The sequence below is a fragment of the Mesoplodon mirus genome (genome assembly GCF_964341445.2).
Source record: "Mesoplodon mirus genome assembly, chromosome: 8".
In the NCBI taxonomy this organism is placed as follows: Eukaryota; Metazoa; Chordata; class Mammalia; order Artiodactyla; family Ziphiidae; genus Mesoplodon; species Mesoplodon mirus.
Genome location: NC_138984.1, coordinates 33805283 through 34093640, shown reverse-complemented (window position 1 = coordinate 34093640; position 288358 = coordinate 33805283). Strand labels below are relative to the sequence as shown.

The window sequence follows — 288358 nt, the reverse complement described above, 5'->3', positions numbered from 1 at the left end:
TATGCTACATCCTTAAAATAGAATTATATGCGATCATTTTTAAAAATGAGATTAATCTATAGAGACTGACATGGGAAAGATATCCAAGCTATACTTACTGTAAAAAAACAAAAAAACAAAAACAACAACAACCAAAAAAACCCCATGTATGTTTATTATGATTTCCATTTCTGTGAAGGAAAAGAAACCGTTACAAAAGTAGTATTATTACTAATAACAGCAAACAGTTACCGTTTGTAAGACACTGCCCTAAGCAAAGTATAAATTATTTCATTTAATCTTCAGAATTACCCTATGAGATAACACTATTTCCAGATGAGCAAAATGGGGAAGAAATAGGTTATGTAACTTGCCCAAGATCTCATAGACAAAAAACTGGAGTTTGAACCCAGGCAGTCTGGCTCTGGAGTCCATCATCTTAACCCACTATACCAAGTCACCTAATGTATGTATGTAAGCATATACACACACAGTTTACAATAACATACATCAAACTCTTAACAATGGTTCTTTACCAAGGAGGGATTACAGGAACTTTCAAATTCTGTTACATTTTTTGGATAATAGTTAGATTGTTTGTTACACCACGAATGTACTACTTTTGTAAACGAATAATTATTTAGTTCCTGCCATGAGCCAGATACTGGGGAGAGCAGTATTTTAGTAACAAGGTAACTAGCTACTAACAAGTAACTCAAAGATCTCAATGTCTTAACAAAATTAAGCTTTATTTTTCATTCACATCACAGCCTGAATTGGGTGTTCAGCAGGCAGCATTTTATATTTTGATTCAAGGATTCTGTCTCCAATCAACTTGTGGTGGCCCCATCTTCTCAAGCAGAGATCTGCAAATATTTTCTATTAAGGGACAGATAGCAAATATTTTAAGTTTTGTGGGACATATTGTCAGAACTACTCAGTGCTACCATTGTGGCATGAAAGCAGCCCTAGACAATATGTAAATGAATGGGCATAGGTATGTTCCAATAAACCTTTATTTACAAAAACATTTGGTGGGCTAGATTTGACCCATGGGCCATAGTTTACCAATCCCTGTTCCAGGCTCTTCTCAGAGTCCTGAATTGGATCCTCTCTGCATTCAAGTGGTCAAGAGAAAGAATGAGGCAGGCCTAGAAATGGGACATGACTTCAACCCATATCCTACTGGCCAGAATCTAGTCACATGGCCTCAACCAGATGAGTCTAGGATATGTACCTTTCTTGTGACTCAATGAAAGGAAAAGACATTGCTGACCCGCTGCCAGGCCGTGGCACAGTCAGCTCTTTTTGTCACCGTATATTGTTTACTATTTTTCCTTTGTATAGATAATGTTTTCTCCATCACCAAGGGGATGGCCCAAAGTTCCACCCAGTAAATACATCCAGCTCAAAGTCCAGGCTCTCCAGGTAATGTCCAGTTTTCTTCATCAGGCTCAGATATGACTTTTTATGGTCTGGTGACCTAGGAGCTAAAAAGACCAGTAATCTGCCAAGACACAGCCACACCCATTAGTAATGCAAGGAAGACTGCGAAAAACATTCTTATTCAGAACAAGGAAGAACTGAAGACACACAGTATTCACTGGGCCAGAGCAGTTCTGAAATCCCACTGGTAAATACTGTGAAGGTCTCTTTCTCTGGGAGTAGGTCAACCCCTTTGGTGTTCTGATACCTCACACCAGCCTGCTACCCCACAGGGATGCCCTCACTCCACTCAAGCTCTAATATCCTATGCTGGACAGCCATCCACATGAACGTCTCCCTCCCCCGCCCAAGTTCTGACACCGCTTGCTAAGCCTCCCCTCCGCAGGACACCCTTCTCACCCCAGGCTGTGCACTCCTATTCAGGTGACACCAGGTCACTAGTTAATGACTCTACTTAATGACTTGGGGTAAAATAATTCAGGAAGGAAATGAGAGAAAAAAGAAGAGAAAATGAAGGGAAAAGAGCTGAAGAGGAAAAGAAAAATCTCAAAGACTATTTTATCTCTTACTATTGAGGTCTAGAAGCAGCCAGAGTTTTTACCTGCAAGGCCCCAAATTTTAGACTCTATTCCCTTCTATTTCTTACAATCCCACGAGGGAATTCTTTCCTGATCTCATCTCTTTCTTATAATATCTTGCCACACACTGCTAAAAATAACCTCTGTTAAGTTTCTATTTTCTATTCCAGTCCCCCAGGACTCAGTAGACACATGGTCTGCTGCTCAAGTAATCTCAGGCAACAATTTTGGCAAATGTTTTGCCACTGAATCTCATGGCTAACCATCTTTTCAGCCACTAATACTAGGTTCATTGCAGCCCACCACCACCCTGCTCTGTAAATGCCACACAGGTATTTGTTTTACAGTAGTGTTCCACTTCAAGCAGTGAACAAAACAAATAAAGTGTCTACTCTCCCTGAGCTTACATTCTATAGTATTCTTCTAACTCCTGATACGCGTTTATTTTGGGAAGGGCATACTTGTTTTAAAATGTGCTCAGGGAATTCCCTGGTGGTCCAATGGTTAAGAATTCATGCTCCCAGTGCAGGGGGCATGGATTCCATCCCTGGTCTGGGAACTAAGATCCCACATGTCCCCCCACCCAAAAAATAAAATAAAATAAAATAAAATAAAACGTGCTCAGGAGTTGTTTTAATCAAGTATGATAAGACATGCAGATATGGAAATGACCGCCATAAAGGAAAAAGATTTTATATTCACAGATCTCTGGAAGCAGGAGGCATGGCACACCACACAGGACCACACGCGGAAGCACCGCGAGGCACAGGGAGTGAGAGGAAAGCATGGTTAAAATCCTTTATTGTGGGCTTCCCTGGTGGCGCAGTGGTTGAGAGTCCACCTGCCGATGCAGGGGACACGGGTTTGTGCCCCGGCCCAGGAATATCCCACATGCCGCGGAGCGGCTGGGCCCGTGAGCCATGGAAGCTGAGCCTGCGTGTCCGGAGCCCGTGCTCCAAAACGGGAGAGGCCACAGCAGTGAGAGGTCCACGTACCGCAAAAAAAAAAAAAAAAAAAAAAATCCTTATTGTGGTTTTCACAGGAAGGAAAGGATGAGGCAGAGTCAGCAAGCTGAGCAGGTTAGGACTCGACAGTTTGAGTTGAGTGGAGAGCTGTACGGTTGGTCCCTGGATGTCCAGCGTCTGGCCCTGGGGCTATTTTAGGGTAGAAGGACAGCATCCTGAACTACAACAGCCTGGTAAAAGGAGCTGGGTGGGGTGTGGACTCAGGATTGATTGGCTTGCCTGTTCCCAGGCAAGTCCTTTACTATCTCTGGGAATTAACAGGGAGGGACAGTCCCTCCCTAGGTCCTTAAGGTCATCATAAAATATGGAGGGACTTCCCTGGTGGTGCAGTGGTTGGGAATCCGCCTGCCAATGCAGGGGACACGGGTTCGAGCCCTGGTCTGGGAGGATTCCACATGCCACAGAGCAGCTGGTCCTGTGCGCCACAACTGCTGAGCCTGTGCTCTGGAGCCCGAGGGCCACAACTGCTGGGGGCCTGCGCGCCTAGAGCCCGTGCTCTGCAACGGGACAGGCCACTGCAATGAGGGGTCCACGCACTGCGGTGAGGAGTGGCTCCCACTTGCTGCACCTGGAGAAAGCCCGCGAGCAGAAACAAACACCCAACGCAGCCAAAAATGGGTAAATAAAAAATAAATTAAAACAACAAAAAAAGGAACATTTAAAAAACTTATTAATACAATACTGCTCTCTCTGAGTAGAAGAGAATCCTATCCCCTTCCTAGTTCACTTCACTCGGATCATTCCTATCTATTTAGTAGAACCCAAAGAGTATCTCCATCAGCCACCTTTTCTCTTGCCCAAACATCCAGATTCAAAAATCATTAAGATTTTGAACAGTTCCTGACTCTCTGTCTCTCACCATCTCTCTCTCTCTCCTGAGTTCTCTTAAGGCAACCCAGACATGTCATTTCACCCCTACATACTTTAGAATGCATTGCTCAAAAAAATTAATATTTTCTTAAATTACATATTATTTCTAGATACGTAGAAATAAAATCACTCTTCTTTTAAAAAAGAGTAACCAATCTGTTGACAGTTCTGATGTCTGTCTGTGGTAGCAGAATAATGCCCCCCTCCCAAATGTCCATTTCTAACCCCCAGAACCTGTGAATATGTCACCAAACAGAGCAAAAGGGACTTAGCAGATTCAATTAAGTTAAGAACCTTGAGATTGGGAAGTTATCTTGCATTTTCCAGGTGGGTCCAATCCTATCACAACAATCCTTGTAAATAAAAGAGGGAGGCAAGAGAGTCAGAGTCTGAGAGGACATGTGAAAACTGTAGTAGGGCCATGAATGTGGGAAACCTTTAAAAGATGGAAAGGGCAATGAAACAGATTCTTCCCTGGAGTCTCCAAACTCTAGATGCCCTACTGACACACTGATTTTAGCCCATTTTGGACTTCTGATGTCTAGAACTATGAGAAATAAATTTGCGTTGGTGTTGTTTTTGTTTTTGTTTTTAATTTATTTATTTGGTTGCACCGAGTCTTAGTTGTGGCAGGCAGCCTCCTTAGTTGCAGCACATGAGCTCCTTAGTTGTGGCTCGTGGGCTCCCTAGTTGTGGCATGAGAACTCTTAGTTGCGGCATGCATGTGAGATCTGGTTCCCTGACCAGGGATGGAACCCAGGCCCCTGCAATGGGAGCACGGAGTCTTATCCACTGTGCCACCAGGGAAGTCCCAAGTTTGTGTTAAGCCACTAAATTTGTGGTAATTTGTTACAGCAACAATAGGAAACTAATACAGTTTCTTCATATGTGAACATGAGTGTGTTTCTAGCCAACCTGAAAAGTACACAGTTACTGAAGCATACTCATATCAATAATTGATATCATTTTGATTCTATATAATTAACTTACAGAAGTTTTTTCTTTTTCTTTTTTTTTTTTTTGCTGTATGCGGGCCTCTCACTGTTGTGGCCTCTCCCATTGCGGAGCACAGGCTCTGGATGCACAGGCTCAGTGGCCATGGCTCATGAGCCCAGCCACTCCACAGCATATGGGATCCTCCCGGACCGGGGGCACGAACCCACGTCCCCTGCATCGGCAGGCGGACTCTCAATCACTGCACCACAAGGGAAGCCCCAAGTTTTCTTTTTTATTTAGCAGTTCTTCTCAAATTTTGAGCTTGAGAAACAAGAGAACTTTCATAGTAGTGTTGAAATAATTAAATATCCAGAGAATGCCAAGCATATTTAATTATAATCAGCATCATCTCCTTTGTATCAGGTGAAAAAGAACTTCCTTGTTGTCTACTGCTGTCTAGGAGACTCCAAATAAAGTTTAGGTGTAAAAGTCATCTGGACAGTTTTATTATTTTGAATTTAGGGTTTGAATTGCAGAAGGACTGTAATTAAAAGACTTATCAGAAGGAGACAAGATATGAACATAAGTGACATAAGTAACTATTAATCTCTATAAGCCAGACAAATAGGAGCTCTGTTAAACTTAAGATAATTTTTAGGGAATTCCTTGGCGGTCCAATGGTTAGGACTCAGCGCTTTCACTGGCCCAGGTTCAGTCCCTGGCCAGGAAACTATCAATAAGTTCCTGCAATCTGCATGGCGAGGCCATTATATATATATATATAATTTTTATTACTTTTTTTCTGGAGATAGGCAAAAGTATACTAACATATTTACTCAAAATATATCACATTCACACAATAGTAGAATCTTATTTAAATCTCAGGCAAGCTAGGGTTTTCTGAAGAATTTTCTTTCTTTTTTTAATTAATTAATTAATTAATTTTTGGCTGCGTTGGGTCTTCGCTGCTGTGCGCGGGCTTTCTCTAGTTGCAGCAAGTAGGGGCTACTCTTCCTTGCAGTGCATGGGCTTCTGATGGCGGTGGCTTCTGTTGTTGCAGAGCACGGGCTCTAGGCCCTCAGGCTTCAGTAGTTGTGGCTCTAGAGCACAGGCTCGGTAGTTGTGATGCACGGGCTTAGTTGCTCCACGGTATGTGGGATCTTCCTGGACCAGGGATTGAACCCATGTCCCCTGCATTGGCAGGCAGATTCTTAACTACTGCACCACCAGGGAAGTTGTTTCTGAAGAATTTTCTAATTGGAACTCTCCCTGAGCCATCATGCACTGTGTTGTATAATATTTGTTCAGTCAGATTATGAATTAATCTAGGGGCACAACTTTAGGATTTGTTAATATTGAGTTGGCCAAAAAGTTCGTTTGGGTTCTTCCATGAGATGTTACAGAAAAACTTGAACGAACTTTTTGGCCAGCCCAATACTTTGTTTATACATGGAGCTTTCTGTCACACCTTGACTTAGTTCATTTGTATATTTCTATGGGACTTTCCTATGTCCCTATAAGAAAGGGGAGAGAGGACTTCCCTGGTGGCGCAGTGGTTGAGGGTCTGCCTGCCGATGCAGGGGACACGGGTTTGTGCCCCGGTCCGGGAAGATCTCACATGCCGCGGAGCGGCTAGGCCTGTGAGCCATGGCCACTGAGCCTGCGCGTCCGGAGCCTGTGCTCCGCAACGGGAGCGGCCACAACGGTGAGAGGCCCGCGTACTGCAAAAAAAAAAATGGGGGAAGAGAAAAAGTCATGCCTCCAGAACCCTTTAGATTTCTTAGGAGATTATGAAGCTCCAGACAAGTCATAAACAGTAAGTCCTACTTTATTTAGAGTTCCATTGTATCACACATTCAGGCTCATTCATATAGTTGTTATATAAAACAACTGAATCCATTTTAAAGTTCTCTTTTCTTTGTTCTAAATCCATATGCCTGGAGTTAGCCAAAGTGAAGAGTTTAGAGCCATCTGTCCTGTTTAGAGAACACACAAGTTTTCCACAAGACTGCCCTCACCTTGGACACTAACTGCAAGTTGAGAGGGTTCCCAAAACCACTCTCAGGTTAGACAATTCACTAGAAGGACTCACAGGATTTACCGAAAGCTGTTATGTTATATTCATGGTTACAGTTTATTACAGGGAAAGGATACAGGCCAAAATCAGCCAAGGTAAGAAGCACACAGGGAAAAATCTGGGAGAGTTCCAAACATAAAGTTTCCAGAGTTCTTTCCCACAGAATTAGGATGCTTTTATCCTCCAGCATCCATGTGTGACAATATTCAGGGGTATCACCAACCAGGGAAGCTCACTTGAGGTTTCAGGTCCAGAATTTTTATTGAGGCTTTATCATACAGGCATGATTAATTGATTGATTGATTGATGATCCATATGGTTGAACTCAGTCTCCAGGTTGGTCACATGGTTGGCCTTTCTGGCATGGCCAAGGCCAACCCCCACTTTAAAGGAACACACTCCTATCAGGTGTGACACAGATTACCTCCCAGAAGCCAAGGGCAAAGGCCAGACCTCTCTTTGAGCAAGGTCAAACTATTTACCATACATCATATGAAAAGAATTCCAATTTTTTCTTTTCTTTTTAAAAATATTATTATTATTTATTTTGGCCATGCTGCGTGTCTTGCAGAATCTTAGTTCCCTGACCAGGGATCAAACCCTCGCCCTCGTCAGTGAAAGTGCAGAGTCCTAACCAGTGGACTGTGAAGGAATTCCCCCAGTTTTTTCTTTCATTGTATACATATTCTCCCCTTTGATGGTGATTTTTCTGATTGCATACAAATGACAGATTTTTATGACCAATTAATCTCTAATAGTTTTCAGAGAGAGGGTAGACAGCTAAAGATACAGAAATATAAATTAACCATTATTAAGGCTAGCTACCTTTCTTTTGCAGGGAAGGAAAAGGCTTTTTTTCATTCATACACAAACAGCAAACCAGTAGCCATAGTTCTCCAACTTCAGCCAAGGGTTGAAAGGAAACACAGAACATAATACTCACCAGTTGGTTATAGCAGTTCCAGACCTCAAAAAGCTGTTTTCTGTTCACGGACACATAAAATATTTTTAGTTCTTTAACTCATAATGACCTACAGACGAGACAAACAACATAGACTGCCAGGTCAAACAAACAGAAAGACAAACCAACAAAAAAATTTTAAAATACAAACATAGAAAGACAGATACTCTGACTTCTGCTACACAGTCATGACCAGATTCCCTCTGTCTGCCATCTAGTGTAGACAAAAAGGTTACATCATAAACAAACAAACAAATAAATGCCAGATTCCATGTTTCTGCCACCAGCAGTTGTGCACAAATCAAAACCAGAACTATATCCAGACTTGGCCATTAACTTGAAACATAGAACCAGAAACCCAGAAAGAGATTTGGTCAAAGTCTATTGCCACATGAGAGTGAACTCAGGAATCAGCAAGATTATGTCTAGGTGAAAATAGCCCACTGGTTCCCTTCTCTGGCAATGGAGTGTACTCAGATCTGATAGGGAAAATCCACATGGAATTCTCAGTGGAATCTGAAACTGCCAAAAGAAGACTAAGGAGGCCAATAAATTAAGAAGGCCAGTATTTAAAAGGCTTGCTCACCACCAAACAAAGCAGAATAACTGAACAAACATCTTCTAAAAGGAAAATACCCACAAAGTACCAAGATTATCAAATTAAGTCTGTTAATAAAGGACAAATAGCAATTTTCTCACATGATTATCTTATCCATAAAGCTTCCCCCCATATCTTCAGATATTAGCATGGCGAAAGTCAGAAATAGAATTGTTTTTGTTTGAGAGTCAGCAATTTACAGGGAGGCTCAAGGTTTCATTTAATTTGGGATCCAGAACTAGACCCTGGTTTTGTTGTGTTTTGTTTTTGTTTTTTCAGTGTGCAAAGTGTTGTGCATGCGTGTTTGTTTCCTACCTGTAGGATGTGATACGTATGCTTATCCCTAGTAGAAGCAGGCAGTGTCGATTTTGTTCCACATTTCTTTAGTTTCCTTCTTGATATCTCCCCCCCCAGTCTATTTGAATTATTGTTTTAGTTTAATTTAATTGCATGGTAACAAAGGCCAGTCACTGAGCACTTAAGTTATGTCAAACGAAAATATTATCTTACTTAATAGTCACAATAACTCTATGAGGTAAATGTTACTCTTATTTTGCACACACACAAACACACACAAAAATGCCAAAGAAGCTAAATCATTTATCCAAGGACCCAAAGATCCATAAGTAGTAAGAGGCGAAACTGAGGTTTGGACTCCTGCTTACTTCCATTGTATTGTTGTCATGTTGTGCTAGTTTGCTTTCTCCACCAATCATAGACTCCTTGACAGCAGGGATTATGTATTGCATCTCTGAATGACCAAGACAAAATATATGGTGTAGTATGTAGTAGGCATATAAACAAATTAGCTATCCTTTAGAATTTTATAATTGTCTAACATGGATAGATCTAATTTTTTTAATATATATATATATAAATTTCTTTATTTTTTGGCTGCATTGGGTTTTCATTGCTGGGCACGGGCTTTCTCTAATTGCGTCAATTGGGGGCTACTCTTCGTTGTGGTGCGTGGCCTTCTCATCGTGGTGGTTTCTCTTGTTGCACAGCACAGGCTCTAGGTGCACGGGCTTCAGTAGTTGTGGCACACGGGCTCAGTAGTTGTGGCTCGAGGGCTCTAGAGTGCGGGCTCAGTAGTTGTGGCTCGAGGGCTCTAGAGTGCAGGCTCAGTAGTTGTGGCGCACAGGCTTAGTTGCTCTGTGGCATGTGGGATCTTTCCGGACCAGGGCTGGAACCCGTGTCCCCTGCATTGGCAGGTGGATTCTTAACCACTGCGCCACCAGAGAAGTCCTAGATCTTATTTTCGAAAAAGATATTAAGCTCCCTGCAGGCAAGGAATGTTGAAGTTAAAGCAGAGATGGTAATGTCAAAGGTAGATACCAGCTAATGGTCTGCCTGGGCCCATACTATGATGTAGTGCAGGATATGGACCTCAGCTTTACAAGTAAGAAACTCAGTCTTGGGGAATTCCCTGGCAGTCCAGTCGTTAGGACTCTGCACTTCCACTGCAGGGGGCCTAGGCTCGATCAAACTAAGATCCCTCATGCCATGTGGCCAAAAAAATAAAAGAAACTCAATTTTGACCATGTATCCAGAGTTGATTAGTTTACAGGGATTACTGATTTTGTCCAAGCTCACAAGAAAGTGATGAATGGGCATAACTGTATTTTATCTGGTCAGAGATTAGACTTTCTTGGACAAGTTTGTCACTATAACAGATCACCTTTGTGTTCTCTGGATAGACTAGCCTCCAAAGTTTTAAGTTTCAATGTTCAGGAAACTCTAAAATGAGCATAGGAACTCAACTGAAACAAATGCTTTTGATTTACATAGGGCCCACAGGGTAAGATAAGGGGAAAACTTGGGTTACTTAACTTCTCTGAGAAGGAAAATGAGGGTAACAATAAGAGTACCTACTGCCGTTTCTTATGCGCACTGAAAACCAACAAATATATTAGTTGTTACACTGATAAAATTGTAACTCCTTTTTTTTTTAAATTTATTTATTTTTGGCTGCGTTGGGTCTTCATTGCGGTACGCGGGTTTCTCATTGTGGTACGCGGGTTTCTCATTGCAGTGGCTTCTCTTGTTGCAGAGCACGGGCTCTAGGCGCATGGGCTTCAGTAGTTGTGGTGCACAGGCTTAGTTGCTCTGCGGCATGTGGGATCTTCCCAGACCAGGGATTGAAGCCATGTCCCCTGCAATGGCAGGAGGTTTCTTAACCAATGCGCCTCCAGGGAAGTCCCTAAAATTGTAATTCTTTTTCTTGTTTGTTTGTTTTGCTTTTTTGTTTTTGTTTTTTTGGCCGCAAGGCTTGCGGGATCTTAGTTCCTGACCATGGGCCCTCAGCTGTGAAAGCTCAGAGTCCTAACCACTGGACCGCCAGGGCATTCCCTGTAATTCATTATTTTTTTGTTTTTATTTTTTTGCAGTACGCGGGCCTCTCACTGTTGTGGCCTCTCCCATTGCAGAGCACAGGCTCCGGATGCACAGGCCCAGCGGCCATGGCTCACGGGCCCAGCCGCTCCGCGGCATGTGGGATCTTCCCGGACCAGGGCATGAACCCGTGTCCCCTGCATCGGCAGGCGGACTCTCAACCACTGAGCCACCAGGGAAGCCCTGTAATTCATTATTTTAAAATGGAGGTCATTTATAGTGACTCCAATACTGGTTCCACTGTTCTGAGAACATACCAGGCTCCCTCCTGCCATGATGTCTTTGAATACGGTGTTCTCTTTGCCTCTTTTCCTCTGTGTTATTTATTTATTTATTTATGGCCATGGGATCCTAGTTCCCCAACCAGGGATCAACCCATGTTCCCTGCTGTGGAAGTGCAGAGTCTTAACCACTGGACCACCAGGGAAGTCCCTCTTTTCCTCTATATATCTTCATATTCAAATGTCATCTCCTCAATCAGGCCTTTCCTGATTATCCTAAAACATCTTTTTTTTTTTTTTTTTTTTTTTTTTTTTTATGGTACACGGGCCTCCCACTGTTGTGGCCCCTCCCATTGCGGAGCACAGGCTCCGGATGCGCAGGCTCAGCAGCCATGGCTCACGGGCCCAGCCGCTCCGCGGTATGTGGGATCCTCCCAGACCGGGGCACGAACCCGTATCCCCTGCATCGGCAGGCGGACTCTCAACCACTGCGCCACCAGGGAAGCCCAATCCTAAAACATCTTATTTTTCTCTACTGTTTTACTTTTCTCTGTAGCATCTATATAATCTAATACACTAGGTATTTTTGTGTTTTCTGTTTCCCCTTACTAGAATATAAGTTCCATTAAGTATGGAGGTTTTTCCATGTTGTGTTCACTGCTATGTTCTTAGTACCTGTAAGAATGCCTGGCAGAGAGTAGACACTCAAATATTTGTTGACTGCATGAAAGATGTTCACTACATAAACTACGTGAAAGATCCAGAACATCCCCTTCCTGGTACAAGGCACACAGGAGGTCTCTGGGCAAAAGATAACTTTTGCTAATATCAGTAGGTCTCAAAAAGTACCTGGAAACCTCTGTTAGCACCTTGATATAATTGGATCCCATCATTCATTAATTCCAGTCATTCATTTACCCATTCACTATTCATACTCATGCAGTTCTTACTATAAGCCAGATACTAGCTTAGTACTGGGGGTCCAACAATGAATTTTCATGGAACTTATTCTAGCTGGGACAAAGATGTGGTTGGGATGGGGAGAGAACAGAAGAACCATGTTTCTTATTTTTGTCACCTTGCTAAGCCACTAGTTAATTATAAGCCCCTTTTTTGGGATATCTATGGTCTCCCATATTCTCCTCCTCATACTTTGTGCTGTTTGCCCTTGACCTAGCAGTTTATTTAATGAAGTATGGAATCTCTTGCTCTTCTCTTGTAACAGAGAATTTTCAGGCAATTACTGTATTTGGTCAAGATCCAAATCCAAAATCAGAGGCAGCTCTGAACCCCTGACTAACGCATCAATAGCTGATTATATAAATGGTAATGTGCAAAGACAACTTCTCGAAGATGCCACAGTAAAGATGTTTCTCGTTAATAAGTGGTTTCATTTCTCTTTGGGTAAAGGATGCAAGCTTTGGATGTAAGGAAAATAATTTTACTTCCCATTCACTCACTTAATGTTTAAGAATTACTTAATGAGATCTTACTTCATGCATAGCACAATACGATGCTCTATACGGATACAATAAGTGTAAGATATAGACTGTGCTCTCTGGCAGATGGCACTTCCATTAAGGAGACCAGACACAGACATAGTGTTTCCACTTCATCCACCCACCCACTCCCTCTCCACATCAAGCCATTTTGGTTTCTCTTGCCTCCCTGACTACATGGTATACTGTGGCTATACTCTTGTCTATATCCTAGATTCTCTCATGCCTTGACTTTTCCCCACTTTCACCTTTTCTGTTACTCAGTTCAAGATTTTCATTCCTTTTGATCCCAGGTTGCAGAGCTGCTCGAGAAAATCAAGTAACTTAGTATTACATAACTTTCAGCAGGTTGCAACTGAATGTTTACAAGCAGTCTGCATACAGGGCCTGGGAAGTGGGGAAGGAAATTTTACTCCTATTGGAAGCCAGACTTGTGGAATAACTGAGGTATTTAAATCAGTCATTGAGACTGAAAGGACCCAAATTACACTAAAACAAGGAAACAAAGTCTAAATGCAGACGAGAGTCCTTGAAGCAAAAACGGGAAAGGTCTACATATATTTGGACGACATCTATGGTAAAAATCAGTTTGGCCAGAGAGAAGAGAACGGCTACGAGTGTTCGCAAAAAAAGTGACAGTCATGGTGAGGTCATTCTGATGACTTCAAAGCAGGGCGATCGGGGGAGTAAAGTCTAGCGGCTAGCATTTTCCAAATGCCAAATGCTTAAGGCAAACAGACGAGACAGCTTCGCATTTCTCTCAAGGTAAAATACATCATATATGGGAGTTTAAAAAACAATTTAAAAAACGCGACGGTTGGGCTTCCCTGGTGGCGCAGTGGTTGAGAGTCCGCCTGCCGATGCAGGGGTTCGTGCCCCGGTCCGCGAAGATCCCACATGCCGCGGAGCCGCTGGGCCTGTGAGCCATGGCCACTGAGTCTGCGCGTCCAGAGCCTGTGCTCCACAACGGGAGAGGCCACAATAGTGAGAGGCCCCCGTACCACACACACAGAAAAAAACGCGATGGTTTTCTCTTTCAGATTTCCGTGAGCCTAACCGTGTAGAGCTCACTTTCTTCCCTAAGAAATCTCGCGATATTTTCGTGGTCCTCTGTGGCGGGAACATAACGGAAGCCAGGGCGCACTATGCGCACGTCATCTGGCGGAAGTGAGGTCATAACCTAGAAGCCTTGGAGAAGGAGAAGTGCGTTCATGGGTTCTGCTTGTAGTGCAGTGTGGAACGTTTAGGCAACGTGATCTGGTTCTTTGCGGGAAGGTGGGCGCCCTGGTGCTTGGCCAGCCGTGGCGTTGCGGGCCTTTGGGGGCCGCAGATTTGGTCTTTTTTCACTGATATAAGAGCTCGGCGGCGGGCCGCGCAGTGCCCTGACCCGTCGTCACCATGTTGGTGCTGTTTGAAACGTCCGTCGGCTACGCCATCTTTAAGGTAGGTGGGAGATTGAGCCGTTGGAGGGGGAAGGCAGGTGTTGGGCAGGAGAGGAGACGGAAAGACGTAAGGAGAGGACGATGGTGCTCAGGATCGCGTGGGCGCCTTTTCTGTCCCCCTGCTCTGAAAGAAAGGGGGAAGGCTTTGGGCCTGGGAGGCGCATGTTTCGGTGAGCACGTGGCCGCGCCGTTTGGGGCGCTGGGTTCAGTAAGAGGATTTGGCCCAGTTAGAGAGGTGGACAGGAGACGTATTCGAATTTTACAGGTTATGAGGAGTATGGGTTTTGTCCTGAGAGTTTTGAGGAATGATTGGAAGGTTTTAACAGAGGAGTGACCTCATCTAACTTTGTCTTTTAATGCACTTGTTTTGCTCTGTGCAGAATAGATTACGAGGGATGGGGTGCAAGAACGGAAGAAGGATATTTTTGCATTAATGTAGACGAGATGAAATTGCTTCGGTTAAGGCTGGCATGGAGGGAAAGAAATATCAGGAGAAAATTAGAAGGTAGAACTGACGAGATTGGCTGGTTGAAGAATGCGAGGTTTGGGTTTAAGTAAGTGGGTTTGTGGTGGTAGGGAAGGGAAGAGAAGGTTTAGGGATTTGGGGGCTGGGAATGGGGAGGATACTAAAGAGTTGCAGTTGGGCTGTGTGAAGCTTTCGATGTCTGTTAGACGTGGAAATACAGTGGTCATTTCAGATTTGAAGCCCAGGGGGGAAATCTGAGCTGGATATAACCAACCTGAGTTTTGGTTTTTTTAATAGGGAAAGTTTGAAATTAACTTCAAGTTCATCAGCAAGGAAATAACTGAGCAATGGGACGCTCATGTAATAGGGTGCTGTTGAGATGTTAGGAAGCATGAGGTAAATTGAGTTCTATCTACGTGTCGGACTCTTGGGTTCAACGAATATAGCAACGAAAAACAGATTTTTCATATGTACTGATAAGTCAAAAAATGCTAGGTAAACTATATACAGTGTGATTCTAGTTATAAATCAAAAACCTGTGTGGTACACGGGTGCATAGAGTCTGGAAGGGTACATACCAACATGTTTATTTGGGAAAGTTTTTCATTTTATTTTCCAAGTTTCTCTTTGACATTTGAAAATATACTTCTATTTGCATGTTACATTAAATACTTGTTATTTTTAAGAAAACCAGTGAGATAATTAAAAACCGAAAGCTGATTTTGCCTCTTTTTCCTCTCGTTAGAGTTGTCTGAGATTGTAGTATTAGCAGTTTTAAGGGACTAAAAGGCTTTGGACCCTGGGAACGGGTCTATTAGACTTTCCCCAGCTTTTTGCAGTCTTTTCTAAATTATTATTATTATTTTAATATTTATTTGGTTGCAGCGGGTCTTAGTTACAGCAGGCACGCTCCTTAGTTGCGGCTCTCAGGCTCCTTAATTGTGGCTCTCAGGCTCCTTAGTTGTGGCATGTGAACTCTTGGTTGCGGAATGCATGTGGGATCTAGTTCTCTGACCAGGGATTGGACCCCGGCCCCCTGCATTGGGAGTGCAGAGCCTTAACCACTGCACCACCAGGAAGGTCCCTCTAAATTCTTAGAGTTCTGCACATGCCCCCAAATTCTCTTAGCCAGAGTAGTCTGTCATATTTTGAATCAGCGTCTGTGGATGAATTTCATCCAAATAGATGTTACGGATACTTTCCTGACCTGGATGCTAAGAGGGGAGGGGTAACTTTGCACTGTCCAGTGGTTGCTTCTAACAATGGGGAGGAGTTGGGTTTAGCAATTGTATAGTTTATAGACCTGGATCATAAAGTATAAAGTCATATGATTTATTGATTTCTACTAGTAAAGAGTATTCTCCATAAAAATAAGTCTTGAGTATTCTGTTGCAGTTTTTAATGTTGTTTATCTGCAAGCTACTGTTGAACATTGTTAAAAATTGTGGTTTATGTTTTAGGTAACCTAATATTAGAGAAATAACTAAAGGCTTAAATATATTGAAATATTGCTTCATTTATAAATATTTGGAGTTAGTAGCTGTTATTGATTCTTTCTGAATAAAATAGGCATACAGAGTATTCCGGAATTAGTGACGGTTGCACAATTTTGTGAAAATTACTAAAAAGTAAATTGTACACCTTAAAAGGGTGAATATCATAGTACGTGAAATATCTATGTGTGTGGAGATATGCAATACAAGGTTATTAGCTCCCTTTCCCATAATCTTTCAAAATGCTGGGGTATAAAATTACCTTGGTTGCAAAAATCCATGCTTGAATGAGAATGCTTTAAGAAAGTTTTTCAAACTTTTTTTTAATCTCAGTTCACAGTAAAGAATACATTTTATATCATGGCCCAGTATATGCATATCCATATATACACAATGATTCAAAAAGCATTTAAAACTTTCCAAAAAATGTTGCTTGTTAATAAAGTTATATATAAATGCAGAGACAATACCTAAAAGAACTATTATTATTATTTGTCGAATATTGCAGAAACTCAAGCCTGTGTCCCTTATGTCACATGGCACACAGAGTAAGACTAGACATTCTTCAGTCTTATTCATCCCAGACCTTTTGTAGCTGTGCTTCCCAGTATGGTAGCCACTAGCCACATACAGCTATTTAGCATTTGAAATGTAGCTAGTAAAGCTGTGGAGATGAATTTTAATTTTAAGTCATTTAAATTCTTAGTAGTCACGTTGTACAGTGCTGCTGTGTAGCATAGTGGTGTGTGTTCCTTTATTTCTCAAGGGCTCGAGGAAGAGCTTTTTACGTGACTACCGAAGTTCCTATATAACATGATTACTATGCAATAAGCTTTCCAGCTTTGTTGGGTATAACTTACATACTATATAACTCACTTTTTGTAAACGTAAATAGGTACATATGGTACTTATTATAGTAAAACTAGCCAACAGTGTAACAGCAGCGCTAAAGATTTCAGTGGTGACAAAAGCTAAGTTATTCATTCCGTCTTAAAACAAAATGATAAAACTTAAAATGGATTTTGCATATTAATATTTCAGATTTCCTTGTCTGAAAATGAATGATTAAAAATTTGAGATAGATGGGGCTTCCCTGGTGGAGCAGTGGTTGAGAGTCCGCCTGCCAATGCAGGGGACACGGGTTCGTGCCCCGGTCCGGGAAGATCCCACATGCCGCGGAGCGGCTGGGCCCGTGAGACATGGCCGCTGAGCCTGCGCGTCTGGAGCCTGTGCTCCGCAACAGGAGAGGCCACAGTGGTGGGAGGCCCGCGTACTGCAAAAAAAAAAAAAAATTGAGATAGATGTATAACAGAAAATGCAGTAGTTATTTCTAATTCTGTTTTTGTTCAGACTTTATTAGTAATGTTCTTTTCAGTCTGTTGTGCACGACTGGGAACATAAAGTAGCCAAGGTTTTGTTTGCCATAACAAAGTCCTTGGAGACCTTTCAGTGGTCATGAATTAACATGATTTCATTACATTTCCTTTGTTGTTTTAACTTGAAATAATATCTCTTTAATATACCAATTTTGTTATCCAAATTTTATCTTCAAATATACTTGCTTTTCAACTAGAAAAAAAAGTGAATTTTACTCATGAGTCATATCCCCTATTTGGTACGTATCCTGTCAACAGTCATTGAACTTTAGGTATGGTTAACCGCATTCTGAGTAAACTACTACTAAAAATCACTACTATTCTGTGAATTTCCTCTAACAAAAAAATAACTTTGAATTAAAGTTTCAGTGCATTCATGAGATTTGATGGAATGTCTTTGTATTCTAAAGTTTTAATGATATACAAAACAGAACTGTTAGTGGTTTGTACTTTTTTAATATAAAACAGTGTGCTTTGCAATTGTTTACTGCTTCATTACTGATTCCTGTTTTTCCAGTTCTGTAAATATGTTTGATTCAGCTGTGTGTGGGATTAAATTTAAACAACACAGTAAATCCTTAAAGTCATCTTGCCAGTCTCATCTGACAGAAAATAAAGGTGGTGTGCAATATCGTATTTCTTCATGTTTCATCATGGAAATATGTACTAGGCTATAACTGGGTAATAAGTCTTACTATGCAAGTATTCTGTGGTACTGTGGTACTGTGGATTTGGTGAAATGTGGCTTGTTGGTAAGGTATAATTTTTAGTTGATCAGCAGCCTTTTCCCACAAGATATGTATAATATCTATAATACTATATTTCATCAAGTATAATACACTGTTATTTTACACTGCTAGTTAAACTGACTTGCCATCAATTGTAAGACATCCCAATTTCAAGGATGTTAAATATGGGGTGAAATGGATTTTAGGATTGATCCTACCCTAGCTTATACTTGGGCAGCTGACTTATCACACAGTATTGGTGAGGGTGTAGGAAAATAAGAACTTCTATTCACTCTTGATTTAAGTGAAAGTAATAGAAGTTTTTGAAGGCATTTCGATAATACATCTGTCAACATGCGTTTCTTATATGATCATTTAACTCCACTTCCAATAATTTGTCCTAAGAAATACAGCATGTATACATACAAAAGTATATATATTTATCAATAAGGGCATAAACGATGGTATATTCATACAAGGCAATTCTTGTTAAAACCTAGAGTTACGTCCACAATATGTTAAGTGTTAACTGTATAGCACGATTCCTAAAAGTACGCATTAATAAAATGAAGCATAGACAGTCAAAAAGTCTTGAAGAATATATACCTAAATGTTAATGGCTGTGTTTCATAGATAAAAGTACCCCTTTTTCCCCTTGGCATGTTAAAATTTCTTACATAAGGATGTGTCTTAGAACTAATGGTATCTTAGTTTTAGAAAAATCCGTAGTTCTTGTCAGGATGTTCATAGCAATAAATAACAAATTTTTTTAATTATTTATTTATTTATTTTTGGCTACATGGGGTCTTCGTTGCTGGGCACAGGCCTTCTCTAGTTGCGGCAAGCGGGAGCTACTCTTCGTTGCGGTGCGCGGGCTTCTCATTGCAGTGGCTTCTTGTTGCGGAGCATGGGCTCTAGGCACGCGGGCTTCAGTAGTTGTGGTGCGCGGGCTCTAGAGCGCAGTCTCAGTAGTTGTGGCGCACGGGCTTAGTTGTTCCACGGCATGTGGGATCTTCCTGGACCAGGGCTTGAACCCGTGTCCCTTGCATTGGCAGGCGGATTCTTAACCACTGCGCCGCCAGGAAAGTCCCTAAAGAACAAATTTTATTGTGTAGAAAGTAGGCAAATAAATTCTTTTGATCTGTGAATATGACAGGCTTTGTGAAGGGGTTAGGGAGCTCCTTAAAAATAGAAAGTTTTAAACAAATACCCAGCTAGATCTCAATTCCATCCAGTTACTCATTGGGCTACTTGATTTATTAGTTTGACCAAAAATTTGTGCTGGGTAAGAAAACTGGTAATTTCAGAGAGAAAAATAGCTCCCACCACCCTCATTTTGCATGTACAATTGTACTTGAAGAGTATAGTTGTATATGCCTAAGCTGTGCGATTTAAAGAAAATTATTTTAAATATTTATTTACAGGTTTTGAATGAAAAGAAACTTCAAGAGGTTGATAGTTTGTGGAAAGAATTTGAAACTCCAGAGAAAGCAAATAAAATGTAAGTCATCTTGAAACTAAGAACTTAGCAGTTAACATTTAGAGGTTTTTGTTTTTGTTTTGTGTGTTTGTGCCCCCCCTTCATGTAATATATCCATAACTTTTTGTTTTGAACTCTATGTCAGGAATAATATTGGTATGAGCTCAATTATTCGATTCCTTATTTGGAGCATAGGCTATCTCAGCTAATTTGTATTAATTGCAGTTGAGATTGGACAGCACCCAAAAAAACACTATTTTTGTAAGATATTTGAAAGCATAAATTGATTGTGAATTAAGTATAAATTTCTGTTTAAAGTAATAACTGTCAAAAGCATGGGCTGCTAATTGATTTAACTTATAATTTCTCTAAGTTAGTGATATTCAGGTGTTTTTGAACTTAATTCATAGTTTACTTATTCTTTATGACTAGTATTTCCTAGCTCCCTCTGGCGTAGTAAAATAACTAGCTAGTAAATACTGGAAAGGCATACCTTTGTTCCCCAAGGTCTCTGGACAGGAATATAGAATATAACCTTGATGCCCATTCTAAGAAAGGAGCTGGTTTTTCCTCAAGGCAGAGTCAAGAAGGCTGTTTCACCATCTGTGAATCACCCTGTGAAATATCCCATTTGGTGAGTGTGGTCCTAGGAAGGAGCCGACTGATCTCTTGATTATGTCCTTGGATGCCAAAGGGCATTTCATAATTCATCTGCTAGTGCTAATAAAAACTCACTAGAATAGAAGGAAACTACTCAAGCTTGCTAAAGAGTGTTGAACCCAAAGAGATGTCATACTAAATAGTTAGGGAAACATGGTATACTGGAAAACCATGCTTCAGAGTAATGTGTATAACGTGATTGCATTTTGCAGGTGTTGCTGTACACCTATATATATGCATTTATGCAAATATACAGAGATATGAACAAATGCCACTTCAGTTGAGTGGAAATGGGGTTAGGTGGAATAAGGTGAAATAATTGCTTTTTTCTTACCTCTTTCTATTGTTAAGTGTGCATTTAAGGTACCACCAGGGTGTTCCCTGACGAGGTGAGAAAACCTTGCTTAAGATAACATTATTTTAGACACAGTGGAAGACTAGTTTTCCTTTTTAAAGGGCTGTATGCTTTAGTTGTCTGAGTTAACTTGATTCATTGTTGTCGATGATGTATCCTTTTTGGACCTGAATTTACGTGATCTAACTCAAATATTCGTCACTACCACTGAGACAACAATGGATTAACTGTATGTATTTGTTTTGATATAAAATAATGTTACCCTGCACATAAGTGAGTAGGGAGGAAGGGGGTAAAGTAAGGGTAACAGGAATTAGATCTAACAATTAGTTATTTTTTAATGGAACCTGTACTGGATGCACAAATCAATGTCATGAGATTTCTGGCGTAAGAGGGACCCTTACACCTTTTCTTAAGCCACTTCTGTGCTGTATAGTAAGAGGCATTTGTGTCAACATCTTTCCTGTGGTTTAGATGTGGTAGCAAACCTCTTTTCTGTTGTTCCAAGTTTCCTTCAAAACCTACAACCTCTATAGTAGTTCAGACATTACTAGCCTGACATTTAGAGAAATTGGTCATTTTAGAAGAATATCTAACTTTACACCAATACCCAATGGCAGGAAAATTTTTTATTGGTGTATGCTTTGGAAACAGTCCAATACCTCTTCTCCTAAATATGTGGCTTTTGCACAGTGTGCCCCCATAACATTTTTTTTTTCCCCTTAATTCTAGAGTAAAGCTGAAACATTTTGAGAAATTTCAGGATACAGCAGAGGCATTGGCAGGTAAAGTCAAAGACTGGCTTTTTTGGTTTTTTAGATATTGGTGATTTGTCATCCTCATTAAAAGATTGTTTGCTTCAGTTGCCTGAGTTAACCCTATTCAATGTTGTCAATGATGCATTCTTTTTGGAACTGAATTTAAGTGATCTAACTCAAATTCGTCACTACCACTGAGACAACATTGAGTTAGCTTTTTTCACTATAGGGCTGGTTTTTCCCCTACATGTGATGAGAGGTGAGAAGTGGTTAAGTTGATCTCCCTGTGGAAACCAACAGCATAATGCTGAAGCACAATTCAGTAAAAGCTGTTCTACAAGGGATCAAGGTAATGTGGTCAAGTACACTGCTCTCTGATCATTTCAATCCAAGGGTAAAGTTGAGAATAGCCAGGATTTAGAGTTGGAATAATAATAAAGCAGCTCTCCAGGTATATACATTTTTAGTTTCAAAAAGCACAGTATTATTAAAAGATTTAAGAAAACTAGTAGAGGTGTGTGTGTGTGTGTGGTGGTTTTGTTTGTTTGTTTTGTTTAATACACAAACTACAGAATTGCATAACAGTTTACCTGAAGGGGGCATGATTTTTTTATGATTTAGAAGAATGGAGGACTGTTACATCCTTCAGCTAGTCCTAGGGATGAGACAACAGACATGAGTAGGGTTTAATGACTAGGCTTGGCTTCAGTAGGCACTTGGTCTCAGTGTTCTTTTAATGCTAGGGAAAACAAGATCAGATATAAAACTCTAATCATGAATTTTCAGTTGCTTAAATTCTGTATCCCAGATCAGCCAACTACTTAGTGGTATAATTTGAAAATGAAGGACCATAATGAAGAGTATGGCTTAAAATTAAGCCATAAGATTCATTTGACTGAACCAAGTAATTTTGTTCACCGCCACAGGAGAAGGGTATAGTTCTCTTATATAGTGAAAGTTAAGAATCTTATTAAATATGTTGGAATATTAATGGGCCACCCCAACCTTGGCAGAGGGGTGAGCTGAAGGAGGAGCCAACGAGGCCAATTTTCAAATTTTTTAAAATAGTTCTAGGGCTGCACACATCCAGTAATTGAAGTCTTATAGAGCCATAAAGCATAAATGTGGTAATTTTTGCCTGGAAAATTTTTAAAAGATAGTTCTGTTCATCACAGCTTTAAAAATAAATATGGGTAGAATTTTGGTAATATCCCAGGCAAGATTGTGTTAGCTATTCTCCAACTCTGGGGAGCATCATTCATATAGATTGATTTGAGTAGCTCCTCTTGGAGTTGTAAAGTGCTGCAGCTCTGATCTCAAGTGGCCCTTTTTTGGGGGGCAGGTAGTCCTTAAAATAATGTAAGATAAATGGAGAAAATAGCATGCTGGGTAAAGTCAACCCCACACACTCTTCAGTCTAAATTCCATGAGGGCAGAGACTGTGTTGTTCACCGTGAAATCCCTAGCACAAAAATATTTTTGGGTAAATGAATGAAGGTAGTGAGCTCTGTCAGGAATCTAGTCATAGAAATCTACAATGCCTTTTCCCATCAGTTTTCACCAGAAAGTTGAACATCATCTTATTATTATTAAGAGAACAGAGTCCTTCCTGGGAATTAACTTCCCTCTCCCAGTTATAAGGCAGTTTTGACATGACAGAATTAGAACTAAGTGGTTGTAGATGTCAGGGAATACATTTAAAACCTGTAGCCTAAGAATGAGTCCAGTGTGTCAACTTATAGTGGTCTCAGCAGCTAAAATGTGCCATTTGCATAGCAAGGTTTATTTTTACTCTTGGTTAGACTTGTAAGTTTCACATCTTACAAACAGCCACAGTAAAGTTTGGAGCCAGCCTAAATTTGGATGAAGGGAGAAGACTGCTGAGGGATGCTGAATAGTGGCTAATAGAGAAGAGGAAAGATTCAGCTTCCCCTTATCCCTGTCACCATCTCTGTATACCATCTTTTAAAAATACATATAATGAAGAGTGATTAACAGGGAAGTTAAATGTTTGTGAATGTTAGAGTGGATCTAGAGTAGAAATTTTTTTACTTTTAAGAAATCTTAAAGGAGAACACTAGGTTAAAGTGTGAGTAAATGATAGGAAAGATTGAGAGCTAGAAGCAGGACATTGAATAAAATCTTTTAATTAGAGAAGATTAAACACTTGTAAGGAAAATACAATTATTAGAGAAATGTATATTAGAAAGGAGTCAATGTTTTACAATATGTAAATTGTTAGAACTCAACAAAAGTAGCTTGAATCTTAGCTTCCTAGAGTGTAGAGACCTCTGTAAGATCTGTGTGGTTTTTGTCCTCACCTTTCATCTTCCAGATAGCAGATAAAATGCACTTGAAATTCAAATGATTGGGAATTTGAATTCCCAAGGAGGAAAGAGCAAGTACCTGGCTGATTAAGCACAAACTGCTGCCTGACCTTAGAAATTGTGACAGACTTCCTGCCAGGCATACTTTAAATTCAGCCAAAACCCAGACAACTAGAGAGGTATTAGATTAATTAGTCCATGTGGGTCTAAAGGATCTAAGTATAGGTCTAAAGAAGGGTGAGAGTTATTAAGTAGCACATTTAGAGCTTGCCAAAAATGAAAACAGCCTCCAACTCAAATTGGCTGCCTTCAGTAGTAAGTTCTACAATCGCTGGAGGTTTTAAGTTAGAGGCCTGTTGACACATCTGGATCAAGGATTAGCAAAAGTAAGACCTCCACTCGGACATACTTAAACTGTGGCAGAACCTTCAAAATGAATACACTCCTTTTTACAGGAGTGTAAACAGGGTTGACAGAGTTTTTATGGTATTTCACAATCAGGCCAGTCGGTCTATAGTGACACAGGAGAGTGAATCAATTTATCATTCCAAAACAGATTGTTTCTAACAACTTACAATTCTGAGTTCAGAAGGATTGTGTGACATAGAGAAAGGAATGCTGGGTCTGGTTTAACTCCTGGTTCTGGAGTGGAAATGAGAGTGGGAAGATCAGATGAGATTGTGAAATATGTAACGTTTATCATTTCACTTCAGAAGTAATATTAAATTCAGCTTTTCTGAAAAGAAGTGGGGTTTTTTTTCTTTATTTATAAAATTTAAATAAAATCTTAAGCTCTTACAGTTAAAGTTTTGAGTTAACTGTTTTGTTTTTCTTCCTAAAAAAGCATTCACAGCTCTGATGGAGGGCAAAATCAATAAGCAGCTGAAGAAAGTTCTGAAGAAAATAGTTAAAGAAGCCCATGAACCCCTGGCTGTAGCTGATGCTAAACTAGGAGGCGTCATAAAGGTAGTTATAATTTTCTTTTATGCCTGCTGATCAGAACTCACCATACAGCATAAAGTCTGCAAAGCCTAGCTTTTGCAATGAGTTGTTTATCATAAGTTCTCAGATTTGAATACTTGATCGTTTTCCCCTACGCTACATAATAATTGGTTTCCAATATGATTATCAAAACTAAGGTTATATAAGTGATGCCCCAAATGATAACACTTTATGTATATCCTGGGATATTTTTGTTTAGTGACATTTTTTTCCCTTTCAACATAAATCACATTTCTTTTTTATTGTATGTGTTTATTGGAAAACTTTAGTAGGGAGTAGAATTGCTAAGGTTAAACATAAAGTGAGAATGGAAAGAAAGGCTGGATATATAGACTCCCAAACATGCAAGGCAGAAAATTTTAGAGGCCAGTTGCGATACTTTGTATGTATGTATGTATGTATTTTTGGCTGCATTGGTTCTTTGTTGCTGCCAGCGGGAGCTACTCTTTGTTGCAGTACGTGGGCTTCTCATTGCGGTGGCTTCTCTTGTTGAGGAACACAGGCTCTAGGCGCGTGGGCTTTAGTAGTTGGAGCACACAGCCCCGGTAGTTGCAATGCACGGGCTTAGTTGCACTGTGGCATGTGGGATCTTCCTGGACCAGGGCTCGAACCTGTGTCCCCTGCTTTCGCAGGCAGATTCTTAACCACTGCACCACCAGGGAAATCCCAGTTGTGGTACTTTGATTTTCAGTAGTTACAGTAGGTATTACAGTGCAAGTTCATGAACATACCTCTCATTCTTTTTCTTTTTTCTTTTTTTTTTTAGTTGAAGTATAGTTGATTTACAGTTCTCTCATTCTTGAAGTAAGGATCAATTCTAGGTGTTTGGAGGTAGGAAAGTGCTGAAGAGATTAGAGGGTTTTTTTTTTTGAGGTAGGATTGTGAATTAAATAAGTTCGTTTGGATAGATTATTTCTAATACCGTCAGGTAATGAAGTTTTCAGTGATACCAATCTCTATCTTCATCCTTTGAAGTGCCCAGAAGTCTTAGTTTATATTTTTCTGTTAAAAACATTAAATTTTAGCATAATAAACATACAGAAAGGCACATGGGACAGCAAGTTGCTGGCTGGTGGGATTATGAATATCTTTAATTTTTTCTTCTCAGTTTCCCCTTTTGCAAAACTTAAGCACTGGTTGTCTCTTGTATGCATACTAAATATTTGTTTCTTTAAATGTGATGCAACATACACAATTTTGCATGCTTGTTGTTTGCATTTGATGCAATAGAACTGTAAATATGTATGGAGTTAGCAAATACACTGCGAAGTGAAAAAAATGAAGGCGTCCAGAACAGATTCATCCTGTTTGCCTGGGGTGTGTAAAAACTTAAATTTTATAAAGATTTATGTATATGTATACACATATACATTAACGTTAGTATAGATTTGGAAGTACTTCAGGGATCCGAACAGTAGGGAAAAGGCCTAAGGCCCAGAACTTGTGCTTTTCATTCAGTTCCCTTCTCTATAGTACTATTGATTAAAACCTTCTGTGTGTATTACCTTTATAATTTTTATAAGAGGCTAAATAATGTAAGGTAGTAAAAGATCCCTCAAACCACCAAAAAGAACAAAATTACTAGGTTAAATTGTATTTATCTATTTATGGCTTTGATTCGTGTAGACAGGCTGCCTTCCCGGAAGCTTATACCAATTTTGACCTCTGCCAATAGTATATTCAAGTGTTCCTCCCACAAACACGAGAAACTGCTTTTATGAAACTGAGAAATGTATACATTTAAATCAATGCTATTTTAGTATTTAAATAATTTTAGGAAAAGTTTAGTTCTTTATTTGATACAAGTGTTCTTGTTCTTATAGGAAAAGCTGAATCTCAGTTGTATCCATAGTCCTCTTGTTAACGAACTTATGAGAGGAATCCGTTCACAGATGGATGGATTAATCCCTGGGGTAGAACCACGTGAAATGGCAGCCATGTGTCTTGGGTTGGCACACAGGTGAGATTTACTGGAAAATAGTCTTATTATTTTTATTTAATAAACAGTTATATAGCACAGTTCAAGGTATGTTACAAATACTATCTTAATTCTCAAGAATCTTATGAGGAAGGCAGTGATAGTATCCTCATTTAACAAATGAGGAAACTGATGCCCAAAGTCTGTATAGCTGGTAAGTGATGAAGCCATAATTTGAACCCAGGCAGTTTGGCTCCATTGTCTGGGCTCTGAACCTGATGATAGACATTCTCTGCCTCTGGTATTAGATGCCACAATTCTTGGGCTTTCTTTTCTCTTTTACATCTCCTAAATCATTTGCTACCATTCCATCTACTTGCCATCTCCCTGAATTTTCTCATCTGCTAATGATCTTCTCTTCTGTTTTGTGTGTGTGGCTTGTTTTATTGAGTTTTTTCTTGAGTTTTTATGAGGCAAAGAAAAACATTAACTTGTCACGTTTAACCAGAGGTCCGTTAGACCAGGAATTTCTGCTGTACTGTGATATATATAATCCTGAATAACTTGGCATTCTTTGAAATTGCACTACAATAATAGGGTTTGTGAAATAAAAATAGGATTACGGGTAAACCACTCAAAACCTAAGTAACTTTGTAACCCTAAAAAAATTAACAGTTAAAAAGACATGTTAGGGACTTCCTGGCGGTCCAGTGGTAAAGAATCCATCCTGCAGGGCTTCCCTGGTGGCGCAGTGGTTGAGAGTCCGCCTGCCGATGCAGGGGACGCGGGTTCGTGCCCCGGTCCGGGAAGATCCCACATGCCGCAGAGCGGCTAGGCCCGTGAGCCATGGCCGCTGAGCCTGCGTGTCTGGAGCCTGTGCTCTGCGACGGGAGAGGCCACAACAGTGAGAGGCCCATGTGCTGCTAAAAAAAAAAAAAAAGAATCCGTCCTGCAATGCAGGGGACTCGGGTTTGATCTGTGGTCAGGGAACTAAGATCCCACATGCCGCAGGGCAACTAAGTCCAGTGTGCCGCAACTAATACCCGGCGCAGCCAAAAAATAAAGGACATGTTAAATTTATATTACAGATATACTACAGTAAACAAAGGTCTGGACCTTTGAACAAATAAAATAAGATTAATTGGCATTGTGCACAGCAGTAGTTCTCAATCAAGGGCAATCAGATACCCCTCAGAAGACATTTGGCAATTGGGGTTGAGGCCAGGGATGTTGCTACATATCCGACAGTGCACAGAATAGACCCCACAACAAAGAATAATCAGGCCCACAGTGTTAATAGTGCCAAGATTAAGAAACCCTTATGTATAATATTGTTCCTACATGGCTTTCTTCTTTTCAGGTGTTACAGTGCTGTACTTTTTTTTTCCAGTGGCATAAAGCATTAAATATGCTGCAAAAATCATATGTGAACCAGTATGGTTTGAGCTGCACAGCATTATCCTATTTATCATTCATAAATTAATTCATGTTTCAGAAATGTAAGTTATAGCAGGACAGATGTACTTGTTTTCTTTTTAAATGTGTATTTTTAGAGCTTAAATATTGTATTCTTATTTAGCTAATTTTCCCATGCAGGAAAAAGGTAAACAGTATAGCTCCAGGACAGGGATTCTGGTAAAAGTTTTTTTAAGATGTTAATTAAATGCTTTTTTTTAGTGATGTGTATTTTTCCCCCTTCTCCCCAGCTTGTCCCGATACAGATTGAAATTTAGTGCTGACAAAGTGGATACAATGATTGTTCAGGCAATTTGTAAGTATAGTACATGTGAGGGCTAATCTGTTTGTCTCTTTGTTGTGGTTTTTTCCTACTGTTAAGATTATATCTTTTATAATTGTTGAGGAAGAAAAGGGAGATGAGCTAGAACTTTTAGTAAGTAAAGTAAATTGAAAAATGCAGAATAGAAGAAAGGAAAAACTAACTATAATTTGACTAGTTGGATAATATGGATTACACTATTAATGTAAACTGAATGATTTCTCTTTTTCCATGAAAAATGATAAAACCATAAGTGGGATCTGTGTTGTGTTTTATTTTGCTTTTTTCACTTGTGTATATAATAGGTCATTCTCCCATGTCATTGGGTGATTTTTGGACATCAAAGTCTTAACGATTTCCAATTTTTAAAATCCCTTTAAACAGCAATTGTATTTGTAGGTGTATATACCCAAAGAACTGAAAGCAGGTAATCAGATACTTACGCAGCTAATGTTCATAGTAGCATTATTCACAGTAGCCAAAAGGTGGAAACAACCCAAATACCCATTAACAGATGAATGGATAAACAAAATGTGATATATACATACAATGGAATATTATTCGTCCTTAAGAAGTTCTAATACATGCTACAACATAGATGAATTTTAAATGTTATGCTAGGTGAAATAAGCCACAGGCAAGAAGACAGGTATTGTGTGATTCCACTTATGAGGTACTTAGAATAGGCAAATTCATAGAGACAGAGAGTAGAAGAGATTACCAGGGGCTGGGGAGGTGGGGACGAGGAGTTATTATTTCATGGGTACAGAGTTTCAGTTTGGGTTGATGGAATAGTTCTGTAAATGGATACTGGTGGTGGTTGCACAGCATTCTGAGTGAATGTGAGTCACTGAAATGTACACTTGACAATGGTTAAATGGTAAATTTATATTTCATCACAAGTTTTTTAAAAATCCTTTTAAGTTCCTATTTTCTTTTTCATTTTAATCTACTGCAGCCCTGTTAGATGACTTAGATAAAGAACTAAACAACTACATTATGCGGTGTAGAGAATGGTATGGCTGGCATTTCCCTGAATTAGGAAAAATTATTTCGGATAATTTGACATACTGCAAGTGTTTACAGAAAGTTGGTAAGTAACTTGATCCTGTAAGGCATTGAAAATAGCCATTTATTTTTATTTATTTATTTCACTGTGACTCATTTAAAACATGAGTTACAGTGGGGTTTTTTCTTTTTCTTAAACTTCCAAGAGATTATTATGTCTTGCAGGTTTGGGAAGTGTAGCCATATTAATATCTGTTAGAGTTCAGGAAAAAATTAACTTTGACTTCAATGGCCTGTGCAGCAGAAAACATGGTTCTCTAATTTGGTTTTTCTTTTTTTTAAAAAATATATATATATAATTTATTTATTTTTGGCTGCGTTGGGTTCTTGTTGCCGTGCACGGGCTTTCTTTTAGTTGCGCTGAGTGGGGGCTACTCTTTGTTGCAGTACGCGGGCTTCTCATTTCGGTGGCTTCTGTTGTTGCGAGCACAGGCTCTAGGCGCATGGGCTTCAGTAGTTGTGGCACTCGGGCTCAGTAGTTGTGGCTTGCGGGCTCTAGAGTGCAGGCTTAGTAGTTGTGGCACACAGGCTTAGTTGCACCAAGGCATGTGGGATCTTCCGGACCAGGGCTCGAACCCGTGTCCCCTGCATGGGCAGGCAGACTCCTAACCACTCCGCCACCAGGGAGCTCCTAATTTGGTTTTTCTGGAAATGGCTTCTTATGGTTAATGTGTCTCAGTGAAGTTACCATTAATAAGGACAACTGTGGACTGGGGGTATCCTGAAATATATTAATAATAATTGATATTAAAAATCGTGTTGCTGTCTATACTGTTCGTGTTAAATTGTCTACTATTAGTACAGCAATATTAGTAGAAGAACGTGAGGATTGTTAATAAATAGGAGTTACTTGGCTCATATTATCATATTACTACCCCTAAGAACTCATGGCCCTAGCTTCAGTATAACCTTAGCTACAAATTGTCTATCACAGTATTGTAAGTCCTGTTTCATGGTGTATTTTGGTTTTTTTGTTATCTCTATTTTTTGGAGGGAGGTGGTGGGGAGAGAAATCAAGCCTTTATATGAGGAAAGTTACTAGGTCAAACTTGTTCGCTTTTTGTTTTGTTTAGGCATCCTTTTCGTTGGCTTATCTCTACTTTTTTTTTGACTATTTGGTGGATTTTATATAATTTATTGAAGAGTGATTCTCCCTCATCCTCTGCAAACATTCCATAGGCGATAGGAAGAATTATGCCTCGGCCACACTTTCTGAATTACTGCCAGAAGAGGTTGAAGCAGAAGTGAAAGCAGCTGCAGAGATATCTATGGGAACAGAGGTTTCAGAAGAAGATATTTGCAACATTCTGCATCTCTGCACTCAGGTAAACTATACACATAGAGAAACTAGTTGTGGTGGTACCAGCTCTGTAACTTCTGATGGCAATGATGATTTTTAAATGTATTGTTCACCTGATAAATAAATATGAGGGTGTTCAGTCACTACCTCATCTGATGCCATCTTGATTTATACTTAGAGGGGGAAATATATACTAAAATGAAGTTAAGAGTACTGTCTTATTTATATTGTTAGCATTATCTGAATAATAAATCCATTAAAAAGGCAGAGAAGTATAGCTGCAATTATTTAATTTTAACTTTTATGTTTATAGCCTGTATTTTTTCTCCCTTTCATTTGAAGATAGCTATACGAGAATCACAGGGGATGACAGAAATGTCTAGCCCTTGGAGTTTTTTAGAATAACAGTAATATTGATTAACATTATTTTTAGGCAGTGTATTAGCTTGTTTCCATACATTATCTTATAAGATCTTCACAACAGCCCTTTTATAGGAAACTGAGGTAAGAAATGGTTAATTTTCCCAGGGTTGTACAACTGCTCTGTGATAATTTGAGACTCCGATGTTTTAGACATATGAATTTTACACTGTTTTTACTCTTGTCATTTATGACTTACTCATTTTGTTCCCTACACTAGGTGATTGAAATCTCCGAATATAGAACCCAGCTCTATGAATATCTGCAAAATAGAATGATGGCCATTGCACCCAACGTTACAGTCATGGTTGGTGAATTAGTTGGAGCACGGCTTATTGCCCATGCAGGTGAGGATTTTAATGTAATTTGTAAACATGGGTATTGAGAGTTGAGTTGTTTTCTAGGTAAGATATTTTTTTCTTTTATCTTTAAACTACACTTATTAAAGTAATTCTAGGTAATAAATAGAAGTAAATGGTATATTTGTGAGGACTAAGGCCAAGGTGTTCAATGATGATTTTTATTTGTATGCCTGATTTCCTTTCGGATAATGAAGGCATCTTTAGTCACTGCCTCTTCTGAGACACTTGTGGTCCTTTGTCAAAAGTTTGTTTTGGTTAATTAGAACAAGCAGATGAATGCAGGAGCATGAAATCAGTTAGGATAGGCTTACCTCGTTTTATTGCACTTCACAAATACTGCTTTTTTTAAAAATTCAAAGCTTGTGGCAGCCCTGTGTAGACCAAGTCCATTGGCATCATTTTTCCAACACCATTTGCTCACTTCATGTCTGTGTGCCACATTTTGGTGATTCCCACAATAATTCAAACTTTTCCATTCTTATATTTGTTAACGTTGATCTTTGGTCAGTGATCTTTGATGTTACTACTACAACTTCCTGAAGGCGAGTGTATGTTTGTTGAATTTTAAACATGTAATTAGTGGTTGAGCAACTGCATTAATATTGATGTTTTCTGGGGAAGTCCTTGGCGGTCCAGTCGTTAGGACTCCACGCTTCCACTGCTGGGGGCCCGGGTTCAATCCCTGGTCGGGGGACTAAGATACCACAAGCCGCATGGCCAGGCCAAAAAAAAGAGAAAGAGATTTTTTTTCTTAATTGATGTTTTGTGACAGAAAATCAGTGCAGCACATCTAACAAAGCATCAACTTTAATACTTAATTATTGTGCTTATATCTCCTCATCCATATCTTTTTTTTTTTTTTTTTGGCTGCATTGGGTCTTCGTTGCTGCCCGCGGGCTTTCTCTAGTTGCGGCAAGCGGGGGCTACTCTTCGTTGCGGTGCGTGGGCTCCTCATTATGGTGGCTTTTCTTGTGGAGCACAGGCTCTAGGCGTGCGGGCTTCAGTAGTTGTGGCGCGTGGGCTTTGTTGCTCCGCGGCATGTGGGATCTTCCCAGACCAGGGCTTGAACCCGTGTCCCCTGCATTGGCAGGTGGATTGTTAACCACTGTGCCACGAGGGAAATCCTCCTCATCCATATCTTAAACAAGGGGTAAATAAAGTGTAAGAAGTTTATCACATAGATCTACTGAGATGTCCTAATACTAAATTTTCACTTTAATTATCTGTATGTTTTTTCATATCTATAGTAGTAGGATATCTGGTGTCTAAAATAAATCTCAGAAAAATAGGGGCTAGATTGGGTGGTGTCTGTGAATACGTGTGTTTTTATCTCTCCCACGGTATGCTAATGAAATGTGAAATAGTAATACCACCTCTTCAGGCAAATAAGTAAAATTGAACAAGTAACCTTCAATTTGTCATAGACATTCATCACAGACCTCTGCTTGTGGTGTTAATGGATGAATCACAAATGCTGAGGTATCAGGAATTTGGGGTAATTCCAGACTATAGAATCCTGTATTATATCAGATTTTTATTTACTCTGGTAGCTATAATATTAATATAGGTCTTTTTAATACATGGAACTTTCAAATACTTGCAAGTACATTCCTGGTAACTACTTCTTTTCTTTTGAAGGTTCTCTTTTGAATTTGGCCAAACATGCAGCTTCTACAGTTCAGATTCTTGGAGCAGAAAAGGCACTCTTCAGAGCCCTCAAGTCTAGACGAGATACCCCGAAGTATGGTCTCATTTATCATGCTTCACTTGTAGGCCAGACAAGTCCCAAACACAAAGGAAAGGTCAGTTACAGTTTTCCTAGAGTAGGCCTTTTTTTCCTCCAAACCATTTTCCTCCTACTGTTTCTTTTTCATCAAATAGAGAATGGTGAATTCTTTAAATAAACACTTATGTACACTGAAAGAAAAGGTTAGAAGAAAGGGTTAGTGCTTGCTGTTACTATTTTTCTAGACTCCACCCATTGGTGGGGACAGGGATGTCACATCAGAAGTTTTCTGTGTGGCAGGAAACATTTAACATCAATATTTATGACCTATAAAAAATAATAGCACATACACTGTGCTAACACTTGATAGGACTTTGGTGAATCCTCTTAATAGCCCTATGAGTTGTAGGTGTCTATTTTACAGAGGAGGAAACTGGGGCTTAAAGTACTTGGAAGCTTTTTACAGGATACATAGTTTAATAGGAATTGAAATGTTATAAAATTCAGAGCAGAGTGATGAGAGAGATAAAGGGTTCAGTAAAATAAAATACTAGTTAAGCTTGCGGGGGCTGAGGGCTATACTTAATCTGGATGATCTCATAGTGTAGGACTAATGTCACACAGTAGAAACTAAAGGAAGATGGAAGAATGGTTTGAGCTAGTTTTAGACATAAGATACTACAATATCTTTTCATCCAACAGAATAATGGTGGTTGTGTATATAACCAGTTAGCCATCATACTGTGGCAAAGATTGAAATAGAAGATAAGTGGCTTGAGTTGTATGGTTTACAATACTTTTGTAATTCCTGATTTTTAAAAAGTCCTAGAGTGAATTCTAGAGTCAATGATTTATCTGTAGTGTTCTCATGAATAAATTATTGAGAGAATTTTTTACATCTCATCTTGGAGTATAGTTTGAATGCCTCTAACTTCAAGTTCTCTATTAGATTTCTCGGATGCTGGCAGCCAAAACTGTTTTGGCCATCCGGTATGATGCTTTTGGTGAAGATTCCAGTTCTGCGATGGGAGTTGAGAACAGAGCCAAATTAGAGGCCAGGTTGAGAACCTTGGAAGATAGAGGGGTAAGAATCACATCCTGCATATTGCAGAAGTGTTACCTGTCAAAAGTTAATAAACCACGAGTAGTTTATGTACTTTTTCATTTCATTTGCTAACCAGTTTTACTTTTATGATACATTTTTAGTATGTCTAATATATTCTTTTTGTGCCTGCTGTTAACAGTTTACCTAATATATACAAAGAATTGACATACTACCATATATATTATAAAGAGATTATGCCTTAGAAAACTATTAATAATTTTTCTTTTCTTAGATACGGAAAATAAGCGGAACAGGAAAGGCATTAGCAAAAGCGGAAAAATATGAACATAAAAGGTGAGTGAGTACATTTGGGAGAGCATGAAGGAACAATTTTTGCTTATTTAAAAGTTAATTGTTGACAGTTTTTTTGTTGTTTAAAACAACTAAGTATCCCCCTAATTTATTTCTTTGCCATTTACAGTTTTCCATATTCACGTCTAGTTTTTAGTCATACACACATTTATACGTTGTGCAATAAGTACACATAATATATTTGTTTTGGCCTTTTTCCTTAATATTTAATTTACTCATTTCCGATAATATTTTTCCTTCATAGTTCCTATATAGTATAACATATCAAAACCAAAGTCCATTCAGAGTTAAGCCACAGGGAAACCTGTTTTTTGTTTGTTTGTTTGTTTTGTTTGGGGGGGGTTATGGTATGCGGGCCTCTCACTGTTGTGGCCTCTCCCGTTGCGGAGCACAGGCTCCGGATGTGCAGGCTCAGCGGCCGTGGCTCACGGGCCCAGCCGCTCCGCGGCACGTGGGATCTTCCTGGACGGGGGCACGAACCCGCGTCCCCTGCATTGGCAGGCGGACTCTCAACCACTGCGCCACCAGGGAAGCCCGAAACCTGTTTTTTTTTAAAAAAAAAAAAAAAAAAAAGAGTCAAAGAAAAAGTCTATAAGTGGCTAAGAGCCATGATAAGTATTCAGACCTCACTATGAAATTACAAAAGATACTTGTGGGGAGAGGTGTTTTTGTTACTATTTGAGATAATGTTCAATGCTGATGAGGTTGTGATGATAGAAATAGAATGTGGAAAACAGATTGACGGTATGTGTCAAGAGCCTTAAAAACATTTCTAGTCATTAATCCATAAACTGTGCTTTTAGGACTTCTTACAGTCCTTTAGGAAAATCTTATAAGTGGCAGGGAAAGCAATATAGTAACATCTCATTATAAATACGTATTTAGATATATGTTTTAGTATATACATTCATAAAAATTGTTTTCCTTGATTCTGAAAAGAAACCAAATGTATTCAGTTACGGACATTAATTAACATTTACTTTTATATTGTGAATTTTCTAAGATCTCTACAATGACCATGTATTTTGTAATTTTTAAAGCCTAATTTGTTGTGTTTAGTTGAAAAAAATGTGGATCTTTGTTTTTGGGCTTGGTTTTTGTTTTTCTTTTTTTTACAGAAAATCAAAAGTTTAATAACACATATATCTGGGAGAGACCCAGGAGAACCTAGTCACTACTTTGTTTCTTAAATTATAAATGTTTTTAACCTATAAAAGTTAACAGCTGTGAGCCTGCAAGATAGCTTAATAGAACATTCCTTAGCTTGTTGTTGTTGTTGTTTTTTCTTTTTTTTTTTTTTTTTTTTTTTGCGGTACTAGGGACTCCCACTGCCGCGGCCCCTCCCACTGCGGAGCACAGGCTGTGGACGCGCAGGCTCAGCGGCCATGGCTCACGAGCCCAGCCACTCCGCGGCATGTGGGATCTTCCCGGATCGGGAAACGAACCCATGTCCCCTGCATTGGCAGGCGGACTCTCAACCACTGCGCCACCAGGGAAGCCCCCCTTAGCTTGTTTTGAACAATTTTTTAATGTTCCCATGCCATTATGCTTATGACTTTAAACACATGTGCTTAAAGCACCAATTATGAGGTTTAGTTCACATTTTTGGCACGCAGTACTTTAATTTTTCTTTCTACTTTGTTAGAACAAAAGCAAACATTTGGGTTTCAAGGGATCTTTATCCATATATATCCCTTCTTGTTCCTCTGCCACTTGGAATCTTGTGATGGAGTCTTCTGTATTAAATTTGATTTAGGGTTTTTGTTTTGTTTTTCATTGAATTGCCCAGTGTTCTAAAAGTCGAATTGGTTCAGTTTTTACTTTCTAGTGTAATCATTTGGTATAAAGAGGTTTCCTCCATTTTTTCCCCCTATGCTGATTGACTATTTTTCTATACTATAGTCACTACATTGATTACTAAATCAATTCATTTAGCTCACCACTTCTCTTGAAGTGTGAAGTGTGACCTACTGTTGACACCTCTTTACCTTTTGGAGACTTTTTCATAAACTGCCCTAAGGCCACTAAAATGAAACAGCATTGTATGCTTGTGTAAGTATTACCTAATGACGTTTCCTTTTAAATCTCTTTAGAATTGATTACTGATATTTGTAGGGATTTTCTAAAATTCTATGGCTCTTTCAGTGAAGTGAAGACTTACGATCCTTCTGGTGACTCCACACTACCAACCTATTCTAAAAAACGCAAGATTGAACAGGTAGACAAAGAGGATGAAGTGGTTGAAAAGAAGGCCAAAAAAGCCAAGGTTAAAATTAAAGGTTAGTTTGAATTCTTTGTAATGTCATTTATACTCTTATTCCTTAAGAAGTACAGACTTCATAAATCTTGGGAAAGTACATACCATTGAACTTTATTGTGAAACCATCCATATTGAAAGCTAATGGTGTTTTAATAAACCATCATGTTCTCTGGGAATAATTAGGATATTGTTAAATTTATCATGTTTCATAGAGGAATGTGAGAAGTGCCTCTTTGAATATGTAGGATTATACTAAGTGTACTAAAACTTTAGTTTCTACCATGTGAACTATTTTGAGAATCAGCTTAAAATAGAAGAAAAAAGGTATGTGGTTTCTAAATTAGTTTTTGAAATATTTCTGTTATAGTAGAGCATAGAATTGATGCAGCAGTACTTTTCGTCATTGTTTCTGTTACATGGAAAGGACTAGAGTAATAACTGGGTAGCCTGCCAACAGAGTGATAACATTTAATAGGTGCTCACCAGTGAATTAGGCTCTCTTGCAGAGTTGATAAGTGAGCTCCCCCATTTATTAGCTGCACCTGTGTTGAGTGCCTACCAGCTGGTCTAGCAAGAAAGGCATTAAAGCAATGACTGATATAATTTTGGGTTTCTAAATAGCTTAGTGGTCAAAAGTACTATCAGGGCTTCCCTGGTGGCTCAGTGGTTGAGAGTCCGCCTGCCCCGCTGAGCCTGCGCGTCTGGAGCCTGTGCTCCACAACGGGAGAGACCACAACAGTGAGAGGCCCACGTACCGCAAAAAAAAAAAAAAAAAAAAAAAAAGTACTATCAGCAAATGTGGTCTCCTGCTCTGGGTGAAGAAAACATAAACAAGTTATTTATTTAAGTGATTCTATTTCCTAACTGAACAACAATAAAGAGATCCCTAAACCCATCAGTAACATTTGAAACACCCAACTCCAGATTTGTATCTTTACTCATATATTCATTAAGCTTTTCAAACTTAACATTCCTGGACCCTTACCACTCCCAGTCTGTGGCTCCATAATATTCTCCATCTTATAAATGGCAGCTCTAGTTGCTTTGGCCTTTAACACTGACTCTTTTTATAACCCAAGTCTGTTCTGGCAGCAAATCCTCTTAATTCTATTTTTTTATTATTATTTTTTTTGCGGTACGTGGGCCTCTCACTGTTGTGGCCTCTCCCGTTGCTGAGCACAGGCTCCGGACGCGCAGGCTCAGCGGCCATGGCTCACGGGCCCAGCCGCTCTGTGGCACGTGGAATCCTCCCGGACCGGGGCACGAACCCGCGTCCCCTGCATTGGCAGGCAGACTCTCAACCACTGCACCACCAGGGAAGCCCCAATTCTACTTTTTTAAAAGAAACAAAATTTTTTGTTTGGCTGCGCCAGGTCTTAGTTGCGGCAGGTGGGCTCCTTGGTTGTGGCATGCAAACACCTAGTTGCGGCACACATGTGGGATCTAGTTCCCCAACCAGGGATCAAACCCGAGCCCCTCTGCATTGGGAGCGCAGAGTCTTAACAACTGTGCCACCAGGGAAGTCCCTTAATTCTACTTCGGAAGTGTATCTAGAACTGAACCACTTATACCCATCTCTGCTGTTCTTAATGTAGTAGCTACAGTGGCACCCCCATTAGCTCTCTGATCTAATTCTACTCCTTGCTCACTCTGCTCCAGCCACACTGGATTCCTTGCTATTCCATGAACCTGCCAACCCCCCTTCTTTCCTAAAATAACCATAGCATTTGCTCTTCTCTTTACCTGAATGTTTTCCCTCAATATAGGTGCATAATTCACTCCCTTCCCTCTTTTATTTTGTTTTTTTCTTTTTAATTCCTTGGCCACATGGCATGTGGGATCCTAGTTTCTCGACCAGGGTTCGAACCCGTGCCCCCTGCAGTGGAAGCGTGGAGTCTTAACCACTGGACCGCCAGGGAAGTCCCCTCCCTTCCCTCTTTTAGGTATCTGCCTGACTATCCTGTCTAAGATGTCCACATGTATTGCCCTCCTCAGTGTTCCTCTTCTTTATCCTTAGGACTGTTTACTATGTAAAATATTTTATAGCATATCTTTTTTTCTTTTTTTGGTCTCTCCATTCTCCTACTAAAGTAAACGATTCATAAAAGCAGGAATTTTTGTCTGTGTTGTACCTTGCTGTATCTAGTTGTCTAGAACAAGCCCTGGCATATAGTAGGTACTAAGTAAGTATTTGATCAATGGATTTCTAATGATAGCAACCAGTTATTAAGTCCTCATTCTAATGTGCCAAGCATTCATGCTAAGCATTTTGCATAAATTTTCATGTGTTAAATCGTTAAATCCTAGAAATTGACCAGTGAGATAGACATTACTAAATTTTATAAGGATGAGGAAGTTGAGTTTATAAAGGTTATTAAATGACTTACTCAGGGTTTCAACAGGTTGGATAAACCCAAGTCTCCTAACTCCAAACTCTTATTAATCATTTCTAATATAATTGACTAGTCTCCCCCCAAACATGGGTTTGGTACAGATGATTTGTTTTAATCCTGATCTCTCTGTATAGCTACATGATCATGAGAATTTTACTTCTCTGAGCTTTCTATCATTTGTAAAGTTAGTAGTAGTATACTAGGTAGATATTTGAAGGACCTTTGCAATTGTAAAATTATGTAATAAACATTGGATAGTTGACCTGAATGACAGGAAAAAACTAAGACTCTCAGAGGGGTTTTGAGGGAGAGAAGTCTGATGCAATGTTAATTGTAGTATTTTACACTTAACCTTATTCAGTTGAAGAAGAGGAGGAAGTAGTAGAAGTAGAAGAAGATATAGTAGAAGTGGTGGAAGAACAGGAGACATCTGTGAAGAAAAAGAAGAAAAAGGACAAAAAGAAACACATTAAAGAAGAACCGCTTTCTGAAGAAGAACCATGCACCAGCACAGCAATTGCTGTATGTTTGTTTTTAATTACCAATACTTTATTGACATGGGCAGGGTTTCTATATTTTATTCTACTCTGTATATTAGAAATGAACAGGTAGCTTTTAAAAAATGGTTGCATTGATGAGGAAGTACAGCAACATTGTTGTGTTTATATTATAAAGGGCCATTTCCTAAACCTAGAACCTTATTGCAAAATGGGTTTTGTTAAGGGTGGAAGAGAATATCATTTGGTACAGATGATAAAGGTGGTTTTATATTTTTAGATTTTAGTCTTTGCTCCAAACTTGTTTTCCAGGGAAATAGAATAGACCTACTTTGCTTTTTATGAGGAAAAGTTATTTTTAATCACTCATACATTTACAGGTCTTTCAAAAGCATTCTTGTTGGTTATTTTCAGAGTCCAGAGAAAAAGAAGAAAAAGAAAAAAAAAAGAGTTAATGAGGACTAATGGAAGGAACCATTCTTTCAAAGATTTCTTAATTGAATCATCTGGATACATCATGCTTAAAATTCAGTCAGAAATACACCAGAGATGCTCTCTAAAATAATCAATGGGAGGTTGGATGAAGCAAAATGATTAATTATCAATAGCATTTCATACCTATTTGTGTCTCAACATCACATCAACTCTGTTAATTTTATTATATCATCATTTCTTAGAATATTTGTTATACAAATAAAAATATTTTCTTTGTATTTTAAGGCAGTTCTGTGGTTTCTCTGTTTTACGTAGAGAATTTTTGGCCATTTCTGTACGTTATTTAGCATTTGATGATTAGTATTTTGATAATTATACCTGAAAAGTGAGAGTTGTGAACCATTAATTTGAAACGTAGCCTTTTGGAAGGTAGCAATTAGATGGACCAGTTTAAGAATCCCACTCTAATATGTTTCTCTTTCCTTTTTGGACTGTCTTTCATTTTTTTCCTGTCTTTAAGTAAAGCTGTGTTTTGTGTTCAAGGTTTTAAAATCAGGTGAGCAAAACTTTTCGGTGTCTCTTCAGGAAGAAAAAAATTGTTCCTAACTTTATTTGTTTGCATTTCTGAAAGGTACAAGAAAATCATTATTAATCTAGACACTTGATTTATTTTTAAGGTAATCTAAAGTGACTTTAAAAAGGATAATACAAGATTATTTATAGAAAAGAATGGGGTTGGTTATAAAGGGAAAACAAGATGAGCAAAAATAAAATGTCAGTAGGAGTGAGGTGTAAACCAGGACATAGAACACCGAAGAGAAATCTTTGTTTCTAAAAGATGGTGTATAATAAATGAATGGCAGCCATATAGTCATGACAGCTACACGTTTCATGGACTTCTGTGTCTTGCATCTTTGGGTATGCCACAGGCATGGTGCGAAAAAACCCAATTTAATAAAAGCATTAGCAGTGGAGGAGCTACAATGACTGTAAGCTTTTGAGTTCCACCTCTGCTTTTCTTGTAACCTTGGGCAAGTCAAGTCAACAGCTCGTAATTTTAATTCCTCACCTGCAAATCAGAGATAATGGTCAGCTTTCCTCCTAACAATGGTTTGTAGAAAATGAAATAGTACAAATTTTCAGAGATGGAAATATGTTTCTGATGTAGATGTTTTGATTGAAGTAACTGCTACATGAGTACATGTAGCCATCTCTAGAAAATTTTATATAATAAAACTGGTTATTTTGCCTCCAGGAGAATATTGTCATTTTGGACCACCTACTCCAGACACATCCTTGATTTGGGACATAACAGACTTATTTTTAACAAATTTTGATGAAAGGGATCTGTTGATGTGTTAGGGGCTGTATAGTCCAGAAGCTTTATATCTGAAACAAGATAGACCTTGAGAATACTAATCAATAAGCTTCTACTCCTTGAGTGGTCTCCTGTAGGCCTGGAGGAAACCTAGATGAATCACAGACCTATCCACTTAAGTGCTAAAGCCCCAACTATTTAAAACACTAACCAAGGGAATTCCCTGGCAGTCCAGTGGTTAGGACTCGGCGCTTTCACTGCCCAGGCTGTGTTCAATCCCTGGTCGGGGAATGAAGATCCTGCAAGCCTCTCGGTGCGTCCAAAAGAAAAAGAAAAAAACACTAACCGAAAGGTAGGTTGTGGTTCTTTGTGCTAAAATAAAACACTTGTCCTATTGAAAAGCCTTGGGAACTTAGGCTGAAATGGGAAGCTCAAGTGAATTGTGTGTACCTAATTTTGATTAGCAAATTTGAAGAACTTCTGTGACAAGGCCACATAAAATAATCTATGCTTAAAAAGTTACTGATTGTCCATTGTCCTCCATCCCCTTCCCTTCAAAAATGCAAATTTATATTTTCTGGTTTAAACTACTTCTGTATCTCTCCAGTGTCTGCTGGGTCCTCAGTATGCTTACTTATCAAGACCTTGGCTGAGCTCTGTCCTCTCTCCAGAATTCCAACCTCAGAACACTTTCTCCAGTTCTCTATCCTTGAATTCTCTTCAATCCATTTGTTGCCTTTCTAAGGTCGTCTTTTAAAACTTAGCTCTGGGGATTTCCCCGGTGGTCCAGTGGTTAAGAATCCACCTTCCAATGCTAGGGGACTTGGGTTCGATCCCTGGTTGGGGAACTAAGCTCCCACATGCCGTGGGGCAACTAAGCCTGCATACCACAACTAGAGAGAAGCCCGTGTGCTTCAACGAAGACCCAGTGTGGCCAAATGGCTGCATATTTCTCAGTCTTAGCTTTGGTTGACTATCAATTTAACATGCTAAATCAGTGTTCATACCAGCCTCACCATTTTTTCATATCAAAGTGTTTACTATTTAGTATTTTTCTTTTAAGTATTTAGAGTTCTTGTTTTTTGCTGGTTTCTTTTGCTGTTTTGCTGGTTATTACAGAGCTGCAGTGAATGTTTTTGTACATTTATCTTCATGTACTTGTGTTCCTGTAGGATAAATTTCTAGATGTAAAATTACTGCATCAAAGGGATCAAGTGTAAAATAGTGTCAGTTTGCCTCCAAGATATTGTAATTTATATGCCAACTAATAGTGGTAAGAGAAAGCTCCTGTTTCAGGAACGGTCATACTTTTTATTAGCATCTACCCCAACCTCTTGTTAACACAGTTTTGCACATGGTAGTTTTTAAAAAAATACTAACTTGGATTAATTGGTTTTAAATTCGATAATTTTCCCTTTCTATTTTTTGAAATTCTGTAGTCAAGATGTACAAGAGGATTCCAGTTTATCAGTACAGAACTGAATCATATTCAAGATTATACACTCCCACCCAACCCTGTGCTACTACACCAAAGAGGGAATTTGAGTAGAAAAAGATAACTTTTCTTCAACACACTATACCACTAGGTGCTGGAAAATACAGATCAATGACTCCCACCCCAGGTTTGTGCAAAGAACAACTTGCACGGTTGTAAGCGTGGCGCTGCACCTCTGTGGTTCTTAATTATGGTCCACTATCATTTATTGGAAAGTAGGAAGTAGTAAGCCTAAAATGATAATTAACATTTACTGAGCACTTATTATGTGTCAGGTGCTGTTAACTTTTAGTCAAACAGCCCTTTCTAGCAAATACTATTATGCCCACTTTATATGTGAGATGCACGGAGAGGTAAGGAACTTAGTCAGTGCCATTCCAATCATTAGGAATGCCTCTAATGCTAATGCTCTATGATTCTGAAAAGTGCAAGCTACTCTATGTTGAAACATTTTATTAATAGCGAAACATTTTCTTAATAGCCTGAAGATAATTCAAATCTTGTTGAAATATGTGGTGGTGGATATATGGATGTTCATCGTATTTTTTTCTGTATGCTTGAAAATAATCCTAATTAAAAGGTTTGTTTATTTATTTATTTATTTATTTTTGCGGTATGCGGGCCTCTCACTGCTGTGCCCTCTCCCGTTGCGGAGCACAGGCTCCGCGGCCATGACTCAGGCTCAGCGGCCCTGCCGCTCCGCGGCATGTGGGATCTTCCCGGACCGGGGCGCGAACCTGTGTCCTCTGCATCGGCAAGCAGACGCTCAACCACTGCGCCACCAGGGAAGCCCCAAAGGTTTATTTTTTTAAAGCAATAAAATGCTATTTATTTTGCTTTAATTCTGTGTTCATCTCTGAAAACTTCTAAGATCCTTACAACATTGTTGGTTTTTTTTGTTTTGTTTTTTTTTTTTTTTGCTGTACGTGAGCCTCTCACTGCTGTGGCCTCTTCCCGTTGCGGAGCACAGGCTCCGGACACGCAGGCTCAGCGGCCATGGCTCACGGACCCAGCCGCTCCGCGGCATGTGGGATCCTCCCGGACCGGGGCACGAACCCATGTCCCCTGCATCGGCAGGCGGACTCTCAACCACTGCGCCACCAGGGAAGCCCCTACAACATTGTTGATCAACAAGCATTTGGGGAAACCCACTCTGGGCACTTGTTAGATGGCCAGGAGAACTCAAGGGAACAGAAGATTCAGCAGCAGCTCCCCTCAGGAAGTTTACAAAGTGAACTTCAATGCTCACACCCTCCTGGGATGACGGTCTTTTTCTCTTTTAAGTCTGTTTTGAGGAAGGGGAAATTCAGGGAAGCGCTAGTAGAGATCCCAATAGAAGATGAGAATATGGAAATTATGAAGACAAAAGCTGCAAAGTGGAATTTGAATTTATGGAAGAGAAATCATCCCCCTCCCTTCTGAAGGAAGCAGAGAACAGCAGAAATAACAGCAGCAGAGACCTACCCCTTGGCAGGTAATAGAGTTGTTAGTACAACTGCATCCCGTTGTACCCTGTATCCTCATCCTAAAACTGCTCTCCAACAGCCTTTGAACCCTGGCATTTTTTTTTCTTTTTAATAGCAGTTATTACCATCTGGTGATCACAGCAGTGTTTAGGTTTTTTGTTTGTTTTTGTTTTGGCTGCGTTGGGTCTTTGTTGCTGCGCATGGGCTTTCTCTAGTTGCGGCGAGCGGGGGCTACTCTTCGTTGCAGTTCACGGGCTTCTCATCGTGGTGGCTTCTCTTGTTGCGGAGCACGGGCTCTAGGCGCACAGGCTTCAATAGTTGTGGCTCACAGGCTCTAGAGTGCAGGCTCAGTAGTTGTGGCACACGGGCTTAGTTGCTCCACAGCATGTGGGGTCTTCCTGGACCAGGGATTGAACCCGTGTCCCCTGCATTGGCAGGCGGATTCTCAGCCACTGGGCCACTGGGGAAGTCCTGAGCCTTGGCAATTTGATACTCACTTGGAGCCATGCTGTGTCATAGAAATGTGGGGAAGCCACCTTGTGAGTTCTTGGGGCCTCAAAACTCCTTCCTTAACCTGAGCCGAGAAGCAGAGAAGGCCTTTGTTTCATAGCAAGAGTGAATGTTAAATGTGCCTGACTCCAGGGAAAAAAAATTGGTCAGACAACAAATGCATCTATTTATATCCTATAATCTGCTGAGCCAGCAACATGCTAATAACCAGCTGGGCGTGATGGAGAAGCCACAAGCCGACTGTCAGAATGGGAAGATCCCTACACTAGTGATCAGTGAAAATAATCTGCATGAAAGTGCTGCATAAGCCAAAAAATACTGTATAAAGTATCCTTCCTGTTAGTATGAGCTGGTTTCACCACTTACTAGTTCATGTCCCTGGACAAGTAAACTTGTGCCCTCTTGGAGCCTCAGTTTCTGCATCTATAAAATGGAAATAATAGTTCTCTGTTTATCTTAGGGCTCTTGGAAACTCGAGTGAGATCATTTATGTAAAAATTCCTTGTAAACTGGACAAATGTAAAGTATTATTACTCAAAATCTGTTCTAGTTAAAAACAGTAAGACTCGAGAATTACGTATGCCAGGGGAGAAATCAGTGGGAGGGATTGGGGAACCTTGTGTGGCAGCCACTAGCAAGCCATTTACCATTTATCCCTTTCTGGGCACACGGCTTGACCATATTCCTCAGCCTTGCTTGCAGTTAGATGTGGCCATGTAACTGAGTTCCAGCCAATGGAATGGTAGTGATGTACACCACTTGGAGGCCTGGTCCATAAAATCCCCCACTGCACTCCTCAGTGCCCTATCACCCTGCTGTTGGCTTGATGCAGATAAACACTGTAACCTTAGAAGCCAGTGTTAAGATAGAAAAGCTACAAGGTAAAAGACACCTGGGGCTCTGAATCACCACCAGTGGCTTAGAGAAGAGCTGCCCACTGATCTAGAACTTCCATTTTGGATTTTATAGAGGAAGAAATAAACTTTTGCTACACTTGGGCCATTATATTAGCTTGAACCATATGAAACTGCCAATATTTGACTTTTCTACCTATAAAAATGATAATTTCATATGATTCAACCTATTAGATATTCTTGTTTGTTTCAGCAACTACTGCACCCTTAATAACACCATCTTAGATAAGGTCAACCTTTTTTATTTTATTTTACTTTTTAAGTAATTATTATTTTTAAAAATATTTATTTATTTGGCTGCACCAGGTCTTAGTTGCGGCATGCAGGACCTTTGTTGTGGAGTGTGGGATCTTCGTTGCAGCATTTGAACTCTTAGTTGTGGCACGTGGGATCTAGTTCCCTGACCAGAGATCGAACCTGGGCCCTCTGCATTGGGAGCCCGGATTTTTAGCCACTGGACCACCAGAGAAGTCCTTTAACCTTTTTCAAAAATTGAAGTATAGTCAATTACAATGTTGTGTTAGTTTCAGGTGTACAGTAAAGTGATATATTTATATATGTATTCTTTATATATATTTTTCAGATTCTTTTTTTTTTTTTTTTTTTTTTTTTGCTGTATGCGGGCCTCTCACTGCTGTGGCCTCTCCCGTTGCGGAGCACAGGCTCCAGACGCGCAGGCTCAGCAGCCATGGCTCACGGGCCCAGCCGCTCCATGGCATGTGGTATCTTCCCGGACCGGGGAATGAACCCGTGTCCCCTGCATCGGCAGGCGGACTTTCAACCACTGCACCACCAGGGAAGCCCTCTTCCATTTTAAGTTATTACAAGAGACTGAATGTAGTTTCCTGTGCTCTGCAGTTGGTCCTTGTTGTTTGAGGAAGTCTTTTAAAAACCATGTTCGCAGAGGTGGGACGGAAATTGGGATTGTTGAGCCCGTGGATAGTAAACTGCCTGCTTTTGGTTCAGATTCTGATGTAAAGATATTTGATTTGCTCCATAGAATGCTGGCTCATATAGTTTTAATTCATTGTCAAATCGAAAAAGTTGAATTCATTGCCGAATCAAAAATAACTAATTGTCATGCAGTCAAAATATTTTTTCATTTGTTTTTTGACCTTTTAAGAATGAACATAGCAAAGAAAAAACCTAAAACCAAACTAAACAAGGCCAAAAGAACAGAACCTCTTTAATAGATAAATAATTAAGCTGTTTAGGAGACAGAGACAGAGAAATTTATAATTATGCAGGGAGGAGTTCTTTCTAAAATATAGGAAATTCAGAAAATGGGAAAATGTTGATAAAATTGACCACATAAAAACTTTTGTATGGCAAAAATAGTGTAAAATAGTCAAAATATGACAAGGAAATGTTTTAATATGCAAAGAGGTTAAATTAATAATAAAAAGATAAAAAGTACAAATAACAGGTAATCCTAGAAAGAGTATACAAATGATCAATAAACATAAGAGGAGTTATACCCTATCAAATTACCCTTATATAATAATAATACATACCTATACATTATAGGTAAGAGTATAAACTGGTAGAAGCTTTTTGGAGGGCATTTGCTAACATCTATTAAAAGGGCTAATCAAGTAATGATATTGCTAGTTTAATGTACAAATATAGTCATAAACATCACTAAGATGTAGGTACTAGGATATATATTATAGCATTGTTCATGTAGTAAAACAAACCAGAAACAACCCCAATAACCCATAAATAAGGGCCAGTAAATAATCGTATGTCCAAAAACTGCAACCATTAAAATACAGAAAAATCTCCCAGGTACCTATTTAGTGGAAAAAGCAAAGTGCAGAACAGTGTGAAACCATTTGTGTAAAATCTTTGAAAGGATATATATGTAATTATTTTCTTTTTTTCTACTGGACCCATCTACAAGAAACTATTAACAGTTGCCACCTTTGGAGAGAGCAATTGGAGATTTGGGGATCAGAGGATAGGGAGACAGATTTTTGCTTTCCATTCCTTTCTGTATTGTTTCATTTTATAAAAGCCATGTGCTTATGTTATTTTTCACATGTATTATTTTTATTTTTTTAATATAAAATAAACAAAGTCATAGTCCAAAGCTACCACAATGTACATTTTATCTAAAGCTATGATACCGGCTATTTGTTTTGTTGTTTATTGGTTTAATTTTTTCCCTGCAGAGGGCAGGAGGGCTATATATTTTCTGTTAGCTTTGTGGTTTCACCAGTGTAATCACCAAGGCTTTTCAAAAAAGGATAAAGTGGGGAGTGTAGGGCTTCCCTGGTGGCGCAGTGGTTGAGAGTCTGCCTGCCAATGCAGGGGACACGGGTTCGTGCCCCGGTCCAGGAAGATCCCACATGCTGCAGAGCGGCTAGGCCCGTGAGCCATGGCCGCTGAGCCTGAACATCTGGAGCCTGTGCTCCACAATGGGAGAGGCCCCAACAGTGAGAGGCCCGCCTACCACAAAAATAAATAAATAAATAAATAAATAAATAATAAAATGCAGTACAGATTATATAAAAAAAAAAAAAAAAGTGGGGAGTGTAAAGTAGGAATGAACAAATTATTTGAGATTCATCAGTTCTCCACATATATTCCCTCCCTTAGTCCCCAATTACTAGTCTTTATACTTTAGGCTGAGAAATCACCCTATGGTTTTTAAGGTATTAAGGTCTCATCCCCATTTTATTATTATTTTTTAATTTATATTTTGGCCGCACTGTGGGGCACGCGGGGGATTGAACCCACACCCCCTGCAGTGAAAGCAGAGTCTTCACCACTGGACTGTCAGGGAAGTCCCTCATCCCCATTTTATAGCAGAAGAACTAGAATCACAGAAGAGTTATGGTGACAGAATTATAATTCCAGCTTCCACCTGTTTAATATAATGGGAGAAACCTAATGTTTATGAAATGCTAGACTGGGGACCTAAGGGTTGTAGTTAAGTGTAAATTAAGGAAGATGATCTGATTTGATCTTAAATGATCTGTAATAATTTGAAAGAAAGCATAAATAGATATTAAGATTTTGGTATTCATTCTTTACTTGTTCTAGATGTGCTTTTCTTTCTCATGGTCTTACTTAGAGCTTTCCTCCATCTCTCATCAATTCTTAGAATTGGGTTTTCTTTCCTCTTCCCAAATCACAGATGTTTTCCCACCCTGTGAAATGTAGTGACTGGCTGGCCAGAGCTTACCATAATTGTGTTCTTCTGAAGGAAATCCTTTTTTTAACTGCCGGGAATTTCAGGCTCCAAACTGGGAGGTGGAGGGAGGATGTGGGGTGGGGGGGGGGGGGCGGGAGGCGGGGAGGGGCGGATTTTTGGCATACCGCCAGGTAATTGCTGCCTTCTTTACCCTTCAGCCATCTGAAGGTGACTGGCTGGAGGCCAAGGATAAAACCACAGCCTCCCAGGGCTGGAAGGGACGGACTCAGGAATCCTGGGAGGTTGAGACCAGTCATTTCCCTCCCTACAGACAGGACCTCTTTAAACCACAGCCTAGCCTAACTTGAATGCTTTCCAAAAGGAGAAATCATATAAACTCCATTGATCACATATCCCAGTGTTAAAAACAGTATCATAAAACCTTTTCTTTCATCTAAACCAGAGTTTGGCAAACTTTTTCTGCAAAGGATCAGTAAATATTTTAGGCTTCACAGACATTATGCTCTCTGGCAACCATTTAACTCTGCTCTTGTTATGCAAAAACAGCCATAGATAATATCTAAACAAATGAGCTTGGCTGTGTTCTAATAAAACTTTATGGACATTGAAATTTGAATTTCATCTAATTTTACATGTCACATAAAATAATCCATTTTTTTCCCCAGCCATTTAAGACTGGAAAAACCATTCCTAACTCATGGTCCATTGAAAAACAGGCAGCCGAGTAAAGCTTGTTGACTCCTGACCTAAACCACTGGTTTTCAAACTGCTTTGGCAAGTCCTCTGAGGGGTGAAAGAGCTGTTTGTGCTAAGCTGTCCCCACTCAGGCTTCCATTATCCATTCCCCTTTTCTCTGTTTTATATATTGAGCTCCCAGGTTCCATTTTATTTAAAGAAGGTGTTCCATTGCCAAAAGTTTAAAAGTTGCTGATCTAACCGGCATCTCCCTTTTGCAACTTAAGCATATTTTCTTTTGCTCTTCCCTCAGTGGAGATGAATAGTTCGTTACGTAACTCATTTTAAGGGCATCTCAAGAAATAAACAACGATTCAATCTTACATAAGCCTTGTCTTTTCATCTACTTCATAAGTCTGTCATATTTTGCCAATCCTTTATTTTGCATTTTTGATCTTTCTCCCCAAGTTCTCAAAGTCCTACAGAATTCTACAAAGTGAAATAATACTTCACAAGGAAGAGTACCTTGCTGCATATTCCAGCATCTTTTCTCTATTATTCAGGATGGCCAGCAGCACCATGGCCTGAGGGAGAGTCCAAATTGTGCTAGAAGAAAGAAACAAGTGGCAAGGCCAAGGAGACTGTGCTTGGAGTCCAGTCTGAGGACAGAGAGAGTCCCTACATGGGGAAAAAAGAAGTCCTGAAGGTCAGAATCTAGGAAAATCTTGAATGGACAAGAAACAAAGTGGTAAGTAGGTAAGAGAAAGCAATTTAGGATAGGTGCCACGGGGAACACAGGGATGCCTCAAGATCATCTCCTACGCCTCCCTGATGCACAAATAATACATGTTCATCATAGCATATATATACTAAAAAGAATTAAAATCACCCATAATCCTACCACTCAGAAATAATAACTTAAAACTTTGGTGTGTGTCCTTCCAGAATTTTTTCTATGAACATGCATATGTATACATTTTATACATTCGGTATTGCTACTTAGATGTCTCATGGGCAACTCAGATTCACCATGTGCCAAAAAAAAATGTCTTCATCTCCTCTAAACCTGCTTTACTCATATCCACTGCCCATTTCAAAACCTAGGAAGGAGTTCCTGACCTTGCATCTCCCTCACCACCATACCATGTCTCACCAACTCTCCTTGTTAGCTTTTCTCTTCCAGAAGTCAGAATAGTCACACTCTGATCCATTCTTCCTAAAACCTACATCTGATTCTTAAGCAAATATAAAACACATTTATTTCAAAGAGAGTTATTTACATTTGAATAACTAAAAACCAGGCTTCCCAGTGTAGATTGGGCAGTGGCACTGCCAGGTAATATTCTGCTACCTGCTGGACATCTGAAAGTTGTCGTCATCAGGGAAACAAATAAAGGCTGGTGCAAAGCCTTTTTCGAACTAAGACCTCAAACAGACAGACATCCACAATAGAATGAGCCAGTAAAGAGACTCTGGGTGGGGAGTTAGCTGCCCTGGACATTAAGGCCAGAAATCTGACACTGTCCCTAACTAAGTCCGTGACACTACTCCCAACTCTGTCACTGACACTGTCCTTAACTAAAGCCGTGAAACTACTCCTAACACAGTCATTGACACAGGTATCCAATTTCCTGTGTCCACTGCTGTGCAAATTCATCATGTGCTGCTCATCTCCTAATTTAACAATCCATATGCAGAGTTACCAGAAACCTTTGGGATTCCAAAAACACTGTCATCCCACGTAGCACTCACTTCAACAATACATCGTCCTTGCAAGCCACCAAATGCCTGAAGATCAGTTACGCATTCATTCAGCAACTATGTACTGAGTACTGTGTTTCAGGCACTGTGTCAGATGCTGAGTACATAGTGAACAGGAAAACTAAAGTCTCTGTTTTCTTGGAGCATAGGAGAGAAAACAGTTGATAAGGGGTAAATTACAACAAGGTGTGAGGAATGATGTGATGAGAAAGTACACAACTAGGAAAACACAGAAAAGAGATTTTCCAACTTGGAGGTCAGTGAAAGTCTCCTTGAGGAAGTAAATTTGAAGTTGAGCCCTGAAGAAATAGACCTTAGCCACATGGAAGAGGAGGTAATAGGGGTCTTCCCTGGTGGTCCAGCAGTTAAGACTCCATGCTTCCAATGCAGGGGGTGTGGGTTCGATCCCTGGTCAAGGAACTAAAATCCCACATGCCACACGGTGTGGCCAAATAATAATAATAATAATAAAGAAGAAAGAGGAGGTAATAGAAGGCGAGCGACCTAGGTGGAGGAAGGGTAGCCTGGTGGCAAGGATGTAGAGAAGCTGCCAGAGGAGAAGGAGAGTGAGGTCAGCAGTTGGAAGGGAAAGGGAGGTCCAGGGAAAGGTTTTTGTTTTTTTTTTTTTTTTTAAGTTTTTTGTTTTTATTTTTTATTTTATTTATGTATCTTTTGGATGCGTTAGGTCTTCGTTGCTGTGCACGGGCTTTCTCTAGTTGCGGCGAGCAGGGGCTACTCTTCGTTGCGGTGCACGTGCTTCTCATTGCGGTGGCTTCTCGTTGCAGAGCATGGGCTCTAGGCGTGTGGGCTTCAGTAATTGTGGCATGTGGGCTCAGTAGTTATGGCTCACAGGCTCTAGAGCCGCAGGCTCCGTAATTGTGGCACACAGGCTTAGTTGCTCCGCGGCATGTGGGATCTTCCCAGACCAGGGCTCGAACCCATGTCCCCTGCATTAGTAGGTGGATTCTTAACCACTGTGCCACCAGGGAAGTCCCCAGGGAAAGGTTTTTGCTGTTGATATTTTTGAGGTTTTATAAGATGGGATAGAAAACAAATAAGGGTAAAATTAACCAACTGATGAATTTGAGTAAAGGTATATGGAAAAGTTATCCCCTCCAAAGAAAAGTGATCATGTTAGTCCCCTGGTAGTAACTCTGATGGCTTCCGAAGACATGAAAAGGAAAACTCATTAGGACTTACAAAGTCCCTGAGAGGTAGACCCTGCTTATCTCCCCAGCCTTATCTCCTTTCATTCTGTTCTTTGATCACAGCCTTCCAGCCACATAGATCAGTGAGTACTTTAAGCACATTCCTGCTTCAGGGCCCTAGGACTCCTCCATCTGAAAAATTTCCTCCAACTCACCAGGCTGATTCCTCATTTAGACTGTAGCATATACATTAACTATTCAAAGAGCCTTCTGCAACCACGTTTCTAACAGTTGACTCATCCCTCTACCCAAAACTTTTCAGAATCTCAGTTTTTTTTTAATATAAATATATTTTATTTATTTATTTTTGGCTGCTTTGGTTCTTAGTTGCTGTGCGCCGCTTTCTCTAGTTGCGGCAAGCAGCGGCTACTCTTTGTTGCAGTGCGTGGGTTTCTCATTGCGGTGGCTTCTCGTAGTGGGGCACGGGCTCTAGGCGCACGGGTTTCAGTAGTTGTGGCACGCGGGCTCAGTAGTTGTGGCTCGCGGGCTGTAGAGCTCAAGCTCAGTAGCTTAGTTGCTCCGTGGCATGTGGGATCTTCCCAAACCAGGGCTCGAACCCGTGTCCCCTGCATTGGCAGGTGGATTCTTAACCACTGCGCCACCAGGGAAGCCCTCAGTTATTTATTTACTCGCCTACGTCTGCCTCCTCCAGTGGACTGTAAATTCCCCAATAGCAGGATCCATTTCATCTTGTGCATCACCCTGTCTCCTGCACTTAATTCGTATAAGAATTAATGCTCAATACATAGTTTTTGAATAAATAAATGAACAAACAAGGAAGGAGACTGTGGCCGGAGAGCACATTAATGAAGGAAGTGAAGCCGTGATGATGACAAGGTTTGGGTGTAAAAGTGGATGTGAGTCCCCGAAGTGCAGTGGGGACAGCTCTTTGAATGATGAATGGAGAGAGTAGATGTCTATGAAGGTAGGAACAATGATGTTGCACAGAAGGAGAAAACAGTTCCTATTGTTTCCCTATTTCCCTCCCTTCCTTGGAAGCTGGAAAAGGAGCTGCCAGGGATTAAAGCATTTGCTTCTACTCACTGTTAAAGCTGCATTTGAATCTTTGCAGAACTCCTAGAATATAGAAGCTGGACCACAGCCTAACAGAGTCAAAATCCTGACTTTGATTCATAAACATGTTCAAAAAAAAGAAAAAGAAAGGAAAGAAAAAGGAATTGTGGTTAAGACCTAACCATAGTCAAGAAGTTTCTTTGACTTCCATTGGTTTGGTATTAATGGAAGCCTTTTATCTTCAGGACTTTGTACTTGGGCTGCCAAGCAGAGGAAGGGAAAATGCAGAAAGCTCGGTCTGCATAATCACAACCTCCCCAGATTCCGCGTGAAGGCTCACCCCCTGGTTCTCAGAGGCCCCAGGCTAGCATGAGAAATCAGTGGGAAAATATTCCTTTAGATGTCAAATCCACAGCTTCTACCAGAGAACAAGGACAGATGAATAAAGCCTCAGGCAAGGACAGGCAGGCCCTAATGTTGCTTATGTGAACATTCTAAAAATTTCCTCATAAATGCTTAGCGTGGAGCTCCTAGACCAAATGCTAATACGTTCTGACCTAAAACACAGTTTATAAAATTAAGGGATCCTTTCTAAGGGCACCTCACCCTCACCCTCATGGCCTCTATTTCTTGATAGGACCACTTTCAAGAGGGAATAATTTATACAAAAGTGTATTTTATAACCTGAGGCTCCCTCCAAAAAAATTACCTTGTATATAAGCATTTTTAATTTTTTAATTTTTATTTTTGTAAAATACATTTATTTATTTTTTGCTGCATTGGGTCTTCATTGCTACGTGCGGGCTTTCTCTAGTTGCGGCAAGTGGGTGCTACTTTTCATTGCGGTGCACAGGCTTCTCATTGCGGTGGCTTCTCTTGTTGTGGAGCACGGGCTCTAGGCGCGCGGGCTTCAGTAGTTGCGGTGTGCCGGCTCAGTAGTTGTGGCTCGCGGGCTGTAGAGCGCAGGCTCAGTAGTTGTGGTGCACAGGTTTAGTTGCTCCGCGGCGTGTGGGATCTTCCCAGACCAGGGCTCGAACACGTGTCCCCTGCCTTGGCAGGTGGATTCTTAACCACTGCCGCACCAGGGAAGCCCTGTAAGAATTTTTTAAATAAAAGTTTTAATTTGGGAATCATTTTAGATTTACAGAAAAGTTGCAACAACAATACAGTGCCCATAGACCCCTTATCCAGTTTCTCCTGTTGTTAACGTCTTATGTTACTATAGGATGTTTGTCACAACTAAGGAACCAACATTGGTCCACTACTATTAAATAAACTCCACACTTTATTTAGATTTCACTGGTTTTTCCCTAATGTCCTTTTTCTATTCCAGATTTCATCCAGGGCACCACACTACGTTTAATCATCTTGTCTCTTTAGGCTCCCCTGGGCTGTGACAGTTTCTCAGCTATTCCTTGTTTTTTGATGACCTTGACAGTTCTGAGGAGTATATTTTGTAGAATGTCTCTCAAGATAGGATTTTTTTTTTTAATCACAAATAGATTGGAGTTATGGGTTTTTGAAAAGAACACCTCAGAGGTGAGGTGCTCTTCTTATCATATCAGGGGTAGATGACATTACATGACATCACTGGTGAAGTTAGCCTTCATCACTAGGTTAAGGCAGAATTTGCCAGGTTTCTCCATTATAAAAATATTTTTGGGAACTACCCTGAAGGTTCAGTGGTTAAGACTCCATGCTTCCACTGCAGAGGGCGTGCGTTCGATCCCTGGTTAGGGAACTAAGATCCCCCATGCCACGCGGTGCAGCCAAAAGAAAAAAAAAAAACAGTTACTTTTTTTCTCCCTTTCTGTAATCTATTCTTTGGAAGCAAATCACTAAATCTAGCCTACTCTCATGAAGGTGGAAGCTGAATGGAACGGGGGAGGGAGAGATTAAGTTCACCTCCTGGAAGAGGGCCAATCTACATATATTAAATGGAATTCTGTCAGTAAGATTTGTTTCTTCTTCCCCATTTATTTGTTTATTCATTAATTCATTCATATCTGTGTGGACTCATATATGCCAAATTTTACTCTGAGTTATAATCCAGCACTATGTTATTAATTTTGGTACTAAAATTGTTCCAGCTTTGCCTATCTTGAGTTCTTTCAGTTGGTCCCTTGTGTCCCTTTGACATGCTCCTTTTCTGGGTGTTGCAGAGCTGGTGCTGGCCCACTAGTGAGTGGGGCTAGATCCCGGGTCTCTGGCTGCAGGGCCCTGGGGGTCCTGGAGCTAGTGCTGGTGTACTGGTGTGTGGGGCAGGGTCCTGGGCCATCTGGTAGACAGCGTCGGGCCCCATGGCGGGTGTGGGCCTAGAGGGACTCAAGGCCTACTGGTGGGTGGGGCTGTGTCTCCATTGGACTAGTTGCTTGGTCCAAGGTTCTAGTACAGGTGCAGCAAGGCTGGTGAGCGGGGCCAGGTCTTGGTGCTAATAAGCTAGAGGGAGGAGTCCAAAATGGAACCTGCCATCACCAGCATCCACATGGTAGAACGAGCTCCCAGAAATGACTGCCACCAGTGTTGTGTCCCCAGGGTGAGCTCCAGTTGCCTCCTGCCTCTCCGAGAGGCTCTCCAAGATCAGCAGGTGGGTCTGATCCAGGCTCCATTCAAATTACTGCTTCTGCCCTGGGCCCTGGAGCCTGTGAGATTTTGTGAGCTCCCTTTAAGAGTGGAGTCTCCGTTTCCCACAGCCCTCTGGCTCTCCCGAAAGTAGTAAGTCTTGCTGGCCTTCAAAGCCAAACATTCTGGGGGTTTATCTTCCTGGTGTGGAATCTAAAAAAAACAGAACAAATGGACAAACATAACAAAACAGAAACAGAGTTATAGATACAGAGAACAAACAGGTGGTTATCAGAGGGTGGAGGTTTGTGGGGAGGAAAGAAATAGGTGAGTGAGGGAGGTTAAGAGGTACAGACTTCCAGTTGCAAAATAAATGAGTCACAGGTAAAAAATATACAGTGTAGGGAATATAGTCAATAACTATGTAATATCTTTACAAGGTGACATATCATAACTAAACTGATCATGGTGATCATTTTGAAACGTGCATAAACACTAAATGACTACGTTGTATAACAGGAACTAATATAGTGTTGTTAAGTCAATTATACTTCAAAAAGAAACAAACTCATAGAAACAGAGATCAGATTTTTGGTTATCAGAGGCGGCAGAAGGGGGAGGGGGAATTGAATGAAGGCAGTCAAAAGGTACAAACTTCTAGTTATAAATAAGTACTAGGGATGTGACGTACAACATGATAAGTATAATTAACACTGCTGTGTGTTATCTATGAAAGAGATGAAGAGATGTCAAGAGAGTAAATTCTGAGCTCTTGTCACATGAAAAAAATTTTCTTCTCTATTTCTTTAATTTTGTATCTGTATGAGATGATGGGTGTTCACTAAATTTATTCTGATAATTTCATGATGTAAGTAAGTCAAATCATTGTGCTGTACACCTTCAACTAATGTAGTGCTGTATCTCAATTTTTTTAAAAAATTTATTTTTGGCTGCATTGAGTCTTCGTTGCTGTGCATGGGCTTTCTCTTGTTGCAGCGAGCAGGGGCTACTCTTTGTTGCGGTGTGCGGGCTTCTTGTTGTGGTGGCTTCTGTTGTTGCTGAGCTTGGGCTCTAGGCACGCGGCTTCAGTAGTTGTGGCGTGCAGTAGTTGGCTTCAGTAGTTGTGGCTCGTGGGCTCTAGAGCACAGGCTCAGTAGTTGTAATGCATGGGTTTAGTTGCTCCGCGGTATGTGGGATCTTCCCGGACCAGGGCTTGAACCCGTATCCCCTGTATGTTGATTATATCTCAATAAAACTGGAAGAAAAAATGTATATATTATATATAGTTTAATCATTAATTTGTACCATAGCAACTAAACCAGTTATTTCTGTACTTTGATTTGTAAATTCTAGCTTCTTAGATCTTTACTGAAATCATTCAGCATGATTTTTAAATTTATTTATGCTGCCTGTTGTATAGCTTGCACTATAAATATCAAAGCACTTGAAGCAGGACCCCTGCTTATGATATAAAAATGGAGGCAGGAGACGTAAATCTAAGGAAATATATAATTAAATGTTACAACAAAACATGATATAGTGGATATATAAATGCTGAAGGAATTCCAAAGAAAGAAAAATGATTTCTTTTTTTTTTAATATTTTTTTTAATTAGTTTCTGCTTTATAACAAAGTGAATCAGTCATACATATACATCTGTTCCCACATCCCTTCCCTCATGCATCTCCCTCCCTCCCACCCTCCCCATCCTACCCCTCCAGGCGGTCACAAAGCACCGAGCTGATCTCCCTGTGCTCTGCGGCTGCTTCCCACTATCTATCTACCTTACGTTTGGTAGTGTATATATGTCCATGCCTCTCTTTCGCTTTGTCACATCTTACCCTTCCCCCTCCCCATATCCACAAGTCCATTCTCAAGTAGGTCTGTGTCTTTATTCCCGTTTTACCCCTAGGTTCTTCATGACTTTTTTTTTTTTTAATTCCGTATATATGTGTTAGCATACGGTATTTGTCTTTCTCTTTCTGACTTACTTCACTCTGTATGACAGACTCTAGGTCTATCCACCTCATTACAAATAGCTCAGTTTCGTTTCTTTTTATGGCTGAGTATTATTCCATTGTATATATGTGCCACATCTTCTTTATCCATTCATCCGATGATGGACACTTAGGTTGTTTCCAGCTCCGGGCTATTGTGAATAGAGCTGCAATGAACATTTTGGTACATGTCTCTTTTGGAATTATGGTTTTCTCAGGGTATATGCCTAGTAGTGGGATTGCTGGGTCATATGGTAGTTCTGTTTGTAGTTTTTTAAGGAACCTCCATACTGTTCTCCATAGTGGCTGTACCAATTCACATTCCCACCAGCAGTGCAAGAGTGTTCCCTTTTCTCCACACCCTCTCCAGCATTTATTGTTTCTAGATTTCTTGATGATGGCCATTCTGACTGGTGTGAGATGATATGTCATTGTAGTTTTGATTTGCATTTCTCTAATGATTAATGATGTTGAGCATTCTTTCATGTGTTTGTTGGCAGTCTGTATATCTTCTTTGGAGAAATGCCTATTTAAGTCTTCTGCCCATTTTTGACTTAGCTAATCTTGGTGTCACATGATTGCTTACATGTGGCAGAGGCTTGGTGCTCACCCATAATTGTGTTCTTTTCTTCCTGGCCCACAGCTAGAATCCATTCCGGCTTGCGCTACACTTAGGTGTGGCCATGTGACTATGTTCGGGCCAATGGAATGTGAGCAGACAGGGCAGAAACCACTTCTGGGTCCATAAAAACCTCCCAAGCACAATCCTCACTCTTTTTTTTTTTTTTTTTTTTTTTTTTGCGGTACGCAGGCCTCTCACTGTTGTGGCCTCTCCCGTTGCGAAGCACAGGCTCGGACGCGCAGGCTCAGCGGCCATGGCTCACGGGCCCAGCCGCTCCGCAGCATGTGGGATCCTCCCGGACCGGGACACGAACCCATGTCCCCTGCATCGGCAGGCGGACTCTCAACCACTGCGCCACCAGGGAAGCCCAATCCTCACTCTTTCACCACCCATTCTCCTGCTGAATGGAGATGACTTTAAGGACAAAGAAATAGGTGGAGCCATAAGATGGAAAAAACCCTGTCCAAAACGTGGAAGTGCCAAAGATAACTCTGCTTGCCTCCAATAAGATCTGGCTTAAAGCTCAGAAAATGTCTGGTACTTGTTCAATACATGTTGACAGTGGAACTGATGTTGATACTAATCTGAAGAGCAAATAAAGGGTGCTAAGTAATCAAGACTGATTTAACAGTCGTGATTTCAAATTAAAAGAATAGGGCTTCCCCGGTGGCGCAGTGGTTGAGAGTCCGCCTGCCGATGCAGGGGACGCGGGTTCGTGCCCCGGTCTGGGAAGATCCCACATGCCGCGGAGCAGCTGGACCTGTGAGCCGTGGCCGCTGCGCCTGCGCGTCCGTAGCCTGTGCTCCGCGGTGGGAGAGGCCACAACAGTGAGAGGCCCGTGTACCGCAAAAAAAAAAAAAAAAAAAAAAAAGAATAACAATAGTATTTTACCTTTACAAGAGTATCTGAGAATGTTCAAAGCATCTGTGTGTCCATTAATTTATTCGAACCTGACTGAGGTAGTGAGGAATAAGGACACTGAGGTTCAGAAAGAGTGTTTCTATCACTAGTTCAAGGATCACGCCTAACTAGCAGAGCTGAACTAGACTCCAGGCATCTTTACTAGGGCTAGTGTCTTTTCATTTCACTTCTAGAACAAATCTGATCCTCAGAGTGACATGATGAGAGACTTTCAAAAGAATCCACAGGAAGGGATATTCCAATAACAGAAAGTTCAAAGCAAAGATAGTGAAAAATTATAGTGTTCTGAAAAACAGAGGCCCAAACCATGGAATGTTGGATGATTGTTTTTGAATTCCTTGATTCCCCATCAAGTTAGGTCCTGCATAGACATTCAGGTTCACTCTTTGTTTATTACTTGGCTTGAGTCACTAAAGTCAGTTGATCACACAGTTACAGTGTGCAACCCAAACACCTGAGGGCTGATTTCTTCCCTCCTCTGCTTCGTGATGAAAATTTCTCAGGTGAGTAGGTGTTATTTGCCAAGAGGAAACTTCACTTAAAAATGCTTAACAGGGGCTTCCCTGGTGGCGCAGTGGTTGAGAGTCCACCTGCCGATGCAGGGGACACGGGTTCGTGCCCCGGTCCGGGAAGATCCCACATGCCGCAGAGCAGCTGGGCCCTTGAGCCATGGTCGCTGAGCCTGCGCGTCCGGAGCCTGCACGTGCTCTGCAACGGGAGAGGCCACAGCAGTGAGAGGCCTGCGTACTGCAAAAAAAAAAAAAAAAAAAAAAAAAGCTTAACAGAAATGAGGAGTCCTAGTTTCTTATTCTCAGGAAACTTTTAATAAATAAGGGAAATTTAGTTGAAATTTTAAAAAAATTACAACTCATGGGGGTTAAACTCTGTATTATTTGATAAGCTTACTTCCTTTTATCATAGCTTTTCTTATTCAAGAGAGTTCTTTAAGTTAAATCATTTGGAGGTCACTTAGAGTAGTACTTCTCTGAGTAATATCGTTCTACAAAATGTACATGGATGGTATATTTTCTGGGTCCTTGAAAGAATGAAGAATGTGTGAGAATGCTTTCTGTTGTACAGCATATGAAGAACAACTTAGCTAGATATAGGAGTGTTGGATCACAATCATTTTCCCTCAAATTTTGTGGGTATTACTTCATTGTATTCTGCTACTTGGTATTAAAGAGGAGGAACGTGATTATATTTGATTCATTTTCTTTGAGGTAGCTTTTTTTTAAATTTATTTATTTATTTTTGGCTGCGTTGGGTCTTCATTGCTGCACGTGGGCTTTCTCTAGTTGCCGCGAGTGGGGACTACTCTTCATTGTGGTGTGCGGGCTTCTCATTGCAGTGGCTTCCCTTGTTGTGGAGCACAGGTTCTAGGTGCGTGGGCTTCAGTAGTTGTGGCACTTGGGCTCAATAGTTGTGGCTTGCGGGATCTAGAGCACAGGCTCAGTAGTTGTGGCGCATGGGCTTAGTTGCTCCCCGGCATGTGGGATCTTCCTGGACCAGGGCTCGAACCTGTGTCCCCTGCATTGGCAGGTGGATTCTTAACCACTGCGCCACCAGGGAAGTCCCGAGGTAGCTTTTTAAATAAAATATCTCAATATTCGTCAGATTTCTTTTTTCTATTAAATTAAAAAAAAATTCTGATTATGAAAGTGAGATTGGAGATTACAGAAAATTTGGAAAGTACAGAAAATTTAAAGAAGAAAATTAAAAATAATCAATGAACCTAGTACCTCAAGATAACTATTGTTAATATTTTTTTGTGTGTTCCCTTCTAGTCTTTATTTTTAGTGTATTTTTAATATGGTTAACTCTTTTTTCTTTTTTTTTTGGCACGCGGCCCTCTCACTGTTGCGGCCTCTCCTGTCGCAGAGCACAGTCTCCAGACGCGCAGGCTCAGCGGCCATGGCTCACGGGCCCAGCCGCTCCGCGGCATGTGGGATCTTCCCGGACCGGGGCACAAACCCGTGTCCCCTGCATCGGCAGGCGGACTCTCAACCACTGCGCCACCAGGGAAGCCCTAATATGATTAACTCTTGAACACAGGTTTGAACTAATGGGTCCACTTATGTGCAGATTTTTTTCAATAAATATATAGGGAAAATTTTTGGAGATTTACGACAATTTGAAAAAACACAGACAAACTGCATACTCCAGAAAAAATTAGAAAAAGTTAGCTAAGTCATGAATGCATAAAATATATGCAGATACTGGTCTATCCTTACATATGCATAAGGTAAGAAATATTTAATATAAAATTAATAATGTGTTAGCTTTCTTACTGTTTTATAATTTTGCTTTCCAAGAATTTCATTACCATACAGTATGCCTCTCTCTCTCTCTCTCTCTCCAGTAACCGGAGAACTGTGTATTGGCCTATCATCACAGGTAAGTGGTTTTTTAAAAAAGAGTAATAATGTTTCCAATACTGTATTATTATTATTATTATTTTAATATTTATTTATTTGGTTGCACTGGGTCTTAGTTGCGGCAGGTGGGCTCCTTAGTTGCGTCTCATGGGCTCCTTTGTTGTGGCATGCGAACTCTTAGTTGCAACATGCATGTGGGATCTAGTTCCCTGACCAGGGATCGAACCCAGGCCCTCTGCATTGGGGGCGTGGAGTCTTATCCATTGCGCCACCTGGGAAGTCCCTCCAATACTGTATTATGAATATGACTGTAATACTGTATGCCATAAAAATTTTATAACAACTCGTTCATTATTGTATAGGCTGACTACCATGAAGCAATTGTATTGATTACACTAGGCTACCGTAAAGCAATCATATTGCTACTTCTTCGTTATTGATGCATGAGTTGTTATACCTGTATATAAATATGAATTTCTTTTTCACATTATCTTTTCATTGTTGATGCTCAGTGTTAGTAATTTGTATAACATCCACAATGTTTCGTATCCTGTAAGACAGTGTAGGTACAATGATGTAGGTACTGACGATTCATCTTATAAATAGACAACATAAATTTACGGTACTGATAAACACAGTACAGTACTATAAGTGTATTTTCTCTTCCTTCTGATTTTCTTATTTGTTATTGTTGTCAGTTTTGGGGGTTTTTTTAATTTAACTTTTTTTGGCCACACCACACAGCATGTGGGATCTTAGTTGCCCAATCAGGGATGGAACCTGTGCTCCCTGCAGTGCAAGTGCAGAATCCTAGCCACTGGACCACCAGGGAAGTCCCTAGAGCCTACAGTCTTAATCTTTAATTTATGTTGCCTCAACTGAGTTTTTGTGAAGGCGCAGTTGAAACAACTTTTAACCTCAGTTGAGAAAGTTCCACATCATGTTGCTACATCTAGGCTGACCAAGAAACCAGCTATAATAGTGACCACCACAGTTTGGAGATCATTCTTCTGAACTGTACCATTAATAGAGGGCTAAAAAAATGGCTTCAAGGCTGCTGGGTATATAGAGAAACCAAATGTTGGTGATTATAAAACAGCACCCGACTTTTTGGAAACTCCTCCCATTCATTGGTGAAGTCTGTGTCTTTCTCTCCTTGAAACTGGAGCAATGGATTTAAAGGATAGAACATGAAAATGGAAGGCAATTAACTTTAAGCACTGGATCATTGTACTGCTTGGTTGGTAAATCTCTCCCTTATTTATTCAGTCTCATTACAGCCTTATGCCCAATTCTGTCAAGTTACTGTTAGATCTGTTTCTAAAGTTTGGAGATGTTCATTCATGTTGATTTTCTGGCTGGTGAAAAGGTTTTTGACTTGGAAGACAAAGTACAATGAAATATGAGATTGGATTAACTTTGTTTTGTTTTTGTTTTGTTTTGTTTTGTGACAGTGTCACACAGCTTGTGGGATCCTAGTTCTCCGACCAGGGATTGAACCCAGGCCTTTGGCAGTGAAATCACGGAGTTCTAACTGGACCGTCAGGGAATTCCCGATTGATTTCTATTTTTAACTTATTGGTTAGAAAGATACATCACTAATGGTAACTGGGAAGACTTGTACTAATGAAGCCAATAAATATACATAGTAGAGCAGTTTGCAAAGAAAGAAAAATGCTTGCCACAAGAAGGTACTGTCAGCTAACCCCGTCAAAGGAGAATCCAAATGTTAATTTTGACTAGGACCCAAAGGTAATACTTATATAACATGTCACATGGTGTTTAACCCAAGTATCCTAAAATGAATGCTACATGCATGATCTGCATTTGGAATTAGATGATATAATAGGGAGTAACTCTCAGAATTAAAATTTTGGCCGGGGCAGTTAAAGTCAAATCAATCATAAATTCATTTTTATATTACATTAAGAACTGTTTTATAAAATAAGATATAGAATTTTCTTATTAACTAAAATGTCTTGCTTTGTGACTTTACCATACTACCAGGCATAAATGAGCAGGAATGAGCAGGGTACTGATAGACATGAATTAAAGTCTCAGTCATTTGGCACATGGACATAAAATGGGAGGAAACTTTTCAAGGTAGCAATAGAAAACGAAGTAGTGCAATATATGATGCATAATCTTGTTTCTGGATATGGGCACAGCACTAAGGTACATTTATATTTGAAATTAATGATATTCTATAGGTAGTAATCAAATATTATGGTGTTTGGCGTCTCTTATGCCTAATTGGACGGAGAAGGCAAGTATTCAGAGAGCCTGAAAATTCTGTATGTTTTCACAGCCTGTTTCTAGACTGCAAGACTGAAGTCAATAAAGTGGATTTGAGAGGGATTTGTTGATAATATTGGCATAGCAAAAGTCCTAAAAGAAATCATGAGTAAATATATTAATAAAATTTGAATGAGAGCAATTCAAGCTGCTTCATTTATGCAGAAATTGACAAGCTTATTCTAAGTTTCATATGGAAATGGAAGGGGCCCAGTAAAGCCAAAACAATCTTGAAGAAGAACAAGGTGGTAAGATTCACACTTCTTGATCTCAAAACTTACTACAAAGTGACAGTGAATCAAGACTGTGTGGTACTGGCATAAGCAGAAACATTAACATCAATGGAATAAAATTGAGAATTCAGAAATAAACCCATACATGTAGGATCAATTAATTTTTTTAAAACAATTTATTTATTTATTTGGCTGCTCCGCTTGTGGGATCTCAGTTCCCCACCCAGGGATGAACCCGCATCCCCTACAGTGGAAGTGAGGAGTCTTTTTTTTTTTTTGGTATTTTTCATAGATCCCCATGTCCCCTCCCTCTTGAGCCTGCCTCCCACCCTCCTTATCCCACCCCTCTAGGTGGTCACAGAGCATCGAGCTGATCTCCCTGTGCTATGCGGCTGCTTCCCACTAGCTAGCTATTTTACATTTGGTAGTGTATATATGTCAATGCTACTCTCTCACTTCATCCCAGCTGCCCCGTCCCCCTCTCCGTGTCCTCAAGTCCGTTCTCTACATCTGCGTCTTTATTCCTGCCCTGCCACTAGGTTCATCAGTACTGCTTTTTTAGATTCCATATATGTGCATTAGCATACAGTATTTGTTTTACTCTCTCTGATTTACTTCACTCTGTATGCCAGACTCTAGGTCCATCCACCTCATTAAAAATAACTCAACTGGGACTTCCCTGGTGGTGCAGTGGTTAAGAATCCACCTGCCAATGCAAGGGACACGGGTTCAAGCCCTAGTCCGGGAAGATTCCCACATGCCACAGAGCAAATAACCCCGTGTGCCACAGCTACTGAGCCTGCACTCTAGAGCCCGCGAGCCACAACTACTGAGCCTGCATGCCACAGCTACTGAAGCCCACACGCCTAGAGCCTGTGCTCTGTGCTAAGAGAAGCCATGCAATGAGAAGCCCGCGCACCACAGCAAAGAGTAGCCCCCGCTCACTGCAAGTGGAGAAAGCCTTGGTGCAGCAGCAAAGACCCAACACAGTCATAAATAAATAAATAAATTTATAAAATTTTTTAAAAAAACCTCAATTTTGTTCCTTTTTATGGCTGAGTAATATTCCATTGTATATATGTGCCACATCTTCTTTATCCATTCATCTGTTGATGGACCTTTAAGTTGGGAAGTGAGGAGTCTTAACCACTGGACTGCCAGGGAATTTCTAGGATCAACTAATTTTTTTATAATGATGCCAAAACAGCTCAAAGGGAAAAGAATTGTCTTTTCTGGGGACTTCCCTGGCGGTGCAGTGGTTAAGACTCCGTACTTCCACTGCAGGGGGCATGGGTTCCATCCCTGATCGGGGAACTAAGATCCTGCATGCTTCGTGGTCAAAAAATTTTTAAAAAGAATCATCTTTTCAACCAGTGGTGCTAGGGCCAATGGATTCTCACATGCAAAAGAATGAAGTTGGACCTCTACCTTACACAATACACAAAAATTAACTCAAAATGGGCCAAAGACTTAAAACTAAGAGCTAAAACTGTACAACTCTTAGGAGAAAACATAGGAATAAATATTTATGATCTTGGATGAGATAATAGTTTCATAGATATGACACCAAAAGCATAAACAAAAAAAGAAAACATAGATAAATTGGATTTTATCGAAATTCAAAAATATTATACTTCAAACGACACTACCAAGAAAGAAAGACAGCCCACATAATGGGAAAAAAATACTTGCAAAATTATATATCTAATTAGGCTCTAGTATCCAGAACATATAAAGAACGCAATCCAGCAACAACAAATCCAATTAACGAATGAGCAAAGGATCTCACTAGACATTTCTCCAAAGAAACTAAATAAATAAGCAAATGAAAAGATACTCAACATTATTATCCTTACAGAAATGTAAATCATAACCACAATGGGAAACGACTTCACACCTACTAGGATGGCTAAAATACAAATAGCAGATAATAAGTATTGATGGGAGTTCCCTGGCAGTCCAGTGGTTAGGACTCATTGCTCTCACTGCTGTGGCCCAGGTTCACCCTCTGGTCGGGGAACTAAGATCCCCCAAGCCGCGAGACCAAAAAAAGGAAAAAAAAAGTATTGACAAGAATGTGGAGAAATTGGGAACATGACTGGTGGGATCGTTAAATGCTACAGTTGCTTAGGAAGACTGGAAGTTCCTCAAAATGTCAAACAGAGAGTTACCAGATAACCCAGCAGTTCTACTTCTAGGTATCTACCCAAAATCACTGAAAACAGGTGTTCAAACAAAAATGTGTACACTAATGTTTGGGTTTTTTTGGGCTGCTTTGGGTCTTCGTTGCTGCGCATGGGCTTTCTCTAGTTGCGGCTAGCGGGGGCTACTCTTCCTTGCAGTGCGTGGGCTTCTCACTGCGGTGGCTTCTCTTGTTGCGGAGCATGGGCTCTAGGCACACAGACTTCAGTAGATGCGACGCATGGACTCAGTAGTTGTGGCTCTGGGGCTCTAGAGCGTAGGCTCAGTAGTTCTGGCCCATAGGGCTTAGTTGCTCTGTGGCATGTGGGATCTTCCCTGACCAGGGTTTGAACCCGTGTCCCCTGCATTGGCAGGCGGATTCTTAACCACTGCACCACCAGGGAAGTCCCTACACTAATGTTTATAGCAGATTTTTTTTTTTGCCGTGGAGCTTATGGGATCTCAGTTCCCTGACCAGAGATCAAACCTGGGCCCTCCTTAGGGGACTTCCCTGTTGATGCAGTGGTTAAGAATCAGCCTGCCAATGCAGGGAACATGGGTTCAAGCCCTGGTCTGGGAAGATCTAACATGCCACGGAGCAACTAAGCCTGTGCACCACAACTACTGAGCTGGAGTGCTGCAACTACTGAAGCTTGTGTGCCTAGAGCCTGTGCTCTGCAATAAGAGAAGCCACTGCAATAAGCCCAGCACACCACAATGGAGAGTAGCCCCCACTCACTGCAACTAGAGAAAGCCCTCACAGAGCAACAAAGACCCAATGCAGCCAAAAATAAATAAAAAACAAAACAAAACAAAACAAACCTGGGCCGTCCTCAGTGAGAACGTGGAGTCCTAACCACTGGACTGCCAGGGAATTCTCACAGCATTATTCATAATAGCCAAAAAGTGGAAACAACTCAAATGTTCATCAATTGTATATCTGTAAACAATATTATTCAGCCATGTAAAGGAATTAAAAACAGATACAATACATGCCACAATGTGAATGAAACTTGAAAACTTTATGCTAAGTGAAGTAAGCCAAGCACAGAAGGCCACATATTGTATGATTCCATTTATTTGAAATGTCCAGAAAAGGGCAAACTATAGAAGCAGAACTAGGTTAGTCATTGTTAGAGGATGGAAGGAGCGGGCATTGGGGAGTGATTGCTAAGGGGTATGGGTTTCTTTTTGCAGTAATGAAATGTTCTAAATTAGATAGTGGGAATGGTTGCACAACTCAGCATTATACTAAAAACCACTGAACTGTGTACTTTAACAGGATGAATTTTATGGTATATGAATTATATCTCAAGCTGTTACAAAAATTGTTTTGAATGAGAAAGGGCTCTCTGAACATGTAATGCAACCCAGAAGCCATAAAAGAAAAGACTGATGTGTTGGACTCCATAAAAATAATAGAACTCCAAAAAAATAAGACAAAACAAACCAAAACAAAAAATGAAATAAAAAAAATAAAAACAATGATTGAGGGCTTCCCTGGTGGCGCAGTGGTTAAGAATCCACCTGCCAATGCAGGAGACATGTGTTCAAGCCCTGGTCCGGGAAGATCCCATGTGCCGCAGAGCAACTAAGCCTGTGCGCCACAAATACTGAAGCCTGCGTGCCTAGAGCGTGCTCTGCAACAAGAGAAGCCACCTCAATGAGAAGCCCGTGCACCGCAACTAGAGAAAGCCTGAACTCAGCAACAAAGACCCAACACAGCCAAAAATAAATAAAATAAATAAATTAAGAAAAAAATAAAAACAATGAACAACATCAAAAGACAAAAATGACACAAGACAATCTGGGGAAAAGTATTTTCAAAATATACTTAGAAAAAAGCCTAAGATCCCTAATACACAAAGATGTCATAAAATTTCAGGAAAAAACAATTTAGGAAAATTGCCAAAGAGCAAGAAGAGGCAATTCTCCAAAGAAGTCATACAGAGGGGTGGGATAGGGAGGATGGGAGGAAGACGCAAGAGGGAGGAGATATGGGGATATATGTATATGTATAGCTGATTCACTTTGTTATAAAGCAGAAACTAACACACCGTTGTAAAGCAATTATACTCCAATAAACATGTTAAATAATAATAATAATATAATAAAACCATAAAAAAAAGAAATCATGCAAATGGTTAATAAAGAGGAAGAAATGCCCAACATCATTTCAAGAAATACAAGATGAAATCAAAGCAAAGTATTACTATTATCTATCCAACAGCCAAAGCTTTAAAAAATTCATAATGTTGGGCTTCCCTGGTGGTGCAGTGGTTGAGAATCTGCCTGCCAATGCAGGGGACACGGGTTCCAGCCCTGGTCTGGGAAGGTCCCACATGCCGCGGAGCAACTAGGCCCGTGAGCCACACTACTGAGCCTGCGTATCTGGAGCTTGTGCACCGCAACAAAAGTGGCCGTGACAGTGAGAGGCCTGCGCACCGTGATGAAGAGTGGCCCCCGCTCGCCGCAACTAGAGAAAGCCCTCACACAGAAACGAAGACCCAACACAGCCAAAAATAAATAAGTAAATAAATAAAATTTAAAAAAAAAGAAAAGAAACTTGAAAAAAAATTCATAATGTCCAGTGTTAGAGTGTTAGGGAACAGGCATATTTGATAAGAGTGTAAATTAGAAACAAATGTCCTTCAAAAGGTGATTTTATAAATGAGTTACGATCTATTTATAAATGGAAGATTATTCCAGCACTGAAAGGACTTTTTTTTTTTGTATTTATTTATTTGTTTGGTTGCACCAGGTCTTACTTGCAGCTTGCCAGCTCCTTAGTTGTGGCATAAGAACTCTTAGTTGTGGCATGCGGGCTCTAGTTCCCTGACTGAGGATCAAACCTGGGCCCCCTGCATTAGGAGCGCAGTCTTATCCACTGCACCACCAGGGAAGTCCCTGAAAGGAGTTCTATGTGGAAAGATATTCAAGATAACATAAGCGTGAAAAATAAAAAGCAAGATGCAGGAGGGACTGCAACTAGTTGAGGCAAGACCTAGGCCTGGGCACAATACCTAAGTAGGCACTCACTGTTAGCACAACAGGAGTGCAGGGTTGGTCCCTGAGTCATGCCTCCTTGAATTCTACATTTAAGTCTCTTTCTCTCTCTCTCTCTCTCTCTCTCTCTCTCTCCCTCCCTCCCTCTCGCCTCATTCTATCCTCAGCCCTGTAGTATAGTACACATAATATAATCCTGTATTTTTAAATAATAATGATATATACATATGTATATGTCTGTGTAAATTGGTACAAACTTTTCCTAGGATACACACACACACACACACACACACAGAGTTGACTATCGAACAACTGGGAGGGGGTAGTTAGTGGCGCCAACTCCCTGTGCAGTTGAAAATCCAAGTACTGTTATCTTGCCTCAAAAACAAAGGGATTGGTAAATGACTCACTCAAGGGCAGGAAGTTAAAACAGTTTGGATAGAATCAGGACTCAAACCCTAGTTGTTTTCGTTCCACATATTGTGATCTCTAATCAAACACAAACTTTTCCCCCACACTTAAATATCTGTAAAACAAAAACACAGGTACCATACCAAAACAACATCCACATGTAAGTGGACTTGTGCAGTTCAAACGCGTGTTGTTCAAGGGTTAACTGTATATGCAATATATACACATATACCCATTAGTTATATAATGTATATTAGTTATTATGTTTGTGTGTGTGTGTGTGTGTGTGTGTGTGTGTGTGTTAGTTAAAGGAAAAAAAAAGGGAGGAATATATACCAAACTACTAGCAGTGGTTTTCTGGGGCATGGGATTATGAGGGATTTTTTCAGTCATATACTTCTTTTTTTTAAATTTATTTATTTTATTGAAGTATAGTTGATTTACAAAGTTGTGTTAATTTCTACTGTACAGCAAAGTGATTCAGTTATACATATATATACATGTTCTTTTTTCATATTCTTTTCCATTGTGGTTTATCACAGGATATTGAATATAGTTCCCTGTGCTATACAGTAGGACCTTGTTGTTAATCCATTATATATATGTAATAGCTTGCATCTACCAATCCCAAACTCCCAATCCATCCCTCCCTTCCCCTCCCCTAGGCAACCACAAGTTTGTTCTCTCTCTCTTTTTTTTGTTTTTGGACGTGCTGTGTGGCATGCAGGATCTTAGTTCCCGAACTAGGGATCGAACCCGTGTCCCCTGCAATGGAAGCGCAGTGTCTTAACCACTGGACTGCCAGGAAAGTCCCCAGAGGTCTGTTCTCTATGTCTGTCAGTCTGCTTCTTTTTTGTAGATAGGTTCATTTGTGGCATACTTTAGATTCCACATATAAGTGATATCGTATGGTATTTGTCTTTCTCTTTCTGACTTCACTTAGTATGATAATCTCTAGGTCCATCCATGTTGCTGCAAATGACATTATTTCATTCTTTTTTATGGTTGAGCAGTATTCCATTGTATATATGCACCACACTTTCTTTATCCATTCGTCTGTCGATGGATATGTAGATGGTTTTCATGTCTTGGCTATTGTAAATAGTGCTGCAATGGACATTGCGGTGCATGTATCTTTTCAAGTTATAGTTTTCTCTGGATATATGCCCAAGAGTGGGATTGCTGGATCACATGGCAACTCTATTTTTAGTTTTTTGAGGAACCTCCAAACTGTTTTCCATAGTGGCTGCACCAATTTTCATTCCCACCAACCGTGTAGGAGGGTTCCCTTTTCTCCACACCCTCTCCAGCACTTGTTATTTGTAGAGTTTTTAATGATGGCCATTCTGACTGGTATGAGGTGATACCTCATTGTAGTTTTGATTTGCATTTCTCTAATAATTAGTGATGTTGAGCATCTTTTCATGTGCCTGTTGGCCATCTGTATGTCTTCTTTGGAGAAATGTCTGTTTAGTTCTTCTGCCCATTTTTTGATTGGGTTGTTCCTGTTTTCTTGATATTGAGTTGTATGAGCTATCTGTATTGAATATATTTTGGAAATTAAGCCCTTGTCCGTCTCCTCACTTGCTTAGTCATATACTTCTGAAATCTTGTGTTAGAAAAAAACAGTTGCATATTTTTGGTTATAGAAAAGACAAGAAAGATTTTTAAAAATAATAGTATAACCACACAAAAGAGTTCTATGTGCTATATATGTCTGAATTGTGAATTGAGCATTTTGTGTATCTGTGGTTGATTATCATATAGCTACTATGTGAATAATGAAATAATGAAAAAATGAATGAGTATTATATACTTTTGAGACAGGCATTTAAAAAATTATATGACAGCATCCCTCTGCTAAACTACATTCTTTTTTTAAAATTTATTAATTTATTTTTGGCTGCGTTGGATCTTCATTGCTGTGCGTGGGCTTTCTTTAATTGTGGTGAGTGGGGACTACTCTTTGTTGTGGTGCACGGGCTTCTCATTGTGGTGGCTTCTCTTGTTGCAGAGCATGGGCTCTAGGCGCACAGGCTTCGGTAATTGTGGCTCGTGGGCTCTAGAGTGCAGGCTCAGTAGTTGTGGCGCACAGGCTTAGTCACTCCGTGGCATGTGGGATCTTCCTGGACCAGGGCTTGAACCTGTGTCCCCTGCATTGGGATTCTTAACCACTGTGCCACCAGGGAAGCCCTAAATTACATTCTTGCCAAGTAGAAATTCAAGTTATACAAGCAAGAGCCAATTTTTATCTTCTACGTGAATAGTGTCTTCCCATACAGGTCTTACACATCTCTCTTAGATAAAGATCAGATTAGATGTGTTTCATATGGAAATTTCAAAGCAGTTTAAAGACAGTAATTAACTCTGAAGTGGGTGTATTTTATCCTGTCTATTTTCCATATGAGAAGACTGACAGGCTGAATGATTTCCTAGTATTCCATACCTCATTATTGTTAGTGAAAATAAGAATGCCATTACTTCATTGGCCAATTATTTTTTCTTGAAAAGAGACAAAGCAATTTTGGGTGGATAAGCCAAACTAAAATAAATATTTATGCATCATTTTTTAAAAAACACAGGTATTTTTATTATTTTGTACTTTCCTAACAATCTGGAGTATTAGTGTAGTTTACTCTACACCCCAATAGTTGGTTGGGAAAGTGTTTTCAAAATTAAAATTTCTGTTTTAAGATATATATAGATAGATAGAGGTAAAGCTCTGTCATAGCTTCATCAGAGATCTGCTTTGGGTATTTTGTCAAGTACAAGAAATGTACTTACAGATGAAGTAATGTAGTTTAGTAACAAGGAGTCCTATTTTTACAGATCCTGGCCTGGCACACTGAAAGGATACAATAAATTCTTAGAAAAGGCAGGGTTAAAATACCCTTTCGTGTGCCACTACTACGCTAACCATTTTATATGCATTATTTCATTTAATCCATAACATGATGAGGTAGTTCCTATCATTGTGCTTCATGTTTTACAGATAAAGAGAGAGCCCGATAGTGAGACTTATTTAACATTGCATAGTCATGTTACATAAGGTAAGAAGGCAAGGCAGGATTCTAAAAATCAAGCCAATAATGCCGAATTTGATCTTGCCACTTTCTCCTCCTTGTTTTTTTATCCCTGCCACTTGAATCAGGTGCATGATTTTAATCTGCCATTTTGAACCCTGTTTTTATGAATATATCCATTTAAACAATAATTATAACCAATTTAATTCTTGATCAGATTCCTGTGCAGTAACAGTGAAGCTATTTCCAATTTCTTTCTAGTCTCATTTTTATTATACCGAAGTGATTATGCTCAGGATCAACTTCTTCCATGTATATTTTACAGTGAGATTTGTTTCCATCATCAGGTTTTTATCCTTGTCAAACTCTGTTAATTTTAACTACTTCGATGGTAAAATTTCTTTTGTAGCTATTATTCTATTACTTCCTTGAAATTTTATTTTTCCCTATGACCCAGTCAAAACATTCATTGGGTTAACGTGGTGGGGTCAAAATATCCCTTTTTGCCCATGTTAGAAGAACTCAATGTAGGTCATTTATTTATTATTATTATTTTTTGTAGTTCCCTAATCATATGATATGGATCATCTTTTCATATGCTTATTGGCCATCTGTATATCTTACATTTTTTCTTTTTTTTATAGTTTTTTTTTTTTTTTAGATGTTGGGGGTAGGAGTTTATTAATTAATTTATTTATTTTTGCTGTGTTGGGTCTTCGTTTCTGTGTGAGGGCTTTCTCTAGTTGTGGCAAGTGGGGGCCACTCTTCATTGCACTGCATGGGCCTCTCACTATCGCGGCCTCTCTCGTTGTGGAGCACAGGCTCCAGACGCGCAAGCTCAGTAGTTGTGGCTCACGGGCCTAGTTGCTCTGCGGCATATGGGATCCTCCCAGCCCAGGGCTCGAACCCGTGTCCCCTGCATTAGCAGGCAGATTCTCAACCACTGCGCCACCAGGGAAGCCCTATAGGTCATTTCTTAATGCTAGCGGATGATGAGACAAGTAATACCTGCTCTAGCTACCTCTCTGGAGAGAGGCTTAAATGCAGAAATAGATGTGAAAGTGCTTTGTAATCTGTAAAAGTTAAGTAAATGTCACTTTACTAATCGTTAAAACAAATCATGTAAATCCATCCTCCTGGAACCATTCTAGAAGGCAAGCACCTTCCTCTTCCTGTTGTGATGTTATTTGCAAAAATGATTACAGACTTCCTCTGAGTCTACGTATTTCTTAGAGAGCTAGTGACTTCACTCGCTGTTCTCCTGTCATTTGTTTTCCATTCTGACCTCACTAATTCTTTTTTGCCTCTGGTGCTAATAGTGAAATCCTCTGTGATGTAGGGACCAGCATTGGCACTGTAATGGATTCATACTATTGGTTATCAGTTTCATCATCTTGGTTGCTGTAATTGTTGCATGGGATTGAATGAGAGTATTACTGGTTGGCTGTTCTTTGAGAAAACTTAAAACAAATCTCACCAAATAGATAATATCTCATCAGGGGTGCAGGCGCACTGTTATTATAAGAAATTCTCCTCTTATCACAGCTCTGTTTCTTAATATAACATTTACTTATATAAGAGTTTTGAAGGAAATAGAAAGGCCACTAGTAACTTAAACAAAGCTTACAAATTCTGATGTTTACTCTAAGGACTAAAGTTTACAGGTTAAGGATTTCTTTCCCTTTTGTATATCCAAAAACAGCTTAAGATTTCAGGCATTGTTTTCAACAAATCAAATTGTTTCTAAATATGCTGATAATATCAGGTAAAGGCCCATGGGGAAGAAGTGATCCAATTTCGTCACCCTGATTTTATCCTGCTCCTAAGGTTTGTATAAAGAATAAGAGATTTTTCCTTTAAGAATCTGCTGCATTTCTCAAATATCTTTGTGTTATTTAAAAATACCCTGCAAAATAAATGAAAGTTTGAGGATTAGCAATGTAATTGTTACTGGCAAAATGCCTTTCAGTTCCCTTTTTTTTTTTTTTTTTTTTTTTTTTGCGGTACGCGGGCCTCTCACTGTTGTGGCCTCTCCCATTGCAAAGCACAGGCTCCGGACGCGCAGGCTCAGCGGCCATGGCTCACGGCCCCAGCTGCTCCGCGGCATGTGGGATCTTCCCAGACCGGGGCACGAACCCGTGTCCCCTGCATCAGCAGGCGGATTCTCAACCACTGCGCCACCAGGGAAGCCCCCCACCCTTTTTTTTTAAACAGCTTTATTGAGATACAATTCACATAGAATACAATCACCCATTTAAAGTGGACAATTCAGTAGTTTTTATTGTATTCATAAAGCTGTGCAACCATCACCGCAATCAATTTTATAACATTTCATCATCCTAAAAAGAAACTCCTTACCCAGTACCAGTCACTCCCCATTTATTCCCAACTCCCCTCTTCTTCTAACCCTGGGCAAGCATTAATCTACTTTCTGTTTCTAGATTTGCCTATTCTGGACATTTCATATAATTGGAATCATATACTTTGTGGTCATTTGTGACTGGCTTCTTCAACATATTGTTGAAGAATGTATCTGTACTTCATTCCTTTTTATAGTTAAATAGCATTCCATTAAATGAGTATAACACATGGACATTTGAGTTATTATATTTCTTCTTTATGGTTACTATGAATAGTGCTGCTATGAACATTTGTGTAGACATGTTCTCATTGGGTATATACCTAGGAATGAAATTGCTGTGTTGTATGGTATCTCTGCTTAATTTTTGAAGAATTGTCAGACTGCTTTCCAAAGCAGCCATACCATTTTACATTCCCACCCGTAATGTGTCAGGATACCATTTTCTCCACATCCTTGTCAACACTTTCATCCGTCTTTTTTATTTTAGCCACCTTAGTGAGTGTGAAGTGGTGTCTCTGGTGTTGATTTGCATTTCCCTAATGCTAATGATGTTGACATCTTTTCATGTTTTTTTTTTGGTGGGGGGGGGCGTGGAATCTTAGTTCCTGGACCAGGGATCAAACCCAGGCCCCCAGCAGTGGGAGTGTGGAGTCCTAACCACTGGACTGCCAGGGAATTCCTGATCTTTTCATGTTTTTAATGGTCATTTGTATATCTTCTTTGGAGAAATATCTATATAGATCCTTTGCCCATTTAAAAATTGGCTCACTTTTAGTTCAGGAAATTCATTTTATATCTTAAACTGATTTGAAAATTTCTCCTGATGCTTCTCTGCTTCTTAAAATGTATACTTTATGTTCGTTCATATATTTATTCAAAATAAGTGCTGCATTTTTGAGGACCTAATACGTGTGAGATTTATGCTAAATCCTGAGGCTAAAATCCCATTCCTTAAGGAATTCATAATCTCCTGGCTTCCTAAGGAGATAATTTGCAATACAATACTGTAAATGCTATTGTGGACCTCACGGTGGGAAATTAAAATGGCTCTACAGTAAAATCCTTACAGGGGTGTCGACATGGATGTTTGAAATAATGTTACAGAGAAAATATAACGGAGCCAACGTTTTTGCTCAAGGTGGAAAAAGTCAAAATATACAAATCATACCTCTCCTCAGTCAATACAGTTACAGAAAACACTGATCACATCAAGCATGGAAACAGCTGAGTGAGAGACCCTGGCATAAAGCAGAGTTTGCTGGGCAGAGCACTGGCCTAGCCTCCTGGCCAACACAATTCATAGAGTCCCTATGGTCGGGGAACTAAGGTCCTGCATGCCGCATAGCATGGCCAAAAATAAGAGAGAGTCTGGAGAGAGTCTCTGTTTGAAGTGATCATTCAGCAATTACAGGTTAATTGCAAATAATAAAGTCATTAATCTCAGAGGCCATCTTGCATCCCAGCCAGACCTGCATGGTGCAAAAACAGAACACATAGAAGAAAATCAGCATTGGACTACACAAGAAGACAAATTCAAACAGAAAACACAACTCAGCCATTTGCAATGAAGGGTTTTTACCAGTTCTATAATGAAGAGGAGATGGAAATAACCATCAGAATCATCTACATATCATTTATGACTTGTTGCATATAGACATGCTTGTGTTGACTGTGTACGGGAGCACTTTTTTTTTAAAATAAATTTATTTATTTTTATTTATTTATTTTTGGCTGTGTTGGGTCTTCGTTCCTGCGTGCGGGCTTTCTCTAGTGGTGGAGAGCAGAGGCTACTCTTCGTTGCAGTGTGCAGGCTTCTCATTGCGGTGGCTTCTCTTGTTGGGGAGCACGGGCTCTAGGCACTTGGGCTTCAGTAGTTGTGGCATTCGGGCTCAGTATTTGTGGCTCGTGGGCTCTAGAGCTCAGCCTCTGTAGTTGTGGTGCTCGGGCTTAGTCGCTCCACGCCATGTGGGATCTTCCCGGACCAGGGATTGAACCCGTGTCCCCTGCTTTGGCAGGCAGATTCCTAACTACTGCACCACCAGGGAAGCCTGGGAGCACTTTTAAACTATGGATTTTAGCCACGTGGTTAGCTGTTTTGCTGTCTTCATGATGCCTTGCTCTGCAGAAGCATTCCCATTCCACCTAAATATGTGGATCTGGTGGAACCTGCCAGCAACAGTTAAAATTCTAGGTCCCAAATGACTTATTACACCCTTTCTATTCCACCGCGGACTTGAGGAATGACACAATATAATACATGAACGATATAATACAATAAAATAGAAAAAATAAAAATAAAAAGTCACACCTGTAACAGGTAATAAACCAGAGTACTAAACAGAATGTTAACATATCCAGAAGATTTAAATATATATTAGGACATGGTACCGATGATAAAAGTATCATCTGTGAAGTAATTTGCTTTTTGATAAAATGCAGAGAGTTTGCTTAACTTTTTTGCATTTCCTTACCTTGAGTATAATTTTTGTTCTGGATACCAAAAGTTACTTGCTTTTTATTTTCTTTGTCCTGAACTACTATTTTGAGATAATATTTATATTTTTCTAATTAAAAATATAATATATTGTAGGAAGTCAAAATATATAGAAAAGTATAAAGAAGAAAATAAAATTACCCGTAGTCCCCTCCCTTCCCAAATCAAAATCAGGAGCAATAAAAATAGAATAGGAATGTTACACTGCTCCAGAGGGTGAACAAAGCTTTTTGGGAACACAGAAGACAAGACAGGTAATGCTGACCCAGGAGGTAACAATTAGGGCTGGGTTTTGAAAGAGAATAGAAGATTGCCTGGAGAAGGGGTAGCGAACAGCTTCGCAGGTGAAAGAAATAATCTTTAGAAAATTATAGAGCTCCCCTGGCCTTTTTAAATTAAAAAAAATTTTTTTTGAAAGTTAAAAAGAAAGTAAAATTTGGGAAAGGGCCTGGATTGTTTAGCAAACTGTAAGAGGTTCTGTGTGTCTAGACTTCTGGACTCTAGGGGATAAAAAAGGGGGATAAAACTGGAAATATTGTGAGGACCTTTGTTCACAAAACTACAGAATTGTCCTTAGTTATACTGAGATAAGTGTAGTAATGGACACCCGGAAATGTAATGTTCATCACTAGCCTTTTAACTAGAAAATTGTTACTTAGCTTAATCACCCCATCAGATTTCCCCCTCCTTTCCCATTTTTCTATTACTGAAGCTTTGTGACCAAGAGAAAAAAAGTCCTTATAGGGAGATGTAGGAAGGCAAGACAGTGGCAAGTAAGATTTCTTACAGATGTTCTACATAAAAACTTGGCAAACAGAATGCTTATGAGTAATCCTTAGCTTTGAAACCATTCTAGTAATAGTTTGTGTTTAGTGCATTTTCCTAAAGGCGTTTATTTCTGGTATATGGGAAGATAATTGTGTAATATTTAGAAGAGAAAAAAAATCCTCAAGTCTGGTGGTTCCATTTCTTAATTCTGTGCTTTAAGAAGAATAAACGTATAGAGCCCATTTCTGTATGGTAGCAGATATATTCTGAAAAAATTGATTAATTTGAGAACTATACATGGGCAAACAATCACCCCAAGAGCGATGAGTTAGCCAGTAGAAGGCAATGATGGTTTTGAAGCAAAAGTATATTAAAGATGCCAGAGATACTGTAAGCCTCATGCTGAGTGAAATAGGGTTGTGCCCTGAGAGCAGCCCATGATTAGCCTTCTTTTATTTTTATTTTTATTTTTTTGCGGTATGCGGGTCTCTCGTTGTGGCCTCTCCCGTTGCGGAGCACAGGCTCCGGATGCGCAGGTTCAGCGGCCATAGCTCACGGGCCCAGCCGCTCCACGGCATGTGGGATCTTCCTGGACCGGGGCACGAACCCGTGTCCCCTGCATCGGCAGGCGGACTCTCAACCACTGCGCCACCAGGGAAGCCCTAGCCTTCTTTTAAATTGCTATTTTTATAACTGAAAATTGGATTTCTCTCCATAAAAAAGAGTAGGTAGTCCCCTTGCTTTTTGAACATTTTTGAGACCAAATTTAAACAAAGATTTTATCCTAAATTTGCTGTAGGACTTGATTTCCTATTGCAAAGGAGGTTTTAAAAATGATCTTTTATATATCTGTAACTTATATAATATTGTACATCAGCTATACATTAATAAAATAATAAACCCCACTGAATTGTACAGTTAAAAAAATAGTCTTTTAGTTGAAGGGAAAAGGAGGAACACATTCAAGTGGAAGAGGTTCAAATTTTAAAGCGTGATTTGTTTTATGTTTGGAAAATAAAAACATCACATTTTAGCTCTAAATATCTAATCAATTTTAACTAGAGAAATTCAAGATTAAGAAAGGAGAAACTAAGTTTTGATGTGGATATTTCTGTGTTTCAGGGACATCTAAAAAGGATGAATATGTACTTGTTTGGCACAGGGTGAAGGTTGTGAGGATGAGTATTACAGTAGCTTCAGCTGCTTTTGAAATTATTTGCGTAATTTCTGCAAGCAGATAATCCAGTGCAGTTTTTTGGAGGTCATTATGAAAGGCCAGATAAATATTTATCAAAAGCCAGAAAAACTAGAATATAAGGCCACGAAACAGTCTTGTTTTCTAACTTCAGTGCATTTCAAAAGCTTATGCAACAGCCTCAGCATCTAAGTGAGAAACTGTTGACATGCTTAATAACTGGAAAAAGTATAGAAAAAGTATTAAACATTTGAAAATGTGCATTAAGAAATAAATGTTAATTATGATTTTCTTCTAATCCTCAAGATACAAATAAGCCTATACAGGATCAAATATTTTTGCCTTGTTTTGTGTCCTCAATCGGCTTTTCACTTCAGTTACTATTTATTGAACATTTTCTGGGTATGTAGTGGCATATGATTTAGCCACTACTCTCCAATATTATGTCTTTCTGGGGAAATAAGATTTTCACACATCAAATAATTGTACACGAAATAATTAGAAATATGCTTTTAATGCTTCTTTGACAACATTAACTGTGTTATGCTCATCATACTGAAATAGAGAGCTTTTAAAATTTAGTTGTTATAGCATTTGTGTAAAGTTATACACCCAAAAGGGATTCAACAAATGCTTACTGATAAATTACTTAATTAATTAATTTATTTATTTATTTATTTTGGCCATGCCGTTTGAGGGGTCTTAGTTCCCCGACCAGGGATTGAACCTGTGCCCACTACAATGGTAGCAGAGAGCCCTAACCACTGGACTGCCAGGGAATTCCCTAGTCATAGTATTTCTGAATAAGTTGTAAGGTATGATTCAGACCTTTCTGGGCATCATGAAGGGCAAATTGTATACTCTGATCACATATTAGTATGTAAGTGGGTAAATCCCTTGCTTCTAAATTTTGGCTATGAACAGCAGGAATCACGATTTCTTAAGAAGAAAAATGTGAAAACAGTGATTTCTTTTCTGTAAAATCATATAACTCAGGACTCAACATTATACAAATAGCTCTAACTAGTTCATGAAATAATTTAAAGAAAAGAATCACTACATTTTTCACTAATATAAAGTAATTGCTGTAGAAAAGCTTTTGCTCAAATATTTCTGTGTTCAGCTTATGTCATTTCGGGTAAAAACGAAACCTGTCATGTATAATTTTCTTAATATAGGAAAGTCAGTGATGTAAATAAATAATAAGTTTAAAGTTGAAGGGAAACAGGGATAGATATTCCAAACTTATTTTACAGCTGAGGAATTGAAGCCTAGAGAAGTGAAATGATTTGCTCAAGGTCACAGAATCAATAGAGCTGTTCCTAAAGCTTTGGTTTAATGTTTTTTCCCCACTACATCCAATTGTTTCCTTTAATTACAAATGGGAGAGATTTAGATAGTTTACTGACATAAGGAGGTACTCTATGGATGCTGAATTTTGCCATTCTGTTTGGTTAAAAAAAAAAAAAAGGTACTGCTTGAATTGATCCAGTAACTTGATAACTTGATATGGTTCTTTAACTATGTGAACAACCAAATCCTAAAACTGCAAAACTAGCCCCAAATTCGGTATTCAAATTCTTCCATTGCCCATTGTGACTCTTTTTACCATTATAGTTTCAGATAATTTCCTTCTAACCATCAGTCTTTGTAATTTCCCTGTGTGTGATGTACCCTTTGTACCCATGACTAAGGTCAGGTGCTCCAGACTCTTATGTTGATCCTCATGTAATCTTTGTATTTTTTAATGAGAATCCAGTAGTTTGTTTCAGTAATTTAAAAATATATTAGCTAGGGCTTCCCTGGTGGTGCAGTGGTTGAGAGTCCGCCTGCCGATGCAGGGGACACGGGTTCGTGCCCGGGTCCGGGAAGATCCCACGTGCCACGGAGCAGCTGGGCCCGTGAGCCATGGCCGCTGAGCCTGCGCATCCGGAGCCTGTGCTCCGCAACGGGAGAGGCCACAGCAGTGAGAGGCCCGCATACTGCAAAAAAAAAGAAAAAATATATATATTAGCTATTCTCCTTCATAATTCTCATTTGTGAATCACAGCCCAGTTTTGTAAAAATGTGCTGACTTAATAATAGTCTTACACGGATGTTACCTGTCATTTGGTTACTTTATCTGTCTAAGGTAACACATGTCATACTAGAATATGCTCAATAACTATTCTGTAATCTCTGTATCTTAATATAAAAGTATATTTTTCACTCAAGATAAGTGTCCAGTGTAGGTTAATGTGGGGTTCCACTCAGTTATCAGGGACCCAAGCTAATGGAGTCTGCACCATCTTGTAGTTGTACTAGCTGGAGTACTTGGTCTCCTTGATTGTTGCGAGAAGGAAATAGCTGGAGTATAACGCCGGCTCTTCTGTGGTTTGGTCGGAAATGACACACATTATTTCTACTACAGCTTCACAAAGGAGCTGGAAAAATTGGGGAGCAGATGATATGTTTATGGAGTACCAGTGTCTCTGCCACTCATGCCAAAGTAGCCACACTTCCCGTAGGACAGCTGCCTGTTGCCCAGACTCTGCATCTTTCTCCGCACAGTTTACCTGAATTCCAGCTACAAGCCTTGTCTCACCTTTTCCCGTGATCACAGACAGGAAGGAATTCTGCAGTGATAGTTCTGGGGCTTAGGATTTTAACCTTTGGGTTAAAACTCACCCCGGTTTTAAGTTTCTGTCTCTTTCTGAGACAGTATAGCAGCCCACCTTGTGCCCTGTTTCATCCCTATTTTATTCCTTGTACCTGAGTTCCTATTTTTTCTTTAAAGGAAGTAATTTTTTTAAATTGAAGTATAGTTGATTTACAATGTTCTGTTAGTTTCTGGTGTACAGCAAAGTGATTCAGTTATACATATATATATATATTCCTTTTCATATTCTTTTTCATTATACGTTATTACAAGATATTGAATATAGTTCCCTGTGCTATACAGTAGTACCTTGTTATTTATCTATTTTATTTTATTATTTTTTTAAAATCAATTTATTTATTTATTTTGGCTGTGCTGGGTCTTAGTTGTGGCACGTGGGATCTTTAGTTGCGGCATGCATGCGGGGTCTAGTTCCCTGACCAGGGATTGAACCCAGGTCCCCTGCATTGGGAGCGTGGAGTCTTACCCACTGGACCACCAGGGAATTCCCCTGAGTTCCTATTTTAACTGGTAATTTTGAGATTTGGTAACTTTGAGATTGATGTAAAGAACTAGTCTAAAGTTGAGTTGAAGTATCTCTGAAAATGTGGCTGGTTTTTAATAATTAGCTATGACCATGAACTATTAGTTCCATTATTAACTTCGGGTTACATAGCCCTTTTGGTGTAAAGGATTCTTAACATAAAGGTCTTCTCTCCTGCTGAGCTAGGCAGCCTCCTAAATGAACTCTTGATCCGCTCATTCTAAACCAGTCTCCATCTAGCAGTCAGAATGATTTGTGCAAGATGCATATTTGATCATGCCACTCCTCTGTTTAACACCCTTCAATGGTTGCCCAGCACTGGTAGGATAAAGACCAAATGCTTAACACAGTCCATCACCTATCTCTTTTGCCAGTGTCCTCTAAGCTCTCGAGAACTGGTCACACAGGTTGTTTAGATCTTCCAAAAAAGCCAGTGTCTTCCCATCTTTGCTCAAATTTTACTTTCTCAACAAATCTTACCCTATCATATTTTATACTATTACCTGATTGATCTCTCTACTCCAAATTCAATCACTCTTAACTTGTCTTCATTTTCTTTTTCCACAGTACTTGGCACCTTCTACATACTAGATACTTTACTTATTTTTCATGTCTTTTATTTACTGCCTGCCTCCCTCTGCTAGAATGAAGTGTCAAGAAGACAGAGATCTTTGTGTTTTATTCACTGATGGGCACATAATAGGTGCTTAATACATATTAGTTGAATAAATGAGTAGATAACACTTTTAGTACAGATTTGCAAGTAACAGACCTGTAATTCTGACAATCAGGAGTTGATTAATATGGGACTTCCTTGGTGGTCCAGTGGTTAAGACTCTGTGCTTCCAATGCAAGGGGCGTGGGTTAGACCCCTGGTCGGGGAACAAAGATCCCACATGCCTCGCACTGCAGCCCAAAAAAAGAGTTGATTAATAATAAAGTTGAATAAAAGGAGATAACAAGATTAAGTGTATGGGGACTTCCATGGTGGTCCTGTGGTTGGGACTCCTCGCTCCCAAGGCAGGGCACCTGGGGTCCATCCCTGGTCAGGGAACTGGATCCTGCATGCATGCTGCAACTAAAGATCCCTCATACCGCAACAAAGATCCCACATGCCGCCACTAAGACCCAGCTCAGCCAAATAAATAAATAAATAAATGATGTTTAAAACTAAAGAAAAAACACAAGATCAAGGGTATGAACCCTGGGCTGAGTTGGGAGATACGAGTTCGTCGGACTCTGCTCCTCTTTTGTAGATACATTTGAGTAATGGCTTGTTTGGAAGTGTGTGTGAACATAAAATAAGGATCATGTATAATACCTTAGCCATAGACATGGCCAACCCAGACAAATTAACGAAGTCATCGTGTCTCTAAGCTTCCTCCCTCTTTCTTTTCAATATCTGCTTTCCTTTTGGACAACTCCCAAACCCAAACAATTAATATCCTCATATTCTTTTTCCTCCCAAAGATGTTTTCTAGATTAACTGTTAGAAAGTATGTTATCAACTAACTCCTACCAAAGATATACATGATTATGAGATTAATGTGGGATAGGTGGAGGTACCTAAAATTTAATAAAGGAAAATGCCTCTATTGAAAAAAACAAAAATTTTGGAATTCAGGCACCATATAGACATCGTTCATAACTGTATTTTTTAATATTTATTTTTATTTATTTATTTGGCTGCGCCAGGTCTTAGTTTCCTAGTTTCCGCACGTGGGATCTTCATTGCAGAGTGCAGGATCTTCAATGTGGTATGTGGACTCTTAGTTGCAGCATGCATATGGGATCTAGTTCCCTGACCAGGGATTGAACCTGGGCCCGCTGCATTGGGAGCGTGGAGTCTTAACCACTGGACCACCAGCAAAGTCCCCATAACAGTTGTTTTAAATATAGCAAACCATTTTTCTGATTTTAAAGGCCTTGCATGTTTATTATTATTATTATTATTTTAATATTTATTTTTATTTATTTATTTGGCTGCGCCCGGTCTTAGTTGCAGCACTCGGGATATTTGTTGTGGCATGCATGTGGGATCTAGTTCCCTGACCAGGGATCAAACCTGGGCCTCCTGCATTGGGAGCGCAGAGTCTTAACTACTGGACCACAAGGGAAGTCCCTTGCATGTTTATTACTGAAAATATTTGAAAGTATAAAAAAGGAAAAAAATATTCATACTTCCACCATACAGAGATAACAATTTTGTTTTGATGTCTATTCTTCAATAGATAGTGTGTATTTTTTTAATAGCTCTTCTGTGTGTGTGTATTTTTTTAAAATTAATTAATTAAGTTTTGGCTGTGTTGGGTCTTCGTTGCTGCGTGCGGGGATTTCTCTAGTTGCAGTGAGCAGGGGCTACTCTTCCTGGCAGTGTGCGGGCTTCTCATTGCGGTGGCTTCTCTTGCTGCGGAGCATGGGCTCTAGGGGTGCGGGCTTCAGTAGTTGTGGCACGCAGGCTCAGTAGTTGTGGCTTGTGGGCTTTAGAGCACAGGCTCAGTAGTTGTGGTGCATGGGCTTAGTTGCTCTGCGGCATGTGGGATCTTCCCGGACCAGGGCTCGAACCCGTGTCCCCTGAATTGGCAGGCAGATTCTTAACCACTGCGCCACTGGGGAAGTCCCAATAGTGTGTATTTATACAGAGAATTATACAGAGAATCTTATATACATACGGTTGAGATAATATATTATTTACATTTAACATTCTGATTTCCCAATTTAACACTGTATCATGGTCATGTCCCCATGCCATTAATTATTTTCTGTAAGTACCATTTTAATAGCTCTATAGTATTCCATTCTTTTTATGTCATAATTTACCCAACTGTTCCTTTATTGTTGGATATTTGAATTATTTTCAACTTTTTACTACTATATATAACATGACAGGGAATTCCCTGGCCGTCCAGTAGTTAGGACTCCGTGCTCTCACTGCCGAGGGCCAGCATTCCATCCCTGGTCAGGGAACTAAAATCCAAGCCATGTGGTATGGCCAAAAAAAACCAAAACAAATGTGATAGATGTCTTTGTCTGCCTTTCTGACTACACCCTTAGGGAAGAGTCCTAGAATTTCATAGCTGTTCTTTTTTTTCCCCAACCGTCTTCTTTTTGTTTGTTTTTTTCAACAATCTTTATTGAGAACCTATTCTGTGCTAGTTACTGTACTTATTGCTGGGGATAGAGTGATAAATAAGAGATCATCCCTCTTTTTAAGCTGCTTACAATCTAGTAGGGGAGAAAATGAAAGCAAGAAATCAGAACGCAGCCTGACAAGTGCAACATTAGAAGCTTATAAAAGGTATAGAGGTAACACAAAAAGGGAATAATTATTTCTGTTTGGGATTTGGGGTCAGGGGAATCCTCTTAGAGGTAGCACTGTGTGACCTGGATGTTGTATGGTGGACAAAAATTAATAAGACAATCAGAGGGGGAAAGGGCATTCTTGGCAGATATAAGTTCAAGTGTAAAGGCATAAAGGTGTGTTTGAGGAACTGTAAATTCTTTGGTAGCATAGAGCTCCTGAGAGCAGAGGCTTTGACCACTTTGCTTAAAGTATCCAAAGTAGCACAGTACAGAGCCTGGAGCACAGTAGACAATAAATACTTGCTGAACAAAGGAATGAATGAGAGGAGCTTGGACTTAGTCTTGTACTTCCCATTGGCTGAACCTAACTGGAAGCCAGTAGACAAGGGAGTCTTGGAAATTGAGTTTGTAGGAGTCAGTCTCTGAACAAAGAAGAGAAGGGAAGGGAATGGAACTGAGAACAAATAGGCAAATTATCTACACCTTTACTATGGCCTATTAACCTTGTATGATGTGGGGCATGCCTACCTCTCTAACTACATCTCCTATGCTCCAATAAACAGTCCTCCTTTTCATTCATCAGACATACCAAGATTGTCTTAACTAGTTCAGGGCTTTTGCTTGTTTCCTAAGCCAAAAAGGCTCTTCTACCAGATCTCTGCCTAGCAGAGATCATTCTGATAGAATCCTTTTCATCATTGAAATCCCAGGTCAAGTGACACTTCCTCAAACAAGCCTTCCCTGGTAAGTCCTTTTAAGGTAGAATAGCTCTCCCTCTCATATTGTCTCTCCTTGCTAAAAGGTAATGTGGTGAACATAATCTAAGGTGAGCCCCCAATCATTCACATCCTTGTAAAACCCCTTCCCTTGGAGAGTGATGGAAACTATGACTTGCTTCTAATCAATAGAATAAGGCAAAGGTGATGGGATGCCACTCCCATGATTATGTTATGTTATATACAACTCAATCTTAGCTGATTGGAGTAAGAGAGACTCTCCCTGTTGGCTCAAATGAATACGCTACTATGTTGTGAGAACAGCTATGGAGAAGGCCACATGGCGAGAAACTGTAGGGGCCGCTAGGAGCTGAGAGCAGCCCCTGGCAGACAGTCAACATCTGAATGAGCTTAAAAGGAGATTCTTCCCCAGAGAAGCCTTTGGATGAGAACACAGCTTGGCTGACACCTTGATTGCAACCTCGAGAGATTCTGAGCAGAGGACCCAGCTAAGTCGTGCCTGGACTCTTGATCCATGGAAACTGTGAGATAATAAATATGTGTGATTTTGAGTTGCTAGTTTTGTGATAACTTTTTAAACAACAATAGAAAACAAACACAGGTAAGTGCCATGAGAGCATGAGAGGAAGGAACTTGGCTCCCTTGTTCCTTTCTATATCATTATATCTAGACTAGTGACTGGCACATAGTTCAATAAACAATAAACATTTATTGATTATATAAATGAAAGAATGAAAGGATGGATGGGGGGATGAGTGGATGAACTTCAGCTGGATGCAGGGAGAGGACAGGACTGGATCCTAGAAACATGGCTAATGGCTATAGGCTAAGGAATACTTTCAAAGGGAGAAGTGAATCCACTGGGCAGGTATTGATGTGGTTCAAGAACTACAGGGAGCCAGGAGATCTGATGTCCTGTTTTAAGATTTCTTTTATTATGTTAAACTTCTTTTTTAAAAAAATTCTAAGCCTTGGGCTTCCCTGGTGGCACAGTGGTTGGGAATCTGCCTGCCAATGCTGGGGATGAGGGTTCGTGCCCTGGTCCAGGAAGATCCCACATGCCCCAGAGCGGCTGGGCCCGTGAGCCATGGCCGCTAGGCCTGTGCATCTGGAGCCTGTGCCCCGCAATGGGAGGGGCCACAGCAGTGAGAGGCCCGCGTACCGCAAAAAAAAAAAAAAAAAAAAAAATTCTAAGCCTTAGCAAAAATTATAACCATATTTTAGTGTAGCTTAGAGAATAAATGAAGGATCCTGTTGCTACTCTTTGGAGGAAAGCAGAGCTCAGTGTCTGGCATTTGCAAGGAAAAGCTCTTACAAGGTATCAGTAGAGAAGTCCAGACCAAATCAGGTAAATCTGTGGAAAATGTAAGTCCTCCTCCTCTGGGATTGGGATCTTTCATATGCTTAGGGAAAGGCTACGTTCTCCTGCTGTGAGTCATTCAGGATGGGAGGTTCAGATGATTCTATTTTGTTCTTAAAGGGAAGGGTTATCCCAGAAGCTAGGCTAACTAAAATTTCAAAAGTTATATAAAAAGAGAAGGAAAGAGATGGGACAAAGATCTGGGTTCCAAAAGCAAAGTTTTTTGTTTGTTTATTTTGTTTTGTTTTTAAAACTTTGCTTATTTCAGAAAGAGAGAGACTTAAGCTTGCTTTTAGGTCCAGAGGATGAGGGGGGTGGTGTCAGTCTCCAATTTAACTTTCCTTCTACTTCACATCAGGGTTTTCCCCTCTCCCCACAGCTACAACTTAATCTTACAAAAGGAGACAATGCCACGTCCCATAACGCAGTTAAATCCTAAAGGTTAAATCCTAAAGTTTCTAAGCAGCTTTTTTTTTTTTTTTTTTTTTTTTTGTGGTACGCGGGCCTCTCACTGTTGTGGCCTCTCCCGTTGCGGAGCACAGGCTCCGGACGCGCAGGCTCAGCGGCCGTGGCTCACGGGCCCAGCTGCTCTGCGGCATGTGGGATCTTCCTGGACTGGGGCACGAACCCGTGTCCCCTGCATCGGCAGGCGGACTCTCAACCACGGCGCCACCAGGGAAGCCCCTAAGCAGCTTTAAGTTGCCTTCTGTTACTGGACCCTGAAGGGTGTTCCAGTGCTAACTTCTGGGCATCTGTATTGTTTTTATTCTAGAGTTAAGAATTTTTCTTTTATTTTTATTTCTTTTATTTTTCTTTGACACCACTGCTTTATGATGATAAGCTTTGTTCTTAAAAGTATTCATTATCTCTGAGCCCAGGTAACTCCTATTAGTCCTCAGAGGACATAATAAGGTTTCCGACTTGGTCCTTATTCCAATCTACTTAGTCCTGCCAGTTCCCTCCCTAAAATCAGGGCCTTACTTTGCTTTTGCAAGTCTTCCACCTCAGAGGAAAGATATAATCCATGAGGAGCCATACCACCTAGTGAAGATCCATCAGTCTTAGAGATGCTCTTGGTCTGTTCACCTGGATTTCTGTGTTGCTCCCCTCATTTCCCAGTTTCTTACAACAAAGTTTTTCTCGTATGTTAGAAAACCCTCCTATACTACTTGTTGGACTTTTGGTGATTAGAGTACTGGGGATTAACTTCCCCTTGGGCACCATGGCAGTTATTAAGGTTGTTCACAAATTTTCATGTCCTCCTACTTCTAGTCATGTGGGATAGAATTACATTTCCCTTTTCTCTTGAGGTTAGGTTTAGCCATGTGACTTCTTTGGCCAATAAAGTGTGAGTGGAAGTGAAGCATATTGCTTCTGGGTGGAGCAAGACACTGTAGACTAGCAATTAAAATTTATGATCCCTATTGTGGCAATCTTGAAAGCATGTATCTCAGTGAAGCCTCCAACAGTCTGGGGACTTCAGTGACTACAATGAGCAGACTCCATGTAGTAGATACTGTACTGAGTTCCAAGATCCACCCTTTAGGACTGAAACACCACGTCTCCCAACTGCTGGAAATATTGGTGGCTGACAGCTCTCAACTGGGTCCCTTTCTGGAGGGGTTGCTCTTGGCTAAAGAGAGCCCTCTCACCCAAGGAGCACCTCCCTTCCATGGGTGCAGCCCACATCCAATGATGGGTTGACGTAAGCGTATAAAGACCTAGCCCCTGACTCAATTTAGGACAATGTTGAAGGGCCATCCTAGTGCCAGAGCTCCCTGCAGAACTGGTTGAAGCCTCAATTTTGTAACTGTGCTGCAGTTCAACTTCTCCCTCTGCTCAATCTTGTGACCCCCAGTCTCCAGAGATTGTCCTTGAGAGCACTACCCCAAAACCTCCTATATGCAAATCTGTTTCAGGGTCTGTTTTCCAGTGAACCCCATTTGTGATGGGCTTCCTAATGACTTGTATCAAACATACAGTGTGTGAGAACTAAGCCTTTGTTGCAATAAGCTGCTGAGAAGTTTGTTACAACCCAGTTTATCCTAACTGGTACAGATAACAAACTTGCCTGCCCTGCCAATCCTTTGTTCTCACCAGAGTTTGACTTTTATTGTCTGTCTTATTGGACAGATTGATTGCCAAGTTCTAGTTTTTCTCTGATGTTCTTTCTCATAGTGAGTGAACAGTCATGTCCCAGATGAGCTATTACAAGTGTCAACTACAAATTGGCACTCGCCATTGGCACTTGCCATCTACCTCTGCAAGGATTAAATCAGGTGCTTCTGCAGCTGCTGATTTTCAACACCCCCTGAAAGGAGTTCAGGGTGGAGAGCAGAAGTGAGGTACTCTGTGCTCTGGGAAAAACTGGCAGAACGGGTCTTCAGATTGTTATTTTCAGAAGACGATTTTATGAGCCCAATTCTTTTATCTCGTCATATCTAGAAAAACACTAAAATCCTTCATGGTGACGACTGCTCCTTGTGAGTAGCAGAAACCTTCTGTAAAAAAATATGGGCTTGATTACATGTATGCCCCCTTCACCAAAATCACATATATACTGACCTTCCCCCCACCTCTTTGGAGCAGTTTCTCAGAGCTATCTGGGATGCTATCTCCCGGGCTGCAGTTCTCATTTTGCCCCAAATAAAACTTAACTGGCAACTCTCACGTTGTGCATTTTTTTAAGTTGACACAAGGAACAACAGAAGAGGGAAGAGGGTTGTATATCTAGTTGTCTACTAATTATTCATACCAAGTTGGTGGCACAATTTTTTTCATATGAATTTCCTAGGACTCTTTCTTCTTTTCTATATAACTTATACATTTATAATATGTCTAAGGGTACTTCTTGTTTCTTAGGAAAATTTTTATGCAAATACAAAAAGAGTAATCAAGTACTTAATCCCAATTTGAGAAAGAAAAACAGTATACTACCAATTAATAAACTTTCTACACCTCTAACATACTTAAATCCTATTGCTCTGAGTGCTAGCTCTTATTTCTTGAAAGTCAAATGGTAAAACAATACCAGTTCCTTATTTGGGGCCTTTAGGGCAAAAATAAATAAATAAATAAATACATATATAGTAATAATGCTAGTGAATCAAAGTATATGCTTTTTTTTCCTTTTTAAGGGATTTTACTACAAAGAAAAACTTCTCTCTGCCTGAAGGGTAAACAGTATAAAAATATTTCCACTAAAAAGAGTCCGAGAATTCTGAGCTGGTATTACCACAACCCCTATAAGATATTTAGTATGATAACAGCAACTAGTGTAAGGAATGTGAAGATTTATTTACATCAAGTTCAGATAAAGAGATAAAAGGGGACTTGAATAAGCAAGCAAAGAGTATGACTTCAGGAGTGTATATTTGAAGGTATCTTTGAACTGCCCTTAGCCACAATGAAAGACCAGCAAAACCAGTCTTCAGAATAACCCTTCTGCTTAGAAGGAGAAGGGAAAGCTAGACTTCACCTCTAAGATCGCCCTCCCACGCAGATTTTCCACCTCGCAGCTAAGAATTAAACCCAGACTTCCGATCATGGCGCCAAGCACGTCACCTTCTCCCTCTTCCCCCAGCAAAATCCCACCCAAGTCGACCGGATCCCTCAGGAGTGTGTAAGAGCTTCAGGGCGGGGGTGGGGGAGGTGGAAAGGATTCCCTTCCCCAATCCTGGTTGCTTGGGGTTTTGCAATTCAAAAAAACCCCTACTAAACAGATCCTCTCCAGATTCAAAAGAAGCTTCTGTACCAGCAAGACCTGCTCTTTTCCTCGGATGCGTAGACCCAACCCCACTCTTTACCTTGACGCGGAGACTCCTCACCGCAAATTTCCTTTCAAATGCCCTAAAAAGCCCCTAAGGCCCCCCAGCCTTTGTGAATAAAGGCCCACCCTCGAAGTGGAAACAGCGCTGCAGAGACAGATATGCACAGACAGCGGGACAGCGAATACAGTTGTAAAAGAATGAGTTCTTTCTGGCTTTGCATCCTTTCAAATGTTCAGTACTCCTGTTACCTAAGGAGGGTTACGGTAATGGGTGCTTGAGGGAAGCAGGACACCGATTAGAGCAAAATTATCAATATAGGGGTGGTCTTTCCAAATTCCGGCTTTTGTTTGAGTCAGTGAGGGTAGCCCGAGGAGGCCAAGGTCTCCGGTTCTGCGAAAGGTGGGTCCTTCCCAATTCTTTGGGCTACGGACAGGCAGGCGCGGGCCCCAAGAAACAAAGGGGGTTGTTCTGTCCTTCGAGGCTATACTCGAGTCCCAGAGGAGTCAGAGGCTAAATCATCGAGCTCGGAAGAGTTTGCCAAAGGCTGGACAATACATGCGGCCGCCCTCTCTTAAGCACGCAAATCCTAAGCGTGGACGTCTGGAAGGTGTGTGTGTGTGTGAAGGAGAAAGGCCAGTGCTATCCATTGCGGGCTGCCGGCCGCGCCGTGCTCTGACCTCAGCGGCTGCGCTAGGGCCGCGGAGTCCGCCTGTTAGCCCTGGAGTGAGGGGCGGGGCCGGGCGGGGCCGCGAGCGCGCAGGCGCAGTGCGGCCTCGTCGCGCCGCTGCAGCCGCCGCCGCCGCCGCTGCGGCTGCCGCCCGCGCTGCACCACGGGCCCGAGACAGACTGGGCCGGGAAGAGCCGGAGACGGAGGAGGAGGCGGAGGCGGCGGCGGAGGCGGGGCGACTCCGGTGACCGGGAGCGCCGCAGACTGGCAGCTGCGGCGACTCCCCCCTTTGTGTCTGGTCTGCCCGGAGCCGCTGGAAGTGCTTCCCGGAGGGGCGCGGGGTGTCTCGCCGCCTTGCCGCCCACCCCCTCCCCAGCCACCTACATCCGCCCTCCCGCCGCCCCCCACCCTCGGCCCGCGACGCCCGAGCTCCGCCCGGAGCCTAGAGCTGCGGGAAAGCTAGGAGGCGGCGGCGGCGGCGGCTTCCTCGGGAGGGGGGGGTTGTGATTCGCTCAGAGGAGCCATTGACGGGAGAAGACAAGGCTTTCACAGTGGAATTTACCTCAGGCAAGATGGAGCGGCAGCAATAAAAAAGAGAAAGAGAGAGGAGCGCACCCGGGAGAGCTAGAAAGGGCCAGCCTCCCGGCACCTCCCCTCCGCCCGCTGTCTCGGGGAGCTCGGGGCCCAGCCTGAGGACCCGTCCCCTCCCCCGCTTCCCACCGCCCCTCAGCCCTCCCGCCGGGACCTGCCGGACCCTCGTAGGATTGTTCCGCGAAGGCGTGAAGGCCGTGGGTTTGTCCATGGAGGCCAGCACCTTTTATGATCCAGTCGAGGAAGAGGATTTGCTTTGCTCGAAATCGGAGTAAGGGAAGCACCGAAGCGAAACTTAAAAGGAATCTTGCCCTCCCGGAGCACAGGCGATGCGCCTCGGGCCGCCGGGCGCCGTCGCCGCCCGCCCGGTTTCGCCCTTCCCGGCAGTCGGGAACTTGTGCTGATCCTCGGCGCCCCTCGAATCCCCGCTCCCCACCCCTCTGCACCCTGGATATGTTTTCTCCCAGACCTGGATATTTTTTTGATATCGTGAAACTACGAGGGAAATAACTGCGGGGCTTTCTTCTTGTCTCCCTGCTTCTCCCCACAGACATGCCTTCACTTTGGGGGGCCGAGGCACCCTGTCCTGGGCGAACCAACACCCGCAGCCGCAAGGGAGAGAAATGAAGGGAATTTCGGCAGCGGAATGAAAGCTCTGCAGCTCGGTCCTCTCATCTGCCATTTGTCCTTTCAAACTGCATTGTAATACGGGCCGGATAAGTCCGACGAGAGCTAGGACTAGCCTCCCGGCCGCGTTTCTCCGCCCTCGTTCACTTTCCGTATTTCTTTTCTCTGCTCTCCTGCTTCTTGGCTGGCCCAGGGATGACTTCGTCGATGCGGCGGCTCCGGCGGGTGCCCTCGCTGCTGTGGACAGTCCTGCTGGTCAGCGCTGCGGCCGGTGAGTAGCCCCGGGTGGCGCGTCCGGGCTACTTCTCCTGCGGTTGGCGGGGGAGGGAGCCTGCAGAGGCCGAGGCCTGCGCTCGCCTGTCGCGACGCGGCCGCTCTTCGCCCGGTACCTGCGCGCCTTTCCCAGTCCTTCCAGGGAACTAACCTTTCACGTTGACGTGTAGTGTCGAATCCCCACACCTCGTATTCCCCACCACCTCACCCCACCCGCGCCGGGGGGAAAAAAAAGACACATTGGGTGTGGTATCTTAACATTTTTAGCTGTGAGGTAATGCAAGGATTAAAAATAACATTTTAATCACCAGTGAACACTGTCTATTATGAGATCTTTGGAAACAGACCTGTAGGTTTTTTTTTTTTCTAATATAAAGAAGCGGATTTGGCTTACAGTAAAAAGAACATCAACTGTAGGACGTATACTTGAACCTCATTTTTAGATGTAGATCACTCTTTGAGAATCCATGTTACTTTCATTATTCCACAATGTTCCCGAATGAATTGAATAAATAAATGTTGAGGAAGGCAGAACTGTGAGATGCTTAATATGCTGTATAATATTGTTAATTGTTATTATCGTTAGTATTACTTTGTTCCGAAGTATGTTAGTAATAATATTTTCATCTTTTCAATCTGGACAGTCGTGTTTTATATGCTTTTGGAATTACTGCTGGGCTTAGAAGTATTTTTGGTAGCTTTTCATTTAGGCATCTGGCATCTACTGACTTTCCTGTCATTGAGACAACTTTGACCTCACATCAGACTTCTAGGAGATTTGAGTCCTGAAAGTTCTTTTGACATTTTACTGAAGCTTGAGGGGAAATGGTAGTCATCCTTTCCTTAGAATATTTTGATTTTAGTTCTGAGACACTTTAGGAAAAACCTCGTTTCATTTGCAGTTACTTTTCAAACAGTCTTTTGGTGATTTGCTTTTAGAAATTTTGGGGAGTGAATCATACATATAATTCTTAAATTTGGTTTAGGATGACCAAATAGATTATACATCTAAAAATGAATAAAGGGCAACATAACACCTTTCCAGTTATTTTTTCTTAATAAGTGTAATATTCACTTTCAGTAAATTTTTCATTGCAATGTTAGACACGGACAGTGTTTATTTCCGTTTAAAAAGTCTTCATTGGGAAGATACTGAAACAGTTTTTGAACTTTCTTTTGTGCTTTTGATATTGTTGATTAATGTCTATTATGTTTGTGATAGTTGTGTTAACATAATTTGAACTTCTGAATTGAATGTATTTTGACACTGATATTTTAATATTCTTAATCATCACAATTCCTTTTGGGGTAAAAGTGAATGATTTTTCTCTAGAGTTCTTTATATTCTGTTAGCTATTTAAGTTCTCTAGTAGTAGGCCATGGGGTCCCTGTAAAATATGAAGAGAGTAAAAGGTGTTAAGTTCAAGCAGTCATTCTAAGAGGAGAAATCTCAGAGCGTAGACTTGTTAGTGTTCTTTGTTATTCTTGACCTTTTTAGAACATAGATTCTCATTTATTGTTGACAGGCTTATCATTTTGTGATCAGCACTGATAAATGTAAGAGAAAGAGCAATTGACTTAAAAATAAACTTGATATCTATTTGGTAAATAAAATATTAGAATAATGGCCCTTAAAAGGGATGGATTAAAGTAATCACTGTTTAAAAGTGATTTTAGTCATCTTTTTCTTTACTATTACATAGCACCAGTTGCCAAAATTTGTAAAATTGGATTTCAGAGCTGTAACAATGATAATAATAGTATTTATTGAGTGCTTGCTCTGCGCCAGCAACTGTCCTGATAGCTTTACATGTATTTTCTCATTTGATTCTCATGACAGTTCTTTACTCCAGGTTCAGTTATGCTCCTTTTATAGAGTGAGTGAAGTATAGAGAATTTAGATAACTCACCACACAGTCAGTAAATTGTGGAGCTAGAATTACAGTCTGTTCCCTTACCTATCACATTAATGATGACAACAACTTCTCACTGTAATTGGGAACATGAGAGAGTTAGTGTCTTCACCAGATTAGCCTTTGGAAAGAAGCAAGGACCCTTGACAGGATCTTGGTACAGCACTGGTTGCGCAAATGTCATGGCTCCAAATGTGTAAAACTTTGCCTAGTATTGGAGTGGCTAGAGCAGTTTCATTAAGTGCAAGGAGGCTAGAGAGGGCTTGTGTGAATTTGGATTATATAGATGCAGTGATGTAACTAGACATGTGCAAATGGTACAGCTGAACAGGAAAATAATACTGGAAGACTGATATCACATCTCTCTATGGGGTCATGGATAATCCTCTATTTCTTTTGAGTCCCTCTTTCCCACTTTATTTAGTTCCTGGATTTCTTAATTCTAAGAACAGTTAGTATGCAAAAATTAGAATTTATAAAAAATATGTGCTTGTTTGGTTTATAAGTGATTTCTTTTTTTTTTTTTTTAATGGTCTGGAACAGGGGCAAGAAGCTGAACTTGTTCTTTTTTAAAAATTATTTATTTATTTATTTAGGCTGCACCGGGTCTTAGTTGCAGCACGTGAGATCTTCGTTGTGGCATGCGGGATCTAGTTCTCGGACCAGGCATCAAACCCGGGCCCCCTGCATTGGGAGCAGGGAGTCTTACCCACTGGACCACCAGGGAAGTCCCATGAATTCTTAATTTTAATAAAAGGATACAATATAATGTAAAACTTAATTAAAGGTCAGCTTCTGTTTAAAAAAATTTTTTTTGAAAAAAAAAAGTTGCCAAGCTTTTTATGTAGGTTGCAGTGGTTACAGATAACATATCTAATCCTATATCCTGCCCCACCATATGCCACCCAATGAGCAGACTCAGCTACTCTTTTCCCTCCAGTCTTAGTTCTTGTGTTCATCCTTCTTGTCCTTCTTGGCATCCTTCTTGGCCTGGGAGGCCAGGGAGCCCATGGTATTTCAGATGGTCTCATTGGGATCCCTACCTGGAAGCTTCTCCGGGACACTGAAGGAATTCAGCGTCCTGCATCATGTCATAAACCTTTTTCTCCTTGGCTGGCTCACATGTGTCCATGGCTCAGTTGTCACCCTTGTCAGCTGATTCTGCCTAGTCAATGTCAGTTGATTCTTCCTGCATTTGAAATAATTCACTTGACTAGATTTCAGTTTTACATACATCTCTTCAGGAACACACACATTGTCTACAAAAGCTATCGTGGCATATGGGTTGCTGTAGTGGTGGTATTGGTATTAGTGTGTGTGTGAAATGTGGGGAGAGATGCTTATTCTAGCTTTCCTTCATTAAAGGCCAACTTTCTTTAACAGTGAAAGAGAAGAAGTTGAATATTGGTCTCTGATGGGTAAATTCTAACTATAAAAGGTACAGAGTGAAGTCAGTATAAATCAGTTAATTTTATAACTGGCCATATCACTTCTTTTTTTAACTGAAGTATAGTTGATTTACAATGTTGTGTTAGTTTTTGATGTACAGCAAAGTGATTCAGTTATACATATATGCAGTCTTTTTCATATTCTTTTCCATTATGGTTTATTACAGAATATTGAATATAGTTCCTGTGCTATACAGTGGGACCTTGTTGTTTATCTATTTTATATATAGTAGTTTGTGACTGCTAATCCCAAACTCCTAATTTATCCCTCCCCCACTGCCTTTCCCCTTTGGTAACCATAAGTTTTCTGTGAGTCTGTTTCTGTTTTGTAACTAAGTTCATTTGCATCCTATTTAATATTCTACGTGTAAGTGTTATCATAGATTTGTCTTTCTGTTTCTGACTTATTTCACTTAGTATGATAACCTGTAGGTCTATCTATGTTGCTGCAAGTGGCGTTATTTCATTCTTTTTAAAAAAAAATAAATTAATTTATTTATTTTTGGCTGCGTTGGGTCTTTGTTGCTGCCTGTGGGTTTTCTCTAGCTGCGGCGACTGGGGGCTACTCTTCGTTGCGGTGTGCGGGCTTCTTATTGCGGTGGCTTCTCTTTGTTGTGGAGCACGGGCTCTAGATGCATGGGCTTCAGTAGTTGTGGCACGTTGGCTCAGTAGTTGTGGCTCGCAGGTTCTAGAGCACAGGCTCAGTAGTTGTGGCGCACGGGTTTAGTTGCTCTGCGGCATGTGGGATCTTCCTGGACCAGGGTTCAAACCCGTGTCCTCTGCGTTGGCAGGCGGATCTTAACCACTGCGCCACCAGGGAAGTCCCCTCAGTAAATTCTCTTTAAAGAAATTCTTTGTAAGGAACTGGTAGATGTAAGGTACAAGTTTTCTACTATGGCGTGCCTTTAAGAGTCAGTATGATATGTCAAGTTACATAGCAATAAGATGTTAGGGGAATTATTACCAGAAGAGCTAATGTAAAAGTTTACATACATACCTAGAGTCCCAGTGTCCAACACTGTCCGTCAACCTTGCCTTGAGCATATTAAGTAACACTTAAACTTCATTACACATATTATCAAGCTATAATACAAAATTTGTGTAATCATTCTCACCTTAAATGTGTTGACTGTGGACTTGATGGAAGAATTATGGAACATGATAAAGTATTGTGCCAGAGGTATTGGCTATAATAGTTTTAGATGGAGTTGGATGTTTGGGGGAATAGAAGGATCGTATGCACACATATCTCTTTCTGGCAATTCCTCATCTGTATCTGGAAGGCTAGATGCAGGTGGTGTTGAGAAATTTCAGTTTGTTAACACCAGAAGGTCTTCTCGTTTATCTTTTAAGACAGTTTTCCCTTAAAAATTTCAGTGTCAAAAATATACTTAATAATTTACCTTCATTCTGTCCCAGCAATTTAAGTGCAAAATAGTGTGATTTAGAGCAAAACATGACTTAACAAATGACATAGTGTGTCATTTACATATATGTATATATGTGTATGTATCCGATAATCCAAACCCCTAGTTCTTTTCTTTCATTTAAATAAGGAAATAGTTGACTTTTCCCAACATTATTGATCTTTCTTCAGTCTTTGCCTTTGTAGACAAGAATAGTCTATGAACCAAGCTATATAATTGTAATAGACACTCCAGGCCAACCTTTTAGGGAAAGCTTTGTTTTTGTATTTTTGTTTTTCTTTGAAAAATAAAGAGAAAATACTGTTAATCCCATAATTCCAACACTGTGTTTTATTTTGGTGTATTTACTTCTAACTTTTAAATAAAGGTGTGTATATTTTTGTGTGGGTGTGATTGTATAATTTATTAATTATATTTCAAACTGTTTTTTGGGCCATGCCATGTGGCATGTGGGGTCTTAGTTCCCCAACCAGGGATCGAATCCGTGCCCCCTGCATTGGGAGTATGGAGTCTTAACCTTTGGACCACCAGGGAAGTCTCTACATTTCAAACTTTTAAACATGGAATAATATGTCACAAACAGTAACTGTGTAATATTCCATTGAGTGTATTTGTTAGTATTTACTTGATTCCTGTTAGGAGATGTTTAGCTTGTCTTGGTTTTCTTCTCTTGATAAAGAGTACCATATTGAATATTTTGTGCATATGTCCTTCTTGTGTTTTGGTTTATTTCTGTATTCTGATCTTGATCTATCAGCAGCATGGCTCAGTTTGATCATTTTTTTTTCCTCCTTGAAACACTTCCTTCATTTGTGTTCTAAGATACCACACTCTTGGTTTTCCTTCTGCCTCTCTATCTCCTTTGATAGTTCTTCCTTATGTCCCTCACCTCTAAATGGTATGTTGTCCCAGGACTCAGTCCTTGGTCCTTTTCTCTGTCTACACTTACTCCTTTGGTGATCTCATCCAGTTTCATAGCTTTAAAAATAACATCTAGAGGCTGAAAAGTTTCAAATTTATTTCCATCCTAAACTTCTTTCCTTGAAATAAAGTTGCTTGTAGCCAGCTGAGTGAGTATTCTGCATCTCTACTTAGATGTCTAATAGTCATCTCAAACTTAGCGTGTCCAAAACGGAACTCCTGAGCTTCTTCTGTAGGCCTGTTCCTCCTGTAGTCTTACCCAACTCAGCAAATGGCAGTTCTGTCATTCTAGTTGTTCAGGCCCCAAATTGAATATATCCTGTCTCTTCATTTTTTTTTTTCCCGCACTCACATCCAGTCTGATAGAAAAAATTATTGACTCTACCTTCAAAATATATCTAGTCTGACTACTTACCACCTCCACTGCTACCATGTTAATCTAAAAGCCATCTTCTCTCACTTGTAGCTTTTGAGTAACTTTTGTTTTCTCTAATACTTTTGCTTTATTACATTAACTTTTCAGTATAGTATCCTTAGTCACCCTTCTCATACTTAAGTCAGATCATCACGTTTTTCTGTTTAAAACTCTCTGGTGCCTCTCCATGTGACTCAGAATCACAATCAGAATCTCAGAATCTCACTCAGTCACAAATCATTTAAAATATCCTACACAATCTGGCCCCTACTACTTATGGCTGTATCTGCTGACCTCTGTCTTGTTCAACTTTTATTGTGCTTTTAACTTTACAAAGAAGTAAAAATTCAGAAAATCAAATGTTTTAAAAGAGGTTAGATTTAAGATACTTTATATAATTTGATAGTGGCTGCAGTTAGTGAGTAAATCTGTATTGGGGGAGTAAGGGAGGAGACATGAATATTTCTTAAGCCTTTACTATATCCACTAAATGCCTTACATATTTACTGTGTTATCTCATTATCCTCTAAATAGACTGATCACTACTATTATTTTTTCCTTATTTTACAGATGAGTAAATGAAGTCTATTATACCTTCAAAGCAAAGCATTAATGTAATATATATAGTGTTAGCCTGCAGGTATAAAACACTTGGAATATTTCAAGCATCTGAAAATCTTACTGGCATTTTAATCATTCAGGAATAATTTCCTAGACTGAACTACTTCTTAGTTATGATTTCTTATTTTGCTATAAATGACAGCAGATTATTTTCGGTTTTGGTTTGGAGTATAGCATTCATATGTTGGTGGATAATAAAAATTTTCATAGAAGATTCAAAGCTTAAGTTTTGGAAAGGAACACCAGTTAGATCAGAAGAGAGATGATGACATACTTAGTGGAGGATACATTTTCAGTGTTTCCATCTGTTGTTAGTGATTAGAACCCCTAGGGGCCAGTCTAGTGTGAAGAGTAACTTTTTATATTTAGTTACTACCCAAAGGGCCATATCATGATGACAAGAAAGGCAAGATTAAGAACAGTCAAATGATGTCAGAGAATGAATTTATTCATGTTACTTATGGAAACAGAGTTTTTTTTGTGGGAGATAACTTTTCTGGGATATTTAATTATTTTTTCCTTTTGCTAAACCAGTGTGTTAGCTTGATGAAATGTTATCAAGAATGTTAAATTAAATTCACTTTAGCCTTTATCACCAACTTTTTCCATTTATCCAGCACTTCTCTAGGAATCATTATTTTGTCCATTTACTTAGGTTTATGAGAAATTCAGTTTTACTGATTCTTGCTAAGACCTTTTAAGAGCAAGACAGTACTCTTGGATTTGTACTAAGTCAGATTTGTACACTAAATAGCTAATAGGCTGCTTCTACTTCTACTACTAATAAGCAGTAGAAGTAGAAGACTCACTATTTAGTCTCATGGTCTCTCCCAACCTCTAGGAAATGTGATCTTTCCAAGTATCTACAAAAGGAATTTGGGAAACAGCACCGATAGTTGACTGTAGGAAGTAGTAAGATAAACTTGTATTGACTTTGCTTTGTATTTTAAGACTTGTTTTTGCTTCTAGACTTTATTTCTTTAAAAGAACCTTTGTTTTTTAGAATCCTAAAGTTGTAACACAGAATCATGAAAAAAAATTTTAGGTGATAATGAAGTATAGAAAATAAGAAGACCCATTCCCTCTTTACTTTTTCTCTAATCCCATTCCCTAGATGTAACCACTGTTAGTAGTTTGGTGTATAATCTTTCATACTTTTTTTTTGTATGTACTATAAATAAACATCTGGGTATAACTAGAGTTTGTTTTTTAGACAAAGGTAGAATCATTACGTACTATGTAATACACAGATTTTTGTGATTATTCATGCAGGATAGTTCTGGAAGTAAAATCATTTGTTGAAAGTTTGCACATTTTAAAATTTTGATATGAATTTTCAAATTTCCCCACAAAAGATTGTACTAGTTTTCATTTCCACCAGTAGTATATCAGAATTTCCATTTTCTTATACCTTTTCCAAATATTGTATAATATCAATGTTTTCAATTTTTGCCAAAGCAAAAGCATTGTATTTTGTTTCAGTTTGCAGTGCTTTAATTATTAGGGAAGCCAAGCTTCTTTTTGTATGCTTACTGGCCACTTGCATTTCTCTCAATTACCTGTTCAGGTATCAGATTAATTTTCCTAATGATTTGTGTCCCCCCCCCCCCCCCCGGTACGTGGGCCTCTCACTGTTGTGGCTTCTCCCGTTGCGGAGCACAGGCCCCGGACGCGCAGGCTCAGCGGCCATGGCTCACGGGCCCAGCCGCTCCGCGGCATGTGGGATCTTCCCGGACCGGGGCACGAACCTGTGTCCCCTGCATCGGCAGGCGGACTCTCAACCACTGCGCCACCAGGGAAGCCCTGTTTTTTTTTTTTTTAATGTATAGATAATTTAAACCATCTGGAACTATTCTTTGTGTTGTACATATATTAACTCAATAATAATAAGGTAGATTCTCTTATGTATTATCCCCATTTACAGATGAGGAGTTTTAGACACAGAAAAATTAAGAAACTTGCCCATGGCAACATAGCTAATAAGTGATAGAGGGGGAATACAGACACAGGCAGCTCATGCTCTAAACTGCTGCACTCTACTGCTTCTTATATAGGCAAATTGTCTTTTAATCACTGAATTCCAAGTAGAAAAAGTGTCTTGTTTGGGTAGTGAAAAGCATCATTTAAGGGCAGTTAATTTGGAATATATAAAATGTACTTCTGCTAACTTGTCATAATAGATTTTTTGCTTGTTATGGTAAATAGGTGACTAATATCAATTGCTTAAAATGCCTGAGCATTGGGACCCAGACATTTTAGCTCTCATTTAGAGCCTTACCTATTATTTTCATTTAAAAGTTTCTAAGAACCCTGGTTGTTTGGGTTTCTAACTTATAAAAGTTGAGGGATCATCAAGTAAGTAAATAATATGACTAATATCAATGGCTTAAAATGCCTGAGCATTTATATTCATTTAATGTATTCAGAACAAGTTTGAGTTAGAACCTGTTCTTTTTTTTTTTTTTTTTTTTTGCGGTATGTGGGCCTCTCACTGTTGTGGCCTCTCCCGTTGTGGAGCACAGGCTCCAGATGTGCAGGCTCAGCGGCCATGGCTCACGGGCCCAGCCACTCCACGGCATGTGGGATCATCCCGGACCGGGGCACGAACCCGTGTCCCCTGCATCGGCAGGCGGACTCTCAACCACTGCGCCACCAGGGAAGCCCAGAACCTGTTCTTTTCTTTGCAGCTGGTGTGTGGAAATACATAGCACTAAGTGAAATACTTTTGTCATCCTAGTTTTCCATTCTAGTGGTCATATTTCATAGGAGTAGTACAGATGTAGGAAAGAATAGTGGTATCAAAAGGTAAAGGGACAGAGTTGGGGGTAGTCTGAGGGAGAAGGGAGAAAAGGTAATTTACTTAATTTCCTCTTTTATTGTCTGTCGTTCTCCACCCAAACCGCCGCTTGGTCTGGCCTTATTGTCCTTGCCTTTTATCTCTGTATTGGTGTACGCTAGAAAGCAGCATACCATTCTTTGTGTAAGATCTTCTAGGTTTGTGAATTCAGACATTTTTTAAACAGTAGCTTTGATATTGGAAAGTTTGGGAGCTATTACTTAAAGCAAAGAATTATATGTGAAAAGAAAACTCTGAACAATTAAATGACAATATCAGAAGGAAGTTAATACAGTCAGAAGTACTAAAATTACTGTGGGTTGCATTTATCATCCTGTCACTTAAGTGAACTGAGTCCTGAAATCTTTTCAGCCCATTTTACTTATTTAGGTCACAAATTATAGAATTTGTTGTTTACCAGATAACATCTAGTTAAGGTGTTTGGAGAGAGATTCCTGTGAGATTCAACTGAGTCACGTCCTCAGTAATTATCTTGAGAATTGTGTTGGAGAAGCAGTGAACTTCTGTAGCTAATGACTATTTCATTATTGTTTAAAGGAACCTGTTGTATAAAAGATTTACCAAAAAAATGTGACATTAATAAAGTAATACTTGGGCCCTCCCTGGCGGTCCAGTGGTTGGGACTCTGTGCTCCCACTGCAAGGGGCGCTGGTTCAAACCCTGTTTGGGGAACTAACATGCCACGAGCCACGGCCAAAAAGGAAAAAAAAACCGTAATACTTAAATACAAAGAATTATAGTAGATGCTAATGAGAGTAACAACATAAAATAGCTATTGTTTAATAACCATATTGTCCCTCTTTATGAGTGCCAGTTGTGTGTCAAGTACAATGCAGAGTGTTTTTAACATGTTTTTCTCTATCAAAATAGCTGAAAGGTAGGTATTTTTCCTATTTTAGGATTAAGGAAGCAGATAAACAGAGATTAAGTGCTTTGTTTGATGGTATATACTTCTAATAATAACATTACTTATTGAGTTATTTACTGAATACCTCCTTACGACAGGCATGCTAAGTTTTTAACTTTATTTCACAGAATCCTTATCCTTTATTTCATGGAATCCTTGTATCAGCTTTGCTGAAATAGATATTTTTTTCATAGATAAGGAAACAGTTGCACAGAGGTTAAATATATCACCCAAAGCCTTACACTTAGAAAATTGCAGAACTGGAATTCAAGCCAAGGTTTTCATGATTTCTGAAAGTCTCTGCTCTTAACCATATTTCCTCTCAAGACTTTTTCTTTCTTTTTTTAAAAATTTATTTATTTATTTATTTTTGGCTATGTTAGGTCTTCGTTGCGGCAAGCGGGGGCCACTCTCGTGGCCTCCCTCTCTTGTTGCGGAGCACAGGCTCCAGATGCGCAGGCTCAGTAATTGTGGCTCACGGGCCTAGTTGCTCCGCGGCATGTGGGATCCTCCCAGACCAGGGCTCGAACCCGTGTTCCCTGCATTGGCAGGCAGATTCTCAACCACTACGCCACCAGGGAAGCCCCAACTTTTTCATTTTTAAGAGAGAATTGATCACATTGAGCTGCCTTTCAACTTTGAAATTCTGTGGATTGTTCTCCATAAAATAATAAAATTAGGATAGATTATCTTCACACTAGTTGTGTAATAAAAGATATTCATTGAATATGAATACGCTAACTGTGTTAGGGTATGGAAGAAGTATGGATCACTGTCCCAGTATTCACGGACTTACCCTATTATAGGACAAGAGCATAAATACAATGGTGTATGCTCAACTACTGGCTGGGTTAAAAAATCCAAATTTGAAGTAAGGTATACAGAATGCATATAGGCAGTAACAAGAAGGATAGTAATAATTTGGGCAGTGGATAAGTCATTGTGGCTGGAAAGGCATGGCATAGAGCTCACAATTCCTTTGTGGTTGGGCTAAGGGAATTCGTCTCATAATGGAGGTACTCTTTAGAAGAGCAGCCAGGTGGCCAAGGCACAGTGACCAAATGTGTGGTAAACATAGGTGTGAGCCAACTGTAAGGAGCAGGGACAGAGGCTGAGAGGCCCAGTCAAGTGGGCTACACTGTACAAAAAAGAGGAGGAGGGGAAGATTCAGCAACCTGAGTAGTCCTCTCTCATTCCTGTGGCCACTGAACTTTATATTTGGTTGACGGTCATCCTACTGAGCCCATGGTGGTGGAGTGGTGATGAAGGCTGAGGTTATTTGGGACATATATATTCTATCTTATTTAAGATTGGCTTAAGTGCTGTACTGAGCTCTGAAGACTTGAGAACTGGCTAATAATGTTTTATAATCCTTTGTGGGGAAAGTGTTGTGAGGGGAGTATAGATGATTAAGCAGGTAGCGATCAAAGTAGCAATCCAGAAGAGAGAGACACATGTAAGAGCTCACTGATACTGTTTAGGGTTGCATTTCCCAGCCACATTACTCCTACTACTTTCATTCTTTTTAAAAATTAATTAATTAATTAATTAATTTTTGGCTGTGTTGCGTCTTTGTTGCTGCGAGCGGGCTTCCTCTAGTTGTGGCTAGTGGGGGCTACCCTTCATTGTGGTGTGTGGGCTTCTCATTGCAGTGGCTCCTCTTGTTGCGGAGCACAGGCTCTAGGTGTGTGGGCTTCGGTAGTTGCGGCGCACGGGCTCAGTTGCTCCATGGCATGTGGGATCTTCCCAGGCCAGGGCTCGAACCTGTGTCCCCTGTGTTGGCAGGCAGATTCTTAACCGCTGTGTCACCGGGGAAGCCCTACTTTCATTCTTGACAGTTGGAGTTTTTGGGGTATCTAGCTACGTTTGCTTTGTTTGACGACAAAATTTAAATCAGGTAAGAGGAAACACTTAAAATGAAAAGTAAGTAGTAAAAGAAAGCAGAAGCTGTCATAAAGAGATATAGGGGGCTTCCCTGGTGGCACAGTGGTTGAGGGTCCGCCTCCCAGTGCAGGGGACATGGGTTTGAGCCCTGGTCCGGGAAGATCCCACCTGCCACGGAGTAACTAAACCCATGTGCCACAATTAGTGAGCCTGCGCTCTAGAGCCCACAAGCCAGAACTGCTGAAGCCCGTGCGCCTAGAGCCTGTGCTCCGCAACAAGAGAAGCTACCGCAATGAGAAGCCTGCGCATTGCAACGAAGAGTAGCCCACACTCACTGCAACTAGAGAAAGCCTGTGCACAGCAACGAAGACCCAACGCAGCCAAAAATAAATTAAATAAATAAATTTATTTTAAAAAAAAGAAAGATATAGGAAAAGAAGCCCCATTTTAACCCTTAGGTAATGTATTATATGATATATATTAAATGATTCACCAGAGGTATTATATGCTTGATTTTGTTTTACTTTTAATAGATTCAATATATTTCCTTGATAGGAGTGCCTTATAGTTTTCTTGAGCAAGAAAGTTTTATCGATACTTTAAATCTTTAGTATATTAAGGGTGGGAGTATTAATGAGTAACATGTCCCCTAAAAAATACCATGTTTCACTAAACCTAAGAACTTTTGATCTATAATTTTGTTTAAGCAGGTTACAGTAGTAAAGAGAAAATGATTATCTGGTTTCAATGTTTTATGATGACATTTCTGTAGAAAAAAGTATTGATAATTTAAATTCAAAATTCTTCATATTGCATCTTTAGAGATTTTCTTTACAGTGTTTTTGGGGGAAATGATTCATTCAGTTCTTTTCTAATCATGTGTGAAAAAAAAACTGGCTACTAAAATAAAAGGGCTATATGTGAAGCAAATTATATGCTGTAATGCCTCTTATGTTGCCAAGTACACTTAACGAATGAGGCAGGGAGGCCATTTAGCCATCCAGGGAGGCAACTCAGCCTAGTGCTTTTCTCTTGGGCAACTGTTAAAATAAGTTTAAAGACATCATAAGTTTAAGGAGAAGGCAAGTTTGTAACACTCCTGAAATGAGCCAAGATAAAATATTCACCAGCTGATTTTTGAATATTCTTATGGTTTTCTCATGTCTTCTGGCATTTGAACACTGTTTAGTAGTGTTGAAAGGAGATGTTGAGCAAAGTATGTAGGAGACCTTACATTCTGTAATCTAGCTTATACATGTTGTATTTATGAAGATTAGGTTAGGTTAAGAGAATATCATAGTATCTTGTAACCATGAACAAGGCATCTGGATTTCTGCCTCTATTGGCACTTACTTGTTGAGAAGACAGGTCATAAATAAGTAGTAAATACATAAATGCACAAGATAGAGATTATGATAAATGTCACGGGGTTAAGGTGTTAGAGGGGTAAGGAGCCTTTCTTACAAGGTGACATCTGAAGAATTAAAATGAGGCAGATTTGTGAATAATTGCAGGAAGAGGAACAGAAAGCACAAAGGCTGGAAGGTGGGAAAGAGCTTGGTATTTTACAGGATCAAAAAGGAGACTGGTGTGGCCTATAGTAGTAACTTAGGGAGAGAGATGCATGGCGAGGGGTTAGATAGGCAAGCAGGAGCCAGATCTTGCGGGGCCTTTTAGGCCATGGTAGAAAGATGAAGAGTTTGAATTTTAGTCTAGGAAAATGGGAAATGCTGTTGAAAGATTTTAAACAGAGTAAATTCATTATCTAATTTTCATTTTTCAGTGGTGACTTTGGCTTGTATGTGGAGAAGGATTAGAGAGGAGCCAAGGAGAAATAGGAAGCCTGGTTAGGCAGTTTTGGTAGTCAAGATGGACAATGGAGGTGGCAGGTTGGATTTTTCTCCCTGGTACTGTCAAATAACATTTTGGTATCATTACACACCTCCTTCTGTGATACACTGTTTTTTAAATAGCAAGGACTATTTCTTGTGTTTAGAATGTACAGTTGAATTAGTTTTAAAAATCTGTTTCCTTCAAATGTTTATTTTAGAGATCTGTTATTTAATATTTTCAGTAAGTGCTACAAATATGTATTAGTATTATCTGTATTTTTCATTTATTGGAAAAAATGTAAACATGGGAAGTATTTTGCCTCAAAATAATTCAAAGAATAGGGCTAGAGTCCATCTCCCTGGACTCCCTTTATGATGCAGAGAATACAGACTCTAAGAATAATTCCTAGTCATACGGCCCTTGTAGATCAGGACTTTCCTGTTTGTCCTGTTCTTAAAAAGATTATTGCAATGTTTGAAGACTTGGGTCATATCTCATTTGTATTCTCATTTAAAGTACATGTAACCTTTCTTTTCCCACATAGGCACATATTCAGTATTTCACTTTGAGATTTTTGTTGTTTTTTGTTGATATTCTTCCCCCCCCCCCCCATTATCACAAGGAAGTGCTCATTCATATATCCTGAATAGTTTTTGGCCAGTGCTCATTCATATATCCTGAATAGTTTTTGGCCAGGGTAACTGTTTTTCATTCTTGGTTACTTTCAAATAATATTAGAGGCTGATAGTTTTCATACGTGGACTCTAGAATAAAGTTGGCATGACTGCAGTCTCTAATGTCTCATCAGTTTTTTTCTAAACTGACCTTAAATTATGAGCAATAACAGAGTTTGACCAATGATTTTTTTTTTTTTTGTAGCAGAGTGAAAGTTCCATAAGGCAACATAATAATTGGGGGCAGAATTAGGGTAGAATTTAAATGGGGTAAAGATTTTACAGCTAACTGCCAGAAGACCTGACATAGCTGGCAGAGTCTATTTTCCTAACTGATACTTCAGCAACAGAAGTTTTACAGTTAACTATTTTAATTTGTAGGTATTAAAATACAACATCTGGGTAGTATTTCATTGTATATATGTACTATATCTTCTTTATCCATTTATCTGTTGATGGACACTTAGGTTGCTTCTATGTCTTGGCAATTGTAAATAATGCTGCTATGATATTGGGGTTCATGTGTCTTTTTGAATTAGTGTTTTTGTTTTTTCCAGATATATACTGAGGAATGGAATTGCTGGATCGTATGACAGTTCTATTTTTAGTGTTTTGAGAAACCTCCATACTGTTTTCCACAGCAGCTGTACCAATTTACATTCCCAACAGCAGTGTACGAGGGTTCCCTTTTCTCCACATCCTCCCTAACATTTGTTATTTGTGTTCATTCTGACAGGTGTGAGGTGATACCTCATTGTAGTCTTGATTTGCATTTCCCCGATGATTAGTGATGTTGAGCATCTTTTCATGTACCTTTTGGCCATCTCTATTTCCTTCTGGGAAACATGTCTGTTCACATTTTCTGCCCTTTTTCTTTTTTTTTGTTGGGTCTTTGTTGCTGTGCGTGGGCTTTCTCTAGTTGCGGTGAGCGGGGGCTACTTTTTGTTGCGGTGCGTGGACTTTTCATTGTGGTGGCTTCTCTTGTTGTGGAGCACGGGCTCTAGGTGTGCGGGCTTCAGTAGTTGTGGCTCGCGGTCTCTAGAGCACAGGCTCAGTAGTTGTGGTGCACGGGCTTAGTTGCTTCGCAGCATGTGGGATCTTCCTGGGCCAGGGCTCGAACCCGTGTCCCCTGCATTGGCAGGAGGATTCTCAACCACTGTGCCACCAGGGAAGCCCTCTGCCCATTTTTTAATGGCAGAGGGTCTTTTGTTTTTTTGGTACTGAGTTGTATGAGCTGTTTATATATTTTGGATATTAACCTCTTATTGGCCATATTATTTGCAAATATTTTCTCCCATTCAGTAGGTTCTTTTTGTTTTGTCAGTGGCTTCCTTTGCTGTGAAAAAGCTTTTAAGTTTAATTAGGTACCATTTGTTTAATTTTGCTTTTATTTTCTTTGCTTTAGGAGACAGATCTAAAAAAGTATTGTTATGATTTACATCAAAGAGTGTTTTGCCAATTTTTTTTCTCAGAGTTTTATGGTTTCCTATCTTACATTTAGGTCTTTAATCCATTTTGAGTTTATTTTTGTAAATGGTGTTAAAGACTGTTCTAATTTCATTCTTTTACATGTAGCTGTCCATTTTTCCCAGCAACACTTATTGAAGAGACTGTCTTTTTTCCATTGTATATTTTTACCTCCTTTGTTGTAGATTATTTGGCCATAAGTGCATGGGTTTATTTCTGGGCTCTCTATCCTGTTCCATTGATCTCTGTGTCTGTTTTTGTGTCAGTACCACACTGTTTTGATTATTGTAGCTTTGTAGTATAGTCTGAAATCAGGGATCATGATTCCTTCAGCTCTGTTCTTCTTTGTCAAGATTGTTTTGGCTTGTCCAGTCTCTTTGAACCTTTCTCTTTTGAACCTGTTTGTATTACAATAATAGTATTTATGTTAAAGATGGGATTTTTATTTTTTATTTACTTTATTTTTTTGGCTGTGCTGTGTCTCCATTGCTGCGTGTGGGCTTTCTCTAGTTGCGGTGAGCGGGGGCTACTCTTCGTTGCAGTGTGCGGGTTTCTTATTGTGGTGACTTCTCTTGTTGAGGAACACAGGCTCTAGGCACGCAGGCTTCAGTAGTTGTGGCGCGCAGGCTCAGTCGCTCCGCGGCATTTTTTTTTTTTTTTGGCTGTGTTAGGTCTTTGTTGCTGTGTGTGGGATTTCTCTAGCTGTGGTGAGTGGCGGCTACTCTTCGTTGTGATGTGCAGGCATCTCATTGAGGTGGCTTCTCTTATTGTGGAGCACAGGCTCTAGGCGCACAGGCTTCAGTAGTTGTGGTGTGCGGGCTCAGTAGTTGTGGCTCATGGGCTCTAGAGCGCAGGCTCAGTAGTTGTGGTGCACTGGCTTAGCTGCTCTGTGGCATGTGGGATTTTCCTGGACCAGGGATCGAACCCGTGTCCCCTGCATTGGCAGGTGGATTTTTAACCACTGCGCCACCGGGGAAGCCCCGGGCAGGCAGATTCTTAACTACTGAGCCACCAGGGAAGTCCCAAAAGATAGGATTTAATTTCAATTATCTGCAAAAGTATATTCTTATACATAACCTTAATAATATTTACAACTAAGACGGGGAAGACAGTTAAAGTGGTATAAAGTTAATCTTTATCAGGGTTGATCTTGGATATTTAAAATTTATTTTTACTAGGGTAATATTAGAGGAAATAGCCATCACTGAAAACACTTAAATTTAAAAGAAGATTTTTGATGAGTAGTAGGCGTGTACCATTTAAAATAACACAAACCTATGTATTTTGGAATTTTTTTTTTTTTTGGCTCCACCATGCGGCATGTGGTATCTTAGTTCCCTCACCAGGGATCGAACCTGCACCCCCTGCTTTGGAAGCACAGAGTCTTAACCACTGGACCACTAGGGAAGTCCTATGTATCTTTGAATTTTAAGTTATTTTTGTAATAGATGTGGATTTTAAATTCAGTAACCAACTGAATTTGGTAAACCATCTTTGCTGGATTAGCGTAAGAAGTTTGCAGTATTGCGCCATGCATCAATTTTCACTTTCTCCTTTTCTTTTTCAGATTTTTCTACTCGCTTTAACTATCCAAAAAGGAAAAAGCTTTTTTTCCGCTACATATGTTATAAATTAGAATTAAATGTTAGATTCTAGAAAATAACGTATTAGCTATCATTTTTTGAGTACTTAATATGTGTGAGGCATTGTGCCAATTTTATCTTTTTTAATCTTTTCAACCCCTATGAAGTACAGTTTGTTGACCCTGTTTGTTTGTTTGTTTATTTATACATACATACATACATACATACATACCACAGGCTTAGAAAAGTTAAGTAAATCTCCATGGTAATTTAGCTAGTGGTAGTGCTGGGATTCGAATTCAGGTAGTCTGTAATTCCTGAGCTCATCCTGTCATTGACAGCATGTAACTCTTCTTGTTTCTTTGGTTGCTGTCATCAAAGGTCTAAGAATCTTTTTTTTTTTTTTTTTTTACAAATTTTTTAAAAGAAGATGTTGGGGGTAGGAGTTTATTAATTTATTTATTTTTGTCATGTTGGGTCTTCGTTTCTGTGCGAGGGCTTTCTCTAGCTGTGGCAAGCGGGGGCCACTCTTCATCGCAGTGCGTGGGCCTCTCACTATCACGGCCTCTCTTGTTGCGGAGCACAGGCTCCAGACGCGCAGGTTCAGTAGTTGTGGCTCACGGGCCTAGTTGCTCTGCGGCATGTGGGATCCTCCCAGCCCAGGGCTCGAACCCGTGTTCCCTGCATTAGCAGGCAGATTCTCAACCACTGCGCCATCAGGGAAGCCCCAGGTCTAAGAATCTTAAGTTGAAAGGAACCAGTACTTGGTTCTGATGGCTCAATAGTACTGTCTTGTGCTCGAGACCTGGCAATAATAATTTTGTCTTTCTTCCAGGAAAATACCTGTCAAAGAAAGGAAATAAATGAATTGGGTCTGTTTTCTGGAGAATAGCAGAGTCATATACAGATTTTTTAAAAAATGCATTTATAATGCCCAGGATAATTAAAAAATGAAAAGTTGGTATCCAAACTACCAAGAATTAATAAAGTATATGAAATAACTCAGATAAACACATCTTTGCTTCTTTGAAAGGAAATGTAACTAATTTTTTTTAAAATTTAATTAGTTTATTTTATTTTTGGCTGCATTGGGTCTTCATTGCTGCAGGCGGGCTTTCTCTAGTTGTTGCGGTGTGCGGGCTTCTCACTGTGATGGCTTCTCTTGTTGCCGAGCACAGGCTCTAGGTGTGCGGGCTTCAGTAGTTGTGGCTTGCAGGCTCTAGAGCACAGGCTCAGTAGTTGTGGCACACAGGCTTAGTTGCTCCGTGGCATGTGGGATCTTCCTGGACCAGGGTTTAAACCCTGGTCCGCTGCACTGGCAGGCGGATTCTTAACCACTGTGCCACCAGGGAAGCCTGTAACTAATTTTTTTACTGAAACATTCACTTCATAAATGAGACTCAGGCTTGGATTGTAGTGGTTTTAAGTTTTTAAGTTTCTTTTTGTTGTTTTGAAAAGGGAGTAAATATTGTTTCATTTTCAGATATTACAATTGCCTAAATATGGACTTATAAGAAATACTTCAAGGCACTTTCTCTACAGTGACTCTACTTCTGTATGTTTTCAAAATTATATAGTTAAAAATTTAAAAATTTAAAAATTACTGAGGATGATTTATGGGATATGCTTAATTTACATCTTTTTTTCTCATAGTGTTTTTCTCTTTGTAGGTTGAGTGTCCCAGTTCTTTGGTTAAAAAGGAAATAAGTGGTTTAGAATGCCTAGGTTTTCCTACAATATCTTTGAAAGTCTATAATGATATTGCTTATCATAGAAAAAATGGAATAGTTGAGTAAAAAACATTTATCACAGCTTGTAAAATTTTTAGATTTTCTAGGCCACAGGCCATATTTTTGTTAGTACACAATATTTTAGCTGATGAATATGTAGTAAGACTCAGATTTGGGGAGTTTATCTTAATTATTGGCTTCTATAATAGCAAAAATTAAAAGTCGTTACTAGATTTGATATACTCATTTTTAGGATTAGTTGATATTAAGCACTGATATATTAAGAAATGTTGATATTTGAAGGAAAATTACACACACAATTAAAATACAAAACATGTGTTTCGCGGATTTCATGATTTTCTTTGGCATGTCAGATAAATTGGGTATCTAATTTGTTTGTTTCCACAGGAGTGCATCTGAAACTTAAAAGGTATTTTAGTTCAAGTATTATTTGTTTGTTACAAAGTGAGTCTTATGTAAGAGTTAGTTAACTGTTTCAGAGATAATAAATAAATAGAAAGAATGAGAAAGAATGATTTGTTTATTCTCTTTCGTTTTTATGTGAATAATTTCCTACAAAATTAGTACCATGTCAGATCTTTTTTTTTTTTTCATTATTATTAATTTATTTATTTATGGCTGCATTGGGTCTTCGTTGCTGTGCATGGGCTTTCTCTAGTTGCGGTGAGCGGGGGCTACTCTTCCCTGCGGTGTGCGGGCTTCTCACTGTAATGGCTGCTCTTGTTGTGGAGCATGGGCTCTAGGCGCGCAGACTCAGTAGTTGTGGCTCGCAGGCTCTACAGCGCAGGCTCTATAGCACAGGCTCAGTAGTTGTGGTGCATGGGCTTAGCTGCTCCACGGCATGTGGGATCTTCCCAGACCAGGGCTCGAACCCGTGTCCCCTGCATTGGCAGGCGGATTCTTAACCACTGCGCCACCAGGGAAGTCCCTATGTTAGATCTTTAGTTAGCATTAACTTTCTTCCTTTCTTTTGATACTTTCTAAATGAAACAGTAATCTTTTCTGGAGTTAGGCTATTAGCATTACAGTATTTAAAAAGAAAGTGTTCAGAAAAAAGTACTTAGAAAAAAAACCTCTTTCTTAGTTTATTTCTGACAGGTATGGATACCTGGATAGACAGCTTCTACAATTAACATGAGGTATTGTTAGGATAGTTTGATTAGACATAAGCTAATTGGTTTCTGAGATAATTTCTTTTTTTAATATTGTTTTGCATATTTTAAAAATATTTATTTATTTGGCTGCATCGGGTCTTTGTTGCGGCATGTGGGCTTTTTGTTGCGGCACGCGGGCTTCTCTCTAGTTGTGGCGTGCCGATTTTCTCTTCTCTAGTCGTGGTGTGGGTTCCAGAGCGTGTAGGCTCTGTAGTTTGCACATGAGGGCTCTCTAGTTGAGGTGCGCGAGCTCAGTAGTTGGGGGGCGCGGGCTTAGTTGCCCCGCGACATGTGGGATCTTAGTTCCCCGACCAGGTATCAGACTCGCGTCTCCTGCATTGGAAGATGGATTCTTTATCACTGGATCACCAGAGAAGTCCCTCTGAGATAATTTCTGTCCTTTAGATTTGGAATGGTCTCTCAAAAAAAAAAAAAAAAAAAAAGCCACACAAATAAACACACACATTTTATTATTATTATTATTATTTTAAACACACATTTTAAAGTCAAAATCAAATTTAAGAGGCTAAAAATGAATTGTTTATTTATTTATATTTTTGGCCATACTGCGCAGCTTGTGGGAATCCCAATTCCCCAACCAGGGATCGAACCCATGTCCCTTGCATTGGCAGGCAGATTCTTAACCACTGCACCACCAGGGAAGCCCACCAATTCTTTTTATTGTGGTAAAATACACATAACATAAAATTTACCATCTTAACCATTTTAAAATGTACAGTTCAGGTGTATTAAATATATTCAGAATGTTGTGCAGCTATCACTACCATTCATCTCCATAACTCCTTTCATCCAGTAAAACTGAAACCAACTGTACTCTATGCCCATTAAACAGTAACTCCCGTCTCCCTAGTCCCTGGCAACCACCATTTCACTCTCTGCCTCTATGATTTTGACTACTCTAAGTCCCGTATACAAGTGGAATCATACAGTATTTGTCTTTTTGTGACTGGTTTATTTCACTTAGCATAATATTCTCAAGGATCATCCATGTTGTAGCATATATTAGAATTTTCTTCCTTTTTAAGATGTTTAGTAATTTTTTTGATCCTGCAAATAATATATAAACCTCAGAATTCTTAGTCTTGTTTGCCATCTGCCTTCCACATATTCCAGAAGAGTAGTAGTTTATTTGTGTCTTCCTTCAGGGGGGCACAGACGCTCCATTTAGGGACTTGGCCTGAGCCTATTTGGTTCAGTAATTACTAGTGGTGAGATGTTCCCACGGTTTGATAACTTTGACTTTTGACTTGACTTCAAGTTTGAAGACAATATCATACACCATGCTCACTGTATGCTTAGTATCTAAATGAAGAGAGCTGCAGAGTTCAATAGAAGATAGCAGACTCCTTCCAAGTTCTAAACAAAAAGGATTTCAGCTATAATCATTTGCCATATCATTGCTATTTTGAACTCTCTTCTGCAACTTGCTGTTTGTCCAGCTAAACTTCTGTGTTCAGTGAAAGCTATTGAATTTTCAGTTGCCACCAAGCCAGTCCTTTTTATTTTGCTCATAGTTCCCATAATCAGTTAACTACTGCAGTTTGAAGTGTTGCTTGAAAGTATCCATAGGTATCCTGCTCTTGTAACAGTAATACTCTCTGATATGCCTTTTTTCTTTAGCCTACTGTGCACTGATTCCTTGGATATTCTGCTGACATGAAGCGTTTCTGGACTAATGAGCCTCACTGCACTAGTGGAGGGGACTGCTCTCTTAGGTCTAGCTATTAGTGACATTGGCAATAACATTTTTTTAAAGCTTTTTATTTTGAAATTATTTAAGACTTATAAAAAGTTGTAGGAATAATACAAAGAATTCCTGTATGTATGGGGAAGAATTCCTAGCTTCCCCAAATGTTAATATTTTACTACATTTGCTTTATCGTTTTCTCTGTATGTTCGTATTTTCTTGTTCTGAAACACTTGAGAGTAAATTGTAGACATGATGATCATTTACCCCAAAATATGTCAGTGTATTTCCTAAAAAATGAAGATATTTTCTTGTATAACCACAGTTATCAAAATCAGAAAATTAACATTGGTACAATACCTCTTTCTAATCCAGAGGCTTCAAATATCGTTAATTGTTTTAATAATGTCCATTATTGCCAAAGAGAAAATTTTTCTAGTCCAGGAGACAAATCCAGGATCATGCATTACATTTAGTTGTTTTCTGTATTTATACTCCTTTAATCTCTGACAGTTCCTCAGTCTTTGTCTTTTATGACCTTGACATTTTTGAAGAGTACAGGTCAGTTATTTTGTAGAATATCCCTCATTTTGAATTTATCTGGTGTTTTCTTCATGACTAGAGTCGGTTAATCATCTTTTAGCAGAAATGCTACAGAAGTAATTTGGGCTTCTGCTATCCTAGCCCATCCTATTGGGACACATGTCAATTTGCCTCATAACTGTTTTTTTTTCCTTTTTTAATAAATTTTATTTATTTATTTATTTATGGCTGCATTGGGTCTTAGTTGCTGGGCGCGGGCTTTCTCTAGTTGCAGAGAGCGGGGGCTACTTTTTTTTTCTTTTTTTTGCCGTACACGGGCCTCTCACTGTTGTGGCCTCTCCCGTTGCGGAGCACAGGCTCCAGACGCGCAGGCTCAGCTGCCATGGCTCACGGGCCTAGCCGCTCCGCGGCACATGGGATCTTCCCGGACCAGAGCTCGAACCCGTGTCCCCTGCATTGTCAGGCGGATTCTTAACCACTTCGCCACCAGGGAGCTCCCTGCCTCATTACTGTTAACGTTAACTTTGATCACTTGGTTAAGGTAATATCTGCCAGAGAAAGTTACTATTTTCCCCTTCATAATTAAAAAGCAACTTGTGAAGAGACATTTGAGACTATGTGAATAGCCTTTTTCCTCAACAGACTAGTTTCAGCGTTTATTGATGATTCTTGAGAAAGTGATTTTTTTCTAAACCTAATATTTCTTCTACATTTATTGTCATTCTACCATAAGGAAGAACTTTCCTTTCTTCTTATTTATTTTATTCATTTGTTTATGTCAATGTGGACTGGTGGGTTTTCATTTTAGTCAGTGGATTTAGTTATGCATTTCTGGAGTGATGAAGGAGACCTGCTTTTTAGGTTCTTATTAAATGTGTGTTATGTTCACTTAACTGTGTTAAGCCTCAGTTCCTAAGGTGTTATAATTTAATTCAGTTAAAGATGTGAAAATGCTAGTTGAATGTTAGTTATTATAGGTTTACAATCTCGTATGAAATTTTGAAAATAAAAACTGAGTATCAAAACTGTTTTGTTAGTTTGCAGCATACTCATTTGGTGGCAAAACAAATTTGAATACCTATAAAAATATTTACAATTTTATCGAAGTGTAAATTTTCATACTTTTTGCTGAAGAAATACTGATAGATTCAATAACTGGGAGCTTCCACAGACTCTGCAGGGAATGTTGTGTAAAACATGGCATAGGGCTTCCCTGGTGGCGCAGTGGTTGAGAATCCGCCTGCCAGTGCAGGGGACACGGGTTCGAGCCCTGGTCTGAGAAGAGCCCACATTCCATGGAGCAACTAAGCCCATGCGCCACAGCTACTGAACCTGCACTCTAGAGCCCGCGAGCTGCAACTACTGAGCCTGCACTCTAGAGCCCGCAAGCCACAACTAGTGATGCCCGTGCACCTAGAGCCCATGCTTCACAACAAGAGAAGCCACCACAATGAGAAGCCCGCGCACCACAACAAAGAGTAGCCTCCGCTCGCCACAACTAGAGAGAGCCCACGCGCAGCAACGAAGACCCAACGCAGCCAAAAATAAATAAATAAGTAAATTTATTAAAAAACCCCCCAAAACATGGCATATGCACATGGTACTTTGTAAAACCTGGAAAAATTCAGAATTTAAAGCACATTTGGCTTTAAGGGTTTCATGCAAAGGCTTGAGGACCTATAGTACTATAGAGGTTCTATTTATTTGTGAGTATACTTTGAAATTACCAACTAATTTAGTTGGAAAAATTGATGCTGATAGTTACAATAGTACTTAGTAACCATGACTATCACACAGTTAGAATAGTCCTATCAGCATTTGCATAAAGAGCAAAGAATAAGGAGAAAACCCAGCACTTTCTTTCCTATCAGGTATTTTCTCGTGCTATTTAATATACAGTTAGGGAGATCAGATTCCCTTGTGAGTTTTTTTCATTCTTAACTGCTGAGCTGGCTGCTCTTCCTAAAGTATTCCTAATGTTCTTTCTACTCTCTGCCTACTTAGGCAGGTTGAAAGGATACGTTATGCAGCTATAGAATATAGAATATCCTGCCGTTCCTCAACTGCCCAGTGACTTTAGCTAATGTTTAATGTAGTGTTCTATGACTGCAGAATTAGATTCCTATTAAATGATATAAAGACAGATTTTAACTGTTCCTTGACTGAAAAGTGAGTTCTTTTTAGAGTACTAACAGGAAGTCGTCTTACATTTTAGTAGAATATAATAATAATAACATACTTTGATGTCTTTCCATGGTGTATGAACATAATGGTTATACTGTATATAACGGGAATTTTAAAGTTTGTTTTTATAACAAACGGTGCTTATGTTCAGGTCTCAAAATAAATTAGCTGAATAGTGCATAGTTTTAAAAGTCTTTAGCTTTATCACTAGAAATTCTCTTAATTATTAATTTAGCTACTATTCGTGAAACTTATTTTTGATTAGTTTTTTGTGTTCTATTATTCATGTAAATCAATTCAAACTTTTTAATTTAAATTAATTCGACTTCTATAATCTCTAATTCTAATACTGAATTTTCAGCTCTCCTAAATTAATGCTTGATTTAGATAAAACAGTTTTAAACTAGTAACTTAAAAATGTAAAACTAGTTCAAAATAATACATACCATAACCAAAAAATTGGAAGTTATATGAAAGGGCATACAATGAAATGAACATTTTATAACATTCTTATTATCTAAGCCAGGCAAAGGTTGGTAGCTTTCTTTCAGTTACATGTCACTCAGCCTGTCGAGTATGCAGATGTCTTTTGTTCGCTTGCCACCCACTCGAAGTAGTGAGTGAAGGGGAACTAGTGAAGATTGCCAGCAGTACCCCACATCTCATCTCCCCCGTTAGGTAATCATAAAGTTGGATGGCATGTGGTGGCATCCAACTTTATGATTGGAACGTGGTTCTAAAAGTGAATTAGAGAGTTTTGTTTTTATCAGTTGTAGATTTTTTTTTTACTATAGTGGGTACAAATTTTCCTGGTAGCTGATACAGTTGCAGTGTACTAAGAATTTTGTAGAAGCATTTCAAGGGAAAGTTATTCTGAAATGAGAGTAGATAGAAGTGATTTTGTTTTGTTAATGAATTTTGGAGATATCTTTCAGTAAGGCCACTTCATGTTTTTACTTCAAGTGTTGCATGCCAGCGAAAATGACTTCATCGTCTATATAGGTTGCTAATCCTTAAAATATATATGTATTTAGTCAGTGTTTTCATTGGTGTAAGTCAATAAGATGATAAATCTTCATTATGTAACATTTAAGTAGATGAGCAGTATTTTAAGAGTTTTATTTTTAAAGCAACAAGGTAAGCCAAATGTTAATCTTTAACACATATAGTGGTACAAAAATTTGTTGAAGTGCCAGATTAAGGAATCATGTAGCAGCAACCAACGAGTCTCAACATATTAATTAACCCAGCTTCTTAACGAATAAATATAATTTAGTTTTTGTTGCTGAATGATTTCAAGACTACATTTTTCTTTTAGGATTGTTAGTAATTATGATGCAGTAAAATGTTAGAAATTAGAGTGGTTGCTTAAAATGAACATGCAGCAGAAAGGATTCAACAGTGCTTTTTTATAAAGAGCTCTGTTGTTAGCACAATTTTGCCTGTGGTTCCTCTCTTTTAGGGCAAGTCTGTAATGCCTAAAAGTTGCCAGGACTTCATTAAGCTAATGTTGGATTACAGCCAGACATTTAGTTGGTTGAGACCCCAGGCTTCTCTGAGACTCAAGAGGAGCGGGTGGGAAAGGGAATGAGGTGGGAATGGGAGGTAGAAGAGACTTTTACACAGTAATTTATGTATTTATTGTGTCATATGGGTTTAGCAGACTTTTAGAATTAATTTAAGTCTTTAAAGCCTCAAATAAGGACCCCTGGAGAGTCCTTAAGACCCTTTCAGAGTATCTGCAAGGTCAAACATATTTTCTTCGTAATTCTAGGATGTTATTTGCTTTTTTCACTATGTTGATATTTGCACTGATTGTGTAAAAGCAATTGTGGGTAAAAGTGCTGGCTCCTTAGCACAACTCAAGTTGGTGGCACGAAACTGTACTAGTTTTCATTGTAATCTTCACTGAGAACTTGCCGTTAAAAAAAACCAAAACAAACGAAAAAAACCTACTCAGTTTCACGTAATATCTCTTAGTTGAAGCAATAAAAATTAATTTTATTAAATCTAGTCCTTTGAATAAAGGATTTTTTCATTGTTTTTCTAATTGTCTTTTTAATATTTTGTGTGGCAAAATGGGGAGCACAAGTATTTCTGCTGCTAACCAAAGTGTGATGATATGTACTTGGATCCAGTTCTTCTAGAAGGTAATGAATGCTCTTATCTCACCAGTTAAAGATGATGGGAGTCCTAGAACATTATAAACCCTCAATCCAATGATCTTTCGCTTAGGCCAATGATTCTTTCCTTTTCATTGAAAGTCATGTATTCCTGTAAGAATCTGATGAAATCTGTGTACTCTCTCTGAACACACCATGACCCACATATATGTACTCACACACTCACAGGGTCACATAAGCATACACTCACTCAAAGTTGTAAACAATTTAAGAGTTCTTAATTGGTCTCCTGGAGCATATTCATGGATTTCTAGTTAAAACTCTGTTACGGGTTAAATTTTGTCCCACACAAATTTATACGTTGAAGTCCTAACCCCCTTTACCTAAGAATGTGACCTTTTTTGGAAATACGGTTAATGCAGGTGTAATTAGTTAAGATGAGGTGATATTAGGGTAAGGCCAAGCTGTAATCCAATATGACTAGTGTCCTTATAAAAAGGGGAAATTTGGACACAGACATGCACATGGGGGAGCACCACATGAAGATGAAGGTAGAGATCTGTAAGTCAAGGAATATTAAAGATTGCCAGGAAATTACCAGAAGCTAAGAGAGGTGTGGAACACATTTTCCCAAATAGTCCTCAGAAGGAACCAACCCTGCTGGCATCTTTTTTTTTGTTTGTTTGTTTTTGCGGTATGCGGGCCTCTCACTGTTGTGGCCTCTCCCGCTGCGCGGCACAGGCTCCGGACGCTCAGGCTCAGCGGCCATGGCTCACGGGCCCAGCCGCTCCGTGGCATGTGAAATCTTCCCGGACCGGGGCATGAACCCGTGTCCCCTGCATCGGCAGGCGGACTCTCAACCACTGCACCACCAGGGAAGCCCCCTGCTGAAATCTTGATTTCAGAATTCTAACTTCCAGAACTGAGAGACAATACATTTCTGTTGCTTAAGCCACCTAGTTTGTGGTACTTTTGTTTCAGTAGACCTAGCAAATTAATACAGACTTCCTGGCCTGGGTTGTAGTTTCATAGCACCTTTTGAATACTGGCCAGAGTAGTTTCCATAGGGAACCATGCTCTAGCTTTAGGATATCTTATATTGTACTTTATCGATACTTTTTCAATATCAGAAAATTTAAAACTTCTTTCTGCTTATGGAAGATTAAAGGTGGAATATAAACTAGTGATTCAGTTTAGTTTAGCAAACTGTTTTCAGTTAATTCACTATGGTGTATTGGGCAGAGAAGGACACTGGAGCCAAAAGGTCTAGATTTGAATTCTTACTCTATGAACTTTGTAACTCATTTAACTTTTCTAGACCTCAATTTTATTCTTTTAAAATGAGAAGTTGAACTTGAACTTGAGCCCTTTCTAACTCTAAAAGATACTGACTCCTATCTGACTTGATGAATTTGGATAATATTTTTGTTTTTAATAAATTTATTATTATTTTTCTGGCTGCATTGGGTCTTTGTTGCTGTGCGTGGGCTTTCTCTAGTTGAGGTGAGCGGAGGCTACTCTTCAGTGCGGTGCGTGGGCTTCTCATTGTGGTGGCTTCTTGTTTCAGAGCAAGGGCTCTAGGCACGTGGGCTTCAGTAGTTTTGGCACATGGGCTCGGTAGTTGTGGCTTGCGGGTTCTAGAGCGCAGGCTCAGTAGTTGTGGCTTGCGGGCTCTAGAGCGCAGGCTCAGTAGTTGTGGCGCACGGGCTTAGTTGCTCTGCAGCATGTGGGATCTTCTCGGACCAGGGCTTCAACCCATGTCCCCTGCATTGGCAAGCGGATTCTTTTTTTTTTTTTTTTTTTTTTTTTTTATTAGTTTCTGCTTTATAACAAAGTGAATCAGTCATACATATACATCTGTTCCCACATCCCTTCCCTCATGCATCTGGCAAGCGGATTCTTAACCACTGCGCCACCAGGGAAGTCCTGGATAGTATTTTAACTTTAAATTGACCTGATGTGTTTTAATGTTTCTGTTTTTGTATAGTTAGGCATGTATTTCATAGAGTTGCTTGTAGGAATATATTTTGTGGAACTTGACTTCTGGTTAAAATTTTTACTTTAAATAGTACTAATAGCATAGAAGAAGACTATTATGATTCAAGCTGTGTCAAAGGCTGTTACCTGCCCTCCCTCTCTACCTTTTATCATGTCAGACTATATCTATCCATTTAGAGCATTGGTTCCCAGCTTCTTCTTATTATACCATAAATTGGACACTACTGAAGTCTTGTGTTCCTGAAGCCTGAAGAGAATATCAGATACAGTAGTTAGTACTGTTTAACTGTTCTGTCATTTCCTCTACTATCATGTTTTTATTCATTCATTTGAAGTCCAGACATGGAAAGGTTGAGTGTTTGCAGGGTACTACACAATTTGTGGGACCTAGGGCAAAATGAAAATGTGGACCCCTTTGTTCAAAAAGCATGAAAAGATAGTAAAATATGTACCTTTTTCTTTTCTTCCATGTCTGTCTGACTTACGGGGTTTTAAAATTTGTCATTTAATGTCATTTTAAGTAAATAAGAATTAAAAACTTAAATCATTATCATGTATTTTAGCATTCATTTTTATGTTGTGATGCTCACTTAAAATGCAAATATAAGAATATTTAACTGATTTGTGGGATCACTGAAATTAAAGTTATATTTTATAACTTGTACTTGCATGTGTAGTTTTTACCAGAACAGTAGAAACGCTTACAAAACTAACTCAGCTGTTTTTATTTTACTTCTCAATACATGAGTATTCTACCAACATTCTACGTTTGGCTCACTGATGAGTAAGGAAGGCCTGAGAGAAAAAAGGAGTTATGGGTTGCCCTGTCTTTACCTTTCCTTCTATGTCCTCATATTCTGCATAAGTGGTTGCCTAAAACTGGCAAGTAATAGGAGTAAGAAAGGATATGATAGGGTTCCTTGGTTGTTCATGTTTCATAGAACACCATTGCCTTTTGTGTTCTAAGCAAATTGTGGCCTCTTGGGGCTGTGAGCACCCTATTCTCCAGATTAGAGTTGATATAATATTCTTTGTACTCTGTGGCTGGGGAAGAAACTGTTATTTTTCTGAGGATCCTTGCTAGTCCTTTTGCAGATCATCGTCAGAAGGACCCTAGGTTGTAACCAATGAGATAAGGAAATTGATATTAACCATTTGCATGGAATTAAATTGTTTAATAGGAATCCAAGAACCAGAACAGGAGTCTTACTGTTCTGTTTTCTGGGACATGAACATAGTTTCATGAGTGAGGAATATTTTTAGCAAATTAAAATTGCTCTCTAAGGTACAGTTAATTAATCCATTATGGTTTGACCCCAGTTTTAAGGGAAACCATACAAAGTTGAGCATTAATGAGTAAATAAATCTCTGTACCAGAGATTGGGAGACATTTGGGTCATGGTGTCATACAAGCTTGGAGTTAGGCACATGTTAGAGGTTGTCAGTTGGTAATTCAGCTGTTTTACTTTATCACCAGTGTGCCCTGACTGCTACGCAGGGACAGCAAGAATGTTCTAATAAACTTAAAGCTGTGGTGATGCTGTAATTGATATTAGTAGTGGCTTAGGTCTGGGGTAGTATAGCTGAGCAGTCCTGTTCAGGCATCATCCACCATGCTTATATTTGTTCTGTCCATCTGTGGCACCTTGTTATTGTAAATATTGGTGTGATCCATCTAGTTCAGGTACTTCTTAATACTGTATTCACATTATATTCTGCATAAATATTATACCCGGGAGTTACACCACTAATGGTTTTTTTTTTTGGAGAGTTGTTTTTGTTTTTGGACACGCTGCATGGCGTGTGGGATCTTACCCGGGCACCTTGCATTGGGAGCGTGGAGTCTTAACCACTGGACCACCAGGTAAATCCAAGAGTTATACATTATTTTTATAAAATAGATTTAGTTTTTCTCAGTGAATCCTCTGTTTTCTTTATGAAATCCCGAGTTTAAAAAATCTCTTCAAGGGAGTTCCCTGGTGGCCTACTGGTTAAGATTCAGGCTTTCACTGCCGTGACTCGGGTTCAGTCCCTCGTCAGGGAACTGAGATCCTGCAAGCTGTGCTGTGCGGCCAAAAAAAGTGTAACTCTTGACCATAATTTTCTGGAATGATGAGTAAAGTGCTAAAAGACGTAATGGCCAGGTCTTGGTATCCAAAAGTTTGTGTATTGTCTTATATAAAATACTTTCTATAAAGTGTTTTTTTTGTTTTTTTTGTGTGGTACGCGGGCCTCTCACTGTTGTGGCCTCTCCCATTGCGGAGCACAGGCTCCGGATGCGCAGGCTCAGCGGCCATGACTCACGGGCCCAGCCGCTCCGCGGCATGTGGGATCCTCCCGGACCGGGGCACGAACCCGTGTCCCCTGCATTGGCAGGCGGACTCTCAACCACTGTGCCACCAGGGAAGCCCTATAAAGTGTTTTTTAAAAGCTTTGTAATTTTAGGTGGCAAAATAATTCCATATGTTCATTTTCTCATAGAAACCATATATCTGTGGTTACTTCTTAGGTCTAACTATCAATATCCACCCATCTGCACTGGTAGGTTAAATTGCTTCTCATAAAAGATTGGTCTTCACAAATTTTTGTTGTTAGCTTTTCATTAGCACTAGATGTTAATTGTACTGGCACAATAGTACATGAAATCTAGGGAAGAAACAAATCTGTGTGAATCATAGGAGAGTTAATGGGTCTTCCCCAGAGCTCTCATTTAGTTAGATAAATGTATGTAAAGCACTTAGCACTGTGCCTGGCACAGAGGATGTGGGCAACAAGTGTTTTTAAAATAAATAAAAATTTAGATTCTTGTAAGCATTAGTATTAATTATATTAGGGACTCTAATCGGTCTTCTATCTTTGAGATTTGAATGAAGCAGGAAATAGGGCGTAGGACCTACAAGGAAACAGGAAGTCTACCCATGTTTTTATTTCACATTCCACTTGAACTATCTTGGAAACACAGGGTAAAGCATCAAACAATGGTTATATATGGGTTTTTTTTTTCTTTTTAACTATCTCTTTATCTACTTTGTATTATATTCTTATTTTAGGATACTGGGGTTGGAGTGTCCTGTGTCTGGACATTCCTGGAATGTCTTTAATTGATTATTAATATCAGGAACATTGTGTTTCTTTGTCAAGGAGATAACAAGTTTTCTTTCATTTCCCATTCATTAGTCAAAGAAACAAAGTATTCTTCTTATATGTTCATTAAAACTGGTATGTGACTCAAAAACCAAATCATTCAGATCAAACAGGGTGTGGAAAGAACTCAAAAAGATATGTAAATAATAACCTAATTGTATTATAAATGAGCAATATATAATCACACTGAGGGAGGTGGAGAGGAAAAGAACTAACCTAAGTTACTTTGAAAAATGATAAAGCTAAAGACAAAAAAATGTTATACCCAAATATTATACTCTAGATGTTTCTTTCTCATAGAGGTATGGATTAGCATTTCTAAATTGCTATTAGCAATTGTACTTTAAATGTATACTTGTATTGAACAAATAAGTAAAAATATTATGGATATTGAGAGTTAGGTTCTTAACTCTCTCCACTGAGAAGACCTAGAAGTTATGACACCACTGTAGCAGTGAAATACACTGCTGCCCAGATCTTGGTTTCTAAATAACATTCTCCAGTAAAAGGAACCCTGGAGAAAAATGATTGATTCCAGGGCTGGGACAGGGAAATCAAGATGAACTGGAACATTTAATGGTACCAGAAAGTAAGGAAGTGCTCAAAAAATGATGAGGGTATGTTGGAAGGATACAGCTAGTTTGAAGGTACTTCCACTGGCCAAAGCTGGGACAAAATAAGCAATGATAGCATTGGATCACAATCCCTAGAATAAAATAAATATCTGTGAGTCTATACTAACATTAACAAGGGAGAAGGGACAGCTCTTTATTTTATTTTATTTTTTTAATTAATAAACTTTATATTTTAGAGAAGTTTTAGTTCACAGCAACATTGAGGGACAGCTCTTTTTTACAGAATTCCAGCTAATAAATGGAGCATGAATGATGGAAATAAAAAAATCATCATTAGGCAGATACTGCATAGGTTCTTGTTTCAGGCAAGAATCAGTCAGTGGATACTAACATTAGTCAGGGAAAGCATAGGGAGAAACAGGATATTTGTATAGTCTCAAAGTATCTTTCCAACAAGATATTTTTTAATTACAAAGGGAACCTTATTTACAGTGGAAGAATCCGGGAGGCACCACCTAACCAAGTGACACATGAACATTTCAGGCTTCCTTGATAAGATGCACTGAGGACACAGCATCACCTCTGTGGTGTTCTTGCCAGAGAAGCTTAATCTCAATGCAATCATGAGAAGACAACAAACCCAAATTGAGGAACATTCTATAAAATGACTTATCATTTCTTTAAAGAAGTCTCAGGGTCATGAAAGACAAAAAACTGAGGAACTATCACATATTAGAGGAGACTAAGGAAACATTACAGTTTCTGGATAAATCCTGGACCAGAAAAAGAATATTAGTGGAAAATTGATGAAACCTGAAAAAGGTCAGTAGCTTAGTTAATTGTGTTTTATCAGTGTTAATATCCTGGTTTCCATAATTGTACTGTGGTTGTGTAAGATGTTAATATTAGGGAAAGCTAGGGTAAGGTTATATAAAGACTGTACTATTTTTTGAAGATTTTCTGTAAATTTAAAATATTTTCTAACTGTTGAAAAGGTAAGTGTGTGCCTTATAATTCTAAAAATATTTAAGGTGGTAAAAGGAGGTCTTGAGGTAATAAAATGATGAAGTCAACAAAACTTGTGACTAAATTTCAGTTAATTCTTTAGGCAGATTCATTCATCCTTGACGATTTTTACTTTAAAATTGTCATGAGGGACTTCCCTGGTGGTCCAGTGGCTAAGACTCTGCACTCCCAATGCAGGGCCCCGGGTTCAATATCTGGTCAGGGAACTAGATCCCACATGCTGCAACTAAGAGTTCGCATGCTGCAGCTAAAGACCCCACATGCTGCAGCGAAGATCCTGTGTGCCAGAACTAAGACCCGACACAGCCAAATAACTAACTAACTAAATAAATAAATAGTTTGAAAAAGTCACGAAAGGTGTCCTTTCCTCTGCCTAAGTATTTTGTTCATATAATCATGATCTTAAAAATTTCTGCCCCGTAAGAATTAGGAAATAAAACCTTTGAATGTAAAACAAGAAACTCCCTGACCTGAGAAAAGTCTCAGACATAAGAAAACAAAGCTAAATCCAGCGTTAGATTGAGCATTTACACGAGTCAAAAACCAAAACAAAAGCCTCTGTCCAAAATCATTGCGGATGAGGGTATTGTCAAGTTGGAGAGGAGTGGTGCTGTATTTGGGTACAGAAAGCAAATGGTTGAGAAGAAAGAATGTCTGGATGTTTGAGCCCTTTAAGTGAAAGGGATGAGATTAGTGAGTGGGCTCTAGGTATTGGGTTGGCCAAAAAGTTCGTTCGGGGCTTCCGTAACATTACGCAGGAAAACCCAAACGAACTTTTTGCCTAACCCTATAGAATGACTTTGTGGGGAAAAATTGGGAGTCCAACTTATTGGTGTAGAGATTGCAAGATGGTTAGACAGTCAGTGTAAGCTGTTATGAAAGTTTTAAAATAAGAGAAAGAGGAGAGAGCAAGCTAGAGGGAACTTCTGGGGGATGTGTTGATCAAGATAGAAAGGTTCAGCTTAGAGAAGCTGAATATACATTTCTGTATTTTCTGAATATCATAGAGGTTAGTCAAGAAATTTCTAGGGGAATTGTCGGTGTCAGTTTTTAAAATGGAAGTTTTGACTTTTAAGCTTGAATAGACTTTGTTCTTTGTGAATCCTGAAATCCTTTTTCAGCCCTCAAATTTAATCGGAAAACATAAAAAGAATTAAATCAGTAAATTAGATGTAATAAAAGTCTACCTGGGTGAACATGTCATACTTTATGGATGGCTTCTTTTGTATCTGTACTTGAAGATGATTATAGGTGTTTTTCTTTTTTAAATTTTATTTATTTATTTATTTATTTTTGGTTGTGTCGGGTCTTCGTGCAAGGGCTTTCTCTACTTGCAGCGAGCGGGGGCTACTCTTCGTTGCGGTGTGCTGGCTTCTCATTGCGGTGGCTTCTCTTGTTGTGGAGCACAGGCTCTAGGCGTGCAGCCTTCAGCAGTTGTGGCACGCGAGCCAGTCATTGTGGCTCGCAAGCTCTAGAGCGCAGGCTCAGTAGTTGTGGCGCATGGGCTTAGTTGTTCCGTGGCATGTGGGATCTTCCCGGACCAGGGCTTGAACCCTTGTCCCCTGCATTCGCAGGCGGATTCTTAACCACTACACCACCAAGGAAGCCTGATTATAGGTGGTTCTGTGCTGCTTCTGTATCATTTTAGGATGGCTAAAATTAAAGCTTTAGAAAAACTTTCTGCTTTGGTATGGTATCTGCACAGCAAGAGAGTAATCTTCTCAATATAAAAATATTAAAAGATGTCTTTTTGGTGCTGATTCTCATAAATCTTGGTGTCCCTCCAATATGTTTTTTTTTTTTTTTTTGCGGTACGCGGGCCTCTCACTGTTGTGGCCTCTCCTGTTGCGGAGCACAGGCTCCGGACGCGCAGGCTGAGCGGCCATGGCTCACGGGCCCAGCCGCTCCGCGGCATGTGGGATCTTCCCAGACCCGGGCACGAACCCGTGTCCCCTGCATCGGCAGGCGGACTCTCAAGCACTGCGCCACCAGGGAAGCCCCCAATATGTTATTGATTTAACAGTTTCTAACACTGGTGCAAGAATCATTATAGATATTGAATTCTCAGTTTACTTCATTTTCCATTTTTATCCTTGTTTACATAGGCTTGTTTTCAGTTTGACTTGAAGTCTTAGATTGAGGCTCAGACTGTCACATGTTGCAAACAGAATAATATTGTAGGGAAGAAAAAGTCTTTTCCTCTACCCTTCTGTGTTCTCAACTGGGGCTCTGTAACAAAAAAAACAGATTACAAACAGAAAAGCATATAAATTTATTTGATATAAGTTTTAAATGATATAAGAACCTTCATAAGGAAATGAAGACCCAAAGAAGCAGATAAGCCTGAACATTTTTATACTAGGTTTGATGAAGAGTGGAAAATTGTGAGAAAATGTGATAGAACAGAAGTATTTGAGCTAAAGGTAGTAAACTGGGGGAAACATAGCAAGACCTGTTCCTTTGGATTCCTCTTGGTGTCCCTTTGTCTTTGAAGATAAGGATGCTTTTTTTCTCCAGGTATAGGGATGGCATCTCTCACATAGAGGTTTTATGATCTGCTTCAGGGGAGATGGAGGAGGTCAGAAAGTCCTTCCTGCACCTGCTCTTTCTCAGATTCCTTCAGCTTGATATATTCAATATGCAAAGGTGCTATACTTTAGAATGGTGGGGTTTTTTTGTAATTCTTTCTTTCTTTCTTTTTTTTTTAAGAGTGGTGTGTTTTGAACCCCACCAATATTACAAATATTATTTGTGGTCAAGAACTTAGAACTCTACTCTTCACATTAGAGTACATGTCCAAAGATAGGTCATTAGAGTATAGCTATTACTCTGTAATTTATGTATTACTAATTTAATGTTATATGTACTGAAATTGTCCTATGTTGGTACCTTTCTGTCTAATATCTTTGGCTTCAGCTTTAAAGAGATGAATTTTGTTGGAGCCTGCCCAGGTATACAAGTGATACTTTTCTGAATATTCTCCGTAGTGGGCCAACATATTTTACTTGCTAAAATGTTATTTAAGTGTCTGTGGAAATGAACTACAGCATACTTCAGGCTCCCCTGTTACTTACTAACCTCATTTTGAAATGGCTAGTTTGTAATAGTGCTGCTATCCTATTGGCTTTGTGACAGATGGAATGAGTTTTCTGCCCTTTAGCCTGGAAAGTATGTCTTGAGTTTTTACTATTTTATTTGAAGTCATATAAAGAAAATATCCACTACATCCTGGGGAAGTTTGCTAAGATCAAAGATTATCACTTTGAATTTTAGTAGTATTTTATAGTATTCAAAGTGTTCTCATGTATATTTCCTCATTTGCTAGAGGTAATATCAGTACTTTTTCTATGGTGGGAATAGTAGTCCAATCTGTCATCACTTATTAAGGTATGTTTTGTCATAATTTTGAGAAATAACATATATTTGGCATCAATAATTCTCAATAAAAATACAGGCAAGAAGTGTTAGTTTTGTAAATTTTATAATCAGGAGATAATAAATCTTGTAGGAAAACTAGAGTTTATATAATCACTAACCATACTATTTAAAAAAAATTTTTTTTTCCTCAAACTTATTTTTCTATGTTTATACCTGTGCTGGGTCCAGTGTCTTCAGTAATTACTATTTCATTGGTGGTTCTAAGATTATGTAATTGAAGCAGGAAGAGGAAAACTTTTTTTTTCAGTTTCATTTTATTATTTCAAAATATTTATTTATTTATTTATTTATTTTTGGCTGCGTTGGGTCTTCGTTGCTGTGTGTGAGCTTTCTCTAGTTGCTGTGAGCAGGGGCTACTCTTCGTTGCACAGGCTTCTCATTGCAGTGGCTTCTCTTGTTGCAGAATATGGGCTCTAGTCGCGCGGGCTTTAGTAGTTGTGGCTCGTGGGCTCAGTAGTTGTGGCATGTAGGCTGTAGAGTGCAGACTCAGTAGTTGTGGCACACGGGCGTGGTTGCTCTGTGGCATGTGGGATCTTCCCAGACCAAGGCTTGAAGCCATGTCCCCTGCATTGGCAGGCAGGTTCTTAACCACTGGGCCACCAGGGAAGCTGGGAAAACTATTTTTTACATGTATATTGTGTACCATTTGCCTATATGTATAAGTATACATACAGTTGATCCTCATTATTTGTAGATGCTTTATTTGCAAATTCACCTACTCACTAAAATTTGTAACCCCAAAATCAATACTTGTGGCACTTTTGTGATCACTTGTGGACATATGCAGAGCTGTGAAAAATTTGAGTCATCTGATATGAATGTTCCCAGTGAGGTCAAACAAGGCAGTGCACTGCCTTCTTGTTTCAGTTCTTATACTATAAAAAAGTGTCCTCTCCGTGGTCTATTTAGTGCCACATTTTCTCATTTTTATGCTTTTCTTGGTGATTTCACTGCTTAAAATAGCCCACAAATGTAGTACTGAGGTGTTGTCTGGTGTTCCTGAATACAAGAAGGCTTTTGTGGAGAAAATACTTACATTAGGTAAGCTTCATTCAGGCATCAGTTGTAGTGCTGTTGGCCATGAGTTCAGTGTTAACGTATCAACAATATATATTAAATAAGTTTTCTTTAAGCAGAGACACACACATAAAACAATGTTATATATTGTTTGGTTGATGAAAATGTTGTGACCAGAGGCTGTAGGAATCTAACCCTGTACTTCTCCTAGATGTTCATTATTTGTTAATTCAGTGTTTGCAGCAACTTTATAGAACATACAAGAATCAGCTGTGTGTGTGTGTATGTATATATGTAAATATGTATATGATACCTATCTATGTTCCGTATTATATATTAAACATATTATTAATGATACTACATATATTGTATATTATTAATTATGTATGTGTTATATATATCCCAGTCTCATCTAATCCTACAGAAGCATCCATACTCTTATGAATGAGGAAAATAAGGTAGACGCAATTAATATAGTAGCCAAAATTCATGGTCAGGCTCCAAAGTCTGTATTCTTTTTAGATTACACTATCTGCTTTGAGTAAGAAATATCATAAAAACATGTCAATATATCTTGGCATTCAGTTAGACTGCAGGAATAGTAAGTTTTCCCCTCACATCCATCTTTCTATTTGAAAATTCAATTGCCTTGATTTTAGGGTAAAATTCAGCATCATGTACTTTTTTGCTTTAAAAATTTAAATACCTTTTTCTTCAGTGATTGGTTTATTTAAAATGACATGATGCTAATTAGGTTAACTTTTTCTAGGTAGTTTTTATTGATTCTTTTTTTGGGTTTTATGTTTTAAGTACAGCCGTGACTGGGAAATGTGAAACTGTAGAGTTTCAGTTTCCCTAAGTAAGGTCTCATACGTTTAGTATATCTAATGTCTCGAGAAGAAGACAGTATCTTGTTGATTCTTAAGCTTTTCACTACTATTTGTCTTCCAAAAAGCACAGTGAGAAATTAGAAAAAGAAATTACTATATAAATAAAAGAAGGGAATGATGTACATTTCCTCCAAAAGGAATCAGAAGATTTCTATTAACAGTGCTTACTTATCCCTTCCATTTTTCTCCTAGAGGTAGAATTGATTAATTAATTGCCTACTGCTGCTTATTGCTTACCATAAACAGAGGAATTAGGATGTATCTAACAAAAAAATAAAAATAAGACACTAAGAAAAAATAAAAAACTAACCCTTGACAATAATTGAAAGGTCTAACATCATTTAAAATACACATATCCAAAGAAATATTGAGCAATTGCAAAATTAAGCTTGAAGGGTGTGTTTTTACTAAATAGTATAGCACAATTAATGAAATTAATTTATACACAGAAACTTAGTGAATTTTATTGATTAGTCTTACATATCCAGGCTCCTTTCAAATACTGCTTCCAATTAAGTCTTCTGGGTTTAAGTTGGAGGATGGGGCCTGCTGGCATTACTGAATATGCATTTGTAACCCTACATCCTGCCTGGAATATGAAAACATTTGTAGAAGGGTGAAGAGTTTTAAAGGCAATGTTTAGCAATTGTCTTTTTGTATATGAGATCCAGTTTAGAAGAAAAAAAATATTACAAAGTTTCATTTAAAAAAAAAAAAGAAAGAAAGAAAAGCTGTGTCCTTCTTAAAATCAGGCAGTGGTATATTTGCAGGTGTAGTTACCGATCACTGAAGGATTTTTCCCCCAGAATCTTAAGTCTGTATAATTATTACTCTTAGCGCTTTCTATAGTATTTGGTAGTAAAGCTATCCCCTTTAAACAAGTTTTTTAATGTTTTTAATACTGAGAGTTGCTTAGAGGAGGGGAATTTTAGAAATTTAGAGGCAAGGAGGTGAGTAGTACTAGAGTTCAGCCACAGATAAGAAACTTCCCCTTTTTGCCACTCTCCGTCCCCAAGAAAAGAGACACTAAGATTCATAGATGTTGGGAAAGCAACAATGGGAGAAACTGTTGATTTTTTGCATGTGGAGTGGGATGAGGAAGGGAACTCAAGAATTTGAAAAGTGAGTGTACAGTAAATAACATGTACTGTCATTTTAAAGTTCATTAAATGTTTCTTTTAAGCTCACTTCAAAAAAGCAGAAAATGCTTTCAAAGAAACTTGTGAATGACAGCTGCTTTTTATCTTATCCTGTAGCTCATTTGAAGTATTCTATACAGAGTTCTTCAAGTTGCCATTTCTAGTATCTGATCATCAATGAAGTTTATATATTGTTATGAAGTAATAAATATAAGGAGCTAGATATTAGCAGGAAAGGAGCAACAAAGATATGAAGACCAGATGATGACTCAAGGACTGTTAGTGAAGATGTATCTAACTTCATGGTTTGACACGTGACTTCTTTTCCAAAAACAGCATTGACAGGTATACTATTAAATAAGCTCAAAAGCAATGTTAACATCTCCTTGGAGTAGAAGAGCAAAGTGGCATGCCTAGCCACGTTCTGGGACGGGAAGTTGGCAATGATGAGTACGAACTAGGTTCCTATAGGGTTAACAGGGTCCAAAAGTGACCATGTGACAAGGTCAGAACCAGGCTTCCTGCCTTGAACCCAGGTGTTGTTCCTCCTTGAAACGAGGCCAAAAATGCCCCCCAAAAACAACAACAGCAAAAAACAGCTTCTTCCTTCTTGGTGGTAAAAAAATTAAAAATTTTTTCATTAACTATGGACCTAATGAGTATGAGAATGAAGACGCTTACCCTTATGACCAGAACTTAGCCAAGGTCCCTCCGATCTGTGATGGCATCTGCAGCATCCCCAGTATCTTTGCAGGGTTCGAGTTTCAAAATGATATTATAGGAACCTAGTTTTGGACTACGAGCAGGAGATAGATATCCGGGCAAAATACCTGAAAGTATCCTGGGGAGGAAATGGTGAGTGGGAGTTGGGAGAGAGAGAGAGAGAGAGAGAGAGAGAGAGAACAAACAAAAAGTCTGAGACTGCAAACTCAAATTTCAAAACATATGCAGAAAAAAATCTAATACTGAGGAAGGTCATTAGAAATGATCCAAAGGTGACACTTATATGTGGAAAAAAAAATCTATATGTGAAAAACTTGAAGAAAATATATGTCTTTTTGACCTTGGTCTAGAAAAGGATTTCTTTAAAAGTACAAAAAACAAGTAATAAAAGGGAATTAATAAATGCAATTACATTAAATTAAAAAATTCTGTACAACAGGAGATATCACAAAGTGAAAAAAGCAGCTCCAGGTTGAGAAAGATATTTATAACATATGTAATCAAATAAGGATTATTATCTTAAATAGGAAAAACACCTTAAAAAAATTCAAAGGGAAAATGAGAAAGGATTTGAATTCACAAAATAGGGAACCTGGATGGTTAATAAGCTTCTGAAAAGATGCATGATTAATCAAGGAAATGCCAGAAAGAAGATAAAAAAAATTCTGGAGAGTCTGACATTAGCAATTCAGTGCTGTGGTTGGAAGTAATATATCACTTAGGCCCTGAGTTAGGATATGGAGCAAGACCAAGAAATGAACCTTTCTTGTTTAAGGCAGTGGAGATTTTGGGATTATTACTGCACATAATCTAGTTTATTTTGACTGATAAAAGAGGAAGTAAATGGCTTCAGGACTAGGATGAAGGGGAGACTTTTAAGTATATGTCCCGGTATACCTTTAAATTACTATGTGCAGGTATTATATTAAAAAGTAAAATTACTTTGGTTACCATATAGAGACTAGATTATGAGAGGATGTGGAGGAACCAGTAAGGAGGCTATCAAAGTTGGTTAGGCAAGAGATGATGACAGTCAAAACTAGGACGGTGGGCTTCCCTGGTGGCGCAGTGGTTGAGAGTCTGCCTCCCGATGCAGGGGACACGGGTTCGTGCCCCGGTCCGGGAAGATCCCACATGCCGCGGAGCGGCTGGGCCCGTGAGCCATGGCCGCTGGGCCTGCATGTCCAGAGCCTGTGCTCTGCAACGGGAGAGTCCACAGCAGTGAGAGGCCCCTGTACTGCAAAACAAAACAAAAAAACTAGGATGGTGCATTGGATACAGATTAATACAGATAGAAGGAGTCTAGAGATATTTTGAGGTAAAGTTCATTGCACTTTGTGATCAATTGGATGTTATGTATTTCTGCAGTGGAAATTTTTTTTTTTTTTTTTTTGCGGTACGCAGGCCTCTCACTGTTGTGGCCTCTCCTGTTGCAGAGCACAGGCTCCGGACACGCAGCCTCAGTGGCCATGGCTCACGGGCCCAGCCGCTTCTCGGCATGTGGGACCGGGGCACGAACCTGTGCCCCCTGCATCAGCAGGCGGACTCTCAACCACTGCGCTACCAGGGAAGCCCTGCAGTGGAAATTTTTATAGTGAGCATATAATACATTTGTGGGTCTAAAATAAAGTGATTAAGTAAAAAATAAAGAAGTAGGCCTTTAGCAAGCTTTCATTATCAAAATAAAGTTATTTTGGTGACTAAAATAAAAACACACAACATGAGAGCTGAGAGTTTCAGTTTTATTTGGGGACTTACTGAGGGCTATAGCCTGGAAGACAGCCTCTCAGATAGCTCTGAGGAACTGTTCCAAAGAGGAAGGGGGGAGGTGAGCATATATGTGATTTTGAGTAAAGGATACATGCAATCAGGCATACATGTTGGTAGAAGGTTGCTACTAGTGACGAGGAACACATATCTCAGTTAATGATTTTAGTGCTTTTCTAAGTATGGGAAGATGCAACAACTGGGTTCATAAAATTTTCTCCTGAAAATAATCTGGAGGCCTGTTCTGCTACTTTTCTCAGAGCACAGAGTGCCTCATTCCTGATCTCCTTCATAGCTCCTTTTAGGGTGTGTTTGTTGAAGGTCAGTGAATGCAGTGGCTAGTGACTTAATTCCTGTAGAACCAGACGACGAGTGACATTCTTTAGTTGGCAGTTGTTAAGTAAAAAATACGTAGGCCTATAACAAGATTTCATTATCTTCTGAGCCTTAAAACTTTTTCATTTCTATATTATCATTTCTCTGAGGTAGTTTGATTTCTTCACTTACACCCACCCACCTCCCTCCCTCCCCCCTCCCTCCCCCTCCCTCCCCCCTCCCTCCCCTTCCCTCTCTCTCCCCTTTCTCTTTCTTGCATACACTCACTCTCTGTAGTTCACAGTTCATCAGAACTTAACGATTTATAGTTCCTGTTTCTTTGGTTCTGTTCATATTGTTCTTTTTTTTAAAAATTTTATTTATTTATTTATTTATGGCTGTGTTGGGTCTTTGTTGCTGTGCGTGGGCTTTTCTCTAGTTGCGGTGAGTGGGGGCTACTCTTCGTTGCAGTGCACGGGCTTCTCATTATGGTGACTTCTCTTGTTGTGGAGCATGGGCTCTAGGCACACGGGCTCAGTAGTTGTGGCACGTGGGCTCAGTAGTTGCGGAACGCAGGCTCAGTAGTTGCGGCTCATGGGCTCTAGAGTGCAGACTCAGTAGTTGTGGCTCACAGGCCTAGTTGCTCTGCGACATGTGGGATCTTCCCGGACCAGGGCTTGAACCTGTGTCTCCAGCTTGGCATGCAGATTCTTAACACTGTGCCACCAGGGAAGCCCCTCATATTGTTCTTGAATGCCATTGTACCTCTTGATATCTTACTTGACTTTTTTTGGGTCCATCACGAATCCTTCATCTTTCCTCATGCCTCTAGCTAGAAGTTTTCACATGTGCCCATAGCATTCTGTTTACTTCTGTCACAGCATTTTTCCTTCCAAAACTGTTCTTCCTTTATTTCCTGGCTAAGTTATTGACACCACTATTTACCCTATTGCCTAGGCCACAAATACAGGTTTTGTCTTTGGTTCTTGATTATTCTCTCCATTTCCAAGCCTGTTTCCACCAGAGCATCCTACTAGACACCAAAGTAATCCTGTCATTTCTAAGGAACTTAACTAAAATCATCTAGAAACGGCTATAGCATATACAGCATACAGAAATTATTTTCTTACCTCTTAATATAACACTTGAGGGATTTTTCTTATTTCCATTATACAGGTGAGGGAACTAGGTTCAAAGAGGTTAGGGTTAAATGTTAAAATTTTTATGTGATTTCAAGGCCTATGCTAAGTTTGTTTGGTCCTATAAATATTTCTATAATCTATTCCCTTTATTTCTCTCAGTTCCTGCCTTTATCATGTTTCTCTCTGGATTATTGCAATAGCTTTTTAAAAAAATATTCTTTTCCATTATGGTTTATTATAGGATATTGAATATATGCAGTAGCTTTCTAACTGGTACAATGCCTCTCTTCTCTCCCTCCCCCAATCTCTTTTTCATACTCTGCCAGAGTGCTTCTTTAAAATACAAATCTGTTCATTTTATTCCCCTGCTTAAAATTCTTCAGTTGTTCCCTGTGGCCCACAGAATGAAGTTCAAACTCCTTATCATGGCACATCCATCATCTGGTTCCTGCTTACATTTTCAGCATCATTTCCTACTACTCTCCCTTCCCCAGTCTGCATTCCAGCAACACTGAACTGTTTATGGTTACTGGAACTTAACATGTTCTCTTCAAGATTTTGCTTTTGGAATTTTCCCCTTGCATGGAATTTCCTTCTCTCCTGGTCTGCCTTGTGAAACCTTACTTTTCTATTACAGTTCAGTTCAAGCTATAGTTCTGTGATGTGGACATTTAAAAATATTCCTTGACTTTCCCCAGAAGGATGAGTCAGTGTTAGGATTGTCTGCATCCTCTTTTTTTGCTTCCAGTAGAGCATTTTACCTCATCGTTCTCTGTTTCTCTCACCTATTAGTGGCATCCTTGAGGATAGAATTGTTTTCTTGAATTTGAGATTATCTTTTTAACTCTAGTCCCTAGTATATATGAGTCTGGCACAGTAGATATTTGTATTAATCTGCTTGGGCTGCCATAACAAAATACCATAGACTGGGTGGCTTAAACAACAGAAATTTATTTCCTTGCAGTTATGTAGGATATAAGTCCAAGGGCATGCTGACATGGTTGGATTCTGGTGAGGGCTCTCTCTCTCTGACTTACAGACAGCCACCTTCTTGCTCTGTGCCCCCAGGGCCTTTCCTTGTATGTGTATGTTGGGGGAGAGAGAGAAATCTCTTTCTCTTCGTCTTCTTATAAGGCTACCAAGGCTATTGGATTAGGACCCCACACTTATGACCTCATTTAACATTTTTTGTTTTTTGGCTGCGTTGGGTCTTTGTTGCTGTGTGGGCTTTCTCTAGTTGTGGCAAGTGGGAGCTACTCTTCATTGCGGTGCGCGGGCTTCTCATTGCGATAGCTTCTCTTGTTGAGGAGCACAGGCTCTAGGCACACGGGCTTCAGTAACTGTGGCACGTGGGCTCAGTAGCTGTGGCTCATGGGCTTAGTTGCTCCGCGGCATGTGGGATCGTCTCGGACCAGGGCTTGAACCCGTGTTCCCTGCATTGGCAGGTGGATTCTTAACCACTGCGCCACCAGGGAAGCCCGACCTCATTTAACATTAATTACCTCCTAAAAGCCCTATCTCCAAATATAGTCACGTGGGGGGTTACACTGAATTTGGAGGATACAATGAATTTTGTGGGGGATACACTTAAGTCTATAGCAGGATTCAATGTTTGTTGAAAGAATCATTTAAATTATTTTTATTTTATGATTTACTGTTTACATGATTGTCTTTGCTATTAGATTATACATTTCTTGAGACTTGGGGTGGTTTCCTATTTTTTGTATTTCTTGGACTGTGAATATATGGATTTTCAAGAGTTGTTGAATGAACCAATTTAATTGTATTATAGAATGAGATTGATGTGTTATTTAAGTCAGATAGATGCCTAAGTAGGGCTTCTGAACTACTACTACTTTTGACTGACTTTCTTCTACTCTAGATCTCTTATTCTTTGTCTTCATATTTCAAGGCAACCACTGTTACTAGTTTCAGAAGTATTCTATTTATATATAAGTATTATATATATTTATCACTGCAGGGTTTTTTTCATTAGAGATAATAAATTATATAAAATAACCAGTATGATGTAATAAATCTAGTAGATTTATTACTGCTCATGCAGTCAGAAGATTCCTTTAGGATTTGTTTTCATTTTATAGTTTAAAATACTCTGTTAATTATCAGATCACGAAGGTTTCCCATATTCATGTGTAAGTAGAAAGTAGAAAAGTGATATTTAATATCAGATAATGAATTATATCTTACCAGTTATTTGAGGTTATTGTATATCATGATGTTTCATTCCATTAGCACAGTGGTACTAAACCAGAGGTGATTTTGCATCTGGGATATTTGGCAATGTCTGGAGACATTCTGGGTTGTAAAAACTAGGGGATGCTACTAGCATTCACTAGATAGAAGCCAGGGATGCTGCCAAACAGTCTAAAGTGTACCGGATATCCCACATAACAAAGAGTCATCTGGCCCCAAATGCTAGTAGTTCTGAAATTGAAAGACCCTGTATGAGCATAAAACGTAATGAATTGAGTATAAGCCATGGCCTCTCTCGTTCTTTATATAATTATAGTCTATGTTGACTCTTCATTTCATGATTTTATAACTTTAAATGTAAAGCGATCCTAGATTAGGTGTTATCTGATATGCAGCAGATGTGTACATCTGTCCTGTTTCTCAGATTCTGATCTTAAAGTCATTTTATCATATAGTGTTGACATTTGCTTTTGAAAGTTTTCACCTTAATTAAAAACATACCAAAGGCAGCAGAAGATATGTGTTTCTTAAACTAAAATGATAAAGTGATTCTTAACTGTTCAGTACCTTGCTGCTTTTGAGTTTGATCTGACCCTATCTCATAACCCACTGAGGCTAAAATTATGTAGCCATCTGCCAGCTGGTAAAATAGTAGCAGTCTAGGATGTTCAAGAGTATTGGTTTGCCTCATTGGAGGCAGGTAAGGCCTACGTCTAAATTTCATCTTTATGGGACCTCCAAGGTATTTAGGGCTATTAATAATGTAATTTTCTCTGGAATTTGGCAGTTAGATGGTGGAGGTGATTCCTGGTGGATGTGAAGTCATGAGAAGTAGGTGATGTGAACCGATGTAATAACTGGTGTCCTTTTGAGAAGAGGTGAAGGCAGAGACACTTGGAGGAATGCAGTGTGATGATGGAGACAGTGATTAGAGTCATGCCATCTGCAAGCCAAGGAACACCCAAAGATTGCTGGTTAGAAGTTAGAAGAGCCAAGGCAGGCTCCCCCACTACAGGTTTCAGAAGGAACACAGTCCTGCTGACTTCTAGCCTCCAGAACTGTGAGACAATAAATTTTTGTTGTTTTATGTCACTCAGTTTGTAGTACTTTGTTACACTAGCCCTAGAAAACTAATACAATATCCACATTATTATCTTTAATGATGTTGAAGAAGTTCAGTAGGATTGAAGGTAACTCTGAATTATTAAAAAATTTAGTCTTTTTTTTTTTTTTTTAATTTAGTCTTTTAAATAGAGTCGCCTGAAGGTCTTGCCGAAATCCAGTAGTGTCTCTCGGCTGTCCTGAATTCCTGACAAGGGAGAAACTGGTCTCTTCATAACTGTGGCATCATAAGTCACAAATTGCCAAATTGCCTGTCAGCTGATATATCAAGTAGTAGTTTGGATCACAAACAATATTTTCATATTTAGATTAACTTTCTGTAGCCTGAATTGATGCTGTTTTCTTTGTTTCATAGTGAATTTTGTTGGTATTGTATACGCTACCTAATAAATATTCTTTCGGGAAGTTGCAGTGGTTTTAACTGGATTAAAGCCCTAGTTCTTTTCCTTGAAGAAATGATGTAGTTGCTGGACAGTAGACAGCTCTGCTAGATGATCAAGAGATATTCAGGTTTCTTGGTTTATAGTGACTGCCATGCCTCCAGTTTTTCTCCTTTAAGATGAAAGCTATGGGCATTTCCCATTAAAAACATGGGAAATTCTTTCACCTCTACAAAATTTCCAAGCCTTTAGATTTAGGACCCCTGGAACAGAGGTTGAGACTAAAGCTCAGTTCATAAGAGGCAGTGTCTAATTATAGTGGCTGTGGTAGAGCAGAGAATGGTAAGCAACTCCTGAAGGGAAGAACAGAGATGCTCTTTGTGATAACATTCTCCTGATTGGGACCATGGCTTAGGTCATAGGTTTTCTATTCTAGGGCCCGGGCCTACCCTAAATAAATGTCTTGACATTTTCAGTTGTTGATGTTTAATTAATATATATATTTTTCCTGTTAGAAATGCATATTGAATTTTTAACAAAGGCTGAAATTTGTTATTTTCTGAGGAGGAGTAGCATGTTACCAGAGATAACATGTTACAAATAGAAAGAAAAAAATATAACTTAAGGGAAATTATTTACAAGTGAATTTATGTTTCCCAAATTGATAACTGGTTTCATTTTTCTCAGGAACATTTGTAAATGTGGTTACACAGTTTATAGCTATGATCATATACAGCAGATACATACAAATTAATTGAAAGAAGTATCAATCCTAGGAAATATCCATTCATCTATCCTCTATGCATGGGCATATGTGTCATTATTGTATGTGTATAGGGAATGGAAGATCACTCACCACACCCTCACCTGCCCTACCAAGTTCTTTAATTTAAAAATGAGCGTAGGGATGGAAGTCAACTTTAATTTGTTAAAAAAATACAGCCACCTGGCAAAAGAGGATAAGTGCAAAATCATTTGCAGTTAACCCAGCCAGTGGGTTGGTAGCAATAAGAATCCATGTTGGGTTTCCCTGGTGGCGCAGTGGTTGAGAGTCCGCCTGCCAATGCAGGGGACACAGGCTCGTGCCCCGGTCTGGGAAGATCCCACATGCCGCGAAGTGGCTAGGCCCCTGAGCCATGGCCGCTTGAGCCTGCGCGTCCGGAGCCTGTGCTCCACAACGGGAGAGGCCACAACAGTGAGAGGCCCGCGTACCGCAAAAAAAAAAAAAAAAAAAAAAAGAGAATCCATGTTTTATTAACATGTTTTCATTCAAAAGGATATAGTTTATCCTGAGCTGTACCTCTACTGTGGTTTGGAGAGTTTTGTCTTCTGAGCTTTTGAGTTGATCTGTGGGCTGTGACTAGCATTAAAAGATATTAGTATATTGCCCATAGTAAGAAAAGTATTGTTTCATGAATTTTTTGATTAACTTATATGTGTATGTACGTGTGTACTAGGTCATATGACTCAAAAAAAAAGCATTGCTTACACTTTCGTAAGTTAACTATAAAATGGCACATCATTTTTAATAGTGTTAATAAATTGTCCATTTTCATGAAAACTTTATCTTGATATAGAATTTTCATTTGGTTCTTGGCTTTGTAATTTGCAACAGTGCATGGCCTATCTTTTGAATTAGCAAACTCTGAAAACATCCAAGTAGATCATCTATCAGAGATCTTACATATAGGATGAAATTCTGCCTTTTTATGGAAAATTTGACTTCTTTGATTCTTTCCAAGTAATATTTTGTGATTCTAACTTATTTATGGTCCTACTCCTAGAAAATGATATATTCTTTTTGTACAGTTTTTCCAGTTGTACTGAAAATAACCTCAGCCCAAATTGGTTTTGCCAAATTTGGCAGTTTTGCAAGAAACATGACTACAGAATTCTTTACTAAGTCTTTGCAAAATATTTTGTCGTGCTGTAGGAATTGTGCTTTACTCAGCTTGCTTTTTCTTATTTTCATGCCTTCCCATGTTACCCAAATGGAAAATTCTTCTTTTTAGTAAATTAACATCTCTCTGGGGGCTTCCCTCAAAATACTGAAATTTACCTCTCTCCGGAACTTCAACTGATTGTTTATATCTTTGCTTCTTCTGTTTTCAGTTGTTGCAAATAAATTTTCACTTGTTGTATTATGTTTTACAGATGTGGTTTTTATTCACATGTAATATTTTCTATAACAGCTTTAGGAGAAATAATTTACATATCTATAATTCACTCATTTAAAGGACAAAATTCAGTGATCTTTAGCATATTCACAGTTGTTCAACGGTCACCTTAATCAGTTTAAGAGCATTTTTATCACACACACCCCCGCCCCCGCCAAAAAAAAAGAAGTCCTGTACCCATTAACCGTAATTCTTCATTCACTCCTTCCCCCAGCCCTTGGCAACCTCTAATCTACATTCTGTCTCTTAAGAATTTGCCTATTCTGGACATTTCATATAAATGGTATGATAAAATATGTGACCTTTTCTGTCTGGTTTCTTTCAGTTAGCATTCTTTTTGCAGGGTACATCCATGTTGTAACATGTATTAGTAATTCATTTGTTTTTGTTGCCTAACATTCCATTATGGATATACCATATTTTGTTTATCCATTTATCAATTGACATTTAGGTTGTTTACATTTTTTGACTATTGTGAATAATGTGGTTATGAATATTTTTGTACAAGTCTGTGTGAACATGTTTTTATATCTCTTGGGTATATGGTTAGGAGTGGAATTGCTGGGTCATATTGGTTGAGTTGTAAGCGTTTCTTTTATGTTCTGGATACCAGACTTTTATGAAATGTATAATTTGCAATTTTTTCTCATTCTGTAATTGTTTTTCCACTTTCTGCATGATGTGCTTTGAAGCATTAAAGGTTTAAATTTTGATGTTCAAATTACCTATTTTTCCTTTTGCTATTGTGCTTTTTTGGTGTCATAGCTAAGAAACTATTGCTTAATCCAAGGTCACAAAGAAATATGCTTATGTTTTCTTCTGAGAGTTTTATAGTTTCAGCTTTTACATTTGGAGTCTGTGGTTTGAGTTAATTTTTGTATATGGTGTGTGTGGGGGATCCCACTTCATTCTTTTGAACGTAGATATGCAGTTGTGCATGGACATACAGTTCAACTATTTGTTGGAAAAGCTAACTTTACCCTCACTGAGTTGTCTTGGCACCCCTGTTAAAAATCAATAGGCGATACACGTAAGGATTTATTTCTGAACTCTCAATTCTATTTCCTTGATATATATGTCTGTCTTTATGCCAGTAACACAGTCTTGATTAATGTCACTTTGGTAGTGAGTTTTGAAACCAGGAAATGTGAGTCCTCCAACTTTGCTCTTTTTCAAGATTGTTTTGGCTATTCTGAGTACTTTGCATTTCCATATGAATTTTAGAAGCAGCTTGTCAATTCTGCAGAAAGGAAACTGGTATTTGATAGGGATTACATTGAATATGTAGATCAATTTGGGGAGTATTGCTATTTTAACAGTATTAAGCCTTACAATTCATGCGTGGGATATCAGTGACTTTCGATGACTTTTTGTAATAGTTTTCGGTGTACAGATCTTGTACTCTTTTGTTAAATTTATTCTTAATAATTTAATTGTCTTTGATGCTATCGTAAATGGAATCATATTCTTAATTTCACTTTTGGATTGTTCACTGCTAGTATATAGATATACAATTGCTTTTTGTATATTGGTCTCGTGTTCTGCAACCTTGCTGCACTTATTTATTAGTTCTGATAGTATTTTGTCATCACTTAGGATTTTCCATATATATGACTGTGGCATCTGCAAGTAGAGATAGCTTTACTTTTTCCTTTCTAATCTGAATGCCTTTTATTATTTTTTTCTTTGTCTTTTTTTCTTTTTTGCCTAGAATCTCCTGTACAGTGTTGAATGGAAGTTGGGGAGCCAACTTCTTTGTCTTATTCCTGATCTTAGAGGAAAACTTAATTTTCAGTTTTTCACCATGAAGTATGACATTAGTTGTGGGTTTTTCATAGATGCCCTTTATCAGGTTAAGACAGTTCCCCTCTATTTCTGGTTTGCTGAGTGTTTTAATCCTGAAAGGGTGTCATATATTTCTTAGGATGCTAAATAAGCATTGGGTAATATTTATATATTTTTCCACATGATAAAATAATCATAATACTAGTCTTTCAAAACTTTTCTCTCTTCATTTTTTCTCTTTTGTGTTGAAGGGAAAGCAGAGATGACAGCAGGAGAGTTATTTACAATAAGTATCTTTTTGAATTTAAAAACGCTATTTGATGATTATAGAATAGTCATTAATTTAGTTCATTTAGAAATTACAAAATATAGGGCTTCCCTGGTGACGCAGTGGTTGAGGGTCCGCCTGCCAATGCGGGGGACACGGGTTCATGCCCTGGTCCAGGAGGATCCCACATGCTGCAGAGCGGCTGGGCCTGTGAGCCATGGCCGCTGGGCCTGTGCGTCTGGAGCCTGTGCTCCACAATGGGAGAGGCCACAATGGTGAGAGGCCTGCGTACATTAAAAAAAAAAAAAAAAAAATTTACAAAATATATTGAAAGTAGGATAATGGAAATGTTTTCATGAGGAAGTCAAATAACTTATCTGGGTTAACTTCTCATAAATAAAGGGAGATACCCTAAGTGAACCTTAACATTATTATCCTCTTCAAATTTCAATGTTTCTGGGACTTCCCTGGTGTCTCAGTGGTTAAGAATCCACCTGCCAATGCAGGGTACATGGATTCGAGCCCTAGTCCGGGAAGATCCCACATGCTGCGGAGCAGCTAAGCCCATGTGCCACAACTACTGAGCCTGCATGCCTAGAGCCCGTGCTCCACAACAAGAGAAGCCACCACAATGAGAAGCCCGCACACCACAACGAAGAGTAGCCCCTGCTCGTTGCAACTAGAGAAAGCCCGCGCTGGGCAACAAAGACCCAATGCAGCCAAAAACAAACAAACAAATAAATAAATAAATAAAAATTTGAAAAAATTTCAATGATTCCGTGGTTTTACAGCTCAAATGTATTATAGGTTCCCCTCAACCTGAAACCCTGTACCTGTTAGCAGTTAAATCTCTTTTACCTTCTACACACACCTCCCTATCCCAGCTGTAGGCAACTACCAATTTATTTTCTGTGTCTGTCTTCACCCATTCTGGACATTTTATATAAATGGAACTATATAATTTGTGTTTTCTTGTGGCTGACCTCATGGTTCATTCATCTTATAGCATGTATCAATACTTCTTTCTTCCTTTCCTTTCCCTTTCTTTCTTCCTTTTCTTTCTCCCTCCCTCCTTCCTTCCCCCTCCTTCCTTCCTTTCCTTTTTATTGTGGCAAAAGTCATAACATAAATGTCACCCTCCCACCAGTTTTGCAAGTGTGCAACCAAATGCACATTGTTTTGCAACAGGTCCCCAGAACCCCTCTATCTTGCATAACTGAAACTCTAAACCCACAAAACACCTCCCCTTCCCTCCTCCTAACCCCTGACAACCACTATTCTACTTTCCATTTCTGTGAGTTTGACTGCTTTAGATAACTCATTTGAGTGTAATTATACATTTGTCTTTTTGTGTCTGCTCTATTTCTCTTAGCATAATGGCCCAAGGCTCATCCATGTGATAGTATATGACAGTACTTCCTTCTTTTTTTTAAGGATGAATAATATTCCATTGTATTTATATACCACATTTTCTTTATCCATTCATCTATCAATTAACATTAAGGTTGCTTCTACCTCTTGACAATTATGAATTAGGCTGTTATGAACATGCGTGGTATAGGCTGAATTGTCCACCCCCCCCATTCATATGTTGAGGCCCTAACTCCCAGTACGACTGTATTTGGAGATAGGGCTGGTGAGGAGGTGATAAAAGTTAGGCCCTAATCTGATAGTCCAACAGCGTGGTGCCCTTATATGAAGAGGAGGAAACACCAGAGCTTGCCCTCCCTATCACTCCCCCCACCCCCTCTCCTCCTCCTCCTTCTTATACCCACCCCACTCTCTCTGCCATGTGCAGACATAGTACTGAGAAGATTGCTGTCTCAAGTCAGGAAGAGACCCCTCACTAGAGAACCAAATCACCTGGCACTTTCAGCTTGCACTTCCAGCCTTCAAAACTATGAGAAATAAGTTTCTGTTGTTTAAGCTACCCAGTCTGTAATATTTTGTTACTGCAGCTGTAGCTGGTTAATATAATTGGTGTGCAGATATCTCTGAGATTCTGTTTTCAATTCTTTTGGATATATATCCAGATGTGGGTTGGTGGATCATATGTGGTAGTTCTATTTTTAATTTGTTGATGAATCTCCATACCGTTTTCCATAGTGGCTGCATCATTTTACATTACCATTAACCGTACCCAGGAGTTCCAATTTCTCCAAATACTTGGTAACACTTGTTATTTTCTTTGCTTTTAAAAAATATTTATTTATTTGGGGGCTTCCCTGGTGGCACAGTGGTTGAGAGTCCGCCTGCCGATGCAGGGGACGCGGGTTCGTGCCCTGGTCCGGGAAGATCCCACATGCTGTGGAGCAGCTGGGCCCGTAAGCCATGGCCGCTGAGCCTATGCGTCCAGAGCCTGTGCTCCACAACGGGAGAGGCCACAACAGGCAGAGGCCCGCGTACTGCAAAAAAAAAAAAAAAAAAAAAATATTTATTTGGCTGTGCTGCGTCCTAGCTGCAGCATGCGGGACCTTCATTGCCGGTGTGGGATCTTTGTTGCGGCATGTGGGACATTTAGTTGCAGCACTTGGGACCTTTAGTTGTGGCATGCAAACTATTAGTTGAGGCATGTGGGATCTAGTTCCCTGACCAGGGGTGGAACCTGGGCCCCCTGCATTGGGAGTGCAGAGTCTTAGCCTCTGGACCACCAGGGAAATACCAACACTTATTATTTTCTTTCTTTTTTCTTAAAGTGGGCATTCTAATGGGTATGAGGTGATACCTTGTTGGTTTAATTTGCATTTCCCTGATGATTAGTGATGTTCAGCATCTTTTAAAATTCTTCTTAGCCATTTATATATCTTCTTTGGAGAAATTTCTATTCAGATTTTTCCCATTTTTAAATTGGGTTATTTGATTTATTGTTTTTGAGTTGTTGGAGTTCTTCACATTCTGGATAATAATCCCTTATCAGATATATGATTTGCAAATATCTTCTCCCATTCCATAGGTTGCCTTTTCACTCTTCATGGTTTCCTTTACTGGGCAGAAGTTTTAAAGTTTGACAGAATCCCATTTGTCTATATTTGCTTTTATTGCCTATTCTTTTTGTGTCATATCCATAAAATCACTGACAAATTCAATGTCATGAAGTTTTTCCTCCTATGTTTTCTTCTAGGACTTCGATAGTTTCAGGTCTTAGGATTAGGTCTTTAATCCATTTTGAGTTAATTTTTATATATGATGTAAGATAAAGAAGGGTCCAACTTCTTTCTTTTGCATTTGGCAATTCAGTTTTCCAGCACCATTTGTTGAAGAGGCTGTTCTTCTCCCCTTTGCGTAGTCTTGGAAGGGTTTATTTCTGGGTGCTCTCTTCTGTACTATTGGTCTATATGTCTGTCTTTATGCGGTATCCTACTGTTTTGATTACTGTAGCTTTGTAGTGTTTTGTAATCAGGAAGCGTTAGGCTTCCAAGCTTTGTTTTTCTTTCTCAGGATTGTTTTGGGTATTCGGGATACTTTGAGATTCCATATGATTGCTTCATTTTTTAAAAAGTATCCAAAAATCCATTGTATGGCTGTATCACATTTTGTTTATCCATTCATCAATTGATAAAGATACGGGTTATTTCCAAGTTTTTTTTCTTATGGCTAATGAATATTTAGCCATATTATATTTAGCTGCTATGAATATTTGTGTACACATTTTTATGTGGATATATGTTTTCTTTTTAAACATATCTTTTTAAAATTAATTTATGTATTCATTTTTTTTTTTTTTTTTTTTGGCTGTGTTGGGTCTTCATTGCTGCGTGCAGGCTTTCTCTAGTTGAGGTGAGCGGGGGCTACTCTTCATTGCGGTGCGCAGGCTTCTCACTGCACTGGCTTCTCTTGTTGCAGAGCACGGGCTCTAGGTGCACGGGCTTCAGTAGTTGTGGCATGCGGGCTCAGTAGTTGTGGCTCACAGGCTCAGTAGTTGTGGCACACGAGCTTAGTTGCTCCGTGGCATGTGGGATATTCTTGGACCAGGGCTCGAATCTGTGTCCCCTGCATTGGCAGGTGGATTCCTAACCCCTGCACCACCAGGGAAGCCCCTGGATATATGTTTTCGGTTCTCTTGGGTACATATCTAGGAGAGTAATTCCTTGCTCATAATGGCAACTCTATGATTAACCTTTTGAGGCTCTGCTAGATTGTTTCTCAAAGCAGCTGCATCATTTTATAGTCCCATCAGCAATATATGAGGGTTCCAATTTATATGCATCCTTGCCAACACTTCTTATTGTTTGTTGTTTTCATTATAGCCATCCTAGTGGATGCTGTTGTAATTCCCTGGATGTGTCACATAAAAAGATTTTTTAAGATTGGTGCAAGAAAGAATATGCCTTTGTGTTTACTTGTATTTCCAAATAGGGGATAATTCTACTGTTGATATATCTCTGCCCACTATCTCAGAAGATATATTGCATTGTAATATCCTTAGAGCAGGGCTTTTCTGCCTTGGCACTATTGACATCTTGTGCTGGATGATTTTTTTTGCGTGGGGAAGTGTATGTGCATTGTAAAATTTTTAGCAGGACCCCTGTCCTCTACTGCAGATGTCAGTGGCACCATCACCTGCAGTTGTGACAACTAAAATTGCCTCCTAACATTGCCAAAAGTCCCCTGGGGAGTAAAATTGCCCCTGGTTGAGAACTGTACTGCCTTAAAAAAGAAATAAAATATTCTTCTTTGTTCGTATCCTTTTTTTGTCAGTCTAGATTTTGCTGTTTTTGTCATTCAGAATATTTAACTTTGCTCAGCAAAATTTTAATCTTTCAAATAAGAAAAATGGATTATTACCTAAAATCTTGCTAATTAATTCTCAGGGGAGTTTTTCCTCAGTGAGTTTGAATTGAGATTTGTAGGATAGGGATAAAGTGTCGTCTTTTTTTTTTTTTTTTCTTAGAAAGTTTATTTTTGAAATAAAGATTTTAGGCACATATGCTTGTGAAGAAATTTTTAGAATTATATAACCCTAGATGTTGACTTAGATGGGACCTTAAGAAAGGCTTAATTTAACATATTTTTTGATTTTTAGAATGCAGCCTAGAGAAATTATGTAATTTGTTTCAAGTAACATTGTAACCTGACTGGTGACAGAAATAAGATAGAAAGACCTGCGGTGTTGTTTTGGGGTTAGAGGGTGAAGGTTTGCCTGTTTGTTTTTTTTTTGTTTGTTTTTTTTTGTTTGTTTTTTTTTGCGGTATGCGGGCCTCTCACTGTTGTGGCCTCCCCCGTTGCGGAGCACAGGCTCCGGATGCGCAGGCCCAGCGGCCATGGCTCACGGGCCCAGCCGCTCCGCGGCATATGGGATCCTCCCAGACCGGGGCACGAACCCGTATCCCCTGCATCGGCAGGCGGACTCTCAACCACTGCGCCACCAGGGAGGCCCTGCCTGTTTGTTTTTTGGGTTTTGTTTTGTTTTTTATTGGTGAAGATAAATGTATTTAATATACGGGGTTGGAAGGATTAGTTTGCTTTTGGGTAAAAGTTAATTCATAGTCTTACTTCATATCATACGTACAAATAAATGATAGATGGATTGTAGTGATAAACAGTACAAAAATAATTTTGTAAGAAAAGCGAGGCAATGAGAAATAGAATAAAATAGAAGTCAACATTTTAGGGCAGTGGAAACACTCTATATGATACTGTAATGATGGATTCATGTCATTATGCATCTGTCCAAACTCATAGAATATATAGCACCAAGAGTGAACCTTAAAGTAACAGGTGGTTATGATGTGTCATTGTAGTTTCATCAGTTGTAACAAATACACCAGTCTGCTTGAGGATGTTGATAATAGGGCGTGCTATGCATGTGTGGGGGCAGAGGGCATATGGGAAGTCTCTGTACCTTCCTCTCAAATTTGCTGTCAACTTCTAAAGCTGCTCTAAAAATAAAGTCTTTAAAAGCAAAAAAAAAAAAGATGAACTTAAGCAAATTTTTTAAAAAAAGAAGTTGAACACTTATCTCTGGAAGGAAAAGGCTTTTTCTGTATTTAGTGTGATGGAAAATTAAAGTGAAAAGAAAATCTTGATAGATTGACAATGTAAAAGTTGTGCCTCTTTGCCTTTTTAAAAAATATTTATCTGTTTGTTTATTTATTTAGTTAGTTAGTTGTACTGGGTCTTAGTTGCAGCAGGTGGGCTCGTTAGTTGTGGCATGCATGTGGGATCTAGTTAACTGACCAGGGATCGAACCCGTGCCCCCTGCATTGGGAGCGCAGAGTCTTGTCCACTGCGCCACCAGGGAAGTCCCTCTCTTTGCTTTTTGACAAAATAAAACTTCTGTGTTCCATTATATCATTAGGAAAACCTGTTCTTTTGATTCCCAGTTCAGTGCTTTCTTCATAACACCATGTTTTATAGAACTAATAAACTCTCTCTGCCCTATTTAGTTTGTTCTGTTCTGTCTGGAATAGATCATATTATGAAAAATATATTGAATATATTTCATATATATTGAATATATATGAATGAAGAGCTGGTTACAGTAAAAGCTTAGTGCTTGCTTTTAAGAATTTATATTCTTAGATACCTGGGAGCATGGATATACGTATACTTATATATCCATGTGGCTATTGTAGATATACTTATTATAATGACATTTGACCCAATAGCATGTATATTTTACTTAAGACTTTGGAGATGTTTTTAGTGGGGTTTGTTTTGGCGAGTAGTGGATAATAAGTTACGGCTGAGTTGTCAGTGTGTGTGTGTGTGTCTGTGTGTGTAGTATTGTTGAAGTATAATTTACATAAAATTAAATTCCTTCTTTTAAGTACCCAGCTTGATAAGTTTTGGAAAATGAATATGATTGTGTGACCATCACCACAATCAGTAACATCTCAACATCCTCAAAATTTTCCCTCTTAACTGTTTACCATTGCTTCCTGCTCTCAGCTCTTGCTCCAGGTTACTGTTGATGTGTTTTCTGTCTCTTTGATTTTATCTTTAGTATTTAATATATGTGAAATGAATTTATTAATTAGTATAATAAATTAATGTAGAATTAACTGTTCATTTAGAAGTATATCTTACGCTTTTTCATCTTTAAAAATGAATGACTTTAATAGTGATTAGACATTTTTGTATTTGTAGTATTTCATATATATATGTTTTTTATATTTACTCATGTTGTTACATGTATATGTAGTTCATTCCTTTTTATTGTTGAGTAGTATTCTTTAAGCTGTTGTGAATAATGCTGATATGAATGAACATCTTGAATACTGGTATGTTTTCATTTCATGGAGTACCTAGGAGGGAAATTGCTGTGTAGCACTGTAAACTGCTCAACTTTTCCAAAGTGGCTGTAGTGTTTTGCATTTCACCAGTAATGTATTAGAGTTCCACTTGCTCTACATTCTTTCCTGTGTTGTTTTTTTGTATGTTTATATTTATATATGTCATGATTTTGAAGACCTTGGTTTGTTCATATGTGAAACTCTTTTGCGTAGAAATGGTTTTATGGAGGTTGCCAGTGTTTTTGTTTCGTGTGTGTGTGTTTTAAAGAGCACTAGAAATTTGATCAATATAACTTTGGAACAAAGAGTTCTCTTTCATTTACCCATCTTTACCCCTATAATTAACTCTCCATTTAGAAGTATATCTTAGGCTTTTTAATTTTTAAAAACCAAAAACAAATAACTTTTTTAATGAATTAGACATTTTTAAAAGAGTAGTAGATAAGTGACATCCTTGGTGCATTCCATCACCATATACTTTAAGGTACTATCTCTGTCCTTTTTTTTTTTTCTTTATTTTTTGGCTGCATTGGGTCCTCTTTGCTGTGTGAGGTCTTTCTCTACTTGCGGCGAGTGGGGCTACTCTTCATTGCGGTGTGTGGGCTTCTCATTGCAGTGGCTTCTCTTGTTGAGGAGCACAGTCTCTACATGCACGGGCTTCAGCAGTTGTGGCATGTGGGCTCAGTAGTTGTGGCTCGCGGGCTCTAAAGTGCAGGATCAGTAGTTGTGGCGCACAGGCTTAATTGCTCCATGGCATGTGGGATCTTCCCGGACCAGGGATGGAACCCATGTCCCCTGCATTGGCAGGCAGATTCTTAACCACTGAGACACCAGGGAAGCCCCTCTCTGTCCTTTATTTATTTATTTATTTATTTATTTTTGCGGTACGCTGGCCTCTCACTGCCGTGGCCTCTCCCATTGCGGAGCACAGGCTCCGGACGCGCAGGCTCAGTGGCCATGGCTCATGGGCCCAGCCGCTTTGCGGCATGTGGGATCCTTCTGGACCGGGGCACAAACCCGCGTCCCCTGCATCGGCAGGCGGACCCTCAGCCACTGTGCCACCAGGGAAGCCCCCTCTGTCCTTTTTTAATAGGTATTCTTTAAAATATACAAGCATAATTTTTATAAAGAATTTTAAATTTGAAAATTAATATACTGGGAGGAAAATTCATAATTAAATATGCACAATAATTTTTAATTTTTACATTAAAATTTTTTTAACCTGTACATTTGTTTCTATTTTAGCTAATTGATAGTCTCTCTATAAACCATAATAATGGGCCTTTTAGGTGTTCAGTTTTGATATCCTGTTAGTTTAATGTAATAAAGAGTGTGTTACCAATACTAAGTCATAATCCCACCATATTTTGGAATATATCCTTCCAGAAGTTTTTTACATACATGTGCACACACACGCGAACACACCCACAGTCTCTCTTTCTCTCTCTCACACACACACACACACACACACAAATTTACAAAAATGGAATTATGTTCACTAGTTTTTTTTAAAGGACAGTTTATTTGTAAAATCATAATCCTTGTTTATTTACTTTGAATTTTTATTTTATTTTTTATACAGTCACCATGTTTAATATGGTCTTTTCCATTAAAAAATATATCACTGTCCCCCACCACGTAAGCAGATCAAGTCTAAACGATTTTTTATGGCTGTGTAGTATTTTATTTTTGTATATACTCTGATTTTGATAACCTAAATGTTTATCAGTAGAGAACTGATTGTTTCCAATTTTTACTATTATAAACAATGCTCCAGGAAGTTCACTTATACATATTTACATATTGGTTCTTTATTTCCTTAGCATAAAAATTGAAAGGGAATTTGGGGGCTTAAGAGCATCCACATTAAAAATATTTATGTAAAATATCAAGCTGCTCTTGTGGAAAGCTGTGGCAAAGTATGTAGTTGAAGAATATTTTTAGGATACTCTAAAATTTACTCTCAAAAGAGTAGCTACTGAGAATGACCACTGATTGCCCCATAGGAGGAAAAACTGAGTGATTCAAAGCCATCCTATAAAATTCTTATATATTTATTTGTTTTGCAGTTTTATGACTTTTATCTTTCCATCAGTAGAATATACACACCTTGAGGGTAAAGTCACTGTCTATTCCTTTTGTAGTATACTGTATCTTATTCCTACCATATCTCCAGTGGCATATAACAGGTGGTTAATAAGTATTTGACTGACTCTTAAATGACTGGTTGTTAGTCAGTCAGTGGTTTACTGTTGCTGTGAATTCGGGGAGAACAATGTATCTCACTGCTGTTTGGGAGAGCTTGGACTACCTGAGACATTTTGTTCAGCCCAGAGTTGTTGTTGTTGAGTATGTATGTATTTGTATGTGGTGTTTTTTGGGTTTTTTTTTCTTCCCCTGAGTCAATTGGACACCCTTTGTGGATGGAGAAACTTTACTTGGGTTTTTTTTTTTTTCCACTGGCCACCACCACCACTACAACATTGAAACATTAATAAATGATGCTAATTAAAGTGGTAATAATTACAATAATGATAAAGTGATTATTTCTTGCATTTAAAAAAAATTTTTATTTATTTATTTATTTACTTTTGGCTGTGTTGGGTCTTTGATTCTGCGCAAGGGCTTTTCTCTAGTTGCAGCAAGCGGGGGGCCACTCTTCATCGCGGCGCGGGGGCCTCTCACTATCGCGGCCTCTCTTGTTGCGGAGCACAGGCTCCAGACGCGCAGGCTCAGTAGCTGTGGCTCACAGGCCTAGCTGCTCCACGGCATGTGGGATCTTCCCAGACCAGGGCTCGAACCCGTGTCCCCTGCATCGGCAGGTGGATTCTCAACCACTGCGCCACCAGGGAAACCCTCTTGCATGTTTTTTGATTGGCACAGAGAGAGAGAGAGAGAGAGAGAGAGAGAGAATCTGAGATATTCTATGATTTACCTTTGAAGTTATATAATAGTTCACCTCAGCCATGTTTAACCAAGAGATCATTTGAGCTAGTGACCTGGCAGCCCAGGCCCAAGTCCAGTTGGGCAGCTGGTCGACCTGGCAACACGGTGTCCAAGGCCCATGTCTGTTCAGACAGCTGGTCAGCCTTGCAACCCAGTGCTCAAAGTGTTTGTGTGTATTTTAATCAGCCTTTGGTTGTCATTCTCCTTTGGCATCTATGCAGAAAAGGAGTTAACAAAACAATGTTGCTATCCTTAGAAAGATCTGCTTATAAGATTGGCCTTTGGCTGGCATCTGAGAAAAATTGGATTCTGGGAGTGTTCCCACGATTTCATAACTGATAAGAGTGGTTTACTATACTTAAACTATTTATACAAACAATTTGGTTTATGTCGAGCACCTCCTTTTCTTCTAGGAGTCTGGAATTTTTGTGTGTGCTAGACAGAGGCTAGACGTGACCCCAACAAAAACTTTTGATACTGAATCTCTAATGAGCTTCCTTGGTTAGGCATTTCACACGTGTTCTCACAATTCATTGCTGGAGGAATTAAGTGCATCCTCTTACATGGGGAGAAAACCCTTGGAAGCTTGTACTTGGTTTCCTCTGGATATCACCTCATATCGCTTTTCCCTTTGCTGATTTTGGTTCTGTATTATTTTGCTGTAGTAAATTATAGCCATGAGTACGATGATGTGCTGAGTCCTGTGAGTCCTAGGGTAGTTACAGGGACTCCCAACATAGCATCAAATTCAGGAACATCCTAAAGAGGTACTTTATGAAGACTGTAATCTTCTTCCCACTTTGCTCTCTCTTTGACATATGGGAATGCTCCCCAGAATGACAGTTTAATCTTTTGTAATCTGGATAAGGAAATATATAAATTAAGAGATAATTATTTAATTTTTGAAAGAATTGGAAAAATAAGAAACTTTCTTACTTGATTTTTTATAATTGAATTTAGAAATCTGACTTTACACCAAATTTTTAAAGGACATTTCTGTTAGGTTAAGACATTCTCTCTTTGTAGCAATACTCTGAAATCCCAGTTATGTTTGTCCCGAGAAATTTGTGTTCTAAGAACAGGATACTGTTGTTTCAGTTATTCAGTTATTTGCCCCATTACTGCAAGGTTCCTGTGTTGTTTATTTTAGATAGTTCATTTTGACACTTAGATAAACAGAAGCCAAACACGCAAGCATACCCAGAACTAGTCCCTGAACTTTGTTCCAGGGTAAAGATAAGACATTTAGACTTTTCCAGTACAGATAAATATATTGCAGCTACTGAAAAATGGATGTTATGTGACTCTTGGATTGTTTAGATAGGCAGTGAAGGTCTTAAAAAAATTCCTGCCGACAAAACTAAGGGAAATTTTATATTCATTCATAGAACCAGCTTTTAAGAGCTTCTGTGGTGCAAGCTTTTTTGTAGGGTCGTATTTCTTCAGAGCCAAACCCTGGGATCCACATGTTCCACTGGCATTCTAGATGCAGCTGGACATCTTTAACCTCCACGGTGCTGGACTTGCGATGCCGAGATTAGGCATAAGATCCTGTGACTCAGGAAAACATTTGTATATACCATTTCACAACATGCATAAAAAATTGCTCTGAACTATGATGTCCTGTTCCTGCTCAGTTTTATACTGTGTACCTGTCTTTTTGAAAATGGACCTAGTTGAGGTATAAACTGTATGTGTTTAAACTGTATAATTTGATGAATTTTTATAATTGTATATACTTATGAAAGCCCTCCACCACAATCAGCTCACAGAACATTTTCATCATCTCCCAAAAATTCCTTGTTCTCTTTTGTAGTCTTTTTTTTCTTCTGCCCCTAGCACCAGGCAACCACTAATCTACTTTAGATTTCTTTTATTTTCTAGGATTTCATATAACTGGAATCATATGGTATGTTCTCATGTGTAGTGTCTATCACTCAACACAAGATATTGAGATTTATCCACATTATTGCATGTGTCAGTAGTTTATTCCTTTACTGCTCATTAATATTTATATGGATATATTACATTTTGTTGATCCATCCACCAATTTATGGACACTTGGATAGTTTCCATTTGGGGACTATTATAAATAAAGCTGTTATTATACTTGCTTTTGCATGGACTTAGGGTTTCATTTTGCTGGTGTGCCCTACTTTTATTCAGTTTTTAAAAATTTGTTGTAGTAATACTTCTTGTCCTTGGCAAAAAATAGGGGAAGGAAACACATTAATCATTCACATATTCGATAAACATATATATCGAACGCTCGATATAATGCCATGTGCTGAAGACACAGTGGTGAACAAGAACTCAGCCTCTGCTCTTATTTAGAGCTTCTAATTTGATGAATAAGTCGGGCACATACAAGTAATAAGAAGTTGTGGAGATTGTGTAAAGTATAGAATGTTGTGGAGCATATGATAGGAGTTACCCGCCTTACCAGTCTGGGGTGAATAGGGAGAGATTCTTTGAAGAAGAAATGTTAAAATGAATAGAGGTTGAGTAAATGAGGTATTCTGTCTAGGTAAAGGGAATAGAACGCATGAATATTCTAAGGTGAGAAGGAGAATGGTACTCTATGGTTGCTGTCTGGATGAAGCTGGAAAGATTTGCAATTACTAGATCATACAGGTCCTTATACATCATCTTAAGGCTTTTGGAAATGAAAATCAAACAAGGAGGTGATAAGGTCAAATTTTGGATCTCAGCTCAGTATATACTATGGTCAATTTTTTTGAGTAAGTACTTTATAATCTCCTTATTTCCAGAAATTCTGCCTGCCATCTTTAATTCTGTTGATTACTTTTTTCTTTTTAATTTATTTATTATTTTTTGTTTAATTACTATTTTATTTTATTTATTTATTTTTGGCTGCGTTGGGTCTTCGTTGCTGCGCACAGGCTTTCTCTAGTTGTGGTGCGCAGGCTTCTTATTGCAGTGGCTTCTCTTGTTGCAGAGCATGGGCTCTAGGTGCACGGGCTTCAGTAGTTGCAGCATGCAGGCTCAGTAGTTGTGGCTCCTGGGCTCTAGAGCGCAGGCTCAGTAGTTGTGGCACACAGGCTTAGTTGCTCCACCGCATGTGGGATCTTCCCGCACCAGGGCTCGAACCCGTGTCCCCAGCATTGGCAGGCGGATTTTTAACCACTGCGCCACCAGGGGAGCCCTGTTGATTACTTTTTTTTTTTTTTTTTTGGCGGTACGCAGGCCTCTGACTGTTGTGGCCTCTCCCGTTGCGGAGCACAGGCTCCGGTCGCACAGGCCGAGCGGCCATGGCTCACGGGCCTAGCTGCTCCGCGGCATGTGGGATCTTCCCGGACCGGGGCACGAACCCGTGTCCCCTGCATCAGCAGGCAGACTCTCAACCACTGCGCCACCAGGGAAACCCCCCTGTTGATTACTTTTAACCATAAGTTTTAGTAAGGAATACTGTTAATCAAATGTTTTGGTAAGGAATGCTATTAGGAAGTTGTGCAGAATATTGGAGTAAGATTGAGATGACTACTCATTTAATTTTCTTATTTATTTCTGATTAAGTAGAATTTATCAAGATATGACTGGAATACTAATGTTGAAAACTTTCATATATGTAACAAAAGTTTATTTGCAGGAAAACAGTTTGGCAAGAGGCCTGATATATAATGCTTGGCGACAGTCTGATGACTTTTTGTAACCTAGTACCTTGTTAAGATACTGAACACTCTTTTATAGTACTTGCTCTGAGGCTAGGAAGAGGAAGTCTTTTTTTGGAGGAGCAGGGTTGTCATAACAGTTTACAATCGTGCTTTAAAGAATAAAAGCAAAAAGTGAGCATAATCTCAAACTAGTTTTGTTTATATCTAGTGCCTGGTATATTTATATAAACTACTAGAGCTGCACTATCTAATTATGTCACTATCCACATAGTTGGCTTTATTAGTCAGCTCGAACTGCCATATAAAATACCATAGATTGAGTGGCTTAAATCAAAGGAATTTATTTCTCACAATTCTGGAGGCTAGGAAGTCCAAATTCAAGGTGCTGTTTGGTTTGCACACAGCCACCTTCCTCACATGGCAGGGGTGAGTGGCGGAGAGAGGAAGCAGCCTGTCTGGTTTCTCTTCTTATAAAGGCACTAACCCCATCATGACGGTCCCTCCCTCATGACCTCAACCAAACCTAATTACTTCTCAAAGGCCCCCTCTCTAAATACAACTACTTTGGAGATTAGGGCTTTAACATATGAATTTTGAGGGGACACAATTCAGTCCATAGCAGTGGCTATTTAAATTTACGTTTAATTAAAATTAAAACAAAATAAAAATCAGTTTTTTTTTTGTCACATTAGCCATATTTCAAGCGCTTAAATAGTGGCTACTGTATTGGACAGTATAGATTATAGAATATTTCCATCATTGCAGAAAATTATATTGGATAGTACAGACACAGGCAGCGTTTGGAAGCCTTTCAAGATCCTATGTATCATATAAACGAGGTTAGTCCTATTTTGAGTAACAGGCAAGGCTGTGATTGCTTCTGACTTGGTTTGCTTTCTTCAATAAATATCCATTATAATGAACGCTTTTAAGTAGAGAGTTTTGTTCGGAAGCAATGGTTAGTTTCATTTTAAATTTGATTTTTTAAGCTGCTGTTTGCTATATTATTATCACGGTGTGTTCTTTTGTATAATTTTTACTTTAAAGTAGTATTGCTAATTACTTGTTTCAGATCTCATCAGAAAGGTCATTTCTATATGTATAAGACTTTTCAAAGCCCTTTCATATATCTCTGCAAACCATGTTGAACCTGAGTTTGGAGATTGCATGAACTATACAATATACATAGCTTCACATGTGGGTATCTCTTTAAAGACTCAGAGTAGTGTAAATGCGCCTTTCTAATAACAATAAATCTATAAATTGACCTATATTCTTCCGTCCCTCCCTCACTTCCTTCCTTTTTTTATTTTTATTTTAATTTAATTTAATTTTTTTATTTTTTTGCGTTACGCGGGCCTCTCACTGTTGTGGCCTCTCCCGTTGCGGAGCACAGGCTCCGGACGCGCAGGCTCAGCGGCCATGGCTCACGGGCCCAGCCGCTCCGCAGCATGTGGGATCTTCCCGGACCAGGGCACGAACCCGTGTCCCCTGCATCGGCAGGCGGACTCCCAACCACTGCGCCACCAGGGAGGCCCATTCCTTCCTTTTTTTAAAGTGTCAAATATCAATTTGAATTTTTAGAGGGAGAACGTACCTTTCCCGTACACTATACACCAGTGTCTGCCAAATTGCTCCTATTGTCAAAACAGATTTATCATCTGTCTATCTATCTATGGACACTAGTATTATTAGCATCTGATCCAAAATAATGAATGAGATTAAGCTTCATGTTGTGAGATTCTGAGCTAGAATAATAACCTTCATATGTTTGGGTTTTGTATATCATGATGGGCACATCCTGTTTCAGTTATTTATTGCTTCAGATGATGGGTTTTTTTTTTCATTGTTTCATCCCCAGTATCTGACACAATTTTTGTTCACAAAGAAGGTGCTCTATAATTATTTGTTGAACAAACGTTCAGCCCATGACAATTGTCTTATACATACTTTAAAATCTCATATGACATCTAGCCTACTGTGTATTAATACATATTGCCCCCAAATCAGTACTTGTTTATTAATGTGTATTCCCTATATGTACTATACTGAGAGATGCACTTCAATATATATCATAAGTGGAGATCTGACTTTATAGTAGCAGATAATACGTGAACAATTTTAACCATTTCTTATGTAAAACCATCAACATAATAAAATTTTATAATAAAGTCCCTCTTAATAGATCTTGATCTTAGCTCTATTATAGTGAATCTCTATTAGTATAACTCATTTACAGGCCTATGAGATAAGTGTTTCTCATGACAATCATGTTTTTGGTGCTTTCTTCAGCAATGTATATCTTTAATGATTGTTTTAGAAGAAAAGAAAATAATACAAATACAAAGATACATCATTTTATTTTTAGCAAGCTTTGGTTTTATATATTTTTTAAGTTTAGATAAGCCACTGAGATATTTGGATACATATGCTCATTCTTCTTTGTCAAAGTTTCTTTTTTTATCTTTTTCTTTCTAGTGTCAAACAATAAAATGGGGACATTTCTACTCCAAGGACAAAACATAGGTTACAAAATTTCACTTTTTTAAAGTAAATAATTGGACACTTTCTGCTTAAATGGTATGGTAACACTTGGCCAATTCTGTGTAACGATACTTTTCTGCTGAAAGCGTTAATTTGCCACATCTATAAAATTGATTTTTAAAAAAATCTGAATGCTTAATACTCTTATTTTCTGTCTTTGTTAATACCCTCTGTTAGAATTTGGCCTCTGCTCTATTCTTTCAAACTCTTCTTTTTATTCTTTCTGTATCTCTGAGTTTAACAGATATTCAAAGTAGATGCCAACCAAATGGTAAAGATTTCTTTCATGTCACATTTTCCTTCATTTTATTTTTAAAAGTTGCCTTCATTTTGATTGGAGATGTGAATTTTTTACATTCTTTAAACTAATTTTCTTATTTATTTTGTTCTCCAGTGTATATCTGCCTGTAAGTAAGCTATTATTTATAACTATAATTTTCATGTCTGTCAAACCTCCTCAGGGTGTAAATTGGTTATCACTAGGTTCTAAAAAGCTATTGTGGAGTTAATTTGAAAAAAAACTGTTCTCTATATTGGTGTACAATTTCTAGAGTTTTACATTTATAGACCTAGCTTGCATGCTGTATTGTAAAGATAGAAAAAGTGTAGGCTGTTCTCAAAATGTTGGACTGAGAAAGTAAGATGTCCGGATGCCAAATATACTGTTGTTTTCATGTCTCTGCTAGAATTATTTTTTTCTTTAAGCCTTCCCCTTTAAGCAAACTCTTTTCCTTTGCTTTCCTAAAGGTCTGGTTTTTTGGATACTTGTTTATGAAACTTTTGTTGGCTACCACCTGGCTACTCACTTCAGAATCCTCATACTCCTTCTTTTACCCACTTTTAGTTATTTGGTAAACATGATTTATCAGTAGAGCTCTACTTAGTTTTGTTGAAAAAAATGATAAAAACTCGTACTATGAAAAATAGAAGATTATTTAGAATTCTTAGAGGTTGATTCTACTTCTGAAAATTAGATGGAATTAAAACCCCTAAATGTTTAACTTGTTTGGCATTTGGCATTAGAGTAATTCTGTTATTAAGAAAAAGAAAACCATAAGAATATTTGAAAGCAGGGAGGAAGAACATCCTTGTACTTATATTTTAAGGGATGTAACTAAAAATTCAGTAAATTTTGATGAATCTCAGAAGCATAATGTTTTAAATTTAAAAAAGCAAGTTTCATGATCCTATGCACTACCTTTTATGCAAATTTAAAAACACCCTCAAAGATTGCCAAACATTGTGGATCCATATATTCATATATATGTAGTAAAAATATAAAAAGATACATTTAAGGGTTAAACACAAATTTCATGAATGTTGTTACTCCTCAGGAACTAGGATCAGGGAAGAGTCAAATAAGTTTCCAAGGGTAGATATAACATTTAGAATAGATCAAAGCTAATATGGGAAAGTATTAACATTTGTTAAATCTGGATGGTGAGTACTATGGTTTATGTTATACTTTTCTGTGATTTGAAATTTTTTATAATAAAACAATTTAATAGGAAAAATTAAATCAGTATTAAAGGAAGTAAAGAATAGATGTGGTACCACAAAACTGAGTAAGAGGCCTGGAAGGATACCATGAGAAGCTCTCACAGAAGCAGAGCAAAAGATGGAAATGCTGAAATAGAATGTAGTGATTTTGGACACCATGGATTCATAATATAACTGTCATTTTCAAAACAAAGAAAAGAAATGAAAACAATTATCAAAACATAATTACTATTATTTTTCTGACCTGAAAAAAAGACAATTTTTTATATTGAAAGGCTTATCTTAGTATCAATAAATGTATAATAAAAAGAGAACAATACTTTGAACTAAAAAGAAAGAAGAAGCATTTATAATTAGTCCACCAACTTCCTAGTTTGGTGAAAAGGAACTAAATCAAGCTTCACCTCTGAAAATCTAATGTTCACTATGAGCTGTGTTAACAGTTTTGACATAAAAATGATGATTCCAGGATTCAGGGGAAGCAAGAAAATATGAGAGTTTTAAATCAGAAGCAACAATTCATTTGACTGAGAATAAGAATTGACTGCAGTTGACTACTTAATGGTAAAGAAAAGAAGTCAGATTCCTTTTACATACTCTCAGTTATTTGGCAAACATATTCACATAATTTGGATTAATTATGTGTATTATATTTTCTTATCTTCCTAAATGTCAGGAATCATACCATAAATATCCTTTGAACCTCCCTAGTATGACGGTGGGGTTGCATTTTGGAAGGGATGACTCTTACCCGCAAAGCTGCTTTGCATATTGCAGAATATTTAGCACCCCTGGCCACTGGCATTAAAGCCAGTTAAAACCCCTGAGCCATTTTGACACCCGAAACAAAACAAACAAAAAAATACCTCTTCCACACGTCTGCAAGTCACTACCCTCCCACCACAGGCCATCCTGCCGAATTTAGGAACTGCTGTTCATGTATTGCTTTGTACTCAGAGTGTTAACCAACATCTACCAATCAAAATACATTTAGCGGCTATCTAAAACTTTTTAAAAATGTAGCGATTACAGTAATTCTATCTTTTACCCAATTTTTCATCATTCCTCTCCATTCCCCTGTCGCATACTTTTTAAAAATTAATTAATTAATATTTATTTATTTGGCTGCGTTGGGTCTTTGTTGCTGCACGCAGACTTACTCCAGTTTTGGCGAGCGGGGGCTACTCTTCATTGCGGTGCGCAGGCTTCTCATTGAGGTGGCTTCTCTTGTTGCAGAGCACAGGCTCTAGGCACGCAAGCTTCAGTAGTTGCAGGACGCGGGCTCAGTAGTTGCGTCACACAGGCTCTAGAACACAGGTTCAGTAGTTGTGGCGCACTGGCTTAGTTGCTCCACAGCATGTGGGATCTTCCCAGACCAGGGAAGAGACTTTCTTTTTTTCTTTTCTTTTCATTCATTCATTCATTCATTCATTCATTTATAACATCTTTATTGGAGTATAATTGCTTTACAATGGTGTGTTACTTTCTGCTTTATAACAAAGTGAATCAGTTATACATATACATATGTTCCCATATCTCTTCCCTCTTGCGTCTCCCTCCCTCCCACCCTCCCTATCCCACCCCTCTAGGTGGTCACAAAGCACCGAGCTGATCTCCCTGTGCTATGTGGCTGCTTCCCACTAGCTATCTATTTTCCGTTTGGTAGTGTATATATGTCCATGCCACTCTCTCACTTTGTCACAGCTTACCCTTCCCCCTCCCCATATCCTCAAGTCCATTCTCTAGTAGGTCTGTGTCTTTATTCCCGTCTTACCCCTAGGTTCTTCATGACCTTTTTTTTTTTCTTTTCTTTTCTTAGATTCCATATATATATGTTAGCATACGGTATTTGTTTTTCTCTTTCTGACTTACTTCACTCTGTATGACAGACTCTAGGTCCATCCACCTCACTACAAATAAATGAATTTCGTTTCTTTTTATGGCTGAGTAGTATTCCATTGTATATATGTGCCACATCTTCTTGATCCATTCATCTGTTGATGGACACTTAGGTTGCCTCCATGTCCTGGCTATTGTAAATAGAGCTGCAATGAACATTGTGGTGGTACATGACTCCTTTTGAATTATGGTTTGCTCAGGGTATATGCCCAGTAGTGGGATTGCTGGGTCGTATCGTAGTTCTATTTGTAGTTTTTTAAGAAACCTCCATACTGTTCTCCATAGTGGCTGTATCAATTTACATTCCCACCAACAGTGCAAGAGTGTTCCCTTTTCTCCACACACGCTCCAGCATTTATTGTTTGTAGATTTTTTTGATGATGGCCATTCTGACTGGTGTGAGATGATATCTCATTGTAGTTTTGATTTGCATTTCTCTAATGATTAATGATGTTGAGCATTCTTTCATGTGTTTGTTGGCAGTCTGTATATCTTCTTTGGAGAAGTGTCTATTTAGGTCTTCTGCCCAGTTTTGGATTGGGTTGTTTGATTTTTTGTTATTGAGCTGCATGAGCTGCTTGTAAATTTTGGAGATTAATCCTTTGTCAATTGCTTCATTTGCAAATATTTTCTCCCATTCTAAGGGTTGTCTTTTGGTCTTGTTTATGGTTTCCTTTGTTGTGCAAAAGCTTTGAAGTTTCATTAGGTCCCATTTGTTTATTTTTGTCTTTATTTCCATTTCTCTAGAAGGTGGGTCAAAAAGGATCTTGCTGTGATTTATGTCATAGAGTGTTCTGCCTGTGTTTTCCTCTAAGAGTTTGATAGTTTCTGCCCTTACATTTAGGTCTTTAATCCATTTTGAGCTTATTTTTGTGTATGGTGTTAGGGAGTGTTCTAATCTCATACTTTTACATGTAGCTGTCCAGTTTTCCCAGCACCACTTATTGAAGAGGCTGCCCTTTCTCCATTGTATATTCTTGCCTCCTTTATCAAAGATAAGGTGACCATATGTGCGTGGGTATATCTCTGGGCTTTCTATTCTGTTCCATTGATCTATATTTCTGTTTTTGTGCCAGTACCATACTGTCTTGATTACTGTAGCTTTGTAGTATAGTCTGAAGTCAGGGAGCCTGATTCCTCCAGCTCCATTTTTCATTCTCAAGATTGCTTTGGCTATTCGGGGTCTTTTGTGTTTCCATACAAATTGTGAAATTTTTTGTTCTAGTTCTGTGAAAAATGGCAGTGGTAGTTTGATAGGGATTGCATTGAATCTGTAGATTGCTTTGGGTAGTAGAGTCATTTTCACAATGTTGATTCTTCCAATCCAAGAACATGGTATATCTCTCCATCTGTTTGTATCATCTTTAATTTCTTTCATCAGTGTCTTATAATTTTCTGCATACAGGTCTTTTGTCTCCTTAGGTAGGTTTATTCCTAGATATTTTATTCTTTTTGTTGCAGTGGTAAATGGGAGTGTTTTCTTAATTTCACTTACAGATTTTTCATCATTAGTGTATAGGAATGCCAGAGATTTCTGTGCATTAATTTTGTATCCTGCTACTTTACCAAATTCATTGATTAGCTCTAGTAGTTTTCTGGTGGCATCTTTAGGATTCTCTATGTATAGTATCATGTCATCTGCAAACAGTGACAGCTTTACTTCTTCTTTTCCAGTTTGGATTCCTTTTATTTCTTTTTCTTCTCTGATTGCTGTGGCTAAAACTTGCAAAACTATGTTGAATAAGAGTGGTGGGAGTGGGCAACCTTGTCTTGTTCCTGATCTTAGTGGGAATGGTTTCAGTTTTTCACCATTGAGGACCATGTTGGCAGTGGGTTTGTCATATATGGCCTTTATTATGTTGAGGAAAGTACCCTCTATGCCCACTTTCTGCAGGGTTTTTATCATAAATGGGTGTTGAATTTTGTCGAAAGCTTTCTCTGCATCTATTGAGATGATCATATGGTTTTTCTCCTTCAGTTTAATATGGTGTATCACGTTGATTGATTTGCATATATTGAAGAATCCTTGCATTCCTGGGATAAACCCCACTTGATCATGGTTTATGATCCTTTTAATGTGCTGTTGGATTCTGTTTGCTAGTATTTTGTTGAGAATTTTTGCATCTATGTTCATCAGTGATATTGGCCTGTAGTTTTCTTTCTTTGTGATATCTTTGTCTGGTTTTGGTATCAGGGTGATGGTGGCCTCGTAGAATGAGTTTGGGAGTGTTCCTCCCTCTGCTATATTTTGGAAGAGTTTGAGAAGGATAGGTGTTAGCTCTTCTGTAAATGTTTGATAGAATTCGCCTGTGAAGCCATCTGGTCCTGGGTAGATTTTTAATCACAGTTTCAATTTCAGTGCTTGTGATTGGTCTGTGCATATTTTCTATTTCTTCCTGGTTCAGTCTCGGCAGGTTGTGCATTTCTAAGAATTTGTCCATTTTATTGGCATGGATTTGCTTGTAGTAATCTCTCATGATCCTTTGTATTTCTGCAGTGTCAGTTGTTACTTCTCCTTTTTCATTTCTAATTCTATTGATATGAGTCTTCTCCCTTTTTTTTCTTGATGAGTCTGGCTAATGGTTTATCAATTTTGTTTATCTTCTCAAAGAACCAGCTTTTAGTTTTATTGATCTTTGCTATCGACTTAATGGATATTTATAGGACATTCCATCCAAAAACAACTGAATACACATTTTTCTCTAGTGCTTATGGAACATTCTCCAGGATAGATCATATCTTGGGTCACAAATCAAGCCTTGGTAAATTTAAGAAAATTGAAATTGTATCAAGTATCTTTTCCGACCACAACGCTATGAGACTAGATATCAATTACAGGAAAAGATCTGTAAAAAATACAAACACTTGGAGGCTAAACAATACACTACTTAATAACGAAGTGAGGCTCCCCTGGTGGCGCAGTGGTTGAGAGTCCGCCTGCCAGTGCAGGGGACACAGGTTTATGTCCCGGTCCGGGAAGATCCCACGTGCTGCGGAGCGGCTGGGCCTGTGAACCATGGCTGCTGAGGCTGCGCATCTGGAGCCTGTGCTCCACAGTGGGAAAGGCCACAACAGTGAGAGGCCCACGTACCACAAAAAAAAAAAAAAAAAAAGCATAACGAAGTGATCACTGAAGAAATCAGAGGAAATCAAAAAATACCTAGAAACAAATGACAATGGAGACACGACAACCGAATACCTATGGGATGCAGCAAAAGCAGTTCTAAGAGGGAAGTTTATAGCAATACAATCCTACCTTAAGAAACAGGAAACATCTCAAATAAACAACCTAATCTTGCACCTAAGCAGTTAGAGAAAGAAGAACAGAAACATCCCAAAGTTAGCAGAAGGAAAAAAATCATAAAGATCAGATCAGAAGTAAATGAAAAAGAAATGAGACTATTTTTTAGAGTGCTTCAGGTTTGCAGCAAATTGCCTGGAAAGTATAGAGTTCCCATATACCCACCTACTCAGACTCCTCCACTGTCAAAATCAAGATGAAGAAGTTCCCCTGTATTTTTTATCATGAATGGGTGTTGATTTTTTTAAAAATTTATTTATTTTTGGCTGCATTGGATCTTCATTGCTGTGCGCAGGCTTTGTTGTTGTGGTGCACGAGTTTAGTTGCTCTGCAGCATGTGGGATCTTCCTGGACCAGGGCTTGAACCCGTGTCCCCTGAATTAGCAGGTGGATCCTTAACCACTGTGCCACCAGGGAAGCCCCTGGGTGTTGATTTTGTTAAGCACTTTTCCTTCATCTGTTGATATGGTCATGTGAGTTTTCTTCTTTCATCTGTTGATGTGATAGATTATACCAATTAGTTTTTGAATTTTAAACCAGCCTTGTGCACCTGGGATATATCGCCCCCATAAAAATTTTTTCCCCAAATGTTCAACTATAGATAGGTCTTGTGATTTTTTAGTCTTAGCTGTTCTATGTTCAAAACTCTGTCAAGGTATTCTATTTTTTTTTTTTTTTTTTTTTTTTGAGATACACGAGCCTCTCACTGCTGTGGCCTCTCCCGTTGCAGAGCACAGGCTCCGGATGCGCAGGCTCAGCGGCCATGGCTCACGGGCCCAGCCGCTCCGCGGCATATGGGATCCTCCCAGACTGGGGCACAATCCCGTGTCCCCTGCATTGGCAGGCGGACCCTCAACCACTGCGCCACCAGGGAAGCCCAAGGTATTCTATTTTTATGCATTGTTGTAGCTTACCACAATTTCTTCATTTATAAAATGAAGAGATTGAACTATTAACACTGAAGTGCTTCTCAGTGGTCTAGTTCTGAGAATCATGTCTAGAATGTTTAAGCTGTCATTGCCCAAAAGCCCAGCATTTAAAATTAAGAAAAAAAAATTTGTTATGAAATATTTCAAATGCACTAACACCCAGAGACAAATACCGAAGATCAAGATTTAATAAGTGTTACATTTTGTCATTATTTCACTATATTTGTTTTAAAAATGTGTGTGTGCATGGATCAGATTAGTTAAAACTCCACTCCCTAATTTCATTCCCTTTCCAACTTTCCAAAACTAATGCTTTCCTGGGTTGCAATGAATCCATGTACCTATAGTTTTTATACGTAATGTATGCATCCATAAACAACCTAGAGTATTACTTTTGGTTATTTAACGTTATATACAGGCGAACTTTAGAGACATTGTGAGTTTGGTTCTAGACCACCACAATAAAGCAAATACCACCAAAAAAGTGACTCATGAGAATTTTTTGGTTTCCCAGTGCATATAAAAGTTAGGTCTAAAAAAACAATGTACATACCTTAATTTAAAAATACTTTATTGCTCAAAATGCTACCCATCATCTGAGCTTCTAGTGAGTCAGTCTTTTAGCTGTTGTAGGGTCTTTCTTCCCTGTTGATGATTGCCGACTGATCAGGGTAGTGATTACTGAAGTAGGTGGCTGTGGTAATTTTTAAGACAGTAATGGGGACTTCGCTGGTGGCTCAGTGGTTAAGAATCCGCCTGCCAATGCAGGGGACACGGGTTTGAGCCCTGGTTCGGGAAGATCCCACATGCCACGGAACAACTGAGCCCATGCTCCACAACTACTGAGCCTGTGCTCTAGAGCCTGCGAGCCACAACTACTGAAGCCCACGCACCTAGAGCTCATGCTTCGCAACAAGAGAAGCCACTGCAATGAGAAGCCTGCGCACCATAATGAAGAGTAGCCCCTGCTCGCCGCAACTAGAGAAAGCCCGCGCGCCGCAACTAGAGAAAGCCCGCGCGCAGCAACAAAGACCTGCCAGTGCAGCCAAAAATAAATTTATAAAAAGAAAAAAGAAAAGGCAGTAATGAGTTTGCTGCATCAATTGACTCTTCCTTTCATAAACAACTTCTCAGTTGCATGTTGTGCTTTTTGATAGCATTTTACCCACAATAGAACTTCTTTCAAAAGTGGAGCCAGTCCCTTGAAACCCTGCTGCTGGTTTATCCACTAAGTTTATGTAATATTCTGAACCCTTTTTTCCAAACTCATGTTAATGTTGATATTTTGACCTCTTTCTATGAATCACAGATGTTCTTAATGGCATCCAGAATGGTTTCCAGGAGGTTTTCAACTGACTTTGCCCATATCCATCAGAGGAATCACTGTCTATGCCAGCTATAGCATTACAAACTGTATTTCTTAAATAAGACTTGAAAGTCGAAATGATGCTTTTATCTTTGGGCTGCAGAATGGCAGGCATGAAAACAGCATTAATCTCTTTGTACATCCCCATAAGAGCTCTTGGGTGACCTGGTGCACTGTCACTGAGCACTAATATTTTGAAAGGAATCTTTTTTCTGAGCAGTAGGTCCAAACAGTGGGCTTAAGATATTCAGTAAGCCATGCTGTAAACAGATGTACTGTCATTCAGGCTTTGTTGTCCCATTTATAGAGCACAGGCAGAGTAGATTTGGCATAATTCTTAAGAGCCCCAGGATTTTTGGAATGGTAAGTGAGCATCAGCCTCAAGTTCAAGTCACCAGCTGCATTAGCCCCTAACAAGAGAGTCAGCCTGTCCTTCGAAGCTTTGAAGCCAGGCATTGACTTCTCTCTAGCCCTGAGAGTCCTAGATGGCATCTTCCTTCAACACAAGGCTGTTTCATCTACATTGAAAAAATCTGTTATTTAGTGTAGCCACCTTCCTTATTTATCTTAGCTAGATCTCCTGGATAACTTGCTGCAGCTCCTACATCAGTACTTGCGGCTTCACTTTGCACTTCTGTGTTATGACAGTGGCTTCTTTCCTTAAATCTCGTGAACCAACCTCTGCTCGCTTCAGGCTCTTCTGCAGGTTCCTCACCTCTCTTGGCCTTCATAGAATTGAATAGAGTTTGGGTTTAATTTACCTTTCTTTTTGTAGTTTCATAAGGTGGTGACATCCCTTTTTAAAATTCAGATACATATAGAAGGAATTGATATACTAATCTACTAATACATACTCAAAAATTATCTCTACCAAATTATTTTTAAGATTAGTTTTAAATTTATATAAGTGAAATTTTCTCTTTTTGGTATACAGTTCTGTGTTTTGAGAAATACATAGTCATGTAACTGCCATCCCAATTAAGGTACAGAACATTTCTACCCCTCAGAAATTCTCTTTTGGTACCACTTTATAATCAACTACTCCGTCCTACCACCCCCCAACCCCCACCCCCGCTGCCCCAAATCAGGTCTCTGTCAACCAGTGATCTATTCTCCATTCCTGTAGTTTTACCTTTTAGAATGTCATGTAATGAATCATATAGTATATAGCTTTTTGAGTCTGGGTTCTTTCATTTAGCATTTCTTATGTCAATAGTCCATTCCTGTTTTTAAAAGAATATTTATTTATTTATTTATGGCTGCATTAGGTCTTCATTGCTACACGTGGGTTTTCTCTTGGTGTGTCGAGTGGGGGCTACTCTTTGTTGCAGGGTGCAAGCTTCTCTTGTTGCGGAGCACCGGCTCTAAGCATGCGGGCTTCAGTAGTTGCAGCACATGGGCTCAGTTGTTGTGGCTCACGGGCTCTAGAGCACAGGCTCAGTGGTTGTGGCGCAGGGGCTTAGTTGCTCCGCGGCATATGGGATCTTCCCAGACCAGGGCTCGAACCCGTGTCCCCTGCATTGGCAACGGATTCTTTTTTTTTTTTTTTAGTTTCTGCTTTATAACAAAGTGAATCAGTTATACATATACATCTGTTCCCACATCCCTTCCCTCTTGTGTCTCCCTGGCAACGGATTCTTACCCACTGCGCCGCCAGGGAAGTCCAGTCTATTCCTTTTTATTGCTGAGTAATACTTGTTTATCCATTGTTTAGTTGAGGGACATTTGGGTTATAAACAGTTTTGTGTGACTATAAATAAAGCCACTATAAGCATATAGTGACTATAAGGTTTTTTTGTGAACATAAATTTTCATTACATTTAGGTCAAAACCCGTAAGTATTAGGGAATGGGATTACTAAGTTAAATGGTGTGTATATGTTTAACTTATAAGAGACTACCAAACTATTTCTCACAGTAGTCGTACCAGTTTACATTTTCATCAGCAGTTATATTCCCATCTGTGTCAGCATCCTGATCAGTACTTGATGTTGTCAAGAATTTTTTGTTTTGTTTTTAAATTTTAATCATTCTAATAGGTGTGTAGTAGTATCTCATTGTAGTTTAAAATTTTTTTCATTCATTTCATTTTTTAAAAAAATCGAATTATAATTGACATGCAATATAATATTAGTTTCAGCTGTACAACATAGTGATTCAGTATTTTTATACATTGTAAAATGATCACCATGATAAATCTAGTTACCATCTGTTACCATACAAAGTTATTACAATATTATTAGCTATAATCCCTATACTGTATGTTACAGCACCATGACTTATTTATTTTAAAACTGGAAGTTTGGGCCTCCCTGGTGGCGCAGTGGTTGAGAGTCCGCCTGCCGATGCAGGGGATACGGGTTCGTGCCCTGGTCTGGGAGGATCCCATATGCCGCGGAGCGGCTGGGCCCGTGAGCCATGGCCGCTGAGCCTGCGCGTCCGGAGCCTGTGCTCCGCAACGGGAGAGGCCACAACAGTGAGAGGCCCGCGTACAGCAAAAAAAAAAAAAAAAACTGGAAGTTTGCACCTCTTAATCTCCTTTACCTACTTTTCCCATCCCCTCACCCTCCTTCTTTCTGGAAACTACCACTTCTCTTTATCCATGAGTCTTTTTCTGCTTTGTTCTGTTTGTTCATCTCTTTTGTTTTTTAGATTCCACATGTGAAAAGTGGAGTCACATGGTATTTGTCTTTCTCTGTCTGACTTATTCCACTTAGTGTGATACCCTCTAAATCCATGCATGTTGTAGCAAATGGCAAGATTTCATTCTTTTTTATGTCTGAGTAATATTCCATGGTGTGTGTGTGTGTGTGTGTGTGTGTGTGTGTGTGTGTACATACACACCACATCTTATTTATCCATTCATCTATTGATGGGTACTTTGATTGCTTCCATATATTAGCTATTGTGAATAATGACACAATGAACATAAAGGCATATATATCTTTTCAAATTAGCGTTCTCATTTTCTTCAGGTAAATAGAAATGGAAATGGAATTGCTGGGTTGTATGATAGTTCTGTTTTTAATTTTGAGAAACCTCCATACTGTTTTCTGTAGTGGCTGCACGAATTTACATTCCCACCATCAGTATACATGGGCTTCCTCCCTTTTCTCCACATCTTCACCAACACTTGTTATTTGTTGCTTTTTTGAGAATAGCCATTCTGACAGGTGTGAGGTGGTATCTCATTGTGGTTTTGATTTGCATTTTTCTGATGATTACTGATGTTGAGCATCTTTTCATGTGCCTGTTTGCCATGTGTATGTCTTTGAAAAAATATCTATTCAGGTCTAATGCCCATTTTTTATTTGGTTTGTTTGGGGTTATTTTTTGATATTGAGTTGTATGAGTTCATTATATATTTTGGACATCAACTCCTTATAGGGATTGCAAATATCTTGTCCCATTAAGTAGGTTGGCTTTTTATTTTGTTGATGATTTCCTTCACTATGCAAAAACTTTTTAGTTTGATATCATCTCATTTGATTATTTCTGCTTTTGTTTCCCTTGCCTGAGGAGACATAGCCAAAAAATATTAAGATTGATGTCAAAGAGGTTACTGCCTATGATTTCTTCTGGGAGTTTTATAGTTTCAGTCTTATATTTAAGTCTGTAATCCATTTTGAGTTTATTTTTGTATATGAGGTAAGAAAGTGGTCCAGTTTCATTCTTTTGCATCTAATTGTCCAGTTTTCCCAGCACCATTTATTGAAGTGACTCTCTTCATCCATTGAATATTCTTGCCTCCTTTGTTGTAGATTAATTGATCATATAAGCATAGGTTTATTTCTGGGCTCACAGAATATTCTGTTCCATTGATCAGTGCGTTTGTTTTTGTGCCAGTATCATACTATTTAGATTATTATAGCTTTGTAGTATCGTGTGAAATCAGGGCATGTGTCACCTCCAGCTTTGTTCTTTCTCAAGATTGCTTTGGCTGTTGGGGCATTTTGTGTTTCTATAGCGATTTTAGAATTATTTGTTCTAGTTCTGTGAAAAATGCCATTGGTGTTTTGATAGGAATTGCATTGAATCTGTAGCTTGCTTGGTAGTACGGTCATTTTGATAATATTAATTCTTCCAATCCATGAGCACTGATAAGTGGATATCTTTCCATTTATTTGCATCATCTTCAACTTCTTTCTTCAGTGTCTTACAGTTTTCTGAGTACAAGTCTTTCACTTCCTTGGTTAAATTTATTCCTAGGTATTTTATTCTTTTTGATGCAGTTGTAAATGGGATTGTTTTCTTCATTTTTCTTTTTGATTGTTTGTTCTCAGTGTGTAAAAGTGCTGCAGATGTCTACATATTAATTTCGTATTCTGCAACTTTACTGAATTCATTTATTCAAATAGTTTTTTTTTGGGGGGGGGTAGAATCTTCAGGGTTTTCTATATATAATATGTCATCCCCAAATAGTGACAGTTTTACTTCTTTCTTTACATTTTGGATGCCTTCTATTTCATTTTCTTGCCTAATTGGTGTGATTAGGACTGTGAATACTGTGTTGAATAAAAGTGTCAAGTAGGCATCCTTGTCTTAGTTCCTGATCTTAGAGGAAAAGTTTTCAGCTTTTCACCAATGAGTGTGAAGTTAGCTGTGGTTTGTCATACATGGACTTTATTGTGTTGAGGTATGTTCCCTCTATATCAACTTTGTTGAGATTTTTATCATAAATGGATGTTGAATTTTGTCGAATTCATTGTATTTTTAATTTGTATTTTCATGTGAAATTCACAATTTAAAAATTTTTGTTTGTTTGTTTGTTTGTTTATTTATTTATTTATGCCTGTGTTGGGTCTTTGTTGCTGCACACGGGCCTTCTCTAGTTTTGGCTCGCAGGCTCTAGAGCGCAGGCTCAGCAGCTGTGGCGCATGGGCCTAGTTGCTCCGCGGCATGTGGGATCCTCCTGGACCATGGCTCGAACCCGTGTCCCCTGCATTGGCAGGCAGACTCCCAACCACTGCGCCACCGGGGAAGTCCCTGAAATTCACATTTATAATGTGAAATTTTATTTGCCATGTGTCTATTTTTAATATAGGGAAAGGAAAGATGGATGGATCAATCTTGTTCTTGTTTTGCTTCTAGGAAAAGCCAGCCGACAGAGGTTTCCACATTAAAGGGCTCTGGGTATCCAGGCATCAGAAAGGAAAGAGTGCCGCTTTGCCTGTTGGACCTTGTTACAAAGGACTAGTCTTTGTTTAAACAACAGACATCCCCAAACTGGAATCTCTTATCTCAGATATTTAGTGCCATAATTAGCTTGTATTTTGTCACATTTTACTTTTTTTATATGTAAAGGATACTACATGAATAGTTCTTTAAACCGTGATCCCATAGCACAATCCAGTTTCTCCCCATACTAGAACTACTTGGTTAGAGGAAGTAAGAGAGTTCAAATGCTTTTCAATAAACTTTTAATGGACAAATGTATATGATGGGGAACAATGTATTTTGTTGGTAGAGCACATGGTCTTAGTGTCAGGTTTCTTTTTACTGACATCGTACTTTAGTTTTCTAGGATATTATTCTTATTTTACTTTAAGTAAACAGAATTCCTAATAAAATTGAACATATACACAAATGTTCATAGCAGTTTTATTTCTAATAGCCAAAAACTGAAAACAACCCCAATGAGCTTCAAAAGGTGAAAAATTAAACAGATTGTGTATTTCATCCATACCATGGAATACTACTCCATAAAAAGTAATGAACTATTGATACATGGAACAAATTGGGTGAACATCAAGGAATTTCTGCTCAGTGAAAAAAGTCAATCTCTAAAAGATATGTACTACATGATTCCATTTATATAGTAATCGTGAAATATAATCCTTGAATTGGAGAACAGATAGTGGTTGCTGTTGGTTAGGAATGGCGACAAAGGGATCGTGATTATAAAGGGTTAACATGAGGGTATCTTGTGATAGTACAGTTGAATATTTTGATTGTGATGGTATGTGACTGAATTGCATAAATTCGTACTCACACAGTTGAGTGCATGTATATCTGGTAAAATCTGATTAAGCTCTATGGATTGTGCTGATGTAGATTTCTTGTCTTTGATAATGCACAATGATTGTGTGGGATGTTTGCATTGGGGAGAGAGGTACTGGACTTGTCCCTGTATTGTTCCTTCCTTCCTCCCTCCCTCCTTCCCTCTTTGAGACTGGGACAGCACAAGCTTTATTCAGTGGCCAGAGAATGGAGAAGCGGAAACCTAGTTCACAAATCACCTTCTCCTTACATTTCTTTCCAACTACCTGTGAATATATAATCATTACGAAATTTAAAAAAATAATGTAAAAATAATTCAAGTACAAAAACCCTTTTATTTTTGAAATATGTAATACATGAATATATTTTCATGAAAATTCAAATAATATAAGAGTATTTGGTAAAAAAGGGAAAAAGGGCAAATAGTTAATATTTTCAGTATAGCCAATTTTTCCTTTTTTCCTCCCCCATAAAAGCAAATAGATAGTATTTTACAGTGTATGCATAATGATGCTGATTTATGTCTGTAATGACAGTTAACTGATGCAGACATGATAAAACTATGCCATACCTTTATACTCTACATTCTTGATAGCGTTATATCGTAGAGTGGGAAATGTAAGACAGCTGAGTATTCCAGACATGCCACATATGTTCCTGGGAATTAAATGCTGCACATGATTAGCAAATGCTGATCCAGAAAGCATATGTAAACAGAAAATGATTAGTTTATTCTCAGTAAGTTGGAGATATATATATATATATATGAAAATAATATAATATTGCGTGTATACACATACTATTTTCACAGCTTTGTGTATAGTAGAGTGGTCAGAGGACTAGATGATTATTGCCTAGATTTTGTAACCTTTGAATGGGAATATGCTATTGAGTACAGTACATGTAGATATGAAAGCTGTCTGCCTGTGACACTGTTGGGTGTTCGTGGTATGCAAAATGAGTTATATACACCTAGTTTTCCTCTAGGAACAAGTGAAGTCAGCTTCCTACTTGGTGGGGGAGATATGCATGTAAACAGATAAAATATAATGCCATGCAATGCTAAAACAGATAGAGTTAAGAGATTTGGGAGTGTAGAACATATCATTTAACTGCAGAGCAAACTGAAGAGCACGAAAAATGGCATCCTAGATATTGGGTACATTATGTATAAAGGTCAGGAAAGACTTTGGCATATTAGTGTGGTGGAAACTGAGGAATGGAGGAGTGGGATGAATGGCAAGAGGTAGCTTGAGTCCCAGGGCTGACCTACCCATTAGGCACAGGGCCCACAGTATTTCTGGAGGTCCAAGAAAATGTTTTAATTTGTTTTAAAAGCAGAAGGAAAAAAGGAACTTTCATGTGGAAGAAAATGTTCTAATATCTAGGGTTAACGTATTGTCTTTATCCCAATGCAATTGTAAGGTATAATTTTTTTAAAAAATAAGTTTCTTTATTTATTTTATTTTTGGCCCTGTTGGGTCTTTGTTGCTGCACAGGGCTTTCTCTAGTTGTGGTGAGTGGGGGCTACTCTTCGTTGCAGTGCACAGGCTTCTCATTGCAGTGGCTTCTCTGGTTGCGGAGCACGGGCTCTAGGCGCACGGGCTTCAGTAGTTGTGGCATGTGGGCTCAGTAGTTGTGGCTCGCAGGCTCTAGAGCGCAGGCTCAGTAGTTGTGGAACATGGGCTGAGTTGCTCCACGGCATGTGGGATCTTCCCGGACCAGGGCTCGAACCCATGTCCCCTGCATTGGTAGGTGGATTCTTAACCACTGCGCCACAAGGGAACTCCAAAGTATAATTTTTAATATTTTTTATTGGAGGAAAGGGCCCATGAAATCAAAAGTTCCTAGGGCCCACCAAAGTGATCATGGTCCTGTTGGGTTGGCTTATGAAGGACGTTAAATGCCAACTGAAGAACTTCAGTTTAATTCTAGGAACTTCAGGGAGCTAACAGATTTTAAGCATGATCAACTCTTTTATGAAGATACCTCTGTCAGCAGTTTGGATGAGACTATTTGCAGTTTAATGCAGTTATGTTAATCAAAATTGCTTTAGTGCTTATTACAATCAAATATCACCTGTTTAAAATGAGGAGAGAGAGGACACACAGCAGAAGCAAGAAGAACTACAAACCTGCAGCTGGTGGAAAAAAAACCACATTCACAGAAAGATAGACAAGATGAAAAGGCAGAGGTCTATGCACCACATGAAGGAACAAGATAAAACCCCAGAAAAACAACTAAATGAAGTGGAGATAGGCAACCTTCCAGAAAAAGAATTCAGAATAATAATAGTGAAGATGATCCAGGACCTTGGAAAAACAATGGAGGCAAAGATCGGGAAGATGCAAGAAATGTTTAACGAACACCTAGAAGAATTAAAGAACAAACAAACAGAGATGAACAATACAATAACTGAGATGAAAACTACACTAGAAAGAATCAATAGCAGAATAACTGAGGCAGAAGAACGGATAAGTGACCTGGAAGACAGAATGGTGGAATTCACTGCTGCAGAACAGAATAAAGAAAAAAGAATGAAAAGTAATGAAGACAGCCTAAGAAACCTCTGGGACAACATTAAATGCAACAACATTAGCATTATAGGGGTCCCAGAAGGAGAAGAGAGAGAGAAAGGACCAGAGAAAATATTTGAAGAGATTATATAGAAAACTTCCCTAACATGGGAAAGGAAACAGCCACCCAAGTCCAGGAAGCGCAGTGAGTCCCATACAGGATAAACCCAAGGAGAAACACGCCAAGACACATAGTAATCAAGTTGGCAAAAATTAAGGGCAAAGAAAAATTATTGAAAGCAGCAAGGCAAAAATGACAAATAACATACAAGGCAACTCCCATAACATTAGCAGATGATTTCTCAGCAGAAACTCTACAAGCCAGAAGGGAGTGGCATGATATGTTTAAAGTGATGAAAGGGAAGAACCTACAACCAAGATTACTCTACCCAGCAAGGATCTCATTCAGATTTGATGGAGACATCAAAAGCTTTACAGACAAGCAGAAGCTAAGAGAATTCAGCACCACCAAACCAGCTCTACAACAAATGCTAAAGGAACTTCTCTTACTGGGAAACACAAGAGGAGAAAAGGACCTACAAAAACAAACCCAAAACAATTAAGAAAATGGTCATAGGAACATACATATGGATAATTACCTTAAAAGTGAATGGATTAAATGCTCCAACCAAAGGACACAGGCTTTTTGAATGGATACAAAAACAAGACCCATCTATATGCTGTCTCCAAGAGACCCACTTCAGACCTAGGGACATATTCAGACTGAAAGTGAGGGGGTCAAAAAAGATATTCCATGCAAATGGAAATCAAAAGAAAGCTGGAGTCACAATACTCATATCAGATAAAATAGACTTTAAAGTAAAGAATGTTACAAGAGACAAGGAAAGACACTACATAATGATCAAGGGATCAATCCAAGAAGAAGATATAACAATTATAAATATATATGCACCCAACATAGGAGCACCTCAATACATAAGGAAACTGGTAACAGCAATAAAAGAGGAAATCGACAGTAACACAATAATAGTGGGGGACTTTAACACCTCACTTACAGCAATGGACATATCATTCAAAATTAAAATAAATAAGGGAACAGAAGCTTTAGATGACACAATAGACCAGATCGATTTAATTGATAATTATAGGACATTCCATGCAAAAACAGCAGATTACACTTTCTTCTCAAGTGCGCACAGAACATTCTCCAGGATAGATCACATCTTGGGTCACAAATCAAGCCTCAGTAAATTTAAGAAAATTGAAATCATATCAAGCATCTTTTCTGACCACAATGCTGTGAGATTAAAAATGAATTACAGGGAAAAAAACATAGAAAACACTAACCCATGGAGGCTAAACAATACGTTACTAAATAACCAAGAGATCACTGAAGAAATCACATAGGAAATCAAAGAATACCTAGAGACAAATGACAATGAAAACACGACCATCCAAAACCTATGGGATGCAGCAAGAGCAGTTCTAAGAGGGAAGTTTATAGTTATACAAGCCTACCTCAAGAAACAAGAAAAATCTCAAATAAACAATCTAACCTTACACCGGAAGGAACTAGAGAAAGAAGAACAAACAAAACCCAAAGTTAGCAGAAGGAAAGAAATCATAAAGATCAGAGCAGAAATAAATGAGATAGAAACAAAGAAAACAATAGCAAAGATCAATAAAACTAAGAGCTGGTTCTTTGAGAAGAAAAACAAAATTGATATATCATTAGCCAGACTCATCAAGAAAAAGAGGGAGAGAACTCAAGTCAATAAAATTAGAAATGAAAAAGGAGAAGTTACAACAGACACCGCAGAAACACAAAGCATCCTAAGAGACTACTACAAGCAACTCTAAGCCAATAAAATGGAAACCTGGAAGAAATGGACAAATTCTTAGAAAGGTATAACCTTCTAAGACTCAACCAGGAAGAAATAGAAAATATGAACAGACCAATCACAAGTAATGAAATTGAAAATGTGATTAAAAATTTTCCAACAAACAAAAGTCCAGGACCAGATGACTTCACAGGAGAATTCTATCAAACATTTAGAGAAGAGTTAACACGCATCCTTCTCAAACTCTTCCAAGTAATTGCAGAGGAAGGAACACTCCCAAACTCATTCTACGAGGCCACCATCACCCTGATAAGAAAACCACACAAAGATACTACAAAAAAAGAAAATTACAGACCAATATCACTGATGAATATAGATGCAAAAATCCTCAACAAAATACTAGCAAACAGAATCCAACAACACATTAAAAGTATCATACAACATGATCAAATGGGATTTATCCCAGGGATGCAAGGATTCTTCAATATATGCATATCAATCTATGTGATACACCATATTAACAAATTGAAGAAGAAAAACCATATGATCATCTCAATAGATGCAGAAAAAGCTTTTGACAAAATTCAACAACGATTTATGATAAAAACTCTCCAGAAAGTGGGCATAGAGGGAACCTACCTCAACATAATAAAGGCCATATACGACAAACCCACAGCAAACATCATTCTCAATGGTGAAAAACTGAAAGCATTTCCTCTAAGATCAGGAACAAGACAAGGTTGTCCACTTTCACTGCTATTATTCAACATAGTTTGGAAATCCTAGCTATGGCAGTCAGAGAAGAAAAAGAAATAAAAGGAATCCAAATCGGAAATGAAGAAGTAATACTGTCACTGTTTGCAGATGACATGAAACTATACATAGAGAATCCTAAAGATGCCACCAGAAAACTACTAGAGCTAATTAATGAATTCAGTAAAGTTGCAGGATACAAAATTAATGCACAGAAATCTCTTGGATTCCTATACACTAACGATGAAATATCTGAAAGAGAAATTAAGGAAGCACTCCCATTTACCACTGCAACAAAAAGAATAAAATACCTAGGAAGAAACCTACCTAGGGAGACAAAAGACTTGTATGCAGAAGACTGTAAGACACTGATGAAAGAAATTAAAGATGATACCAACAGATGGAGAGATATACCATGTTCTTGTATTGGAAGAATCAATATTCTGCAAATGACTGTACTACCCAAAGCAATCTACAGATTCAGTGCAATCCCTATTAAATTACCAATGGCATTTTTTACAGAACTAGAACAAAAAATCTTAAAATTTGTATGGAGACACAAAAGACCCCGAATAGCCAAAGCTGTCTTGAGGGAAATAAACAGAGCTAGAGGAATCAGACTCCCTGACTTCAGACCATACTACAAAGCTACAGTAATCAAGACAATATGGTATGGGCTTTCTTGGTGGCGCAGCGGTTGAGAGTCTGCCTGCCGATGCAGGGGACACAGGTTCGTGCCCCGGTCCTGGAAGATCCCACATGCCGCGGAGCAGCTAGGCCCGTGAGCCATGGCCGCTGATACTGCGCATCCGGAGCCTGTGCTCCGCAATGGGAGAGGCCACGACAGTGAGAGGCCCATGTTCCACAAAAAAAAAAAAAAAAAAAAAAAAAAAGACAATATGGTACTGGCACAAAAACAGAAACATAGATCAATGGAACAAGATACAAAGCCCAGAGGTAAACCCACGCACCTATGGTCAACTAATCTATGACAAAGGCAAGCATATACAATGGAAAAAAGGCAGTCTCTTCAATAAGTGGTGCTGGGAAAACTGAACAGCTACATGTAAAAGAATGAAATTAGAACACTCCCTAACACCATACCGAAAAACAAACTCAAAATGGATTGGAGACCTAAATGTAAGAGTGGACAGTATAAAACTCTTAGAGGAAAGCATAGGAAGAGCACTCTTTGACATAAATCACAGCAAGATCTTTTTTGATCCACCTCCTAGAGTAATGGAAATAAAAAATAAATAAACAAATGGGACCTAATGAAACTTAAAAGCTTTTGCACAGCAAAGGAAACCATAAACAAGACAAAAAGGCAGCCCTCAGAATGGCAGAAAATATTTGCAAACGAATCAACGGACAAAGGATTAATCTCCAAAATATATAAACAGCTCATGCAGCTCGATATTAAAAAAACAAACAACCCAATCCAAAAATGGGCAGAAGACCTAAATAGACATTTCTCCAACGAAGGCATACAGATGGCCAAGAAGCACATGAAAAGCTGCTCAACAGCACTGATTATTAGAGAAATGCAAATCAAAACTACAATGAGGTATCACCTCACACCAGTTAGAATAGGCTTCATCAGAAAATCTATAAAGAACAAATGATGGAGAGGGTGTGGAGAAAAGGGAACCCTTTTGCACTGTTGGTGGGAATGTAAACTGATACAGGCACTATGGGGAACAGTATGGAGGTTCCTTAAAAAACTAAAAATAGAATTACCATATGATCCAGCAATCCCACTACTGGGCATATACCCAGAGAAAACCACAATTCAAAAAGACACATGCACCCCAATGTTCATTTTAGCGCTATTTACAATAGCCGGGTTGTGGCAGCAACCTAAATGCCCATCGACAGATGAATGGATAAAGAAGAAGTGGTACATATATACAATGGAATATTACTCTGCCATAAAAAGGAATGGAATTGGGTCATTTGTAGAGACGTGGCTGTATCTAGAAACTGTCATACAGAGTGAATTAAGTGAGAAAGAGAAAAACAAATATCGTATATTAACACATATATGTGGAACCTAGAAAAATGGTACGGATGAACCGGTTTTCAGGGCAGAAATTGAGACAACAGATGTAGAGAACAAATGTATGGACACCAAGGGAGGAACGCCGTGAGGGCGTGGTGGTGGTGGTGTGATGAATTGGGAGATTGGGATTGACATGTGTACACTGATGTGTATAAAATTGATGACTAATAAGAACCTGCTGTATAAAAAAAATGTGAGCAAATGTGTTCTATTGGAAAGAGGCAAGAAAAAACAAATACTGCATTATATATTTGAAAGTCTCTAAGAGAATAGATTTAAATATTTTCACCAATACATACACAAAATGGTAATTACGTGAGGTGATGGAGCTGTTAAGTAACCCTATTGTGGTAATCATTTTGCAATATATACATGTATCAAATCACGTTGTACACCTTTAACTTATACAGTAATATATGCCAATTATATCCCAATAAAGCTGGAAAAAAATTTAAAAAAAATAAAATGAGGAGAGCAGTTTTTAAAAGACTCCTATCTAATCACTGTATTTGATTAAGGATGTCCCTTGAAAGAACTAACTGACCATACTTGATTGATCAAGATTTGTTCATTAGCTGTTGACAAATTCAGAAAACCACATGTAAATGATCAGGTCTCTTTTTGTGAGAATATAATACTAGGCTATACTGTTTCTCATAGTACTCTTTGTTTCATGCCTACTTTTCCTGCATTATTTATGAAGAATCCAAAACTTTATACAGAGATATTGCTGAGACATTACAACAAATAGCATTTAAAAAGCTGCAAGCACTGTTTTACGAAATGGAGTTTTTCTTTCTTTTGACCAAAGGGCAGTTTAGTTAGAATTCTTGCTCAAACACCCTTATTTTATATAGGAATTTGCTGAATCATAATTTGAAAGAGTTACACTCAAAATAGCGAAGTATAATTTTCCTATACTAATGACACTGTCATAAAATAATTCCTATGAAGTAGGCTGAAGTAATTTTAAGAAAAAAATATTTGGTGAAGACTGAGGGATATTAAAGGTATGATTCAGTGTCCTACAGTTGTACCTTTAGTGCCTTGATCTTGGGATAAGGCGAGAGGGAGACAGAGGAGATTGGATTTGTTTGTTTGTTGTCTTTTTATATAAGGAGAATTTTAGGTTTCAGTCAGCAAATTATTTAATAATGGAACTAAAAATTTTATGCATGTTCATTCCTTTAGGTACTTTTGTTTTTCTTCTTTTTTTGTGTGTGTGGTACTCGGGCCTCTCAGTGTTGTGGCCTCTCCCGTGGCAGAGCACAGGCTCCAGGTGCGCAGGCTCAGCGGCCATGGCTCACGGGCCCAGCCACTCCGCAGCATGTGGGATCTTTCCTGACCGGGGCACGAACCCGTGTCACCTGCATCGGCAGGCGGACTGTCAACCACTGCGCCACCAGGGAAGCCCCCTTTAGCTACTTTTCAGTTGTAAAAGAAATCCAGATGTATAACTGATTCACTTTGTTATAAAGAAGAAACTAATTAAAAAAAAATCCAGGCAGAGGAAAAATTTTCATTTTGTATTTATTCTTTCACAAGGATATACTTTTCTTTTTATTTTTAAGTTAAATGAGACATTTATTTATGATCCATCTACCTCCAGGTTCGGTTAGATCCCTATTCATCAACTCAGTATTCAATACAAAATTCTAGTCAAAATGGATAACAACAGAAGAGGAAGGGAAAAATAGAATATCTTGGTTGTGGAAAACTAGAGATAATCAGTTCATAAATTCATTCTGATCTTTCTAACAATCAAGACAAAAAGGGAAACAGTGGGTTACATAATTTCAGCAAGTGGTAGTAGGTAAGAAGCACTTAACCTGAGTCAAGAAATGGGGATAAGGAATTATGTCTCATAAATAGGCATGCTTTTTTAGATCTACATTACAGAGTTTTGTTTTTAGTTTGAGTCTTTTAAGTATCAATCTTTGTGCTGTGTGCAGTTTATATGTAGAGATATATTTGATTATAATCTTTATAATAATTTTGTAAAGTTTGCAAATTAGGGTATATCTAAGGAAATACTGTTAAATGTGCAAGATAATATAAATGTTTGTCATTAAAGGATTTTGAATATGTGATTACATGTGGTAAAAATGTGGTATACTTATAATCTGGCTAATGCCCTGGAAGTAGTTTTTAAAAAAGGCTGGGGACTTCCCTGGTGGTACAGTGGTTAAGAATCTGCCTTTCAATGCAGGGGACTTGGGTTCGATCCCTGGTCAGGGAACTAAGATCCCACATGCTGGGGGGCAACTAAGCCTGTGGGCTGCAACTACTGAGCCCGTGCGCTCTGGAGCCTGCGCACTGCAACTAGAGAGAAGCCTGCACACCGCAATGAAAGATCCTGCGTGCCACAACTAAGACCTGACGCAGCCAAAAATAAATAAGTAAATAAAAAATCTTTTTTTTAAAAAGACTGTACTACATTTTCTGGCCATTTATATGATATTAGTAAATATCTTCTAGAAGACTGCCTGAAGTTCTAAATTGTGGAAATGTGGAAGTCACGTTTATTTTTTTAGTAATTACTGTCTCTCTCCAAGCAGACTATAAGATGCTTGACGGGTAGAACTCTATATTATCTATTTGTGAATCCCCTATTTACTTAGCTCAATACTTTGAAGGTGCTTTCTGTTGTAATAAATATGGCAGGTCTGTGTTTCTAAATAGACTTGGGCACACAGTTGTTGGTGCTTTCATTTCTTCTCTAGAGTTTTGTCCTTAGTTTTGTAGTTTCAGAAACGTTATTTTAATAAATCATTTCCAGTGCTAAGGTGCTAATGAATTAAGCCATACTAAATAAGATACACAGCAAAATCAAGAAATAAATCAGAAGCCCATGAGGAATATAGTGGCAAAGTGTATTAGATTGTTATTCTGGCAAGTCAAACACAGTAGGAAAGTCTGCTTTAAGAAACCAAATAAAGATCAGCTGTTGCTTTCGATAACCATTTACTTCTTCGGTATTCTCAGCAGTGTTGGTAAATGTTTGTTAGCTGATAAATTATGTGGCAAATGTTCTACTGAGGTTAGTTAAATCAGATTATGTATATGGAGAAAGACTGACTGGCATTGAAAATACATTGGGTTGACCTTAGGTATAAGGGATTTTTGAGCATTTCTTATTCTATTGATATTTTTAATGATGGAAAATCATTTTCTTTTTGAGCACTAATAGCCTTAATTTTTAAAAACAAGTTTATTAATGTATAATTTACATAGCATGAAATTCACACATTTTTAGTGAACAGTTATTTTTTTGTACATTTACAAAGCTGTGCAAACATTGCCACAACCTAATTTTGGAACATTTCTATCTCCCCAGATAGAAACCATGTACTATCCATTTGTAGTCTCTCCTCATCCTTAGTTTAACATGCCTAATGTTATGTTTAACATTTTACAACTGAGTATAAAATATGGTAGAAGTGAGTACTGTAGAATTTCCAGAAATTATTCAGCCCACTAGGTTTGTTAATTTGTTTTGAATTTTTAATAATTTAGAGCATGGAATTTTTCTGATGATATTTCTTTATTCAGACACCAGTATTATTTAATAGGAGAAAGAGTGGTGAGAATAATTTATGTACGAGGGTATTGCTTTTGGGAAATGTGTTTTTAAGTTTGCTTCTTGTTTGGAAGCTACAAATTAATTAATGAAAAGAGAAGTTATTCAATAAATACAAAATTGCACATTTATTCAAGCCTTGTTAGGGATTTAGTAGGGAAATTTACAGTGCCTTTCAAAAAGGCTCTAAGATTTTATATAATAATGTTTTGCAAAGATTATCATAAAGTAAATTTGTCTTTTTTTCCTTTATTTTAGCTTCTCAGAATCAAGAACGTCTTTGTGCATTTAAAGATCCGTATCAACAGGACCTTGGGATAGGTGAGAGTCGAATCTCTCATGAAAACGGAACAATATTATGCTCAAAAGGCAGCACCTGCTACGGCCTTTGGGAGAAATCAAAAGGGGACATAAATCTGGTAAAACAAGGCAAGTAATACTTTTTTTACCTGAAATAACTGTTTCATACAATTGAAGTTTATCTGAGAAGGGCATGGAAGTAGATTGTAAAGCCCTCTGAAGGAGAACAGTAAGTTTAAAAGTGTGTATTCATGTATGTATTCACACACAAGCTCCAAATTTGCAAAGGGTAATTGGTTTTAGCTTATTTTAATAATATCTTATTACAATTTTAATAATGTGCCATTTTATGAAGTTTAGAAAATAAAGAAAACTATAAGAGAAACAAATGTCTACAATTCCATACTTTAAAAAGTTTTTTAAAAAAACTATATTGGTTTATTCCCTTCAGGTGTGTTTTCTTTGTTCTTCTATGTTTATATGTGTGTGTATTATTTTTTTCAAAATTATGGTAATACTATATAAATAATTTCATGTACAGTTTTTCCCATTTAAATTATATCATGGATGTTTTCCTATGTCTTTAAATATACTTTGAAAACACTTTCAAAATCTATACAATTTTTCATTGTATACATGTATCTCAGTTTACTTACACATTACTCTACTGTTGGACATTATATTGTTTTCTGGTTTTCATTGTAATACGTAATGCTTCAGTGAACATCTTTGAACATAATTATTTGATTGTATCTCATAATTTTCCTGGAATAGACTTCTGGAAGTAAAATTTTTAGATTATAAAACATGAAAAGGCTCTTCATAAAAATTGCCATGTGACTTTCTAGAAATGTTATATACATTTACATTCCCTTCAGCACTGTGTGTTACTGAATCCTTGTTATTGTTATATATAATTATTTTAAAAGAGAAGAATTCAATAGATACAGACAAAAATGTAACCTTGTTGATGTTTTAATAATAATTCTTAGATTAACTGTGAAGTGAAACATTTTATTAGTGGCTTTTTCCTTCTATGAAATGCCTGTTTATACTTTGCCATTATCTGTTATTTAAAAAATGTGGTTTCCTATTGGTTTGCAAGATTTATAACTTATTTACATTATAACATATATAACCTAACTTGTTTACATTAACATCAATTTGTAGGATGTTGGTCTCACATTGGAGATCCCCAGGAGTGTCACTACGAAGAATGTGTAGTAACTACCACTCCACCCTCAATTCAGAATGGAACATACCGTTTCTGCTGTTGTAGCACAGACTTGTGTAATGTCAACTTTACTGAGAATTTTCCACCTCCAGACACAACACCACTCAGTAAGTAGTTAAAGTAACGTACGTTTCCTTGTAATTCCTTTCTCCAAAGATTTTCAGAATTTAAAAATATATGAAAATATTCAGGTTGGGCCAGAGTGAGAGGGAGAGTTCCAGCATCATGAGACTACATCTAGCTAACACCTAAAATCGAAAAGAGATACACCAGGATTTCCAAGGTATTGGTATATTAGCAAATAAGTTTGAATCAAAATACAGTACTTTCCAACTCACATGAAGAGGAGTTTGGCAATATTAAGAACACAACATATGTGCTTACTCTTTCACCCAGCACTCCCATTTGTAGGAGTTTATCTTTGAAGACATACCTCCAACAGTATGAAAATACATATGTGTAAAGTTATCCATTGTAGTATTGTCTGTAACTGCATAGTATTGGAAACTACCTAAATGCCTAAGAATAGGAGATTGATTGAAATCCACTATGGTACATACATGTGTAATGGAGTACTAAAGATACAGCTATAAGAAAAAAATGGGTAAGATCTCTGTGAACTGATATGGAGTGATTTCTAGAGGTAACGTTAGGTGAATAAAAAGCTTATATAGTATGCTGTCTTTTGTGTAAAACAGAAAACTTATCTTTACAAAAAGAAGCAAAGAAAGGATTAACCAGAAAATAATGAAGTTGGTTACTTACAAAGTTTGGAGGGAATGGAGCAGAAAGGATACAGGAAGGAGGAAAAGTCCTCTGAATATAGCTTTATGCATGTAGTTTTGACTTTTGGAATCATGTTACTAATCTGTGTGCAGAAAAAGTATAATTAAATCATTAAGGATGGGAAGGGGGCAAAATCCCAAACTGAAAGCAAATGAGCCCAGTTGTATTTTACATAAACATCATAATCACACTAAGGGAAAAAGAAAGAACTAATCTAAGCATTTTACAAAAACCGTATTTGACTGTATATACTGTTTTAGGCAAGATATGATATAAGAGATGGGGGGAGAATTGCAAACAAATACTGAACTCTTTTTGGAAGGTTTGATTTTTAGTAGTGTGTACAAAGCAATTCTGAAACAATTGTAGATATATTTGTATTATAGGATTAAGAAAATGAGTATTAGTGTTGATATTCTTGGGAACCAGTGTTCTCACTGAAGGAATAGGGAAACACAGTTATAGATGGGGGAAGAAAAGAGAATCCTATGTGAATAGATTGTAGTTCAAGGTATTATTATGAACTTATGACTTAAAAAATATCCATATGTATGTGTTACATTCATGTATATGCAGCCATGTATATATGTATTTGTATGAGTATGTATATGTGTGTGTGTATACATACATGCCTACATATATTTTTTATCTGTTTGTTGAAAAAAATAAGAAGCAAAAGCACCCCTGTAGCTATCAGTGTACATAATGCCCAGGTTTAGTTTCTACTATGACTCTGCAGTCAGTGGAACTTGGGCTCCTTGGAAAAATGACTTATTCTAGGACTGGAGCAGGATAGGTGCAAGATAAGCCTGCCACATCTTATAACACTAGAAGATAAGGAAAGAAGTACCCCCCAAAAGGATGGAGACTTGTCACAGTAGCCAGTTTGAAGGAACCTCCTACGAGCTACATTTGAGATCGTTTTAGTGCTAAAGAAGTACAGTAATAAGTTATAAACCATTGGAGGGAAAATGAATTGAGTCTATGCTGATAACAGAGAGGGAGAAGAGAGAGCACTTGTGTATAGTAGAATGCCAAGTGCCAAGTTGTAACTGTAGGTGTTGGAAAATTATCATTATGCAGCCATCATGGCAAGGATTGGATCAGGCAAGAATCATCCTAAGATCCTAAATCTAGGGGGCAGGTTCAATAAGGACTGAGGATATTTGCATTCTTTTAGAGTTTGTCCAACATAATGCAAGGGAAAAATTAGTAATTACAAAGTGAGGAAATCGGACAATAGCTTAACCAGGTAATATCATTAATGAAGGGCAGATGGACGTCCGTGATACTCTGAGGACACAGTGTCACTAATTTAGTACTGTATTTCAATCAAGAATGAATAATCTAATCACAAAGGAACATCAGGCAAATCATAAATTAAGAATGTTCTGTTACATAAAGGGAGTTTGTTTTCTTCAAAAATGTCAATATCATATAAGAAAAAGAGACTGTGAGAAAGATCTATATTAAAGGAGGCTAAGAAAGTTGACAACTAAGCGGTACCTAACTCTCCTATATTGGGTGTGCAAAATGTGATAAAGGATGTTAATCCAATTGACAAAATAGATGATTAAAGATTTTTTTCAATGTTAAATTTACTGAAGCTGGTAAGAATAGTGTGTTTATGTAAGAGAATATCCATGTTCTTAGGAAATACTCTAAGAAGTGTTTAGAAGTAAAGGGCCATGGTGTGTGTATCTAACCTTCCTTGAATGATGAAGCAAATGGTGTATAATGGTAAGAAAAGTGAATTTGGATAAAGGCATATGGGTATTCTTTGTACTATTGTTATTCTTGCAACTGTTATAATTATTTCCAAATAAAAAGTTTTAATTTTTTTTTTTTTTTTTTTTTTTTTGCGGTACGCGGGCCTCTCACTGTTGTGGCCTCTCCCATTGCGGAGCACAGGTTCCGGACGCGCAGGCTCAGCGGCCATGGCCCACGGTCCCAGCCGCTCCGCGGCATGTGGGATCTTCCCGGACCGGGGCACGAACCCACGTCCCCTGCATCGGCAGGCGGACTCTCAACCACTGCGCCACCAGGGAAGCCCCTTAATTTTTTTTTAATAATTTTTTTTTATTGAAATGTAGCCCTTTTCAAGAATTCTTTTCTCTGTCAAGAAATTTTATCAGTCCATACTCTAAGATCTTCAGTTTTGGATTATTTCCTTTGATTATTTATTTATTTATTTCATTTTATTTTTTAAAGTGTTTTTAAAATTTATTATTTTATTTTATTTTAATTAATTTATTTGGCTGCATTGGGTCTTAGTTGTGGCCCATGGAATCTTTGTTGCGGCATGTGGGATCTTTCGTTGTGGCATGCAGGCTTCTCTAGTTGCAGCACTCGGGCTTCTCTCTAGTTGTGGAGCATAGGCTCCAGAGTATGCGGGCTCAGTAGTTGGAGTTGCGGGCTTAGTTGTCCTGCGGCATATGGGATCATAATTCCCCAACAGAGATGGAACCCATGTCCCCCGCATTGGAAGGTGGATTCTTAACCACTGGACCACCAGGGAGGTCCCTATTTCCTTTGATTTATTGATGAAACACTAAACTGAAAGCAATAAGGAGTTTTTTCATGTAGTTTCTATCCACTCAAGGCAATTAGCTTTTATTGTGAAATTATACTGAATTGGCTATATTTATTTTCCACAAAAAAACAAACAAAGCAAGATCTCTAATTTTCACATGTAGCTAGATGAAAGAGAAGAAGTGAATTTGTCCATAAATACAACTCAAAGATCTTTACAGCTACATTTCAGATTGTTACCTAGATCTTGGTCTACTGTAATCTTTTGAATCAAAAGCGGGGAATGATTGCCACTATAAATCAGTAATGTTATCCTGATAAAAAGGGAAAGTGTTTTAAGTGTTCTAATTTGAGAGTGTTAACCCAATTAATGTATTTTGTTCTTCAAACAATCAAGTAAATTCATTGTTAGTAAACAAAATGAATATTTACTTTTATATTAATTTCAAGAAAAATAGGGCTTCCCTGGTGGCGCAGTGGTTGAGAGTCCGCCTGCCCATGCAGGGGACACGGGTTCATGCCCTGGTCCGTGAAGATCCCACATGCCGTGGAGCGGCTGGGCCCGTGAGCCATGGCCGCTGAGCCTCCGCGTCCGAAACCTGTGCTCCAGAACGGGAGAGGCCACAGCAGTGAGAGGCCTGCATACCAAAAAAAAAAAAAGAAAGAAAAATAACCACTACTATACAGAATCTGAGACATTTAGTCTGTAAATGCTTAGGTGCTTGACCAAAATAAAAATCGTTTTAAGTGTTGAAGTTTAAAGGAATTAATTAAAATATAAAATTAAGAAGCAGAACTTTTTGTTCCTTGACAAATATTGAATAATACATCAGTAGAAAGTTTGGCGGTAGTGATTCTTTTTCTCTAATTTTTCATTATAAAAATGCCATTTATTGACTATTTAACATAGGCATTGGCCAAATAAAGACATGTATTTAAAAATTACTAGAAATATGGTACAAACTCATCAAAGGTAGAGAAGGGGGAATAGTTCAGGGTGGCTCTTTATGTGAAGTTGCCTATTATTATTATTATACTTTTGTATTGTTTGAATCTTTAACATGAGAATATATTTGTATATTACTTATTTAAGGAAATATTAAAGGAATACATGCCTATTTCAGAAAAATAGAAAAATGAGATAAATTGAGAGGAGAATAATAATCTTTAAAAATCCCTACACCCATATGCAACCATTGTTAATATTTTGAATATTTCTTTCTAGTCTTTTCTCTTTAATTTTTGTATAGTTGTATTAGTGATATAAATTTTAGATCCTGCTTTTTAAACATAATATAATATTTTTCAGGTATTACATGTTTCATAATCATCAGTTTTAATGGTTGTATAATATTTTACCAACTAGATATTTTTCTTATCCATTCCCCTGGTTTTGGACATTTAGGCTGTTTCTAGTTTTTTGCTACAATGCACATCTTTGTATATATAGCATTATATTAAATTATAATTCCCAGAATTGTAATTTCTGTATCCACTAGTAACAGTATTAAAGTTCCTCATACATTGTCAAATTGCTTTTCCAGTGGTTGAAACAGTTCACATTCCCATCAGTGATATACTAAAGTGCATATCTCATCATATGTTAATCAGCACTAGTATTAAAATAAAACTTTGCTGAGGTCATTTTGAAAATGGATTTACATTGTTTTTACTAATGAGGTTCACTTGTTTTTTGGTTGTTCTCTATTTTGAATATTTTTATATTCATTGTCCATTTGTAATATTATTTCTCAATAATGAAGCTGACTAGTTTTGAGAAAAATGATTTTTAAAAGTCTTTGAACCTTGGCTCTTCCTAAGGAAATACCCTTAATATCTTTCAATAAAAGTTCAGTTCTCATTTTATAGTGTGTAAATTATACCTTAATAAAGGTGTTAAAATGCTTATTACTCATTCTTCTGAGAACAGTGTTCACAGAAACAGTATCTCCATCCCTCACATGATGTTTTCGTGATGGCATTAAATCCTTCTATTTGCATAGTATTTTATACTTTCAAAGTACTCTCACATCTATAAACTCCTTAAAGATGTCTCCTTAATGTGTAGGTAGTTCAGTCAAAAATAAACCCTGTGTTTTAATGAGTAACCATGCTACTCAGGAGGAATGGATTGAAGTGGTTGTCTTTCTCTAGCAGATTTGACTTATAGCTTATCTTCCTTTAACTTTTTGTCTATTGTATTGGTACACAATAAAAGTCAAGTGTTAATATTTTGGGCCCCCAACCAAAAAAATTCTTTTAAACTTTTGAAATTATTTCAAACTTATAAAAACTGCCATGTACCCTTACTCAGAATTCACTAATTGTCAACATTTTGCTGTATTTGCCTTATCATTCTCCCTCTCTCTATATATGTAGATCACGATTTTTTTTAACCTTTTGCAAATAAGTTGCAGGCATCATACCTAAATTTTTATGTATTTTGCAGTTGTCACTCTGTCTCTTCTAGATTCTAAAGTCTTTGGTGACAGGGACGTTGTTTTAATGCCCCTTTGTCTGCACAGTGACTGGTGCAGTGTCAGGTACATAGTGGGAGTACAGTAAATGTTTGTTGAATGAATAATTTAATAAACGAATATGTGCTAATGTGTAAATTTTGAAATATTGTTATATCCTTGAAAGGAATAGGATTTGCCCTTTTTTTAATCTGGCAAAAAATGAATTTAATGGATTCACTAACTAATGGACAGGTGTATTTACTTACTTACTTACTTACTTACTTACTTATTTATTTATTATTATTATTATTTTTTCGGTACACGGGCCTCTCACTGTTGTGGCCTCTCCTGCTGCGGAGCACAGGCTCCGGACGCGCGGGCTCACAGGCCATGGCTCATGGGCCCAGCCGCCCCGCGGCACGTGGGATCCTCCCGGACCACGGCATGAACCCGTGTCCCCTGCATCTCCCCTGCATCGGCAGGCGGACTCTCAATCACTGCGCCACCAGGGAAGCCCTTAAATTTATTTTTAAATGTATTTATTTATGGCTGCGTTGGGTCTTTGTTGCTGCGCACGGGCCTTCTTTCTCTAGCTGCGGTGAGCGGGGGCTAGTCTTCATTACAGTGAGTGGGCTTCTCATTGCAGTGGCTTCTCTTGTTGCCGGAGCATGAGCTCTAGGTGCGCACGGGCTTCAGTAGTTGTGGCATGTGGGCTCAGTAGTTGTGGCTCGCGGGCTCTAGAGCGCAGGCTTAGTAGTTGTGGCACATGGGCTTCGTTGCTCCGCGGCATGTGGGATCTTTCTGGACCAGGACTCGAACCCATGTCCCCTGCATTGGCAGGCGGACTCTTAACCACTGCGCCACCAGGGAAGTCCCTGGACTGGTGTTTATTGAAAGCTGGTTGCTACTTTCAGTTAAAAGGACAAATGTAGCAAAATAGTTAAGTGGGATAGCAAACGCAGACAAAACAAATTAACTCTCCTGTTTGAGATTCACCATGGTGTAAGTACAAAAAATCCATGATCTTTCCCCTCTCCTTTCCCTTTCCAAAAAATGAAACATCAGTCTTTAATTTTTAAGCTAATAGAAGAATATAAAAATGTTTTCCTAAGTAGATTCTGTTATATGATCTCATTTTCAGAGATTACTCTCAACGTACAATTGTAGCGTATTTTAATACTGGGAAAGAAAACAATGCACAAGTATCGATAGATTATGGCTGTTTAAAAAACCACATAGTGAGGTTAAGCTCCAGGGAACAACAGAGAGTACTTAATGTTCTCTGTGAATCCTACTCATTTCTTTCTAGATTGTTTTCAACTGAACAGTTTGCTTCTTGACATCAAACCATTCGTTGCTGTTACTGTAATTATATCTTTCTCATCAAGTATCCATCTGTACAACATCCACAACCACATTTACTTGCCTTCTTACTTGCTATCCCTTGTACATTGAGTAGGGTTAGATCCAGCAGCAGTAAAGGAATGTATGGATAATTGAGAATACCAATGTGTAGCTCTCTTTCAAAACAAGCTTGTTTTTTTTCCCCCAACTTTCCTTGAAGCTGAAGACAATGAGGTACTGAGTGATAGAAATTAAAGCATATGATAGTAGTGAATCTTTAAGAATAATGTGGGGGGGGCCTCCCTGGTGGCGCAGTGGTTGAGAGTCCGCCTGCCGATGCAGGGGATACGGGTTCGTGCCCCGGTCTGGGAGGATCCCATATGCCGCGGAGCGGCTGGGCCCGTGAGCCATGGCCGCTGGGCCTGCGCATCCGGAGCCTGTACTCCGCAACGGGAGAGGCCACAACAGTGAGAGGCCCGCATACCGCAAAAAGAAAAAAAAAAAAAAAAAAAAAAGAATAATGTGGGGGGAGTTGTTAGGGGAAAAGGTGATGGACTAACCGCAGGACCATAAGCGACTATCTGTAATTCTGCGGAGCCACAGTGTCACATTATAATAATTCAAGGATTATTTTGATAGTTATAGGATTGGAGGAAGATACTCTACTTACCTGTACTTCTTAAATTTTTTTTAATTACAGATTTTGTGTAGTCTTATAAAACTGCCCTACATAGTTTTTTAGAGGCAACAAGATAGGGCACAAATAAATGAAACCTTTGCAACCTGTTCACTCAGGTGAATCTGGGTAACATACATATAGGAGTTTTTATAGGTTTGAAATAATCTCAAATTTAAAAGTTAAAAAAATTTTTGTTGGGGGCCCAAAATATTAACATAAGACATTTATTGTCTACCAATATAATTATAGGCAAAAATTTAAAGGAAGATAAGCTATAATTCAAGTGTGACTGGTTCCTGAAAATTTTAGCAGAATGGGAAGTCCACTGATGCTTTTGTTGAGACATAAGTGAAATGTCTGCTTTAAAATAATTAAACACCAGCAGTTAATTATTAATGTTGGAAAAAGTTATGTGAGCATTGTAATGTGCCATAAAAATTAAGGTTCTATTTGGACTGTAGATCAGCAATGATTTCTGGCTAGTTAGGACACTAGCTCTCTGTTCTCAAAACCTTTTTCCTCCAGTCACAGCATCTGAAGTATAGTTTACATGTTGTGTTTCTCCATTAAGAAGAATTATTACCATTAAAAAAGAAAGAAAAAGAAAGGAAAAGAGCCTCTGATATTTAGAAATGTGTGTCAATTATTTTGCTGTAATCCCTGATCTGAGGTTGTTGACAACAGAGGCTTATAGCATGTGTTCAAACAGAAACACATTATGAGATAATTCTCCAAAACAAAACTGGCTAGTGGTGAGGAGATATATGGATTGATAACTCATATTCTAGGTCTTTGTACCACAATCATTACTTTTTCAAAGATTTTACTGTTCTACTAGTGAGTCTGTTTCAGTTATTTATCTCTTTTTAAGGGGATAGGTACCATATTTGACTGTTCGAACTTTAAAAATGAGAAAATATGAGAACCTTAATAAATACTAGCCTGTAGTTCTGTACCTGTTTAGTACTTAATTATAAGTAGACGTGGCTCTAGACACAGTTATGGAATTAAGGAAGATTAGATACTTTTCTTCCCTTGAGATCTTATTTTCTGAGGCCCTTTCCTTTCTGTTAGGAAACTCTCCCTCTGTTGTGCTCAGTATGATATGTTAACTTTTTTAGGCACTTTCCTTCCATCCCCCATCAACATATGCTGTTCTTAATCTTGTTTTCCTCTGGCCTTAAGACATTAGTGTTAGATATTTATTTAATGAGTGTTGCTTCTTAAAATACTTGGCAGTAAACTTAAGATTCTTAGAGAATGTTTTTCCAGATGGGATAAATCTTGTAGAGAAATTTCAATTCACTTTATCAGTATTATAGAGTTGTTAGAGCAGTCTCTTTTCAGTAAACATATAAAGGGCATTCAGGCATTTAGTATATAGAGAAATTGAAACTAGCTAAATAACATTTTTGAGTACTCACTAAGGGCTCTATATGCACTAAACCTTTACATTTAACCCTTATAGAAACATATTAAATGGTTACTGTTATATTCTTGTTTTCCATGGAGAACACTGAGACACAGATATGCAATGTACCAAGTCACACAGCCAATGAGTGGTAGAGCCAAAATTCAAACCTAGGTGTTTTGGCTCCAGAGTATGTGTTACTAAACATTACTTTCTATTAGTTTTAACCATTACTCTATATTCAATTGTCGTTAACCTTTACTCTACACTCAAACAGGGGGCCTCTTAATATTTGTTTGTTCATTCATTTGGGAGAGAGATTGAAAAGATTTTTTTGAAAATGTTTATCACATTTCCTAAAATTCAAGGACCACTTCTCTTTTTCTTCATATAACCTCATTTAAAAAAAACACAACTTATGTGTATTGTAAAGGGAAATTTCCCATCACTGCTATAAATGGAAAGCCAGTATTGTAAGTAGAAGGTAACTTTAAAAATTATTTATTTAATTGTAAATAGGGTGAAAGTAAAATCATTATTAATTAGCTAGATATTGTTGCTTATCAAATTGTCTGAAACTTGAAGCTTGCTTTCTCTGTGTTAAAAGAGGAGACTAGCAAATGTTTGTTAGGAAATAGAATTACATTGTCACCAAATTGAGATTTTCTTCTTTAGTAATCAGACAAAAAGAAAACTTTCAGTAATAACATGTCAATGTACTACCTAAAACCAGAAGTCTGACACTTTAGGAAAGTGAACTATATTATTCTGAGTCTCTTGCAACCATGAGAGACTTTGTGGCACTTAATCTTTTTAAAAAGAAAGCCATTCTTGGGACTTCCCTGGTGGTCCAGTGGTTAAGAATCCACCTTCCAATGCAGGGCACGTGGGTTTGATCCCTGGTCAGGGAACTAAGATCCCATGTGCTGCAGGGCAACTAAGCCTTCGCTCTCTGGAGCCCGCACACCACAACTAGAGAGAAGCCCGCACACAGCAATTAGAGAAGCCCGCGCACCGCAACGAAGAGCCCGTGCGCTGCAAAGAAAGATCCCACATGCCTCAATGAAGATCCCACATGCCACAACTAAGACTCAACCCAGCCAAATAATAAAAAAATTAAATTAAAAAAAAGCCATTCTTTAATTAAGTGAATTTATACCTACAGTATATTCTTTTACTTTCTTATAACCTTAATTCATCCTTAATGTGCTTGTAAATTCCAGAAGTTTGAAAGAAGTATATAATTATTGCAAGGTTCACAGTTATTTTAGAAAATTTTCTTGATAAGACTTCGGAATTGGTATAATTAACCTCCCTAACTATAAACAAGATAATCAAGTTAGGAGAAAAGCTGGCAAAAATTTGTCATTTAAAAAAAATTAAATAAACCTAACTCATTTTATTTAGTGTTGGAAGTTCTTAGATGAAAGTCAGTATAAAAATGTAGAATCCTTTTCTTTTATGTACATTATTCATTAAGTTGATGGTTGGATCGAGTTGATGAGAAATAGAGATCAAACTGCATCTAAAGCTAGGTATAAGAAATTCTAATTTATGCTGTGCTGTTAAGATTAGAAATTCTAATTTCAGCGTCTGGCAGCAAGTGTCTTTATCTCACACTAAGCTAGAAAAGAAAGCCTACATTCAGAGAAGCTGACATTGGCATAGGGCCACAGGTAGGTTTTTAGCTATTGTGAATTTACAGTGATTTTTTTCAGTTTTTACTGCTTCTGTGACAGCATTAAAATGATTGAGTAGACAGAAAATGGGAAATAAGAATGTTTTAAAAGTCTTTGCTTAATACTTCATGAAGCATTTTAGCAAAAAGCAAAACAAAATATGTCATTCCTTTTTATACTTATTAAAAATATTAGTGGAGAAGGAGTGGCACAAGAGAAATAGAGGAGTGTATCCTTTAGAAAATATTAATTCTTTAATGCGGTAGTAATAAGATTCTATTTACACATGTTATGTGTTGTTGGTCAGACAGTTTTCATTCTGAAGTTTTGTTAGCTCTGTCCTATTGAAAGTCCATCCCATTCCATACCTACCTACTTTGCTCCTATTCTCTCAAAAAAATAATCACTCTTCCTTTTGGTGTTTTTAAAGTTTATATTACTTGATTGTGTTGAAGAACAAAGCAAAACCTGTTGACTAATCTGGCTTTACTGATAAACTCAGTGGAAGTTTTTGGTCTGTAAAATCCAAGTCCCAAGTGTGTATGGTAGAATTGACTGGTATTTAAAAATAAATGTCTCCTGAGATATAAATGTGTATATTGATCAAGAAATAATTTCCATGTCTTTATTTCAGTATATATAATTTTTCTTGTCTTTTATGATTTCCGGTTCCATTTGTGTTCCTCTCTATCTGTCTGCCTGCTTTAACTGTGCTTCATTTCCATGTAGTATCTCTCTGATTACTGAGAATTTTCTGCATCTTCTAATATGGAAAAACTGATTATTCTTAAATCCATAAATATTTAGTGGTTTCAGATGCCAACATATCATAAGAAGTAAAGTCATAGATACATGAAAACACTTCAAATACATTCAAAACCAAGATAAAACTGTTACTAACCAGGGTTCTTGGACTTCTTAATCAATAGAAATTGATAAGAGTCCAGGCAAGAAATTCAGGCAAGGCTTTGTTGGGACTCCTGCTGCAGCAGGAGGGAGTAAAAACAAGTAATAGATTCCCTTGCCCGCTCCCTGGGGTTGGGGGGGTGAGAGCTGGTCCCTTATATGGGGTAGGGTAGGGGCGGGTCCTGACTTTGAGCCAGAGGGGTGACTTGGGTGGTTTGCCCACCCCCCTTGGTGGTGCTATGTGCAGGGGGCATGTGTAGTACCCTGCTTTCCCTCCTTACTCCTCGAGCAGTGGCAGTTGGGTTTTTTGTGTTTTTGTGTCTTGTTCATAATTTGCCCCAACTGTGAATGCACGCAATTATTTTTAGTCCCTTATCGTTTCTTTGTATTTTGTTGCTCCAGGAGACACTGGTCCAGGTGCAAGCATTGCAGCAAAAGGTCCCAGGTCCCAGGTTCTAGCCTGTCTCAAAACTAGCTGTGGTTTGAATAGCAGCTGTCTTTAAAATAATATGTTGGTTTTTTAAATTGAGGTGTAATTGACATATGAATATATTTAGTTTCAGATGTTCAACATATCTGTATAATAATCTCCACATTCTCTGTATCTATAACCTAAGTTTTTTTTAATATTCCACATAAAAGTATTTGTATAAATATTCCACATACGGTATTTGTCTTTCTCTGTCTGATTTATTTTACTTAGTACAGTGCCTTCAGGGTTCATCCATGTTGTTGCAAATAGAAAGATTTCCTTCTTTTTATGGCTGAATGATATTCCATTGTGTGTGTGCACACACACATGCGCATGTGAATGCATGTGTATATGTATATATATGTACTTATATACATATACCATATTTTCTTTATCCATTCATTTATCAATAGACACTTAGGTTGTTTCCATATCATGGCTATTATAAATAATGCTGCCGTGAAGGTGGGGTGAATATATCTTTTTGAGTTGGTGTTTTCATTTTCTTCAGATAAGTACCCAGAAGTGGAATTGTTGTATCATATGTTAGTTCTATTTTAATTTTTTGAGGAAACTCCATACTGTTTTCCGCAGTGGCTGCACCAATTTTCATTCCCACAAACAATGTGCAAGGGGTTTCTTTTCTCCACACTTCACCAGCACTTGTTATTTCTTGTCTTTTTGATAAATAATGTTTAGTAGTAGGTGAATAGATACATCGTTGGCTGGGAATGCACTGATGACTTCAAAATACTGTTTTAAGTGCTTCTCAAAGTGTCTCTTAAAAAAAGTACATTTTATTCTAGCCAAATATGAAGTTAGCCTAATCATCTGCTAAAAAAAAAATAGGATCATCTGAGGGAAGGAAAATACTAGATTTCCAAAGTAATCAGTTGATTCTTTGGGCAGTTGTATAGCATAATGATGAAGAGCATTGGCTCTCAATCTCAGTGCCTGGGTTAAACCTTGCTGTTTTACTTGCTAAACATAACCTTGAGCAGGTTACTTAGCCTCTCTATGTATCAGTTACCTCATATGCAAAATAATAGTATCTAATTTATATGGTTGTTGTATAGATTAAACAAGATGATGCATGTAAAGTGCCTAGCATGTAGTAAGCATTCAATAAATAATGGCTATGATTAGGAGGGAACTGTCTAAGCCACCTATTACAAACATCCTCCCTTATTTAATTCTTTTTTTTTTTTTTTACTATGAAGCATACTTTTCTGCTAGTTTTACTTTATTATATGAGGCCTATATTCTGTGATCTTTTTTTAAAATTAATTTTTATTGGCATATAGTTGGTTTTCTGTGATCTTTTTTTATTTGCAGGAAAGATTGTTACTGGGTTTCTCATTAAATGTATTCAGGTTCCTATGTCCTTCTAGGTGAGAAATAGAAGATAGTATTTCCTGCATCTTTACACATCCCAAGTGTAAACTTCTCAAGGTTTTGAAAAATGAGTAAAACACAGTTGATCTTCAGGATTCCATATTTGTGACTCCTTACTTGCTAAAATGTATTTTTAATCCCAGAATCAATACTCACAGTGCTTTCTCAGTCATTCACAGACATGAGCAGAATAATAAAAAATTTGAGCCATCTAATGTGCATGTTAGCAGCTAAGGTCAATCAAAGCAATGTGCTGCCTTCTTCCTTAAGCTCTCACACTGTAAACAGGTGTCCTCTTCGTAGTCTATTTTGTGCCATGCTTTTTGCATTTTTGTTGGTGATTTTTTTGGTTTAAAATGACCCTCAGTTGTAGTGCTGAAGTGCTGTCTAGTGTTCCTAAGTGCAAGAAGTCTTGATGTGCCTTACAGAGAAAATACATGTGCTAGGTAAACTTCTTTCAGGCATGTTATAGTTCTGTTGGTCATGAGTTCAATTCTAATGACTCAATAATATACAGTATATTAAATGACTTTTTTTCTTTTTTAAAATTAATTTTTATTTGAGTATATTTGTTTTACAGTGTTGTATTAAAGTTTCTGCTGTACAGCAAAGCAAATCAGCTATGCATATACATATATCCCCTCTTTTTTGTATTTCCTTCCCATTTATTTAGGTCACCACAGAGCACTGAGTAGAGTTCCCTGTGCTATACAGTAAATGACTTTGAACAGAAACACATATAAAAGAAGGTTATATATTGGTGGGTTGACAAAAATGTTTTTTTTTTTTTTTTTGCTGTACGCGGGCCTCTCACTGTTGTGGCCTCTCCCGTTGCGGAGCACAGGCTCCGGACGCACAGGCCCAGCGGCCATGGCTCACGGGCCCAGCCGCTCCGCGGCATATGGGATCCTCCCAGACCGGGGCACGAACCCGTATCCCCTGCATCGGCAGGCGGACTCTCAACCACTGCGCCACCAGGGAGGCCCGACAAAAATGTTTTGACTAGAAGCTCACCTGACCCTGTATTTCCCATAGGAACAATGATTCAGTATTTGCTAATAAAGTGTTTGCAATAATTTTATAGAACATGACTACCACAGTTAATGAGAATCAAATATACAGATGCTCCTCAACTTACGATGGGGTTACATCCTGATAAATCCATCGTAGGTTGAAAATATTGTAAGCAGAAAATTCATGTAATACTCCCAATCTAACAAACATCATAACTTAGTCTAATCTACTTACACATTCTCAATACACTTAGCCTACAGTTGGGCAGAATCATCTTAACACAAAGCCTACTTTATAATAAAATGTTGACTAGCTCAGATAATTTTTCTAATACTGAAAGTTAAACACAACTGGTGTGGGTACAGAGTGGTTATAAGTGTATTGGTTGTTTACTCTCGTTTTCCTGTGGCTTACTGGGAGCTGGAGCTCACTGCTGCTGCCCAGCATCACGAGAGAGTATGGTACCTCATATGGCTAGCCCAGGAAAAGCTCAAAACTCAAAATTTGAAATATGGTTTCTACAGAATGCATATCATTTTCCTACTATCATAAATTTAAAAAATCCTAAGTCAAATCATCATAAAGCAGGGGCTATCTGTTTATATACTGTGGTAGGCAACCTCTGACATGGCTCTCAGTGATCCCTGTCTCTTGGTATTCTCACCTCTGGGTAATCCTGGCTCTCTGAATGTGGGTGGGACGTGGTGACTTGATTCTAACAAATAGAATATGGCAAAAGTGATAGGATAGGACTTTTGTAGTTAGGTTTTACAAAGACTGTGACTTCTGTCTTGCTGGTATACTCTCTCTGGCTCTTCTTCTGTGCCAGTTCTGATGAAGAGGGCTGCCTGGCAAAGAACTGAGGTTAGCCTCCTGCCAACAGCCGGCAAGGAACTGCCAACAGCCCATAAGGAACTGAATCCTACCAACAACCACTTAGTGAGCTCAGAAGCAGTTACTTCACCACTTTCACCTTGAGGTAACTATGGCAGTGCCCTAAACCTTAATTGCAGCCTTGTGAAGGGTCCTGAAGCAGAGCGCTCAGTTAAGCAGTACCTGGATTCTGACAAACAGAAAATGAAAAAATAAATGTGTGTTGTTTCAAGTCATTGAATTTTAGAGTAATTTGTTATGCAACAATAAGTAATTAATGCGTGTATAGTTAAATACATATAGTTACACATTAAGACCTCTAAACACAATAGTTGAGATGGAGCAGGCAATAAAAAGCTGTGCTGTGTTTTGACTTTTGGCAGCTTTTATTCTTTCTCCCCAATGTTCAATTATTATTTTCAGTTCTAATTTTTTGATAGTAGTAACCACGATTCCTTTTTTATTCCTTTTTCATATGAAGATTGCTGTATATAGAGGAAAAAGTTTGAGTATTACAATTAATATCTTATACTTCTGTGTAGATTCAATAATTATTAACATTTTCAAAATTTGCTTTCTGCCCCACCTCCTCTCTTTATAGATGGATGGATAGATAGATTACCTGTTTTCTTATTGTTGCTGTTGTTTAACTGTTTGAAAGTAAGCTACAAATATCACATGCATCTCTTAGAAATACAAGACATTATTCTCAAATCCAAGAAAATTAACAATAAATTCCATAATATCATCCAGTATCTAGTCCAACCACAGACTTCCCCGTAATGACTTGTATAACTTTTTTTAAAACAGAATCCAGTAAAGGTTGATGATACATTGCATTTAATTGTTTTGTCTCTTTAGTTTCTGTTAATCTAATACAGTCTTCTCCTACCCCTGTATTTTTACTATACATGAAATAGACTTCTAGAGAGTTTAGGCCAGTTGTCCCTACATTCTGGGTTTGTTAAATTGTTATTGTATTTTTAATCCCTTGAAATTTCTAAATTGGAAGTTAAGTCTAGAAGGTTGATTTCACTGGAGTTAAACATTTTGGCAAGAATACTTCATGGGTGATATTGTATACTTCTTATTGTATCATATCAAGCACAGTATCATTTAAAATGATGACTCTCCATTGGAAACATACATTTTTTCCTTTGCAATTAGTAGGTAATCTGTGGGTAGTTACTGTGGCACCGTGCAAATAATTTTGTTATTCAACAACCTTTTCACTTCATGCATTGGTAATCCTTTCCCAAACTTGTTATTATTTTAGGGGTTATAAAATGGTGATTTTCTTATTATATTATTTATTCTATTAATAATAGCTGGCATTCTTGTGTTAAAAAAAGAAAAAAAAAAGAAATTAACAGGTCGTTTTTGTTTTTGAGTATTACTATGAACTTGTGGATTTTTATTTTAATGCTAAAATAGCCATGAATTTGGCTAGAAGAGTCCTTTTAAGCTGGTTCTCTGTCCTTTTTTAAAAAGTAACAACTTTATTGAGATACAGTTAACATCATATCATTCATCTTTTTTTTTTTTTTTTGGCGGTACGTGGGCCTCACACTGTTGTGGCCTCTCCCGTTGCGGAGCACAGGCTCCGGATGTGCAGGCTCAGCGGCCATGGCTCATGGGCCTAGCCACTCTGCGGCAAGTGGGATCTTCCCGGACCAGGGCACGAACCCGTGTCCCCTGGATTGGCAGGCGGACTCTCAACCACTGCGCCACCAGGGAAGACCCACATTCATCCTTTTAATGTATATATTTAATGTGTAAAACTTGATGTTTTTTAGTATATTCACAGTACTGTACGACCATCACCACTATCTAATTCCAGAACATTTTCATTACCTCAACATAGAAACCCTAAACCCATTAGCAGTCACTCTCCATTTACCCCCTCCCCCCAGGTCCTGGCACCCCTAATCTACTTACTGTCTCAATGGATTCGCCTATTTTGGACATTTCATATAAATGGAATCATAGAATATGTGGTCTTTTGTGTCTGACTTTTTTCACTTAGGATAATATTTTCAAGGTTCATCCATGTTGTAGCATGTATCAGTAATTCATTCCTTTTTAGCAATAAATAACATAGTTGGTCCCCCATTCCATGGATATGGAGGGCAACTGTACTCTGCCATTTTTATAATTGTCTTAAGCATCTGTGCGCTTGGGTATCCATGGGGTTCCTGGAACCAATTCCCCTCAGATACCAAGGGACGACTATATTCCATTGTATGAATATATCGCTTTTTGTTTATTCATTCATCGGTTGATGGACAGTTGGTCTGTTTCCCATGTTGGCTATCAGTAATACTGCCATGAACATTAATGTACAAGTTTTTTGTGGACGTATGTTTTCAGTTCTGTGTATACCTAAGAGTGGAATTATTGGGTTTTATTGGTAAATCTATATACTTAACTCTTGATGAACTGCCAAACTGTTCTCCAAAGTGGATGAACCATTTTACACCCCCACCAACAATGTTGTCAATATCTACAAAAAAACGCAACAGGGATTTTGATAGGTACTGTATTGAATCTGTAGGTAAATTTGAGGAATATTGCCATCTTAATAGTATTAAGTTTTGTTTTGTTTTGTTTTGTTTTGCGATACGCGGGCCTCTCACTGTTGTGGCCTCTCCCGTTGCAGAGCACAGGCTCCAGACGCGCAGGCTCAGCGGCCATGGCTCACGGGCCCAGCTGCTCTGCAGCATGTGGGATCTTCCCAGACCAGGGCACGAACCCGTGTCCCCTGCATCGGCAGGCGGACTCTCAACCACTGCGCCACCAGGGAAGCCCCCTTAATAGTATTAAGTTAGTTAATCCATAAGCATGAGATGTCTTTCCATTCATGTAGGAATTTTTTGTTTTGTTTTTTGGCCGCACCACGTGGCTTGCAGGATCTCAGTTCCCTGACTAGGGATTGAACCCAGGCCATGGCAATGAAAGCACCGAATCCTAACCACTAGACCACCAGGGAACGCCTCCCATTTAGGACTTCTTTAATTTCTTTCAATGATGTTTTGTAGTTTTAGTGTACAAGTCTTAACACTTCCTTTTGTTAAATTTGTTCCTAATTATTTTTGTCTTTACTGTAGCTTATTGTCTTTAACCAAGATAGCTACACATTGAGTATACACCATTTATAAGAAATACATTTTTTAAATATTTAGTTGTGATAAAATACATATAACAGAATTTGTCATCTTAACTGTTTATAAGTGTACAGTTCAGTAGTGTTAAATGTTGGTGGAAGGAGAAAATCGGAGGCTTTGATGTTAATAGATAAGGGTAGGAAGTGGGGGCAGAAGGGGGAGGAGAGAACTATTTTCCAGATATTCTTGGTAGCTTTTACAGTTCTACTCCCAATTCATTTCCCTATCCTCAAGTCTACTATTGCATTTATTAACGTAGCAGGGAGATGTAGCCACCCTAGTATGTCTGTCATTGGACCATTTTTTGGCTGTCGATTTCACTTTCCCTTTATTCCCGCAATCATTTACTAAGTACTATAAAGTCTTAACTACTTTTTTAAAACTAAAAATTTTTTTCCATAGTCTTGCCAGTTACTTTGATTACCTTTCAATCCTAGGATACATCCACAAGACCTCAGCCTATTCCATTACATATCCCTATATTTTCTACTCATTTCCTCTGCATTTCCAAGATGTTCAGTAATTTGTTAAATTAATTAATTAAAGATTAATTGATAGAATGACAGACATAGCTTCGTGAAAATGGCTTACCCAACAAGATCTGTTGGTTTAATGTTATGAGAAAGCAGTGTTTGAAGGGTTATATATTAAGAAGAGAAACTCCTATTGACTTCAATTCTGAAGTGTTTTAAAATGAATAAAAGAAATGGCATTCTTTTTTTTCCTTTTAATTGAACTAGAATTGATTTACAATTCTGTGTTAGTTTCAGGTGTACAGCAAAGTTATTCAGTTATATATTTATATTCAGTCATATTTATATACTTTTTCAGATTCTTTTCCATTATAGGTTATTACAAGATATTGAATATAGTTCCCTGTGCCATACAGTAAATCCTTGTTGTTTATCTGTTTTATATATAGCAGTGTGTATCTGTTAATCACATACTCCTAATTTATTACCCCCCTTTCCCTTTGGTAACCATAAATTTGTTTTCTACATCTGAGTCTGTTTCTGCTTTGTAAATAAGTTCATTTGTATTATTTTTTAGATTCCACATATAAGTGATATAATATTTGTCTTTGTCTTTCTGACTTAGTTCACTTAGTATTATCATCTCTAGCTCCTTCCATGTTGCTGCAAATGGCAATAAGGAATGGCATTCTTTTCTAGGTTCCTTTTTTTTTTTTTTTTTTTTTTTTCGATACACAGGCCTCTCACTGCTGTGGCCTCTCCCGCTGCGGAGCACAAGCTCTGGATGCGCAGGCTCAGCAGCCATGGCTCACGGGCCCAGCCGCTCCACGGCATGTGGGATCTTCCCGGACCGGGGCACGAACCCGTGTCCCCTGCATCGGCAGGCGGACTCTCAACCACTGCGCCACCAGGGAAGCCCAGGAATGGCATTCTTTAATTTCAGTTTCTATTAATATTGGCACAGAGATTAAAAGCCTGATGTTTAATTCAGAATTCAGGCTTTCTATTTTAGAATTTATGGAGTATTTTTTTTGTTATTGTTATTTGTTTTTTGAGTTTTTGTTGTTGTTGTTGCCATGAAATAGAATTTTCCCTACTCATTTTTATATGTGATTTTATTTTTATTTTTTATAAATTTATTTATTTTACTTTTGGCTGCTTTGGATCTTCATTGCTGCTCATGGGCTTTCTTTAGTGGCGGCAAGCGGGGGCTACTCTTTGTTGCGATACGTGGGCTTCTCACTGCAGTGGCTTCTCTTGCTGCGGAGCACGGGCTATAGTTGCATGGGCTTCCGTAGTTGTGGCCCGCGAGCTCAGTAGTTGTGACTCACAGGCCCTAGAGCACAGGCTCAGTAGTTGTGGCGCACGGGCTTATTTGCTCCATGGCATGTGGGATCTTCCCGGACCAGGGCTCGAACCCATGTCCCCTGCATTGGCAGGTAGATTCTTAACTACTGCACCACCAGGGAAGTCCCTTATATGCGATTTTAAAAGGTTTTTACAGAATTTTTTTCCCAATAGAAATTTATGCTTATATTTAAAACAGTAGTTTACAATTATTTCACTACAGAGACTTCTTTTTTTCTACCTGTCCTGAGTCTCTCCGTGCTAGTTTGGGGATGATTTTGTCTACCACAGTGTATTTTATTTAGTAAAAGATCACTTCTTTTCCCTTTAAAAAATTCAGTCAGACACATCTCAGTGCCAAACCACTGAGCAAGTCAACATGGTATTTCTAGTTGCCAAAGCTGCTGACCAGAGGTCAGTGTTTTGAAGTGAAGGAAAAGGTTATTTCCTTTATCAAAGACTAAAAATACACTGAAATAAGTGCTAATAGTATCTGTAAAGCATTTTATAAATACTGGAAATTGTTACTGAGTTCTGGTCTTTATGTGTATGTATATATCCTTGATATTTTAAAAATAAAAAGTTATCTTTGAAAAAGGTGAGAACCATTCTCTTAGAGTATTTTTTTAATTGTGGTAAAATACGCATAACATAACATTTACCATCTTAACCATTTTTAAGTGTACAGTTCAGTAGTGTTAAGTACATTCACATTGTTATGCAACCAGTCTCTAGTCTCCAGTCTCATCTTGCAAATCTGAAGCTCACAAAAGTTAAATAAAATGTTCATCTTTGGGGAGTATTACATTTCTTACCCCACAATACAACCAAAGCGCTTTGTTTTAAATAAACAAATATTCATTTTTCCAATGTTAAAAGTTCATTCTGTAGTTAATAGCGGGGTTATAGGCATTTCTTATGTAGACTTTTTTGTTTGGACGTTAATATGTCTACAATTGTGAGAAAAACATGGGTAAAACTAGAAAAAAATTTTATTCTAAACTATTCCTAAATGTCTGATTTTTAGATAACTTGAAAGTTGTATATATTTGCACACATCTCTGTAAGATGTTACGTGAGCAGTAGGAGGTATACTCATTTATTTGTCAGCTGTTGCCAATAATACCTCATCAGTAAGCCACCTCTAAGTTCAGTGGCTTTAACAACAACCATTTATTCTCATAATCAGTGGTCTTGCAGATCTGCTGGAGTTTTCCTGATACAGGCTGGACTGAGCTCCATGCTGCAGGGTCATTTCAGGTCTTCTCTGGGGCTTAGGATAAAGAGGCAGCATTCTACTCAGAATAGTTCTTCTCATAGTGGATTAGTTGATCACAGAGAGTTCAAACAAAACTACGCAAGCATATTTTAGATCTCTGTTAGTTTTATATTTGCCAACTTCCTGTTGGCTGAGTAAGTCACATGGCTAAATTTATTGTCAAGGGTTGAGGAGCTACAGTCCATCTACCTCCATAGGAGGCCATAGCAAGAACGTGGATATATTTCTGTTACAGGAAAGTGAGAATTTTAGGAAGTAAAAAGAGTTGGTTTCTAAACTTAAAAGGCAGATTTCTTTTAGCACCTATATATTTAGTACCAACTCTTTTCTGTATGTTACAAATTCCTCACTCCTTTTAAAATAAAATTTGTTGTATATAAGATTGGACATCTAAAATGTGCCCACAAATGGTATAAATCAAAATTATTTTTGCTCTGCTAGCTTTTAATACAGATGTTTTAGTTAGGTAATTTTCTACGTTCTTTTAAATAGCCTGTCAGTTACTGTAAAGATCAATACTTTTTCTTTTTTATTAGGTTGGTATTTTTTATATGGTAGATATTAATCCAGCTATATCAATAATCACTTTAAACATCGATGTCTTAATTTTTAATTTTTAAAATAAATTTACTTATTTATTTTTGGCTTCGTTGGGTCTTCGTTGCTGCACGCGGGCTTTCTCTAGTTGCGGCGAGTGGGGGCCACTCTTCGTTATGGTGAACGGGCTTCTCATTGCAGTGGCTTCTCTTGTTGCGGAGCACAGGCTCTAGACGTGCGGGCTTCAGTAGTTGTGGCACACAGGCTCAGTAGTTGTGGCTCGCGAGCTCTAGAGTGCAGGCTCAGTAGTTGTGGTATATGGGCTTAGTTGCTCCGCGGCATGTGGGATCTTCCCAGACCAGAGCTCGAACCCGTGTCCCTTGCATTGGCAGGCGGATTCTTAACAACTGCGCCACCAGGGAAGTCCAGTTGGTATTTTTAGTTGATGATTTTTGAAGTGTTGGATCTATCAAAGGATTGGAGCTACAAAACAATCACTCATTTAAAAAGATTAATGTGTTTTGTTTTGCAACTTGATGTAATACTATGATATTTTTTAAGAACATAAATTGCTTTTTTCTCACAGAGATCATACGATAACTGTTTGTTTGTTTGTTTTTGTTTGAAAACCAAGATGGAGTTGGACTAAAACTGTAACTTCTTACATTGCCTAGCATTTCATTAGTGCTTCTAAGCAGGACATGTAGGTGCCTCTAAGACAAGTTTGTAGAGAAAAATATGTACAAGGAGAAAGAAAGGAACATAAAAGAGAAGGAAAGGTAAAAAGAGGAATTGGAAAAAAGAAGAGGTGAGGAGGTGAGAAAGAGAAGTGTCTGTGTTGGAGAATGATTCAGTACCAGCAACAGTTATTCTAAATTCCCCTTGGCTTCATTAATGCCCTAGATATTGTGTCACTTTACCACCGTTCTCTCACTGTCTGAGGAGTGGGGTTTGTAGGAAATGAGGAAATATTTATGAACAGTTTTGAGTGAGAATAATCAATGATGGATGATCTGATGATCTTTTCATGGAAGACCAGATGGGCATGTTTGAAGGTCTGTTTTTTTTTTGTTTTTTTTTTGTTGTTTTTTTTTTTGCGGTACGCGGGCCTCTCACTGTTGTGGCCTCTCCCGTTGCGGAGCACAGGCTCCGGACCCGCAGGCTCAGCAGCCATGGCTCACGGGCCCAGCCGCTCCGCGGCATGTGGGATCTTCCCGGACCGGGGCACGAACCCGTGTCCCCTGCATCGGCAGGCGGACTCTCAACCACTGAGCCACCAGGGAAGCCCTGAAGGTCTGTTTTAAAGAATTGTCAAGTACAATAAGGTAGGTGCTTTGAGGGTAGGGGATGAGGAAATAGTCTGAGAACTATGGAATAGGTAAGTTAAGGATCTCAGTGGTTTATTAAGGATGGTTTTCTGAATGGTGCTAATTATATAAAGCCCTGTCCAGTAAGGCATGTTTTCCTCTATCCTGTCTCTTAATCTCCAAGCTTTTCTTTCTGCTCTGTTCTTCTCTAGTGTATCTTTTATTAACTCTGGCCTTTCTGGTTGCTACTACTGCCTCTGCTGCCAAAACATTAGAAACGGTGAGAGAATGTGCAGCCTTTTCATTTGTCTGCTTTGTTTAATATTTTTCTCTTGCCAACAAAATTGGATACTTTAAAAGTACTAGGGGGCTTCCCTGGTGGCGCAGTGGTTGAGAGTCCGCCTGCCGATGCAGGGGACATGGGTTCGTGCCCCGGGCCGGGAGGATCCCACATGCCGCGGAGTGGCTGGGCCCGTGAGCCATGGCTGCTGAGCCTGTGCGTCCGGAGCCTGTGCTCCGCAATAGGAGAGGCCACAACAGTGAGAGGCCCGCGTACTGCAAAAAAAAAAAAAAAAAAAGTACTAGGGCTTCCCTGGTGGCACAGTGGTTAAGAGTCCACCTGCCAATGCAGGGGACATGGGTTTGAGCCCTGGCCCAGGAGGATCCCACATGCCGCAAAGCAACTCAGCCCGTGCACCGCAACTACTGAGCCTGCGCTCTAGAGCCCGCAAGCTACAACTACTGAACCCACATGCCACAACTACTGAAGCCCGCGTGCCTAGAACCTGTGCTCCCCAACAAGAGAAGCCACCGCAGTGAGAAGCCTGCGCACCTCAACAAAGAGTAGCCCCTGCTCGTTGCAACTAGAGAAAGCCTGCGCGCAGCAACGAAGACCCAACACAGCCAAAAATAAGTAAATGAAATAAATAAATAAATGAAATTCCAAGAAAAAGCCCAGCTCTTTAACAAAAAAAGTACTAAATAAAACTGGAAGACTAAATGTATATAGATGTGAAATGTTTCTTTTCTTTGTTTTTCTTCTTTATTTTTTTGGCTACATCAGGTCTTCGTTGTGGTGCATGGGCTCTCTAGTTGTGGCATGCGGGCTCCAGAGAGTGTGTGTGCTCAGTAGTTGCGGCACACAGCCTTAGTTGTCCCTCGGCATGTGAGATCTTAGTTCCCCAACAAGGGGTCAAACCCGGCCCCCCTGCATTGGAAGGCGGATTCTTAACCTCTGGACCACCAGGGAAGTCCCAGGATGTGTAATGTTTCTATGGTGCTTAATAGGGATTACCTACAGTGGTCTTTTAATTATTATTATAATAAGTTCCAGACTCATTACAAAGAAAAATAACTTGTTATATAGAAAAGCAACCCTGAATGAATTTTATCTGCTCATAACAGCACGGTTAAATCTTGAAAACATTATTGAATAACAGATCCAAGGCACAAAAATTCTATTTATATAAAATTCAGAAATGGGCAAAACTAATCAGGTAGAGACTGTAATACTATTAAGAAAAGCAAGGAAATGATTACCACAAAAGTTAGGATAGTGTCTTTTTTTGATGAAAAGAAAGGCTGTTATGACCCAGAAGGAGCAGGTAGGGTTTTGGGGAACCTAGATGTTCTGTTTCTTGGCCTAGGTGGTAGCTACATGAGTGTTTACTTCATAGTAATTTATGGAACACTGCATTTTTATTATAAACACTTTTGTGTATGTGGGTTATGTTTTGTAATAAAAAGTGGTTTAAAATAAGGAAGACAATTATGGGAAAAACTAGAAAACAGGCAAACAAATTTAATAGAAAAAAGATAATTTTTCTCTACATGTTTATCTTGCTTTCCTTATTCGAGTGGGCACAAGTTACTGTCATAATGAAGAGAACATCAGAGGGGGCAGGATTTATCTGTACAATGCAATTTATATTTTGTTGTCTAGTCGGCAAAGACTGGAAGATGTAACTTCCACTTCTATAGTTAAATTATTTCATGGTCATTTTCTGAGGGGTCCTTAGTATGAATTCTGGATTTAGAAGTATCATTTATATACCAGTTAGAAGAATTGACTAAGTATCTCTTAGTCAGTCTGACTCTTTGATATGATTCTGTATTGTGAGAATTTTAATTTTAATTTGTTTTGTTTACATAATGAATATTGCAGTGATTAGATTTCTGTTTTCCTAATGTTAACTTAGGCTCAAACTGACTTCTCTTACTCAGTTAGGTTATTGATGATTTGTAAGGAGTATGAAATAATTATTTTCAAAAGCTGTTGCATGCAGTAACACTTTTGTTTTATCATATCTATATATAAAGGTAAAAAATAAAATCTCAGCAAAATAGCGACAATTAAGGCCTGGTAGAATTATACCAAAAATATTTTGAGAACATATCTAATGATGTTTTCTTTATACTTTTATGTTATTTTTTAAAGGTAGCATAGTCTGCAGATTAATCTTTATCTTGTATTTTCTTCTATTTACTAAAAATTCTTAACCTATTTACTTACATTCTATTTTTAAGTTTCTTATTTAATGACTTTATTCCAGTGAAATATAATTAACTTTATTTTTAATGCATTCTTTGATAAGAGAAACAAAATGCTGAAATTCATTCTTCTTAATCACAAAGCAGCTATTTTAAAGACATTAAAAATTTAAATACATAGTTAGAAGTTAAGATTGATAGGCACTGATTATCTTTCCTGTGTTTTCTTCTCAAACTTATTTTGGGGAAGGGGGATAAACGCAGTTTGTTTCTCTTTCTCTCTTTCCCTTTAGTTTTCTGCTATTCCTTTTATAATTCAGTCATAAAAGGCCTGGACTCAGCAGAATATGAAATATTTTTGTTTATTGTTGTTATTTGTTGTGTTTGTTTCTTACAGGCTAGATCTGTTTACAGTGATTAACAAGGAAAGTTAAATTTAAAATAGTCTTAAATGTTCAGTATTAAATACCATCTTGGAGGAAAAAAAACAAGAAATCTGCCTCCTCTCAATTTGTTTTTGGGACATTAAACATAAACATTAATTTGATTATGATTACTGTATAGTTACCATTCCAAACATAATAATTAAAATAAGTCAACATTGTTTACTCTTTGTAAAAATATTTGTTCAAAACACTGTGCTGCACAATATATCATCATTACTGAAATCGTATTTAACAATCTGAATCATTTTGCTATGGAATTCATTTAACTCCGACTACATTAATTGTTTGATTTAAGTGTTTTTCTCTGCTTTTATGAAAAGCACACTCTTAAAAAAATTTTTTTTTAACTTAATCCCTAATTTGCCTTTTCACACAGAGTTTTAAAAGATTAAGGAGCCAACATGACCAGTGTGTGTTATGTTTAAGATTTCCTTTGTTGTTTGCAGCACATGCAACAATGTTGTTCTTTCTCTGACACAGACCCAGACAAAGGCTGAGTGTAGCAAGGAAGCAGACAGCACGCCTCCAGTAGTGGCCCCTGCCTGGCTCCAGGATTTGTAAACAGAAACATCCCAGGCTCCAATGAGGCAGACAGCGGTTCCCTGTCAGTTCTGCATTCAGGAAGTGCTTGCTTGTACAAGCCCAGACATTGCACACAGGCATACATAGCAGTGTTTACATTTGGCTGAGTATTTAACTGAGAAAGCTGATAGGGAGGAAGAAGAGGGTTTATTAGAACTAGCAGAATACAACAATTTCAGGGATAGCTTATATATAGCATATATGCTTTTTTAAAAAAAGATACAAAAAACAAAAATTTGGAGTTTTTTGGTTAAAGGCCTCTTATTACACACATAGGTGAATATACATACTGAAATACTTTTCTTGGCAGTTTTTCAGGGATTTCATATTTTGAGACCATGTGACACATATACTGAAAACTTTTTCACTTAAAATATTTAACCATTAGCATGATTTTTAATGTTTAAAAATATTTTAACACTTTTTTCTTCCCTATTATATGAATTAATAATTTATATTTCAGATTTTGGGTTAATGTATACTTTTATGTAAAATTTATGTTGAATTTTCTTTTGTGAATTTGAGAATAAAAGCAAAGAGAATGCTGAGCCTTCAGAAAACACTAGAAGACTTAAACAGAATTTTGGAATTAGAAGGACTTTCGAAGTTAACCTAGTATAACCACTTTTTTTTCTAATAGTTTAATTTTAATAGCAAACGTATAGGAACAGCACAGCAAACAGACAACATTAAAAACATGTTACTGCATGTGTGACAACTCCGAAAAGTATAGTGAATGGGTGGAATCTACTGTATAATAAAAATGCTACAAACACCATTTAGTTGCTGTCAATAAGAAATTTACTTGGTTTTGAAAAAATCCAAATACTGGCATTGTTCAGAAACATTTAACAGGTTTATTTATAGTTGTTATAAAGTTGAACTGCTGAAACTTGTTCACCGAAACATTTTGACTTGCATTTATGCTTTCTGTGTCCTTGTTTATATTAAAAATTGACATACAAATGAAAATAGAAAAACTGCCAATACCTAATTTCTGTCCCCTATTTTTCTACTCCAAATCATACCTTTTGACCGTGGTGGGGTTGGGGGAGGAGGTCTAACATTCAGAACTAATAATAACAGGAAGGAAAGAAAAAAATTATTTTTTGAGAATGAAATGTTTCCTGTCATACTGGATTCTTAATTAAGTACATTCTCCACACATGTAGCATGCTAGTTGACTGTCTCTTGGCATAACGGTTACACATTTGGCATGGATAGCACACAGGTTGCTGTCTTCAATAAAGGCCAACCAGGACTCCCCTGGTGGCACAGTGGTTAAGAATCCAACAGCCAATGCAGGGACTCAGGTTCGATCCCGGGTCTGGGAAGATCCCATATGCCGCGGAGCAGCTAAGCCCGTGCGCCACAACTACTGAGCCTGCGCTCTAGAGCCCACGAGCCACAATCACTGAAGCCCATGTGCCTAGAGCACATGCTCCGCAACAAGAGAAGCCACCGCAATGAGAAGCCTGAACACTAAAACGAAGAGCAGCCCCCGCTCGCCACAACTAGAGAAAGCCCGTGTGCAGAAGCGAAGATGGAACGCAGCCAAAAATAAATAAACAAAAAATTAAAATTAAAAAAAAAAGGCCAACCAGACAGGACTCATTCTCCTCCTGCACTATGGAAGTGCAGATTTGTTTTGACTTCCTGAGCAGTTTCTCACACCAAATACTGAAAGGGAAGTTTGGGAATTAGAATTTTAGTGAACGCGTAATAATGTCTAATTTTATGGACTGCTGTAGTACCAGATCTGTAATGATGAAGTGTCTTCACTATAAGCAGCTGAGATAGATGCTACAAAATTTTTCTATTAAAATTTTTCTATTTTTATAGAAGTCCCTTAGTTTTCTTTTATAAGTTTGTTTTTTTAAAACTTACATTGATTTATAACAAGATAGGCTGTCTGCTTTTAAAACCCAAACTAGATTATAAAAATGTTAAGGCAAGCACATTGATAACATAAAGAAGAGATTGAAAAGGATGAGATGGAAAAATTGGAAATCAGTTGCAATAATGTAGAAAAACTCAAAGGTCTGAGAATCCTTAATAGCCCCAGAGAATATCACCATAGGCTAATTGATATCCAAAATTATGACCCCAGTCATGTAGATATTTGCTCCAGTATATTTAGGTTAAGAAGGTAGAGAAAATACACATTGTACTTTAAAGAGCATTTTATATAAAACGCTTTAAGTTAAAGTATTTAATTGTGATACTCATTGGCTTTTATCCAGCATTTTTTGCTCTTCTGTACTATGATTTCTCAGTTGCACTAATAGGCAAGGGAAATAGCCCCTTTTTTGCAATAGGTGGTAATAAGGAGCTTAGTTTTGAATATGTTGTTTAGATATTTCTAAAAAATTCAATTAGGAATATAAAGTATATTTAAGAAACTATAGGTACATAAATTTTTTTGCAATCATATTTATTTATTTTAAATATCTTTGTTGGACTATAATTGCTTTACAATGGTGTGTTAGTTTCTGCTGTATAACAAAGTGAATCAGCTATACATATACATACATCCCCATATCTCCTGCCTCTTGTGTCTCCCTCCCACCCTCCCTATCCCACCCCTCTAGGTGGACACAAAGCACCGAGCTGATCTCCCTGTGCTATGCAGCTGCTTCCCACTAACTATCTGTTTTACATTTGGTAGTGTGTATATGTCCATGCCATTCTCTCACTTTGTCCCAGCTTACTCTTCTCCCTGCCTGTGTCCTCAAGTCCATTCTGTATATCTGCATCTTTATTCCTGTCCTGCCCCTAGGTTCTTCAGAACCTTTTTTTTTTTCTTTTTTACATTCCATGTATATGTGTTCTCTTTGTGACTTACTTCACTCTGTATGACAGTCTCTGGGTCCATCCACCTCACTACAAATAACTCAATTTCGTTTCTTTTTATGGCTGAGTAATATTCCATTGTATATATGTGCCACATCTTCTTTATCCATTCATCTGTCGATGGACACTTAGGTTGCCTCCATGTCCTGGCTATTGTAAATAGAGCTGCAATGAACATTGTGGTACATGACGCTTTTTGAATTATGGTTTTCTCAGGGTATATGCCCAGTAGTGGGATTGCTGGGTTGTATGGTAGTCCTATTTTTAGTTTTTTGAGGAACCTCCATATTGTTCTCCATGGTAGCTGTATCAATTTACATTCCCACCAACAGTGCAAGAGGGTTCCCTTTTCTCCACACCCTCTCCAACAGTTATTGTTTGTAGATTTTTTTGACGATGGCCATTATAACCAGTGTGAGGTGCTACCTCGTTGTAGTTTTGATTTGCATTTCTCTAATGATTAGTGATGTTGAGCATCCTTTCATGTGTTTCTTGGCAGTCTGTATATCTTCTTTGGGGAATGTCTGTTTAGGTCTTCTGTCCATTTTTGGATTGGGTTGTTTGTTTTTCTGATAATGAGCTGCATGAGCTGCTTGTATATTTTGCAGATTAATCCTTTGTTAGTTGCTTCATTTGCAAATATTTTCTCCCTTTCTGAGGGTTGTCTTTTCATCTTGGTTATGGTTCCCTTTGCTGTGCAAAAGCTTTTAAGTTTCATTAGGTCCCATTTGTTTATTTTTGTTTTTATTTCCATTCCTCTAGGAGGTGGGTCAAAAAGGATCTTGCTGTGATTTATGTCATGGAGTGTTCTGTCTATGTTTTCCTCTAAGAGTTTTATAGTGTCTCGCCTTACATTTAGGTCTTTAATCCATTTTGAGTTTATTTTTGTGTATGGTGTTAGGGATTGTTCTAATTTCATTCTTATACATGTAGCTGTCCAGTTTTCCCAGCACCACGTATTGAAGAGGCTGTCTTTTCTCCATTGTGTATTCTTGCCTGTTTATCAAACATAAGGTGACCATATGTGCATGCGTTTATGTGTGGGCTTTCTGTGCTGCTCCATTGATCTATATTTCTGTCTCTGTGCCAGTACCATTCTGTCTTGATTACTGTACCTTTGTAATATAGTCTGAAGTCAGGGAGCCTGATTCCTCCAGCTCCATTTTTCTTTCTCAAGATTGCTTTGGCTATTCAGGGTCTTTTGTGTTTCCATACAAATTGTGAAATTTTTTGTTCTAGTTTTGTGAAAAATACCATTGGTAGTTTGATAGGGATTACATTGAATCTGTAGATTGCTTTGGGTAGTATAATTATTTTCACAATGTTGATTCTTCCAATCCAATAACGTGGTATATCTCTCCATCTGTTGGTATCAACTTTAATTTCTCTCATCAGTGTCTTATAGTTTTCTGCATACAGGTCTTTTGTCCCCTTAGGTAGGTTTATTCCTAGGTATTTTTTTGTTGTTATTGCAGTGGTAAATCGGAATGTTTCCTTAATATCTCTTTCAGATTTTTCAGCATTAGTGTATAGGAATGCAACAGATTTCTTTGCATTAATTTTGTATCCTGCTACTTTACCAAATTCATTGATTAGCTCTAGTAGTTTTCTGGTAGCATCTTTAGGATTCTGTATGTATAGTATGATGTCATCTGCAAACAGTGACAGTTTTACTTCTTCTCCGTTTTGGATTCCTTTTATTTCTTTTTCTTCTCTGATTGCTGTGACTGAAACTTCCAAAACTTTGTTGAATAATAGTAGTGAGAGTGGACAACCTTGTCTTATTCCTCATCTTAGAGAAAATGGTTTCAGTTTTTCACCATTGAGGACGATGTTGGCTGTGGGTTTGTCATATATGGCCTTCATTATGTTGAGGTAAGTTCCCTCTATGCCTACTTTCTGGAGGTTTTGTTTTTTTTGGTTTTTTTTTGCAGTATATGGGCCTCTCACTGTTGTGGCCTCTCCCATTGTGGAGCACAGGCTCCCGATGCGCAGGCTCTCAACGGCCATGGCTCACGGGGCTAGCCGCTCCGCGGCCTGTGGGATCTTCCTGGACCGGGGCACGAACCCATGTCCCCTGCATCGGCAGGAGGACTCTCCACCACTGCGCCACCAGGGAAGCCCTGGAGGGTTGTTATCAAAAATGGGTGTTAATTTTGTTGAAAGCTTTTTCTGCATCTATTGAAATGATCATATGGTTTTTCTCCTTCAATTTGTTAACATGGTTTATCACATTGATTGATTTGTGTTTCTTGAAGAATCCTTGCATTCCTGGGATAAACCCCACTTTATCATGGTGTATGATCCTTTTAATGTGCTGTTGGATTCTACTTGCTAGTATTTTGTTGATGATTTTTGCATCTATGTTCATCAGTGATATTGGCCTGTAGTTTTCTTTCTTTGTGACATCTTTGTCTGGTTTTGGTATCAGCGTGATGGTGTCCTCATAGAATGAGTTGGAGAGTGTTCCTCCCTCTCCTGTATTTTGGAAGACTTTGAGAAGGATAGGTGTTAGCTCTTCTCTAAATGTTTGATAGAATTCGCCTGTGAAGCCATCTGGTCCTGGACTTTTGTTTGTTGGAAGATTTTTAATCGCAGTCTCAATTTCAGTGCTTGTGCTTGGTCTGCTTATATTTTTTATTTCTTCCTGGTTCACTCTCAGAAGGTTGTGCTTTTCTAAGAGTTTGTCCATTTCTTCCAGGTTGTCCATTTTATTGGCATATAGTTCCTTGTTGTAATCTCTCATGATTCTTTGTATTTCTGCATTGTCAGTTGTTACTTCTCGTTTTTCATTTCTAATTCTATTGATGTGAGTCTTCTCCCTTTTTTTCTTGATGAGTCTGGCTAATGGTTTATCAGTTTTGTTTATCTTCTCAAAGATCCAGCTTTTAGTTTTATTGTTTTAACTGTCATTTCCTTCATTTATTTTGCATTTATTTCTGATCTGGTCTTTATGATTTTTTCCTTCTGCTTCCTTTGGGCGATTTTTTTTTCTTCTTTCTCTAATTGCTATAGGTGTAATGTTAGGTGTTTTTACTTGAGATACTTCTTGTTTCTTGAGGTAGTGTTGTATTCCTATAAACTTCCCTCTTAAAACTGTTTTTGCTGCATCCCATAGGTTTTGGGTCGTCGTGTTTCATTGTCATTTGTTTCTAGGTATTTTTTTGATTTCTTCAGTGATCTCTTGGTTATTGAGTAGTGTGTATTGTTTAGCCTCCATGTGTTGTATTTTTTACAGATTTTTTCTCGTAATTGATATCTAGTCTAATAGTGTTGTGGTCGGAAAAGATACTTGATACGATCTCAATTTTCTTAAATTTACCAAGGCTTAATTTGTGACCCAAGATATGATCGATTCTGGAGAATGTTTCATGAGCACTTTAGAAGAAAGTGTAATCTGCTGTTTTTGTATGGAATATCCTATAAAAATCAGTTAAGTCCATGTTGTTTAGTGCATCATTTAAAGCTTCTCTTTCCTTATTTAGTTTCATTTTGGATGATCTGTCCATTGGTGAAAGTGGGGTGTTAAAGTCTCCTACTATGATTGTCAATTTCCCTTTTTATAGCTGTTAGCATTCGCCCTATGTATTGAGCTGCTCCTGTGTTGGGTGCATAAATATTTTCAATTGTTATATCTTCTTCTTAGATTGATCCCTTGATCATTATAGAGTGTCCTTCTTTGTCTCTTGCAGTAGTCTTTATTTTAACGTCTGTTTTGTCTGATATGAGAATTGCTACTCCAGCTTTATTTTGATTTCCATTTGCATGCAATATCTTTTTTGATCCCCTCACTTTCAGTCTGTGTGTGTCCGTAGCTCTGAAGTGGGTCTCTTGTAGACAGCATATAAACGGATCTTGTTTTTGTATCCATTCAGCCAGTCTGTGTCTTTTGGTTGAAGCATTTAATCCATTTACATTTAAGACAGTTATCGATATGTATGTTCCTATTACCATTTTCTTAATTGTTTTGGGTTTGTTTTTGTAGGTCGTTTCCTTCTGCTGTGTTTCCTGCCTAGAAAAGTTTCTTTAGCATTCGTTGTAGAGCTGGATTGGTGCTGCTGAATTCTGTTAGGTTTTGCTTGTCTGTAAAGGTTTTACTTTCTTTGTTGAATCAGAATGAGATCCTTTCTGTCTTGGCGTGTTTCTCCTTGGGTTTATCCTGCCTGGGACTTTGTGCTTCCTGGACTTGATTGACTATTTCCTTACACATATTAGGGAAGTTTTCAACTATAATCTCCTCAAATATTTTCTCACTCCATTTCTTTTTCTCTTCTTCTTCTGGGACCCCTATAATTCGAATGTTGGTGCATTTAATGTTGTCCCAGAAGTCTCTGAGATTGTCCTAAATTCTTTTCATTCTTTTTTCTTTTTTCTGCTCTGCGGTAGTTATTTCCACTATTCTATCTTCCAGGTCAGTTATCCGTTCTTCTACCTCAGTTATTCTGCTATTGATTCCTTGTATTTTAAATTTCATTTATTATGTTGTTCATCATTGTTTGTTTGCTCTTTAGTTCTTCTGTGTCCTTGTTAATCATTTCTGTGTTTTCTCCATTCTATTTCCAAGATTTTGGATCATCTTTACTATCATTACTCTGAATTCTCTTCCAGGCAGACTGCCTATTTCCTCTTCAGTTGTTTCGTCTGGTGGGTTTTTACCTTGTTCCTTCATCTGCTGTGTATTTCTCTCTCTTCTCATTTTGCTTAAGTTACTGTGTTTGAGGTCTGCGTTTTGCAGGCTGCACTTTCGTAGTTCCCATTGTTTTTGGTGTCTGCTTCCAGCGGGTAAGGTTGTTTCAGTGGGTTGTGTAGGCTTTCTGGTGGAGGCAACTGGTGTCTGTGTTTTGGTGGATCTGGCTGGATCTTGTCTTTCTGGTGGGCAGGACGACTTCCAGTGGTGTGTTTTGGGTTGCCTGTGAACTTATTATGATTTTAGGCAGCCTCTCTGCTAATGGTGGGGTTTCTGTTCCTGTCTTGATAGTTGTTTGGCATAGGGTGTCCAGCACTGTACCTTGCTGGTCGTTGAGTGGAGCTGGGTCTTGGCATTGAGATGGAGATCTCTGGGAGAGCTTTTGCCGTTTGATATAATGTGGGGCCGGGAGGTCTCTGTTGGATCAACATCATGAACTCGTCTCACCCACCTCAGAGGCTCAGGCCTGACACCTGGTCAGAGTACCAAGACCCTGTCAGCCACACAGCTCAGAAGAAAAGGGAGAAAAAGGAAGAAAGAAAGAAAGAAAAACAAATAAATAAATAAAACAAAGTTATTGAAATAGAAAAAAACTATTAAAAATAAAAAACTTAAAAAGTAATAAGGGCTTCCCTGGTGGCACAGTGGTTGAGGGTTCTGCCTGCCAATGCAGAGGACATGTGTTCGTGGCCCAGTCCGGGAGGATCCCACATGCCGCGGAGTGGCTGGTCCCATGAGCCATGGCCACTGAGCCTGCACGTCTGGAGCCTGTGCTCTGCAGTAGGAGGGCCCACAACAGTGAGATGCCCACGTACCGCCAAAAAAAGTAATAAAAAAAAAAAGAAAGAAAGAAGGGAGCAACCAAACCAAAAACCAAATCCACTAATGGTAAGAAGTGGTAAAAAACTATACTAAAAAAAAAAAAAGGACAGTCAGAACCCTAGGACAAATGGCAAAAGCAAAGCTATACAGACAAAATCACACAAAGCAGCATACACTTACCTACTCACAAAATGAGAAAAAGGAAAACATTATATACATCTATAATTTAAAACAAAAGGAAGAGAGAAACGAAATCAATAAAGAAATCTACCAATGATAATAATCTCTAAATACTAAACTAAGTTAAACATAAAACCAGAAACAAATTAGATGCAGAAAGCGAACCCCAAGTCTACAGTTGCTCCCAAAGTCCACCCCCTCAGTTTTGGGATGATTCATTGTCTATTCAGGTATTCCGAAGATGCAGGCTACATAAATTGATTGTTGAGATTTAATCCACTGCTCCTGAGGCTCTGGGAGAGATTTTCCTTTCTTTTCCTTGTTCACACAGCTCCTGGGTTTCAGCTTTGGGTTTGGCCTCGCCTCTGTGTGTAGGTCACCTGTGGGCATCTGTTCTTCACTCAGACCAGACAGGGTTAAAGTAGCAGCTGATTGGGGGGCTCTGGCTCACTCAGGTCGGGGGGGATGGAGGGAGGGGTACAGAATGTGGGGCAGGCGTGCGGCGGCAGAGACCAACATGACATTGCAACAGCCTGAGGCGCACCATGTGTTCTCCCGGGGAAGTTGTCCCTGGATCACGGGACCCTGGCAGTGGTTGGCTGCACTGGCTTCCGGGAGGGGAGGTGTGGGTAGTGACCTGTGCTTGCACACAGGCTTCTTGCTGACTGCAGTAGCAGCCTTAGTGTTTCGTGCCCGTCTCTGGGGTCCGTGCTGATATCCGTGGTTCATGCCCATCTCCGGAGTTCATTTAGGCAGCGCTCTGAATCCCCTCTCCTTGCGCACCCAGAAACAATGGTCTCTTGCCTCTTAGGCAGTTCCAGACTTTTTCCCGGAATCCCTTCCAGCTAGCTGTGCCGCACTAGCCCCCTTCAAGCTGTGTTCATGCAGCCAACCGCAGTCCTTCTCTGGGATCCGACCTCTGAAGCCCGAGCCTCACCTCCCAGCCCCCATCCGCCCCAGCAGATGATCGTCAGTGATCCTCTGTGCGGAAATCTCTCTGCTTTGCCCTCTGCACCCCTGTTGCTGTGCTCTCCTCTGTGGCCCTGAAGCTTCCCACCACCCCCCTCCCCCCGCCCCACAGCCCCCGGCTCAACCAGTGAAGGGGCTTCCTAGTGTGTGGAAACCTTTCCTCCTTCACACCTCCCTCCCCCAGGTGCAGGTCCTCTTCCTATTCTTTTGTCTCTGTTTTTCCTTTTTTCTTTTGCCCTACCCAGGTACGTAGGGAGTTTCTTGCCCTTCAGGAAGTCTGAGGTCTTCTGCCAGCATTCAGTAGGTGTTCTGTAGCAGTTGTTCTACGTGTAGATGTAGTTTTGATGTATTTGTGGAGAGGAAGGTGATCTCCACATCTTACTCCTCTGCCATCTTGAAGGCGCCCCCCCTGCATTAGTTGATTGATGCAGTTATTCGACATATTCCAGAAGCCAGCTGCTGTATCTCCTAATCAAGGAGATTTTCCTGGTACATACACGTGATTATTCCTACACAGCTAAATAGTTGCGACAGGTCAAGGGCAGAGTCCTCTTTCCTTATGTTACATCTTAAAGATTATTCAAAGCTTCATTTAGGCCAGATGTGCAACATAGTACCTCACCTTTCTATCCTGGTAGTTTTTCTCATGGTTTTTTACATCTGGCATGCACAGAAGATATCACTTGCCCTTTATTACAGGTAAAACCATGTTCTTTTGAAGCATGTTTAAATTACACCCCCTACAACTTCTGTTAATTGCTCAACTACCTTTTTTTCTTTTTAATTTATTTTTGGCTATGTTGAGTCTTCATTGCTGCCTGCGGGCTTTCTCTAGTTGCAGGGAGCAGGGACTACTCTTCATTGTGGTGCATAGGCTTCTCATTGCAGTGGCTTCTCTTGTTGCAGAGGACAGGCTCTAGGTGCACGGGCTTCAGTAGTTGTGGCATGTAGGCTCAGTAGTTATGGCCCATGGGCTGTAGAGCACAGGCTCAATAGTGTGGCACACGGGCTTAGTTGCTCCGTGGCATGTGGGATCCTCCCGGTTCAGGGCTTGAACCCGTGTCCCCTGCATGGCAGGCGGATACTTAACCAGTGCGCTGCCAGGAAGCCCATCAACTACCATTTTTAAGACTGGGTATAGCTCTTTTCATCTTCTCAGCTATTTCAGGTTTTCTTTTGGTAGTAAAAGAACATATAATGACTACAAAATCTGTTGAATTCCACTGCAGAAGAAGATGGCTTTTTATTTAGCTTGTTGGTTCCTCTGTTTTTATCAGTGCCATCCATAAAGCATTTGATTCCATTATTTACTTTAAAGATACTGCCATGTTTATTAATTTTGCTAAATAAAATGTGGATCTTTTGCAGAAGAAAACCTACCTAATTGTATGTTTTTGATGCTAGCCATCGCTTTGTAATCTGGAAATGTCATTTTCTTATAGATAATGCTGTATAGGATGCTGTTTGAACAGACATACAGTTGTGAGGAACATTCTTTGATTTACAACTGCATTTATTCCTTATAGAATCTGCTTTTTGCAGTATTCTTATTGGCTTCATAAGGAATGCCAAATTTGTCCTCATGAACACCATCCCAGAACTTTTGGTTTCATATCAGGCTGATCTATCTGCCTCAATGATTTTTCAACAGCTCACAGTTATGCAGAACACTTTAACTGTACTTAAGAACATCTTTTAAATGGCTTTGTTCTCCTCCCCTTATTCTGTAGTTCATTGTATGTTTATATTTTGTAGACAAAGGAAAATAAGTTGAAAACTATCATTTTATTATATAGTTTGGCACTATACAATAGTGGCAGTTAATAGTGGTAGTTAATAGTAGGGGTTAAGGAGAATTTTTGTTTGTGCAGTAAATCTTATGTATCAGATACTAGCATTTCTAAACTCAGACATTCAGAGAAACTGGGATACCAAAAATAAGATGTTAGAGGATAATTCCTTATGATATAGTAAAACAGGAACATTTTGTACGCAGCCAATAAAGAGGGAAGTTTTCGTACATGAAAACTGGTACTACATTGTGACTCCTAGAGAACAAGCAGTGAGTTCTTTTAAAATGCTGGTAGTTGGGTTTTCTGGTGCTTAAAATAAAAAATAATCCATATTTATTGTAGAATATTTAGAAAATACACATATAAAAATTGCTCAAAACCTTTGCTAACATTTCAGTGCATTTCCTTCTAGTCTTTTTATTCTGGGCCTAAGTATTTTATAGTAAAACATATCTTATAAAAAATATACAGTTCAGTATAAAGCATCATCAAACTCAAATCCAGAGGAACATCCCAGATGACCCCTGTGTTATGTCTCTTCCTAATCACAACTCATTTTTCCCCCTTTTCAAGATAGCTGTTATTCTGCCTCTTATGATAATCATTTCCTTGATTTCCATAATTTTTTCTGTAATCTTTCTTTAGTTTCTCTATCTTCTGATATATGCCCAAGAGTTTAATATAGTTAAATTTTTCCAGTTTATATAAATTAATTCATAGCTTCTTCTTTTGTGTCTTGCTTCCTTCACCCAACAAGATGTTTTCAGATTTGTTTGTGTTACTGAGAAAACTGTAGTTCTTCTGGCATATTTGTTTGTTTGTTTTTAATATAATGAATGCAAGTCATTTCCACACTGCTGCATAGTATTCCATTGTATGTATATACCACAATTTACTTGTCCATTCTCTTGATGATAGACATTTGGGTTGTTCCTAACTTTTGTATATGGAGAATAATTCAACTATGAACATTCATGAATGTATGTCCTGGTACACATGTGCATGTGTTTCTCCAAAGTCTATACCTAAGAGTAGAATTGCTTAACCATAGGAGATAGAGCTAAACTGTTTGCAAAGAAGTTGTACCAGAGGGCATACAGCAAAAGCAAGAAGAACTACAATCTTGCAGCCTGTGGAAAACAAAACACATTCACAGAAAGATAGACAAGATGAAAAGGCAGAGGACTATGTGCCAGATGAAGGAACAAGATAAGACCCCAGAAAAACAACTAAATGAAGTGGAGATAGGCAACCTTCCCGAAAAAGAATTCAGAATAATGATAGTGAAGATGATCCAGGACCTCAGAAAAAAATGGAGGCAAAGATCGAAAATATGCAAGAAATGTATAACAATCACCTAGACGAATTAAAGAACAAACAAACAGAGAAGAACAATACAATAACTGAAATGAAAACTACACTAGAAGGAATCAACAGCAGAATAACCGAGGCAGAAGAACGGATAAGTGACCTGGAAGACAGAATGGTGGAATTCACTGCTGCAGAACAGAATAAACATAAAAGAATGAAAAGAAATGAAGACAGCCTGAGAGACCTCTGGGACAACATTCAATGCAACAACATTAGCATTATAGGGGTCCCAGAAGGAGAAGAGAGAGAGAAAGGACCAGAGAAAATATCTGAAGAGATTATAGTCGAAAACTTCCCTAACATGGGAAAGGAAATAGCCACCCAAGTCCAGGAGGTGCACAGAGTCCCATGCAGATTAAACCCAAGGAGAAACATGCCAAGACACATAGTAATCAAATTGGCAAAAATTAAAGACAAAGAAAAATTTTTGAAAGCAGCAAGGGAAAAACGACAAATAACATACAAGGGAGCTCCCATAAGGTTAAGAGCTGATTTCTCAGCAGAAACTCTACAAGCCAGAAGCGAGTGGCATGATATACTTAAAGTGATGAAAGGGAAGAAACTACAACCAAGATTACTCTACCCAGCAAGGATCTCATTCAGATTTGATGGAGAAATCAAAAGCATTACAGACAAGCAGAAGCTAAGAGAATTCAGCACCACCAAACCAGCTCTACAACAAATGCTAAAGGTATTTCTCTAAGTGGGAAACACAAGAGAAGAAAAGGACCTACAAAAACAAACCCAAAACAATTAAGAAAATGGTCATAGGAACATACATATGGATAATTACCTTAAACGTGAATGGATTAAATGCCACAACCAAAAGACACAGGCTTGCTGAATGGATACAAAAACAAGACCCATCATCTATATGCTGTCTCCAAGAGACCGACTTCAGACCTAGGGACACATTCAGACTGAAAGTGAGGGGATCAAAAAAGATATTGCATGCAAATGGAAATCAAAAGAAAGCTGGAGTAGCAATACATATCAGATAAAACAGACTTTAAAGAATGTTACAAGAGACAAGGAAGGACACTACATAATGATCAAGGGATCAATCCAAGAAGAAGAAATAAAAATTATAAATATATATGCTCCCAACATACAAGCACGTCAATACATAAGGCAAGTGCTAACAGCTATAAAAGAGGAAAGCAGGGGCCTCCCTGGTGGCGCAGTGGTTCGGAGCCCACCTGCCGATGCAGGGGACACGGGTTCATGCCCCGGTCCGGGAGGATCCCACGTGCCGCGGAGCGGCTGGGCCTGTGAGCCATGGCCGCTGAGCCTGCGCGTCTGGAGTCTGTGCTCTGCAACGGGAGAGGCCGCAGCAGTGAGAGACCCGCGTACCACAAAAAAAAAAAAAAAAAAGAGGAAAGCAACAATAACACAGTAATAGTGGAGGACTTTAACACCTCACTTACACCAATGGACAGATCATCCTAAATGAAAATAAATAAAGGAACAGAAGCTTTAAATGACACAGTAGACCAGATAGATTTATTGATATTTATAGGACATTCCATCCAAAACCAGCAGATTACACTTTCTTCTCAAGTGCTCATGGAACATTCTCCAGGATAGATCACATCTTGGGTCACAAATCAAGCCTCAGTAAATTTAAGAAAATTGAAATCATATCAAGCATCTTTTCTGACCATAACGCTATGAGATTAGAAATGAATTACAGGGGAAAAAATGTAAAAAACACTGACACATGGAGACTAAACAGTATGTTACTAAATAACCAAGAGATCACTGAAGAAATCAAACAGGAAATCAGAAAATGCCTGGAGACAAATGACAATGAAAACATGATGATCCAAAACCTATGGGATGCAGCAAAAGCAGTTCTAAGAGAGAAGTTTATAGCTATACAAGCCTACCTCAAGAAACAGGAAAAATCTCAAATAAATAATGTAACCTTACACCTAAAGGAACTAGAGAAAGAAGAACAAACAAAACCCAGTGTTAGCAGAAGGAAACAAATCATAAAAATCAGAGCAGAAATAAATGAAATAGAAATAAAGAAAACAACAGAAAAGATCAATAAAACTAAAAGCTGGTTCTTTGATAAGACAAACAAAATTGATAAGCCATTAGCCAGACTCCTGATGAAAAAGAGGGAGAGGACTCAAATCAATAAAATTAGAAATGAAAACGGAGAAGTTACGACAGACACCGCAGAAATACAAAGCATCCCAAGAGACTATTACAAGCAACACTATGCCAATAAAATGGACAACCTGGAAGAAATGGACAAATTCTTAGAAAGGTATAACCTTCCAAGACTGAACCAGGAAGAAATAGAAAATATGAACAGACCAATCACAAGCACTGAAATTGAAACTGTCATGAAAAATCTTCTAACAGGCTTCCCTGGTGGTGCAGTGGTTGAGAGTCCGCCTGCCGATGCAGGGGACGTGGGTTCGTGTCCCGGTCTGGGAGGGTCCTGCATGCCGCGGAGCGGCTGGGCCCGTGAGCCATGGCTGCTGAGCCTGTGCGTCCGGAGCCTGTGCTCCGCAACGGTAGAGGCCACAACGGTGAGAGGCCCGTGTACCACAAAAAAAAAAAAAAATCTTCCAGCAAACAAAAGTCCAGGACCCGGTGGCTTCACAGTTGAATTCTATCAAACATTTAGAGAAGAGCTAACACCCATCCTTCTCAAACTCTTCCAAAAATTTTCAGAGGAAGGAACACTCCCAAACTCATTCTATGAGGCCACCATCACCCTGATACCAAAACCAGACAAAGATACTACAAAAAAGAAAATTACAAACCAATATCACTGATTAATATAGATGCAAAAATCCTCAACAAAATACTAGCAAACAGAATCCAACAACACATTAAAAGGATCATACACCATGATCAAATGGGATTTATCCCAGGGATGTAAGGATTCTTCAGTATATGCAAATCAATCAATGTGATACACCATATTAACAAATTGAAGAATAATAACCATATGATCATCTCAATAGATGCAGAAAAAGCTTTTGACAAAATTCAACACCCATTTATGATAAAAACTCTCCAGAAAGTGGGCATAGAGGGAACCTACCTCATCATAATAAAGGCCATATACAACAAACCCACAGTAAATATCATTCTCAATGGTGAAAAACTAAAAGCATTTCCTCTAACATGAGGAACAAGACAAGGATGTGCACACTCACCGCTATTATTCAACACAGTTTTGAAAGTCTGAGCCATGGCAATCAGAGAAGAAAAAGAAATGAAAGGAATCCAAATTGGAAAAGAAGTAAAACTGTTACTGTTTGCAGATGACATGATACTATACATAGAGAATCGTAAGAATGCCACCAGAGAACCACTAGAGCTAATCAATGAATTTGGTAAAGTTCCAAGATACAAAATTAAAGCACAGAAATCTCCTGCATTCCTATACACTAATGATGGAAAATCTGAAAGGGAAATTAAGGAAACACTTCAATTTCAACAAAAAGAATAAAATACCTAGGAATAAACTTACCTAGGGAGACAAAAGACCTGTATGCAGAAAACTATAACACACTGATGAAAGAAATTAAAGATGATACCAATAGATGGAGAGATATATCATGTTCTTTTATTGGAAGAATCAACATTGTGGAACTGACTATACCATCCAAAGCAATCTACAGATGCAATGTACTCCCTGTCAAATTACCATGGTATTTTTTTATGGAACTAGAACAAAAAATCTTAAAATTTGTATGGAGACACAAAAGACCCTGAATGGCCAAAGCCGTCTTGAGGGATAAAAACGGAGCTGGAGGAATCAGGCTGCCTGACTTCAGACTATAGTACAAAGCTACAGTAATCAAGACAATATGGTACTGGCACAAAAACAGAATCATAGATCAATGGAACAAGATAGAAAGCCCAGAGATAAACCCATGCACCTGTGGTCAACTAATCTATGACAAAGGAGGTAAGGATATACAATGGAGAAAAGACAGTCTCTTCAATAAGTGGTGCTGGGAAAACTGGACAGCTACATGTAAAAAGAATGAAATTAGAACACTCCCTAACACCATACACAAAAATAAACTCAAAATGGATTCAAGACCTAAATGTAAGACTGGACACTATAAAACTCTTAGAGGAAAACATAGGAAGAACAGTCTTTGACATTAATCACAGCAAGATCTTTTTTGATCCACCTCCTAGAGTCATGGAAATAAAAACAAAAATAAACAACTGGGACCTAATGAAACTTCAAAGCTTTTGCACAGCAAAGGAAACCTTAAACAAGACAAAAAGACAACCCTCAGAAGGGGAGAAAGTATTTGCAAACGAATCAGCGGACAAAGGATTAATCTCCAAAATATATAAATAGCTCATGCATCTCAATATTCAAAAAACAAACAACCAAATCCAAAATGGGCAAAAGACCTAAATACACATATCTCCAAAGCATACATACAGATGGCCTAGAAGCACATGAAAAGCTGCTCAACATCACTAATTATTAGAGAAATGCAAATCAAAACTATGAGGTATCACCTCACACCAGTTAGAATGGGCATCATCAGAAAATCTACAAACAACAAATGTTGGAGAGGGTGTGGAGAAAAGGGAACCCTCTTGCACTATTGTTGGGAATGTAACCTGATAGAGCCACTATGGAGAACAGTATGGAGGTTCCTTAAAAAACTAAAAATAGAACTACCATATGACCCAGCATTCCCACTACTGGGCATATACCCAGAGAAAACCATATTTCAAAAAGACACATGCACCCCAATATTCATTGCAGCACTATTTTACAATAGCCAGGCCATGGAAGCAACCTAAATGCCCATCGCCAGACTTATGGATAAAGAAGAGGTGGTACATATATAAAATGGAGTATTACTCAGCGATGAAAAGGAACTAAATTGAGTCATTTGTTGAGACGTGGATGGATCCATCCACGTCTAGAGACTGTCATACAGAGTTAAGCAAGTCGGAAAGAGAAAAACAAATATCGTATATTATCGTATATTATCGTATATCGTATATTAACACATGTATGTGGAACCTAGAAAAATGGTACAGATGAACCGGTTTTCAGGGCAGAAATTGAGACACCAATGTAGAGAACATACGTATGGACACCAAAGGGGGGATAACTGCGGTGGGGTGGGGATGGTGGTGTGCTGAATTGGGTGATTGGGATTGAAATCTATATACTGATGTGTATAAAATTGATGAGTAATAAGAACCTGCTGTATAGAAAAATAAATAAAAATCAAAAATTTTTAAAAATAGTTGTACGTATTTGGACTACAAGCAAGAAGCATATGAAAGTTCTCATTGTAGCACTTTTGCTCATAATAGTTTTTCATGGAGTTTAAAAAAAGGGACTAAAATATGACATCAGTAATTAATCATGGAGAGTTAATAATTGTTACCATATTCTAAGGTCTTTCTACTGCCCGGAAAACTAGTTGGCATGGTCCAATAGTCTAAAATAAAACAGTAGATATAAACACAAATGTGTCACTAAGTATCTTAAATGTAAATATATTAAATATTCCAGTTAAGAGACAAAGATTGTTTGGATTGAGTTAAAAACACACTAGCATCCGTATGCAAAAGAATGAAGTTGACCCCCTATTTCACACCATATACAAAGATTAACTCAAAATGGTTGAACAACCTCAATAAAAAAGCTAAATCCATAGAACTTTTAGAGGAAAATATAGGAGTACACCTTCATGACCTTGGCTTTAGCAGTGAATTCTTACATATGACACCAAAGCATAGGCAACAAAGGAAAAAGTAGAAAAGTTAGACTTCATCAAAATTTAACACTTTTGTACTTCAGTGGACCTATCAAGAAGGGGAAAAGATAACCTATATACTGCAACATGGATGAACCTTGAAAACATTATGCTAAATGAAATAAGCCACACACAAGAGAACAAATATTGTATGATTCCATTTACATGAAATATCAATAGTAAGCATATTCATAGAGAAAGAAAGTAGACTGGAGTTTACCAGATTGTTGGAGAAGGGGAGAATAAGGAGTTAATGCTTAATGGTTACAGAGTTTATTTTCAGGGTGATAAAGTTGCTTTTTTTTTTAATTGAAGTATAATTGATTTACAGTGTTTCAGGTGTATAGCAAAATATATATGTGTATGTGTGTATGTGTGTGTGTATATATATATATATTTTCAGATTCTTTTTCATTATAGGTCATTACAAGATATTGAATATAGTTACAGTTTCCTGTGCTATACAGTAGGTCCTTGTTGTTTATTTTTTTATGGTAGTGTGTACCTGTTAATCCCAAATTCCTAATTTATTTCTCCTCTCCACCTTTCCCCTTTGGTAACTGTAAGTTTGTTTTCTATGTTTGTGAGTCTATTCCTCTTTGGTAAATAAGTTCATTTGTACCATTTTTTTCTTTAGATTCCACATATAAGTGATATATTATATTTGTCTTTGTCTGTCTGACTTACTTAGTATGATAATCTCTAGGTCCATCCATGTTTCTTCAAATGACATTATTTCATTCTTTTTATGGCTGAGTAATATCATATTTTATCTATATCTATATCTATATCTGTATACCACATCTGCCTTATCCATTCATCTGTCACTGGGCATTTAGGTTACTTCCATGTCTTGGTGTTTTAACATAGTGCTGCTGTGAATATAGGGGAACATGTATCTTTTTAAATTAGAGTTTTTGTCTTTTCCGGATATATGCCCTGGAATGGAATTGCTGGATCATATGGTAACTATATTTTGAAGTTTTTAAGGAACCTCCATACTGTTTTCCATAGTGGCTGTACCAGTTTACTTTCCTACCAACAGTGTATGAGGGTTCCCTTTTCAAGATGATAGTGAATAGCACTCTTTTAAGAAATGCTATGTTACTTTCTCAGTGATGATTTTAATGGCACATAGGAGAGAAATGTATGTTGAATCATTATGTTTTACACCTGAAAATAATATTGTTGTATGTCAGTTATATCTAGATTTTTAAAAAAAGAGATGTATGAAAAAACAGAACATAGATGTCCGATTCAAAAAATAAAAATCTGGGTGACAAGTCATAGTTTGAGTTATACTTTAAGCAGTGTAATTTTTATCTCATTTTTTCCTCTGAAATAAAAAAGATATGTAAGTACCATATAGTTGGCATTTGTAATGTTTTCAAGACATTACTTTATTAATTCATATGTGTTTGAATTACACAGGGAAATAAATATCCATTTAAATAATTAGCCTTTCTAATTTGGAAATAGCAAACCTTTGTTTCACACTAGATTTGTGAATTTTTATTAATGCAGTTAAAGAACAACTTCATTCTATGAAAAATAAATTTTGTCTTTCACATTTGATAGTGAAAATCAGCCTCTGTACACCAGCCCCAGTTTGAATCTCAGAGAAAGAGTTTGGATGAAGTAGAAAAGAATAGCTTTATTGCTTTGCCAGGCAAAGGGGGCCACAGCAGGGTAATGCTCTCAAAACTGTGTCCCAGTGTGTGGGGGGGTGGTTTGTGAGGAGTCTTATAGTCAAGGGGAGGGGTTGCTGATAAGGATCTGGTTGCCTGCAGGACCTGCATTCCTTCAGTCTAGAGATCATCTGGTGTCACGTGGTCTCATGATGGGATTCTGTGGTTCTCGAAGTTATCTATTGAACTGTGACCTCTCTGGAATGAAGAATGCTTCATCAAATAGTTAACATCTTCCATTTGGTGGGGGTTTTAGTACTGCAGAGGAGCTCAAAGATACTGATATGTATATCCCTTGAGGAAGAACCAGGACCCTGCTCCAGAGCTGCACTATTGTTTTTTGACTACTCCTCCCTTTCTCTGCATCCCCTCCCTTCCTCTGTTAGCAACTGTTTGAACCTGCCCTTTGGAACTCAGGGAAGGTCTTAGAGGCTGAATGAAGCCTATTTCCTACAAACAAGAAACGGGGGACACAGAAAGGGTTTTGTGCCCAGGAGTCCCACAGGGCCTGCTTGGTTTCACAAGGGTGCTAAAATTGGGGCAGATATTTTATTTTAATGTTAACTAGATGAAGTGGATTTAATTTTGTATGTTCTTTTTTTTTTCCTTTCATAATAAATTCTAGTGATTTCCTAAGTTTTTACCTTAGGAAACTAGAAAAAGAGGAGCAAATTAAGTCCAAAGTAAGCAGAAGGAAAGAAGGAGTAAAAGTTAGATCAGAGATCAGTTGAATTAAAAACAGGAAATTAATAGAGAAAAGGCAACAAAACCAAAAGCTGGTTCGTTAAAAAGATCAATAAAATTGATAAACCTCTAGCCAGGCTTCCAAGAAAAAAATGAAAAAAATAAATTTCTAATAATCATAAATGAAAGAAATGTCATGACTACAGATCCCATGGATAGTAAAGGAATATTATGAACAACTCTATGTTAACAGATTTGATAACTTAGATGTATTGGACCAATTCCTTGAAAGACACAATCTACCAAAACTCACACAGGGAGAAATATATAATGTGAACAGGTGTTTATCTATTTAAAAAATTGAATCAATAATTAATACTTTCTAATACCAAAAGCACCAAGCTGAGATGGTTTTATTGTTGAATTCTAGAGAACATTTAAAGAAGAAATTATACCAGTTCTCTATAATTTCTTCCAGAAAATAGGAGCTTAGAGAACACTTCCTAATTCATTGTGAGGCCAGCATTACCGTGATACCATGACAGTGAAAAGACAATCCACACTAAGATAAAATATTTGCCAAACACATATTTGATAGAGGATTTGTATCTGAAATATACAAAGAACTGTTAAAACCTAACAATAAGAAAACAAACAGCCCAATTAAAAAGTAGAGAGAAAATCTAAATGGACAGCTCACCATAGAAGATAGACAGATGGCAAATAAGCATATGCTCAACATCCTATGTCATGAGGGAATTGCAAGTTAAGACAACAATGAGATACCAGTTTGAAAAAATCTATTAGCATGGCTAAAATCCAAAACACTGACTACACCTAATGCTGACAAGGGTGTAGAACAGGAACTATTCATTGCTGGTAGGAATGCAAGAGAGGACAGCCACTTTGAAGAGAGTTTGACAGTTTTTTTAGAAAGCTAAACATAGGCTTGCCATACCATGTAACAGTCATGCCATTCAATATCCAGATGAGCTGAAAGCTTCTGTCCACACAGAAACCTGTACACAAATGTTTATAGCAACTTTATTAATAGCTGTCAAAAACCAGAAGGATCCAAGATGTCTTTAAATAGGTGAATGGATAAACTGGGGTACCATGGAATATTGTTCACTGTTAAACTGTAGCCACAAAAAGACATGGAGGAATCTTGTATGCATATTGCTAAGTGAAAGAAGCCAGTTTGAAAAGGCTACATACTGTATTCCAACTATAAGACATTACGGAAAAGGTAAAAGTCAGTGAGTGCAAGAGTGGGAGTTGGAGTGAAATATGAGTAGGTGGAGCACAGGGAACTTTTAGGATAGCAAAGCTATTCTGTATGATACTGTCATGATGGATACATGACATTATGTATCTGTTAAAACCTGTAGAACTATACAACACAAATCTTGAAACTTAATGAAACTATGGCCTTTAACTAATAGTAATATATCAGTATTGGTTCATAATTTGTAATAAATGTTTCCATACTGTCTTAGTCTGCTCCAGCAGCTGTAGGGGAGAAAAAATCATTTTCCCTCCACCCTTCTAGGTTCTTGGCCGAGACCAAGACAGAATGACAGGAGAAAAACAAACAAGTTTAATAACATGTATATACCTCCTACATACATGGGAGATACCCAGGAGAAAAATGAGTGACTCTCCAAAATGGCCCAAGCTATCACCTTTTATATACCATCCCCAGCTAAAAACCAAAGAAGATTGGGGTAGAGGTGAGGTGGAGACCACTTATGGGAATTTACCAGGCAAAGCAAAATAAACAAGGATATAGTTGTTATGCAGATTTAAGTATAAGCTTTCTACAGTAAGTTTTAGTCTTCCTCTTCCTGGTGCAGAGAGGGAGATAGCTTTATAAATGGATATTTCCCTTAGAAATGTAAATATCCTTTATAAAAGGATAACTTCTATTAGGTTTTCAGAGCTTCTCCAGTGTCTGCTGTTTCTTAAAAATAACCAGCTCAAGAAAATCCTTCTGCCAAAGGGGCATATTTTGGGGTGCTGTATTCTGTTCCCCTTCCCAGCCATAATAAAATAACATAACAAGTGGCTTGACAACACAAATTTATTTTCTCACAGTCCTGAAGGCTAGAAGTTGGAGATTAGGGTTCCAGCATGATTGGGTTCTACTGTGGACTCTTCTGGGATTGCAGATGGTCTCCTTCTCACTGTTTCTTCACAGGGCAGAGAAAGAGAAAGCAAACACTCTTTTGTTTCTTCTTATAAGAACACTAATCCCACCCACTGTGAGCCCATTCTCATGGCCTCATCTAAACCTGTCTCCCAAAGGACCCATGTCCAAAAGTCATCACATTGGTAGTTAATGCTTCATCATATGACTTTTAAGGGAACACAGTTCAGTGCATAGCATACACTAATGGAAGCTATTAATAAGAGAAATCGTGTGTTGTGGGGGTGGTATATGAGAACTGTCAGAACTTTCTGCATAGTTTTTCTGTAAACCTAAACATCTCTAAATAATAAAGTCTATTAAAAATAATAACAAGGCTAAAGATTATGAATTTCAATTTCAGAGAGATTTAAAAATAGATGACATTTTCTTTGATATTCACTGCCCAATAGAATGCTAAATATGACAAGAACAAGCCATGTCAAGTCAGCATTCACCATGTTACACCTTTTGGTCTTTTCCTTTCTTCTGCCTTCCTTGAAACTCTCTACCTTACTTTAAATGTCACTATTTTCCACTATATCCTTGTTTCTTGTTTTGTCCTCCACTTTTCATCTCCTACCTTTTCTCTCTTTTTGACTTCAGTGGACCATAAAAATAAAATGTGAGCTTCCATAATAATGAATCTGTAATCTGATTGTCTTATACTATACTTTAAAGCTTCAGTTACCTTAAAAAAATACAAAGTATCTGAAAGTCAGTAATGATCTGACAGTCAATAAAGGGAAGATCAATAAGCACATAAAATAATTTGTGTATATCTTGTAAAAAATCTACAGATTATTATTTGGTTTGTGTGTGCATGTATCTCTGTTTTTTGTGTGTTGAAAATAGTTTTTCTTTTAGGTTGGGCATATTCTAAAGTCAGGGTTTTTTTTAAGGTAAAATTCATATAACGTAGAAATAACCATATTAAAGTGTGTCATTTAGTGTATTTACAGTGTTGTGCAACCTCTATCTCGTTCCGAAACATTTTCATCAGTCCAAAAGGAAATTCTGTACCTGATAAGGAGTCACTGCAGATTTGCCCCTCACCCCAGTCCCTGGAAACTACTAATCTGCTTTCTGCCTCTGTGGATTTGTCTATTCTGGGTATTTCATTTAAATGGAATCATAGGGCTTCCCTGGTGGCGCAGTGGTTGAGAGTCCGCCTGCTGATGCAGGGGATACGGGTTCGTGCCCCAGTCTGGGAAGATCCCACATGCCGCGGAGCAGCTGGGCCCGTGAGCCATGGCCGCTGAGCCTGCGCTCCGCAACGGGAGAGGCCACAACAGTGAGAGGCCCGCGTACCACAAAACAAACAAACAAACAAACAAACAAATAAATAAAGGAATCAAAGAATATGTGACCTTTTGTATATATCTGTTATATGGATAAACCACATTTTGTTTATTCAATCATTAGTTTATGAACATTTGTTTCTACTTTTGGCTACTGTGATTAGTGATGCCATGAACATTTCTGTAGAAGTTTTTGAACAGTTAATTTTAATTCTTTTTGGTATATGACTAGGAGTCGGATTGCTGGATCTTATGGTAATGCTAGGTTTAACTTTTTGAGGAACTTCCAAAGTATTTTCTACTGTAGCTGCACCATTTACATTCCAACAATAATGTACAAGAGTTCTAATTTCTCTCCCCATTCTTACCAACACTTTTTTCTTTTTTTAAATTATGCCATCCTAGTGTATGTATGAAGTGATGTCTCACAGTAAAATGAGGTTTCCTCCTATAACTTATTCTATATGTTAAATTTATGTGCAATTATTAATATGTTAAAGTCTATTAAAATACAATAAATGTCCTTCAGATTAAGAGAGTATTATAGTACTTCAACAGATCCTTCTATAGAAATATTGTTTTGACATTTTAATATTAATCGTGCTTAATTTGAGACAGATACATTCATTTAGAACAGGAATGCCCATCAGAGGAACTCTTTGCCATGCTGGCTTTTGAGTTTGCCATAGAGCCTTCTAGTTTGATAGAATACATAATGTCCAAAGTGAAAAAGATTTAAAACACAATATGCTTGATTTTGACAGAGTGCAAAGAATGATTAAATAAAGATATTAGCAGTCATTAAGCCCAGTATCTGGTCATTATTATCAAATACTGCGTGAATACCTCCAGTTAAATGAATATGAACAGCTATCTCATAAGATAATTCATTCCTTTTTTTTTCTTTTTTAATTTTATTTTTGGCTGCGTTGGGTCTTCATTGCTGTGCGCAGGCTTTCTTTGGTTGTGGATATGGGGGCTACTCTTTGTTTTGGTCCGCGGGCTTCTCATGGCGGTGGTTTCTCCTTGTTGTGGAGCACGGGCTCTAGGCGTGCCAGCTTCAGTAGTTGTGGTACGTGGGCTCAGTAGTTGTGGCTTGCGGGCTGTATAGCACAGGCTCAGTAGTTGTGGCGCACGGGCTTAGTTGCTCCATAGCATGTGGGATCTTACTGGACCAGGGCTCGAACCTGTGTCCCCTGCATTGGCAGACGGATTCTTAACCATTGCGCTACCAGGGAAGTCCCATTCATTCCATTTTAGACAGCTCTGTTTATAAACTTAAGTTCTTCTGTATGCTAGGTTAATAACTGCTGTCCTTGAACAGATACTAATTGGATCTTGTTATTCTCTCTAGCTACAGGTCCATTTTTCCACATGAAGACAGCTACCATATCTCCTCAAGTTTTCTCTTTTTCTACATCTGACACTTCTAATTCTTTCTACCCATCACATTTCAGAGTTCTTATACCTTCACTGTTCTACTTGCTCTCTTCTGGATGTGCTCTAGTTTGTAGTCATCCATTCTAAAGGGTATTTCTCTAGACATTATCTGATCCAAAGAATGGAACTAACACATAAGATGGTTTGCATGCTCCTGATAGGCCTGTGATTTAGATATGTGTGTTCCCTTTCTGCAAGTGAATAAGCTTAGGCTCAGACAGGTTAAGGTATATTCCCAAGGTCATAGAATATGTGGAAGAATGGAGTTTAAATCCAGTTCAGGTTTAACTGTCTGTAAAGCTATACTCTTTTCGTTAATAATCATAATACCAATATTGATAAACATTTATTGCATAGGTAGAATATACTCAACACTGTACTAAGTACTTAGACTCCCACCTAAGCCTCACAGAAGACTTGTGAGGTAGAGATTACTATTTTTACAAATGAGAGAATTGAAGATCAGAAAATTCTAATAATTTTCTAAAGGCCACTGAGAGACTAGTGTAGTCAAGATTTAAAACCAAATGTGATTCCAAAGCTTGTTCTTTTAAATATTATACTGTTCTGTCTATGCTGTTTCATGATATAGTTGATATTTCAGTAATTAAGAGCACAACTACCAGGTGTTTCAGTGTTCTAGGTCTATATAAAATAATGCATATGATTAAAAATATACAATTTAAAGTTATTACACATTTATTATTAATTTTTCTTTCATTTCATTTGATGCAAAAACACTGCTGATTTGACTATATATTGATACAGCCTTTCTGTCAGTATTTAGCAAAATACCAAAAAGAAAGGGTGACTGTATTTAAAAATTTGTTTTCTTTTAGGTCCACCTCATTCATTTAACCGAGATGAGACAATAATCATTGCTTTGGCATCAGTCTCTGTATTAGCTGTTTTGATAGTTGCCTTATGCTTTGGATACAGGATGCTGACAGGTAAAAATATAATGTTTTGTTTTGTTATTTATTGAACATGTCATTTAATCAGAATTGATTTTATTTAAAAAAAATTCATCATGGTAAAAAACATCTCTGTGCTGTGGTAACCCCAGAGTCATCCTTCTCTCTTAAACTTTTTGTCCTAGTTTTTATGAAAGGTTTCAAACATATACAAAATATCTATTACCCAGCTTCAATGAGTATCACATCTGTATATTATCTATAGCCCCACTCACCACATGCTTCCATGCCACTGGACTATTTTGAAATAAATTGAAGGTATAACTTATCTGTAAATATTTTAGTATTATCTCTGAAATATAAAGACTTAAAATATATATAACCACAATACCATTTTCACATCTAAAAATAACAGTAATTCCTAAGTATCATCAACTGTCTAGTTGGTTCTCATAAACTTTAGATTTGACAACCGTTTTAGGAAATCAGCACCCATTCATTCATTTGAATAACTTTAATAAAACCTTCTTTAATGTTTCTGCATATTTCTTAGGGTTTTATACTGGGTGTATTACTGGAACAATCTCCCAGAATTCAGCTTTTGTGTTATTCATTTTTCATCTTCATTTATAGATGATTCCTAGTTTAGTAAATAGTTTTATTCCCATTGATGTAAGGCATAAGTCTTGCTGTCCTCTGTAGGTCTTTTTTCAACTGTAATATATTAAAAAGTGTAATAAAGATTTTCATTTTAAGAGAACCACACATTAGCAGGTTCTTTTTCCTATTCCTCTAGGAGACCGTAAACAAGGTCTTCACAGTATGAACATGATGGAGGCAGCAGCATCAGAGCCCTCTCTTGACCTAGATAATCTGAAACTGTTGGAGGTAAGATTGCTTTCAGATTACGGACTGTTTTTTCTGCTCTCATAGTATATCTGAGACAGTTATTTCATTAACTCATTCATTTATTCAACAAGCATTTATTATCAATTTTGTGCCAAGGCCTATTCTAGGCACTGAGAATGTTGGTGAACAATACAGATACATGAGGCTTATATTCTAGTGAGAGAGAGGCTACAAGAGGTTAAATAAATGAAAGTACAGTTGACCCTTGAACAACACGGTTTTGAACCGAATGGGTCCACTCATACACAGATTTTTTTCAATAGTAGATACTGCAGTACTACACCATCCACAGTTGGTTGAATCTGCAAATGTAGAACCATGGACACAGAGGAACCATGTATATATGAAGGGTCAACTATAAGCTATACATGGATTTTGGACTATGTGGAGGGGTTGGTGTCCCTAATCCTCACATTGTTCAGAGGTCAACTGTATATTTCAAGTAGTAGTAAGTGCGATGGAGAAAAAAAAGCAAATGAGATAAGAAAGTTATAGAAAAGGGGTTATTAAAGAAAATATATTTAGAAAGGAGATGATCTTTGCATACAGACTTGAACAAGAGTATGGGAATAAAGACATATCAAATTCTGAGAAAAATGTGCTAGGCAAGCAATTCACAGTAGATGCTCAATAAATATTCCTTGTCTGTGTATATATTGTATATTGTATAGGTACATACGAATATTATGTTTTGTATAGAATTAAATTTTCATTTGGTAATATCTCAGAACCTGTGTTAAAAGTCTTACCATGATGAATGTTTTTATGATCTTTATTAGGATAAATTAACTAAACCAGAGACTGCTAAATAATAGAACTGGTAGATTTGGTTATATGAAACATTTTAAGAACCTTCCATTTGGGAGAAAAATATAATAAAAGTTAAAAGCAAAATTTTAAAAAGGTATTTCAACACATAAACAATTGATAAAGAGATGGTAGAAATCAACATGAAATCAACAGTCTATCAAAAATAAACAAAAGAGATGAATTATCAATTCACAGAAGAAGTAAGTATGCCTAGTAAATGTATAATAAGATGTCCAATTTACTAAACTGGAAAAAATACTAATTAAAACCATTAGGATTTTATCCTGGACTGAGTAAAAGAAACACTCCCAAGCATTGCTGATTTAACTTTATATTGATACAGCCTTTCTAAAGGGCAGTCTGTTTGTTAAAATTTAAATTAGAAATAGTGAATGAAATATAACAAATATCCTTAAATGGTAAATCCCTAACCTTTTTTCAGTAAAAAGTCAGAGAAATCCCAGAAGCCAAAAATGAAGAGAACAGTTGCATCTTGCTGGGGTTTTTTTGAGTTATTTTTTACTGTACTGTATTGTACTAGATATTGTGAATGTCATATTGTGGAGACCCTGTGTTCTGTTAGGTTCTTCTAAAGTGTGTTCATTTCGTTGTTTATTTTAGTAGGTGATTAACTTGGTTGGACATATTGCAAACTCATCTCTTGAGCTGAAGTTTAGTTTTTATCTTTAGCTGGAGTCTGTCACATGCATTAGTTGGGTTTCCAACTCTCTGACTCTCCTTTTTGGGATTCTCCCTTCATTTTCCATGCTGTGGTTGCCCCAAATTCTGTTCCCTGCTTCCTGAAGCCAGAAAGATTTTCTATCACAGTTTTTGCTCCACTACGCAGTGCAGATTTCAGCCTGCTCACAGGCTTAAGCTATAAAAATAAGTAGCTCACCCTATGCCATTCCTTTCTTCCAAGTGTTGACTCCCCTCAGAACCTATCTACTTTTGTTCATTCTCCAGCATTTTTAGATTTCTTTTTAAAAATATTGTTCAGAGTTTATAGTTGTCATCTGAGGGAGGGCTGGGTCTGGTAGGAGTTTCTGAGCCATATAAGATGCCAAATTTATTATTTTCTTGACAATGGAGTTACTCAAACTAAGCAATAGAGACCTGGTTGCATACATATGGATTTTATACTTTATTATTTAGTAAATTTGATCGTTAAGTTGTGATGAAATAATATCTTGCTTTCTTCAAAACAAATTTACAGCTGATTGGCCGGGGTCGATATGGAGCCGTATATAAAGGTTCCTTAGATGAACGTCCAGTTGCTGTAAAAGTGTTTTCCTTTGCAAACCGTCAGAATTTTATCAATGAGAAGAACATTTACAGAGTGCCTTTGATGGAACATGACAACATTGCTCGCTTTATAGTTGGAGATGAGAGAGTCACTGCAGATGGACGCATGGAGTATTTGCTTGTGATGGAATATTATCCCAATGTAAGTTCTTCATAAAAAAATATACTGACATTTATGTCAGTCAGATTTGTAGGAGGACCCCGGTTATGTAGAGTGTTGCTGGTTTGCAAACTGGTTATTAATGGTCTACAATGACATAAGGATTTTACTCCAGAATGTGAATGAAACTGTTTAGTCCCTACGCACTCACGTCACTCTGTCTCTGTCTCTGTCTGTCTCTCTCTCTCAGCAAGACTTTCTTGATGAAGGAAGCAGTGCTTTGATTGACATTTATTCTGATACATGCTTCTTATCCCAGACTGGTAATAAATAGTTTGTAGATGAGCACCTGGAGTAGCACTGACACATATATATTTACAAAAGCCTTCTGTTTTCTACTTGTAAAACATAACAGTATAATTTATATTTGTACTGGTATGAGATACAGTGTAAAGAAAGAGTTGAAAATACTTTTTTGTGTGTCTTAAGTTGATAAATAAAAGAAGCGTTTAAAATGAAATAACCATTCATAATTTTTAATATTGGAGAAATAAAAATTGATAATGTCTAAATTCTCTTTTCCATCCTCTCCTCCTCTCTCTACCTATAGAAATGTCTTTTCTTACTTCAAGATTCTGAAATGTTATAATTCATTAGATCTCCTTTGAATCCTAACATGCAAATCCTTTTTACAGCTGCTAACTTACCTCCTCGTGTTCAAGTAAAGTAATTCTACTTTTTTCCCCTTTTTACTTTTTCCCCTCCATACAGGGATCTCTATGCAAGTATTTAAGTCTCCATACAAGTGACTGGGTAAGCTCTTGCCGTCTGGCTCATTCTGTGACTAGAGGACTGGCTTATCTTCATACAGAATTACCACGAGGAGGTAAGACAATGAATAGAAGATGCATGACAACCATGTGGGGCCAGAATTCACAAAGGGAAATCTTATTCATATCTTTAAAGTAAAAGTATATTTTATATTATAGCAGATGTATTATCAGCCAGTTGTTTACAAGATCTAGCGTGAGGAAATATATTTGAAATTTAACAAGAAGAATAAGAAAAAGAACTTCAGTTCTCTAGAGGGGTCATGGATTCCATTGCGATTTTGATTAAAGCTCTGAACACTCCCCCTGTAAAGATAGACGTATGGGCATACTTTAAAAAAATACTGTTTTGATTGTAGGGGTTCTCAGAGCCTTTGAAGTTCATCTATGGACCTAGGTTAAGAACCTCTTAGCTAGACTGTGTTGTATTTTCCTTGTATTTATTTTGCTTATTTAAATGAACTACAAATGCGTTATCACTTCTTTACACATGAATTCCATTGGTTGGTTGGTCTTTAGTGTAAAACCCAAATGTATCTTTTGATAAATCAGTGCTTCTCTTAGCTAGAATTAGGCTTCTTCAAATTTATCAGGGAGAAAAAAGTAACAGGTTTCAATGAAGATGACATTTTTTTTTCTTTCTCATGTAAGAATCTGAAGAGAGACAGTCTAACGTTTTTTGGCAGCACCATAATATTATCAGGGCCCCAGGCTCCTCTATTTCTCCTCCATTACTCTTTATATGTGGCTTGTTTTCAAGGTCACCTCATTGTCCATCATGCTGTATGCTAATCAGCAGAGAAAAGGAAAGTAGAAGGAATTCCCTCCTTTTACCTCGAGAAGTCCCACTCTTGTGCTTATGTTTTGTTTCCCAGAACTTAGTCCATGCTTTCCTACCACACTTAGCTGCAAGGGATGCTTTTGAATATAGCCTGTTTTTGTTTTTGTTTAGCTGGGTGCATTGCTGCCTCAGATAACACAGGGTTCTATTACTAAATAGGAAGAGGAGAACGCATGGTGAGGAGTAAGGCTTCGCCAGTGTGTCAGTACCGGGTGGTTATGTTCCTTGCCATAACTACGGTTTATATTCAGCCTTTATGTACATTTTTGCTAGTTTTTCAAAGCATCTTTTTAATATATTTGCTTTTTCACTTTGTTTCAATATACACCTCACATCACAGGCACCTCTAAATTAGCTTTGCTGTGAAAATCCGTCTTTGCATTTTCATCCCATACAGCAATTTTCTTGTCATGCATTTTTTTCAGTACCTCTGACCTCTATAATGAAGAGAATATTTAATGTAACAATTTCTTAGATCTTTGTTCCATTGTATGATAGCATGGATCATCTTTTCTATCTGCTGCTTCATATATAAATAATTTCTCCTGAATAATTTATCAGTTCATTTATCTTGACATCTTGCTTTTCCTGAATACAGAATTGACCAATGTTATTGCCTGTGTCAGCAACTTGATGCACTTACTTTAGTGCTTTAGCTCATTAACCATTTGTACTGTGTTTCCTTATTCTTAAATATCATAACTCTTTTAAAGAGCTGGCTTAGCACAGAACTTAAAATACCATCCTAATCCCCCTTTTCAAGGCTTGCATGATTCAATAAGGTTTCTAGTCAAACATTGGCTGAAAAGAGTGATTGCCATCAAATATGAGTTTTATTTAAACACAGATATTATTCTAAAACATTACCTAATATTATCACTAAATAGTTAACCATTTTAAAAAATGCGTATCTATATGCTATTGTAAAAAACATAAGTATAATAGCTATTTGAATTTTTGGTTTTACCTAATTATTTAAAAAATATTCCATACCTCACACCAGTCAGAATGGCCCTCATCAAAAAGTCTGCAAGTAATAAATGCTGGAGAGGGTGTGAAGAAAAAGGAACCCTCCTACACTGCTGGTAGGAATGTAAATTGGTATAGCCATTATGGAGAACAGTATGTAGGTTCCTTAAAAAACTAAAAATAGAGGTACCATATGATCCAGCAATCTCACTTCTGGGCACATACCTGGAGAAAATATAATTTGAAAAGATACATGCACCCCAATGTTTGTTGCAGTACTATTTACAATAGCCAAGCAACAGATGTCCATCGACAGATGAATGGATAAAGATGTGGTATATATATATAAAGGGAATATTACTCAACCATAATATAATGCCATTTACAGCAACATGGATGGACCTAGAGATTATCATACTAAGTGAAGTAAGCCAGAGAAAGACAAATATCATATATCACTTATATGTAGAATTTGCAAAAAAAAAAAAAGATACAAATGAACTTATTTACAAAACAGAAATAGACCCACAGACATAGAAAACAAATGTATAGTTACCAAAGGGGAAGGGGGAGAGGGATAAATCAGGAGGATGGAATTAACATATACACACTACTATATGTAACATAGGTAACCAACAAGGACCTACTGCATAGCACAGGGAGCTATACTCAATATTTTGTAATAACCTATAAAGGAAAATTATCTGAAAAAGAATATATGTGTGTGTGTGTGTGTGTGTGTGTGTGTATGCATGTATATGTATAACTGAATCACTGCTGTACACCTGAAACTAACATGACATTGTAAATGACTATATTTCAATAATAAATAAATATTCCAACTATACTGTACTATTTCAAAACATTTAAAGTGACATTTCACTTTTTTTCAGAGAACTCTATTCTTCCCGGTATCTTCAGATACAACTTTGCTATTTGGCATACAAATTTTGTAGTAAGGAATAATACTGTTATTATTTATTCAGCTATTTTTTGCTTCAGAAGAAGTAGGAATTGAACCTGTTTATTTGTAATTGGTTCTCCCTATGAATTTTTTTCCTAATGATAATGTCAGTATAACATTATCATGGAAAAAGTCTAGCAAAGAAAGAACATACATAGATCACTTAAATCTATAACTAGAAAATTACTACTAACTAGTTTATGTACATCTTTCCAGTTCCTTTGCTGTGTGTGTGTGTGTCTGTGTGTGTGTGTGTGTTTATGCAAATATCCACAGAGAGACTATTTTGTGTTCAGGTTTTATTTTTTAACATAATTAAAATAATATTGTGTCCCACTTTGCTTTAAGAAATTTGCCAAGGTGCTACTGCCCAGGGAAAAATCATTACATGCTTGGCCCCCCCTTTCTACGAACCACAACCCCTTCCCCAATAAAAAAAAATTAAAATGAATATTGAGGGGAACTTTAAGGGGAAAAGACTCAAAAAGGTGGTCTATAGTTCCACCCTCTGCATTGGTGATGAATCCTCTCTTGTCTCTTCCTTTTTCTTTTTTTCTTTTTCCTTATTTCCTCCCTCGCTTCCTTCCTCCTTTGCTTCCTCCCTCTCCTCTTTTCTTTTTTCCTTTTTTTTTTTTTTTTTTTGCGGTACACGGGCCTCTCACTGTTGTGGCCTCTCCCGTTGCGGAGCATAGGCTCCGGATGCGCAGGCTCAGCGGCCATGGCTCACGGGCCCAGCCACTCCGCAGCATGTGGGATCTTCCCAGACCGGGGCACAAACCCGCGTCCCCTGCATTGGCGGACTCCCAACCACTGTGCCACCAGGGAAGCCCCCTCTTTTCTTTTCATTTCTTTTGTTTCCTTTTTTAATAGTAGCAGAAAGTATTATCCTGTTTTCCCCTCTGGCTGGCTGACTGACTGACTCATTTTACAGTCTTCACATTATTAACCTGGTTTCCCTTATGTGTGAGATATTTTAGTCTAAGTATTGCTTTGGTGTTAGTATACAAACATTTTCCAGTGTCTCTATAAATTTTCTTATATAAATATCAGCTCGAGATTATACCACATATACTTATGTTGTGGTTTTATCCAGAGTAAGAAATGTAGCTCTGTTAGGGGTTGAATGAGCCATGTTAGTACATACTTCGGAAGGCTGGACCGGGAAGAGGAGCAAATGAGAAAGAAGTCAATTTTTAGAAAAAGAAACCTGGTAACTGCTATTTTTCTTCTAGTTGTGCTATTGCCTACCCCCACCCCACCCCCCGCCCCCAATAGGAAAGGAATCATTATCTTCTGTCTTTAGTTTCATTGATGGTGAAATTGAAGTCTAATACATGTTAATAAGAGTAATAAATGTAAATACTGAGTCTTTTTGTGCCTAAATATAAACACTCTCAACTTATCGTTGACTTTGTTCTGATTGCTCTATTTCTTTCTATACCTGAGGAGTTATTTTAAATTTTGTGAATGGTACTTTAGAATCTTTTTCTTTTCAAGAGCTACGGTTTTATTTCAATATAAGATTTATATAAGGTTTTCTTTTTTAAAAATTTTATTGGAGTATCGTTGATTTACAATGTTGTGTTAACTTTTCCTGTACAACAAAGTGACTCAGCTATACATATATATATTCTTTTTCATATTCTTTTCCATTATGGTTTATCACAGGATATTGAATATAGTTCCCTGTTCTATACAGTAGGATCTTGTTGTTTTCCCATCCTATATATAATAGTTTGCATCTGCTAATCCCAAACTCTCAATCCGTTCCTCCCCCTCCCACCCGCCAAGGTTTTCTTATAAAGAGGAAAAGAATTATGATTTTGGTTAGGGGCTTAGGTTGGATATATTCTTTCACTCAGCAAGCATTTACTGTGTGCCATGCCTTTTGAATTCAGGCAAAACATGTTCTCTCTCTGCCTACATGGATCATTTAGTCTTCTGATTAAAAAGTAATAGAATGAGTATAATAGTGTTTTGTTTCTTTGTAAAATCAGAAAACAGCTACCAGCCCATTGCAAAACTGTTTCTAGTTTGATTTGAAGAACTGTGGTGGGCTTAGATACATGGCTAAGCCTCAGGACAAAACTGGGATTTTCTGTCATAGGTTTGATTTGATAAGCTGTAAGAGAATACTGTAAAATACATATACCAATTTTGGAGCCATTCAGTTTTTCAGTGATAATTGTTTTAGATAAGTTGACTTTTTATTGTTTTTTATGCAAGATATTCCTTTCTCTTTTGCCTCCTTTTGCTACTCTAGAAATGAAAAGGAAAAAAAAAGTACATGTTAAAATTAGAAGCAACAGCCTCTTGGCTATTAATTGCAGCTGAATGTTTATGCAGCTGAATCTTTAGAGCTTAATTAATTATAGTTCCAACAGGAGTTATGTTGTGAAATATACCGAAAATAGTGGGGATTGTGAGTTGAAATTTTGATTTCTTATGTCCTTTTTTGCTGTTGGAAAATTAATGGGCAGAAAAATAACACTATCTTCTATATTTATATAGCCCCTATATTTATATAGAAGGTAATACTTCATGCTCATTTCATGTCCAGTAGTGCTATTTAAGCATTAATAAATATTTGAAAATTATCCAAACAGATCACTATAAACCTGCGATTTCCCATCGAGATTTAAATAGCAGAAATGTTCTGGTGAAAAATGATGGAACCTGTGTTATTAGTGACTTTGGGTTGTCCATGAAGCTGACTGGAAATAGACTGGTGCGCCCAGGGGAGGAAGATAATGCAGCCATAAGTGAGGTGAGTGTATACAAAAGGTATCACACTGACATATTTTTAAAACATAATAAATTGTATTTAAGAATCCACTAACTACTCAGGACAGTTATCCTTATCCAAGCGTAGCATATTAGGAATTACAAAATTAAGATATACAGAAGACATTGCATGAAGTTCATCACTTCATTGTGGAAATCACTGCCATTCCAACTCATTTTTGTCAATATTAGTAGGAATGCTATTGAATAGGATGAATATATCACAGTTTAATTATTTTAAAAGGGTATTTTTTTTGAAAGAAAAAATTGCTAAGGTGAATTTTATTAAAATTTAAAACTTCTGCTCTGCAAAAGGCAGTGTTAAGAGAATGAAAAAAACAAGCCATAGACTGGGAGAAAATATTTGCAAAACACATATCTGATAAAGGACTTGTATCCAGAATATAAAAGAACTCTTAAAACTCAACAGTAAGAAGACAAACAAGCCAATTAAAAAATAGAAGATCTGAACAGACACCTTACCGGAGAAGTTTTACAGATGGCAAATAAACATATAAAAGTTACTCAACATCATTCCTCATTAGAGAACTGCAAATCCAAACAAGATTCCATTACATTCAGATGTTAAAAAAAACCCAATAATATCAAATGCTGGTGAAGATGTGGAGCAACAGCAACTCATTCATTGTTGGTGGGAATGCAAAAGGGTTATAGCCACTTTGGAAGACATAGTCTTCCAGGAATTTACCCAATTGAGTTGACAACTTATATTCACACAGAAACCTGTACATAAACGTTTTAGCAGCTTTATTCATAATTGCCAAAAACTGAGAGCAACCAAGATGTCCTAAAATGGGTATTTTATTTATTAAAAATTTGGTATAGAAAGACTCAGTGACATGCTTAGGTTCAAATAACATTGACATATTGTTGACCTGAAATTTATGTATAACTTGTGGTCTAATGTATGCCCTTCAGAATATGCTACATTCTTTTTCTGAAATAAATCACTCTAATTTATCAGGTTGGCACAATCAGATATATGGCACCAGAAGTTCTAGAAGGAGCCGTGAACCTGAGGGACTGTGAATCAGCTTTGAAACAAGTAGATATGTATGCACTTGGACTAATTTATTGGGAGATATTTATGAGATGTACAGACCTCTTCCCAGGTAAGGGAACTGCTGTCAAAAATTGATGTATGTTTTGAAGTGAAGCAGTTATATTTTTTTCTACCTATATTAAATAAGTCAACTTTGATGTGTTTGTACTTTCATTTAAACCTTTAGCTCACTGCCATCTAGTGTTCAGAAACATTACTAGCAGAAGGATGTGAATCAGGAAAAACTTTTTAGAAAGGACTCCAGGTTTGCATCTGAGTATAATTTAATTAATTGCTCATAATAGCTTATCTGTGTTCAGGTTGGTCTCTCATTGCTTTAGCAGTCATTGTTTTCCTTACACAACCTTTGAGCATTTGAGAAGCTGCACTTAACAGTGTTTCCTGAATTGACCCAGTAAGGAATTAGAAGTAATGAATTATCCATTGGAACACTTTTTTCTTCCTGTCTTTTTTTTTTTTTTTTGCTGTACGCGGGCCTCTCACTGCTGTGGCCTCTCCCGTTGCGGAGCACAGGCTCCGGACGCGCAGGCTCAGCGGCCATGGCTCACGGGCCCAGCCGCTCCGCGGCATATGGGATCCTCCCAGACCGGGGCACGAACCCGTATCCCCTGCATCGGCAGGCGGACTCTCAACCACTGCGCCACCAGGGAGGCCCCTTCCTGTCTTTTTTTCATTCTCCTTTTCCTCCTTTTTAAAAAACTTCTCCCTTGTCATCATGCCTTCCTGCCTACCTTCCTTCCTTTCATGAAAGAACACTCATTTAATGTGAATGCTTATTTGAGGCTTACTTGAAATAGCCAAATAATTGTATATTTTTTCTCCTTTTGTTAAGATTACATCACTGTCACTTTGATATAAAAATTTAAAGTAATTACCAATATGTGCACTGCACCCTTATAGGTGGTGTACAAAATGATTTGACATAAATGGTCTTTATCTTATAGGAATAACCACATTAAAAGCATAAGAAAAGGATATAAAGTCAGTTAAACCAGCATTGGACAAATTTATGAAATGGAACCATTTAATAAAAACAGATTAGTAGTGGGGTTGCATTTTTTTGCTTTAAAAACAGTAAGCATTTAACAATAGTTTAATTTTAAAATATAATGAAATAAATTAATAATTATTTAGATTACTTACACATCCATCAGTTATTACTTAGGAGTATATTTTCCAGTTAATTGGAAGTACGGAGTACTCAAAGTGTTTTTCTGGAAACAGCAGTGACTGCAGTAGTATCACATATTATTGGAACCATGGAACTTTTAATTTCTATCATTGGAACTTTGGCCACATATTTTTAAAAAATCCTAATCCAGAATTTCTGGTTTTTAGAAGCATGTCTGACTAAAATGATTCTTGTATCAGCTTTAGTTAGTACATTGCTGTCAGCAACATTTTTTGAACAATTACTGATTCAAAGAATATCTATTGCTTTTGGACTGAAAAATAATAAAATGCAATATCAGATGTTTGAAAAATAAAAGACAATTGAATCTTATTTGAAGAATATTATTATAATAGAAATATAGGATGAATTGAAATAGTACTAGAAAGAGTTTAAAAAGGAAAAAGAAATTGGGGGTTACTTTTAAATGTATACAGAATTTCAGTTTAGGAAGATGGAAAAAGTTCTGGAGATGGATGCACAACATTGTGAATGCCCCTAGTGCCACAGAACTGTACACTCAGAAATGGTTAAAATGGTAAATTTTATGTTATGTACATTTAACCAAAATTTAAAATAAAAATAAAGCAAAAAGAAGAGAGTTGCAATAAGATACCCTGTAATCTTGGGTATGGAAATGGGGAGGAAGAGGCATATGTGAGAGAAAATGTAGAAAAGGAAGCTGTGGTTTTGGTTAGCTATTGGAAGATAGTCTAGGGAGTTGAGAAATATTGAGAGGTCTGAGAAATAGGGTGGCAGCCAGGAGCTTAGGAAAGAGTACTGGTTTACATTGGAAAGATGTGTTAATTGTGGGAACTTTTGGGTGGGGTATTGATAGACAACTCAAAAAATTGTTATTGAAGAACTTAATGAAGAATTTAAGATTAAAATGATATCTGGGAATTACCTACATAGAGATGGTAATTGAGAATTTATAAGTGGATGCAGTCCCCTAAAAGAATAAATGAAGAGAGAGAAACGTTGGTGAGTAAAGACTGAATATTAGGTGACCTCCCCCTCCCCCATCATAGGAAGACAAATGGACACAGAAGACAAATGGACAGAAAAATAGTGAGGAAACTGAGAAATCTTAGTATCTTGGAAGTCAGTGTTAGAAAGTATTAAGAACCAATATTAGTAGAAACATGTAATTGAAAGGTCAAAAGGAAGTGGAACTGAGGAAGGATCTTGGAATTTGAATAGGAGGAGGTCATTGGTATTCTTGGAGTTTCTGTGGAATAGGGAAGACAGAAATATTACAGGGTGTAGGAGGAAAAGAGTGCTAAAAAAAGCACAGGCAGAGGATACAGGGTACTCCTAAAATTTTTAACAGTGAAATGGGGTGTAAATTGAAAAAAAGTATTCCACAAACATATGAATAAGCCTAAAGAATAGCATATATTAGTGGAAAAATTCTTATAAGATATTTTTTTTGTTTTGTTTTGGGTTTTTTTGCAGTACACGGGCCTCTCACTACTGTGGCCTCTCCCGTTGCGGAGCACAGGCTCCGGACGCGCAGCCTCAGTGGCCATGGCTCACGGGCCCAGCCACTCTGTGACATGTGGGATCCTCCTGGACCGGGAGGCGAACCCGTGTCCCCTGCATCGGCAGGCGGACTCCCAACCACTGCGCCGCCAGGGAAGCCCTAAAATATTTTTTAAACTGCTATGATAGAACTCCAAATGCAAGACATGCTTTTATTATTGTTCCATTTTATTGAATGGAAGCAGTTTGTTATAAAGACTGCCTCTCTCTGTAAAATATTAACAATATAAATGAATTAGGATCTATATTACAAAGGAAGAGCAGGAAGGAAGGAAGAAAAACAGAAGGCAAGAGAAAGAAAAAGGAGGAAGAGAACAAGCATAATTTAAGAAGGGAATTAAAACGTTCCTAACTGCTTAGAGACATAATTAACAAGTAACAGATGAGAACCATGAAGATTTAGTAGAAATTTGATAATTCTTAATGTCATTCCATTTCCAAAACAAGATTGTGCATCAGTTTTATTTAGCAGGTTTTCTAATTATAATTTACACCCGATTAAAACAAATAAGTAAAATTGTGTTAAATATTTATTTATTCTACTGAAGAGCATTTGAAGAAAAAATAGCACTTGGAAGGTATGTATGTGTGTTGTGTATATGTCTCAGAAAGACAGAAGAGATATATTAGTAAGTATCTTACAGTTCACAGATGGTATGGGTTGAGGGTTTATCATATGAGATTTCATGAAAGAAAGTGGTACACTAACTGGCAGGATGAAATACTTTAGTTTTGTCTTTCAAGTTCAGTGTTGATGGTTATTGATCAGAAATAAGTATCTGCTTAAACTTTTAAAGAATATGTGAAAATACCATTTGTATCTATAGATAGTGCAATATTCCAAAAACTTTGGGCTATGCTACATAAATTATAGAATTACTCTTTGTAAATCTTTTTTAATATTGGTGGAGGGCAAGTGTATAGGTTTTTTGTTTTTGAATATTCAGATTGAAGCATAAAACTTCAATTACATGCTTTGTAATGTACTTCCTATCTGGGTCGTTATAAATTTTATATTGTCTCCACGTGAGTAAGATAAGGAAAGCAGACATTTCCATTTTGCTGACAGGAAAACTGAAACACAGAATAGTTAAACGGCTTTTCCTAGGTAGAGATGAAGCCAAGATTAGAACCTAAATGCCTTACCTCCTTCCTGGTATTCTTTCTTCTAATTTATCTTGTCATTTTAATGGTATTGGGGGAGGGACAAGGGGACAGGAAGAGTCTATTTCTCTTGAGTTCTTTGCCAAGATTTTGACTAAACGATTGGTTTTCTAAATGTTGGTCCCAGAGGTCTTCTGTGTGGCTCAATATGTTAATTAAGTTTAATCTGACAACATTTTGTAAAAATTGTTAAGTCTTTTATCACAAGCTGCTGATTGTGCATATTGGTGATGAATAGGGTTATTAAACAGTGATAGAATAGTTAATGATATTTTAAAATCCTTGATATAGGTACTACTTATTAAGGGGGAAAGTCAGTTCATTGACTTGATCAAATGGTCATTATCATAAAAATTTTTGTGACATATGAAAAATCTGGCTAGACTATAATAGAGTCAGTGATGTAATGAGACATGACTATACCACCCACCCACTTATATTTAGTTCTGCAGACATGTTTGTTGTACTAGATCTTGGACTTTCTCCTCATATTCACCACCCTCAATCCCTGTATGGGATAAGAATTCAGTTTTAAGTGTTAAACCTCATGTATATAATAATGTCCACCCCCACCCCCAAATTCACTAATACTAGAAACCATTTAAAAATAGCTGCCCATCATTGTAACTACCATCTAATTTATAACAAACATTTAATTTATCAAACAAAGACTATTCTAAGTAGAGCTTTTACTAATAGTGCATAAAACCCACAACAGGGTCTCTTTATAATTACAAATTTTACTCTTATCTTTTTTTAAAAAAAATACACAGGTGAATCTGTACCAGAATACCAGATGGCTTTTCAGACAGAGGTTGGAAACCATCCCACTTTTGAAGATATGCAGGTTCTGGTGTCTAGGGAAAAACAGAGACCCAAGTTCCCAGAAGCGTGGAAAGAAAATAGCCTGGTAAGGAAAAACTGAATTATTGAAAAAGAGGACTTATGATGAAGATGTTCAAATGTTACTTGAAGCAAAAATAGTTTGTTAATAATGGTAATAGTTTTTAGAGTTGTCTAATGTCAAAAATACAACTTACTTGATTTGTATGCTATTATATATTTTCAGAGAGGCACTAAACTGTTGTATCTGAAGTTTGCTACACTGGGTAACAGCTAGAATAATTAACATGATAATATTTTAAATATTATTGAAATTCCATTCCATTTATCCTCTTGAGAGTGGTACCAAAAATGTTAATTAGTGCAGACTTACATATTCAAGGACTAATAGAAATTTAAACTGCACCAAAAAGAAAGCAAGGTACCACATATAAATTCTGCTTATTAAAAATGCAGTTCACAACGCTGAAATATTTTCAGAGGCTCCGGCCATTTCAGTAAATTGTTGCTACAACGCTAAAAACATCTTATAAACATTTGCATACAAGACATACATCCACACACTCTCACACTCTTTCTCATTTTTTTTAACATGAGTAGGATAATCCACTATCATATCTGAAGCTTATTTTTTCACTTAGTTTTTCATGTCACTACATATATAGATGTATCGCTTTCTGTCCATTTGATCAGCATTCCATTATATGTCATAATTATTGAATTGCCCCCTTATTAATGACAGTACCCTGTATTTCTTTTTTTTTTTTTTTTTTTTTTCCGTACGCGGGCCTCTCACTGCTGTGGCCTCTCCCGCTGCGGAGCACAGGCTCCGGACGCGCAGGCCCAGCGGCCATGGCCCACGGGCCCAGCCGCTCCGCGGCATATGGGATCCTCCCAGACCGGGGCACGAACCCGTATCCCCTGCATCGGCAGGCGGACTCTCAACCACTGCGCCACCAGGGAGGCCCAGTACCCTGTATTTCTTATTTTAAACAACTATTTTTTAAAATTTATTTTTGTATACAACAGGTTCTTATTACTCATCCATTTTATACATATTAGTGTATACATGTCAATCCCAGTCTCCCAATTCATCACACCACCCCACTACCACCACCACCACCACTTTCCCCCCTTGATGTCCATACGTTGGTTCTCTACATCCGTGACTCAGTTTCTGCCCCTGCAAACCAGTTCATCTGTACCATTTTTCTAGGTTCCACATACATGCGTTAATATACGATATTTGTTTTTCTGACTTCACTCTGTATGACAGTGTCTAGATCCATCCATGTCTGTACAAATGACCCAATTTCTTTCCTTTTTATGGCTGAGTAATATTCCATTGTATATATGTACCACATCTTCTTTATCCATTCGTCTGTCAATGGGCATTTAGGTTGCTTCCATGACCTGGCTATTGTAAATAGTGCTGCAATGAACATTGGGGTGCATGTGTCTTTTTAAATTATGGTTTTCTTTAGGTATATGCCCAGTAGTGGGATTGCTGGGTCATATGGTAATTCTATTTTTAGTTTTTTAAGGAACCTCCATACTGTTCTCCATATTGGCTGTTATCAATTTACATTCCCACCAACAGTGCAAGAGGGTTCCCTTTTCTCCACACCCTCTCCAGCATTTGTTGTTTGTAGATTTTCTGATGATGCCCGTTCTAACTGATGTGAGGTGATACATCACTGTAGTTTTGATTTGTATTTCTCTAATAATTAGTGATGTTGAGCAGCTTTTCATGTACTTCTTGGCCATCTGTATGTCTTCTTTGGAGAAATGTCTATTTAGGTCTTCTGCCCATTTTTGGATTGGATTGTTTGTTGTTTTAATATTCAGCTACATGAGCTGTTTATATATTTTGGAGATTAATCCTTTGTCCGTTGATTCGTTTGCAAATATTTTCTCCCATTCTAAGGGTTGTCTTTTCATCTTGTGTATGGTTTCCTTTGCTGTGCAAAAGCTTTTAAGTTTCATTAGGTCCCATTTGTTTAGTTTTGTTTTTATTTCCATTATTCTAGGAGGTGGATCAAGAAAAATCTTGCTGTGATTTATGTCAAAGAGTGTTCTTGCTATGTTTTCCTCTAAGAGTTTTATAGTTTCTGGTCTTACTTTTAGGTCTCTAATCCATTTTGAGTTTATTTTTTTGTATGGTGTTAAGGAGTGTTCTAATTTCCTTCTTTTAAATGTAGCTGTCCAGTTTTCCCAGCACCACTTAATGAAGAGACTGTCCTTTCTCCATTGTATATCCTTGCTTCCTTTGTCATAGATTAGTTGACCGTAGGTGCGTTTCTTTATCTCTGGGCTTTCTATCCTGTTCCATTGATCTATATTTCTGTTTTTAGTTCCAGCTCCATTTTTTCCCCTCAAGACTGTTTTGGCTATTCGGAGTCTTTTGCGTCTCCAAACAAATTTTAAGATTTTTTGTTCTAGTTCTGTTAAAAATGCCATTGGTAATTTGATGGCTATTGCATTGAATCTGTAGATTGCTTTGGGTAGTACAGTCATTTTCACAATAGAGATTCTTCCAATACAAGGGCATGGTATATCACTCCATCTGTTGGTATCATCTTTAATTTCTTTCAACACTGTCTTATAGTTTCTGCATACAGGTCTTTTGTCTCCCTAGGTAGGTTTATTCCTAGGTATTTTATTCCTTTTGTTGCAGTGGTAAATGGGAGAGTGTTTCCTTAATTTCCCTTTCAGATTTTTCATCATTAGTGTATAGGAATGCAAGAGATTTCTGTTCATTAATTTTGTATCCTGCAACTTTACCAAATTCATTGATTAGCTCTAGTAGTTCTCTGGTGGCATTCTTACAATTCTCTATGTATAGTATCATGTCATCTGCAAACAGTGACAGTTTTACTTCCTCTTTTCCAATTTGTATTCCTTTCATTTCTTTTTCTTCTCTGATTGCCATGGCTAGGACTTCCAAAACTATGTTGAATAATAGTGGTGAGAGGGGACATCCTTGTCTTGTTCCTGATCTTAGAGGAAATGCTTTCAGTTTTTCACCATTGAGAATGATGTTTGCTGTGGGTTTGTCATATATGGCCTTTATTATGTTGAGGTAGGTTCCCTCTATGCCCACTTTCTGGAGAGTTTTTATCATAAATGGGTGTTGAATTTTGTCAAAAGCTTTTTCTGCATCTATTGAGATGAACATACGGTTTTTATTCTTCAATTTGTTAATATGGTGTATCACAATGACTGATTTGCGTATATTGAAGAATCCTTGCATCCCTGGGATAAATCCCACTTGATCATAGTGTATGATCCTTTTAATGTGTTGTTGGATTCTGTTTCTAGTATTTTGTTGAGGATTTTTGCATCTATATTCATCAGTGATATTGGTCTATAATTTTCTTTTTGTAGTATCTTTGTCTGGTTTTGGTATCAGGGTGATGATGGCCTCATAGATTGAGTTTGGAAGTGTTCCTTCCTCTGCAATTTTTTGGAAGAGTTTGAGAAGGATGTGTGTTAGCTCTTCTCTAAATGTTTGATAGAATTCGCCCGTGAAGCCATCTGGTCCTGGGCTTTTGTTTGTTGGAAGTTTTTTTTTTTTTTTTTTTTTTTTTTTTTTTGCAGTACGCAGACCTCTCACTGTTGTGGCCTCTCCCATTGCGGAGCACAGGCTCCGTACGCGCAGGCTCAGCGGCCATGGCTCACGGGCCCAGCCGCTTCACGGCATGTGGTATCTTCCCGGACCGGGGCACAGACCCATGTCCCCTGCATCGGCAGGCGGACTCTCACCCACTGCACCACCAGGCAAGCCCTGTTGGAAGATTTTTAATCACAGTTTCAATTTCATTACTTGTGATTGGTCTGTTCATATTTTCTATTTCTTACTGGTTCAGTCTTGGAAGGTTATACCTTTCTGAGAATTTGGCCATTTCTTCCAGGTTGTCCATTTTATTGGCATAGAGTTGCTTGTAGTAGTCTCCTAGGATGCTTTGTATTTCTGCGGTGTCTGTTGTAATTTCTCCTTTTTCATTTCTAGTTTTATTGATTTAAGTCCTCTCGCTCTTGATGAGTCTGGCTAATGGTTTATCAATTTTGTTTATCTTCTCAAAGAACTAGCCTTTAGTTTTATTGATCTTTGCTGTTGTTTTCTTTGTTTGTATTTCATTTATTTCTGCTCTGATGATTATGATTTCTTTCCGTCTGCTAACTTTGGGTTTTGTTTCTTCTTTCTCTAGTTCCTTTAGGTGTAAGGTTAGATTGTTTATTTGAGATTTTTCTGGTTTCTTGAGGTAGGCTTGTATAGTTATAAACTTCCCTCTTAGAACTGCTTTTGCTGCATCCCATAGGTTTTGGATCGTCTTGTTTGTGTTGTGATTTGTCTCCAGGTATTTTTTAATTCCTCTTTGATTTCTTCAGTGATCTCTTGGTTACTTAGTAACGTATTGTTTAGCCTCCATGTGTTTCTGTGTTTTATGTGTTTCTTCCTTTGAATTCATTTCTAATCTCATAGCATTGTGGTCAGAAAAGATGCTTGATATGATTTCAATTTTCTTAAATTTACTGAGGCTTGATTTGTGACCCAAGATGTGATCTATCCTGGAGAATGTTCCATGCGCACTTGAGGAGAGAGTGTAATCTACTGTTTTTGGATGGAATGTCCTATAAGTATCAATTAAATCTATCTGGTCTGTTGTGTCATTTAAAGCTTCTGTTCCCTTATTTATTTTCATTTTGGATGATCTGTCCATTGGTGTAAGTGAGGTGTTAAAGTCCCCCACTATTATTGTGTTACTGTCGATTTCCTCTTTTATAGCTGTTAGCAGTTGCCTTATGTATTGAGGCACTCCTATGTTGGGTGCACATATATTTATAATTGTTATATCTTCTTCTTGGATTGATCCCTTGATCATTATGTAGTATCCTTCCTTGTATCTTGTAACATTATTTATTTTAAAGTGTATTTTATCTGATATGAGTATTGCTACTCCAGCTTTCTTCTGATTTCCGTTTGCATGGAATATCTTTTTTGATCCCCTTTGGGATCAAAAAAGATCCCAAAGATCTTTTTGCTGAGAAATCAGCTCTTAACCTTATGGGAGGTCACTTGTATATTATTTGTCATTTTTCCCTTGCTGCTTTCAATATTTTTCTTTGTCTTTAATTTTTGCCAGTTTGATTACTATGTGTCTCAGCGTGTTTCTCCTTGGGTTTTTCCTGTATAGGACTCTCTGCGCTTCCTGGACTTGGGTGGCTATTTCCTTTCCCATGTTAGGGAAGTTTTCGACTATAATCTCTTCAGATACTTTCTCGGGTGCTTTCTCTCTCGCTTCTCCTTCTGGGACCCCTATAATGTGAATGTTGTTGCATTTAATTTTGTCCCAGAGGTCTCTTAGGCTGTCTTCATTTCTTTTCATTCTTTTTTCTTTATTCTGTTCCGCAGCAGTTTATTCCATCATTCTGTCTTCCAGGTCACTTATCCGTTCTTCTGCCTCAGTTATCCTGCTCTTGATTCCTTCTAGTGTATTTTTCATTTTAGTTATTGTATTGGTCATCTCTATTTGTTTGTTCTTTAATTCGTCTATGGCTTTGTTAAACATTTCTTGCATCTTCTCAATCTTTGCCTCCATTGTTTTTCCGAGGTCCTGGATCATCTTTACTCTCATTATTCTGAATTCTTTTTCTGGAAGGTTGCCTATCTCCACTTCATTTAGGTTTTTTTCTGGGGTTTTATGTTGTTCCTTCATCTGGCACATAACCCTCTGCCTTTTCATCTTGTCTATCTTTCTGTGAATGTCGTTTTTGTTCCACAGGCTGCAGGATTGTAGTTCTTCTTGCTTCTGCTGTCTGCCCTCTGGTGGATGAGGCTATCTAAGAGGCTTGTGCACGTTTCATGATGGGAGGGACTGGTGGTGGGTAGAGATGGCTGTTGCTTTGGTTGGGCAGAGCTCAGTATAACTTTAATCCGATTGACTGCTGATGGGTGGGGCTGGGTTCCCTCCCTGTTGGTTGTTTGGCCTGAGGAAACCCAACACTGGAGCCTACCCGGGCTCTTTGGTGGGGCTAATGGCGGACTCTGGGAGGGCTTACGCCAAGCAGTACTTCCCACAACTTCTGCTGCCAGTTTCCTCGTCCCCACGGTGAACCACAGCCACCCCCCATCTCTGCAGGAGACCCTCCAACACTAGCAGGTAGGTGTGGTTCAGTCTCCCCCGGGGTCACTGCTCCTTCCCCTGGGTCCCGATACGCACACTACTTTGTGTGTGCCCTCCAAGATTGGAGTCTCTGTTTCCCGCAGTTCTGTCAAAGTCCTGCAATCAAATCCCTGTAGCCTTCAAAGTCTGATTCTCTAGGAATTCCTCCTTCTGTTGCCAGAACCCCAGGTTGGAAAGCCTGACAAGGGGGCTCAGGACCTTCACTCCAGTGGGTGGACTTCTGTGGTATAAGTGTTCTCCTGTCTGTGAGTCAGCCACCCATCAGCTATGGGATTTGATTTTACTGTGATTGTACCCCTTGTACCATTTCATTGTGGCTTCTCCTTTGTCTTTGGCTGCGGGGTATCTTTTGTGGTGAGTTCCAGTGTCTTCCTGTCGATGATTGTCCAGCAGCTAGTTGTGATTCTGGTGTTGTCGCAAGAGGTAGTGAGAGCACGTCCACCTACTCCGCCATCTTGGTTCCAATCTCTACAAGTAATTTCTTGATTATAATTAAAGAACAAAAATGAGAAAGTTTTCATTAAGCAATATACATCATTTTACTATATATTTTCACATTTTAATTGTAGGTTGTCTTGATAGGATTAGTATATTTTCATTCTGGATCCAGGGGTCGTGGCATTTTGGAAAAAAGCTAGAGAGATTTTCTATGTTTCCAGATATATTTAGATTGAGTATTTTTTCCATTGGTCATTTTTGTTAATAGATTACCTTCAAGGAAGGCTTCTACTTCAAATGAGATTGAAATCTTCAGGTATGAGACAGTTGAAGACCTATTCCCTAACTCATATGCTCATGATTGCCACCAAACTGTAGTCCCTGCTGTGGGAACTGGGACAGATTTTTAAGAGGTCTCTGACATCAGGTGAGAGGCTGAATCCTTTATCAGGATTCATTAGATGTGCCAGCCTCATAGTAGAGTACACTTGAAAGAAAAGTCTCTTTGTGAAATTTTATCTAGTAAAATACAACTTCATCTTCCTTACATTGTTTTATTTCATCAGAGAAGTTGGACTCCTTGTTCTGAAGTATCTCTTAGCAACCCTACCATTTCGGGATATGCATATTTTCTGAAAACTTTTTACTTTCAATTTAGATGAGGTTGCTGAGTAAGAAATAAGTAGTATTTGGTTCACTTCCAATTAATCCATTTAAAATCTAATGTGCTAACTAACAGTCAGTAGAACTGCTCCTTCTATGCAATGAGAATCCAGTACTGGAGTTAGATAGCAAATACATAGCTTTATAAAATGAGAAATATCCCTCTCTTTTTTTATGAAGGCATTTTGCTTCATAGTTGCATTGAAATTAAAAAACTTTTTTTTTTTTTTTTGTGGTATGCGGGCCTCTCACTGTTGTGGCCTCTCCCATTGAGGAGCACAGGCTCCAGATGCACAGGCTCAGCGGCCATGGCTCACAGGCCCAGCCGCTCCACGGCATGTGGGATCTTCCCAGACTGGGGCACGAGCCCATGTCCCCTGCATCGGCAGGCGGGCTCTCAACCACTGTGCCACCAGGGAAGCCCTAAAAAACATTTTTATAGTAACAAAACTCAAAATATTCTAAATATTAATGAATGTAAAAACTCATTTTAAAAACTACCAGGGAACCAAACATAGATTAGTTAATAAAGGGGGAAAAATGAGTTTCCTGATAAAATGGAAGTATGGTAAATAGTTTGAGGGAAATACCTGAAAATGCATGCATAGGTCTTCAGTTGCCTATATTGACATTTTGAAAGTACTGAGTCATATTAACATAGATTTATAATTATCGTTTTATGCATTTGTCTGAAATTGTATAGAAAAGATAGGAGTCACATCCTAAAAACACAATGATACTGGCTTTTATGTTTACATATGTAGTTACTTTTTTTTTTTTTGCGGTATGCGGGCCTCTCACTCTCGCGGCCTCTCCCATTGTGGAGCACAGGCTCCGGACGCGCAGGCTCAGCGGCCATGGCTCACGGGCCCAGCCGCTCCGCGGCATGCGGGATCTTCCCGGACCGGGGCACCAACGCATGTCCCCTGCATCGGCATGCGGCCTCTCAACCACTGTGCCACCAGGGAAGCCCTGTAGTTACTTTAAAAAAAATTTTTTTTTATTGATTGATTGATTGGTTTTATTTATTTATTTATTTTGTTTGGCTGTGCTGCACCTTCGTTGCTACGCATGGGCTTTTCTCTAGTTGCGGCGAGCGGGGGCTACTGTTCATTGTGGTGCGCGTGCTTCTCATTGTGGTGACTTCTCTTGTTGTGGAGTGTGGGCTTCAGTAGTTCTGGCGCGTGGGCTTAAGTAGTTTCGGCTCATGGGCTCTAGAGTGCAGACTCAGTAGTTGTGGTGCCCAGCCTTCGTTGCTCTGTGGCATGTGGGATCTTCCCTGACCAGGGATTGAGCCCGTGTCCCCTCCATTGGCAGGTGGATTCTTAACCACTGCGCCACCAGGGAAGTCCCCTATATAGTTACTTTACCAGTGTTCTTCAGTTCTTTATATGGCTTCAAGTTATTGTCTAGTGTCCTTTCACTTGAGCCTGAATGATTCCCTTTAACATTTCTTTGTCTTTTTAAAAAAATTTATTTATTTTTGGCTGAATTGGGTGTTCATTGCTGCGTGCAGGCTTCCTCTAGTTGCAGCGAGCACAGGCTACTCTTTGTTGCAGTGCACAGGCTTCTCATCACAGTGGCTTCTCTTGTTGCGGAGCATGGGCTCTAGGTGAGTGGGCTTCAGTAGTTGTAGCATGCAGGCTCAGTAGTTGTGGCACACGGGCTCAGTTGGTCCATGGCATGTGGGATCTTCCCGGACCAGGGCTCAAACCCTTGTCTCCTGCATTGGCAGGCGGATTCTGATTTCTCTTTCACTATTAAAGGATAGCTTTCCCTGATATAGAATTCTTGGGAATTCTACAGAAAACACTTGTTTTCTTTCAGCACTTTAAACAATGTCATACCATTGCCTTCTGACTTCCATGGTTTCCAATGAGAGATTAACTGTTACCTTTATTGAGGATCCCTTATACTTTTCGAGTTGCTTCTCTTGCTGCTTCATGAGTCTCTCTTTATCTTTGGCTTTTTATAATTTGATTATAATGTGTCTCAGTATGGAACTCCGCTTTGAGTTCCTTGAGTTTCTTGGATGTGTAGACTCGTTTCTTTTATTAAATTTGGGAAGTTATTGATGGTTATTTCTTCAAATATTCTTTCTCCATTTTCTCTTCTTCTGGGGCTCTCATTATGTGTATTTTGGTGCGATTAATGGTGCCTCACAAATTTTATAGGCTCTGTTCATTTTCTTCATTCTTTTTCTGTTTCTGCTTCTCAGATTGGATAATTTTTATATCCTATCTTCAAGTTTAGTAATTCTTTTTTCTCTCTGCTCAGATCTGCTGTTAACCACTCTGGTTAATTTTTCATTTCAGTTTTTGTACTTTTGAGCTCCCAAGTGTCTTTTTAATTCCTTTTTATAATTTCTCTTTATTGCTCTTCTCCATTTGTTGAGACATTGTTTTCCTGGTTTCCTGTAATTCTTTGTCCATGGTTTCCTTAGTTCTTTGAGCATATTTAAAGTCTTTGCTAGTAACTCCAACGTCTGTATTTCCTGAGGACAGTTTCTGTTCATTTCTTCTGTCCTGTGAATGGGGCACACTTTCTTGTTTCTTCCCATGCTTTGTAATTTTTTGTTTAAAATTGTATGTTTTGGATATCATTATGGGCAAAAAGGAAACAAAAAAATATTCTCCAAGTCTTTGGAGATTGGCTCTGTGTTGGGGCCCTCTGTTAACACTTATCCAGGCCTTTTACAATTCTGCCGTAGCCTTCACTTCCTGCTCGTGCTGAGCCTAAATACTTCCTACTGGCTGAGCCAGCCAGTTATGAAAGCTTATCGTCTTCTCTGAGCATGCGTCCTGCCCTGGACCTGTGTGTGGTTTTCTAGATTCCCCAGTATATGTGGAAGCTTTTCAATGCACTTATTCCCCAAAGTTTCACCACCCAGCTTTTAATCCCTGACTTCCAGCATTTTTGTTGTGTGCCTCAACTATTATATTTTGCCCCAGGCTATAGTACTTGTTCATTTGGCTTTCAGTGTTTTCAGGGAATGTTCTCCACTTAGTCATAGCTACTTCCCTGTCCTGAGAGAGTTCTGAGTTAGGCACAACAAAGATAGACCTCTTGAATCAGTCCTTCAGGGAACTCATAGACATGTCAAAACAGCATAATTCCTTTGAAACAAGATCACTCTTCTCCCTCTGGGACCAGGTACCCACCTTGGGAACGTGGGCAGCCATGTTCATATCTGCCAGCACTCCAGGGCAGGGGAGAGTTCTCCTCACCACAGAGTTCTCCTACCCTGTTTCAGTGGCCTTTCTTTTTCCAGTTATATTTTTAGTTGGTTGCTGTAATATTTGACTAACTTCCAGAGTTTCAGTAAAGTTGATTTTGATAATATTTGCCAAGTTATTGGTGCTTCTTGGGAGGAATGTCCCCCAAAGTTCCTTCCTCTGCCATTTTGACTGAGGTCCTCATATAATGAACTAGGTAATATCCTCCCCTGTTTGATTTTCTGGAAGACTTGTGTAGACTTGGCATTAATTTTTTCTTAAATGTTTGGTAGAATTCATTCAGAAAGCCATCCAGGCCTGGTGTTTTCTTGGTGGGAAAGTTTTAAAATACAAATTTACCTTCCGTAATAGATATAGGAAATATTCAGGTCATCTATCCCTTCCTGAGTGAGCTTTGGCAATCTTTTTTTTTTTTCTTTTAATTTTTTATTGGAGTATAGTTGATGGCAGTTTGTGTCTTGGAAGGAATTTGTCCATTTCATCTAAATTTCATCTAGATTGTCAAGTCCATTCTCAGTATTTGTTTGAAGACCTAACTTCCCATTGGTGACTTAATCCTCCTGTTTAATACTGTTTATTTCATTAATCTTCTCTTAATGACTTTTCCCCTTATTCTGAGGTATTCAACATTGCTTTACTTTATTTCTGGAAGTTTTCTCCAACCAAATTATTGTTTTCTTAGACCCTCAAAGTCCTCCTTATAGTTACCCTCTTTGAATTCTCAGTTATTTTTCTAATTTTTCCTTTTCCCAATTTCTTATTAGTAATTTCTAAGTCTTTACTTGTGTTAATGACTTACCAACTATGATTTTAACATTGTTTGGAACTTGTAATAGATTTTCTTCAAAAAAATCAACTTGCAAATTTTGTAGCAGAACCCATTTATCCACTGGAAACTTTCCTGTACCAGCATAGCTTAGAGTCAGTCAGCACAGGATAATGTATAAATTGTGGAGCTATGCTGCCTGGCCTTTGATCTTAACTTTGCCATGTGTCCTAATTTCTCCTCTGGGCCTCTTTTCTTGCATCTGAAAAATGGAGGTGATAATAGTATTTTACTTCATATAAGAATTAAATGAGTTAAAACAATCTAGTACAAAGTTAGAACTCATCAATTATTTACTATTATTATTCATCAACAATGATTCTGTCTTAAAAATGGAAACTTCTTAGAGGTAGGGAGCAGTGCTTCTGTTTACCTGATTTATTCATCATCCAACACAATGCCTTGATGACTGTCCTTTTTTGGTCTCATTTTTTAAAAAAGAATTTTATCAAATTATTTCCCAACTGTATAATGAAAAATAACAAATTTTGTCCATCTTCAATGTCTCTGTTTCCTCAAGGTATAGAAAACTCAGTGTTTAATTTCTAACTACTTGGATATTGGTGTTTCTGAGCTTTTCTGGGCCAGCAAGCAGTTGGTGAATGGGACTCTGTTAAATAGATAGTGCTTTATTTTTGAAAAGGAAAGGGTCACTTTTAGTTTTGTGTGTAAAGGTGTCCAGATCTTTGCTTTAGAAAGATTTCCTTGTGTATCCTTCAGTGTTGCACTTTATGTTTAGTAATTAAGAACATGGATGAAGCTATAAATTTGTATGTGGGGGTATGTGATGTATATGTGCTTGAAAAAAAAGTTTCTCTGGAAGAATACTCAAGAAATTGGTGATATTTGTTGCCTGTAGAGAGGGAAAACGGGTGGTTGGTGGATAGGGATGGGAGGAAGATTGTATTCCCTTTCTGACCTTTTGAATTTAGTGACATATTATCAATACATGCATTGCCCATTTTAAAAAAGTCATTTAGGGGCTCCCCTGGTGGCGCAGTGGTTGAGAGTCCGCCTGCCGATGCAGGGGACGTGGGTTCGTGCCCCGGTCCGGGAAGATCCCACAGGCCGCGGAGCGGCTAGGCCTGTGAGCCATGGCCGCTGGGCCTGCACATCCGGAGCCTGTGTTCCACAACGGGAGAGGCCACAACAGTGAGAGGCCCACGTACCGCAAAAAAAAAAAAAAAAAAAGTCATTTAATTAAATGTTTTTCATGCATGTGGTAAAAATTCAAAGAGTTCAAACAATAAAGCGTTATTTTTAGGGACTTCCCTGGTGGCCCAGCAGTTAAGACTCTGCGCTGCCAGTGCAGGGGGCCCAGGTTCAATCCCTGGTCAGGAAACTGATCCCACATGCTGCAACTAAAAGCCCGCATGCCAGAACTAAAGATGCCTCATGCCACAACTGTAAAAGATTCCACATGCTGCAACTAAAGATCCACACGCCACAACGAAGATCCCGAACGAGGCAACAAAGATGCCATCCCGCGTGCTGCAACTAAGACCACGCGCGGTCAAATAAATATATATATATATATATATATATATATTTTTTTTTTAAGTTATTTTTAGCAATACAAAAAATATGCAGTGAAAACTCTTACACTCACCTCAGACATCCAAAAACCCCTCTGGAGAAGCAACCACTGTTAAATTCCTTCTGTAGACTTCCAGAAATGTCTGTATATTACAAGACTATATGTTTTTATATCCTTTTCTAACATACTAATGGGAATTACTACACCCACTTAACCTATTTTACTTAGCAATTGGAAACATATACATCTTCCTAATTCTTTGCTACATAGTATCCATTATACCATAAATTTTTAGCAGATTGCTGTTAGAGGACATGTAGGTAATTTCCAGCTTTTGCAGTTATAAATGACAACTGCAGTGAACATCTTATACATGCATTTTTCTGCAAATGTAAAAGTGTAGTTGAGGATTAAATTCCTGGAAGTAGTATTGCTGGATCAAAGGGTAAATACATTTGAAGTTTGTTATTGCCAGATTACCCTCCAAACTGATGGCACTCCCAATAATAATATATATTGGGAGCCTGTTTTCCCATCACTAACGCTTTGTGTTACAAAATTTTATTTATCGTTGTTAATGTGGTAGGTAAAAATGGATCTTGTTTTGATTTGTAACTAGTAAATAATTGAGCCACAATTTGAAGCCAGGATCTTAATTGAGCTGGTACTGACACTACAAAGCTGGAACTAATATTCTTAACTACTACATTGTATGTACTACCTCAACGTGGTGAATAAGGTTGAGCATTTTAGCATATATATATATATATATATATATATATATATATATTTTTTTTTTTTTTTTTTTTTTTTTTTTTTTTTGCGGTACGCACGCCTCTCACTGTTGTGGCCTCTCCTGTTGCGGAGCACAGGCTCCGGACGCGCAGGCTCAGCGGCCATGGCTCACGGGCCCAGCCGCTCCACGGCATGTGGGATCTTCCCGGACTGGGGCACAAACCCGTGTCCCCTGCATCGGCAGGCGGACTCTCAACCACTGCGCCACCAGGGAAGCCCAGCATATATATTTTTTTTAATTAATTTATTTATTTATTTATTTTATTTTTGGCCGTGTTGGGTCTTCGCTGCTGCACGCGGGCCCCCTCTAGTTGCAGCGAGCGGGGGCCACTCTTTTTCGCGGTGTGCAGGCGCCGCACCGCGGTGGCCTCTCCCGCCGTGGAGCACGGGCTCCAGGTACGAGGGCTTCAGGAGTTGTGGCTCCCGGGCTCCAGAGCGCAGGCTCAGTAGCTGCCGGGCACGGGCCCTCCCAGACCAGGGCTCGAACCCACGTCCCCCACATTGGCAGGCGGACTCCCAACCACTGGGCCACCAGGGAAGCCCTAGCATATTTTTAAGGTATTTGCATTTCTTGTTTATGTGCACTGTGTCTATATTCCTATTATGGATTTACTATCATTTTTTTAAGTGTCTTCTTACTGGCAAGCATCATAGAAATAATTGATTCTGCCAAGAAACATCAAGAGATGCTAAAACTGGTGGGTGAAAAGTTGAATGCAGATCAGGATATTTACAGGGCTTTGAGTACTTCCCCCCCAAACGGTGATTGATTATTAAAGGGAAAATAGAACTTTACAGTGAAGAAACCTGGCAGACACCAACTCAGTCATGTGATCAAGCTTAACTTCTCTAGTAATGGGACAAATCAAAAATGTGTACCACATGCTAGGATTCAATGGGAAGAACACAGCATCTCTTTTGTGATTTTCTGCCAAAGATGCAAACTTTGATCATGAGGAAACATCAGATAAGTTGAGGAACATTTTAAAAAGTAACTGGCCTATAATCTTCAAAAATGTCAAGATCATGAAGGACAAGAAAAGTAAGTTTGAAATTATTTCAAAATAAAAATTCCTCTTTTCATAACTTGGGACCAGTTCATTTTTTCAAACCAATATTAAAATCCACTAAGATAAATGTATAACTAGTTTTTAGAGGTATATTTGTCACAAAAAGTTAGTTATAATTGATTCTTGAGTTTCTTTTATTATCTTCAAATCCAAGTCCATTTTAAATCCATTATATACAGTCTTTCCTCGTTTTTCATGAATTTCATATTTGGAATTCAACTACTTGCTAAAGTGTATTTGTAGTCCTGAAATCAACACTCAGAACACTGTCCCAGTCATTTGTAGGTATGTGTAGAGCAGTGAAAAACTTGAGTTCAGATGTAATGTTCCCAGCTGAAGGTCTAACAAGGCCTTCTTGCTTCATCTCTTGTACTGTAAAAAAGTGTCCTTTTTGCTATGTATTTAGTGCCTTATTTTTCCACATTTTTGTGCATTTTATTGGTGATTTCACAGTTTAAAGTGGCCCTTAAGTGTAATGCTGAACTACTGTCTAGTATTCCTACGCACAAGAAGGCTGTGATATTCCTTATGAAGAAGGAAAACCATGTGCTAGATGAGCTTCATTAGGGCATGAGGTATAGTGCTGTTGACCATGAGTGCGATGTTAATAAAGTGATAATATATATTTTAAAAGGTATCTTTATGTACATAAAATCTGGTGTGTTTTTTTTGGCTGTGTCGGGTCTTAGTTGCATCATACGGGGTCTTAGTTGTGGTGTGCGGGCTTCTCTCTAGTTGTGGCACGTGGGTTTTCTCTCTCTAGTTGTGGCACACAGGCTCCACAGCGCATGGGTTCTGTAGTTTGTGGCACTTGGGCTCTCTCGTTGAGGGGTGCAAGCTCAGTAGCTGTGGCAGGTGGGCTTAGTTGCCCCGCGCCATATGGGATCTTAGTTCCCTGACCAGGGATTGAACCCGAGTCCCCTGCATTGGAAGGTGGATTCTTTACCGCTGGACCACCAGGGAAGTCCCTAAAATCTGTTTTTTAAAAGGGAGCTTATACCAACTTTCCCCAAATGGGACACTATTGTTCATTGCTTATATGTATGAATGCTACAGAATGGGACTGCTTTTTAAATACGAAGAAAATGCCAGGCCTTTAATATTTACGGTTTGAATGAAGCACTCTTACTAGGAGAAAAGGAGAAAAAGTTCACCTAGAGATTGAAGACAGACTAGCGCCAAAATTTCATAAAACTCAGAACTCAGTTTTGAAGTGGAATTAGTGGCTATTGAATGAAATAACAGTGCTGTGGATCAACAATGACATAAATGTGTGGCCTTGAAGAAACATGTAACTTACTATAACTGCTTACTATTGTGGATAATTCTTCAATGAGTCCAGTTAAAGTTTGCTTACATACTTGCTCCTCACCTTTTGAGAAATATGCCCCTTTACAAATCTCTGAAGTCTAAGATATTTTATTATAGTTATATAAAATATTGGTTAAATAAAACTGATTTTTCTTTCACTTCATGTTGCTAAAAAACTCAGTATTTTTTGATAAGGTACACTGTTTGACCATGTACTTTATTACAGGCAGTGAGGTCACTCAAGGAGACAATCGAAGACTGTTGGGACCAGGATGCAGAGGCTCGGCTTACCGCACAGTGTGCTGAGGAGAGGATGGCTGAACTTATGATGATATGGGAAAGAAACAAATCTGTGAGCCCAACAGTCAATCCAATGTCTACTGCTATGCAGAATGAGCGGTAAGACCCTGAAGGTTTGGAATCCCTCTGTCAGTATTTAAAACTGATACCAAACAGAGAACAGGAAATAAATACTATTAAACCAGACTAAAAGTGCAGTGATGAACTTGCACAATCTAATGTCATAATTTTTCTTTCAGTATTCCTGTTCTTTTACTGAAGTTTTTGTTTGGTATAAGTGCAAGGTGAAATCTGTGTTTTTGTATATCTAACGATATAGTAAAAGATCAATCTTTCTCTGTTAATGCTCCAAGTTCCCTACAGTAATGAAGGAAAAACATTTTCATAGTTCCAAAATTTATAAGCACTTCTACATACTATATTGTCTTGATTATACTTTGTTGGTATTATTTCTCTTTCCCCTGCATTTTGTTTGTTTGTTTAAAGGAAATAGAACTATGAACTTGCCTATGTATCTAACCACTGCTTCGCTGGAAACTAAAGTTTCCAGCCTTCCTATCCAATGTTCTTTCTTTATAGAATGCTACTACATTTACAAGAAAGCAATTTGTAAGGTCTTTTCATCCCATCATGAGCATTATTTCATGAGACATTTCTTTATTAGAACTATGATTTTTGGTTCTAAATAAAAGGGCTTAAAAAAAAATTCCTAAAACTTGGAACTTTCAGACAGTGTAATCTTTGTTCCATGTTTAGGGGATAAAGTCTTCCCACAAATTTATCATTTTATCTAAAACGTTATGTTAAAAGTTTTTAGAAGGGCATCCAGGAAAGAGTAACCAGAGAAAATTGAGATAAAAACAACTCGATTCTTGAATCATTTTCTTTGCTCTTTTCTATTGTTCTAATTTCTGAGAATGATTTGTGTTATGAACTATAGGCCCCAAATTGGGTTTACACTACTTACATTTAGACTGAATTACCTTTAGCATATAAACCTTTATTCCCATTATATCAGGAAGTCAAGGAAGATAGAGACTAGCAATTCTAAATATAAATTTTCTCATTTTACACACACCTGAAGATAGTCTTCCTCTTCCATCTCCCTTTATCTCTGTATTTTCTATGTGCTTTAGTATGCTATTTGCATCTCTCTTAAGAGTCAGCTACTTTTACTTTAAGTGTTTTTTAACTTTTCTTGACTGGTAAGAAGAAACTTTGATGCTCCTCCTTTCTTTGGCCATTTTTGCCTCCTGTGTTATTCAGCTCTACCCTTTACATGCTTCTTTTCATGTCTTCTAAATAGTTTCCTCCAAATCATAGTTCATCCCACACTCATTCCACTCTAGGTTTCATTGTATTGAATCCTACCCTACAGCCCTCCTTCACTTCCTTTTCTTGTGCAGTACAAAAGCTTTTTTCTTCCTCCCCTTCCTGTCATTCCCCTCATAATAACTTCATCAGTCTTTCTTCATAGCACTTCTTCTCCTTTAGTTGCTGCTTTTCTGCTATAACACTTGTATCTATTAATGTTCCCAATGTTTATACTTGATTGTTTTAGTTAAAACTCTCCTCACTTTTATTTTATTTTATTTCATTTCATTTCATTTTTTCTTCCAGTTTTATTGGGGTATAATTGATATAGAGCACCATATAAGTTTAACATATATAGCATAATGATTTCACTTACATACATCATTAAATGATTATCACAATAAGTTTAGTGAATATTCATCATCTCATATAAATACAAAATTAAGGAAATAGGGAAAAAACAATTCTTTCCCCTTGTGATGAGATCTCTTCGGATTTACTCTCTTAACAACTTTCATACATAACATACAGCAGTGCTAATTATATTTATCATGTACATTACATCCCTAGTACTTATTTATCTTATAACTGGAAGTTTGGACCTTTTGACTGCCTTCATCCAGTTCCTCCTACCCCCACCCTCTACCTCTAGTAGCCACAAGTCTGATCTCTTTTTCTATGAGTTTGTTTTTGAAATATAATCGACCTACAACACTATGTTAATTCCTGTTACACAACATAGTGATTTGGTATTTCTGTACATTTCAAAATGATCACCGAGATACGTCCAGTTACAGTATATCACCATACAAAGTTATTACATAGTTATTTACGATATTCCCCCACAGTGTGCATTTCATACCCATGACTCATTTATAATGCAACTAGAATTTTATACCTCTTCATCTCCTTCACCTATTTCTTTCCTCCCTCCAACCCCCTCTTCTCTGGCAACTACCTGTTTTTTCTCTGTATCGGTACCTCTGTTTCTGTTTAGTTTTGTTTGTTCACTTGTTTTGTTTTTTAGATTTAATGTAAAAGTGAAATCATATAGTGTATCTGTTCACCTATCAATAGGCACTTCGGTTGCTTCCATATCTTGGCCTGGCTTTTATTTTTAAAACATAAATATATTACAATGTGATGCTCAAGAACCATCACTCCCAAGGTGTGACAGTGAGAGTGAAAAACCCTTGGTAACTGGAGAACAGTTCTGAACCTTTGATTTTTTTTTTTAATTAATTAATTTATTTATTTATATTTGGGTCTTCATTGCTGCATGCTGGCTTTCTCTAGTTGCGGTCAGCAGGGGCTACTCTTCTTTGTGGTGCGTAGGCTTCTCATTGCAGTGGCTTCTCTTGCTGCGGAGCATGGGCTCTAGGTGCGCAGGCTTCAGTAGCTGTGGCACATGGGCTCAGTTGTGGCTCGTGGGCTCTAGAGCACAGTCTCAGTAGTTGTGACGCACGGGCTTAGTTGCTCCACGGCATGTGGGATCTTTCTGAACCAGGGCTCGAACCCGTGTCCTCTGCATTGGCAGGCGGATTCTTAACCACTGCGCTACCAGGGAAGTCCCTGAATCTTTGATTTTTTTTTTTTTTTTAAATATGAGTGTCACGTTCTGCCTTGTACTCCAGGCTCTAAGACCCATATCTAAGACCTTCATTGATATGGCCCAAACTACCTAAGAAGGTATGTTTTTTTGCTAGACTGTGCCATTTAGTGGAACACTTTGGAACAACCTAAAAGCTTGTATTCTTTTTACTATTTGGAACTTAATTGGTAACGTATTTGTTGAGTAGCCACTGTGTATCTAGAATGGTGGAAATGCAAAATACACATGCCTTGGTTCCTCCTCTCACGGAACTTCACAGTTCATGCAAATATACAATTTATAAAGATATATTTGCTAATATTACAAAACTATAGGGGAGATCTTTAAAAATAATAACTCTTATAAACCAAAATAATGAACATCTATAAAAATCATATCTAGATCGACATAGGTTTTTTGGTAGGGTTAAATAGTATAAAACTAGCCTTTAGCAAGTTATTAGTTGATACTTGATTAATATTTGATTAGAATTTTTTTTCTTAAATAATCTCTAGGATATTGTGGGTTAGAAATAAAATAAAAAGCAGTTCATACTTTAAAATCAGAGGTGTTAAACTTGGAGAGTCAGTTTGTCATAAATGTATTCTCAATGTGGCACTTTTTTTCTTTCTTTAAGCAACCTGTCACACAACAGGCGTGTGCCAAAGATTGGCCCTTATCCAGATTATTCTTCTTCCTCATACATTGAAGACTCTATCCATCACACCGACAGCATTGTGAAGAATATTTCCTCTGAGCATTCGATGTCCAGCACTCCTTTGACTATAGGGGAAAAGAACCGAAACTCGATTAACTATGAACGGCAGCAAGCACAAGCTCGAATCCCCAGCCCTGAAACAAGCGTCACCAGCCTGTCTACCAACACTACAACCACAAACACCACTGGCCTCACTCCAAGCACCGGCATGACCACTATATCTGAGATGCCATACCCAGATGAAACAAATCTGCATGCTACAAATGTTTCACAGACAATCGGGCCAACCCCTGTCTGCTTACAACTGACAGAAGAAGACTTGGAGACCAACAAGCTGGACCCAAAAGAAGTTGATAAAAACCTCAAGGAAAGTTCTGATGAGAATCTCATGGAGCATTCTCTTAAACAGTTCAGTGGGCCAGACCCCCTGAGCAGTACCAGTTCTAGCTTGCTTTACCCCCTCATAAAGCTTGCGGTGGAAGTGACTGGGCAGCAGGATTTCACACAGGCTGCAAATGGCCAAGCATGTTTAATTCCTGATGTCCCACCTGCTCAGATCTATCCTCTCCCCAAGCAACAGAACCTTCCTAAGAGACCTACTAGTTTGCCTTTAAACACCAAAAATTCAACAAAGGAGCCCCGGCTGAAATTTGGCAGCAAGCACAAATCAAACTTGAAACAAGTAGAAACTGGAGTTGCCAAGATGAATACAATCAATGCTGCAGAACCTCATGTGGTGACGGTCACCATGAATGGTGTGGCAGGTAGAAACCACAACGTTAACTCCCATGCTGCCACTACCCAGTATGCCAATGGGGTAGTACCATCTGGCCAGACAGCTAACACAGTGGCACATAGAGCCCAAGAAATGCTGCAGAATCAGTTCATTGGTGAGGACACCCGGCTGAATATTAATTCCAGTCCTGATGAGCATGAACCTTTACTGAGACGAGAGCAACAGGCTGGCCATGATGAAGGTGTTCTGGATCGTCTTGTGGACAGGAGGGAACGGCCACTGGAAGGCGGCCGAACTAACTCCAATAACAACAACAGCAATCCATGTTCAGAGCAAGATGTTCTTACACAGGGTGTTCCAAGCACAGTAGCAGACCCTGGACCATCAAAGCCTAGAAGAGCACAGAGGCCTAATTCTCTGGATCTTTCAGCCACAAATGTCCTTGATGACAGCAGTTTGCAGTGTAAGTGGAGGGACTGTATAATCTCTCCTGCTTGTCTTTTGGGACCTTTAAGTAACTACTTAGAAACAGATTGTGTTTCAACAGCAGTATTTACTTTTCCACATTTTATTGGACTTCAAAAGTAATTAGACTGTTGTAAAGAAAAAAGTAATTTTTTTGTTCATAATTAAAAAGTCAGTGTCACAATAATCAGAATAATTACCAATTTAATATGTGCCTTATGTAGCTGCTGGTTTATAATGCAACTCACATACTTTCTGTGAATAGTTGAGATAAAGTACTCACCAGTTTAAAAGATCCAAGTAAAATGATAACAGTATAATTTTTGAAACAGTTTGTCGAGCATATTATATCTATTATATACACATTTAGATTTTATCTGACTAATCTTAATAAATCTTAAAAGTCCAGAGGAAATTCAGAAAAGTCACTATAAAAAAACTATAAAATTGTTCTTGGTTTTTAATGTCAGTTTTTTCAGGAGTTGTGTGTTGAGTCTCTCACATGCCTGTAGCATTGTGCTATGGGACCTCTAGCAACTTAAACAGATAACTTGATACTTGGTTTATGGTCCTAGAGGGACTGTAACACAGACAGGAGAGCTCACCAAAATCTTTAAGTCATCATTGTACAAAATGATTTCTCTTTTAGACCGATAGCACTTATAAAGCACTTATAAAAAAAAAACTAAGTCATGTTTTATAGTTGTTGTCAAGGACTACGAAATGGACTAAAGGGATTCAGCTGTCCCAAATCAGTAGAGTCTAGCCCCTTGCTTGAGTGGCTTGTATTATAGAAAAGCTGACATACCTTATGACAAGGTTCCATATCAGTAAAATGTCTTGTCAGGTTTGAGACGGGGAAGTTAGTAGAAAATTTGTACTGTAGTGTTTATGTCATTCTTCTGAAAAGTATTATATTCCAGGTGCCTACTTTGAGCATGAAGTAGAATGATTAAATGCATTTTGCCAAGTTAGGCTTGCTACCAATAACCAAAGGATTTGAGAATACAATTGAGAACTTGGAATTTTCTCCTCTGTTTTTGCTTTTTGTGGTTTTTCTATATTTTCTTCCTTGCCCTATGGAATAATTCAACCAGTTATAAAAACGTTGGGCTTACAGAGTCTCAAAAATAAGTTGGTTAAGTTTTGCCTAGAAAAATATTGCTTGGCATCATAAATTTCAAGAAATGTCCATTAGCTCCTCCTGTAGACATTAGTTTGATCTCTTTTCCAGTTACAACCCTAACTTTTTACTTTTTAATAGTTTCTTTACATATAGTTCATTTTTCTGCACTTTTATTTTCAGTAGGTGAGTCAACACAAGATGGCAAATCAGGATCTGGTGAAAAAATCAAGAAACGTGTGAAAACTCCCTATTCTCTTAAACGGTGGCGCCCATCCACCTGGGTCATCTCCACTGAACCACTGGACTGTGAGGTCAACAACAATGGCAAAGACAGGGCAGTTCATTCCAAATCCAGCACCGCTGTTTACCTTGCAGAAGGAGGCACTGCCACAACCATGGTGTCAAAAGATATAGGAATGAACTGTCTGTGAAATGTTTCCAAGCCTATGGAGTGAAATTATTTTTTGCATCATTTAAACATGCAGAAGACATTAAAAAAAAAAAACTGCTTTATTCTCCTGTCAGTACCCCCTCCCACCCCTGCAACAAGGACTTGCTTTAAATAGATTTCAGCTATGCAGAAAAATTTAGCTTATGCTTCCATATTTTTTAATTTTGTTTTTTTTTAAGTTTTGCACTTTTGTTTAGTCTCGCTAAAGTTATATTGTCTTTTATGACCACAGAATTATATGTGTGTGTATCAAAAGTGGTCTCAAAATATTTTTTTAAGAAAAAAAAGCAAAAACAATGTATTGCTGATAATCAGTTTGGACCAGTTTCTAAAGGTCATTAAATCAGAAACAAATTAAGACAGGTTTGACTGCAGTGGTGTCTGGTATCCATGTTTTATTTCTGGGCACAAGCTAGTTTCTATGTTGATATGTTCCTGAACACATTATCTGTTGGACTTTCTTTTCTCTTGTGTTTTGTTTGAATGTGCAATAGTCTATAGGCCACAAATAGCTTTCTCATAAGTTCTCTTCCTAACAGAATACGCATTCTTCCATGATATGAACATTTTCCTCCCCCATCCTCCATACTTTCAGCAGGTCAGTTCTTTGACAGTGAATTTTTGCACAAGAGAAAGCAGCTACCTGATTTCTTGCTTTCTCTCTCCTTATGGAGAATGCAAAAACATTGTCTCAAAGGGCTCTAAAGAAAGAACTACCAAAACCTAATTTGAAATGCCATTTCTTTTATCCTTCCAAATCCTAAACATTTCCTTCCAGGCATTTTAATAAACATATTTGATTCTGGTTTTGGAAGTTCGTAAGAGCATAGAACAATGAGCAAGTCAAATATTAGCTGTTTTCCATTTTATTTTATTTTTTTATATGTATGTTCATGTTCCATATTCATTTATTTAAGTAGCACATTTTTATCAGAAAACTTATAGAGCTATACTTATATGGAATTTTTAAGTAGATAGATGGTTAACACAATATAGTATTATAGCCTTCATTCTTGGAATAGGCCATGTTTGACTCAAATAAAATTACATCCTGTTTAAAATAACTCCAAAAGTAATTCATAGTTTTGAACCTGTAGTATCTTTTTTTTTCTTTTCCCAAGCAAAGCCTGGTAACTTTATCTGAAAATGATTCCTCTTCCCATGACCTAAAACACTGTGTAGAAAAATCATTCAACTGGCATGCCAAATCCCTGTGGAAGGAAGGATTGCTGCCAAACCTATCATTTTTGAGCAGCCTGAGACTTAACCTCTCTGTTTTCAAAACTGTTTCTTCACTAATCCATTTTCATAATTTTTCCATTTGCCAGTTTTTCATATCATCTTTGATATGTGAGCATTTATTATTTACGTTATATTAGAATGTACCTTTTAGTGATAATATTATGTATATTCAAATCATGTTGTTTTTTTAAAGCTTCCTTTGCTTCTTTCATTACTGATAATCGTCTCTAAAACAATCTCTGCATGTTTTTTTAAATAAAGCACTTTATGTCAAATAAGGGACTTTTTTTGTGAGTACAAATTGTTTTCTATCAATTTGCAAACAATGAAGATCTCACTTTTTTTTTTCCAGATTCTCAGAGTACTTAATAGACTAATTAAGTTCTAAGATTTCTCTGGGAGATAAAAAAGCTGAGAGGAAAACACAAATCCCAAATTCCTGATTGAAGTTTCTATCTCCTGAACAAAATTTTCTCACTCATATTCCTCTATCCACATCATTTAGCTAAAGACAGCCTAAATTTCCCAATTTGCTATCCAAAATATTTATAACTTACTTGTGCATATAAGCCTTCTTTTGTTTGCCATCTACTGTGATCTTATGAAGTGAGATGTTCAGCTAGATTGCTGAACGTGGTTTTGAATTCTTAGAATTAACATTATTTTGCTAGTACCCAGGATTTCCACCCTTTGTATTTTATTGGCCCTTCTCTTGATTCAGATCCTTAACATATTCTTCAGTCATCTAGCATAAAAATTTTTCATTTTCTTATTTTTTAATCTATGTAATGAATTATTTGTATTTTTTCCAATGAATTTTCACTTGGTTCTCTTGATTTTCAATGGCTTTCAACTGCATTCCAGGATATTACTTTTAAGTATTTCTAGAACATCTTTGAGTCCAAATAAATTATATTCCTTCTCCAATTGGAAGCATCGAAGGTAAATGACCATTTGAGGTCTAACTCATTTTTCCTGACAGAAGAGTTGTCTTACATTCTACTACACTGTGTTTTGGCCAGTTAATTGTAAGGTTTTCAGCATTTTTCAATGTTTAATAGTAAAATGCTTTCAAAAATTGGTATACCAATTTAAAAGAACTCCTTATAGTTTCCCATTTTTATGCGAGCATATTTAAAACAGATAATTTCCTTTCCCCATGTTTTTATTAGTAGACTCTTGGAAAAGTAGGAGAAATAGTGTAGATCATTTTAATAAATTTTAAATTAAATTGTACATCAGACTCATTTACTTTTAGAATCTGTTTGCTGTTACAAGCAAGCAAGATTACTTAAAATACTCATTTGCAAACTTTATTCATGTAATAATAATGTATCTTAAATCTAATATTTAACTTCCATCATAAAATTTTTCATGTAGAAAAGCATTTGGGTCCCTTTGAATTAAAGGCTATTCATTTAATGAAAAAATACTAAAATTCAACCTTAAAAGTATTATAACCCTAAAAGCATCATAATAGGTAATCAAAGTCTAATATTAATTCCCTTAACTATCCTAATTGTATACCAGAACTAAGTCATTGAAAGAACTTGATTTGAATTGAGTTTAGACAAAATGATTTAATTATAATTCCTAAAACGTTCCCTCTTTTTAAATGCATAATTGGAAAAAAATATTGGTGTAAAAACCTATTGGAAGGCAAAGGAGTAGATACTAATACTAATTGGCCATTTATTATATACTGAATGCTGGGATATATATATATATATATATATACACACACACACACATTATCTCTTTTACTCCTCATAGCAACCGTATGAGGATTATAGTTAATATTCCCATTTTACAGATGGGGAAACTGAAGCTAAGAGAAGCTAAGTAATTTGCCCGAGGTCCACATCTAGTATTTGACAAATCTGTGACTTTTAACCTAGGCTTGCTGTCTTCACATCTCTTTCATCAACAGCACACTGCCTATACACTGTATGACAGTATGCATAATGGACAGACATTTTGTAAGAAATTTAGTCATTATACCCCAGCACAATTGTGGCTTGTATATAAGCCAAACCAGATACCTTAATGACTTTAGAAATTAGACAAACAAAAGGAGATGTACAGACATGTCTGTGGTGATTGTTGCTTGAGAAAAAATTACTAATTCAAGACAAAATTCAATCCCACATCTGCCATCATGAATCTTATCATTTCATTTCTCTTCACTCCTGACATTCTTATACTGCAGAACTAAAGGTAAAGTAAATTTTAAGGGAAAAGCGAAGGCTTATGGGAACAGAGATCTTTTCCTAAATTGATTCTATATTTGATTTCATGGAATTAATTTAATGTTCACTTTGTCTCATCAATTCTTTCACTTCATTTTGAAAATTTCTGCTTTTAAAAGTGACTTTAGAAAATTTTACTAATCCAGAGAACTAATTGAAGAGGATGTAGGAAGGATAGAAGGATAATGTCCTTTTTATATAGCAACTTGTATAGCTTCCTTTCAGGTATCCACTCGTTCCAGAAAATGTGTGTTGGTTCTGAATGTGAAAATAATTAAAGAAAGGAACACTCAAGTAAGTATGTGTTTCAGTGGGAGTTATCATAAAATTTGGCAAGTATTTTTATTTAAAATATTTTCTAATTTGGCTTCTAAAGCCAAATGAAACACCTGATAGGCTGCAGCTATTTACTGAATTTTCCATTCTCTAAACCTCTCTCTTCAAAGTCATATAAAGTGGAAAAAAATTTCAACAAACTTTTTGGGGGTTTTTTTCTTATAAAAATGAAGATTTCATTGGAGGTAATTAGTTCCTAGAATGTGAAATTACATTCTATTTCTATACAACCTTTTTTTTTTTTTTTTTTTTTTCTTTTTTTTTTTTTGCGGTATGCGGGCCTCCCACTGCTGTGGCCTCTCCCGCTGCGGAGCACAGGCTCCGGATGCGCAGGCCCAGCGGCCACGGCTCACGGGCCCAGCCGCTCCGCGGCATATGGGACCCCCCCGGACCGGGGCACGAACCTGCATCCCCTGCATCGGCAGGCGGACTCTCAACCACTGCGCCACCAGGGAGGCCCCTATACAACCTTTTATATATTTATGTTAAACTTACTACCAGTTATATGCAGGTTATTACATAACTATTCACAGATTGCTTTATATATTACTCTATCTTCCAAGCTAACTTATTAAACTTAAAATCTGGACACACATGTTAGTTGATTATCTACACCAGTTATCCTAGAAATTGTATAACACTCCCACAGACACCCCAGGAGTCTTTTTCAGACTAGGAAGTTTCTAAATATTCATACGTTTTGCTGTCAGTTTGCTCTTCAGCAAATAAGAGTGCATTTTAACTTTTAGATTCTGAACTATGTAAACTTTAGCCAAAACTACCTTGCATGATCCATTCCTAAATATAATCCTTGCTTAAGTAAATCTGGCAAATCACTGTTTAAACTAGTTTACACAAATAATATCAAAAGAAGGATTTTCTACAGGTTCCCAGATTAAACTAACATACAAGAAAAGAAAAAAATCCCAGGGCACTCTGATGCACCTCTGCATTACTTTCCTTCATTCACCTCTTAGTTTCTGTCTTCACTTACTCTGTCCCTTGATTATCTGACTTGCAATCTTCTATGTCAGGAAAGTTTTCTTCATATCTATTCTACTTCCCTCCTGATTCATTTTATATCCGTTACTCTTCAGTATACTTCAGGCTTCTCAACACCTAAGTCTCAGTTCTTCAGACAGAATTACTTTGGTTCCTTTAGTATTTTCTCCTCAGTTTTATTTTAATACCTACTTATATTTAAGAACACCTAAAATTATATTTTGTTATATTCAAATTCATTACTCCAGTTAAGTAATAGTTAAATAGGATAGAATTGAGAATTAAGATGTTACCATTTGACAGTGGATCCAACCATCAAATTGTCAGCAAATCAGCACTTCAGTTTATATTATCTAACATTTTCTATTGTGGAGTTTTATGATTTTATACTCTCCTTAGTTTATAAGTAAAAAGCCATGCATACAGAATTGTATATCATTTTGCTATTCCTTTTTAACCTATATTGCAGCACGCTTAGCATTCATTATGATTGAGCCACAACATTTTACATATTTCTTTGTATCAAATATTAAACACAAAATACAATACTAACTTTCAAAAGCAAACCCTACAATAATCAGGTATTATCTATGAACATTTTTGCAGACCACTTTTGAAATACTCATCATAGTTTTGCAACATAGACTGGACTCTAACAACTTTCATTTAACTTTTAAGTGACTGGT

The 288358-nt window shown here is 38.3% G+C and overlaps 2 protein-coding genes across 4 annotated transcripts; both read left to right on the top strand.

Moving 5' to 3' along the window:
- The first annotated feature begins 13769 nt into the window (after nt 1–13769).
- Nucleotides 13770–40528, top strand: NOP58 (NOP58 ribonucleoprotein). 3 transcript variants are annotated; one of them, XM_082630488.1, is made up of 15 exons: nt 13770–14027; nt 19514–19590; nt 21317–21369; nt 24514–24635; nt 26495–26631; nt 28296–28360; nt 29325–29459; nt 30614–30759; nt 31375–31501; nt 33155–33318; nt 34192–34326; nt 34580–34641; nt 36805–36938; nt 39674–39834; nt 40224–40528. In XM_082630488.1, exons 1-15 carry the CDS (start codon nt 13983–13985, stop codon nt 40272–40274), a joined length of 1614 nt encoding a protein of 537 aa, XP_082486614.1. In that variant the 5' UTR covers nt 13770–13982; the 3' UTR covers nt 40275–40528. The 3 variants fall into 3 exon arrangements, with proteins under 3 accessions (XP_082486614.1, XP_082486615.1, XP_082486616.1); XM_082630489.1 differs by lacking the exon at nt 13770–14027 and adding an exon at nt 14790–14888; XM_082630490.1 differs by lacking the exons at nt 13770–14027; nt 19514–19590; nt 21317–21369 and adding an exon at nt 21431–21691.
- A 52848-nt stretch (nt 40529–93376) lies between these two features.
- On the top strand, nt 93377–283201 carry BMPR2 (bone morphogenetic protein receptor type 2). The gene is made up of 13 exons (XM_082630486.1): nt 93377–94721; nt 189642–189812; nt 190854–191024; nt 244685–244795; nt 245556–245647; nt 247695–247925; nt 248655–248769; nt 254094–254254; nt 255257–255404; nt 260009–260145; nt 276369–276541; nt 279985–281264; nt 282573–283201. The coding sequence occupies exons 1-13, from the start codon at nt 94646–94648 to the stop codon at nt 282821–282823; spliced, it is 3117 nt and encodes a 1038-aa protein (XP_082486612.1). The 5' UTR covers nt 93377–94645; the 3' UTR covers nt 282824–283201.
- Nucleotides 283202–288358: the final 5157 nt, after the last annotated feature.

Excerpts from the sequence above, each read along its gene's own strand:
- BMPR2 (XM_082630486.1), top strand. The coding sequence starts at position 94,646 with ATGACTTCGTCGATGCGGCGGCTCCGGCGGGTGCCCTCGCTGCTGTGG. Across the intron at positions 191,025-244,684 it reads TCCAGACACAACACCACTCA|GTCCACCTCATTCATTTAAC; the intron begins GTAAGTAGTTAA and ends GTTTTCTTTTAG. Across the intron at positions 276,542-279,984 it reads ACTGCTATGCAGAATGAGCG|CAACCTGTCACACAACAGGC; the intron begins GTAAGACCCTGA and ends TCTTTCTTTAAG.
- NOP58 (XM_082630488.1), top strand. The coding sequence starts at position 13,983 with ATGTTGGTGCTGTTTGAAACGTCCGTCGGCTACGCCATCTTTAAG. Across the intron at positions 19,591-21,316 it reads CCAGAGAAAGCAAATAAAAT|AGTAAAGCTGAAACATTTTG; the intron begins GTAAGTCATCTT and ends CCTTAATTCTAG. Across the intron at positions 36,939-39,673 it reads AGCCAAGGTTAAAATTAAAG|TTGAAGAAGAGGAGGAAGTA; the intron begins GTTAGTTTGAAT and ends AACCTTATTCAG.